We start from the raw sequence: 271420 nt of genomic DNA, 5'->3' as shown, positions 1-271420 counted from the left end.
CGCTTGTGACATGGGTTGCCATACTTCCTGATTTTCCCAGACATTTAAGTGCTTTCCGCCCAGGCATATGGCCACCCCACCCCATGATACCTTGCAACTCTACAATTCTATGATTTTTTTTAAAAAAGTTTTTATTTATACTTTTCAAATTTATACATTCATTAATTTTACAATCATTTTAACATTTCAGAGTTTGACTTCCTTACCCCTCTTTATGCAGTTCCTTAAAATTACTTTTTAATACCGTCTGCATACCCAAATTCATTTAATTTGCTCATTTAATTATCTATTTTAAATATATACTCTTATGAAACTACAGGTTATTACAATAATCCTGCCAATGTTTTTATCTGTTTGCAATTTATCTGTAAGTATTCAATAAACAATTTCAATTCTTTTATTAAAAAAAAAAGCTTGTTATCTTGATTTCTTGTTCTTCTGGTAAGTTTCGCCATTTCTGCATATTCCGTAAGTTTTTGTATCCATTCCTACTTTGCTGAGACTTCTGCTTCTTTCCATTTTGGGACAAGTAGCATTTTTGCTGCCGTAGTCGCATACATAAACATATTTCTAAACAATTTAGGTAGTCCGGTCCCTATAATTCTTTGGGGAATTATAGGGAATTACAATTCTATGATTTTTGGACAGTCACATGCATTCCAAGGATACTGTGGAGTTGGTAGTTCGGGGAAGCAAGGTTAGGTATCTCAAAGGGAAATGCTGGGGAGGTTTGGAGAGCCAAGTGTTGCACAATGGCTGGAGCGCTGGGACTATGAGCTTGGGAGACCAGGCTTCAAGTCCTCAGCTATGACACTAAGTCAGCTTGGGCCAGACGCTGTCTCTCAGTCTAACCTACCTCAGAAATTAAAAAATTGTCCAGTAGCACCTTAGAGACCAACTAAGTTTGTTCTGGGTATAGGCTTTCGTGTGCATGCACACTTCTTCAGATACCTAAAGTATTATAAGCCTGTAAATAAAGTACAGTGGTACCTTGGGTTAAGTACTTAATTCGTTCTGGAGGTCCGTTCTTAACCAGAAACTGTTCTTAACCTGAAGCACCACTTTAGCTAATGGGGCCTCCCGCTGCTGCCGCGCCGACAGGGTGCAATTTCTGTTCTCATCCTGAAGCAAAGTTCTTAACCCGAGGTACTATTTCTGGGTTAGCAGAGTCTGTAACCTGAAGCGTATGTAACCTGAAGCGTATGTAACCCGAGGTACCACTGTACCCAGAACAAACTTTGTTGGTCTCTAAGGTGCTACTGGACAATTTTTTAATTTTTTTATTTCGACTGTGTCAGACCAACATGGCTACCTACCTGAATCTACCTCAGAGGGTCGATGTGAGGAGAAAATGGGGAAGAGAGAACCAGACTGAACTCCTTGGAGGAAAAGGTGGCATATAAAGGTAATGATAAATATAGAATGTTATGAACTAAATAGCTCAGAGTTCTCAGGGAGCAGGGAAGGAATTACATAGTAGTAAAAAATCAATATAAATTATTTGTGTAATATATGCCTCATCATCCTTCAGACATCTCTTTCAATGTAGAAAAAGTGGGGGGGGTGTGGCTGTGGGCAGAAGCAAAGAATAGCAGAATAGATTCTGATGGGGCTAAGGAAAGTTTTGTGCATCATTAAAAGGACAGAACTGGGGTGGGGTGCGGCAGAATGGGGTGTTGGCAGGCTTTTCCCAATGGGATTCAATTATAAGCGATTTCACCGATGAGTGTGGTGTCTCCGATCGTAACCCCCACGTAAACAGCGTGGTGGTGCCTGGATTATAAAGTAGCTTTCTGAGAAAATAGGCTATTTCATTAGGAACAGGAAATGGCAGTTTAATGCAACAGTTGCTAAACAGCATTGAGACAGAAAAAGCAGCCTTCTACTGACTCAAACCAATTTGCTGCTGCCAGCCCCTCTGCAGAGCCCTTTCGCGGGCCGCTCATCATCCCCCTGCTGCCAGCCCCTGCCGCTCACAAGACTCAGGTATGCAGCCACTGGGGCTTGTCCAGTGCTGTGGAGAAGGGAGGAGAGATTCAGGGGGGGGGTGGCTTACCTGAGTAGAATGTGTCCTTTTTTTTAAAGTGCATCTCTGGGTTATCCCTGGTGCTCTTGCATGGAATGTGTCCTTTTATTCAAAATGCATCTCTGGGTTATTTGTGGGGCGTGATAAAAATTGTTCTTCATTTTAAATATTGTATTGTTTTTCCTGTTTTTTTTGTGCAATACAAATACTATATGTGCAGTGTGCATAGGAATTCATTATTACTTTTTTTCAAAATATAGTCCAGCCCCCAAGGTGTGAGGGACAGTGAACCGGCCCCCTGCTGAAAAAGTTTGAGGACCCCTGGTCTAAAAGCACAGAATCTCTCCACTGAGAAATCTTTGTCCAAAGTAAATATTTCAATCAAGAAAAGCCATCCAAGAACACTTCAGTGCACTCTGTTGTTAACACTGGCAATACTTCCCTTACAAGAAGCTTATTTCTGAAGCCCAGTGCAAAGTCACAAAGAAACCCCAACTCTTAAATTTACAACCACTTTATTTTACAGTATATTTGTGACATATTGGTATTAACCAAAGTTCTGAATTGTTTACAAATATAACGGCTGCCATGAGGCAATTAAAAAGTTCCTCTAAATATTAAATTTGTACATGATTTGATTTTTAACTTAATTCTCCATGTAACATCAAAATTAAAACAGAAAAGAACCAATTTAAGCAAAAATATAACCACTTTCTAGAAATAAATCTAGAAACTCTCAGATTGAAGTTTCAAAAGCATCACTTGTTGCATTAACATTCTCCTTCACTGTAAAAAAAGGAGATCTCATTCTTTTAGTGATGTTCCAGCAAATGGTTAATCAAGTCAGTTTATTAAGGCTTTTTACATGTTATTGAATCCCATCATGCCTTTCATATTTCCAGCAGCACCTTGTTGAAACTGCCGCATCATTGACTGCAGTCCTGCCATGCCACCTGGAATAAAAAAGGAATATTAAATATGGACACTTCAACATTATGGTTTGGAAGAATCCTAGTAAGATGGAACATTTATGTAAGAACCAGTCAACTGGAATCCAAAGAGCTACACAATTAGTTCAGTGTGCGCAATGTAACTTCTGGCTAGCATTTATCCAACAGAAGCTCTTTGTGTCATATTGCAAACAGGCGACTTTTCATAGCATGGTGTGGTATGTATTGCTCTTCAAAGACAAAAAAGAATGAAGATTCCACAGGAAATACAGCATGGAAGGGATAGCTTAGAACAGAACAAAATGTATTAAGCATAGGTGTGTGCTAATGCTGGTAACACAAGCTCTCATTTAACAGTTGCTAAAGTACTTGAGCTCTATTAAAAATTTATGGAAGGCAATAGCTGTCTACTTCTGCTCCAATTTGTTTTAAGAGGAAAAAATCAGTTTCAAACTGTTTGAACCCCACAAGATGTCCTTAGCACTGATATCTGGCACCCATATGCTACTGATATATATTTTCCATCATTCCTTCTGCAGAGAAACTGAAATTTGCCAATAACAATTGAACTGTCCTTTAAATTTTGAAACATAACCACATAACCATAGGCCTGTAAGTACTTTAGAATTCTTATCAAGACAGTTGCATTCCAAGGCAAGGCAAATATGAGAATTAAAATAGAGTTGTTAAATTACATGGTGTACCTATTTTGTTAGCCTCCTACAGTAAGCGGGGGGGGGGGGGGGAATAAAAATTACCCATATGATGAAGAACTCTGGGATCCATCATCTTTGCCATCTGTTGGTTCAATTTTGCCATCTGGGATGGATTTACGTTCTTTGACATATCACCTCCTTAAAGGGGTGGAAAAAGAGGAGGAGGGGAGAGGGAAACGACAAACCCATCAGAAACATTACATGGTGCTTATTCTCTTAGTGTGATGGCAGTTGTGTATTTTAGAGAAGTGCACAAGAAAAGTCAGTAATCTCGCTATTGCTAGAAATCATGCTTATTCAGTCTAGAGAACTGGCTTGACTGTCTGGCATTGTACAGCACTGTTAAAACTTATTTGATTGTCTATAGATTGCTCCTTTCCCCCACAGTTTGGAACACTTTTAAGCAAAGAACATTAAGCCTCCACAGCATGGGAAAATATGACATTTGAACCCAAGACCATATCAGTGAACTGCCCTGTGATCTTCGGCTGCAGGTTGGTGTACAAATTTATTAAACAAAACAATGAATCATAGTCTCATTAGAAAAGTCTGCTTTCTTTTCAGAGATACAATCAAGACCTATTATCTCAACCACATGTTTCAGCTTCATCTCTTAAACAGGGTCAAACACAATTCTCTGGAGTGATTCCAAGGGAAGTAGAAAAATACTGTTTGTGACGTTTAAAGGACATGTCTATGAAAATGATGTTTTAAATCCAAATTTACATACAGCTTCGCTACATGGTGATGCTCATGTAATCTATTTTTAACATGGGAATTCATAAGCACAAAACATTATTTGTTTTTACAATTGGTCCAGAATTGGGGCTTCTAAAGTTATGCAACTGATTAAATTGGAGAACATGAAAGCCATGCAACTGTAATTATTCTCACCTTTGAAAAGTCCTTTTATGCCTCCCATCTTTTTCACCATTTGTGCAAATTTTGTGTACTGTGTCAGGAGTTCTTGAACATCTCTAGTTGAAACACCAGAACCTCTTGCTACTCTTTGGATTCTTCCTGGTTGTTTACTGAAAACTTTGGCCCCATCTGTACTATCAAGTTCTACATTAGAGAAGCCATGGGAAAATAAACAATTTATTGTACACTGTTAAAATGCTGATGAGTCAATTACAGGTTTTTTAGAAGGGCAACCACTCAAAATTCTATACTAATAGTTTGGTATTTTAGTTTTATAAACAGTAAAGATTAGGTATAATTCATTTAGGCTTTTATTCAGACAATGTAGTAAGTACACTTCAACAGATCGGTCACTCAGTTGCTCAACTGTGGGAAACTTTACCTTGATCATTCATACTGTCCATTATTGTCATCAGTTTCTTTAGCCTTGCCATTGATTCCTGTTCGTTGCCTTTACTCATAAAATCTGTTCCGAAACCTGGGATCATACCCTACAACAATTATAAGTAAAAATGAAATGCCATTTTCAAATATATGTAGCATTTGAGTTCAGACTGAATTTTAATGTTTTAGCGCAGAATTTTCTGAACTCTGGAGAAAAAAAGAATCTCATCAGATTGCAAAAGAAAACAAGTTTCAGCCATAGTTACCAAGATTTGACTGAAGGGTCCCATTTTCATGATGTTTTGGAACTGTTCATACATATCTCTTAAAGTAAATTGACCTGAAGTGCAAAAGAAGTGAGAATCAATGATAAAAAAATAAATAAATTAGGTTGCTACACTCAATCATTCTAAAACACACTTATGAATAGGTGTTTTGAGCTGTTACACAGTGTATTAGTAATACTTTTGGCACAGCTTACCATGTTTTAATTTCTCTATGAGTGCCTCATTGTCATCCAATTTCAATTCATTTACTTTATCTATCAGTCCTTCAATATCTCCCATACCTGTAATACAAAAAGGCATCTTCAGTAGCTAAAATAAAAACCATATGAGATTTTTAAATAATCTCAACACACTGAAGAATATATTTTTAGAGAGGTTTTTTTTTGGTTCTATCGGCAATTAATACATACCAAGAAGCTTGCTGATGAAGGGTTGTGTTTTAAAAGGTTCAAAGTCATCTATATGTTCTCCAGTACCAATAAAAATGATTGGACTTTTAGTGGCAGCCACTCTGCAATGAAGGACAAAGTCAACTATAAGTCAATTCACCACAGAGCATTCTAATGTGCAAGACGGATTTTAAATAAAATTTAATCATTCTGAAAAACATCATTAAAAATTGTGAGCCAAATCACAGTGGATACAGCATAAACCTCCTTAAATTTATTTATGCTTATAGAATAGGTAAAGTAGCCTCATCACAATACTTAAGTCACTGGATTCTGCTGCTTGAAAAATGGATTCCACATTATTAGAGATAGTTTAGCATAGAGCCAAACAAGCACACCCCAATGTAATAAGAGGTGGCAATTACTCTTAATGATTTATTTCCCCTTGAGGGAAAATAAGGTTCTTCAAAATAATATTACCAAAGCAAAGGATTAGCATTACTTTCTGAACAGTTTTACTGTACTCAGCTATTTACAGTCACTGCAGTGCTACTTAGCTCCATAATTAAGTGAAAATATACTTACGCACTGAGTGCCCCACCTCCCTTTGCATGGCCATCCAGTTTTGTTACAATCACAGAAGCAACATCAACTTTATCTTTGAAAGCCTTTGCTTGAGCTTCACAGGCTTGACCAATAGAGGCATCCATCACATAAACAATATTGTCTGGTTGCTGTAAGTATTTACACAAGCAAGAACAAATTATTAATTTCTCTCTTTCCAACTGCTTTCATATCAGCAAGAAAACACGCAGGAAAGTGTTTTACCATTTTTGCATGTTATCAAAGGACAAGACAAATCATTTGCAGTACTACACAATGCTAATAATTACTTATAACCAATAATTATCCTGATCTTAATTTTAATATGGAGTCCCAGTTTAACATTTCCTAAAATTTTGAATTTTTAAAAGTTGGAAGGTTTACAGTGCCCTCAAAAGCTGGTTCAGCATGACTAATAGGATTATTTTGCCATTAAAATCATGCATCTGCAACATATGCCAGACTTATTGGTAATAGTCTGCATAAATATAGCCCAGCATCAGTCTATTTAGCTCTGTATTAGATCTGGATCATCAGAGACCAAGTTGAGGGACTCCAATTTATGACTCCTTCAATTATTATTACTATTATTTATTAAATTTGCATACTGTCCTATATCCGGCCTCAGGGCGGTTCACAGGATAAAATCAAAATATAAAACCACAAAATATTTAATCAAAATAAAAACAAAAACAGCCCAATAACCACCCCCCAACACATTTTAAAAGGGTATAGGATACCAATCAACCAAAGGCCTGGTTAAAGAGGAAGGTTTTTGCCTGGCACCTAAAAGTATATAATGAAGGCGCCAGACGAACCTCCCTGGGGAGAGCATTCTACAGATGGGGAACCACTGCAGAAAAGGCCCATTATCGTATCACCACCCTCTGGACCTCTCGTGGAGAAGGCACATGAAGAAGGGCCTCAGAAATTGATCTCAAGGTCCGAGTAGGTTCATATGGAAAGAGGCAGTCCTTGAAATAGTGTGGTCCTGGGTCATTTAAAGCTTTTATAGCTCAAAACCAGCACTTTGAGTTGGGCCCTTCAAAACAGTCCCTGACCTAAAAAGCAACAATTGTTCATGATTATTTGCTCTGTGTTATGCACAGACCCAAAATTTCCAATCCTGTGTACACTTACTAAAGAGTAAGCCCCACTGAATCTAGGGATTTATTTTGATAAGGCTTCAGGATTTCAGCATGACTACTTTCAGCACGGTTGTCAAAAATAAAGCTATTGTGTACAATACTTACTATGGCATTGGCAACTTGTAACATTTCTTCAAAGAGTGAGTCTTCTTGCTTGTGACGACCGCTTGTGTCGACAATTATTATTTCAAAGTTTTCATTCTTAAATTTTTCAACACCTTCTGATGCAATGATCACAGGATCCATTTCTGTGTAACTGTTCCAACAGGAACACACATGCTTCAGTTACATGGACAATGTTACCAAGCAGATTTCAATGAGATGGTTCTCTGGCTGGAAACACCCACTATCACTGCGTGCAATTAAGGGGGGGGGGAGATTTTCTCCTTCCTATAGACAGCAGGTGTCCCAGCAACCACAGTGCAAGTATGTAGTTGTCAAGCAGACAGCATAAACTGTTGCTATCAGCAGCCTGCTTGCATGGTGCTGACACAGCCCAACACTTAGTAAGGATGGGATACCTGGCCCTGCACTGCCTCACAGAAGCAGCTCACTGCTTCCACCAACCACCGCTATTCTAGACTATTTCCTATGACACTAAGAGTCTGCAAATTTTCTGCGCACAATCAAATGTTTTCAAACTCATTTCCAAAGCAAGTTATTGACTGGTTTACAATCCCCGCCCCAACACACAAATGCACACACACTTTAAATTTCAGCCTGTAACAGTAGAGGAAAAGGAATGAGCACACTGGGTGCACTATGAGTGCCAGTGCAATGAACGCAGGCTTGGAAACAAAGTTAGGCTAAGGTCCTGTTACTGAAACCCCAACTGACTTCCTTCTGGATGTAAGACATTGATTCCAAGTTACTAAGCTTCTCTCACAGCCATGAGAAGTACTTTAAAAATCAGAAAGAGTGAAATAGTTAAATTCTAGCTTTACATATATATATAAAAATGCCCTCCAGATGTTGTGGCCATTAGCCTCAGCCAACATAGCCAAGGGTCAGGGGTGATGGGAGTTTGAAGCAACTTCATCTTGGGGGCAGCACATTGACTAATATTGTTCTTCAAATATCATTTCAGAATCTGATAACATAATTTTTGCAACAGATCTTAGTTAAAGATACATACCTGCCGTAGAATGGAATTCTTGCTTTTGTTGCGTTCTGTTTTAACTGGTCAAAAGCACCTGTAGAATTCAGACAGTATTTGTTAGCCATGTAGAATATGCACATCTAGTGAAAATGAAATCTCTGGGGGGAAAGTATTTTACCTGCTCTGTAAGTATCTGCACATATCAAGCATGTCTTCCAGCCTTTCCTCTGGTAGTAGTATGCCAACTGTTAATAAAAAATCCAAAGATGTAATGATAATGTCAAGTTTAGTATTAAGAACTCTCAAGAACATTACATCATGTTTTCATTAGTTCAGTGCCCAATAGGAAGACCAAAATGGGCCTTGTGGCACAAGAGCAATTAAAGCTAATCAATATGGTGCATGAGAACAGTAAGGTTCTTTCATTTCAGACTTGCTTACATTTGTAAGCTCTTAGGGCAGAACCCTGAGCTGCAGAAGATATGGGTTCTGCTGCCTTTATATGACAATTACAGTGAAGTTTTACTATCATGCAGTGACAGGTGGCTTGCACTATATGCCACTATTTTCAAGTCTTGTCAAGGTATGGCTATGTACAAGATGTAGACTCTATAAAAGGACAACAAAAGTGACCTTCATTTTATGATCTCCTGCAATGATAGGATTAGATCCATCCTTGACCAGAGAGGAACACACTAACTAGATGCCACTCCAGTGCTAAGAGACCTTCTTAAACGGTAATAGTCATGCTAGTGGCTGCAAAGAGATGTTGGAAACTGATGAATGTCATGTCTTCCCCTTCAAGAAGAAGCTTCCACTGGATCAGCATTCCTTTTGGAAATGAAAGAAGCCTTTCTGTTCATGGACCAGAAGGTCTAGATTCAATCAAAAGTAGTTAAGCTCAAAGTCCCAGAGATCTATCTGTGGCAAATTCTTTATACAAGAAAGATTTTGCATTGTAACACCTGAATGCACCCCTAAAATTTAGTTCAGTTTTGTTCATAGTCACAAATGTCTATCTGAAAGCAAACAGTCTATATTAAATATTATGAAGAATGCAAGTTACCTTTGAACATGATGTTGTTTTGCCACTTCCTTGCAGCCCTACAAACATTATGATATTCTGTTTTCCTTTTGTTGGTGTCCAGGCTTTTACTCCAGGATCTACAAGCTATAAAGCAAAAAGTATACATGTGTGCTACGAAGCAAAGCTTCAGAATCACAGTAACACATAAGATTTTCAGTGTGCAGTTTTGTTTGAAGATGTAATATATCTTTCCAGCATCATGGATGCTTTCTTGGAAATCAAAGTAAAACAACGGTAAATGGTAACATTGCCCAGTTCTGTGCCACTCAAAACTCCTCCAATTACCTAGCAGTGATACAAACCAGTGCCAGTGAACAAGTTTAACAAGACCATCCTTACAGTCATTAAGACAGGGGTGGGTAAACTCTGGCCCAGCACAGGTCCCAATTTCTCCCACAAGGTCACATTCCCCACCTCACCCCTCCTGCTCCCCATACATGACATCACATGCAGAGATGGTGGAGACACAGCAGGATCAGCTGCGAGACTAACACGCCACCAGTCCCTGGAGATAACGGGCTTGAAGTCTTTGAAGCAGTGTTTCTTTGCAAGCATGGTGCACTTATGTCCCTACAATCATCACCCCACTGTGAAGTCAGGTGAACAGCACATACACCTGATTTTGCAGTACTCTCAACTGGGGTATTCTAGCTATACAATTGGTATAAAATCCAATTATTCATTTTAACTACACCGTTGCTCCTTTTAGACATCACACTTAATCACAGTTCAATCTAATCATAGTCTGGAAGTCAACCAGCCATAATTTCAGCTCCCAAATGTGCAGGCAAGCCACTGATTAGAACCATTTGTCTTTTCTCCGCACCTGCTAAGCACTGTTGCTTCTGTGCACAATGGACTCCAGAAGCAGAGCAATTGCTGTAACTACAGTTTTGTCAGTATAACCACCACGCTAAAACTGAGGTAGCACAAACTTTGGTTTGGTATTAATTTGAGCCACTGTCAACTGTATAAAGGGTAGATCTCGCCAATGCTGGCTAACAAGCTACTCGACTCAACGGATTATTGCAACACACGTAACAGAATGCTTAAGATTATAGCTTCTGCAGTAGAAAGAAATATGTAAAATGAGTAAGAATAAAATCTGCATTGTAGTATAAAGATGTCCCATAAGCATTGTTGTTTTATGTCTGTCAGATGCGGGTGGTGGTTGCTCGTGAGTAACCAGGCAGGACTCCGACCCGTCTTTTACAGGTTTCATTGGTGCAAACTATTTACAGTGCAGAACCAACAAGTTCATGTCCGTCTTAGTCACTTACAGAATCTGGGAGTGGCCTCTTCCAGCTTCTTCTCCGACATAAAAACTTAAAGACACCCCAAATCTCCCCCTCCCCTCCTTGCATTTCACCCCTGTGCGCAGGCTGGGCGACGGAAGTGGCGTGTCTGCCTCCTGGCCAGCCGGGTTAGGTGAGGCGCTTGGGCTCTCAGCAGCATCTTTGAGCCCTCTCCTTGCTTGGCTGCCCCCTTCCCTCTCTGCTCCACTGGAGGTGTGGCTTTCGGAGGCTCTCTGTATTCCCCTGCCCCTCTCCCCTGTTCAGATGGCAGTCCCCTGACAATGTCTTAGCAAGATTGCACATACCTACAGTTAGAGTGGCAATGGTCACTCAATATTCATATAGAAATGTGGCAATAATTCATATGAGAATGTGAGGTAGAAACAAGGGATGTTTGATCAGAAAAAGAAGGAAGCCTAGAGTACTAGGCTGTATTAAAGCAAGCAACATATGGATTAGAAAAACCAACTGTACTACTATTTTATATATTTTACCTTAACAAGTTCTTTAAAGACAGCATGTTGAATCATTTTCCTTTTATTTAGGCCAGAAGCCATTTCTTCAAGATCAATAGCAGATCTATAGTTCAAACAGAAAATAATCAATACAAGATCAAAAGCAATACAACAGAAATGTTATGTTGAATTCAATGGGAATTGCATCCAAGAGCATGTTTAGGAGCCTGGAGTTAGCAAACTTACTCAAAGACCCCCTCTCCCTACGATTGTCAGTAACAGATACTCATCATGTGCCAACTCTGCAGTAGGCATGAAAAATGGCAACATAAGAACAGGCCTTCTCAGTGGTGGCTTTTACAGGGAGGCATGTCCAGTGTCATGTTTATCTCTTTTTAGGCACTAGGCAAAGACTTTCCTCTTTACTCATTTTCAGGCCTTTTTGACCCTTTTTTGTGGGGTGGGATCTGTAAGACCTATGCTTTATCCATATACTGTAACTGTTTTTAGATTTTCATTATTTGTGTTTGTTTGAACTGGTTTGAATGCATGTCGCTTTGTGAATAACAAATATAATAAATAATAGAACAACATCAATGTTAATCAAGTAAAGATGGACAGATAATCAATATACTATGCTTTTGTGCAAAAATATTTGTGTATTCAGAATAGTGTTTTGCTCATCCACATATAAAACAACTAACACCTTTCATATGTCAGTCATACATATTCCATGCACCAAGTAGATTTCATTGCAAGCAGGATTCCAGCTTGCTATTTCAGTTTGGTCGTGGCAGCTTGCCCAGAAGTACATACAGCTACTCATGTCTCCTACCCTTCCCTCCCAGCAATTAATTTGTTATAGAAGTGCTGTATCTTGCATTATTCTGAAGGTCCTGGATGTTAGGACTACTTATGATAGAGTTACTATAGGCAGAATTCAACAGGCAAACTTCTAGTTGTGGAACAAGCTCATCACCCCCAACGCTCCAAGACTCTGGAGCAGATTTTGAGGGGGCACTGGGGAGGGGGGGGGAGAGTATTGTTGCACAAGAGGAAGTCTGTTCCATTTGCATAGGGGCAGAGTTATATAATAGCCCATATTTTTACAAGGATTGTACTTGTGTGGGGCTGATAAGCTATGTCAGAAGAGCACTTATTGAGACATCAGTTATTCCTCTGAAACTAGAAATTGAACTGATTTAAGTTGAATATTAATTAAGTAGTATGAAGAAGTCATACATGGCCCTCTCAAGACACAAGCAAACAGAAAGATAATCACTGGAGAGAAATGTACATCTTTATGTTATCTTGGTTGGGTCACTTACTTGACATTTTCTCTCAGTTGTTTCACTAACTTAATGTTGACATCAGCTTCCAGTAATGCTGTACATACTTCTTTTAACATAGCATTTAAAACCTTGTAAGGAGAAAACAAAGACAATTCAGAAAATGTTAACGTCCTGAATTTTGTTAATCCAATATTTCAAAGTAATTTACATTTGTAGTAGAAAGTTGTCGTCCAACCATTCCAACAATACAAATTAAGTCTCAGTTAATTAATTGCCACAGCTGCCACACAGTATGTTTCAAGCAGCTCTCACATGTTTCATGATACAGTATGTACAAATTTAACCTTATTACTTTAAGCTTGGGCCATTTTCTTCCAAAGCCAAATTTGATTGTGAAGAGATAATTCTTACCTTCTAACTATAACCATTACAACACATATGGAAATGCTACGTACCTCTTCATTGATAATTGTAGCATTGCTCAGAGAGCGCAATGCTGAGGTTATTTTCCTCCCAAGATCTGCTAAAACCATTTTGGCAACTTCAAAGACAACTCAAATATGATCTGTAAAAGAAACATTAAAATATCAATGACATACTGTCCCTCGTGTGAGCTAAACTTTCAGTATTATGAATATAAAAATATTTTTAGAAGTAGAACATGAAGATTTTTTTAAAGATGTGGTACAAAAGAACAAAGATAATCAACAAGGTACTGAGATAGAAACATGCTCTGAAAATTGTTCCTACTAATATAGTTTGATTTTTTCATAGAGTTAACATGTTGAATAATTACAGCCATCATATTTTGAATGTTAAATTATGCAAATATTTAATGCTTCAATGTTTATATAAAATTTATAGCTGCATACAAAGATAAGTTCTGTTGAGTTTCCTAAGCTTCCATTTGTCAAAAGATAAACCTTCCATAATCACCGGATCAAGAACATTTAGGCTGCAAACCTATACACGCTTACTCCCTGCAAGTCCCACTGAAATCAGTTAGGCTGAATTCTGAATATACATGGATGGGACTGTAGCGAACATTTGAAATGCATTTAACTTTCTTGAACATTTTCTAACTATTTTTCCCCCAATGTCAACTAGTATTCTTTAGAAAGCAGATTATTCTGCAAGGATCCAAAGGCTGTGATCATATTAAAGTGGGATTTGTATCTTTCCTTTCAACAGCAGGACCCCACCTGCATAAAGATCAGACTACTCTGAGAGCTTCCTCTATTTCAAAAGTGGTTTGCAGCATTAGGAAATGCTATTGCAAAAACATACCTAAAGCCTTTGTGGGCACACAGGAATAAATGCAGCTCTTTGGACCCCAAACCAACCTGCGTTGCGCGTCAGCTAAAAGACTACCGTATTTTTCGCCCTATAGGACGCACTTTTCCCCCTCCAAAAATGAAGGGGAAATGTGTGTGCGTCCTATGGGGCGAATGCAGGCTTTCGCTGAAGCCTGGAGAGCGAGCCGACCCCTCTCGCTCTCCAGGCTTCAGGAAGCTCTGCGCAACCCTCGGGAGACTGGCGCCACTTTGTGCTACCTGCAGTCCCGGGGCGAGCGCAGCTCTGCGCAGCCATTGGGAGCGGGGCGCGAAGTCGCACCCCCCTTCCCGATGGCTACGCAGAGCTGCCTGCTGTCCCGGGGCGAGCACAGCTCTGCACAGCCATCCGGAGCCGGGCGCAAAGTCGCGCCCGCCTCCCGATGGCTGCGCAGAGCTGCCTGCAGTCCCGGGGAGAGCACAGCTCTGCGCAGCCATCGGGAGCGGGGCACGAAGTCGCGTCCACCTCCCATGGCTGCGCAGAGCTGCCTGCATTCCGAAGCCTGGGGAGACCGGCGCGACTTTCCGCTGGCCTCCCTAGGCTTGCGGATAGCAGGCTGTTCTCGGGGCTAGGATTGGGGGAAGCTCGGGCTTCCCCCGTGCCAGCCCCGTGCCTGGGGGGGGGGGATTTTTTTTTCTTTATTTCCCCCCCCCAAAAAAACTAGGTGTGCCCTATGGGGCGAAAAATACGGTATATTCATTTCTGAGAACAGGTAATGTGAGAGGAATCAAATCTTAAGAAAGGAAACAACGAAAGGTATCTAGGTTACTCTGCTTTACTAGATGAATGATGGACTATGGATACAAGCTGTGAGAAAGGTAATAGCATATTTTCCTATGGGAATGAAGAATGTTTAAACAAGTTCTGGATTATGCATCAAGTATTCAAATCTACTACTCGCAAAGCCCAATGTTACAACTATATCAATTTTCAAGGAGTAAAGGTATCATAAGTTAACACAACCCACAAATTAACCTGAGCAATCAAATTACTCATGCCAAAGAACGTAAGTGCTTGCTGGATCAGGCCAATGCTGCATGAGGCAGTAATTTCTTTCACCTGTCCTGAATCTTCCAATATTCAGCTTCATTTAATGTCAACAAGTTCTAGTATTATGAGAGAGGCAGAAAACCTTTTTTTCTATCCATTTTCTCTAGGTGATGCATCATTTTATAAACTTTTATCATGTCACCTCTTGCCTGCCTTTTCTCTAAACCAAAAAGTCTCATGTACTGCAAGCTTTCTTCATAGAGGAGTTGCCCCATCCTCTTGTTTTTGTCGGCCTTTTCCAAAACTTTTCCAGTTCTACATTTTGAAATGAGCCAAGCAGAACTGTACGCAGTGTTTCAAATGTGATCACACCAAATATTTGAATATGTATAATTATCCCTGGTGTGGAATTTGCCATTTTCACAGCTGCCACACACTAGGTCAACGTCTTCATTCTGTATTACCTTAATTATCTGCATATTTTGTCACAAGTAAGTCTTGCTATATTGAGTTATAAGAGTTACTCCCAAGTTATTGTGTATGGAATAGTAGCCAAAGGTAAGCTTCTTTGTTTTGGACTTTCTAATTAAAGGCTAAACATCATGCTTCAAATGGCAGACATTAGCAGAGATAATGGGAAACATTTCATAACCTAAAACAAACTCATCAAATTAGGTTTACTGCAACTGTATCTTACTTTTATCTTATGTATAAAAGTACATACAAATTTGATTCAATTTTAGTTGCTTAATTTAAAATATATAACAGCAATGTCGGGGTTTTTTAACCATTTGAATTAAGCAATATTTTGGTGCGGTTTTTAAAGTCTTTTCAATTACATTTATTATGAAAAATCAAAGAAACTAATCTATGCTAACTGTATAACCAGAAAACATAAAAACTGGCTGGGATTGGTAACCAGCCTTTGTTTACAGAGTTTTGTTAGATAAGGCAAAAACTGTGGCCTTAGTCTGGCTGTACATTTGTGGTGCTCCAGACCCACTGGCCTCAAAACAGCCAAGGAAGCTCCTGCCATCCTCCTTTGTAGGAAAGCGTATAACAAGCTTCAGCAACCAAGGAGCCAAACCACACTTTCCTTTTAATCTTGGCACTAGGGAGGGGACAGGGAGCACAAGTTCACCAGAGGGTAGAAATGGACTCCGCAAAAATGTTAAAAAACCAGTAATACTTGCATTTCCTCAATAGTTCAGAAAGGTATTTGTAAGAGTCCCTTATCACCAGTAGCAGAAATTGAAACTGAAAGGTAAAAAAATGTGCAACCTAACCTCTAGTGCAGATCATCTCAACTTGTTCAACTCATGAGGGAAACATATGGTTAAACTGGCAAAATATGTCAGTGCAGAAGGAAACAAAGCTCCCAGTTCACCTCTACTTTTACCTCCAGGTAGCTAATTCGGCACCTGCCCACTATACCTTCTACTGAAAAGAACCAGCAACAACCTCCATGGATCACAATTCTTTATGACTTAGTTCCCTGCTGACTGACACCTCCTGATACCTGCAAAAGTGATATCTAATTGTAGTGTCCCACTTACACAATGGATGTCTGCTTCTGAAAATGGGACTTACGGTATCTCCGCCCCACCTACAGCTTGCCCCAGAGCGCTCTCTCGGGGGGGGGGGGGAGAGCGGATGTGGAGGGAGGAAAATTCTGTTGCACCTGCTGGCACCACACTGGAGCTCCCGAAAAAGGTACTAAAGATGGGGTTGTTACTTTTAGTAGGTAAGTATTAGCATACTATTGCAAACTAAAAGAGCGCAAGTGTTCCCAGAATAAAAGAGGAGACCTGGAACTATTTACAGTACTATTTTCTTGGATTACAATCTTAAAAACACTTAGTAGAAGGTATGTTCCAACAAACTTAGAAGGGTGTAATTACTGTATAACCTCATTTACAACTGCACTACCAGTGGCTAAACTCTTTATTTTCACTGTAAACAGATTGCTTTTATTATATCTTGCGAGCAGCCTTGGAGTCACAGATTTGATAGAAAATTGAAGTGTTTTAAATAATCTACACACATACAGGATTTTTTTAGTTGAACTAGCCATAGATTTCACAGGTAACAAGAAAACCTAAACTGTAGCTCAAAAACAGCTGATCAAATACACCAAACAACTAGGGGCCACTTCACATGTAACATGGTTTAAAACTGCTGCATTTCACAAGTGATCATATATTTTTAAAAGGTCACTGGGAAGCCACTGCACACACAAATTTCCCAACTGAATACTTTTGGTTAAAAAAATGAGTATTTGTGTTGTACTTTGCACTTTCACGGAGTGCTTTTTTAAATGTGGTCCTTTGAACTATGTCGTAGTTAATCTGAATGGAGGCTCAGAATCTGTTTTGAATGTAATAGCACAGCCCTACATCGCGCGGAATGAGAAATAACGAGCATATGGGATTACCATCACACATACGGAGAAAAGCTTCGAGATTATACAGCAAGGCCGCCGAGGGCTTAAGCAACAACCGTCTCGCCCGATTCAGACTGAGGAATTTTGGCCTCGCCGCAAAAGCAAGTTTCACCTCACCAACACGCCACCCGGCGATCTCCTCCCAAGCCAGCCCTGAAGTTTGGAGAGATCCAGGGCAACAGCTGGGCAGAAGCCAGAAAGGGGCGCCAAGTTTTTATTCGCACCCAAGCGGGGCAGCCACCCGCCCCATCACAAGACTCACCCAGAACAGCGGCTTCCCCCCTCCTTTTGCCTCTAAAGCGGCGGCGGCCTGGCCTGGCCCGGCCCCGCGACGAGAGCCGCGCGACAGGAAGTCCTCACGAAGCCGTTAACTCAGGCCCAGCACCGGTAACGAGCACCGTCCCCTCCAGTCTTCCCCAGCATAACCGGGAAGAATGTCACGTCACCACTACACGGAGCTTGCGAAGTTAACAGCCTCTCTCACAAAAAAGGGGGGGAAACACCCCGCGCGCACTTCCGCTTCCGGGACATTTATAAGACCCCGCCCACTGTGAGTCCGGGTATTGAAACCATGCGTGCGCCAGTGAGTGCAGAGTTGGAGTAAGGGTACTGCGCGTCTGTAGGGCGCAGGCGGGGTTGGAGAGGTTTCCTTTCGATTCAGAGCTTTAGAGCAATTGTCCAGCAGGGGTTTTAGACTTCTAATCTGTTTTAGGATTTTGTTTTGTTTTGTTTTTTGTTTTAAAGCAGGGTTGAAAAGTTGTCTTAGTTTTATTGTTTTGTCTTTCATAAACCGCTTTAAAGTTTTTGGGTTTTTTTAAGATCCAGCGGTGCATATGTTTTATGAAATAAATAAGCGGAAAGGAAATGGTATGTTGACCTCTTTAAGTGTGAGAACGAAAGCGGTTTGCCCCATCAAATGTTGATGTGCCACATCTGGCTTTAATCTTTATGAATGAACTATGAGGATTTTAATTTTATTTGCGAACCACCTGTATAATGCTTAAGGGTCGCTGGTTTTTGTTTGTTTGTTTTTTAACTCAAGCGTCTAGCTATCAAAAAAGCGAGTGTTAACTAACTGCCAATAAGGAATTGCTTGTGAATATATTATAAACGTGCTTTTGGAAACTCGGTGCTTCTGTCAGTTCCCTGTCTAATCCTGTCCCAACACTTACGAAGCAACATTTCACCTACTTAAGTGATCTGGTTTGGCACGCTAGTAAGTAAAGTGTAACAATAAGCATTTACTTAAAGGAAAAGGGGGGCGGGGCGGAAAACGAACATCTTGGATAGAAAACAATAAATGTATTGTGTCCAGTGGATATTTTAAAAGGACGTACTTAAACTTGTCCTTCCTGAGTTAGCCACTTATGGATAGTAGGGCATGCCAGATAAATAAACCAGTTCTTTGATATGCTGCTACAATAGTTGGCATCCGTTTCGCTCGGGAGACGATGGAAGAGTGGCCCCTCTCAAAAAGCTGAACCAAAGGACGTTTATAACTTAAGCAAGGTGACCAGATTTTTTTGGGGGGGTTGAGAAATGTGGATCCTTTATTGTAAACCTATTTTAAACACAGCATTATTGTTATTTCTATGAAAGGGAGCCTATTTAACGCGGTGTTGGCGTATGTTCATTTTAATTAACTTTGTATTTTCATGCTTTTGCCACGCATGATGGGGGGGGGGTGTTTCTGCTAACTGCACGTGCGAACCAGAAACCGTTGGCGGGGGGGGGGACGACCCACTGCGCGCGTTCCTGTGGGATACCGTATCAGAAAACCTTCAGAAAGCGGGCCCTTTGCCAACAAGGGGCGTTGGGTGTCACCATCACGCACCGTAAGGGGCGTTAAGCCGCGTCTGTCATCGCGCCTCGGCGTATCTCTCGGCGAGAGCGATTCCTCATTTTCTCCCAGGGCTGGTGAGCGTAGCGACTGCTCCGCGCATGCGTCCACCAAGGATGGGGGTTTTTACATAAATGGATTCAGCCGCCGAACGGAGACGTCAGACCCTTTGCTGACGTATCTCGATTCTGCCAGTCAGGATTGTGAAGGGAGGACGGTCTTCCCGGCGCATGCGCAGTGTGTTCAGTAGGTAAAGCATGGATTTCCCTTCGGCTCGCCAGGCTGTTTTGAACGTGCTGCGGGGTGCGCGGGCGGGGGATCTGCCCCGCCTGCTTCACTGGATGAGAACAACCAGTAAGCAACGTTTCTCCTCGGGTCTTATCAGTTTCTCCACTGGCTGTTTCTTCCTGCGCTTGCATTACAGTTTTCTTACAAGCGAGACCTGCAACAAAATGTTGCAGCATGGGGTGTTCTTGTTCAGGATACCCCTCCCCCAATTCAGTCACCCCCGATAATCGGTCAACATTCAGGGCCCACTGAGTATGCTCAGTCATCGACCAGCTGTTTGCGGCCATCTTCCCTCGCCCCAATTTAGTGTGTTACTTTGGGTTCCACCAAGCCTAATGATAATTTGCATGTTTCATGTTCCCAGTCAGTACACCTCTAACCAGGTTGTACAAAAGCGCAGGGGTCAGGACTGTTTCCTTGATGATCAGCTTTCTGTCGCAGGCATCTGATGGCTGACATGAGAAGCACGATGCTGAACCTAAGGGCCATGTACTGTTTTTGGAAGCCAATGCAGACTTAAAATAGCATCTGAACAGGTATCTGAAGAAGTGTGCATGCACACGAAAGCTCATACCAATAACAAACTTAGTTGGTCTCTAAGGTGCTACTGGAAGGAACTTTTTTAAAATAGCATGTTCTTCATATTCGGGCTGCAAAGTCCTGTATTTTGAAGGCGAACCTGAAAAATTGGGGGAAGCTTCCTTTTTTATATCAAGATGCTTTCAGTATGTTGAGTATGTAGCAATACCTGATGAATTTATAACCCTTGGGCAACTTGATCTGCATTCTCAATTATCTGTATGCATTTATTGATCATAACTGCTTATGAGTGCAAGGTATCAATGTTATACCTCTTACCAACATTGATTACCTGTGCTGAAATCACATGTCAAAACACTTCAGACTTAAGTGTGTGTGTGTGTTGTTGTTGTTGTTGTTATGCAAAGCACAGACTATAAACCAGGCTAAAGGAACCTGTGATGCTTCATATATTGTTGCATTACAAACCCCCCTCACCCCTGATCATTGGCCATGCTGTCTAGGGTTGATGAAAAGTGGAAACTTAGCCACATCTGTTCCCCATACCTGGCATAAACTGCAGAAATGTAGAAAAAAATTGTCACATAATTCCTTAATATGCATTTATGAATATAACTAATAATTGAAATTACTCAGCATTAATTAGTGTACATTTGCAGTATGGAAAGCCATTATCTGTTATTTGCTTCATCCCAATAGTTATCATCCTCACAATGTTGGTACCACTGTGTTAGGTTTTTCGCTGGTCAGCTGGTGTTTGGATCTTTGCAGCACTGCCCCACAATGGCATTGTGGTGCTGCTATTAAGAATTCTTGGGTGGCTGCATCAGTAAAAGTTTGTAGCCAGTCTTGCTTAGAAAACGCTAAAATTCTTTTTCCTTTCCCATACGTATTATAAAAGAGGAGTTCTACCAAATTACAGAAACCCCATGGTTTTATACCATCATAGAAATAGACATTGCTATCTTTAGGCAGCTGCTTAGCAACCCTTCCTTCACTGTTGCGCAGTTGGTGTGGTCTTCCCACAAACTGTGAGGTGTATGTTGCTAAATTTACTGATGGCTTAAATTCATTTTTCCCATTATGGTGCAAATGAGCTCAAATACAGGAGAAATAAAGTTTGGAAACAGCACCCTGAAATCATCAGCAATCTCTTTATTTATTATATTTGAAACTATGTTTCCTTCATGGAGCTTGAGGTGGTAGCAGATATGATTTTCCATCCTTCAATTTTATCCTCTGAACTCTGTGAAGTAGGTTAGCCCAAGAGACAGTAACTGACACATGGTCATGGCTGGGGGGGGGGGGTTGAGCCCTGGTCTTAGTCCACCACTTTAACTACTACACCACACTGGCTGAACAGATATGAACAAGTATTGAACAGACGACATGCACTGAATGACTTTAACATCTGTGCTGGGCCCACCTTGGGATGGCCAGCTTAGAACTTCATGTAACTATGACAACCATGGGACTTGACCTGTATACTACTGGCCAATATTCAGCAGGAAAAACTATGGATCAGGTCTTTGTTGCTGGGTTAATGATCTGGAATTGAGGGTAATACACCATGTGGTAATACATATTAAGGCCTTCTCTGTGGCGGTACCCCAATTGCAGGATACCCTCTCCCCGAAACTTGAGTAGCACCAATGCTTTTGGCATTTCAGTTCCAGGGGAAGACCTGGTTGTTTGCCAATACATTTGTGGGATGTTGGACTGCTGCTGTAATTCTGGGTGTTTTTATGACTGAACTTTTAATGCCATGTTTTTAACCTGCACTTAACTATCTGTAATTGCTCTTGTTTTATGTTGTAACCTGCCTGGAATCACATAATGAATTGCAAGCTAAAAATACATTTAATAAAGGGAATATGTAGGCCACCTCTACTTCCATCTCCAAGACAAGGGCAGGTTACCCTTTATCTCAATCATCTTCTTAAGAAACATTTGTGCTGTACTACTAGTTTGCATATGGGAACGGAGTCTGTGCATATCTGCTGAGAAGGAAAGCCCATTGAATTCAATGGGTTTTACTCCCAGGTAACTGCAAAGAATGCATCCTGTTTCTTTTCTTTCTCCTGAAGGAGAGTTTTACAACTGATGTATTGGGATCCTGGTTTCAGATTTCAGAATACTGGAGGGCATCTACCCTATTCACCTGGATTTCGGGTGGGGCAGCACACCTTTGCTGGAGAGACAAAAATAGCCTTTGCTTTGTTCTATTGCTTCTCTAGTTAGTGAGGTAGGTGGCTTGCATGATCAGCTGCTTGCAAGCAGCAGGGAAAGAACAGGGTGAGGAGAGTAAAGTCATAGACTGCATGCATGTCATATATTTAAAGCATATCACTTTCCCTGAAGAATCATGGGAACTGTTGTTTATCTGCTCACACTTAATACCCTTAGCAAACTTCAAATTCTAGGATTCTTTGGGAGGCAGAAATGTATGCAGCCATAGTTTAGGCAGGAAAGCTCCTCAAAGCCCATCAATACCAGCTATTGCACATAGATGCTGCCCTCATGTTACTGGTGAATGTTGTCAGCCTACAGTCATGAGCTGACACTTGGCATGGGGTGGTAGTTAAGCTGAGGGGAGGTGCTCTCTCTGCTAGAGTATGTATGTTGTATTAAAGGTAAAAGGTAAAGGACCCCTGGACGGTTAAGTCCAGCCAAAGGTGACTATGGGGTGTGGTGCTCATCTTGCTTTTCAGGCCGAGGGAGCTGGCATTTGTCCACTTTCCGGGTCATGTGGCCAGCATGACTAAACCACTTCTGGTGCAATGGAACACAATGACGGAAGCCAGGGCGCACAGAAACGCCTTTTACTGTACCTTCCTGCCACAGTGGTACCTATTTATCTACTTGGACTGGTGTGTTTTTGAACTGCTAGGTTGGCAGGAGCTGAGCCCATTGGGAACTCACCCCATTGCGCAGATTCAAACTGTCGACCTTCGGATCAGCAAGCCCAAGAGGCTCAGTGGTTTAGATGACAGCCCCACCTGTGTTCCATGCATCGTATTACCAGATGCTGGAAACTAAAGGAGAGTTGAGTGTTGTTGCACTCAGGTTCTGTTATATGACTTCCCATGGGCGCCTGGTTGCCCGCTGTGAGAACAGGATGCTGGGCTAGATGAGCCACTGGACAGATTCAGCAAGTCTGTTGTTATGTTATTTTTATTAGGCCTTGCTTTTCTCTGACCCATAAAGGACAGCCACAGATTATAAAGGTTTCTTACATGTCTCTGCTTCCACATTCCATCCATGGAAGGCGATTGCTGTCTCCAGAACCAGGTCCAGGGAGCCAACTCTAGGGAAACTTGGCTCAACTTCTCTGCTTGAGAGGGAGGGAGAGAATAAAGTATGGATGAATTCTCCCCTTGCTCTGCTCTTCTTGTGGGAGAGAGAGGTTTGGAAGATAGTATTACTTTCTCATAGCAGAGTTAGCACAGTGGTGATTGCTCCAAGCACATTAAAACTCCATTAGATTTTACATCTGCCCTCGTTCACCTTTAAATATTTCCCACAAAATACTTAGGCTAGAATAAATCACAGACACAGCATTGTAAATAAGTGAATATTTTACTCAGAGTTTCAGCAGTTACAGCAAACAACTCTCCATCTCTTGGCAGTAAAGTAAAGAAGAAAAGTTTCCAAAGGAAAGACATTTGTCTTCTTACACAAATGAATCATGCAGAAGATGCAGGCTGTAAAATTACTTCAGAGAGATTTTTCATTCATGTGGTTTTTCTTCAGCTGGGAGCCATGCTTGGCTACCAGCTTCTTCGAGGAACACAGGGGTGGGGGTGGGGGGTGAGGAAGCAAAGGCTGCTGGGAGCCTGCTGAGTTCCATCCTTGTTAACTTGGGATCAGAATAACTCATGCACGTAAGTGTGCGTCAGCAACTGCATATTACTACAACTTGTCTCTGATACTCTTTTCTCTTCATGTGGCAGCACTTGTACACCATCAGAGATATCATTTTATCTCCTGAGTCCAGAGGCATTTTAGGTTCTGCAGTGTGTTCTGGTATGAAGGGTGTATGGGAGCTCCTATCAGCCTTAAGCCTATTATGGAGGTTTTTGCTGAGCTGAAGGGAAGCAATCAGAATGGCACTTCAGTTCAATTATCTTGGTTTCAATCTAGCTGGCTGAGGGGTGCATTTTTTTCTGTCAAGGTTTTCCGTGGCAGCATGAGGACAGTAAACATGCATATTCAACTTTGAGTCTGTAACCCTTCTTGAAGATCTTGTGGAAGCAGCAAAGAGTTGTTTGCTACCGGAGCACATCTACTGCATCTATATGCTTAGAAAGATGGCTAAAGAAAAAGTTAGCTAATTATAGAGTTGCATACAATTCCGTGCGAACAAACTTCCCCTGCCTCTCCTCTCACCTGCCTGCAGGCCACCAGTCCTCTTGAACATATTTTAAGAGTTCACAAGGAGCTGCAGCCAGGAAATCCCACTGTGTGGGAACACTTGCGCAATGGCAACATTGGGTATAACCCATGGTGCTTTCTGTAGCCACACTTACAGCAGCCGCTGAGATAGGAGGATGCATTTTTAGCTCATGTGGGATTTAAGTTGTTGCTGGGTTTTGCCTGCCACTTTCATACTGGAGTAACCGCAAGGTTTCAAATTCTTTTTTTTTTTCTCCCTTAGGAAAAAAAACATCTCCTCAAGATGTTCCTTTAATTGGTAAACTGGGTGGGCCTGTATGACCAGTTTTGCAGTGAAATGCTGGCCTCCACCTTCCTTCCCAAAATACTGTAACTACAAATAACGATGCTTGAAACTACTTTGGGGAGTTACTGAGCTAAGAGAAATTGGTTTAAAATAGTCTTAAGGTTGCAGCCTTAAAATTGTGTCATAGCAGAATTCTATTGTCTGAGCTTTAAGTAGCTGGGTGAAAGGACGGTGGCAATATTGCTGGTGCATCTTCAATCCTAACAGCATTCTTCCTGTTTACAGTTCTAGCCAGTCACTGCGTATCAGCCATGCCCACCTTTTAAAAGGCTTTTTGTACTTCTGCCTGCCTCTTGTATCTCAGTGGTCTTGTTTTGTCAAGGGAGTTTGCTGTTAGAGGCAGTAATTTTCAGGGAAGAAGAGGGTAAGCAATAATACAGAAGGTAGCCTGAGCTGAAAAAGTCACCACGTTGCAGAAAATAGCTCTACAGGAAATAAAATGTATATTAACAGCCTGCAGGTCAAATTCTTAGTTTTGGAGACTTTATCACATTGATATTTCATACCGTTGAAGATACCTCATAAATGTCACTACTGAGCTATGCTTTCCCTCCATTTTCCATTATTTTCTCAATTACTGTTCCAACAAACCTTTGCTCATACCTTTTTTCCAAATATGAAATGTGTTTAAAAATGTACAAGCAAGCAGTTGCATGTTTTTGCCCTTCTTCCAATACTTCAAAAGCATCTTTGATGTTTAAATGGCTAAGTGAATGAAATACGATAACTTTGGTGGGAGCAAAGATTGCCGTGTTGGTAGGTTTCTACATCTTAAAGTAAATCTTAAAATAACCGAGTGCTTTTTGAAACGTAATGTCATCGGCATGTAAATCTGTCGCCTATAGGAAAAATAAGCAACAAAAATTGTGCAACAGCTCTTCAAATAAAAATCCTGAACATCTGGAATTGTGTGCAAATCACCGTTGCGTTAATATTCTTGGTGCCTGAGAGTGCCACATGATCATTTATTTATTTGTATATACATATATATTTTGTAGATGACTTTGATGAATTCACATCCAGTAACGATGATATTATTCTCAGAAGTATTGCTGAAGATCTTAGAGATTGTTTGCCAAAAGAGGCCATGCTCAGCTCCGAGCACCTTGCTCTCCAAAAAGTAAGTTTAACTTTTGAGGCCTTTCCGTGTCAGATGGTTTAGTGATTTGGGTCCACCACTAGGACTATCAGGGACTTCTGTCTGATGCAGGTTGCTGAATAACCTGATTGAGTCGCTGTCAGAACTTGAGCCCAGGGCATCTCTCCTTAACAGCTCAAGAAAGAGAAGAGCAGGGAATAAGCTTTAATTGCTGAATAAGTGTCCTTGTGCTGATTGGCCCAGTGTAGGTCAGGTGATGCTTGGTCATGCTTAATCATCTAAGCAGCAAAAACAGAATAAAACACTACAAAGCATTGATCAAGTTTTCAGGTTCCCCGGAATTTTTTTTTCTGCCTAAATGTTCTTTTGGGTTTGTTTTTTTCCTATTATGCTCTGAAACATATTTCTTCTCCCTCTATTTCACCTATCTATCCTGAATATCCTGAGTTTTGAAGAACTCAAAAGCTTGCTCACTGTGACTTCCGAGTTGATCCTAATAAAAACAGTACAGTGGTGCCCCGCAAGATGAATGCCTCGCAAGATGGAAAACCCGCAAGACGAAAGGGTTTTCCGTTTTCATAGGCGCTTCGCAAGACGAATTTCCCTATGGGCTTGCTTCGCAAGACGAAAATGACGAAAATTTTTGAGTTTTTTTTCCACTCCCCAACCCCTTTTTCTAAAGCGCTAAGCTGCTAATAGCCTTTTAGCAGCTAATCCGCTAATCCCTTAAGCCTTTAATAGCCGCTAATAGCCGCTAAACCGCTAATAGCGCTAATCCGCTAAGCCGCTAATAGGGTTGCTTCGCAAGACGAAAAAACCGCAAGACGAAAAGACTCACGGAACGGATTCTTTTCGTCTTGCGAGGCACCACTGTACACTGCAGTTATTTTTGGATCCCACCTCTCCAAATGAACCAGCATAGCTGGCTGCAATGCTCATTTGTTTGGGGCAAAAATACTGAATTTAGCTGCCCGGGAGAGGGAGCCTAGAATTTCTACCACCTAACAGTGGGACCTGGGTTATGAGGGTTACATTTCCTCTGCCTTATGGGGGAACTAGTTTTCTTCCATTGGCTCCTCTTAATCAGCTAAAATTAGTCACTATCTTTCCTCATATTACTCCACAATTTCTCCCCTTTTGCTATTTGCTTTATAACAAAGATATATATTCCAGCTAGCACTGATGACATATTAAGTATCACACAAGTAAATGCAATCTATCTATCTATCTATCTATCTATCTATATCTGTTTCTCATTTATAGCTGCAGAAACTGCCACCTTCAAAGTGCATCCTTAGTAGACAGCAATGTGGGGTCTCCAAATGAAATGCCTGGCCGTGAATATAACTCATTGATGTAGCAGTATAATATATAATACTGACTCCTTAGACAGAGAAAACATGTTAAATTAGAGGTACAAAATAATGAGGAAACAGGCATAATTTAGGTCAAGGGTTCCCAAACTGTGGTTTGTGGACCACCAGTGGTCTGAGAGCTTCCCTCGGGTGTTCCATTGTGTGCCTATAAAAATACAATTAAAATTCATACAGCAACCAGCACAGTGCATTATTATTGGTTCAATAGACAGGAAGATCATGAAGTGGCCAGCCAAGACTCACCGCAATTTTCAAGTGGTCCTTTGTGGGGGCAGGGAGTTTTGGAGTGTAGTGGAACAGAAAGTCTAGGGCTTAAATTGTGTGCAGCAAGTACTGGGGAAAATTTGCTGATTAATATACATGTTCATCTTTATGCTTCTCCTTCAGCTGCAACAGCAAACAAAACCCACAGTTCATATTGATGCATTCCTTTATGATGACGACTGTATTGACTCACTGTGTGAAGAAGGGAAAATGAGCAGATATTACTGTCTAATGTGCGGCTCTCACCGGACAGCACCATTAGGTGAGTACATAGATGATGTACTTGGAGGCCAGATGACAGCATTGGTCAATGTGTGCCTATGCAGTTGATCCAATGTTTTTGTCCTAAATCAAATATGGAGCAGCTTCAGTCAGATGTGGAACTATGTTTTTCAGAGTGAGCTGCGGAAGCATCTACAAGTTATTGTGCTCCCAGATGAAATGGGAAATAAGGTGAAAGTCCATTAAAAAAAGGAAAATGAGTTTGACCGCATGGTCTCAATTTATATAGTTTATTAACAATACTAAAGTAATCTCCCTTTCATCTTGCTACAGCAGCTACTATGGAAAAATTATCTTAATGCTGTTGAAGTGAGCTGATTTTCCAGGTTTATTTTGATGCATGCAAGACTTAACATGTGTACATGTATTGTCTTGGAAGACAGCACTTTGTGTTTTGTAGTTGTTTTTAAAATTTGCAATAAAGTGTATAAAAAAGGAACAAAACCAATAAACATAAATTAGCTTTTAATTTTAGTTCAGGTAAATCGGTGGGGTTGTTTATGTCTTAGGTGTAACTTGTAACTAAAATATGTGTGTGTTTATTACACCAACATTAATTTTTCCAATTAAAAGTGTGTTTGCTAAAACGGTTGAAGTTGAGCACGAACAGTTCCCTTTAGGGAGAAAGTTCCAAAGTCAGGATGTCACTACAGCGAAGGCCCTAAGTTGCATTCAGGGAATGTCTGGAGGACAGAGCAGACTCACAGCTGCAGGTCCCCCCTTTCAAGCTCTGTACCGATAGCTGGAATGTAAAAACGAAGCCTGCACTTGTGCAGAGAAAAGCTTTGTATGTGTAATTAGGAACGCTTTGCAAGTTTCTGTTTGCACAGAGAGAGCTCGTCTATATACCAGTTGTGTATGCCTCCTAGGCTCTGTTCAGACTTTCAGTTGAACATATGGCATTCTAGGTTGGAGGGTATGGTCCTGATTTCCCCACCATGTGTTCATATGTGAAAAGGACTCTGATCTGTTCTTCATTTTGCTCACAATTCTGTTCAAAGAACAACGTGAAACAGACCCATAGCACTTACTAGACAGTTAAGATCTTGCAAAGTATTATTTAAACCATTTACTCTTCAGTAAAAGGTAAAGGTACCCCTGCCCGTACGGGCCAGTCTTGACAGACTCTAGGGTTGTGCGCCCATCTCACTCAAAGAGGCCAAGGGCCAGCGCTGTCCGGAGACACTTCCGGGTCACGTGGCCAGCGTGACATCGCTGCTCTGGCGAGCCAGAACCGCACACAGAAACACCGTTTACCTTCCCGCCAGTAAGCGGTCCCTATTTATCTACTTGCACCCGAGAGTGCTTTCAAACTGCTAGGTTGGCAGGCGCTGGAACTGAACAACAGGAGCGCACCCCGCCGCGGGGATTCGAACCGCCGACCTTTCGATCGGCAAGCCCTAGGCGCTGAGGCTTTTACCCACAGCGCCACCCCCGTCCCCTTACTCTTCAGTAGTTGCACTTAATTTATGCTATATTACTTAAAAGTGAGTCGGAAATGTGTCCAATGCTACAGTCTCACCCTGTATTATTAAGGTTACTTTTTAAGTAAAGAAATACAGGATCATGTCCAGATTGATGTTTTACTCAAAATTATAAAGATGTGGATGTGGTGGAGATATTATTCTCAGCAGACAAGTGGAAAAATGATAATTCTTTTTGGAAAGGTGTTTTAATCCATGTTCTACTAAACATTTGACAATGTTTGATGATTGTTCCAGCAATGTTGTTTATTTAAAATTATTTTGCTCTTCTTTCCCAGAGTTCATTTCTCATTCCTTTTCCATCTCGGAACTGAAGTTTCTCTTTCGGCATGTACTGCCTGATCTGACAGGAAAGGTGGTGGTTGACATTGGTTCCAGACTTGGTGCGGTCCTCTTTGGGGTAAAACCCAGTCCAGGAATTTGTTAACAATTTCCTGTGATGTATCTTTTTCCTGTTCCTGGTGGTTATTCTATGCTTCTGTGCTATGTGTTGTCCTGCAGATACGCTGCTTAATGTTATAACCTACCTTGCTCAAAATTTTGTTCACAACGTGAGTGGTATATTACTGGACATCTTACTCCAAACCCAGATGTGATATGACTACATTCTCCTCTCTAAGCCAGAAAGACACGGGTGCAATGACATATTACAGCCACTTTGTTATTATAACTGCCCAATAAGTCTCTGTATAATGAGGGCGATTGGGCTGGTGATACTTTTTTTGAGTTTTGGGCAAATCCAGCTCAGGTTTCTTCATCCCGCTCAATAGTTAAAAGAATTGTTTCAGCAGTTTATAGGAAATAGATATCAGGAAGCCATTGCCCAGGTTCAGTTTTGCAGTCATGTTTTGCTTCACCGTAAAGTTGACATCTGTGTATAATTTTGGTTCTCAAACTTTGTGTGTGCCTTCCTAGGCTACAGCCTTAGGGAAGGGCTGCAATTTAATAGTAGAGCACAGGCCTCAGACACTGAACAGCTTCTGCAAGTCAGTGTAGATACTTAGAGAGATCCAAGACAGCCTCATATTTTAATATGTTCCCCTTGTTACCAAGAAAAATCAGCAGTTGTTTACCTAGCTAAACTCTTCCTTATCAGAGACTACAGAGAAAGTCTACTACTCCTCCCAATTATGTAGTATCATCAGGTAATGTCTGTGTTACTTAAGCAAGATTTTGGCTTGTCTCCTGCCTGAACCTGAATTTGTTATAGTCAGTTCTTTGGTTACTGTTGTTGTATTATCTTATGGTTTGATTGACTGACATTGATCCCTTACCTGCTCCTTCAGATTTAGGAAGGCAGGATAAAAACCCCTTAATAAATAAACAAAAGAAAAGCATAGGACCATAGCATTTTATCAAAAGGTCTTAAGGAGCTCTTTAAAAATACTAAGCTGCCCCCATGGGCATAATCTTGATCAGAAAGGGGAGCTTTTTTTCCTTGGAATACCTTCCTAGATGCTCTGACCACTTGTGTAAAGGATCCAGTTATTTGTTGGCATTCCCTTATTTCCTGGAATAACAAATGAAGTAGATGCAGTGTCAATTTTTGCTAAATTTATCTTAAATTAGAAACACTTGTTAACATTTGGAAAGCTGAAGCACTTTATGGTGTTAAAAATGGAATATATCCTCCAGATAAAGCATAACTCATATTTTTAAAAATAGTTCTTTTCATCATATTCTTTGCTTCTATTTACAGAAGTGGCAATCTGCCATATTTAATCTGAATAGACTTTTTTTCTAGCCAGATGGTTAAGAGTTTCAGAAAGCTGTAATAGTTATCATTTAGGGGCATCTTAATATGTGGGTTTCTAGCATTTGCCATGTTAAATCCATATAAGTTGATCAAGCCTCTTGTGAAACATTTATTCTAATTTATAAGATAAATTATTATGGCAGGGTAGACTTTCTATTGTGGGGCTAAACACTATTTTGAGCACTTGCTACCAAGCCCTCTGGAAGAGGGCCTGAAACTTTCTAAGATTCTTACAATCTCATCTTATATATATATATAATTCAGTAAAGCTTAACATTTCATTTCAGTCCACCTCTATATATATCTGTCTATCTACACTGGCTTTTCTTTTAGGGCTACTTTTATAGCTCAGCGTCTCAGATCTATGGTGTTGAAATGAATGCAGACTTTTGCCGGTTGCAGGAAGTTATCATTGCAAAATACCAACTTCATGGAAGAATAAAGGTAGTAACATATTTCTTAGTTTGTTTTATTTACAGCGAGGTTTTGAACTAGCAAGTCAATATTCATAGAAAAATAATGTCATTGGAGTTGCAATATCTTCGCAGTCATGCACATACCTGGTAGTATACCTCAAATAGTTGAAGTTTGTAAATGATTATGACTGAAACCATCATGTAATTCAAACCAACTCCACCAACTCCATAGCAGCCTGTACACTCAGATCTAGAGTTAAACGGAGGCTGGAGGATATTCAATATTCTTAATATTGAAACAATGAAAAAGGTTTAAGATGATTTTAAGGTATTCCCATGACCAACAAGAAAATAATAATAGTATTTAGTATTTGTATAATCAGATGTTCCACGCACTTTATGTGTGCTATCTTGTGGTAATACGTATAATTCAATAAAAAAGGTCAGTATTTTTACACCCATATTGCAAATGGGGAGGCTGAGGCCAAGAGTAAGCAGCTTGCTTAGGGTCAGGGTCAGGGAACCTCTGGCCTGTGGACCAACCTTAGCCCACCAGGTGTCCCTTTGGGCCTGTGAGACCATTTTGGACAAAGCAGCCATCAAGCAGCTGGTTGTCAGGAGTCATTAAAATGCTGTGCAAAGCAGGAACCCAGCACAAAGCAGTATCACCCCCCCAATCAGCTGATAAGATGGGAGGTAGCACTTCCTTGATTCAGTTGTTCTCGCCACCCTTTCGTTTCAGTAGCTGTTTCACTGTAAAGTGAAGCAGCTGCTGAAATGAATTGGATGGGAAAGTCTTAGGTAGGATTCACCATCAGCGGAAGCCCTGTGCAAAGCCTTCTGCTTGTGCAACACGACTTTTTCCTTCTTTATGCCACTGCACCTTCAAAAAATGGCTTTTTCAGGGGAGAACCCCTAGAACAGTGGGGGGAGGGGCTAATTTCAGTATTTGAGATGGTTGCCAGATGATCTTTCATGTTAGAAGCTTACAGATTTTCCCCCTTCAGGTACTTCATGCGGACATTTGTACTCAGGCGTCACTTCTTCAGAGTGCTGACATTGTTGTGATGAATAATGTTTTTGAATATTTCCTTGACAGCTCAGAACAGGCGAGGTAAGATGTGTGTTCCTGAATTTTTTAGAAACTAGGAATACATTCCTGAGGATACGTTTAGACTTACACATGTCTCTCCTCTTTTAAATAGCTAGAATTGAAATGTATATTTAAGAAAAACGTAAGTTCCAGACTCTCAAACTCAAGTAGTTATTATGAAGCATTGTCGTTTAAGTGATAAATGACACATTTAATGTCAGCTAATAATGGAGTCCAGTGGACAATATTAGAAAACCTGGAAACTGATGGTGATCCTATAAGTGCAAAAGTAAAAAATGAAGGTACCAGGCAGTTAACAACCTATGAGAAAATAATAGTGGAAAGAAACATAGTGGCGTAATGTATAATTTCATCCATGCACAAAATTATTACAGAGGTACAATTTTGCCCACAGCAAAATTTAAGAAGTTGGTGGGTGGTAAATTGGAATTTAGACGTAGAGGAAGAAGAGTGGAGTAAATTATGGATGTAAGAGCCATGCAAATCCCTTTCAGCAATGGCAAGGAAAAGAGCTCTCAATATAGTTGTTAAACTACAACATCTACCAGCCCCAACCAGCATGGCCAGGAGGTTGGAGTGTTTTAGTCCCCCACAGCTGAAAGGCCACAGGTTTCACATCCCTGTCCTTGCAGCAGCTGTGATAATAGTTGCCTCAAATGAGAGCCAGCCAACTTCCTCTCCTGTTATGCAGTGGCAGATATGTGCCATTGCCTGAGGCTGGGATTGCAGCTATTATTTGGTACAAGTTCCTTGACCCAATTCCAGGCAATTCAATTAACACATACACTGTGACCCTGGATGACCCATTCTACAATGTTTTGTAAGCCCCACTAACCCTATAGGCTTTTGGGGATGGGATACAGGGCTGTAGGATGGAAAGGGATAATCCATTGTATTGAGGTGCCTTGTTCTTATGCGGTGGTAGATGCAACCTGTTATAAACATTGGTAGTACAGTGGTGCCCCGCAAGACGAATGCCTCGCAAGACGGAAAACCCGCTAGACGAAAGGGTTTTCCGTTTTGGAGGTGCTTTGCAGGACGAATTTCTCTATGGGCTTGCTTCGCAAGACGAAAATGTCTTGCGATTCCTGGGGGGTTTTTTTCGCTCCCCACCCCCTTTTTCTAAGGCACTAAGCTGCTAATAGCCTTTTAGCAGCTAATCCGCTAATCCCTTAAGCCTTTAATAGCCGCTAATAGCCGCTAATAGCCGCTAATCCGCTAATGGGCTTGCTTTGCAAGACGAAAAAACCGCTAGACGAAGAGACTCACGGAACGGATTCTTTTCGTCTTGCGAGGCACCACTGTATTTCTTTTTGTATTTTTCAAAATACAGATGTTTTATAAATCTGGTTAATATTATTTCCCACAAACAGAGGGGTACACTCCATAATAATACTGTACTATAAAATAATTTTTCATATATGTCAGGCACATATCAAAGAGGCTGTAATGCTCATGCAGGCCAAGCTAAGCTTCTAGTATTTTTCTCTCGGAGCTCAAACGCCAAATGATGGATGATAATAACTACTCTTTGTTGGAACATGTTAGTTCGTGCTAAGCAAGTAATTTTCCATAAGGGTTGCACAAGCAAGTGAAATCTAAACTTATTTTCCCCTAGATCCTGGAAATTTATCAGGCAAAATGTAAGAAAGAAAGGTTCCTTATTAGTGACGTTGCCAAGCCTTGAGAAATCTCTTTCGGAGCTTCAGGTAAGTAGTTATTTTTCAAACTTTTCTGCAGTCAAGTCTTTCCTTTTTATGGAAAAAGCTTTTATGGAAAAAGCTTCTGCAACAGAAGCCCTCCTTGTGTGTCCACCTCCTAGATCAGTGAGGTTGGTGGCAAGAGAGAGGACCATGGAGGTCCCATGGCTTCCTGCCATGGGTCTCGTATTTGGCGCTTTGGGAAGATCTGAGCATAGTGCTAGCAAACTGCCTGTTTCTCCCCTCAGGTTCTTAATGATTATACCTCTGAGAAAGAAGGACCGGGGTGGGGGGGAGCAACATGTGTCAATGGCAAGATGAAAATGTGATTTTGATCAGTTCACTGAGGGCCGCAGTACTATCATTTGCAATGATATAGTTGAGAGAGATAGCAATGTGTGAATGCTACCAATACTGCAGTCCCAAATCCGTCACAAGATATTGAAAACATACATGTACATTGCAAACCTTACCTATGTTAGTCCTGCAGCAGAATAATATTTTATTTTGATAACCTTTTATTACCTGCCTTCATCAGTAGTCAAGAGGTCTGCATGCACTAGAAAGTAGGTGCAAATATGAAATTTTAATTTCTTTTCAGGTCAACATTCAGCTCAGCCAATGGGTGGAAGCTCTGCCGTTGGACTACGATGTGTTTTTCGAAGAAGCTGCTGATAGAGAAGCGCTTGAACAAATTCACTTGTACAGAATTCTCTAATGTAAATGTGTACTGATATTGAAATTGCATTGAACTGCAGTTCTACAGTTCTTTTTTCAAGAATTCTTATTTTTATTCCTGTTTTTCACATAAACAATGAGCAATAAGAATAACCCAAGCAGAGGCAAACAGAGGAGTGGACAATATTAGAAAACATGGAAACTGAGGGTGATCCTCAGGCATACAAAAGCTGAAATAAAGTTCTTCTTTTGATATATCCACTTTTGTCAGTTGAGTGAGTCCTTCCATAAAGAGCCATGAGTTGTTGGGGTTGAAGTTGAGTGTGAGGAGGGCACAAATGATATAAAGCTGAACCTTATTGTAGCAAAGTCACTTTCTTGTCCCCTGCCAATTTTTTGTCTGCCACTAAGTAGATAAATAGGTACCGCTTTATAGCAGGAAGGTAAACAGTGTTTCCGTGTGCTGCGCTGGTGCTGGCTCGCCAGAGCAGCTTCGTCACGCTGGCCACGTGACCCGGAAGTGTCTCCGGACAGCGCTGGCCCCCGGCCTCTTAAATGAGATGGGCGCACAACCCTAGAGTCGGACACGACTGGCCCATACGGGCAGGGGTACCTTTACCTTTACCTTTAAGGGATCCCAAGCCCTCCTTGTTTGGTTCATACAATACAATTTTTGATAACCTGGATATTTTGCCGTTGTGTATAAATTAATTAGTAGGATTTTGTTTTGTTTTGTTTTGCCAGTTTTGAATCTTGTTGTGAGTTAGTGGTATGGGTAGTACTTGGAATAAGTATGTCAATGGAGGTAATGTATTCATTTTGATTGTTGCAATCTTGCTTAACCATGCTATATTTAATTTTACCAGTTCATAAGCTCCTTGTATATCTTCCATGCTAAAGGATTATAGTTAATTTTTTCTATTGGTTTTTAATTCTTTGGTATAAAAATTTCAATGTATTTTATAATGTGTTGATATGTCTGTTTGTTCTGTGCTTTCTGTGTTTATGTTAAAGCACAGAATTACTGATTTTTGAGCATTGATTTGAAGACCTGCCCAAATGCTCTTATTAAGTTCATTCCTTATATGACTGATTTCTTTCTGGGTATGTGAACAATAGTAAGATGTCATCTGCAAACATGCCTATTTTATGTTGTGTGTTGTTAATGAAAATACCTGATATTGTTTGATCTGATCTGATTTTTATTGCTAACAAAGGGGAGAGTTCAACATCCATATGCATGCCCCCACTTGTGGTTTGGGCAGTATTCTCCATTTTGATGAATCATTGATACTATCCCCTAATGCATTGGTAGGCAAACTAAGGCACGGGGGCCGGATACAGCCCAATTGCCTTCTAAATCCAGCCTGTGGACAGTCCGGGAATCAGCGAGTTTTTACATAAGTAGAATGTGTGCTTTTATTTAAAATGCCTCTCTGGGATATTTGTGGGGCATAGGAATTTGTTCATTTCCCCCCAAAAAATATAGTCCGGCCCCCCACAAGGTCTGAGGGACAGTGGACTGGCCTCCTGCTGAAAAAGTTTGCTGACCCCTATGCCTAATGCATTTCTTACTGCATTCCATTTAGAAACTAGATCATTGTGCATTTTAGTTATATATTCAGGAGGTCTTGTCTTTTTTTGGATAGTTTTTAAGGCTTTTAGCCATCTCAGGACCTATTGTTCCTTCTTCAGTTAATGTGTCACTTACCCCTCATTCTCTGATAGCAACATAGCTGTGAAGATTTCTTTATTTATTCAGAGATGTGGCAGATACCATTCCTTGTGATCTTTGCTGAGGACCAATGAGTAAGTGGTGAAAATTGTATATTTAATGCTGTTCGAGGCAGGAGCTCAGAGTTAACCTGCCATCTTTGGTGGTGATGTCAGCACCACCCAGTTCTACACTGAGCACTCTGTGGAGGGAGCAGCTCTTTGTGTCAAGATAAAATATGTGGAAAGCAAGAGATATATTCTTTATGTAAATGAGGAAGGATTTTAAACAGAACCTGCCCGGTTTATTTCAAATTAGGATTGTTAATTACTTTTGTCCCTGGTTAAAGAACTGTGAAAATGCTGCCTTTACCAAGTTCTAAAATAGTGTCCCCCCCCCCTTTTTTTGGACTAGAATTATTTTCACTTGTCCCTAGTGCTTAAATATATGGTACTTAGCAGAGGTGACTCCTCTTATGTACTGCATCTTGTTTTAAAGGGCTTACCAAAAAAAATTCTCTAGGGAATGCCTTTTTTGCTAGCTTCTCAGCATTAAAACCAGAACTGAAGACAGTTGTTTTAATCCAAAGGTTGGAAGCCTTATACCACAAGCAGATCATTCAGATGATGATCTGACTTTTCTGTGCACATGTTTCATGCATACATACCTGCATTTTCAGTCGGTTTATTCTGCCATCCACACCAGTGGACAGATCAAATGTTACCAGCCTTGAGTCACAATTGGCAAAATTGAGGCTTTTGCTTTTGGGGGAAGATGCAGTATCAATTTACGTTTGGCTTTATAAATAAAATACTTACTTTTATTTCATAAAATTTATATACTGCTTGATTGTGAAAAACAAAACAAAACATGAAAGCAAGTGGGGGGGAACCCCCCTCAAATACCAAGGTCTGGAGCAAGTGTAATAATTACATAACTTAAAGGTAAAGGGACCCCTGACCATTAGGTCCAGTCACGGATGACTCTGGGGTTGCGGCGCTTATCTCGCTTTATTGGCCGAGGGAGCCGGCGTACAGCTTCCGGGTCATGTGGCCAGCATGACTAAGCCGATTCTGGTGAACCAGAGCAGCGCTCGGAAACACCGTTTACCTTCCCGCCGGAGCGGTACCTATTTATCTACTTGCACTTTGACGTGCTTTCGAACTGCTAGGTTGGCAAGATCTGGGACCAAGCAACGGGAGCTCACTCCGTCTCTATGTATTTACTTTATTCTTTAAAAACTTGATGTCCATACTATAGTTGTAGTCTCAGTGTTCTCCCACACGTACTGTGTGATGTTGACAAAACAGCTCCCTTAGCCAAATGGTTAAAATTCAAATGTGCCATCAACATGTAAAAACTGATGGAGCTAAGCTCCCTTGTGTTTTCTGGACTGCCAGAAATAAAGCTTCCACACCGCAGATGTATAACAGGTTATTTTTAGTCATTACACAGTAAAAGGAAATTGGATTAATTTTTTTAAAAGAAATATAGCTTTGCATTTTGATAGCTACAGTGTTGTGAGCAAACTGCAAAAACTTGTGTGGGCGAATAGCACCAATCCTAAAATAAACTTACATCTGGAAGCATCCTGGTTTTTCTCTTCAAGTCTGATTTTCATGTGACAGTTGGGTGTAGGCTGATTATTGAACTACACTTAAAAGGTGTGGGGAATGTAGGAAGCATGCAAGAACAGGCAAGCGTGCATAATCTACACGTGGAAAAAGTAATAAAGCAGTGGATATTAATTGGCAGAGCTTTCTGAATAGATAGAGGAGTCTTCCAGTTTATTATTCCCATTTTTGATATTCTTAAATGGCTAAGTAAATGCTGTTTTTCTTTTGAATGGGAAGAAGCGACAAAATATATCTTGTAGCTCAGGTATAAGAAGGTGCTTGAAACAGTGTTCACATGGATGAAAGATATGCAGGCACTTCTTGTTAAAGACAAGGCCAAAGACACGGGCCCAAGTTTACATTATCACAGCCAAGGGCTCTTCCCTCATGCCCGGGTATCTCTGTGAAGATCCAGCCACAATTTAAGGTGGAGTTCCCTGAAGCAGAGAACTTTCACAACATTTCTTGAGAAACTGGGAACATGAGCCACATCTGCCTTACTCCATAACTGCTTTTAACTAAAGAAGAAGACAGTGACAGATCAATCCCAGCACATCTAGTTTGGCGCTTGTATATAACCCAAGCTGTGTTCTTGATTAATGGCTAATAATAGTAATAATAATAATTGATATTTATTAATTTAATAACCAACAACAAAGACACTGCATTAATCCACTAAGTGTCATACTGCAACTTGATTATTTTACTAATCTCTAAAACACAGACATACGTGATTAGGAATTGGTGGGGGCTAGCTCAACACGCATTTCTTGTATTTATTATAATTCTACCACTAGATGGCATTCAAAACATTAAGGTCCACATTTACGGAAGCAGTGCTAGCCTTTGGCTTTAAATGTCATTTGTGAAGTGGCCTCAACCTTTCATTGAGCCTCTAATAAGATGTGGTGCAGGCATCAAGAAATGAATATTGGACTTGACAAGTTTCTTTTCTAGCCACTTATGGAGGAAAAGTGCCCTCTCTACCCCACCTGCTTAAAAAATATGCTTCAGCCCAATGCTTATAAATAATTTTTTTATATCATATGGTGGGTGTTGAGATAAGCAACTACCTTAAAAAAAAGGAAAAGAAACATTTAGGATATGGGGAAGAACTGCAGTGCTAGGAGACACTGCCCCACTGAAACTCATTTGCTGAAAATATGAAATTACCTGAAGTGAGTACAGTACAGATGAACCAGAGGCAACTGAAGAACATAGTGGCCAGTCTAATTCTCGTTTCTTGTTCAGTGAGGGATGTCTTGATCCTTTTTATGTAGTGTGTGTGTGGGGGGGGTGTAATGGCTTTTTGTGAGGCAAATACAACCTGGGGAGAAGGTACCTGTGTAGGACAACTCCCATATGAAACTGCTTAGCACTGCAGCCACCTTTTGAAATGAGGTGTAGTGACATGAAAGAGGGGCTTTTTAGTAGCAGCATCTCTTGAACTCACTTTACCCATTCTTTTAATGGTTTTTAGTGAATTTGTTGACCCCTTTAATCTTCTGGGCCAGCTCTTTTAAGTACAGTGTAGTTTAAGCTTATTCTATTAGCAATATCTGCCCTGGCTATGGTGAAACCATTTACCGGTACTTCTCTAACAGGCCTTTTGTTCCCTTCCAAAACTGAGCATAGACAAGGGAGACTGAAGAATATTTCCTATCTTTGAAATCTTTTTTGGCGATCACCTGTGGCCGAGTAAGATTGACTTCCAGGAACACTATTTTAACGGTGTGTCCATTACTGTGGAGGCCAATTCTGGATATATCTTTGAAATATTCATATGCTGCCACCCCTGTTAGCCCTCAAGGAGGTTTAATAACACTGTTTATTACAACAAGAATAGCGGCAAAAAGAGGAAAAGCAACAGAAATCATTAAAACTACCGTATACAGCGCTAAAAGATTATAATCATGTAACAAATGTGCCCTGAGTACTCACTGGAAGGACAGATCGTGAAGCTGAGGCTCCAATACTTCGGCCACCTCATGAGAAGAGAAGACTCACTGGAAAAGACCCTGATGTTGGGAAAGATGGAGGGCACAAGGAGAAGGGGACAACAGAGGACGAGATGGTTGGATAGTGTCTTCGAAGCTACAAACATGAGTCTGACCAAACTGCGGGAGGCAGTGGAAGACGAGTGCCTGGCGTGCCCTGGTCCATGGGGTCACGAAGAGTCGGACACGACTAAACGACTAAACAACAACAACAACAAATGTGCCAGAGGAACAGATTCCATAGACTAGGAGCAACCACAGGAAAAGGCTTTATCTTGAATCTCGCCTCTAGAAGCAAAGCCGTTTTAGCAAAAGAGCTTAGCACAAGGACAGGTTCAAATTCAAATTGGAGTGGGAGACTATTGCTAACTGCTCTACTCATTCACACTTAAGACGGTTAACTATTGTTATGAGTTTGGTTGAACTGATTAGAATGAATAGGCTTATCTTTTTGCCTGACATCCCTCATGGATTAGCAGAGACTTGACAAAAAGGTGAACTGTTCCTTGAGGGATTGAAACTTCTACCTTTTGGAAAGTGATATCCTCAAGGACAGCACAAAACATTTTGCCCGAAGCAGAGCACCAGAAGGCACCACAAATCTGCACCCACGCCCCTAGTCATGGTTCATGGTTCCCAAAGGCTGTTCAAGTTATTTTGGCACCTGAGGCAGAAAGTTTTAAAGTGCCTTTCACCCACCCAGGAATAAGAATACAGTAATAAATGAGGTAACCAACAATTGGCTGACTTTAAATGACACCCACAGCCAGCAACCTTAGACAGTCACTCCCTCTATCTAATGGTAAGATCAACACTGATTGCCCCCCCCCCCCGTTTGTAGGAGAGACAGAAAAATATATTTTGCTGTTAGAATTTGAACACAGAGGCAGTCTGAAGCTGGAGATGGGTAAAACTAGCATTCAACCCCACCCCAGTGGGGTCCACTTAGTTGTTGGGAATATTTCCCAGTTTCCTTTGGGGTTTATCCCTTGCTATGAGTTTCTTAGCAGAAGCAGTTGACCACAGGAGCTCCAGCTTAGACCTGTGCACTGCTTTTGCCTCTATGGTAGGAAGCTGTCAAAGTGAACGATACCTGCCAGAGATGTGGGCTAAGATTGATTATGCCTTGTGTGATTTCTTAAATGCGTTGTACGCCTCCCATAGTTTTATCTCTGTAGTGGATCTCAGATGTTTTGCAATTACAGTACAGTCATACTTCAGGTTAAATATGCTTCAGGTTGAGCGTTTTCAGGTTACGCTCCGTGGCGACCTGGAAGTAACGGAACGCGTTACTTCTGGGTTTCGCCGCATGCGCAGACGCTCAAAATGATGTCACACGCATGTGCGGAAGCGGCGAATCACGACCCGCGCAGACACAGGTTGCATTCACTTCAGGATGCGAACAGGGCTCTGGAACAGATCCCGTTCACATCCAGAGGTACCACTGTACAGCATAGCTGAGGAACCTTTTGGAGCCTGAGGAGCCACACTAGCTTCAAGACAGCCTTCTGAGGGTCATCTGCTAGTGGTGTGTTGGGTCCGAGGCAGAGGTTGGTGGAGCAACTGATGTAAATTTTAACTTTGGAAAGCAGGCTAGTTTTTGCATACACCCCACTTTATCCACCATTCAGAGAAGGGAGAGGCATTGCTGGACAGCAGGCTAGTTTTTGCATACACCCCACTTTATCCACCATTCAGAGAAGGGAGAGGCATTGCTGGACTTCAAGGAAGCAGTCTAGAAAGACAGAAATACTTGGGTTGCAAAGTAGGGCCTATGAGGAGAATGCCCTGTAGAGAGTTATGAGGACCACACACAGACCCGCCAAATGTCCCTATTTTCCAGGGACAGTCCCAGATTAACAGAAGCTGTCCCAGTTTCTGATTTGATCCCAGAATGCCCCCCTTAGGACGTCCCTATTTTCATTGGAAAAATGTTGGGAGAGTATAGAATTCTGTGACCTCCGAGCCAAGGAGGTGGTAACTATACAACCTTTAGAAGACAGCTGAAGGCAGCCCTGTATAGTGGTTTTTAAAATGTTTAATGTTGTTTTTATATATGTTGGAAGCTGCCCAGAGTGGCTGGGGCAACCCAGTAAGATGTGTGGGGTATAAATAGTAAAATTATCATTATGAAATGGGACATCCCTATTTTCATCAGAGAAATGTTGGAGGGTATGCGCATAGAGAGGCCTGGAAAGCTGCATTTGGAACCTGAGCCTGAAGCCCAACTCTCTACCATCCTAGCTTCCAACAGACAGTCCACCCAGCTCATCTACAAATTCACCTGATGGGCCTTTGTCAGGTACTAGGCACATAGAAGCAGGTGGAAACCTTATGTACCTTACAGGTCTGTGGCAGGGCTCTTCTATATCACTGCGGCTGACTGGAGTTTCAGGGGGGGGGTGCTTCATCATTCAGGAGATACTGCATGTGATGCTGGCATGTTATGTTGTATAATGGGGAGGTTCAATAGCTGAAATGTTCTAAAGTAGTATACAGGATCTAGTCCACATCTCCTTTCCCTTTGCTAACAATCTTTAAGAGCGCCGGTGGGTGGATGGCGGTACAAGAGCCTTCATGCACTTTTACCGTTGGCCTTAATACAGAACCAGAAAGAGGAGTTGAACAAGCAAAATAATATACTAGAGCAGGATAGCCAAAATGGTCCCAAGGTTAATGGACTACAATTCCCATCATCTCTAGTCACTGGCCACATTGGCTGGGGTTCAGTGATGGTGGAGGCCAATAGCATCTGCAGGACACCTGGTTGGCTGTCCCTCACAAAAAGAGAAGTTCAGGACCTGCTTTGCCATTGTTTCCCTCCCATGTCTGGATTTGTGTCCCTCTTCCCTAGTATCCCCCTACTCCCAGCAGCCATGAGCCACATGATCAGGATTATTATATGCTTCATCAGTGAGAGATTGCAGTACAGTGGTACCTCGGGTTACATACGCTTCAGGTTACAGACTCCGCTAACCCAGAAATAGTGCTTCAGGTTAAGAACTTTGCTTCAGGATGAGAACAGAAATCGTGCTCTGGCGGCATGGCAGCAACAGGAGGCCCCATTAGCTAAAGTGGTGCTTCAGGTTAAGAACAGTTTCAGGTTAAGTACGGACCTCCGGAACGAATTAAGTACTTAACCCGAGGTACAACTGTATCTATTCAATTTAAGGACAGGTTATGGAGCTTTCTCAGGAGCAACTGCAACCTACCTATTTATTTGCCTGGACGTATATTGCAACTCATCTTAAGCAAGCAGGCCAGTGACAATCACACTTCTGCTAAAATACTGTTTTTGGTTTTTTTAACTGTTTAATCATCAGACCATAGTTTTGCAGAACACAACACTGCCTGCAATTTCATATTCAAGCTCTTTATTACCGGTATGTATTTTGAGGGGAAAGGGTGTTTAGTTCCAAGCAAGTGTGCACAGAATTGTAACTTTATGTGATTACAAACCCACTGTTCTGAAACCACTTCAAGGCAGTTTGAGGCCCATAGTTCTGCTGCAGCAAGGAACTTGCAACTAACTGTTCAGACTGAAGACTTTATTCCCCCACCCTATTTGTATGAACAGGGCTTTCGTCTATAAACAACCCATCCTGTGCAATTAGGCACAACAAAATTCTCATTTAAGGCATCATTGTAAATAAAATGTCTCAAGTGCTGCATATGAACGACTGCAGAAATTGCATATTTGAAGTTGACCTGTGTATATTTAGGATCCCAGCTGTGTTAGTGTGTTGCAGAAAACACTATAAAAACTATACTGTATTTTAGCAAATTTATTGCTATATAAGCCTTTATGGGCCAGAACTCATTTCATCAGCTACATGAAGTGGTCTCCATAGTGAAAAGCCATAAGGCCTCTGAGCAGTAGGTAAAGTGAATACAAGATCCAATCAACACGGGTGTGGCCCACTGTTAGATTGCATTGTTATAATTGTGCTACCACCAAGAGCCCATTTACTTTGAGTCCATTTCAATGGAACAGACAAAAATTAAATACTTGGGTTTTAAACTGTTTAAATTTTAACACTGGAATTGGCTGCACTATTGTACCAAGTAAAGAAGTAACCCTTTCTGGCATAACCTTATAAAGATGCAGAAAAATAAATATTTCTTTAATGGATCATCAGACTAGCTTTAAGTAAAATTCCATTGAATAAGCCTGATAATTTATTTGTTTAGTTGTTCCATTTATTCACCACCTTTTCTTCCAAGCAGCTCAGTGTGGTGTACATGGTTCTCCTCCTCCCCATTTCACCCTCACAACAACCCTGTGAGGTAGGTTAGGATTATAGATGATGACTGGCCCAAGGTCACCCAGTGAGCTTTATGGCTGAGTGGGGATTATTTGAACCCTGATCTCCCAGGTCATAGTCCAGCACTCTAACCATTACACAACACTGGCTACTGAAATACCAATAAGCTACTGAAAAGCCATACCTAGACCTACATGCAGGGTGAGGACTGAAAGGAATACAATTTGGGATTTTAAAAGAAAAACAGAAACTGAGCTAAGCATATGAACTGGATAAAGAATCAATTGTAAGACCTGGGATGAGGAGAGGGATGGTTTTTTGGGACTGATACCAGTGCTCTGATAGCCCAAGTCTAATCCCATTAATTCAAAAGTAACATCTCACCACCTGGCATCCATAGTGCTTACTGTTGTTGTTTAGTCGTTCAGTCGTGTCCGACTCTTCGTGACCCCGTGGACCAGAGCACGCCAGGCACTCCTGTCTTCCACTGCCACCCACAGTTTGGTCAGATTCATGTTTGTAGCTTCGAGAACACTGTCTAACCATCTGGTCCTCTGTCGTCTCCTTGTGCCCTCCATCTTTCCCAACATCAGGGTCTTTTCCAGTGAGTCTTCTCTTCTCATGAGGTGCCCAAAGTATTGGAGCCTCAGCTTCACGATCTGTCCTTCCAGTGAGCACTCAGGGCTGATTTCCTTAAGAATGGATGCGTTTGATCTTCTTGCAGTCCATGGGACTCTCAAGAGTCTCCTCCAGCACCATAATTCAAAAGCGTCAATTCTTCGGCGATCAGCCTTCTTTATGGTCCAGCTCTCACTTCCATACATCACTACTGGGAAAACCATAGCTTTTACTATACGGACCTTTGTTGGCAAGGTGATGTCTCTACTAGTGCTTACTACTTGGTGAATATTTAGTTATTGTTAGGTCCTGTTTTCTCCTCCAGGAGTTTGGGGTGGCTAACAATCACCATAAATTATAATAAATACAGTAAAACAATAGTTAAAACACCGACAAATCCACACCAACAATTAAAATATCATATAGTAGACAATAAAACTTTTAACAGTTATTCTTCATTCCATTTGTTCCAAAAGCGGCTGGCTTGGTCATGCCCACAGAATGGAAGCTGGCAGGATCCCCAAGGATGTGCTCTCCAGGGAGCTGGCTTCTGGCACTAGGCCAACTGGCAGACCAATGCTGCGTTACAAAGATGTCTGCAGACATGACATGAAGGCTGGCAATATCAACTCTGCCATGTGGGAATCCCTTACAGATGACCACAGTACCTGGAGACAGGCAGACAAGTCACGTATCCATAGCAGTGGCCAGAGGAGGACTGACCGCTGGGAAGAGTGCCATGGTGCATCTGCAGCAGTACAACTGGACACCTTCATCTGCCCCCAACTGTAACAAAACATGTGTCTTCCTGCATCAGCGCTGCAACCTTCCAACAGTTAGACCTCATTCTCAAAGGTGCATACTTCCATTGTCTCCCAAGACAGACAGATGCCAATAACTACTCTTAAGTTTGCACCTCATTTTTGTCAAGGTGGAAGACAACTAAGCATCACCTTGAAGGGAGTTCCGCAAATGGGGGCTGCCCCCGAGAAGCCCTGCTCAGTCATCATCTCACAGGCCATGCTTACCAACTGAACAAGGAGCAGGAAGAAGAAAAAGAGTTTGGATTTGATATCCCGCTTTATCACTACCTCAAAGTCTCAAAGTGACTAACATTCTCCTTTCCCTTCCTCTCCCTCAGCAAACACTCTGTGAGGTGAGTGGGGCTGAGAGACTTCACAGAAGTGTGACTGGCCCAAGGTCACCCAGCAGCTGCATGTGGAGGAGCGGAGACACGAACCCAGTTCACCAGATTACAAGTCTACAGCTCTTAACCACTACACCACACTGGCTCTCTCACCAGTCTTAAAGCAGAGTTGGTAGTTACTGGGAAGACACTCCTTTAGGTATTTGGGCTCAAGAGTCATACAAGGCTTTGTACATCTGTACACCATTAATTGGGCCTGACAGCTAACAGGCCAGTGCTGAGTTTTAAGTACTGTGATGTGGTCTCATCAACACCAGCAGTTACAATTTGTTTTAAATGGTTGCATTTACATGACAAATGGTAAAACAGCTTTAGGATCTCAGTTGGTATAAATTAATTTTAATTGTTCAGCTTTATGTATAAGAGCACATTCTTTTAAAATAGGTGTGTTTTAAAACCAGAACACTTATCTTCTGAACAAGAACTCTGGAAATACAATGTGTATGTATTTCTGCTTCCCTATTTTAACTCTTTTCACGTGTGAATAAGGGACTTGGGGTTCATCCTGCATGCAGTATAGCTCTCATCCAAGTACAGTGGTACCTTGGGTTACACACGCTTCAGGTTACATACGCTTCAGGTTACAGACTCCGCTAACCCAGAAATAGTACCTCAGGTTAAGAACTTTGCTTCAGGATGAGAACAGAAATCGGGTGGCAGCAGTGCGGCAGCAGCAGCAGCAGCAGCAGCAGGAGGCCCCATTAGCTAAAGTGGTGCTTCAGGTTAAGAACAGATTCAGGTTAAGAACGGACCTCTGGAATGAATTAAGTACGTAACCAGAGGTACCACTGTACTGTCTTACATTATTTCCTCATTTAATTCAGATGTAGTGTTTCTCTGGAAAATCCAGTAAGTCACACCCACCTATCCAAAATGGTAAAACTGGATTGAACAGATAAGGGGGAGACACAGGGTGTTTTGATAAGTACACTGTGAAAAACTTTCATTCAGGAGCAGCATCAAGTTCACAATAAACTATGTGCAAGCATTGTAAGAAATATATGTGTTATGGGCTTATTAAAGTAACCTTTGTGAACATGGCTTGGGATAGGAGAGCATTTACTGTGGATTTGAATATGAAACAATTGCCATGCAATAATCTGTGTATATGTAGCTAGTTGATGAATCCTCACAACACTGGGGAAAAAAAAAGTCCAACATCAGTGCTCAAAATAGGCTTGGCATATTTCAAAAAGTGGAAAACCCAGACACAAAAATTACGCTTTTTTTTTTTTTGCAAAGTTGATGGGCTTTTTTGGGTGGGTGTCAAAGTTCTTGAACCTTTTTTTGTTTTGCCCAGTTGTTTTTTACAAGATCTACAAACATAGGCTGCCATACATCTGGATTTTCCTTGACATTTCTGCAGACGTTGTTAATGAGGCTTGAATACCGGGTATGTCCAGACATATAGCATACCTAAAAATAGTGACCTGTGACCCAGGTTAAGGGACCTGGCCTTGCTTGAGGTTATTCCCTAATTTGTTAGAAATACATGATGGCGTTTAACCACGAACAGAAACAACATTCTGCATGTACATTCTGTATCAGATACTTGATTTTCTTCTTAGAATGCAATGACCACGTATTATTTTAGCTTCCAAGTATCTTTTACTAGAAAACCAACAAACCTTATCCAACCTGCTCCCTGGGTACCAGGGTTAACGAGGAGTCCTAATGACCAGGCTAGGCCTCTAAGAGCCTCGACACACGCCACTGAGCTTTGGGGCTGCTAATTCAAAAATGGAGGATGAGCGCCTCAACCATTAATTAATAATGTAGCTCTCTGTCTTCCTGCGTGTCACAAGCTGGAAAGGCGGCGATCGGCCAATAAAGATGTAGGGGAAAGAAGTCGAAAGCTCCTCCCAACAGCTCTTCCTCATTGAGAGCTGAAGTAGTAGATCAAAAACTTCCGAGGAGCGGGGTTGGTGGGGGGCAGAAATAAAAGAGGGGAGACTCATCAGATACCAGCCGGGCGGAAGGGGCAATCGAGTTACTAATCAGGTAGGAGGAGATGGTGCAGCCTTTACCTCTGTCTCAGGAGGGTCAATTTGCCTTACAGACCTTTCCGGGAAGACAGGGGAGGAGGATGGGGAGGGGGGGGAGGCACTCTCGTGTACATCCTGACAGCAGGAAGGGAAGGCTCATCTAACAGCCTCTCAGCTGGAGGGGATCCCTCATTAAACATCAGATCAGACGGGGGGTGTGTGAGAAAGAGAGAGGAAAGGGGGGGGGGAGGAAGAGAGTCCCGACAGAAGCTGGCCGGGAAAGCAGATAAGCGATCAAAACGACTTGCCCTCCTTCTCTTCCCTGTTTGCTTGGCATTTTGGAGAGAGAGCGGAAGGAGGTGCGCGGAACAGCGCGCCGGGCCGGTCAGAGGGCGACCCCCGTGGGCGGAGCGGGGGGGGGCAGGCGGTGAGTCCAGGGGAGGCCTTAGACACCGGGGGAGGGGAATCCCCGGGTCGGTCGAGCACGTTGTGTGGCGGCGGAGGAGGAAGGGGGGGGGAGTAGTAGTAGTAGCAGAAGGAGGAGGAGGGAGTAGTCGTCGTTGCCGCCGCCGCCGCCTGCTGTTCGGCGTCATGGCCCCATTGTGAGGCGGCCTAGGGGAGGGGGGGGGGAGAGAGAGAAGCGGGGGAGGAAAGGAAGGATCCGCTCTCGCTCTCTCCCTTGCGCACACAGAGCTCGCTCAGTCCCAGGCGAGGAAGCGGCGTGTCAGGCGCACGCACACAAAAGGAACCGTCTTCGGGCTGCTCCTGCTGCTGCTTTCGCCGCTCCTCTTCGCCTCGACCTGACGCCCTCCTTTCTCTCTCTCTCTCTCTCCCCCCCTACTCCTCATATACTCCACTTAGAAACGGGACCCGGGCGATGCCACTGTTACACCGAAAGCCCTTCGTGAGGGAGAAGCCCCCCGCTGACCTTCGGCCGGACGAGCGCGTCTTCTACTGCAAGGTCACCAACGAGATTTTCAGGAACTACGAGTAAGTCTCTCTCTCCCCCCCCCCCCATTTCCTCGTGGGCTCTGGCGGGCTGATTTGAACAGGAAAGCGCGGCGGAGGCGGCGGGAAATGGCTGACACCTGGCCTGGGAAAAGAAGAGGGTGGGGAGGGAATCCCCCTCCGAAAGGTCGGGAAAACCCCCTGACCACCCCTTTGGCGAGGGGAGGAGGGGGCGTCGAGCCACGTCCTGCTCGCTTTCCTTTAGCGCGCGCTCTTGTGTCTCCCCTCAGGACGGCGGGGAGGGGGAGAGGAGGAAATAAAGTTTGTGGCAAGCGGTGGGGGGGGGGCGGGTCTGGTCCCTCCCCGCCTCCCCTGTCCTTCTGGTATCCCGAGACCTCTCTCTCCCCCCCCCTCCCGCCGCATGTCAAAGCGGCTTCCACTAGGCCTTTCGTAAGGTGCTCTCATTTCACTCCGGTTTGTGGAAGCGACTTGGCGCGTTTGACCGAATCCGAGCGCGGAAACTGCCTCACAGAAATCAACGGCCGGTTGGCCGGCCGCGTCGTATAGAGCCCGCTTTGGGGTCGGCGCGAAGGGGAGCCTCCGGACGGGCGCTGCTAACCGCCCCGCGCGCACACTATTGTTTTCCCAGCAGCTGGCAGGACGGGGAATAAACGCGCCGCCTACTGTAGCCGCCCTCCCGCTCCCAAATGCGCCTCCGTTGGGTTTGAGTTCAAAACATCGACAGCCCCTCCTGCCGTCTCCTTTCATAGTGCAACTGAGTCGGGTTTTTATCTGTTTAAAAGCGCCCGACCCCCTTCAAACCTCTTTTGAAACCTCCCCCCTTCGCCCTCTTTTCGACACACTAGGCGTTTTAGTACCCTAAACTTCCACCCGGGCGAGTAGGACTCGTCGGCACCTGTTTCTTAAGCTCCAAATGGGGTGATAATTCTGTTTCCGTAGTATCTGTCAGGGTTCTTCTAACGCTGGCAAGTACAATAGTTGAGCGTATTCAAGGGAAAGTGATGACGCATTTGAATGTGCTGGTTTAGCTAAAGCTGTGCATCTCAGTATTGTGCTTTATTGCCATGCATTAAGAGTTCCATTGATTTTGTGGCTTTCACTCTGGCTTGTTCGGTTTTAAAAATGAAAGAGGAGGACAGTTGGTCCACAAGGTATTCTCTCTAATTAATTAGCTAAAAGTACTAGTCTAGTTAGTTAATGAAATAAAGCTCAGTACATCAGCACTACTTTTGGGTGAGATTTTAATGAAAATAAGAATTGCGTATTTCCCAGTTTAGAGGAGCCTTCAGTTTCTATAATAGCTTTTCACAGTACTGTTCCCCCAGGAGATGATGTGAATAGTAATTGCATGTAGTATTCAATTAGCTTAAATTTAAAATATATTTATAAACTTCATTAGTTTATCCTTTTTATTAAGTATTGGCATAGGTATGAAGAGAATATGTGAACTTTACATATTAAATGTAATATTAGGAAGGAGAAAAAGTTCTTCAGGACAAAAGTGTTCATCCAGAACTCTGATAGCTAAGAAGCTGGAATATGTTTTTCATCCTTCCCCTTTATTCACAACACTTTATGTATAATCCAGCCAAAGTTGAGCACTTTGAAGTCCCCAAAAAATTAGCTGGAGAGGTGAGCTATGCACAATTCTTCTACTGACATCAATAGGGTATAAAAATTATCAGTGTTGTCCCAGGAACTGATAACACATAAGGGCATGTGCAGAGTTCCTTTTGCTCACCATTGAGGAACCATTGCTAGACCCCCATTTGTTGGAGATGTGAGAAGGGATCTGGGGGCAAGAAAATACGTATCAAATTCTTCCATTTAGAAATGTAGCAGCAAGAGAAGAAATCTTACATTATTTTAAGAATTGGACTGATTTTAGATATACTTAGATAAGGATATGTAAGTTTGTAAAATACAGGATGCTCTTAATGCATTCTTGTATTTAACAGTTTATCTGGTAGTCAGAGGAAGCAAGTATGGTAATTCCATGTAGGCAAACGAGTGTTCTGACGGGGGGGGGGGGGGGGCGCAGGCAACCACTCATCTGTGTTAGCCACAGAGAATGGAAAGTCTCTTCCTCCATGAACAGTGTGGAACTGTAGTGGGCCGAGCAGTTTTTTGTGTATTTGTTTTTTTACTAATAGGCTACACATAGAAAAGGGATCTTTCCTTTTCCACAGCCAATATATTGTTCTCATTATTATTGTTGTCATTATTAATTGTCCTTAATGCTTTTCTTAACAAAATGTATTCCAAAGCAACTTGCTAAATAGTATAAAGATTAAAACCAGTATAAAACCAAAACAGAGTAAAAAACTAAAATTGCAGTTATGCATTTAAGAGACACATCCCCACACAATTGGGGATTGTGGTTTTGCTCCCATCAAACTACAACCTATCACCAAGGTTCATTCTTGGCTTATTGACTATGGTTTATTTGAGTAAAACATCCATAGGCCCTGGTTTGGACATAATACTTAACCCAGGGATCATGGTTTGTTATCCCTGGCTGCGTGCTTGTGGAAAGAAGCAAAATCATCGGTTACCATTACATAAGAACTGGTCTTACGTTTCTGATTTATCAAATTTGTATGCATATGTATAGTGTTGCAATTATATACTTGCAACAGCTCAATGAGGTGGAGATAAAGTGGCTACTTCAGATTAATCAGGGTTTTGGGCCAGGTATTTTGGGCTAAGTACAACAGTTTTATTACATGATGCTGGCTGTCAGGTTTGGAGAGACACCATGTTCTGTGGTACAAGGAAACCATGGGACATGCATGCTTTCCCAGGTTACTGTTTCTGTTACAGTGATTGCAAACCTGCATGAATCTCATCAGCTGGATGATAGACTGATTCAATTTTTGCTTGTAGTGCTTTTTAAAGTTTTATATATATGTCTATTTTATTGTAAGCTGTTTTGGACAGGTATTTGCCTAAAAGCAGCCTAAAAAACTAATTACCGTAATAGAAGTCGTATGATTCAGTACTAGCCACACAAAAAATCCACAAATTCTGCTAAATTAAAGTTTCAGGAATTTTTATACTACTATAAAACACTTCTGTAGCATCCGAAGATTTGGCATTTTCTCCGCTTCTTATTCAGTTAGAAGAGAGTGGCAAAACTTTCATCTTAGTAGCATCAACTCTTTGCCACCTAAGAAGCTCATTGAACCCATAAAGTGCCGTCTTTAGTAGTTGCCCATAAAATGGACTGTAGCCCAGTAGCCAATCATTAAAATCATAATCATATTATTAGTATCTCTAGACCAATTGAATCTTGGTTGCTTTGTTGACAGTTCCCCTGGTTGAAAGTCTTGCAGCTGAATGCTAGTTCAGTTAATGGGAAGACAGCTGCCATCCAGAATTTAATCCTGGATGAGCATGCTGACCTGGCATATATTACAAAGACCTGGCTGTATGTAAATCTTTCCCAGCTTTTGTCTGCCAGTTTTTCCAAACAGCAGCAGGTGGCCTAGTGGGCTATAGTGAATCCATTCCCATACCCAGGTGCCTCATTCAACATTACAGTTTTCATTATTCATTTAATTATAGTTTTGAGCATGTTTTTTTTTTTATGGTGGGTGTTCAGGATAGGGATTCTGTTGGTGTATAGTCCTTACCATTGTTAAGCAGTCTCCTTATTTAAGATAGCCAGGGTGGTATTGCTGGGAACTTCAACATTCCCTGTTGGAAGTGGCTCAGTACTTCATTGCTTCATGGCAAACATGGATCCATGCTAAATGGGTTCAGGTCATATTTACCTGTGTCTCTGGTGGGATTGTGCTTCATTTGAAAAGAAAATGAAATGAGTGAAACTGATATAGAAGGAGACAAAGTAAAATTGGTAAGCTTAGGACGGTACCAGTACACATGAACAAAAAATGCTTGTGGACTCCCACATCTCCAGACCTGCCTCCCAAATCAAGCTCACATTTGAGCAAGTGAATAGGAGAATAGTGTGATAAGAACAGAATTCTATGATGAATCAGGTAAAATCTGAGGTTTAGTCACAGTTGTACCACATAGTCTGTGTCCTGCATAAGGCATGTTGGGTCTGGATTTGATTTTATTTAAACTCAAATGAGGTTATATCTCCCCAAAGCATAATGAGGTACAGTATTCTATTCGAAGACCAATATATGGGAGAGAAAGTGGCTTTAAGGCACTGTTGGCCTCAAGGTCAAGTTTTGAAACCAGGAGCAGGGTGGTTGCAGACTTTTCCAATTACATGTGATTTCACAGAACGTGCGATGACCTGGAATGCAACCCCCGTGCAAAGTGCGGGTTGCCTATACTTAAAAATGTATTTGACATATTCAGTTATTTTAACTTTCTCTGTTGCAGTGACTTTTTTGAACGAACCATTCTGTGTAATAGCCTTGTGTGGAGTTGTGCTGTTACCGGCAAACCCGGACTCACCTATCAAGAAGCACTAGAATCAGAAAAGAAAGCCCTACAAAATCTCCAGAACTTTCCAGAGCCACTTATTGTTCCAGTTCTATACTTAGTTACCCTCACTCAGCGCTCACGACTTCATGAAGTTTGTGATGACATCTTTGCTTATATCAAGGACCGTTATTTTGTTGGTGAAATTGTTGCAGTACTTAGGAATAATGGTGAAAGGTAAGTATTTCTTATATTTGCCAGTTTTGAGATATATATTTGTGGCTCTTGTAAAAAGAAAACAAAATCTAGGGTTATCTTGTGAACAGCTTAATTTTAAGTAGCTTTGGCTAGTCACACGGCTAGAATCTGTGGTTAAATTTGTAGCTAGATCAGATTCTTCAACCCAGTTCCTTTTTTCCTTATCTGGAAGATTTTGACTGACAGATTAAGGGTTTCTGAGATACAAAGCATTATTCCGTATGTATAGAATGGGTGGGATATAAATCTAAATAAAAAGCACACTGCCTGCATGATAATGTTTTATTTTGCTGTGTTTTCAATCATTTAAAAAACAATGGCCTCAATGCAGATGCATGAGATGCTCACTGTGTTTAAATGGAATATGTAACAGATTTGAACTCCTTCCTCTCCTCTGTGTCCCAAACATTATGTCTGCATCAGCACTAACTTAATTTCCTTTTAAAAATAATTCGGAAACCCACTTCAAATATTAATTTCAAAATATAATTAAGAAAGCAAATATGGTTTTAGTGATAACTGGGGCTATTCAGTTATAATGCTACCCCGTGGCTAAATGAAACCATAACTGGGAGGGAGAAATTCACACATGAGGAAAGGGAGAGTAGAAGGAGCCCATACCTTGTCCCTGATCTTCTAGCCATTCTTAGGATATCAGGAACTTCAGGTATACAACTGATTAATTTCAAACTGGAATCAGCTTGTGAATTATGCTGGATGAAACCAAAAATTAATCCTTGAAACATGGAAGTTTCAAGCGCTCACCAAGGTTTGTTCTTGGCTTATGGCTCGTTATAATATGGGTCGCAGCTAAGCCATTGCTGGCACATTCTCCCCACTCTTCCTAAGCTTATAGGTTGTCTTCTCTCATCCCTTTCTGTCATCTTACGTCCCATCCCCTATGTCCTTGTGTTGGGTTAGTCTACACAGAATGCAGCTGAACTGAAACAACTGAACTAATGAACACAGCTGTTTTAATGCAGTGAACCCTAATATGCTAAACGTAGTCTGGTCTATTATACAATTGGCAAGGCCTGTCCTGTACTTTTCAGCAGTAGCAATATGTATGTAAGTGTAACATCTACGACAAGAGGTGTTAATTGCATATTTTCCTTTTGCATTGAACAATTTAATGGTTGTCTTCATTAGGTGACACGCTCACAAAAAATGGAGGCTTACAACGTGTCAGGAAGCAAATGGGCCATTATTAAGACGAGATTAGACAACAATCATGTTATCCTTGTTTATTTGGGTCATCAACTGTAATAAAGGATAATCTTTTTTGCTAGTGTAGATACACAAACAACATAGAACCTTTTATTTTCCCACTTTCTTGTGTTTAATATCTAGTTTCTCAGTAACATAACAGACATTCATTTTAAGATGTTTTCTTATCTGGATAAAACAAAAGGCTTTGTGATTAATGCTGAAAACCAAAACAGATAATTTAATATGACTGCTGTAATAGGACATTGTAAATAGGGTAAATGTATTACTGTATATAGCAGATGTACTCTCATACTTGCAATGTGCTGAAGACTCACATGTGGAAATTCTCCCTACTCTTGCATTGGTTTTCATTTTGGAGTACTGTTCTTCATGCAGATAGTCTTTACATAAGGAAACTGAAAACAAATTAAGACTTTTGCCTTTGCAGGGGCTTACAATAGGCATGAGAACGGCTGTAATACCCACCTATTATAGCACCACACAAACTTACACTAGCGCTTAGGCAGTTGCAGAATAGCACTAGTGACTGTTTTTCTTCCCATGAAGACCTCTGTTTGCATCCCATAATAAATTATGGAACTACATAGATATGTGATAAGAACATAGATAAAGTAAAGCTGATTTTAAGTTCATAGACTATCCAAGGGTTAAAAGGAATGAGCACATACCGTATTTTTCGTCCTATAGGGCGCACCGGCCCATAGGACGCACCTCGTTTTTTTGGGGGGAAATGAATAAAAAAAAATTATTCCCCCCCCCCCAGCTGCGGCTGCCGCCCCAAGCCTTGCGGACACCCGCCAGAAGCAAGGGGAGCCCTCCGGAGGGCTCCCCGTGCTTTGGGCGGCAGGTTGCCGCCCCAAGCCTCGCGCGCTCGGCGGGACCTCCCGTCGGGCGCGCAAGGCTTGCGGACACTCGCCGGAAGCACGGGGAGTCCTCTGGAGGGCTCCCCGTGCTTTGGGCGGCAGGTTGCCGCCCCAAGCCTCGCGCGCTCGGCGGGACCTCCCGTCGGGCGCGCAAGGCTTGCGGACACTCGCCGGAAGCACGGGGAGTCCTCCGGAGGCCTCCCCATGCTTCGGGCGGCAGGCTGCTGCCCGCAAGCCTTGTGAGCCCGTGGGAACTCCCACAGGGCTTGCAAGGCTTGCGGATAGCTTCCTGAAGCCTGGAGAGCAAGAGGGGTCGGTGCGCACCAATGCCTCTCGCTCTCAGGCTTCAGCGAAAGCGTGCATTCGCCCCATAGGACGCACACACATTTCCCTTTCATTTTTGGAGGGGAAAAAGTGCGTCCTATGGGGCGAAAAATACGGTACTTTACATTTGACTCTGCTCTTGAAACATTCTTCCCACTTTTTTTTCTGTCTGTTAGTATAAAATGATACTGGATTGCAAACTACTTTTAGGTATATATTTCAGTAACTAAATCTTTTTGCAATAAAAAATTGGTATGTTCTTATGTTTGCTTTGTTTCAGACTGCAGTGTAAGATTTTGGAAGTTAAAGCACCAGTGCATCAAAATGGAATGGCTAATGGCCACGCTAACAATTCCGATGGAGTCACTATCGTAATTAGTGATAGTGATGATTCAGACTTGGATACCAGTTCTGCACAAAATGGGTAAAATATTTGTTTTATATTTGGAAAATATGGATAGTTTTAAAAGGTTACAAAAACTGGATTAGAATAGTTGCTTAATGTAAAACCTCTATGCAGCCATTTTGCCTATAGTGGAATGAATGTAATTACAACATTCCAGAATCTGAGAAGTCACCTGAGTTACGTGCATTTGTTGGAGCAGGTCAGCATATAAGCCTGGAATGCTGTGTCTGTGTGAAAATTAGTACAATTAAATATTTTTTCCCGTTGTTGTTTAGGGCAACCATTTGGTTTTAAAAATACTAATTATATTCAAACTCTGTGAGATTATGTTTTGTACATTTTAATTACATCTAACTACATAATATATTTCTTGTAGTTTGAAGGAGTTAATTCATTGAAATGGTGCATAGAAATGTTTCTCTTCAGAGGGAGGAAATTAATTGATAATTTGTTTTTAGGAAGGAAAAAGCCATAACTGAACCCTCCTTGTTCAAGTACAAAGTGAAGCCTATTAAGAAACAATTGTATGAATCTGTTACAGTGAAAGCATCTCAGATATGGTAAGCACTGAAGGCTATGGTCCTACTGTCCTATATGCATATGAGGAGCAATGTTGAGTGGATAGCTCAAAAATAAACCAGTGGCCACGCACATACTAAAATGTCTGACAGGCAGAATGTGAATGGGTAAGTCTTTTCCCATAACTATTTCCATAGTGGAAAAGGCTTAACCTGTTCAGTGTCTGCCAGCTACATAGCTGTTAAAGTCTCAAAGACCCAAAGCCAACCCTAAACCAAAGCCTAGGTTGTAATCCTTGAATTTACTCTCCCTGCACATGTACACACTCACCGTACGAATATAGACCACAGATACACATACATCTCTTCCTTCTCTTTGCCCAAGTGCATCTCTCATAGGCCGCACATATAAGCACACACCTCTCTCTTACACACAGCATGTACATCTTTCCTCTCATAGACCATCCACCCATCTCTCTCTTTCACACAAACATGCACACCTATCTCCCACTCTCTCAGCCCAAGGTCTCAATCATGTACAGGCATCCCCCCCCCCCATCTGCATATGTTCAATTCACATGTGACTGCATGTATGTGCAGCCCTGGAAACCCAGAAGTGGGGGAGAGACCTGAAGAGCATCAGCAAAGCCCTCCTGCTCCTCCAGCTTGCGAGGAGACCCTCCCTGGAGCCTGAAGGGGACATCCTCTACGGGCTCCGGGGAGGGTTTCCTTGCATGCCAGAGTTGCAGTCGGGTTTTGCTGAGTCTCTTCAGCCTCCTGGCTAAACATCTGACACGCAGGAAAGCGGCTGCTGCTGGGCTTTTCCGCTGGAGGGTAGTTGAGGCTGCTCAGCTGGTGTGTGGGGTCAGCTGAGCAGCCTCAAGCCTCTGACTCAAAAGGAGTTCCTCCCTAGAGCCTGAAGAGGACATCCCCTCTGAACTCCAGAGAAGGCCTCCTCAAGAGCTGGAGGCGCAGCAGGGTGCCCCTCATTTATGCTCATTTCGCTTATGCTCGTAGGGGGCCAGAACGTAATGTCTGCCATTCAAAACAAAAGAAAAACCTCCCTCCAAAACATTCCCATTCGCCCCACCAAAAATAAAAAAAATACAGAAGGACCACAAACACGGTGCCTGCAGATGCTGGGTTGGCAATCTCTGGATTATAGTACTGTAAGAGCACTTGGTTAATCTTGACTCTATTTCAGGAATGATTTGGTATATATATTACTGAATTAGAATTGCCAGGAACAGTCGTTTCTGAAAAAAATACTTGATAGAATAGTTTCCTATTGAAAACTAAATTTAGGAACTATTTTAGTGTGCCAGTTCAGTTGGGAATCATCTTTGATATTGATCGTGTTCCTTTTCTTTTTGTCCTGTGCCATAGCCGGAGGAAACATCTATTTTCTCGTGACAGACTGAAGCTCTTTTTGAAGCAACACTGTGAATCGTATGATGGCATTGTTAAAATTAAGGTAATCAAAATAATTAAACAAGCTGAAGCAAGACTGTACTTTGATCACATTATGGGCAGTGAAATTAGTTTGATACCCAGTTTAGTTGTTGTGTTATCGTGTGTGTGTGTTTGTGTAGTTTGATGCTACCATTAATTATTGCTTTATTGTTTGTTTTTAGCTGTTCTTTAATATTGTGAATCACCTTGAATTTTTTTTTAATCAAATAAGTATATAATTACAGTTTTCATGAAATGGTAAACTATGGTTTGACTGTCATCAGGCCTACATATACTGTACTATACTGTCCTTGTCTGGCCCAGGTTTTAGGTAAACGATAGCTTGCTGTCAGTAGGGCATGAGAGCACACTAGGAGTGCATGAGCCCAAGCTGTTTTTATAGGAATCAGCCTCAAGGTGTTCAGGCACTATACTTCAGAGATGAGAAAAACTCATTTTAAAAAAGTCTCTAGTGGTAGTAGCAAGTACTTCTTTTATTTATTAGCCCAAACTTGTTTTCCAACTATTGTGCAATGCTACTATGGTTTTGTATAAATTGGAATGTGATTTGAGACAATGGTGGTGTATTTTTCATTGCAATGTTGCATTTGTGTTAGAAGGACACAGAAAAAGAAGATAGTTCTCCACCCCAAATTCACTCATGATTAATTTATTTCAGTGATGCTTACTAAAGAGTGTTCCGTTTACTACAGATACCTCATTCCTATGGTGCTGATTAGGAAATAATGGCTAATGGTGTCTCTTTCTAAAACAGTAGCTTATTAGCCAGTGTGTACATGCAAGAGCAGGCAGCCTTCTCAACAATCTTTCCCCATCTTTCTCTACAAGGCAATATCAGTTGCAAAATACAAGATAGCAGAACAGAATTTTTCCTACCTCTTTCCTGATGATCCACCCACTTTTGTCTTCAGTCCTTCAAACAGACGGCGAAGGAGACCTCCAAAGATGGCATCTGGTGATCATGTAAGTAATGCAGCACTTGTTAATCTGCTTTTCAACAAGAAACAGCAGTGGATTGCATCCTACAGCAATTCAAAACTGCAAAGTACCTTGCTATCTGTGTTTTTCATATTTGCCATTAGTTGTCTTAGGTAAGTCAAAATTGTTCCACAGTTGGCCATATAATACTCTGAGAGATAATAACTTATATACCAAGGCCCTGAAAGTCCATGGGCACAGGTGGGACTTAAAAACCTGGCCTCTCATACGCAGTGAGGCTGGATTAAACTGGTGTTTACATTTGGAATGACAGTAGTCAAAACTTGCTACTGCCACAAAAGAAAACACATTTCTGGTTTTATTCATTCATCATATACATTTTAACTTGGCGATATGTTCCACCAAGCTGTTAAAAGATTTCAGTTTTTCAATTATTGCCCTTTCATGAGTTTCTCCTTTTGTCTTCAGGAGGATTTCGTTGCAAAAGAGCAGCTTAGTCCTAGAAATGCAAGCAGTGCAGCAAAAGAAAGGGCAAGACTCCAAAAAGAAAAAGACGAAATGAGGGCCATGGGTAAGTACAAGCTCATGCGATGAATAAGCTTTTTTTTAGATGAAAAACATGCATAATGAGCTGGCTTTTGTTGATTCTGTAGAACTAGTGCTGTAGTTTTTAGTGTATTATCCTTCAAAGAAAGAAGCTGTTGCAGTCCTGTCTCAAAAGGGCCTTTTCTAAAGCTGTGCCTCAGTTGTGGAACTCTTTTTGCCACAGGTTCATTTAGCCCCTTCACTCTTATGACTGCTTTGTTTAGCCAGGCTTTCTTTTTCTTTTTAGTCTATGTAATTTTATGCCATGTTACATGTTTTAACTAGTTGCTGATTTTCCTCTTTACTATTCCCCCCCCCCATTGTTGTATTACTATTGTCTTTTATTTATGTGCTAGTTGAATTGAGCCCTATGTTTTTACCTGAAAGGTGGGATATAATCATAATACATCATATTAGCTTGGAAATAAATCCCTCTGACATACGCTTACAGCCAGAACTATAATTACTTCCCAGTAATTGTGATTGGGTTGTAGTCATAGCATGTCTGTTTGGGGCTGTTTCCTTGAACGTAACGGCATCACCCACAGGTGGCCAGATTTGATTAACTTGATCTTGAAGTGTTGTTTATATAAATAATTTCTTTAAAAAGAATAATACAACTCTAGTTCTCCTGTCCACTTTTTGAAAAAGAAAAATTGAAAAGAGAAAAGACAACTGCTATAGAATCCAAGAAGAAAGAAAGAGAAGATAAGGAAAAAAGGAAGGAAGAACTTAAGAAGATTGTGGAAGAAGAAAGGCTGAAGAAGAAAGAAGAGAGAGAGCGACTTAAAATAGAAAAAGAAAAGGTCAGGTACTCCCCACCTGGGTTCCTAATAGTTTGAAATGGCACTAATAGTTTAAAATATATAGCTACATTTAGAGGTTCCCAGTACAGTCGTACCTTGGTTTTCAAACAGCTTAGTTCTCGAATGTTTTGGCTCCCGAATACCGCAAACCCAGAAATGGCTGTTCCGGTTTGCGAACTATTTTTGGAAGCCAACATCCAGTGGAGCTTCCGATTGGCTGCAGGACCTTCCTGCAGCCAATCAGAAGCCACACTTTGGTTTCCAAAAATTTTGGAAGTTGAACGGACTCCGTTCAACTTCCAAGAAACAACTGTATTTAGGAATATGAATCACAGTACAAAGAAGAGTAGGACACATTGCTGTTTCTTCACCTTCATGGTGAAGGAGAATGTGTCTGCAAAATCGTAAATAGTTTCCTACATGGAGCTTTTCATCACTATCCAAAGCCCCCTGGATAGTGTGAGTTAAAATTCTAAATTGTGTTCTCAGTTACAAGGTTTAATTTTCAGGACATTGTTGCAATCTTTTCTTAATGTGTGTAGCGTTATGTTGAGGCATTACCAAAATTAGGTTACCTGCGTTTAACCAAATACAAGCTATTTTCATACTGTTTGAAATAGGACTTTTATTCATAAAATTTGATGGTTTTTTCTAAAGTAATAAAGGAAACTTAGGAGACAAGGGTTCAAATCATCCATCAGCCATGAAGTTCAGTGGGTGACTTGGGGCCAGTCACTTTCTCTTTAACTAACCTACAATAGGTTTGTTGAGGGGGCTGCAGAATGGGAGGAAAAATCTTAGGTATACCACCTTGAGCTCTTTGAAGGAAAGGTGGGAAATAAATGTAATAACCTAAATGATACACTTCTTTTGAAAAAAAAATCCTTTATTGTCATTACCAAGATATGTAAATAAATAGAATCATGTATACATATGTGAAACAGTTAATATTTTAGTTTCGTTATCTGTTCTCTTAACTAAAGTAGTAAATTCCATAAGCATCCAGAGCAACAGTTAAATAAAATTATGCAATACCAATAATCAGTAAATTATAACTGTTGCTTAGATTAAATTATAAACCTAACTTCTTACAAGATTTCCAATAAAAGTACATGGATTGACATTATCTTGAATTTTATTACTCCAATGCATAATCTAAATACAGCTGTTTTTAACTATTTTGGTAGTCATTTTCTGTGTAATTGCAGGAAAGAGAAAAGCTTCGCGAAGAGAAAAGGAAATACCTGGAACATCTAAAACAATGGAGTAAGCGTAGAGAAGACATGGAATGTGATGATCTTAAGGTAATGGAACTTGAGAGAGAGTCCACAATCCAGAAATATTTGCGTGTGTATTTATGCATTGTTTTTCAGACCTTTTCTGTGGCTAGAAAAGTTGCCTGATGGATCTGCTGAAATTGTAAATCCACCATATGATTATCACATACATTCTCCCCTTGTGGGGAAAAAAGACTTAAAACGATGGTTGTGCAGTTTGAGAACTTTTTATATTTAATAGATAATCATTTAAGTCATAAGTTTTGTAACTTGCAAAGCAATCCTCTACTTGCATTAAGTGTGCCATTGTGAGTGAGTCCTGCAGTCATAGCCCTAAACATGCTACCATCCCATCCCTGGGAAGTAGCAAGAACAGGTGGCCATTGCCTACTATGGGGCACAGAGGGCATATGAGCTTTAATCAGGGCATCAGAACACAGCCCACATCTGCCAGCCCTCATGTGGAGCACCAGAGCAGAGGCCACAGAGCAATGGAGGCACTTGGGACATGCAGTGTCTGCCTGTTTTCTGTTTATTAATATTGATACATCACTTGATTGTTTTAAAAAACCAAAACCCGGCAACCTCAAAGCAGTTTACGAAAAGATAAGAAAATCAAGATACTTTACAATACTTTCAAACATACAAAAAGTGAAAATACTATGAGCTATTGCTTCAGATGTGGGGAGACCATCACAGCAGTTAATTTTGCAGCACGTGATCCCATCATTCCTTGCTTAATTGTGTAGGATGTTTTCTGGCACCCACAGTTGCCTTTCCCACCCTGCTGTTTCCCTTCTGTAGGGTTTACCGTATTTTTCGCTCTATAACACGCACCTGACCATAACACGCACGTAGTTTTTAGAGGAGGAAAACAAGAAAAAAATATTCTAAACGAAACAGTGGATGTATGATTTTTGTGGTTCATGCTGTGGCCACAGACATGTGATCTGACGGTGAGTTTGGGGTAGCCCAATGCAAAAATCCTGAGGATCCATGTGGATCCATGCTTTGTAACCACGTTTTTGCGCCATTGCGGCCCCATGAAACAGTGGGTGCATGTGTTTTTTGGTGCAGGCTGTAGCCATGGACATGCTATGTGATCTGATGGTGAATTTGGGGTGACCCAGTGCAAAAATCCTGAGGATTCATGTGGATCCGTGCTTTGTAACCACGTTTTAAGTGGGGAGGGAAGGAAAAGCACTCAAGGGACAAGGAGCACGCGTGGGGGTGTGTGGAGAAGGATGCTGCTAATAATGCAGGAGAGGCTCCTCTCCGGCTTTGCTCCTTTAAAACAAGCAGGCTCTGCGTCTCTCCCTCCTCCCCGGCAAGGTAACGACAATAGTAACCACTCTGAGACAAATCAAGAAAAATTGCGACCAACACTCTCCCCCAACAAGCGCAGTGAGGTCAAAACACACACACGCGCACACACACACAGAGAGAGAGAACTGGCCCTAAAGTCGCAGGGCGCTGGAAGTCGCAGGGCGCTGGGGGAGTGAACGGGAAGCAAGAGAAGAAGAACTATCCCTCACACACACAGAGACACACAGAGTGTCAATTCTAAAGTCACAGGGCGCTGGAAGTCGCAGGGGCGCTGGGGGAGTGAACGGGAAGCAAGAGAAGAAGGAGCCCTCACACACAGAGAGACACACAGTGTCAATTCTAAAGTCGCAGGGGCGCTGGGAGAGTGAAGGGGAAGCAGGAGGAGGAGAACGATAGCTCAAGCACACACACACAGCCCCTACAGTGGCTAATCCAAAATTGGACAGCAAAAAACTGCAGGCAGGGACAGAGAGCAGGGGTTGTTTTAAAGCAGCCAACTCCCGCTCTGCTTCTCTCCCTCCTCCCCGGCTCGGCTAGCTGACAGGAGCCGCTTACACCCGCTTTGCTGTTTCAAAGCGAGCCACGGACTGCTCACGACTGCAGCAGATTCCCCCGCCATCTGTAGGCATTTGCTCCATAACATGCACAGACATTTCCCCTTACTTTCTAGGAGGAAAAAACTGCGTGTTATGGAGCGAAATTTACGGTATATGCTGGTGATGGTGTGCTGTAGATGGTATTGAGTTGCACCATATCCTGGGTTGAGGCTGACATGGTCTGAGTGGCAGCTATTATTTCTCCCTTCCATTGAAATTAATGGGAGGAGAATTACTTTTTCTCAGTTTGGCAAGACCAGCACATGACATTGCACTACATGTGGTCACCGCTTTTCTTCTTCCACTGCCACCTTCTTTCTGCTCTATTTTTCTGCCTGTATTCTAACACCGACCCTCACTCTGGGTAGTCCTTGTAATCTTTTTGCCTATCAAAAATATATCTGTTCAACATAATAAACACGAGCCAAATCTGTTGTGATGTATGTTGTTGATTATTCACCTCATATGTATAACTGAAACATACAATAAATATTTATTTTGCATCACAGGAACTTCCAGTTCCAACTCCAGTGAAAACCAGACTACCTCCTGAGATCTTTGGTGATGCTGTCATGGTCTTGGAGTTTCTCCATGCTTTTGGTGAACTCTTTGATCTTCAAGATGAGTTTCCTGAAGGAGTGACTTTAGGCAAGTAAATCTTTAGGCAAATTGAATCTACAGGAAACATGAGTAGCAGATTTTGTAAACATCCTGTCTACAGATTTTGTTTTGCGGGGGAAGAAAGAAACAGTTTCTCTTCCTTCCCATGATGCATTAATGATGCAATATTGGGAGTACAGCTGTGGATCTAGGTTGGCTTAAGTGCCTCCAGTTGACATTAGTTTTAATGTATTTTATTCACTCTGCTCTTTATTTCTTATATACTGCTTGTCAGCAATCATCCTGATCTGAGCAACTGTATGTGCTCAGATGCATGCATGTGACCAAATATCCCCATTCATTTCAAGTGTACATGCTGCCCTGTGGGATTCTGCAAAATGAACTTTGCCCTTTCTTTGAAACAAATGAAGAGATGATCCACCTGCCTTTCTATGCACTTGAGCCTGGAATAAATTGCTGGATCACAGCAATTGTTTCTCTAGTTGACCTATTTGGAAAATATCCTGTGTATTGACTTGATTAATATTTTGACAATCACATAACATAGGAACAGCTTTCAGTTTTTTCATTGATTATTTGTAGCAGTTTGAACAAATCCACTTTTTCTTATTTACAGAGGTTTTAGAGGAAGCTCTTGTTGGAAATGACAGTGAAGGTCCACTATGTGAATTGCTGTTTTTCTTCTTGACGGCCATTTTTCAAGCCATGGCTGAAGAAGAAGAAGAAGTGGCCAAAGACCAAATAGCTGATGCTGAGACCAAAGGTCAGACTTCAACTGTGCTTCTTAATGCAAAGCTTGCATACTAATAGGCACGCATACTAATTTGCATGCATGGGAATATTTCAGTTAACATTGCTCCACATCGGTGCGCATGATTGCTATAGAAAAACAAAAGTTTGTCAGGTGCTAGCTGCAGCGTTGATTCTGGTGTGTACTGCAGGTGCTCTTTTAATTTTTTTTTAAAGGCAAGCTTTCCCATTATTAGACATAGCAAGAATTTCACATTGGTGGGTTTTCAAGAAGTCTCAAAACTTAACACATCCCTTTCATTAAAAAAATTCTTCAGAATTCAATAACTTTGCTGAAGATTCAGAAGATACTTCTTTCTCACCAGCAGTGTAAGCTACATAACTTTCAGAGGGGTAGCTGTGTTGGTAGCTGGTAGCTCTTGTGCAAAAAATTAAAAAAAATTTTAAAAATTGTTGTAAGGCTTTTATGGACTATTATAGTCGTCTACTCATTGGATGAAAGTTTGCCATGATAAAGTGCTGTAAGACTTCTTGTTGTGTCAGCTAAATAATAATCTGGCATCATAACAGTGCATAGCTTTACTATTCATTTCTTCAGTGACAGTAGTATTGTCATCCACACACTGGAACACCTGGTCCAGATTTGTAATAGCACACTTCTTAGCTAATGGAATTATTTTCCAAAGGGCACACTTTTAAATCTATTGCAGCATTTGCAGACTTTGAATACTCTTTCCAAGGTATGCTGTAGCTCAGGTGGTGGTTTATTTTTATTTCCTTTGTTGCATACTTGTAAGAGAAGAGAAACCACATAACAAATAGCTTGTTTGTTGATCTATAGTGATATTTTTACCACACACAGCAGTCACATCTGAATAAAGCAATATAAGAGCAAACAGAAAAGGGGCATAGCTCATTTGCAGAAAATCCACTTTGCTCGTGGAAGGCTCCAGATTCAATCCCTGGAATCTTCAGGAAGGGCTGGGAAAAACTTCTTGAAACTTGGAGAGTTTATGCAAATCAGTGGAGACAAGACTGAGCTAGATGAGCTACTGGTCTGACTCGGAAACTTTTGCTCCAACATTCATGTTTTCTGTTGTTTTTAACCCTGAGGACTAGAATATTGATGGGATCCCCCACTGCACTCCCATTTTTTAAACAGAATTTGTTTGGTAAAGGCATTTTCTCTAGATTAAGTGTTTGCATTCCCTTAACATCGTGTGGGGAACCTTCTGGACTCCAGATGTTGCTGAACTATATAACACCCATCATCACTGGCCATTGGCTATGCATGCTGGGGCTGATAGAAATTGTAGTTCAGCAACATCTGAAGGACCAAAATTTCCCTACACCTTCCCCAAATTGAGTACTTTTACACCTCTTCTCTGGAACCAGTACAATAATCATTGTGGTATAGTGCATAAAAGAAATATATATAGAAAAGAAATATATAGTTGATGTGTGCATCAATCTGAAAATTCTGTTTGATCTCACACACCATTCAGAGAAATAGGGTTTTTTTGGGAGAAAGCAAAGCTGCATGTGATTCTTCCTTTGTGCAAGGAAGATTTAGTTGTTATTCTGTTGAGAGGAAATCCAAATGACTTCTTTCTGGCAAATCAGTTGCAGGGGGGAATTGTGCTTTTTCCACACTCAATCAGTAGTCATTGTTGAACATGGGATTCCTTGGACCCACAAGTGAAACTTTTATTGCCGTTTGGAGTAATTTAGTCGTATGTAGACTATTCCGAGCACCTATTGATATTGCTAGTGTGTATCTGATTGCCTTCCTCTCATGCATATATTATGTTAAACTTTGACTCACTTAAATTGAAAACTTCCCACTGCAAGATTCTAGATGCAATACTCCTTTGCTTAATTGTAAAGTCAAGTTTTTGTTTTGAATCATTCATAGCTTTGACTGAGGCATTCTAAACAAACTCACAATTGTAGGGTAGGCATGCCCATAGTTCTGTGTTATGGCTCTCCATATTTTGGTTGGGCTGCATTCACACGTATAACTTGGCAGAAGCTGTTAAAGAGAAAATATATTAACTTTTGTGAATGGAGGCTTACCATATGTCCAGTATAGGATAGCGCAGTTCTGCTTTGTGGAGGGTGGTAGTTCTCTCTAGTGATCCTGAACTGGGATGTGAGAGGACCTCAGTCTGTAAAAAAAGGAAAAAGAAATAACTTCACGAATAAGGAATTTGCTTCCTAAAGAAGGGTATTTCGTCTTGCTGTTTCCGACCCTTAAATAATAATACTTATTAGCCTATCTTTGGTGATATGTAGAAACTTCTGTTTTGGATAACCTTGCTACCGCTGTATATAAACTTCTGAACCTGGTTTATTGATGTGCTTCACTGATCAACTGTGTAGAATATGGAATCTCATGTGTAATGTGGTAAATCAGCACTGACTGGCTGCACAGACAGGCTGCTGGCATTCATAATTCGTTTCTGTAGGCATAATCATAATGAAGTAATTATAAGAATGTAGTAATAAGATGCTATTTGATTTCTTGCAGTAAACCTTTTTTACAAGAGCATTTCATGGGTTTATCTTTCTTTGCATGTGTGTGCTTGTGCTCTTGCGGTCAATTTGTGTGCGATGCAAGAAGCTTTTAGGGAGTGCTGCATGCTTACTCTGCTTTTAGGTAGTATGCATATGTTTGTTGCACGGCAACTTACAAAAATATCAAGTTTATATGCTGTCTCCGCATTGCTTAGAAAAGACTTGCTTGCTTCGCCTCCGAAATGCAAGTGTTAATTTTCACTAGAATAAAGTCTTTATTTCCTTAAAGATTTAACAGAGGCTTTGGATGAAGATGCAGACCCCACAAAATCTGCACTATCTGCAGTTGCAACTTTGGCAGCTGCATGGCCCCAGTTACATCAGGGTATGTGTGGGTTTCACTTTTTGTTACGTTTTGCACTATTTTACAAAAAAAAGTATAATTCACATTGTTTGCTAAATACTCTTAGTAGCCAAATAGTCTAACACTCATTCCGTTGTTAACTGTAGGTTGCAATTTGAAAAACTTGGATCTTGATAGCTGCACTCTTTCTGAGATTCTCAGACTTCATATCCTAGCATCAGGTGCAGATGTAACATCAGCCAATGCTAAATATCGTTACCAGAAGCGAGGAGGATTTGATGCTACAGATGATGCTTGCATGGAGCTAAGACTGAGTAATCCTGGGTTGTTGAAGAAACTCTCGTGTACTTCCGTGTATGATCTATCATCGGGTAATAGAGCCAAATTAATATGTCAAGTTACATGACAGGTTTTCAAGAATGGTTTACTAAGACAATGTCAAGAAAAATCTTATTTTGTCTCTTGAAGCATAACCACTAATACCTTTTAGCCCTACAAATTTAATTAAATAATAATAATGGTAATAAAGATTGGGGCTAGGTAGGTGATTTAGGCTGCAATCCTATATAGGTTTACCTGAGAGTAAGTTCCATTGAAGGCAGCGTGCTTACTTTTGCACTGCGCATCTTGTGGAAGACTGTTTAATTTTCTACATGAGCTTATGTCTGTTTTTCTAAGAATCATTAGCCATTATCAATTGAGCTACTGATAGTATATGAATGTTGGTTATTTTTACTTGCTGTTTTGTGTTTGAACCGCAGGTCCTCCATTATATAGAACAAACTGCTTTGTTTCAAAAGTGTTTTGCTGTATAGCACAAGCTGGGTGGGTTCATAGTAAAAAAAACACAAGTCCAGAAGATCCTTGGTGCATGGAACAGTTGATTGCTTCTTTGGATCACGTTTATATTAGACTGGAAAATAGCTTGCAAGAGGTTCATATACTGTACACACAGTTAAACATGTTGAAGATTCTATTGGTAAACTATGCAATAAAACAAGGTGGCTAAACTCTGAAATGGCACAACCCACCTTGTTCTAGGTTTACATCTTGTCAATCTCTATGGATTAATGAGCCCAAAGGTCACTGACAGATTAAAAATAGATACCTTACTTTATTGATGAAGCTTTACTGACCAGTTCACAGGATTATTCTGTGACTTCTGTAATGAAGCATCAATCTATATTCATTTTATTAGGGGAGAAGATGAAGATTCTTCATGCCCTCTGTGGGAAGCTTTTGACTCTTGTTTCTACTCGAGACTTCATTGAGGACTCTGTTGATGTATTACGACAGGCAAAACAAGAATTCAGAGAGTTAAAAGCAGAACAGCACCGGAAAGAAAGAGAAGCTGCAGCAGAAAGGTGACAAGAACACAGATGCCCAAATATGAGCACGATAAAGCTAAACGGGGGCTTTCCTAGAAGCATGGCTTCTAAAATTGAAAGAGCCTACTAGAAATACTCAATTTTAGAAATTGAAAGAGCCTACTAGAAATATGGGGCATGGGTGGCACTGTGGGTTAAACCACAGAGCCTAGGGCTTGCCAATCAGAAGGCCGGCGGTTCGAATCTCCACGACGGGGTGAGCTCCCGTTGTTCGGTCCCTGCTCCGGCCAATCTAGCAGTTCGAAAGCACGAAGTGCAAGTAGATAAATAGGTACCGCTCTGGCGGGAAGGCAAATGGCGTTTCCGTGCGCTGCTCTGGTTCACCAGAAGCGGCTTAGTCATGCTGGCCACATGACCCGAAAGCTGTACGCCAGCTCCCTCGGCCAATAAAGCGAAATGAGCACCACAACCCCAGAGTCGGCCACTTTACCTTTACTAGAAATATAGTAGTAAAACCTGTTTGTCTGTCATAATCCAATTTAGAAAAGTAAACACATTTCTGGTGTATTGATTAATCTTATTTCAAACCTTTTTTTACAAGGTATCTTACATATTTTCAATATAAAAATTTAGTTCTAAATTAGGAAGTTGCTCTTTGGAACTGAAAACTGCCTTTATACCAAGCCAGACCAGCTGGCTCAATATAGCCTCCACTGGGTGGAGAACCTATAGCCCTCCAGATGTTGCTGAAGTAAAACTCCCAGCATCCCTGACCATTAGTTGTGTTGGCTGAGGCTCATGGGAGCTGGAATCAAACAATATCTGAAGGGCCACAGATTGCTAGAGGGGATGAATCACCAGCTTGGGGGATAAAAAAGGCAACTCCAACCCTTAACTGGCCCCTTTTTGCAAACGCTTTAAGTGTTTTTGCCTGGCTGGTATGACTGCTTGAACTCTGATAATACATTTTGCTTTACCGGAAGGAGGGTAGAAAAGGGTGTTTGTAACAACTAGACTACTTGCACAAATATAACATTTACATTAATTGCTGTGCCCACTTGTGGCTCTGGCCCTGTCAATCAGTGGCCCTTGGGAATTTGTCCCCATGTCTGAAAAAAACTTCCCACCCCTGGTCTTACATCATCATGACTTCCCAACTGTTTTGAGCCCATGAGCACATTTGGAATTATATTAAGAGTATTGTGAAAATGGCTACTGCTGTAGGGAACATGAGCAGTTACAAAACATTGGGAGTGTATCAGTCTGATCTTCTTGTTTTATTTCCATGTGTGTGTGTACTGCACACACATGCAATGGAGTGGGCGAGAGAAACCCCCAAATAAAGAGGGGTGGGGCGGGGCGGGGCGAAAAAACCCATACAAAGCAGGAAGGAAGAGAACCTACAGAGAAGGAGAATGCATAAAATGGTGAAAGGTAGGGGAAGCTCAGCCATGGATGGAAGAGCAGGAAAAGGGCCAGTCTAAGTCTAGCATTGGTGTAGGACAGGGATCAGCAACCTTTTTCTTTTTTTTTTTTTTAAATAATATTTATTAAAATTTTTCAAAAAATACATAATCACTTATGGGACTCCCCCCTTCCCCCACCCCCACCATATTCCCATTTCACATTGTTGGCCACACAAATTCCCCTTTCAAATTAAAGCTTAATTTGTTTTACCCTTAATAATAATAAACAACCCAATGTTCTTTCCCCAGGACCCACCCCCTTTCATTCCACAATTTCCATTTTTGATAAAAAAAGCACCCCAGATAATAACAATAGAAAAGGTAAAAAATAAGAGATATAATGAATAATAAAAAAGAAAGACCAATTCAGCAAAAAAGAACAAAGTTGGCAAGCCTTTGGAGTTTTAGTTCTCCCCCCCCTGTCCCCGGTTTAATTTCCCCCTGACCATCAACCCCCAGTATCTGCCTGGAATTCTTAAGGCCATAAATCACAACTTTTCCCCAACTCCAGCTGGCTTTCCCTTTTTTTTTTAAAATTAGAAATAAATTTTTTGATAATCAAAATTATTATTATTATTATTATTCTCCAAAGCTTTAACTTCAGTCTTTAAGAAAACTGTAGTAAAACTCCCTCCGTTGTTCTTTCCGGTTTGTAGTCTAATTTCCTTTTGTTCCGCTGCTTAAACGTTGTAATTCGCAAGTTTGGTAAGTCTGCAGGGATGGTTGTTGTTCAGGGGCAAAACCTTACGTTCAGTCCCTTCCTTTCTTCAATAGAAAAGTCTATTGTCTGCAGAAAACACCCTGCAGACGAGATGTTGTTTCCGTTTTGCAGCTTTCCCAGAAGGTAACCAGTTCTGTAAAATTCCATTGGTGTTTTTCCACTTTCCCAGTCCTTGTAATGTCCCGAAGCTCCTCGAGGGGGATTGTTATAACTTTGTTTCCTCTAGTCCAAAAGTCAAGTTGTTATCCATATTCGCCATTTTGTATCCAGATTTTAACAAATTGTAGCAAATTGAAGCAAATTTAACCAGCCAAGTTCTCATAATAAAATCCACTCCACTTTCCGACTTTGACAGCTATTTTGAAAACTGTCGAACTCTCCGACTCCTTTCACCAGGCTCTCTCTTCAATCGCCCCGGTTCCCAGGGGGGGGGGTTGTGTTTCCCTTCTCCAGTTCCTCCTCCAGCACAGTTCTTGTAGTTCCCCATCGTGGAATTGTAATTTTTATCAGCAATGCAAGCCTTTTTGGGTCTTGGTTTCCCCGTCTTTGTTTTAGACAATTTACAGTAGGGAGGGGACTGACTTCCTTTTTGAATCCCCCCCGCTCGTATCCAATTCGAAAAAAAAAATTTCTTTTTTCCTCCTTTTGAACCCGATTTCCAGATTTACTCACGGGTTATTGTTGAAAAGTCCGAATTTTCAATGGAAGAAGTCAGCGCTCTCCGCCGGATGGCATGCGGCTGCGCTCAGCAGGGGAAGCAGAGGACTCAAGGCACCACGCTTCTCCCCGGCACCCGATCCGTAGCCTTTAAAAAGGCTCCTTCACGAGTCGGGAGGGCGCTAACGGTGCAAGCCGAGTCTCCATGTCCACGGCCTCCGTGGCCGTGGTTTCTAAGGGTCCCCGCATCGCCGTTGCGGTAGGACCCAGCCCCTGCCGAGCAGACTCCCTCCGGAGCTCGGAGGGAGTCCGCCATTCGGCGATGGCGCCAACCCGGAAGTCCGGGATCAGCAACCTTTTTCACCCGTAGGCCCGTCCACTGTCCCTCAGACCATGTGGGGGGCTGGACTATATTTTTAAGGAAAAAAATGAATGAATTCCTATGCCCCACAAATAACCCAGAGATGCATTTTAAATAAAAGGACACATTCTCCTCATGTAAAAACACTCTGATTCCCAGACCATCCGTGGGCCGGATTGAGAAGGCGATTGGGTCACATCCGGCCCATGGGCCTTAGGTTGCCTACCCCTGGTGTAGGAGAAGTCCCCACTTGTCATAGCTTTACTGGTAACTGCAGTAATTACTTCCTGCTTCTCTGCTCAGCAAAAAAGTAGTGAAATAATTGTCCTGTGTGCTCTCTCCTCCCCTTGGGCTTCCTGATTTCCCCATGATCCTGATAGGTGCTATAAAAAAGAGGACAGCCTTGTGTGGACACAATGAAAGATATCTGAGCATGCCATGGCATCCACAGGTGTTTCTTTGGGGAAAGGTGCCTTACACTGACCGGCAGCAGCTCTTCAATGTTTTAGATGGAGCTCTTTCCCATCCCTGCTTGTAAATGCCAGGGAACGAACCTCAGACCTTTCAAGTGCAAAACATATGCTCATCTGTTGAGCAATAAGCTTTTAGTACTATTTATTTTAGTGATATTTATTATGTGCCATGGCCTTCATCCAGAGATTTCTGTGCATCAAGATGCACATAAGAATCTCCTGCATGTTGGGTCTCTGTTCTTTTCAGTAGAGCAATGTAATTAGAGGAAATGGTTGATTACACTATATGCTTCAACTAACCATCTGTGTGTATTGTATAACATCAGAATCCGCAAGAAAAAAGAAGAAAGACTAAAAGAACAAGAACTAAAGATGAAAGAGAAGCAAGAGAAACTGAAAGAAGAACAGAAAAATCCTGCAATTGACGTATCAATTGGGTATGATCAGTTGTTAATATTTACATATATAATTAAGATAGTGCTTAATTATACATGCTGGGGTTAGTGTACACAGTTTCAATTTAAATATTTCCATCAACAATAAAAACTTCTTAGATTATCCTGCTTTCTGGTTATTATATTTACGTAATATGCTCACAGGAAGATAAAACAGTTAAATATATATCAAATTTTATACTATAGGTGGGATAACATAGTAAAAGAGTTCAATACACATGCATGCACTTTGATCTTTATTATAAAACACTTTGGAAAATCAAATGTGACCTATCAAAAGCCAGCCCAGCCAGATCCGTTTTCATCTCCAGTAAATGTGGACAGTGTGGAGTTCTCTGCTTGTGGGAGTAACTTTATTCTGTGTGTCTTTTTTTTAATGTGGCGCACAGTGCAATTTTGCAGACTGCGCTCTATGTGCAATTCCCTATAACTCTTTGAACTTGGAGGGCTTTATATTTTTTGGTATGTCTATTGTATCAGTGAGGAGGAGCGGGAAGAGCTTGATACAAGCACAGAGAGCAAAGAAACTGAATCAAAGGAGCAAGACTTAGATGCTATGACAGATGAGGAAGATGACATTGTTCCAAACAAAAAGAGAAGAGGAGGTAAGTTCATTTCTAGTGCATTTTCATTGCTATGTATTGATTTTCTATTGGTGCACGTTATTGCTTCTAGTGTTTTTAATGGAAGGCAAGAGTAGAGTTAACTTCACTACCTGCATCATCCTGTTAGATAGAGCTTCATTATTATTTTTTATGGATTTATAATTCCATTGATCTAGTTTGATACTTAAGGCTGCCTCATTCATTACTCTTTTCCATCATGGGTTTCTAATGCTTGTATCTAAGGTACAAAATCTTTCCCCTCGTTTTATGAGCCAGCACAGTAGATTAGTGGTTAGAGTGATGAACTAGAATTGAGGAGACCCACTTAACCATGATGTTCACTAGGTGCTCTTGGGTGTAACTTATCTCCCAGGGTCGTTGTGAAAATAAAAGAGGAAGGAAGAAGAGCTGTGTACACTGCCTTGAGCTCCTTGAAGGCGAGGTGGGATGCAAATGTAAGAAATTAGTTCAGAAACATGCAGAAGACAGAATTTCCAGATAAAAATTTTGAATGAAGCCACACATTGGGCCTATAAAGACATTAGAAGTTACGAGATCTTGCTACCGGCTTGAAATTTTCTTGTGTTATTTGTTTGGGCAAACGCCCGCTTGTGCTACTCTAAGCTACCTGTGCTATGTATAGTTGTGTCACTTTGGTCAGTGAGTGGCCAGGTAATGTATTGAATAAAGAAATAAAACATTTTTGCTTGCTCTTTCAGGAAGAAGACAGAATGGCTTTAAAGATCTGGCAAGGCAAATAGAGACAACTGGTGAAAAACGTGAGCCACTCACTCCAGAGGAGGAAGAAGCTTTAAAACAGGAACAGCAAGCAAAAGAAAGGGAACTTACAGAAAAGATTCAGAAAGCCACAGCCTGTACAAATATCTCTCCTTTGGGCCGGGACCGCCTATACCGACGCTACTGGGTTTTCCCATCTGTTCCAGGATTATTTGTGGAAGAAGACTATTCTGGTCTTACAGAAGATATGTTGTTGCCTCGGCCATCTTCATTTCAAAATAATGTACAGAGTCACATTGCAGATAAATCTCAGACTGCTACTAAAACTTCAGAGTCTTTGAAGACAGAATCTACCTCTAACAGTCACCAAGATTTCCATACTGGTGCTACTGTACAGGTGTCGTTGCCAATACATAAGCCAAACCGGTGGTGCTTTTACAGTTCTCAGGAACAACTGAACCAACTTCTAGCAGCTCTCAATTCCAGAGGATACAGGGAAAGTGCCTTAAAGGAAATTCTTTTGCAGGAAAAAAACAGAATATCTAAACAACTGGACAGTTTTGCTGTAGAAAAATTCCATATTTCAGGTAAATATTCTGGATTTTCTCGAGTATATCGTGGGTGGGGCTTGCCTGCGCCTTACCTTCTCCACTCCTTCCTTCCTTCCTTCCTTCCTTCCTTCCTTCCTTCCTTCCTGTGCTGGGTACTGGTTTCACCCCAGTGCCTCGCAGGGCCAATGCAGCTTGCTTCTCCCTCAACTTTTCAATGTCGCAATGTGTTACTATATCACGATGGTGATAGCAATGTTGAAAAGCTGATATCACCCAGTCCTATTCACAGTACAAAATGTGAACACAAAATACAAGAATGAGAATGAAAACAAACCAATAACCCTTGCTCCCACAAACACATTTAAATGTTAAGATATAGAATGTTAAGCAGCCAGAACCAAAGGCCTTATTAAAGAGAAACATTTTTGCCTGATGCCTAAAGATATGCAAAGAAGGTGCCAGGTGAGCCTTTCTGGGGAGAACATTCCACAAACGGGGAGCCACCACAGAAAAGCAGTGTGCTCATTCACATTAAAACCAAGTAGTGTAAACTATGGCTTAATGTAATATTCAAAGCCATAGCCTAGCTTGCCATTTGCTGCTGGAAAACAAAGTGTTGTCTTACACAAAAAACCCCAGGAAAAATACAGTTTATGGATATTGTTTGATACAATAGCACAGAAGTGATGTCCTAGATCCTTAGAAGAATTGGCCTTGCTGGCCAAATGAGGCAGGTGGCTTCTCTCATCAACCTGTGGGTGCCTGTTTTCTGCTAGGAACGTGTGCCCTCAGTGCAGGATTGAATTCCACCCTCTCACCCTTTAACTGGCATCACAAGTGTAGTCAGTTGATTGACAGATAGGTGTGGTTTGAGGGAAATGGGATTCATGGGACATATTGAACCACCCTGCAGGCCAGAGGTTTCCCGCCCCTCTGCAATAGCAATTTACCACTGCATTCCAAATTACAGCCTTTTAATTTGAAGCTGTCTTGGGTTTTACACTTTCCTTATTTGTGGTCATTTGAGCTGATGTGAATTTTTTGTTTTGGGAGAAAAAAATGTAATTGGCTTTGCTGATATTCACCTGTCTATACTGCTCTTAGACAATGTGTTTAGGTGGCATGTTTTTGGTCTTGGTTTGAAGGAGCTGTAACTTCTTTATATTTTAATGCTCGTTTGGAAACTGCTACTTAAGGTATTGGCTACTTTTACAGAGAAACGTCAAAATGAAAGCAAGTTGTATCCAGTACGTGGGAAAACACAGAATGCATATGATGCAGTTCCGATGTCTGCAGAAAAGCAGCTTGAATTGAGACTCAGAGACTTTCTTTTGGATATTGAAGACAGAATCTATCAAGGAACTTTGGGCTGTATTAAGGTATTTTATTATTTCTGTTTTTATGATGAATATTGTGCCTTACAACCTGCTTGACCTCTGTGGACATAACACCTTTCCCTCAAACCAGAAGGTCTTAATAATTTTAAACCAATAGCAAATGTCTCCTTTTGGGCAAGGTTCTTGAGAGTGGTTGCCAGCTGGGTCCAGGTATTGTTGGAGGAGGCAAATTTTCTAGATCTATATAAATCTGGGTTTTGGCCTGATTTTGGTATGGAAACTGTCTTTGTCACCCTGTATGATGGAGAGAGACAGGGAGTACTGGTTATTTCTTGTTCTCCTGTGATGTTATACTGAAAAGTGGGGTTAGCTCTCCCAGTGCTTGAAGCCAGGAACGAAGTCGCCTCATAAGAAACTTTTCCAGCTCCATTTCCTTGAAGCAACCCCAGTTACTTTCCTGCCTTTTACTCATGGCAGTAGTATTTCTGCATTTTTAAAAATTTATTTTGCATTTCTGCTATATCAGTGTGATTCAGGCCTGTGTTCCTGTGTCTGGTTTTTGTTTGTTTTTTGTTTGCTGTGTACCCAGGACACATTTAGTGTTGTTAACGGTGGATACTTGTGATTTTTACTTGTTAAGTGAATCAATTTAGAAAGTGAGTTAATTTGGATAATGGACTGGAAGAGCGCCAAAACTGAAGCTTTATCCAAACAAGATTGAAATGCTGCTGGTGGGTGATTCCTCTTACCAGCTGAATGGTGTGCAGCCTGCTCTATATGGGGTCACACTCCCTCTGAAGGGAGTGAGTTTGTAGCTCGGTGATTCTCTCGATCCATTGCTGTCACTTGAGGCACAGATGGCCCCTGTGGTGTGGAATGATTTCCATCAGCTTAGACTGGTAGCTAAACTATATCTGGACAGGATAACTTGGCTACAGTACAGTGGTACCTTGGGTTAAGTACTTAATTCGTTCCAGAGGTCCATTCTTAACCTGAAACGGTTCTTAACCTGAAGCACCACTTTAGCTAATGGGGCCTCCTGGTGCCACCGAGCCGCCGGAGCACAATTTCTGTTCTCATCCTGAAGCAAAGTTCTTAACCTGGAGCACTATTTCTGGGTTAGCGGAGTCTGTAACCTGAAGCGTATGTAACCTGAGGTACCACTGTAATCTATGCTTTTGTAATCTCAGGGTTGGACTGATGCAACATGCTTTATGTGGGGCTGCATTTGAAAACAGTTCTGAAGCTTCAGTTAGTGCAGAATGCAGCTGCCCAGCTGTTGACCGGTTCCAGGCAAACAGTTCATATTACACTAAATCTGATACATCTATGATAGCTGCCAGTATGCTTTCAAGCCACATTCAAAATGCTGATTTTTACTTAGGAAGCTGTTTATGACTCAGGATCTTTTGGAACACCTATTCCAGTAGGAACCTTCACAGACTCTTGGCACTTCTTCTGAGCCCCTTTTCCAGGACCCCCCTCTGAGGGAAGCTTGGAGGGTGGTGGCAAGGGCATGGGTCTTTTCAGTTGTGCTTTTCTATCTGTGGAATGCTCTTCCACAGTGAGGTCCACTTAGTACCATTCTTGAAATCTTTTTGGTGCCAAAACTTCTCTTTTTTCCTCAGTGTGCTGTCAAGCTCCCTGTGGCTGTTACGGACATTATTTTTTAATTTTTTATGGTATAATGTATGTATATTTATGTTTTTAAATGTGTTATAAATCACTTGGAGACCTTTGGGTAACAAGTGACTACCAGGTCTAATAATTAATAATTTCCCATTTGCTTGAAAATGCAACTTTAAAAATTGTCTATCTTTGTGTTAAGCCTTTCAATAAATGTATTATGCTTTATAGGTAGCAGACAGGCAAACTTGGAGGACAGCCTTAGAAAGTGGGCAATATGAGTTACTAAATGATGAAAACAAAGAAAATGGTATAATGAAAACTGTGACTGATGACGTAGAAGAGATGGAAGTAGATAATCAAGCAAGAGGTATTGCAAGAGACAGGTAATACCAGCAACCTTTTAGTTGTGCTATTTAAAATTAATGGGATGGGTAGTTTGCTTTTCATTCTTTTGCTCCGCTTTATCCAGTGAAGAATGTAATTTTTGACGGGGGTGGTTCTTAACTAAAAGCATTTCCCTGCATTGTATTTTTAGCAAGGCCAATTCTTCTAAGGATCTGGAACATGGTCCCTCACTCCTGTGCTATTGTATCAAACAACATCCATAAACTATATTTTTTCTGGTTTGTTTTGTGTAAGACAACACTTTGTTTTCCAGCAGAAAATGGCAAGCTAGGCACTCTCCCTCAAAAGCATGGCTTTGTTTTGAAAATGCTCGAGGACAAAAATTTGGCACAGCCCTAGTAGTGATGCTGTAATCATGTTAAGTATATTTGATGTTTGGCTTTCTCTGGAAATTGCTGAACAAATGACACCTTATTGATTATTACCAATTATGATGTCAAGAGACAGCATTCCTATTTTCAGTTCCGCGAAGCAATAAAATAGTATAGGTGTTTCACTGAGAAATAATGGCTGCATTATTTCATTACTAAAATTGTGTGTTTGATCTACGCAACTCAAATATATCAATGTATTTGGATTATAAGATTTCTAAATTAATTTTATTTTCAATTGCTGAATTTTTTCTTTTTGTTTTGGAGTTTACAAATCCGCAAAGCACCTATATTGTAGCCCTTATTTCTTTCCAATACAGTGGTACCTCAGTTTACGAACTTAATCTGTTCTGGAAGTCTGTTCTTAAACCAAGGCGTGCTTTCCCTTATGAGACCTCCCACCACTGGTGCCCTTCCACCGTTCAGCTTCCGTTCGTAAACCGAGGTAAAGTTCGCAAACTGGAACACTACTTCCGGTTTTGCGGAGTTCGTAAACCGAATAGTTCATAGACAGAACTGTTGTAAACCGAGTTACCACTGTATTCTGTTTCTTGAGATGGCACCTGTGTGAGTTTTTCCATAACTGATTTAACTGACCTGAGAATTGTGCTCTTTCTTTGTTAGTTTAAAGTTATGTTTAACACCATTGGTGGCATATTTGACTTGCACTGCTGAGGCTAGTTTCACATAAGATAAATTTTGTACACAGATACTCTGTGTCAGGTGAATCAAGTGTGTAGGTCTTTTTTGCTTCACGTACTTAAGGGCTGTGATTAGTGCTTATTTATGTGGCTAATACATGTGCGAAAACGAGTGTGCTAATCACACATTACTGGGTATATGCTGGCTATACACAATTGCTATACAGAAATGATTGTGTAAGAAATTGTGTGAAGTGGCCCTGTTAGGGATTTTTGTAACACACAAGAGTGTGTTTGAGGTGATATCAGGTAATGTTCTTTTGAGATCTTACTTGGAGTAGAAAGCATAGCTCCTGGAAAACACTACTTCAAAAGTTTCAGTTTCATTTCTTTGGATGAGGCCTATATAGAAGTTACTAGTACATTGTGCACAGTGTCCAAGGAAATCGCTCTTAGTGATTAGATTAATATAAATATTTATATATGTATTAATGAAAGTGCCAAGAGAGACTTCATGGTTATATTATTCTGCATATACACTACTTAAACTTGATTCGTGTACTTGGTTACTTGTGGAACAAATGCTTATTTATTTTAAGGAAGTCCACAGAATGCATGTTTGTACATTCTTGTTCTGCTCACACCACCAATGTAAAAAGTATATGTAGTTTAAAACTGATGAATTTTAAACTTTAATTTAGATTGATTGTATTAAAACCTGAACCTAGAAGCACCACTTCAACTAATACAAGCACTCCGCAGCCCGTGAATAATGTTGTCCATTACTTGGCATCAGCACTGCTTCAAATACAGCAAGGCATTGAACGTAAATTCCTCAAAGCTCCACTTGGTACGTACCTGCCTCTAGAGCTCTGTGTTGGTTATGAACAAAAGAATAGTCCATGTCCAAAGAATGTGTCGACAAATTGCCAGTTACTGTGCTGAACAAGTTTTAACAAATGCAAAATCGCTTTAAACTGTGTTGTGTTTTAAATTGCTGCAACTCACCCGGGACCTTATGGTGGGTGAAGGGCAAGTAAACTCAAAATAAGAATGGTGATGAAAATGCTCTAGAATTGCCAATCTAGAGTCAGGTGGTTTGGAACATATTTGAAATCAAAAGTGGGATGAATGGATTGTGTGGGTGTTTGGCCACACCTGAACACAAGATTCACTTCCTTGATTCACTGTGTTCATAAATGTTGGGGGAAATGTGATCCACTTGGCAAATGATGAATGATGGTAAGCAGAGGTGCCAGATTGCGAGGGTTAATGTCATGCGTGTGATGCCACACGTGGCATTGATGTCCCGTGTACAATGTCAGGAGGAACCGGAGGCAGAGCCAAACACGGCACCTGCAGGGCTTCAGTGACGGGGGCTCCTCCTTCACTGATGGGAGGCTGCTTCGACCCTCCTTCCCCTCCGCAGTGGCAGGAGGAGGAGCGGGCCTCTGGAGCCACACTCCGTGTGTCTCTGTACTTTGCCTCTGCGCTTTTGGACATTGAGGGGGTGGGCCCCTACCCCCAAAATACTCAGGGGGCCCAAAAGGGCTCGGCCCCCAGGAGCTGATACCCCTGATGGTAAGAAAGCATCTTGTGTACTGTGAGCATAGGCCTAGGGTATGCATGGTTACTTTTGGAATAGGAAGCACCTCCTATCCCTATCCCTTTGTACTGATCTGGGAATGTGCTAATACATCATGTGAAGAGACATGTGATGTAGCACAGCTCTGGATATTGATGCAAATCCAAATATCAACATTAACTGCTTAGGTTTAGGGAAATAAGGTGAGCATGCTAGTGAAAGGTTCCCGTTTATTTCCAAACCAGGCTTGAAATAACTGTATGCGTTTAACACTAGGTGATGCAGAAGACAATAAAAGAGACCAAAAGGGGGATAAAAGGAGGAAAAGAGAAGATCAGTCTAGTCAGAAAGATGGTAAATGATTGACATTATTCTATATTTAATCTTTTAAAATTACATTTCATCTGCTGCAGGTGTCTTTAGTATATTAGTCCCATGATCACCTTTTGAGCATAGCAATGCAGCTTTGAAATAGTGGGCAGTATCAAACTAAACCTTTCCACGAGCAAGAGCACTTTTGGCGGCACAACAGAACTTTCCATCTTCCCACAAGCCCCACCAAAGCTGTTGTTTGCTTTCCTCTAAACATCCAGAGCAGATTTAGGGGGCTGACAGGGAAAGGAGAGGGAGGGGAAGTTCCTGGCACAGCCAAATCTTCTTGTAATATTGGAAATGTTTGATTGAATACCACCACATAGAATTACAGTTGTGAAAGTCTTTTTAGAAAGGAATAGTGAAGAGCTTAAGGATAAAATATTTCACTGAACTTTTACCTTTATTTTGGTGTCTTGACCTGTAAAAGATCCCTAATCCTACAGCGATCTCTGTAGCCAAACTGAAATCCAACCATATATCTTGAGCTGGTTCAGTGCCTTCTGAAATCAAAGTTTTCCTCTGTGAAGGTAGTGATAACTAGAAAAAAGTCAAGACAGGGTTACACTGTCGCTTTCTCAAAATCTGCTTCACTATTGATATTGAGCAAGTTCTCTAGTGCACCTAAAACATTGCACTAAGGGAGAGGAATCTACTTCTACTTAGCAGCTGCATTTGCATGTTGCAATAAACTGTAGTCAATGGTTTATTGTGAAAGCAGACAGCTCCCATTTCACTTCTCCGTTAGCACAAGTAGAGTGACAAACCATGTTGCCTGACATACTGCTACATCTGAATTAAAGGATTGTGGTCGCTTTGCTTCAAACTATGATTGGGAAGCCCAAAGTTGTTCTTGGCTACCCAGTCATGGTTTGTTCATATGAAACAAGCCAGGATCCCCATCTGAGACGCAGCGCTCAGTCAAGGATCATGTTTTGTTCCCTCCACTTGTGCTAGGGCCGTGGTTCCCAATGTGGGGCACACACCCCACAGGGGGGCAATTTGATTTTGGGGAGGGGGCACAATTCGAGAACGAATTAACAGTGAATGGCCTTTTAGGCTTCCTCCACGTGAATAGGAGTTCACTTTTTGAATAATAAGAATTATATGTCACCGGGGGGGGGGGAGGCATCAGGATTTTAAAGATGCTTAGGTGGGGCATGGCCAAAAAAAGGTTGGGAACCACTGCACTAGGGGAAGAACAATATCCGTGCTCACAACAAACCATAAGCTAGATGTGCAAATGTGGCCACTCATGTCCTTTTTGTTTAAAACACTTTGAGCTCACTCTTCTGCCTTAACGTGAGGCACTCAAGGTGACTTGCAACAAAAATCATAAAAAAATAGAACGCTCATGAAATTATATAAGATAAACTTAAGAAGTTAAAGAAACCGTGAAACAATAGAAAACCAGCAATAGACATTCAAGTGTTTGACAAACCAAAAGCTTGTTAGAACAAAGAGAACTTTAGCTTGACACAAATGTAACCGGAGATGGTGCCAGCTGGTATTCCAGAATCAGGACTCGGCCACAGAGAAGGCCTTGCTTGTATTCCAAATGAACGAAGCTTGCAGCAGGCCCTCTCCTCTTGATCTTGAGGGAATGGGCAAGTTGATACAGTTAGAGGTAGTCCTTCATATAATCTGGTATCAAGTCATTTAGAACTTGTCTCCAGTGTAGCTTGTGTACCAGGACAACCTAGGCGCTATCAGTGCTGCAGCCTGCCCAGTGGCTCCTCATTTGCATACCCTGTCTCTAGCTGTCAGCAGCAGTAGGTCTGTGCAATGCATGAGCACATGTGGGAGCAGAAGCTGGTTAGAGAGGGAGGCTGAAGCATTCAAAGTTGGAGGGGAAGCAAGAAAGAAAGATGGGGTAATGAATAGACTGTGTGGTTGGTGCCAGAGATGGAGGGGAAGGAAGGAGGGGGGCAAAAGGGATGGTTGTACTGAGAGAAAGAAGAAGCACTTTCTTCCTCAACCCCCACCCCAAAGTCTTCCTACTTTGTGCCTGGTCTGCCACCAAGCCAGGAAGTCTGTCCTGACTGACTCCTAGGTGATAGCCATCTCTTCTACTCGGAAGAATGAGGCATTGAGCAGAGATGCAGGAACTGGGGAGCCAGTGTGCCTGGTGGCTGGAGAAGGGGGAACTGAGTAAAGGTGGTTGGGAGATGGAAAAGTTGCCGGGGGGGGGGAGGGTCCCCCACCTGAGGGCAAAGAACTAGTTCACTGAAATAAATTAGAAAGAGAAAATACTAATATTTTAAAATAAGAATAAACTGGGAGTAGAGAGGAAGAGGATAAAAGAGGGAAGCTGTAATAGAGGAAGAAGTGGACATAAAAGGAACAGGAATTAAGGAAACGGACAGTTTGGGTTTGGGGAAGAGAGTGCAAGTTAACTGAAAGGTGGAGAGAAGGTCCCCTAATTTGAGTAAGTTTGTTTTCTCCTGCTCTGGAGGCTAGTACCTGAGCCAAAAGATTCAAGTTACAGGAAGGGAGATTCTGACTAAACATCAGGAAGAACTATATGACAATAAGAGATGTTCCATAGTGGAACAGATTCTTACGAGAGGTGGTGGACTGTTCTTCATTGGAGGTTTATAAGCAGAGGTTGGGTAGCCTTCTGTCATGGATGAGATTCCTGCATTGCAGGGGTTTGAACTAAATGACCCTCTGGGTCCAACTCTACGATTCTCAGACTCTATGATTCCCTGCAAATTCTTGGAGCTTTTATTGCCTTATAAGCAGTTAAATCCTTATTTGTTGAGGGTAATGAAGCTTCAAAAAGGATTATCACCCAAGTGCCTATACATCATTTCCTGAATGGATGAATTGCTTACTGGGAAATGCGCAGTGTGTGTGTGTGTGTGTGTGTGTGTGTTTGTGTCTGTCTTTGGAAGAGTGAGGATATTCTCTTGTCTTTTATTATGATTGGAAGGCATCAGGCAAATTGTAACTTTAATAATCAGTTTTCATATTATTGGTCCTTACAATGAACACCCAGTTGTCTGTAAGTGATATGCCCTGTATATTTATAATTTGATTCCATTTTTATGATTTATTTATTTAATCATCATGTCTTCTAATAGCAAACTCATGTGGTGAGTGCCAGCAGGATTATAGCCAAAATGGGGTGATTGAGAAAAGGAGAAATATATCGCCATGTTTAGGGAAGTTTGCAAAAGTAAAAAGAAAAGAAAAATTAAAAATAAGCAGCAGAAAGAAAAATGGAAATGTGGACTTGGAACGAAATGCCCCGCTAGAGGAAGGCAAGGCTGACTGGATGAGTATCTGAACAGGAACCAATCCATTGGGTGACATACCGTATTTTCTCAAATCTAATGTTCACTTTTTTTGGCCAAATTATGTTGCAAAAATTAAGGTGCGCATTAGATTCGATGGCACATTTACATTCGCCAACAAATACTTTTTTTTGGTTTCAAGGTTCTGAAATGGAGGTGCGCATTAGATTCAATGGTGCATTAGACTCGAGTAAATACGGTAATAAGACACCTCTCCCTATCAACAGAGAATGAAGTCAGGATAGAAAGGTGATCACAGCTGCCACAAACTGAGTTAACTTTTTATCTATCATGGCCCCAAGATGGCTTTCTTAGAAATTCCACAGCCAGTTCATATCCCAAATCAGTGTATATGTGAATTTAGGATTTTTTGGGCCCAGTATGCCTCACTTTTTTCTTGCTGAATCTCATTTTCCATTTTGTTGCCCATGTTTGGAGTGAGATCCATTTGGAGCTGTTCCCTGTTCCCCAGGTGAGCTACAATTTGGTAGTGTTTGCAAATTTGTCTGCCTTTTAACTCACCCCTAACTCCTTATCATTTATGAACAAGTTTAATAGCACCACCCAACTCATGTTGTTGGAAGATCCTATTCCTTTCTTCCCTCCATTGGGAGAACTGTCAAATCTATTCCTACTTCATTAAAGAGGCAGCAGAAACCTGCTTTTCATCTCTCCCCCTGCCCATAGGTTACTTAGCCAGTTTCTGATTCATAAGAGGACCTGGCCTCTAATTCTAGGAATAAGTTGTTTTTGTATAATGAATACAATTATTGGGAGGTTTGCAGCGTAATTGTTCTTTATCACTCTTTCTTGTAAAGATGCCAGCGATGGGGGCCGTTCACATAAAACAGTCTTGGACCGTTGGAGAGAATCACTTCTGTCTTCTGCTAGCCTCTCTCAAGTCTTCCTCCACCTCTCAACACTAGAGCGAAGCGTAATCTGGTCCAAATCTATCTTAAATGCTCGCTGCAAAATGTGCAGAAAGAAAGGAGATGCTGAATGCATGGTGCTGTGTGATGTCTGTGATCGAGGCTATCACATTTACTGTATAAGACCAAAGCTCAAGGTAATTCAACTTTTGTTTTGTTTTAAAATTGTAACCATAAGTAGTAGTTGCATTTTATAAAGGCATGCTGCCTCTTTGTTAGGTTGTTCCTGATGGAGACTGGTTTTGCCCAGAGTGTCGACCAAAGCAGCGTTCCAGACGCCTCTCATCCCGACAGAGACCTTCTATGGAAAGTGATGAAGAGGCCGAAGAACAGATTGAAGAGGAGGAAGATGAAACCAGTTATGAAGATACTGGACATAGTGAGGAAGAAGGTTATGAAGATGAAGAGGATGAGGACAACTCTGATTCTCAAGAAGAGGATGATGAAAGGTAAATCAGCCACCAAGCTGGCTCTATCCATGCAGAATTCTCACAGCCTTTAATATGATATGTCACATGATTGGCTTACTTAAAATTTTAAATTTAAGTTACAAAATTTTGATTTGTTAAAAGGGATTTTAAAAATATGATTAAAAATTTCCAAAAAGTGTATTGATTATTTAATATTTCTAAGAGCTACCTGCAAAATTTCATCTTGGGATTTCAATGGGATCACATTTTAAAAAAATATTTTGCACATACATTTTAAGTAAGTCCATCATGTTACATATATTAAAGGATTGGATGGATCAAGATGGCGACGTGAACGGCAGCCTTGTCCCACGCCCGGTAAAGCTTTGTTTTGACTATCTGCCTTGACGGGTCCTAAAGGCTCTAAGATGCCTTAAGGCGTTTATTTTAGAAGTCTATGGTTTTATGGATCAGATTATCTTTACTTTTCTCATAAATTTTCAAGAAAACGCGGAAGTTAAAGACTGTTAAAGGGAGCAGGGCTCATTAACAGCACAACCTGCCCTGACCTGCAGTTCTGAGAAATTCCCTCCCTATTTTCTTGCTGATATGAGAGGGAAGAAACGCTGCAGGCAGCTTTCTAATGAAGCTACGAGTGCTGCCAAAAAACAGACAAATATCAGGGACTTCTTGCCTGACAATGACCTAAATGAGATCTGTAGAAATTTCCCTACAGCAAACAGTTATGAGGCTCTTGCTCCCAGTACTACTCATGAGGAGCCTGTCGGCATTGTGGATGGCCCACAACTAGCCTCGAGCCTATGTATGAAGGAACAGAGGGAACAGACTCTTGTGTCCCTGCAAAAAACTTCACCTGAACTATCCCAGCCACCAGCCCAGTTAAATAAGGACCGTGAGGTACTGGAACTGCTAATTTGCCAGACTGAGCTGATAACACACACCATCACCAACTTATATAAAAGGCTGGATGGGATCGAAAAGAAGCTTGAAAATGTTTTTGGCTTGTTCCGCTGCCTCCCCTCACTTCCTCAGCTTAACAACACTGTAAACTCTGCACACCCCTGCCCAAGTGTGCAGGCCAACCTTGCACAAAAACAAGTGAGATGCCTGCCCAACCAAGTACAAAACTTAAGTTTGCAACTCCAGATCAGCAAACTTGCAGTACTGGTGGGAAACCACCCCTTGAATTATAATAAATGGGCGGATAAACATTCGGTCATAAATTCCCTGACCCAACTGCTGGGGCAGGCACTTCGCCGCGCAGATATCGCGGACATCACATGGCTGCCTTCTGGACCTTACATGAGACGTATGGTTATTAACTTTAGATCTGCCCATCTCGTTGCAAAGATTCTAAAACTAAGAAACCATACAAGGAAATGGCACATTTATTTCACAAGGGTATTCACTAATCTGACCCGTACACCACTACGCACCAGGACAGGTGCTGTCTGTGACGATGCTGGGCCTGTGCGCCATAAAGAACAAATAGACAGGGGAATAGAGCCGGGGACCCCAAATAAGGGCAAATCTATTACCCCACAGGGAGTGGCAAGCCTGCCCGCAAATGACTTAATTGATTTCCTACACCCCCCGCTTGGTACCTTGGTCTCTACGTGCAACGAGCCTGACATTGGACTACCCAAGCAAGACCAGTCTGAAATGCTCTCGACCTCATATGCCTCGATGCCGGAACTGGAGGCTTCCATTATTCCAAGCCCAATACGCAACCAAGATCCACAGCTTTTGTCAATTTTTGACCCACTAACAGTACCGACGCAAGATACAGCTGTTGACCTGCTACCTGTACAGACTATACGGGTCGGCAAAACCCTTGCTCTCCAAAAACCTGCTGAACATCATATCGGCAACGATGCCATCGAAGATCCTCTGGGCCATATCAACCAACTGGCCCCTCGGTTAAAGCCATCACACTTACCTAGGGTCCAGCGACCTCAAACCTGGAACCACCAAGCAGGGCAGAAAGAGGAGGAGCCCAACTTAGGAGCCTCAAACCACCGGAAAAGAGATTGACTGCCACTATTTCCACCATCACCCTATTTCCACATTCTATCTTGGAATGTGGCGGGATGGCTATCTAAGCAGGGCGATGTCGACCTTCTGGATTTCCTTACAAAATTTCAGATCATATGTCTACAGGAGACGTGGTGTTTAGATCTCCATGCCCCTTCTCTACAGGGATACGAAGCCTTTGTTACCCCCGCGTTAAAATCAAATACCCGAGGCCGACCTAGTGGTGGTTTAGTCACTTTTATATCCACTAAGCTAAAGTGCAAGGCCCGGCAACAGCAGTGGGTGAAAAGTAACAATTTACAAATCTTACTTGTTTCTAGCAGGGAAGGAGGAGATTTTCTCTGCTTTAATTTATATATCCCTCCCATAGGCTCCCCTCCCCATTCGTTACAAATCTGGGAAGATTTAGAGCTATGTTTGGAGAAGGCTGAACTAGAACTCCCTGGCATGGATATCCTGCTGGCAGGTGATTTCAACGCTAGGATAGGAAATAACATTAATACGTACTGTTCTAAATCTCAGTTCCTGCCAGAGGCAGATTGGTTTATTCCCTGGTCCTCTGACGACAAGGTCTTGAATAAGGCAGGCATTACATTAATGGAGACTGCCTTCAAACATAATTTGTATAATTTGCATGGTACCCATATGGACAGGTCAGGGGGTTTCTTTTCTTTTCTTGGGCCTAGAGGTGCGAGCGTTATTGATTATATCCTGGTCTCCCCAAAACTCTTGGAGAGGTCACAGGGCTTCAGCACTTTCAACAGAATTGAGAGTGATCATCTTCCTATATCAATTTCACTAATTCCCCGTGGTTTGGAGGACCCGCAATGCCGCAATCACTGTGCAGACCCACCTCTAACTCTGGCCCTTCGTAGACGTAAATGGAACAGCGACCTGGATTTTAAAATCAAACAACACCTGCATTCATCAGACTTACTGGCCTTGAGAGACCAGTGTATTTTATCTAATTCTGATCCCTTTTCAATATTTCAGCAGGTCTCAGAGTCGCTCTTCCCACTACTTACGAGCTCCAATCCTCCCAAACAATTAAACAACTCGAGGACCTGGTTCGACAAAGACTGTAGGAATCTAAGATCTTTGCTTAGGAAATTACAAAATAAAGTAAAACAGGAAGGGACCCTGTCCTCAATAGAAAACCTGCACAGGTGGCGCTCTCATTATAAAAACACTCTAAAACTCAAGAAATTCCTATACAGAAAGGAACAATGGGAGGCACTTGACAAAGCGATCAAATTGCGGGACGACAAAAAATTCTGGGAAATTATTGCTCAGGGAGTTTCACCCAAAGGGAAAACTATAATCAACAGTATTTCACCCAACTTATGGTACCAACATTTCTCCCGGCTATATACAGCTCCAAACATTGCTAAACCGAGCCAGTTCCCTTCTCTTAAAAATGATCTATTAATGGGCTGGGATCCTGTTACCGAATTAGAATGTTTACAGCTAATTAAAACACTCAAAAATGGCAAAGCTCCTGGTGAAGATATGATTCCTCCTGAGGTGTTTACATTAAATGCCCAGTGGTGGGCTGCTTTCTTGGCCCAATTTTTTACGGTAATAAATGATACATGCAAAATCCCAGAAAACTGGAAACTGAGCCTGGTAGCCCCCATCTATAAGAAGGGAGACCCCCAAGACCCCTCAAACTATCGCCCCATAAGCCTCCTGGACATTGTGTATAAACTTTACACTCGCTACCTGCTAAATAAACTGGTTGACTGGGCTGACCACTCTAACTTGTTTAATCCGGAGCAGGCAGGGTTTAGAAAGGGCCATAGTACAACAGGCCATTGCTTGGTACTACAGACAATGATAGATAAGTATACAAAGGTACACAAGAGCAAACTTTTTGTGGCTTTTGTAGATCTTACATCTGCTTTTGACTCAATCTGTAGGGACAAATTATGGCAAAAACTATATGAGACGGATATTGATAGACGACTTCTTAATATACTTAGAGAGTTACATTCAGACACCACAGTTAAAATCAGAACCGGGATGTCAGGCAACTATACTGACCCACTGCCACTGGGGAAAGGGGTAAAACAGGGTTGTTTGTTAGCGCCGTTCCTCTTTAATTTCTATATAAATGACATTGTTCAACATATGGCAAAGTATAAGTTAGCAGCTCCCGCCCTGGAAGGCAAACATCTGAATATATTGCTATATGCTGATGACATGGCTGTCATGGCACTTACTCGTAGGGGCCTACACAGCATGCTGGAGGGGCTCGCAGCTTATTGTGCCCAAAACTCTCTAAAGATAAATTATGACAAAACAAAAATTGTGGTGTTTACTAGAGCTCGCCAGACATTTAGATGGTCTTTAGATGAACACGTAATCGAACAGAGACTTTCTTTTAAATATCTTGGTATCACTTTCCAAGCTACATCTAGCTGGCTTGCCCACTTCAAGACTGTAGCCCTCCTAACACGTAGGACAATCGGTGCTCTGCTCAGCTTTTTTTATTTGAGGGGAGGGCAATTGGTGATCCCGGCACTAAAAGCTTTTGTAGGAAAAGTGATTCCCCAGATGCTATACGGAGTAGAACTCTGGGGATGGAATCAGAAGCTGCTAGAACGGCTTGAAATTCTTCAAAACTATTATCTCAAGAGGATTCTAGGCCTTCCTCAAGGAACCCCAGCAGCTCTCTTGAGGGTGGAGGTTGGATTACCCTCTGTGTCTGCCAGGGCCCACTTAAGATTCTTACGATTTTACATCAAACTTGCAAATACCACAAACACCTTATTGGCCAAACAAGCCTTTGTATCTCTTCAAAAGAATACCACTTGGCGTCAAAACCTATCTGAGATCCTGGTTAGATACACCCTACCGGAGTTTAACACCCTCAAACTGTGGAGCCCAGACAAAGTTCGGGAATGGATCCTGGAGAGAGACGCTCTATTAGATATCACAAAAATTCAGAACCCAGGGTCCTCCCACTGGCTTCCCCGACTGAAAACAGTCAAAACCTGTGCCAATTATTTGGCGAATATCACCAATCCCACCCTTCGGAGAGCCTTCACCATGGCCCGTTTTCAAACCATTCCTACGGCCTACCTGACAGGCAGATATGCAAAAATCCCAGCAGAGCAACGTATATGTCTTTGTCATATGAGAACCCAAGAGGATCTCACACATTACATGTTGTATTGTCCCATCTATTCGGCCTTCAGGGATGCGATGTTACAAACTATTCCCAAATCAATAGTCAACTCTGAGGACCAAGTAAAGTTTTTACTGGTGGACGCTGATCCACGGATTTCTCACGTGGTAGCGGTCTTTGTGGTGAAGGCTATGAAAACTAGGGTACGGTTCCTGGACGAAACGGTGAGGTCCCTCCCATTGTTTTCCTAACCTGTTGCTGTATCTTCTTTCCTGAATGGTGGGGGTTTTTGGGTAGTCTCCTTGCTGGGATAGCATGGCATGAATTTTAGCTTACCTTTATAATTTTATTGTTATCTTTTAATAATGTTTTATGGTATTTTGTGTAAAGGCATGGACCTCACAAATTTAATAATAAACATACATATATTAAAGCCCATGAAGTTCTGAAGAGATTGGTGTTTTTGGCTTTGACATAACTCAACCCTGGGCTGAGCTTAAAAGGTTTTGATCATTCAACAAGTGTACAAAATATTAAGAAAATTGGACGACATGAGGTAAAAAAGCTGGATCACTTGATATGAAATCACCCAGGGGTATAGTGTTTTGTTTAGAGTGTGTACTTGCAATTAAGCTAGGATAACTATGGGTAGCTTCTTAGTTTTAAATTTGCAAAGAAGAATTTGTCATTCTATAATTGGTAACCTGGCAGTTATTGGGTGCAAATTTATCCATCTAAAATGGCTAATTGAGTGCTAAATTCACGACTTTGAAGAATAGAGAGGAGCAAAGATACTAGTTGTATCACAGAAATTGATACTTGTAACTTCTTACAGCTTATCCAAATCAAGAAAACCTCAAGTAAAACTTGCTTTAAGAACAAGAGCTGCAAAACTTGCAACCAGCATCTCAGGTCAATACAGCCAGCGTCAGAGTACTGGAAGATACAGTTCCCGGAGTCAGCAGAATACGCCTAAGCAAACCGGATTTGCAAGTAAAGCTACTGGGAAGGGCATAAGAAAGACAAGGTCTGCTCCTTCATCAGTAGCAAAATCATCAAGACTTAGCAGCCGTACAACTCGTCAGAATCGAGATTTGCTACAAGCAGACACATTTATAGAGTTGACCAGTCCCCAGAGGCGACGCCGAGGAAGGAAGACAGCCGATAATACTCCAGAGAGTAGTCCTTCCAGTTCTCTCGGCTTCAGAATTGTTGATGCTACAGATTCAAAGGAAAAGAAAAGTTCTCCCAATCCTATTGTAAAAAATTCTCCTCAAGACACAGAGGCCAAAAAGAGGGGTAGGAAACGACAATCTACAGGTATGTTGAATCCTTAAAATAATATTGGCTGTAGAATGAATTCAGCTCGTTTGGGACTGCCATGTGGAACAGGTAGATGGCCTCTTTTGACATTGCCTTCAGATGTAAGGCAAAAATAAGTTTCCGTCATAGTATACATCAGAGCTCTCCAAACTTGGTGACATACTTTTCAGTGGGGTTTTGCCATATTTCAAGAGGTAAAAATCTGGACTCAAAAGGTTGTTGAGCTCTTTTAGGGCAATCGCCTGATAGCCCTTCTGCCGCCACCGAGCCCGAGCCACCCACGCCCGCCACAGCCAGCGCATTAACCAGTTTTCTAAGATCCAGGACATTTGGTTTAAAATGCAAAATTCCTCCCAGATGGGCATGTAAGGCCCCCAGAAGAAGAGATGTCCGGGAATTCCAGGATGTATGGCAACTCTACTTTTTAGACATGCATCATTTCACGACATAGTAATTCGGTTTTACTGGCAAACTGGAGGTTAAACTAACCCCTTTCCAGCCCTGGGAGGAGCACGGGGACCATTCATGCGACACACTGCAGTCAATATGCTAACGTGTTGCAACACACAGTTTGGCAATCCTCTGGTATATATAAAAGTAATGTGAATTGGTCTTAAAGCATGGCAAAACGGAGGTAGAACTAGGGAGGTTTGTTATTGTATCCTGTAGCTTTTCATACTCTTACTGCCAGAAATACATGGCATAGCACTATGGATCAGAGTCTTGCATTTTTTCATTGTCAAGAGAATCAATTCTTTTCCGTTTTCTCATTGGTTGCCTCCCTCCAATCTCATTCTTAAGGCTTTTCTAGGTAGGGAGGCCACCTAGCTGGAGAATAGAGAAGATTCAGAACATTTAAATGGCACACAGCAATATACTAGAAAGCTTTTCTAGTCTGGTCAAGTAAAGGTTATAGGGTAGAAGGCTTGGAGTAATTGGTTGAATTGTTTCATCTTGGGATGGGCTTAGAGAGTTTGCAACTTGGGGCAGGTCAGCAAAAGAGATTAAGGATGTTTTTCTCTGACTGAACTTATGTCGTCTTTGCCCTGAGTTATATCAGGGATGGGCAAAAGTTTGGGGGAGTGTAATGCACCCTTGTTTGAATGTGAAATAGCTGATCTTCTAACAAAAAGAAGAAACATCTTTCAGATCAGCCTCCATACCTGAGGAAAACTCGGCGCAAAAAGAGCTTTTAAGCTCTCTGCCTTGCTTGCATTTACCTTGCAGAATTTTAACCATCTGGTCTTCAATTGCGTATGATTGAAACTGTGCAAGTTTGATGTGCATAAGATGCCATCATACTATGCACCAGTTTGTTTACTAATCATTTTTCTTCATTCTGAAAAGGAAGCCAGCTCCTTTCAGGTCGAGTCATTACTCAATACTTAGTACCAGCTTACACAAATTGTGTAGTTCTGTAAACAGTTGTATCTGAATGATTGTCTTTTAAGGGGGGCTGTTTCCTTCAGAGGACACTGGGGGTTGGTGGGCAGGGAAACCCATTCTAGCTTTCCTTATCCTCGACTGTAGCACTTTGAGTAAGGATGAACTCAGATCATATTGTTTCTGTACCACTTTCGCTTTTCTTAACATGTTCCTATTCCCTCAGCATAATGTATTTCTTAAATAATTTGTTTTTCCCCAGAGCCGTCTCCAATGCCTTTGAATAGGAGAAGTTCAGGACGTCAGGGTGGAGTTCATGAACTGTCTGCTTTTGAGCAGCTTGTTGTGGAATTGGTGCGTCACGATGACAGCTGGCCTTTTATGAAACTAGTGTCCAAAATCCAGGTAAATAGATGGGGTCCAGTGTAGTAAAAAGTGACATTTACTGACAAACCAGGAATAGTCAAAAAGAGGAAGAACATAAAAATACTTCTGAAATTCAATCTCTACATTTGAGTCATATATAGAACTAAAAGTTTCATATGTTACTGTAATAACTTGGATATGTTTCACCTATCTAGTTTGAAGATGTAAAATTGGTGAAGTATATGGGCTAATGTAAGGGACATGGGTGGTGCTGTGGGTTAAACCACTGAGGCTAGGACTTGCTGATCAGAAGGTTGGCGGTTCGACTCCCCGTGACGGGGTGAGCTCCCGTTGCTTAGTCCCTGCTCCTGCCAACATAGCAGTTCGAAAGCACATCAAAGTACAAGTAGATAAATAAGTACCACTCTGGTAGGAAGGTAAACGGCGTTTCCGTGCGCTGCTCTGGTTCGCCAGAAGCGGCTTAGTCATGCTGGCCACATGATCGGAAGCTGTACGCCGGTTCCCTCAGCCAATAAAGCAAGATGAGCATCGCAGCCCCAGAATCGTCTGTGACTGCACCTAATGGTCAGGGGTCCCTTTACCTTTAGGGGCTAATGTAGTGCTAATGCCAGAGAGATTGACTTTTCTCTAATCCTTATTTGAATGCTATGACAACGGAAGTGTAAGAGACAGTTCAGCAAAGTCAGTTAACTCCAGGTTCAGCATTTTCTGTTTTGTTCATAGCTCAGCGATTATCGGGAGGTAGCTGAACACACACCATGGATGGGTAATGTCACCACCTTGCAACTGAAGACAGGAAATGCAAGCTGATGTTTTGCGTTTTAACTTGGTCCAGTGAATAACAAACTGCAGGAACAGACTTAATAGATCCAGAAAGGGAAACATTATTAGGAAAAAAACTCAAAAGAGTTTAAATTGACTTGTATTGTAAAACAATGTAATGGCCACAAGATGGCGATGTTACCCAGCCATGTTGCCTGTTAATCACCTAGAAACACCCTTCAGGTGAGAACCAGCTGTTCCACTTTTTGAACATTGAACAATGAAAAGTGCATACAAATTCAGGACATGATTCTGTACTGCACAGATTGAAAACAGGCTGATCTATTGACCTGTTCTTAAGAGACAATGGATTGGAAATATGTAAAATACATACCTTGTAACTGCTGCATTGTTGTTGTTTTGTCGTGTCTGACTTTTTGTGACCCCATGGACCAGAGTACGCCGTGCACTCCTGTCTTCCATTGCCTCCCACAGTTTGGTCAAACTCACACATTCCTGATATTCAGAAAAAGGCAGGACTGCCTGTTTGGGTGGGCAGATTAAAAAGATTTAACTTCTGAATGAGGTCTCTTGATTTATTGCCTAAAAATCATGAAAAATATTTTGATTGTATGCACTTTTTTGCTCTTTCTCGCTGCATTTTTATAAAAATGTACTTCTTTACCTAAATGCAGGTACCAGACTACTATGATATTATCAAAAAACCTATTGCCTTAAACATAATCCGTGAAAAAGTCAACAAATGTGAATACAAACTAGCTTGTAAGTAAAGTTTTCTAAAATAATTCTATTTCTGTTGCTTTAAACACAGTTTAATTTACAAGGCATCTGAATGACTTTAGTTTTATGTTATTTTGAAACAGTGGAGTTATGCATTAGGAGTTATGCTCCCAGCAGTGGGCGTTCAGCATATTGAACAATACACACTTGAACATTATTTACCTCTAGCTGAAATGTGAGAATACTCTCTTGTGAGCCAAAGTAATCCACCGTAAGGGTGGTGGTGTATTTGTCTAGGAAACATTGATTTTGGGATTATCTATAATTTTTATAACATTATGGACTAAATCTGTATTTGTTTCTTCTTCCTTACAGCAGAATTCATTGAAGACATTGAACTGATGTTTTCAAACTGCTTTGAGTATAACCCACGCAATACAAGTGAAGCAAAGGCTGGAACAAGACTTCAGGATTTTTTCCGTGTTCAGGCTCACAAGCTTGGACTTCCTCTTACTTCTGGTTACATGGACCGTGCTGCTCCAGCAGCCAAAAAATCCCGAATCTAACGTCTTCCTTTTAAAGGACTTCTATTAGAGGAATCCTCTTATATTTTCATGGAAATGAAATATTTAAATCATGCAGCCATAGAAAGCAATAACATCTGTCACACATTGGAAGTGTGACCTGCACTATGTTCTCAATTATTAAGCACTCAGGAGAATGTAGGAAAGATTACCTTTGCTACAGTTTTGTTCAGTGACTAATAACTTTGATCGATGTGTTTTGAATACAGTACTGGTTTACAGTAGCTTTTGTACTTTTAATGACCATTTTGTGTCAAAATACCTTCCAGAAATATTTTTCTTCAGCACCAGATAATATTGTTATATTGTTTAGATCTTGTAGGAGCTGTGGCATTGTCTTGTGAGGGTTTTACCTAGGCTAAAACAGTCATCTGCAACGCAGTGGACATCTGAAGTCACTTGAGCAAAGTTTTGACACTACAAGTAAATGAGTACACCTTTTTATCATTTAAATTAGTGTGCTGGTGCCGGTTGGAGAAATTCAGTCTGACTTTATTAAGTAGATATTTATTTAGCATTCAAATAATTTGTGGATTTGTTTTTGTATTTATAAAAAATTTTACTTGGAGGATAAAGAATTCATTAATTTCCTGTTTACTCTGTGTTTAGTTGTTTAAACCTCTCATGATCAGTTAATTGTCCTCTACCTGGCAGTTCTTACAGCAAAACTGAAAGTTTATTTGTACAACTTCTGAGTGTAAAAAATAAAGTGAAACATTTTTCAAAGTACTACTTGCTTATCTGTATACTAGTGGCTGCCCAGTTCTTGGGTGAAGCAAGACTAGATAACAGGACTTGCCACGTGTTGATTCTATCAGCAGCATTTCTTAATTGATGTGTGATCCTTTAATGTTTGCAGACCTGTCATGATGAACTATTCCAATACCCGTGTCCATACTACTACTGCAGATGTCTTGAAAACTACTTATTTAATTTTTTCTAAAACTTTTTGTCAATAAAGTAAAACAAAAAAAACTTTTGCCTCAATATTAATCTTGGGTGACTTGGAAATTTGCCTCTGTACAAAAGACCAGAAACATAAGGCTTCTAGTAACAGTCAATTCTCATACTTTGTTATCAGAATACAGTAGCCCAAATGTGAGTTACTCAATTCAGTCAATCATTTTATTTGTATGCTGCCTTTCCAAAGTTAAAACAATGTTCAAAGCAACTTACAGCATGTTAAAATTAGATAATTACAAACATAACAAAACAAGTCTGTGGTTTTCTAGAAGTTGCTGGACTACCATTTCCATCATCCCAGACCATTGGCCATGATGCCTTGAAACTAAGTGGAGTTGGAGCTTGACATCAATACCAGGGAAGGTCCTGAAGATAATTCAACAAACATTCAGCATGGGTTTCTCAAAAATGTCATGGCAGACCAATATGATTTCTTTTTTTGATGGAATTACAAACTTAGTGGATCAGGGAAATGCGGTAGACATAGTGTATCTTGATTTCAGTAAGGCTTTTGACAAAGTCCCCCATGATATTCTCTTGAGGAAGCCAGTAAAATGTGGGTTGAATGAGATAACTGTTAAGTGGATTTCTAGCTGGTTAACTTACCAAACTCGAGTACTCATTAATGGTTCCATGTCATCCTGGAAAAAAATGACAGGTTGGGTGCCACAGGGTTATGTCTTTATAAATGGATGAAGAAATTGAGGGGATGTTCATCAAATTTGCAGATGACACTAAAATAGGAGGAGTAGCTAATGCCACGGAAGACAGAATCGGAATTTAAAATAACCTTAACAGATTGGAGAACCGGGAGCAAGCTAACAAAATGAATTTCAATAGAGACAAATGTAAGGCACTTAGGCAGGAAGAACCAGGTACACAAATATAGGCTGGGGGACACCTAGCTTCAGTGCTTTTTTTCTGGGGGGATGCAGGGGTACGCATGCCCCTAAACATTTTGTGTACCTGTACTTTTGTCCATTTACTGTATTTTTCCCAATTTGAACTATAAAATGATTTTCTTGAGTCAAAAGTACCCCTAAACCTTTTTTTTTAAAGAAAAAAGAGCACTGCCTGGCTTACTAGAAGTACATGTGAAAAGGATTTAGGGGTCTTGGTGGGCCACAAGCTTAACATGAGTCAACAGTGTGATGCAGCAGCAAAAAAAGTTAATGCTATTCTAGGCTGCATCAATAGAAGTACAGTGTCCAGATCAAGGGAAGTAATAGTACCACTCTATTCTGCCTTAATCAGACCACACTTGGAATACTGTGTCCAATTCTGGGCAGCACAATTTAAGGATATTGACAAGCTGGAACTTGTGCAGAGGGCGGCAACCAAGATGATCAAGGGTCTGGAAAGTAAGCCTTATGAAGAACGCTTGAAGGAGCTGGGTATGTTTAGCCTGGAAAAGAGGAGACAGGGGAGATATAATAGCCATCTTCAGATATCTTAATGGCTGTCACATGGAAGGGGGGCATGCTTGTTTTCTCCTTGAGGGTAAGACTCGAGGCAACGGCTTCAAGGTGCAAGAAAGGAGATTCCAACTAAACATTCAGGAAAACATTTGACAGTAGGAGCTGTTTGGCAGTGGAACAGACTTCCACAAGAGGGAGTTTTGAAGCAGAGGTTGGATGGCCATGTGTCGTGGATGCTTTAGCCGAGATTCCTGCATTGCAGGGGACTGGAGTAGATGACCCTTGGGGTCCCTTCCAAATCTTAAGATTCAGAGTCCAACAACATCTGGAGGGCCACAGGTTATCTATCACTGTTTGGAAGGCATCTAACTTGCAGACAGCTGGAGAGCTGAGCAGGATAAGTACCAGTACTCCTGAAAACTGGCTGAAGTCTTGGGCATGAGCAACAATGTACTTGTAAGAATGTTTGTTTCATTTACCTTACCTATTAATGTGAGGTGTGCAGCGTAAATTTAAATGGACCACAAGAGAATCTCACCCCTGTCTGTAAAGCACCCATGGGCATTGCATTTTTGTACAGGTCAAGCATAGGCATAACTTTATGCTTATACTTTTATAAAGCCATTATAAAAGAGAGCCACCCAATTACTTTTTATTAAAAAAACTCTTGATAATTTTTTACCCATGAACAAACACTACAGAACAAAAAACCAGTAAACCTATGGTACATATTGCTGTGTGCAGTACATTTGTATCCTTTGACTCTTGATTCTTGAGTAAAATACAAAAAAACTACTTTTCTTTTCCCCAAAAGGCCCTTGTAACATCTCCTCCCTGTCCTCCAATTCCATATTGACCCACAAATTAGCTTTATTTTCATGTTTTAATGCCAACAACTGCCTGCCTTGGAAGGCACTAAATACCAGAAGTTAGGTATTATGGGGTCTCCTGCTGCTATGTGCATCCATCCCCCCTGAGTTTTCTCTCTCTGCCTTTTATCATTATCTCCCACTTTGTAAATTTCTCTTGTTGTATATAAACTGGTAGTACTTCAAAAAGGTATGCCAATTTTGGTTACCACTTTCATTTTAATGAGTGCTATTTTATTTTGCCAAGCCAGATTTTCGGGCAGATTTTTCCATAGACCTGAATGAAGCTTGCATACTCTACTCCAACCTTCTTCAGCCACAGCCCCCATTAGCCACTGGTCAGGAATGATGGGGGTTTCAATCCTTTCAACATACATTGTGGTGAACATCTTGCAGTTACGCAGGACTCAACATCAGCTAGACATCACCAAGTCTACTAAGCTGCTTGATTGGGCCTCCTCAGTGAATGCTACCATTTAAAAGAAACCTAAAAGGGTAAAGGGACCCCTGACCATTAGGTCCACTCACGGACAACTCGGGGGTTGTGATGCTCATCTTCCTTCATTGGCCGAGGGAGCCGGCGTACAGCTTCCGGGTCATGTGGCCAGCATGACGAAACTGCTTCTGGCAAACCAGAGCAGCGCACAGAAATGCTGTTTACCTTCCCGCTGGACCTGTACCTATTTATCTACTTGCGCTTTCGAACTGCTAGGTTGGCAGGAGCAGGGACCGAGCAACGGGAGCTCATCCTGTGGCGGGGATTCGAACCGCTGACTTTCTGATCGGCAAGCCCTAGGCTCTGTGGTTTAACCCACAGCACCATCCGTGTCCCTTAAAACCTAAATCACACTAAAACTGCGGTTGGTGGCGAGCATGCACCTGCTTAAATTAATTACTGAATAAACTTACAGATTTATTAGATTGTATTTCAGACTGCTTTGACATGAATTTAAATCTACTTTATTTTCTGTTTTGATATATGCTACATCTTGTTGTGTGCCTACCTTCATTCTGGTACTTTGCCTTAGCCGAGTTGATTTTTTTCCTGTTAGTCCCTTGGTCAAGAGAGCAATCTAAGCTAAAAATGAAAGGCATGCCTCTGTTATTTGGTGCTCCATCTGACGCAGGTGCCTTCACTCCTTCAGCAACTCTGTTGCCCCTCTAAGTCACACGTGGCCCAAACCCAAGGGCTGGCTGTCCACAGAAGCACTCAGAAGAGCAGGTGCAGTACAGTGGTTGGAGTATCCAACTAAGATGGGAAGCAGGCATCGGTGTAGCCAAGGGGGGAAACTGCCCCCCTAAATCAAGTAAAAATACTTACCTGAGGTTCTGCCCCCCGCGACATAGAGCCTGCCCTCCCCCAACATAAATCCGGGCTACGCCCATGGGAGTAGGGTTCAAATCCTCACTCGGCCATGAAACTTACTGGGTGACCTTGAGCCGGCGGCCACTGCCTCTCAGCCCAACCTACCTCACAGGGTTGCAGTGGGGATTAATACAGGAGGGGGGAAGAACCAGGTACGTCACCTTGAGCTCCCGGCAGAAAACGGCGGGATATCAATGCAATCAAGTCGAAGGAATACTCAATTTCCTGTTTGCTAGAGAGCCGCCGCCTGCGCTTGCTCCCCGGCCCCCTCGCTCCGTCGAGAGCGCGGAGAGGGAGGCAGCTGGTCCTCCTTCCTCACGGCTCCCTCAGCGGCCCGTTGAGCGAGGCGGCCAGGCTGGAGGCAGCTGCAAGAGCGCCTGCTGCTTCCAGGCGGTGCCCCGGTGGGCCGCTCCCTCCCGGGGAGCGCAGGCGGCTGCAGCAGCAGCTTCGCGGCTCCCCCTCAGTCTGCGGCTTGGCTTGGCCACGCAGCGGAGGAGAGAGAAACAGCCGAAACGAAGCAGCACCGAGAGAGGGAGGCGAGCGAGCAGCTGAGGCGACTGGAAAGCGCCGTCGCCGCGCGGCCGCCCTTTGCTCGCCTCCTCTCCGTGGGCTGCTGAGGGGATGTGGGCGGTTCGCCCGCCGCGCCGCTACCACGGAGACTGCGGCAGGTGGCGGCGGTGCGGCGGCGCTCGCCTTCGGGTCAGCATGGAAGCGGGCGAGGGAGTTGTAGGGCGGCCCAGTGGGGCGGGGCGCAACCCTAGGAGTCGCCCTGTGGCAGAACAAAGGCGGAGGATGGCGCGGGGAGGGGGTGCCTAATTCTCCTCAGGAAATCCCCCTTCGTCCTTCCTTCCCGTTAGGGAAGTTTCCTCGTCGAAAGAGGAGTGGGGGCCTCGCTCACGAAGAGGAGGGAGGTGGGCGGCCCTCCGTCCCCTCCCCATTTTGTGCTCTGCAGGGCTGGGCAGGGCCTGCAGCACGTGGTGACAGAAGGCGGCGCCCATGTGACCGGCCTTTCCTCCCCCCGCTTTCCCCTCCAGCCCCCCGCCTGTCTCCTCGCCTCAGCCCAGCCTGCGCTTTCCGAGCTGTGCTGCGAGCAGCGTCAACCAGACCCCTCCGCTCCATAGGCAGCAAGCAGTAGGAGCGGCCTCCGCCATCGCCGCCGCCGCCGCAACAGGGACCCGGCACCATGGTAAGGGCGGGGCAGCCTGACTCGCCTCAGCGTGGCCCGGCCGGCTTGTGCCAGGCAGGGTGTGGGACTAGGCCCCCCGCGAGGGTGAGAGGGGCTCAGCGGGGCCCGCGGCCTCTGGCGGCCATTTTAGTCTAATTTTAGCCCGGGGAAGGGGGACCGACCCTCTCCCCCCCCCCGCTCCACCGCCGCCCCAACTCGTGGTCGGCGGGCGGCCCGCTTCCCGGGGAGAAGCGCCCGCAAGTTCTTCGCCTTGTGAGTGACGGAGGGGGTTCCCACGCATACGAGTCTCGCACGCTTGGACGGCTGCTTTTTCTCGCTTTGCTTTATTTTCACAAGTCTGCAAGCCCACGCACAGCTCCATGGGCGAGGAAGCAAAATAAAGGGCGGCTGCGCGTCTGGTTCCTTCCTAGGTGTAGCGGGGGGGGGGCAGCGGCTCTTTGTAAGATGGCAGGGTATATACATGGCCCTCTTCTCGGGTTGTTGCTGAGGACCAAGTAACGGGACAACTTACCTTCACACATCCTTTCTTTCCCTTCCGTGGAGCCATAGGGACAAGTGTGTCGTGTGCGCGTGTAATGGGGCTTGGCTCTCCCTCGAAAGGGCTCTTTTTTTCTGTGTTATGGTAAGCCCCGTCTATTTCATTGTGGGGGAATGATACGTGTTATGCCCCGCTTGTCATTTGGGAGAAGCTAGAGGTAGCAAATCATTTGTATCTCTATTTATGGAAGGGTGAATGTATGCGGGAGCCCAGACCACGGAGAAAGGTTTGGTTCCTTTTGCTTGGCTCTGAAACGGGAGTGAAAGAGCAGGTTTTGCCGCCTCCTTCATTCTCTGCCTCTTTGTGGGGGCTAATCGTTTCCAATAGTATACATATGACACAGCGAGGATGGTCTCCTTTTCATTTTGGGCTTAAGTGCCTTAGAGTGGAATTCCCCCTTTCTCGTAGTGCGTTGTAAGAATATAGGCTTTCTGCTTCTCTTAGTTGGGATTGTGATGCCAGTGGGGGTGGGTGGAATGACGCATAGTTGGGTTTGCCCCTCTCCATTGTGTCTGAATGTGTCAAGGGGGGTGGGGAAGGAAGCACCAAGCCGAGAGATGGCTGCTTCCTTTGTTGGAGTGCTTTAATCATAATTTGCGGGCAGGGTGCTCTTAACTGGAAAAGCTGGAAGGTGAGTGGCATTTGCCATTCATTGTGTTTGGATGGTGTCTGGTTTATGGCAGAAATTCAGTGTTTGTGTAACACATGGGGGCATCTCTCTCTCCTTGTGTTCTTGTTGCAGTGTACCATTAGGAGCTCTGCCCTAGAACTACATTGCTGAGAATCCAGCAGAAGGGCAGGAATGTTCTGGCTGTATTTGGGCAATAGTCATTACATTGGCACTAGATGGCTCAAAAACTGACTGGGGCTGGGGGAGGGGAGGTGTGAGAAAAGAAAAAAATGGTAAAGGAGCTGTATTGTCTCATCTTTCCATAGAGGTGAACAATATGGTATAAAACATGCTGGTCCATTATCAGTTTTAATTTTTCTTTCTTTTCTCTCTAAATTTTTGAGATATACAACTAAACTAAATGGAGTGTTTTGGACAAGAAATAGTGTTTGCGAACTAGTTGTAAGAAACATTTTTTAAAAATGAAGATTCCTACTTTGTGTTTTAAATAACAAGTCAGAAATGATTAAATATTTTCTACCTTCATCTGTCACTGTTCTGCTATATATTTGCAGTTTCTCCTAAACTAATGTGCTGTAAAAAGCTTTAAAATCTTTGCTCTTTTAAGGGGGTTGTTTATCTGAAAACAAGTATAGTTAGTTATTTTTAAGTGTTTAAAAGAAAAACCTTTTGGTTCCTTTCCCATGTTACAGCAGTGTCATGGGAGCGGCTATTCTCTGGGTTTACCCCATGATAACATTTAAATGCCCTCAAATATAGGCGGGAACAGTTGCCTAGGCCTTTAAAACAGAATTAGCACTCATTAACTGCAGGCCTATTAACCTACAGCAACACTATAGGATGAAAAGCAGAAACTAAAAAAAAAAGCAAAAAAGCTTATGGGTTTCCAGTGTACCCTTACAGAACACCTCTGTCCAGTCAGAATGAGAGAGTCACATTTTTGTAGGCTCGGCTTCTATAAGCCTCAATACTCTTGGGAGGAATTGTACATTCTGTCCTTGATTCTTTCATCATGTAGTAACTTCACTGGAATATTTATAGGATATTAAATAAAATCTAGGAATTTTAAATACATAATATTAAACCTGACACGATACAAAAGGCATTTCTTCCCTTAGAGGCTTACATCACTGAACAAAACTAGAATAATGACAGAGCTTGATATGAACTACTGCAAATGCTTTTGATTATTTCTGTGCAAAATCCCATGTAGTGTTTGCTTAAGCATGTTTACTCATTAGTAAGCCCCCACTGAATTCAGTGAGAGTTACTCTTGGCTAAATGTGCTCTTAAATGAGTCGAAATTGCTATCTTAACCTAAAACTAGATAATTGTGTTTTGTTGTTGTGTTGTATTAAGGTAATGGCTGGCTGGCTTTGGACCAAATTGTATGTTTCTAATAGATGATGTTTATTATAGTGGATGCTGTTTTGCTTTGTTTTGTAGGCTTCTGGAGTAACAGTAAATGATGAAGTTATCAAGGTTTTCAATGACATGAAAGTACGAAAATCTTCAACGCCAGAAGAGATTAAAAAACGAAAGAAAGCAGTTCTCTTCTGTTTAAGTGATGACAAAAGACAAATAATTGTAGAAGAAGCAAAGCAGATACTAGTTGGTGACATAGGTGATACAGTGGAGGACCCTTATACATCTTTTGTGAAGCTGTTACCTCTGAATGATTGTCGATATGCTTTGTATGATGCAACATATGAAACAAAGGAATCTAAAAAAGAAGACCTGGTATTTCTATTCTGGTGTGTAAATCAAAGGATTATTATTTAAATAGAATTTTGTTTCCAAAATTCAATGGGTTAAGTAACAAGTCTTTACTCCCCGTCTGTAGGGCTCCAGAGAGTGCGCCTTTAAAAAGCAAGATGATCTACGCAAGCTCAAAAGATGCCATTAAAAAGAAATTCACAGGTATGAGCAGAAAATATTCCACATGGCAACTTTGTACTTAGCTACTTCCTCAGAGTGAGTAACAATTCCTTTTGGATAACTACCATGTTTAAGCTGCTATTGCTAGTAGGCAGGTATTTGATACTTGAGCAGTAAGGCACTTGTTGCTATGAAAATACTGAACAAATATATCTCTGTTTATTTATCTTTTTCAGGTATTAAACACGAGTGGCAAGTAAATGGGTTGGATGATATTAAAGATCGATCAACACTGGGAGAGAAACTAGGAGGCAATGTGGTAGTTTCACTTGAAGGAAAACCCTTATAAAAGGACAGACAAGTGCCATCTGGAGCTTCCATTTTTGCAGCTCATTCAATTGGAATAGCATTAGTTCCTTTTGCCCCACCTTCCCAGATCCCAAATACCTGAAGGAGACGTCATTATACAGTCTATAAGTGGTCACCATTAGACTGTTTTTAAACCTGATAGTTTATGTAGAATCCAAGGAATGCCTCACATCATATTCTTAGCCAAAACTGATGTGGGCATTCCTTGCAAATATGTACAGTGAATGTGATAGTTGATGTGGATAGTCTAGCCAAGCAACAAAAGGTTTAAGCTAATTGATTGCCTTTAAAGTATTGTCCAACGGTCAAATGGTAGACTCTATTCAGTATTACTTTACAGTTGCACTTGATCGCAGTTCCATGAGGCTCTTGTGCATTCATACACCTCACCTGCCTTGACAAGCCTTTTTTGTGACATGGCAGCACTCAACACTATGCATTTAAATTAAAGCACTTTTTGTAATATGTTTTATTTCCCCTTTCCCAAGGAATGCCAATTAAGTTTCTGTAATTGTCATCAAACTGTTGTAGTACCCAGTTTTCATTCCTGTTACATGCATATCTTTATAACTGAAGTAGCTGTTAACGATGCCTTTTTGTTTTTCTGTTGAATGTACACTACTGAACAGGAGTAGGAACTATCTGTTTACCATGCAAGTCTTGCAACACTAATGATGTTTTGTAAAACATCAATCATAATGGCAATTTCTGTATAAAAAGAGCCTTAAATGGAACATTGTTTTTGAGATCAAATATATTAGCCACGTTGCAATAAAACTTGTGGCTTATTACAGAATGTTGCCTTGTTTTCATTGGGAACTACAGAATGAAGTGTATTTTAACATTTTGCAGAGTTTTGTTTCAGCGGTACCTCTCCTAGATACTGAGCAGTTGCTCTCAACTTCAGTAATGAATCTTTTTATATTTATTCATGATCCCACTGTAGGAATAATTTGAATAAGGAACTTTCCTCTACAATCTTTACTTTAATAAATTGCGATCATTATGGGAACAGCTGGGGCATCAGTCTACAACTAGCTTATATCTGAAACTTAAAAGGGAAACAATGAGGCATGTAATGCACTATTACAGAATATCCTTCACAGTTTTACATGTTAAATATTGCAAGTACCATCTTTTGTTCAGTCACAAGGCAACTCTTGCCAGTTAATTTTTGTGCTAATAGGACTGGAAAGCTTTTCCAGCTACTAAGTCTTGCATCAGGAACATGATTTGGCTAAGAGCCAAACACTGCTCTCCTTATAGAGAATTTGATCTGCTCTGTGCGAGCAGTCCTCCGTTGGCCAGAGCTATTTATGGCAAACACATGCTTTTGTATCTTGTCATCAGTTCTCCACAAATGGCAAAACTGGACATGATTCTACTGGTATGCATAAAGGAACTCTGTTAGGGAGCCAATTGCTGTTGCAGTGTACATACCACTAGGAGGAATGCTTTCATCAAAGGATAGAAATTGAAAATGGTTAGCAGTTTCTTAAAAGAAGATAGCAGAGAATAGAAATAAGTTTAAACTGATGTAAACTTTTTTTTACTTAAGTCTGGAGGAGAAATAGACAACAGTGAATAGGTTTATAAAACAATGTAATTTGTCAGTGGCTCTGTAGAATGTTACTATTTCAAGCTTTCAGCTGTTTCTGACTTATTGGAAGTGAAATGCATCTCTTTTAGTGTACTGAATTCTATTGTGGAATTCTGACTGGCATGCTGAGTTGCTAGATGTTAACTATTTCTATGCAAAAAAGGAAAGCGAAAATTCTTTTTTACAGATTAAAACATTTGATTGGAAAGTGTCTTCATTACCCCACATCTCTTAAATATTATGCCTCGTAAAAACCTTGCTGGTATAAAAACTGCTCCATTTTGTTACCTAGAATGCACTGTTTCCCTTCTAGAATTGAGAAAACCCAAATGCTTTGAAATGAATGTTAAAAATAATAATAATAATAATAATCTGTACCTGAGCAATGCTCATCTGTGTAAAGCACTATTTTTCAGTTTGTGTAATCCTCTGCTAGTAATGTCATTTGGTGCTTGCAAATTGTGTTGAACAGATGTCTGAGGCTTTAGAACTGAATATTGAAGAGGAGAGTACGTTTACTTTAAAATCAAGCCCAGTTTTGTATTCATTCAAAAGTCTACATGGATTTATGTAAAATGAAAGCTTATTTATATTGACAAAGGACAGAATTCTGCATAACAACTTTGGTCCAAAAAGCATGTTTACAGCTGAGAGTACTGACTGAGATCTGATCAAATCCAGTAATCTATAACTTGCATTTGGAAATGCTGCTACAAACCTCTTACTGCTCGGACAATAAAACAAATGAGAGACAGCTGGCATGTGTTCCAAATGGGCTGTCAGCTGTTGTTTTCTATCATGCAAAATGACGAAGGCCTCATTGTGACTTAAAAAGGTTGAAGGAAAGCTTCAAAACAGCATCTTGCATGTCTCTCCCATCATAGATGGGACGTTGGGTGTTGGCTTCAGTTACTTAACTTTATTGACAAAGAAATGTTAAAATAAAAGTTTTCATGACAGTGCTAAAAATCTCTGTAGATACTGCATTTTTGTTTTGAAAGTCCTTTTTGATCTTTGAGAATTGAGCAAATTTAGCTTAAATTTTTGAAACATGAACATGCTTTGTATGGGCTGATTCTGAAAGGAGAAAACAAAACTAGGTACAATATAGTATAGAAACTAAGAGCGACTTTAGTAATAACCTTGAATAGCTACTAAGTTGACGTCAGATGCTATTTGTTTATCTGACAAACCTGTCCTAATTTAATCTCTGACAGTCTTCCTTAGGTGAAGGATTTCCATGTTTAGTTACTAAAGCAAAGTTTTGAATAATCTGATAACCTGATCAAAATAATAAACTGCTCAATTTCCAGTTTACAGAAGATTTAAGTTTTTATAGAGACATATTAAAGGATGAATCCCTATTTTGGCCAGCTAATCAAATCTCAGATACCTGAAATGTTTAGGTTCAATAGTATTTTGTGATTATATACAATGTAGCTATTCTACATATGTGTTAAGAATGGGATAAGTCTACCTTGATTGTAGGGTAAATAGTTAATACACTTTGTAACCTTGAATTTTTTATAAGTAAGATGTGTACGATAGTGAAAGGAGTATAAATTACTGCTGTGATATATTGAATTGTGGACCTGACAGATTTAATAGCCCCAAGCTTAGTGAAATGTCAATATTCATTCTTATTACATGGTGCCTTGTAATGGAACATAAACAAAAATACAAATCACTAACCCAAGGTGGTTAGAGTTTCATTTTGATGGTGGAGGATTTATAGAGAAGGGAGGAAAGCAAGAAAATGAAAAAGGTAAGTATAAGGAATGCCTGTGAGGAGAGCTGGCCCACACATATGGCAAGGTAAGACAACCGTCTCAGGTGGCAGGATCCACAGGGGCAGCAGATCCCAATGCAGAACTTAATCTGCCCTTGTAGTTCTCCACTCATCCCTTCTTCCCTTGCAGGAAAGGAAAGCACTACTTAAATTTGCCTCAGGTACCAAAATGTATTGGGCCGGCCCTCCCTGTGAGCTGACTTTTGGTTGAGGGTATGGACAAAATGTTTGTGGAAAATCTCAGAAGCTTGAAAGATGGATGGTAAAAGGTATTTGGTGCAACAGATTCCGTGCTAGGATGTATCTTGCAACACGGGCAGAGCCATTGTGGGTTTTAAAGGTAAAGTGTGTTGATGTGAAATCCATGAACAACTTTACAGTAGAAGCAAGAATTGTGGATAGAACGGGGGAAAGTGAGGCATAACCAGGCAAGTCCCAAGATCAGGTTTTATTCTACCACTGTAGGATTACGTTGTTAGTTTTTGTCTCTGACTGACTTCTCCCCTATTTCGATTGATCTTTGAATAACCGGTGAGTATGAACATGCTAATATTTTCCCTGTGTCATTAATAAATTCTAGAAAAATAAGGTGCAAGGAACATTGCTGAATTCAAATAAAATTTCTTCCATAATGGTTCAATTTCATTTGCCCTGTTGATTGTCAAATAATACTAGTAATATTTATACCCCTGCAAAATGGAACTGTTAATAGTCCCCAGAGAGGAAGAAAATAAATGCTCCCTGGTAGCACATAGCATATGGCCATGTCTTTTGACTCGCATCGCTGCTGCAAGATTGCAAAGCCCTGCTTCCTATTTAAAGTCAGCCAATTTTTAAAGCAAATGTTGGAAACAACAAAACGGTATTCTCTCTTCTCTACAGTAGTCTACTTAAAAAAACACCACCATAGCCCTGTTCCATTTAGAATCCAGCTGTCTCACTGATTGCATGAGTCTATAAGAGTACTAGCAAACACACAGATGCACCAACTGCTGTTGATTTATGAAATACGTTTTTAATGGCTGCAAATATATGTTGGAGAAAATGGTGTCGCTTGGGAGTAATAGGCAATAGCAGAGTAAATGTTTTAGACATATGTGCTTAGAAAGTGGAAGGAAAAGAGATGACTGCCAGCTCACTGTACATACAACCTATTCATATTAATATTTCCACACGCATCTGTGTACATAGTACACAGTATGGAAATTTTTAGCAACATGAATTGGCAGTTGTTTTTTTTAATTTACTTGGCTTCTTTGTATTTACAAAATCTTGAGAACCCATAGTACCATGTACTGGAGTAAGTTTAAATGCCTGCTGATGTCATTACAGAACGTTCTATCCAACTAAGTTTTATGCTGAATAGGCCCATTGAAATTTATGGACTTGACGGTCCTGTCCATTAATTTCAGTGGGTTTGGAGTCTAAACCAGGTGAGGGTAGCCAATGAATTTCAAATCCTTGGTGACTTAGGGACTTTTTCTACATGCAAAGACAGGCACCAGCAGTTACAGCTGCTTTGTGGGACATTTTCAAGAGAAGAAAAGGCTAAGGAGTAAATCCTACACAACTCCAGAGCAGAGTCCCTAAGACAGTTGGATGGCATCTTGTACACCTTCTGGAAACTCCTGCAACCCAGTTGGTGCCAAAAGTATTGCTCTGCTTTCCTTTGACCCACATCAGCAAGGCTGGGAGAGCTGGTTGATATGGGAAGCAGTGATGTGGGCCATTAATTAGAGTTGAATCCTGAAAAGCAGGGGTGTCATATGTCCCAAGTTCTCACTTCCAGGAGGTGGGGAGGCAGCCTGTCCTGAATAGGGCTGCACACCCCTTTATGAAGCAGATCCACAGCTTGGGGGTTCTCCAGGATTTAACACAGTCACTGAAGGCTTAGGTGGCCCCAGTGGCTAAACGTGCCTTTTTTTAACACATTGTATGTCAGCCACAACCCGTTTTGGACAGAAATGACTTGGCTGCTGTACTCCACGTTCTGGCAACTTCCAGACTGGATTATTGCAATGTGCTCTATGTGGGACTGTCCTTGAAGATAACTCAGACTTCAGCTGGTCTAAAATGCAACAGCCCAATTACTGGCTGGGGTTCCACTTAGTTCACATATAAACCTGTTTCAAAGCAGCACCCCTGATTATCATTTCACTTCAATTCAAGGTGCTCACATTAGTGTTTAAAGCCCTAAACCACTCTGGCCCCAAATATCTGAAAGACTTTCTCCCTTCCCTGCAGACCATATTGGGTGTTAAGACTGGCAGAGGGGGCTCTCTTGGTAGTTCCACAACTAAGAAGATTGGGATGGTGGTGGCCTGGGAGAGGGGATTCTTTCTGGCACATGGGTGAAACTGTTAACTTCACTATATAGTTCTTGGCAAATGCTGAAGATGCACCTCTTTACCCTGCCCAGGAAGAAAGCATTTCACTGTCTGGGATAGTGCTATGTAAAGCCTTTTTGTGCCTGTAAAATAGAGCTGTACAGAGCTATACTTTCATAATGGGAACAGCTGCTGTATTTTTACCATTAGATTACACCTACAGCTTATTTTTAATTATGCTATACAACAGAAACTCAAAGAAAGGACACTTGGATTCCTGTACTCATTTGACTTACATTCGTTTTTTTCTCTTAAAAGCCGAATGTGCTTAAAACTGTAAGGTCTCCTTGGTTTCTAGCAGCTGGACTATTGGAAGGCTTCAAGGTTTGTAATGTCACCCATACAAGGGAAATTCTTTTTGTAACTGGAGCCTATTCATAAATCTTGCCTGAACTGGTAGCAATGTTAAAATTATACCCTTAGCACCATCTATTGACAATGAAGAGGCTTGCAGCTTAATATCTGTACCTAATTCACACTACACTTACGGAAGCTGAATAAAGTACACATTGGTTATTTTTTATGAATTTGCAGAGTGAGCCTTCTATATTAGTTAAAAGTTTATGTACTTTCAGATGCAACACCTTTTCGCTATACCTAATAAAAATGTATAAAAACCTTCCTATTCATTTGGTTAGACACAGCTCTCTTGAGAATCCAGGTCATGATGACCCTGAATACAATCTATTATGCTTACTGTTTGGGAAAGATTCAGCAATGCTGGAGGGGTTGCCAATACAACTGCCAAGTGCTCAGTGTGATAGGTTGTGGGTTGGGTTGGCATGACACAATTGCCACTGTGCTCTTCTTAACAGAATAAGACACAGATTGTTCTTTCTGCTAAGGGAAAGGAGCCACAACTTTATTTTGAAGGAAACCTACAGAACTACCTTCCCTTCTTATTTTTATTTGCTTGTTTCTAGCATCTGTCACATTTAAAACTCTCACTTCACAATTTTTCTAGAGACAGGTAAGCTCAAATATTTCTTCCATCAACTACTATTTCTGTTTTCATTTGCTGAGGGGTAATTTTGTTGGGTGCGGGTAAACTTATGTTCCCTTTCTACAGATAATAGCAACCTGAGGGGAAACCAGACAATATACTATTCAAGAGAAACAACGCTTTTTCAAAACCAACCTTTGATATCCTCAAATATCTGAAGGGCTGTCATATGGAAGATGCAGCAAACTATTTTTTCTGCTACTGACCCAAACTGCTGGATTCAAATTACAAGGAGATTATGACTAAACAGAAGACTTGTGGTAAGAGATGCTAAGAGCTATTTGACAATGGAACAGGCTGCCTTGGAAGGTGGTAGACTCTCCTTTATTGGAGGTTTTTAAACAGAGATTGAAAGGCCATCTGTCAGGGATTCTTTAGTTGTGATTCCTGCATTGCAGCAAAGTTGCACTGGATTACCCTTGGGGCCCCTTTCAGCTCTAAAGTTCTATGATTCTATTATATGCAGACTTGCTAAGTGTTTTATTCTCTGGATAACCCTTTAGTAATCATCTGTTTATGACAGCAAGGAAGGAAATAAAATTGTTTATACAGTCAAGCTCTGAATTACAAGTTCTGAAAGTCTAGGCTGTAGCTGGTAGATGCAACCACAAGCCTTACTACAATACACATAGTCAGGGCTGTGTGTTCTCTCTCGCTCTTGCTCTCTGCAAAATTCTACAGTTTTCAGTAGCAGAAATCGATCAAGCAATCATGGGGCGGGACAAGAAGCTTTATCAGGCACTGAAATCCTGCCCTTGTAGTATTGTTTTTGTCCACGTTTAAACTCTCAGAACATGTTCTTCATTACTTAGTTGGATACTGGTGGCTAAAATTAAGCCAATAGGAATTATCTTTTGGCCATGTTTTACACTCCAGCTGTTTTTATGTATTTGAGTGTTGCTGGTCGGGTTTTTTATATATATAAAAAACTACTGTTACTTCTCTGTGAGCCATTAATCTGAGTGTGAGGTAAACAACTCTAAGTAACTCAGAACACACTGGTAATATGTCAGTCAAAATTACTTTTGGATAAGTAAATGCTTACAAGAATGCAACTAAACATCTTAATGAAGGAATTGACCTGTAAATATACTTGTTTGGTTTAGAGTTAGGCATGCTCTCTTGTGTCAACTGCGGTCCAGAGTTGCTAAGAGCTGCCCATATGTATAAGAGTGCAGCTCTGAGAAGAAGAAAATATTTGCAGTTTACATTCTCAGATTTTACTTAATATTCCCCCCCACCCAAATCCACCAATTATTTATTAAAAGCTGGTTTTAAAAAGAAAAGCAAACTTAATTGGCATGCTTCCTATGAAGTGTGAACACCTGAAATTTGCAAATGTTAGGTCAGCTGCGCGCAATGCAGTGCTCATACTGCCTCTGTGTAAGGACAGAGGATGTGGAGCAGCAGTCTGAGGTGAACCAGTAACTAGGAGACAAGCAAGGCAACAACCACAATACAGCTCAGAAAGACTGTAGTATTCAAGATAGCTCAGTTGATAGAGCATGTGACTCTTAATCTCAGGGTTGTGGGTTTGAGCACCACATGGGGCAAAGAGGTTCCAACATTGCAGGGGGTGGAGGAGATGATCCTTGGGGTCCCTTTCAACTCTACAATTCTGTGATTCTGTTGGGAAAAGAGGCTTGAAAGATCCCAAGGCAAGCCTGGGTGGAGGCAGTCTGGTTCTTCAATGAAAAGGCTGCTACTTGCAGTTCAGTGGTTCACCACATGGAGTAGCCACTCACAGATTTTAGCAGTTCCTGACATCCTGTTTATCTTCAGGGCACTAACATGGACTTGAAGGACTGAACAATGCTGAAAGAGAGCACTGCAGGCTTTAAATAAGGTAGATGTGTCCCTGCAAGGCTATTTCTGTGCCTACAGCATCACTTGAAGGAGGAAAAAAGCAGGAATGGCTGCAAGGTATGTACTTGAACCACTCAAATCAGGTTGAGGTGCAGGACACTCCAGTGACACTCCCATTTCTGGGCCATGCATCTATGAGGCTAGCAATTGTACAACAACAGCACCATTTTATTGCCAGGCTCCTTTGATGCGAATGTGTATTGCAAGTAAGCAATGTGCAGCTGGACTATGGCAGAGTGTGGATCACATGTGTGTTAAAACACAACTGACTTTATCGGATTCACATATTTGTGTATACAGCCAAAAACCACAGATTTCAACCCAGCTATCAATCTGTAATGTGTTCTATGTTAGACAAGTTTTTGGAAGGCTAACCACAGAGGACACAAAAGGCATTTCTAAAGTCGCTCTATAAGCCATATTAATGATTTACTTACTCAGTCCCTCTCACAAAAGGTTTGTTATCACGATGGCAGGAATGACTGGAGTAAATGGAAATGGATTATATGTTCAGATCGGGTCAAAAATCTAGCTGTGCTTTTGGGTTTAATTCTATGGTGTCTGTACACCAGTGGAACATATTTCCACTTGTACAATGGGACTCTTTCTCCTCCCCTCTGCACCCTCCAAAATCTGCTTTGGAAGGTCAGCCCCCATCCAAGCAGATTTGGGGGAGTGCAGGGGATAGGAGGGGAAGTCCACTGCATGAACTGGTTTGCTTGCACAATGTTGGATTTCAAATGACCTTGAGAAACTGTGAAGCAACACTTGTTTCTTAGACTTTTTTTTTTTTTTTGCTTGGCTTCCCACCTCTTCATACAGACCTCAAAGTATGCAGTTAGCTGCACAAAGCATCACTCTTTTTCTTTTAAAAAGACCATATAAACACCGTTGTAATGGTCATAGGAGTAGCATGACCAATGCGTATTTTATAACAGAAGCAGTGTGGGTTGATATCAGCCCTTATCACTTGAGTGGTTCTGTCCTGGCTGTAGTCTCTACACCTCTGAAGTCCAGGTAAGAGTTAAATTAACACACCTGCTGTGTTGGGCATAAAGATTTTCAATAATGGAGATGCATCCTTACAGCTGCAATCTTAGATTTGCATATCTCACTGAATTCGAAGAGACATTGAGAGTAAAATGTGCACAGGATTGCAGCCATGGTACTTTATTTTCAAAGTGTTTGCCCTCATAAAACAGTTTGGAAGCGTGGGAATTGGTAGATGATATTATTCCCATTTGACAGAGGAGAACGTCTGCCTGAGAGACAATACCTGAACCTCTCAATGGGTATTTTTACGTTGCAACACGCGGCAGCTGTGCCGAGATGCCTAAACTAAAGCCATTCTCTGTCAAATGCTGACACATGATGGGGGAGCATTTAAACTTGCACATCCCCACCCGCAGTCCAGGGCAAGACCTGCACCACGCGCTCTTTCTGCACAGATCGACCCGTAGTAGCTGCAAGCTGCCGGAGTGGCGCCTGCGGCCCACAGTCCTACAGAGCACGCGACTCTCAAACTATGACAGTGACCATGGAGTCCAATTCGTTCCCCCCCCCTCTTTCTTTTTCACCGTTCATTTCTGACACAAAACCCAAGGTCCTGAAGTGCAGGGAGCAAACCATGCCCTCCCTACACGGCGTTAAGATTCCTGAGGGAGAAATGACGGCGTGTTTCCTTTTATTGTTCCCGTCCTAAACATACATACTGCGCGAAGCATGGCTTGCTGCCTCCTCACTTACCAAGCCCCACTTACCGCGCGGGCGTTGCTCTCCACACGCCCGTCCCTCGCCCAGAAATAAGACGCTGCCGCGGACACCCACGGCCGACGCCGAGCTCAGCAGAGCCCCCTCGTTCGCCGCTGCCGCCGCCTGTCCCCGCCTTAATCCCGCCCCTCCGGTCTGGGCTGCCTGGCGGGCTAGGCCTGCGCTTGCTGCTGAGGGAACGGAGTTGAGGGCTGGGAGCAGCCATGATGGTAGGTTCCTGCGGAGCTCCCGCCACCGCCGTGGTGAGCTCTTCTGGCCGGGGGAAGGGGCGGCCGGGGGAGAGCGGCGGGGTCGGAGGCCGGCCGGACTAACCGGTTTCCTTTCTCTCTTTCTCTGTCCGCGGTGGGTGATGCCTCGGTCTCTCTCGCCTTCGCCGCCCGCCTCCGCCCTTTTCTTCTTCGGAGCAGGAAGGCTCGGACGACGGCCCAGATTTCCTTTCCGAGGAGGACCGAGGCGTAAGTGCTGGACGCCCCTGACGAGAGGGGGCTTTCTTCCCTGGCGTGGTGTGGGGCTGGGGGGCGGTAGAGCAGGTTTCCTTCCGGATGTGTGGGGCTCGCAGCCCCTTTCGGAGTGTGGGGCGGTGGGTGGGGAAGCGAGGGGGGTGAGGCGGCGGCATCATCTCCCGGGAGGCTTCGCCGCCCCCACCCGGTTCTCCTGCTCCTTCTGCCCAGCTTCGGTTCCCTGAAAACTCCGCGCTGTCACGGGTGGTCTGGATGCACCATCATCCTGAGCTGACGCTGGTGACTCTTAACGGAGTTCTCCTCTCGGATTTAAAATATAATAGCGTTATCATTTTATTCATTATTAACATCGAATCCGCCTTGCGTTCTGATTGAAACTGCCACGGCAGGCAGTTGAGATATTATAAACCACCCCGTTGGTCTAGCTGCAAACACTTTTGCTGTTGCTGCAGCTCCCCTGTTGATTTTATTTTATTTTTTGGTCAGCTTTGCAGAGCGACACACTTTAAACCGGTGGGTGTAGTTTGAACCTCTTGGATTGGTGGGCAGTGTGCCTTTGCTTTTGTTGAGAAATGCAGAAAAAGCTTAAAGCTTAAAGCTATTTTTTTCAAATACTTTATTCTATACGTTTATTCTATATCCCCCCCCCCCCCCAATCTTCTCGCAAATAGCTCCCGGTGGTATCCAGGATTCATCCATTTCCTTGCTCATTTTGTGAATAGGCAGGGGAGCCCCAGATTGAATTCTCTACTCAGCCATTAAACTCTTTGGTTGACCTTGGGACTTTCACCATCTCTTAGCCCAACCTAAGTCCAACACCCTGGAGTCCATAACATGGTGACTATAAGCAACCTGGTGTCCTTGAGCACTTCCATGCCCCATGCCATTCCCAATTTTTTATATTTATACTTGAGTCATATTTTTTGTTTGGGGGAGAGCCTCATTTGGGGCTTTTTTGTCTGTATTGTACTTGGTCTGGAATATGTGTTGATGTTGGGGGAGGGGCAAGTTCTGAGCATCACCAGTTTTTTCTTACGTGAAATAGACATTTGGTGTACCCGCAGACCCCAAAAGTTGGAGACTATTCAAACTGGCTTTCAAACAAAAGTAAAGAACCAGTGTCATGTGTCCATTGAGGAAAATATATAAACAATAATAAGTGGTTTAAAATGTTTTAGATAGTCGACCCATGCATTTTTTTTAGCAGGAAATGATCAAAAGAAACTTTTATTGGAGAAGTAAATATTAAAAAGAAATATCAAGCTATGTAACAATAGAAGCCAAAATTTTGATGAGTACAGCAGGACCACTTAAGCTGAAGGAAACTATTCTGTCCCATAGCAGTTGACTAGCAAGACATGGGACAGCTATGGTGGGTGATTCTTGATTCTGCCGCTGTTTTCTGTCAGATACAGTTTGGGGAGTCTCATGTTTCTGTTGGTTTAATATTTGTAATCCCAAAAGTGTGTGTAAAAAAACCCCAAACCTTTAAACTGATCTTAGAAAACTTGCCAGACCATTGTTTACTTTCTTATTAATTTTATCCTTCACTTTATTTGCTTTTAAACTTGGCATACATTTTAAATTAGTTTTCAAATTGTTATTTAGCAAAGTAAACAATAAAAAAATCAATAATATATCCAGCTAAGGGTAGGACATAAAAACCTATACATATTAAATAAAAAAACAATGCTAGCAACCATATTTCTGTAGATGACATGAGGAAAGAAATCTAAAACAAGACTACATGAAATAAAATCCCACCATACTGAATAGAAATGATCAGGATCTTTCTGTCCCTTGAAGAACCGTAACTTATTTGTTAAGAAGGGAATGTATAAGAACTGGAAGAAAGGGGAAACCACAAAGGAGGAGTAAACACAAGTAGTCAAGAGTTGCAGGGGGAAAGTCAGGCTGGCTAAAGCTCAGAATGAGCTCAGGCTTGCAAGAGAAGTTAAAAATAATAATAAAGGTTTCTTCAGCTATGTCCAAAGTAAGAGGAAGAACAAGTACCGTAAGTGGTAGGTCCTCTGCATGGGGAACACAGAGAAATGCTGTTGGGTGACAGAGAAAAGGTGGAACTGCTCAACTTTGCCTCTGTCTTCACCCAAAAGGAAAGCAAGGGAGGGAGCTGCAGCCCAAGATTGGAAAAGAGGTAGTAAGGGAATACATAGCTACTTTAAATGAATTCAGATCCCCAGGGCCTGATGAGCTGCATCCAAGGGTACTAAAGGAGCTTGCGGATGTAATTTCTGAGCCTTTTTTCTTCAAGAATTCTTGAAGAACAGGTGAGGTCCCTACAGACTGGAGTTGGGCAAATGTCCCCATTTTCAGGTATCTGAAGAAGTGTGCATGCGCACAAAAGCTTATACCCAGAACAAACTTAGTTGGTCTCTAAGGTGCTACTGGACAGTTTTTTTATTTATGTCGACTGCGTCAGACCAACACGGCTACCTACCTGAATCTAGATAATTCAACAGTCGGTCTGTGAGCATTTGGAAAAGGATGCTGTGATTACTTAGACCCAGCATGGGTTTCTCAAAAATGTAATGCCAGACCAATCTCATTCCTTTTTTGGATGAAATTACAAACTTGGTGGATCAGGGAAATCCTGTGGACATAGTGTATCTTGATTTCAGTAGTTCTTTTGATAAAGTCCCTCATGATATTCTCTCGAGGAAGCTGGTAAAATGTGGATTGAACGAGATAACTGTTAGGAGGATTTGTAGCTGGTTGACTGACCAAACCCAAAGAGTACTCATTAATGGTTCTTTGTCATCCTGGAAAAAAGTGGCAAGTGGGGTGCCACAGGGTTCTGTCCTGGACCCGTTGTTCAACATCTTTATAAAAGATTTGGATGAAGGGATTGAGGCGATGCTCATCAGATTTGCAGATGACACCAAACTAGGAGGTTTCAGAATCAGAATTCAAATGAGCTTGACAGATTGGAGAACTGGGCTCAAGCTGACAAAATGAATTTCAATAGAGACAAATGTAACATTCTGCACTGGGCAGGAAGAACCAGATGCACAAATATAGGCTGGGGGACACATGTGAAAAGGATCTAGGGGTCTTGGTGGGCCACAAGCTTAACATGAGTTAACAGTGTGATGCAGCAGCAAAAAAAGCTACTGCTATTCTAGGCTGCGATCATAGAAGTATAGTGTCCAGATCAAGGGAAGTTATAGTATTACTCTATTCTGCCTTAATCAGACCACACTTGGAATACTGTGTCCAATTCTGGGTACCACAGTTTAAGAAGAATGTTGACAAGCTGGAACATGTGCAGAGGAGGGCAACCGAGATTATCAAGGGCCTGGAAACAGCCTATGAGGAGCACTTGAAGGAGCTGGGTATGTTTAGCCTGGAAAAGAGGAAACTGGGAGATATGATAGCCATCTTCAAATATCTTAAGGGCTGTCACATGGAGGAGGGTGCATGTTTGTTTTCTCCTGCTCTTGAGGGTAGGATTCAAACCAATGGCTTCCGTTGCAAGAAAAGAGATTCCGACTAAACATTAAAAAAAACTTTCTGACAGTAAGAGCTGTTCAGCAGTGGAACAGTCTCCCACGAGAAGTGGTGGACTGTCCTTCCTTGGAGGTTTTTAAGCAGAGGCAGGATGGCTACCTGTCATGGATGCTTTAGCTGAGATTCCTGTATTGCAGGGGGTTGGACTACATGACCCTTGGGGTCCCTTCCAACTCTTAACATTCTATTATTCTAGTCCAACCCCCTGCAGTGCAAGAATGCTTCAGGCTCACACTAACCAGCTTCTGCTCCCACATGTGCCTATGCATTTTAGCATGTTATGATAGCTGCATCCAAAATGATATTTGTGCCATACTCTTATTTAGGATTCATGCATAACTACATCTAGTAAGATTTTTTTTTTACATGTGGATGTGAATGTTCGCAGGATTTAATTTCTGATTCAATAATGTATGTGCCACTGAAAGTTTTAGAGACTTTGTTTCCTAAACTGGTTTGGAATCTGAAAGAACACCCCCCTATGCAAAATATTCTCCAAAACACTGTCTAGCAATTAATAGACCACAGGGTAGCTTAGTCATAATTTGTGTCACAGTAAATCTATTGGTCACAAAACTCATTTTAGTTTGCTACATTCCCTTCATACTTTAGTATATGTTGGGCAGAAAAAGTGTGTGAGGTCTTTTCCAAAACTGTGATATTCTACTGTACATCACCTAGAGAGGCTATTCATCTCCTTACTCAGCATAGGATTGTGTGTTCAGAAACAACAGGTATCCTAGCTTTCTTAACGATCTAAATAATTGGTACATTTAAAGGTAGAATGCAAAGTTTTGGTAAGCCTGTAATAGAATTTTGTAACATACATTTTTTCCACCTGCATCCATCTCCATGTAATGCATGAAATGTACTGCATTTGACAAGGGCTTTTAGCTATATTTCAGATTCCACCTTTTCTTCACCTTTCTTTTAATGCAGGCTTTATTCTAGGTTGCTCTGAACAACTGATGGATAGGCCAGTGATATAACTCTATTATTCTAGAATCTTCTAACAAATTTACTGTAGCATCAGGGACTACCACCTCTGCTCATTTTGCTCGCCAACCCCCTTCTCTGCCCTTTACATCTGATCATCCCCCCCCCTCCCTTTGCACCTTTCCAAATAAATCTAACCCTCACCAACCCCCAACTCCTCCTTAACCTTGCCAAACCAATCTTCTCCAAGCTGTGCAGCCCCCTTCCCTCATCTTGCACCTTGTCCAAACCGCAGCCTGGGCAAGCCACAGAGAAACATTCAAGGCAGAAAGGGGCCGCTCTGCAGCCACTGTCTTGCTCCACTGCCACTTCTTCAGCTTCCAATGCGGCAGAAGCTGAAATGGTGTTGTCAGTGTGAGGTGGGTAGCGGCAGTAGAGCAGGATGATTGCTGTGGAGCTGTCCTGGCTGTTCTTCTATGGCTTGCCCAAGTCACTTGCTCACCTGCCTTCCCATCTGCCTGGGCCACCCACCTGCTGTTCTCTTGACAAGCTGCAGTTGGCATGGCTGCCACTTGGCAGCCATGCCAACTGCAGCATGATGACATTCTTACTATCTTATTAAATAGTTAATTACATAGCCTTTTGTAGTCTACAGTCTACTTCTTCAGGAGCATGGGATGTTTGTCTACCAAACTATTCACAAGGTCAGGTTTGTCATAACAAAATGATCCTAGAATATTTTGTACAGGGAATATCTGCTTGCATAAATATTGCTTCATATGAACTGTGTTTTTAATGACTATAGCCAGCTTTTTAAGGAGCAATTACCTCAGCTGAAACAACAATTTATTTAGTTGCTACAGACACTGGAATTGCCTTGGAAATGTGGCAGTTCTGTGTTGTTGGCCCAGTTTCTTTGCTCTTCTGGAGAGCTTCATGTGGATGCAAAACTGGTTCTGTAAACTAGCCCAAAGTGAGAACTTCTGCAGCATTATAAGCATTTCTTGGGAAATTATAATCATTTCTTGGGAAATTTCTAGTTTATTATTTTACGCGGAACTTCTCCCCTAAGGGAGTCGGGCAAACTTGCACAACTGTTCATAATTATTATAAATAGTTTTCCCTACCCCACCCTCATATTGCAGGGTTAATTTGGAAAGTGAAGTAACATTTGAAACATAGCTTTTCTTTTAATTTACTATTTTAGTTTTTCTTTCTTACTCAACCTATCATGCTGGTAAGAATCCTATGACTTGCCAAGTTTTGAGAGTGGCACATACAAGAATAAAAGTAGCAAGTGCTTAGCTGTCAACTTTTCCCTTTTCTTGCGAGGAATCCTATTCGGAATAAGGGAATTTCCCTTAAAAAAGGGAAACGTTGACAGCTATGCAAGTGTAACTTTATAAACAAAACTCTTTTATTTTAAAAAATCATTGTTCTCTACGAACATTTAAAGACCTGCTTATAAGCAGCATAGCCCAAGTTCTGTTAGTTTTTTCTAACCAAGTAAATAATGGCTAGGCTTTATAAGTCTTATTCTCAGTTTTAAACTTGCAAACCTTCACTGTTTTGTCTGGTTTAGTTGCTGCATCCTATTTCCTTGCTCTAATTCCAAGACTACCATGCACTATTATTTTTATCAGTTTGATAAGAGGGCATCATATGAATACAGAAAATTGGGTTCTTACAGTCCCAAATTGCCATTTGGGTGATTTGTTTAAAAGCGGAACGTTTTGATATAAAGTGTGAACATCTTAGATGCTAGGAATACAGCTATGTCAGTGACCATAGTGCTATCAAATTCAACATATATGTAAGTGGACAATTGGCAAGAAAATCAAACACAGTAATTTCTGACTTCAGACAAGGAAATGTCCCCAAAACAACGGAGTTGGTTTAAAAAAAAAGTTTAAAGGGAAAGTGAAGAGGGTAAAATATATCTAGAATGCATGTGGGGGTTGTTCAAAACCACAATATTAGAAGCTGCAGCAGATCATGAAAGGTACAATCAGGGCTAAGAGATGCCAGTGTGGTTAACAAGCAGAGCCAATGAAGCTTTTAAAGGCAAGAAAGCTTTCTCCAGATAGTGTCTTGTTTAATTGAGGAAAACAGGAAGTATCACAAACTTTAGCAAAAGAAGTGTAAGCGGGGGGGGGGGGGGATGTATCTGAGGAGGACATTATATTTTTAGCAAAGAACAACAAGAATGTCTGTTCCATGGAAACTGGTAAACTGGTGGAAAGTATTATTATAGATGGGTTATAGCTTAGCATATAGAAGAACCAATGTTGTAGAAATAGAACCAGCATGCCTTCTTCAAGGTTAGTCATGTCTCATTAACCTTTTAGAATTATTTAAAAGTGTCAGTAAGCAAATAGATAAAGGTGACCCAGCCAACATGGTGTACTTATACTTTTTAAAAGCTTTTGATAATGTTGGTTACCAAAGACTCCTGAGTTACTTTAGTAGTTGTGGAATAAGAGGAAAGATCCTCTTATGGGTCAGTAGCATGCTTCTGGGTATTACCAGTGAGGAAGCTGTGACATTCAGGTCCTATTCACAGTCTTTCCATAGGCATCTGTTGCCATTGTAAGAACAGGATGATGAATTAGATGTACATTTGGTCTGACCTAGCAAGGCTGCTCTTGTTATTCTTTAAAAATACCTACCAATGTTGCTAACAGTTTTGCATAAGTGAATTCTTTCTGCTCTTTTCCCGTTATATTCCCTAATACAGGCTTTTCTCAATTTCCACTTGACTTCTAGTCTGTTTCTGCAAGTCATGTTTGTGTTTCAGCTTTTCCTTCTGTATTGCTAGACCATCCGTTGAGTCACTTTTCTTTGGAAAGAGGTTTCAAACTCCATATGGTGAACTGAGTGCATTGTTCTTAAGTCAGTACTCAGAAGGACAATAAGTTATTCCCTAACAGTTCACTAAGTTCCTTCAACTTTCAGTTTGTTCTCTATGCTGATTAGAAAGTGTTTCACTTAAGGAGAATTAAGACTTCAAAGAAGGACCATGGGGTATGCTTACAGAATTTTTGATTAGACTGTGGCCCTGCTATTTAACTTTTATTTTATTTTGTATCTCTGTGTGCTTGAATACAGTGATGTGGGTTTTCTGGGAAGCTGCAATTTGGGAAAAATCCTATGTGAATTTAAGTAATTTGTACCAGAAAAGAATTTTGCACTGGAAAAATGTCTAACGCTCTAGGCAGGGTGGGCCAACATGCAGCCCTCTACACCTTTTTCGGGTGTCCTTGAGCAACATTTGATGCCCACCCCACCCCACCCCTCCTGTTGTCTTCCCAAAGCCAAGTAAGCAAGGTGCTGGGCTTTGGGAAGGAGGCAGGAGGGTTCTGATATAGTCCTAGATTCCTCCCATCTCCTTCCTAAAGTCTAGTTAGCACTTTCACAGCTTCTCCCCAACCCTGTGCAACAAGGCAGTGTATGGCTCACAAGTTCCGTGTGGCCCCCTTGGTGTGAAAAGTTGGACTGCCTTATTCTATGGTGACCCAATTTAGCATGTTTAGTTAGCTTTCTTTACCAAAATGCACACAAGCACTTTGAAACTCCCAAGCTTGTCTAATGTTGTGTTTGAACAGGGCCGTCTTAACCATTGCCGCTAGGGGTGCATGGCACCTGGGCGCTGGGCTCTCAGGGACGCCAAGCTGAGAGTCTGTGGCCGAGCGTTGAAGTCTGGGGAAGGGCCACCGGCAGCCGAGTGGAGCAGAGCCCGTTGGAGCGCTGTGGGCTCTTCTGCTGCGGGCAGCTCTTCCCCAGACTCCAACACTCACCCCTGAACTCGCGCCAAGCCGCCTGCAGCAGAAGAGCCCGCGGCGCTCCGACGGGCTCTGCTCTGCTCGGCTGTCGGCTCTTGCCCCAGCTGCATGGCGGCTAATTGTTTCGGGACCGTGCTCAGAGCACCATATAACATGGGCGCTGCACGGCATATTGCATATGCTGAGCTGCGGGTTCTTTTGCTGGCTTTTCTGCTATCGGCGCACGCTCCCAGTGCCGCCCAACGTGGGGTGCCAGCGCAGAATGACGGGGAATGCAAGCAGCAGTGGAGGAAATATCTCCGGACGGGATTCGCCACGTGCCAACAGTGCCGACGGCAGCAACAAAACCCGATGAATAGGAGCATGTGGATTAACTGGGCCTATATAAGTTCACCACTGTAGCATGCAACATGGGCTGAACTAGTGGCGTAGTGCTGCACATAGGATACCAGAGAAGCTTTCTTTGTTGCTGTAAGTGGGAAAAATAGGTGTTTTAAATGTTTTCTTTTTTTAATCATTCCAGACCAAAAGTATTTTAGCAATTGGTCTTGAGAATGTATTGAGTGATGCAGACAAGAGTTCTGGAGTATAAATGTTGCTCAAGATTCCGTGTTTGAACAAACATTGCTTTTCCACTTAGGTTCTCTTGAGGACAGAGAACTGCTCATTAGGGTGGGGCTTCCTGTTGCTAACAGCCTGGTTCGAAACTCCGAAGTAAGTCCTACTGAGTGCAGTGGGACTGGGAAATACTGTTTAGGATTTCAGCCTTTGGAAGTCTTTTTCTGTGTCTTGTGTGTTTCCACACATACACATCTGCAGCTCTGCCCCAGAACCTTTGTTTTAAAAGTCCAGTTACAGTGCTCTGTAGAAACAGGTTAATGCAGGGTACTTATCCTTGCAGATGACAAAAGTGCTGTCATTACATTGTGCTTTAACTGAGCTGCTGCAAATATTAAAACTTTTCTTATATGATCTGGTGCTGCATGAGAAGCAGAAAAAAATAGGACTGGAATCTTACTTTCTGACCCAAAGGCAAAGCCCACACATTATAAAATGTCAAGTTTGATTTATGCATGGAAACTATTTTGGAAGAAAAGAAAACGTGGGCTCTTACTGAAAGGTCTGGACCAGGGATGCAGTTTTCAGCACAATTAGTGCAAAGCTTTATGTGGTAACTTTTAAAAAGGAGGTTCTTATGGTTATGTAAATTTGAGTGGGCATTTCTTTCAAAAAGAAGCAAGGCTCTAATGTTTAGTTCATGTGTTTTATTTTTTTCTGGGAATGTGATTAGGGAACTGCTGGCAATGTATAGATGAGTAGTGTTATTCTTCCTTAGGATGTTTGGTGCAAGTGCTGAAGGAGGCAGCTGCATAAAGATGGGTAGATGGGTAAGGCCTTTAAGGTTCTAGAGCAGACCTGCTCACCAGAAGCCCCATGAGTTTATTATCACCACCTCCCTGACTACTTAAAAGGCTAACAGAGAAACAAGCACACATGGTTTATGACCCTTTCCAATTATTAATTAAATTTATTACCTGCCCTTCACAAGCAGGTCCCAGGGCAGGTTACAACAGTTTAAAATTAATTATTTAAAAGAGTTAAAACAAATTACAGTCATGGGGATAGGGTGGATCCTGAAAAACACCTACATCTCAGGTGTCAAAAGTCATGGTAAAGCCTTCAGCTTCATTTATGGGACCGTTTAAGCCCCTTTTCCAGTATAAATCCACTGCAGCATGAAAACTAATGTGGTTGGCCAAGAATGGGTTTTAAAGGGTGTTTTGGAAAGCCTTTCCCCTACAGTTCTAAGGTTAATGCAGCAATATGGCCCTCTTAGGTTATTAAATGTAAAAATGGCTGTTGGGAGTAATTTGTCCACTCTAGAGAGTTGGTAAACCATGGAGCATTGTGCATTAATGTTTATCTCTTTTCAGCTAGTTGCTATATGTATTGTTGATATACTTCATTGATGGGAAACATCAGCCCTCCAGCTTCTATCTGGCCTTCAGAACTTTTCCCTGGACTGCACCCCTCACCAGCCCTACTTTGCTCCATCCTTGAGTGTTTTTGCTTAGTTGGGATATGTCCTTGAACTCCATTCAGGGTTTTACTTGCCTAGATGGAGGATGTGAGAGTGTGTATAGAAACTAGCCTATGGTAAAACTCTAAAATTCACATTTGATGCTCTGCCCACATTTGGCGCTCTGCCCTTTTTTTAAAAAACCGAACCGCTTGGAATTCAGCATAGGTCAATTGCTTGAGTGCCTACCATATTGTTTAAATGGAACTTTAGATAACATTCTGAATAGGATTGCATTCTATGTTGGCTTACTAAAGCTAAAAAGAAAATAAATGGAGAGTGTTTAGTTAGTTATATATTACACTAATTTAACCTGGTCTATACTTACAATGTTCTCAAAGCTACCAACATAAGTTTGACCAAACTGCGGGAGGCAGTGGAAGACAGGAGTGCCTGGCATGCTCTGGTCCATGGGGTCACGAAGAGTCGGACACGACTAAACGACTAAGCAACAACAACAAATGACTTACAATGTTTCCTTTTGTTGTAATATTTCCCGCCCCGACCTGGCCACAGTGATCCATGCGACGGTCATCTCCAGGCTTGACTACTGTAATTCGCTCTACGCGGGGCTGCCCTTGAAGCTGTCCCAGAAACTCCAGCGGGTACAGAATGCTGCAGCGAGGCTCCTCACGGGGTCTCTGCCATGGGAACATATTCACCCAGTGCTTTTCAAGCTGCACTGGCTCCCGGTGGAGTACAGGGTCAGATTTAAGACGCTGCTTTTGACCTTTAAAGCCCTTCACGGCCTAGGACCCTCATACCTACAGGACTGCCTCTCCTGGTATGCCCCACGGAGAGCCTCAACAACACCCTAGTGGTCCCAGGCCCTAAGGAAGTTAGATTGGCTTCAACCAGAGCCAGGGCCTTTTCAACTCTGGCTCCGGTCTGGTGGAACGCTCTGCCTCATGAGACCAGGGCCCTGCAGGATCTGATTTCTTTCCGCAGGGCCTGTAAGACAGAGTTGTTCCGCCTGGCCTTTGGCTTGGAGCCAATTTGATTCCCTCCCTTCCTCTCTTTTTTCTTTCCTTCTCCTCCTGCGATGAGGCTACATTTTAATATTTTAATGTTCCATTATTTTAATGTTGTATTTTATTTTTGTTTTTAAGTTGTAATCATTCATCTTGTTTTTATTATTGCTGGTAAGCCGCTCTGAGCCCGGCCTTGGCTGGGGAGGGCAGGGTATAATTATTATTATTATTATTTATTTATTTATTTATTTCTAAAAGTAAAGGGCATACAAAACTATAATCTGAACTTCTGTTAATCTTGTTTTATGGCTTTAAATAAACATGAACTCCTTTTTTTCTTTAGCTTAGAGCAGTCACTGTAGATCTGCAAACTGATGCTGCCTTGCAAGTGGATATTTCTGATGCCCTTAGTGAAAGGGACAAAGTGAAGTTTACCGTCCATACAAAGGTAAAACCAGCTTGAGGTCTAGGTATTTTACTTCTGTTCGATGAATTTTTATTTATAAAACTATCTATCAACAGACAAAATAAGGCCATTCAAGGCCACAATCACATTTATTAGATATCTCTTGGTTCTCTTGGTTTCAGTAGGACTAAATCACATAAAAATGTTTAGGATTAGGATGAAAAACACACTTGTTGTCTGTCAAAAATTCTAGCTCCATATGTGGTGTACTGTGTGTGTATAAAATACACACACATACAATCATGTATGTGAAAATATTGATTTGATTGGTTGTGGGTTTTTTAAAATATAGTGTTTCAAGTAGTCCAACATGCTGTTAGAAAAGCATGTTTTCTATTGTCCTTAGTTTCATTTATTGTGTCTGAGGCGCACAATTTAGCAAAAAGGTTTTTAAATATTTGTTTTAGGACAGAAAGTACATTATTGCTTTTCTGAGTATTGTATGCATTTCATATAATTAAAGATAGTGTTTAATTTTTTGCAGTAAAACTAAGTGATTGAATTTTTAGCTTGTGTCATTTACTACTTCCTTCCTCATTTTTTGTTGTTGTTTTGCAGAGTTCTTTACCAAATTTTAAACAAAATGAATTTTCAGTTGTCCGACAACATGAAGAGTTTATTTGGCTTCATGATTCCTTTGTGGAGAATGAAGATTATGCAGGCTACATTGTAAGTGCTTATTTTCCAAAGAATTGTAAGTAGAGGATCTGACGAAAGGAAATACTGAACCCCCATATTTCCTGTTGCAAAGTAAAGATGCACTACCTTTTAAAGTGAATCATAAAATTCTTTACAACTTTAAAGAACTTGCCTATTCGTGGGAAACTAATGCCCGCCACAGCAAAATTGATATACTCTGTCAAGTAGGGCAGAGCAGGCCACCCTCTAAAACAGCTGAGTTATTCTTTGGCGTAGTAGTTAATTGATAAACCATTGCTCCAGCACCTGGAAGAGCAGGACTGCTCTAGTGGTCCTTATACCTCTCCTTAGGAAGATGTTGGTGCTTTGATCTCTCATTCAAAGCTTCTTGCTTGGAATAGTTGCTTCGCTAGAATAGCTACATAATAACACTGATAGTGGGTGAAATCTAAGTCCAGGAGGCCTGTATGTGTCAGTGCACTAGGGGCTGGCGGGTGGTCTGCTGGGGCCTAGCATTTGACCTTCTTGCTGCTGCTGCTGCTGCACAGCAAAGCATTCAGCTAATTTTCTTGAGGTTTATATATTGTGTAACTTATGATCTCATCAATTTTACTTTGTAGAAAAATTGCTGAGGATTGTGAATTGTTTCATGTATAAATTTGACATTGTGTTTGAATGTTGTGGTTTGTCACTGGTAAGTGATTAGGACTTAAAGTGCAGTGACTTTTTAAAAGTTACTTGTCTGTGGTATAGACTTTCCAGTAATCCTGTCTGATTTTTGTTGGAATACTTCTAAATAAATTCAGAACTGCCAAGAAGAATAATTTCTATTGAAAAGCTCTCTGTACTAAGGTATGTGAATGTGTGATGCCTAGCTGTTCTAAAACTTTATACTGACCGTTTGGGGTTTTAATGCTTTGTTAAACATTAAAAGTGCTTTTGTTAAACATTAAAAGTAATATTAGGAACTAAATCTAACCTTAAGAAGCCCACTAATTAGAATAGGTGAATCAAGCGCAACAGCTTTAAATATAGTACAAGCAAATAATTGCATTTTTAAAATAACACTTCGCATCTATATGCACAGCTAACTCTATCATGAGGCAACATTTTCCCCCAACAACTTTGGTAGCATGGAGTGTGAAGCAATTAGACTTTACTGTCCAGGACTGTTTATATTGTCCTTACTTGAATGGACAATACATCCATCTCCTTTGATATATACCTGGAAGAGGTTTTTAGGATTCGCTCAATTTTTTGATGTTAAATTATTGAATCACAGAATTGTTGAGTTGGAAGGCACTGCGAGGTTAATCTAGTCCAACCCGCTGCAGAGCAGGAACCTTTTTCCCAACATGGGACTCAAATCCACAATCTTGAGATCAAGAGTCTCGTACTCTACCAGCTGAGCTATTGGGTTAACTGTTATGTATTATATGGGGATACATATCTTCTTTGTGTGTGGAATATCTTTCTTGTCTGTTCATTGGGGAATTATAAGGTTAACTTGTGAAACCTGGAACTGCCCCTGGGGTTCAACTGGGAAGACGGAATTTCATTACAGAAGAGAGGTTTGGCACATCTCTTGTCTGAGGGGCTCCATGACTACCTATAGCCTAGTGGGAGGGGCCTGCCAAAGGCAGAAGGAATCTGTATCTGCAGGTAGCCAGTCTGATGGCATTTTATCTGGTGGCTTTAAAGGGTAGGCTAGAGCAGAAGGATATACTCTGTTTTAGCTAGGAACTCCTTCCACTTAAATGGCATGAGACCTAGGAAGGTGGTTGTCACATGGAGAGAAATATTTGTATCCAGGTTCATAAGCAGCTTATTGTATCTTGGTTCAGAAAGTTTTTGCTTTGACAAGAATTCAGAAGTACATTCTGATGTACTCATTTGACAGATTCCACCAGCACCACCAAGGCCTGATTTTGATGCCTCACGAGAGAAATTACAGAAGCTTGGTGAAGGAGAAGGATCGATGACTAAGGAAGAATTCACCAAGATGAAGCAAGAACTAGAAGCGTATGTGTATATTTTAGTACTTCCTGTACTTCCAGCTTTCTAGTACTTTTTAGTCACTTCCACTGTAAGAAGCAGAGTTGAGCAATGACCCCCAAGCAAGTAACTAGTAAATTATCATGATGAAAAGTGTACATGTAATGGCCAAAACGGTGAGAAGCATGGAAGGTTGGGTGGGGAGATGCTCAATGCGAGAGAAGCTACATTTCTTTTTTGAAAAAGAATGTAATCACATTTTGAATCCTATACTAGCTTGGATGAATTTGATGCAGTGTTTTAAGCCTTGAAACAATTCTGAGAGGATATCTTTATTTATAAGCTTATTTTCAACATTTGCATGGCAAATGTTCACAAGGGCCAAAGGAAGTATATCAAAGCAGGGGAAAGCAGGGACCTCAGCAAATAATAGGTGGTAGAGACACGAAGAAAGGACTGGGTCATAAAATACATTCACAGCACAGAAATACTGTTATATTATTGCCAGAACTGAAATACAGAGGCAAGGGAGGTTTTAGAGGTCTGAGGGATGTTAATTATGGCTATAGAGTTGTGAAGCCTAGAGTGTAGACCTTGAAAGCGCAATTCTACTTCTTTTGTGGCTCCCATTGTAATGGCAACATCGTGATCTAGCAACATGGGCCAAAAAAAATGGGTGGGTACTAAATACAACGTACTGCATTGTGCTTGAAAGTCAACAGTCTGTTGTAAGTTACTGGCTGAAATGTTTTGTACTTAATGTAGAAATTCTACTTCTATAATTGTACCTCTGCTGTTGGTTTGTTTTTAAATATTTAGTGAGTATTTGGCAATCTTCAAGAAGACCGTAGCCATGCATGAAGTCTTCTTGTGTCGTGTAGCAGCTCATCCCATTTTGAGAAAAGACTTAAATTTCCATGTCTTCTTGGAATATAATCAGGATGTGAGTATATTTCATTTGTTGGAGCAATTTACGACAGTTTGTATGTCATAAGATTTATAAATAAGTTTATCTTATTTTGAAATAAAGAACAAAGGTCCCCTTATTTTCAAATACAGTGTGAGAAACTAATGGATAAATTAGCCGGAAGTATTGTTTAAAGAGAGAATTAAGCATGTATATAACAAATCCAGCTGAGGAAACATCAGCATAGTTTCTGTAACAAGCCTTGCCTTTCTAAACCTTTAGAATTTCTGAGTATGTCATCTTGATGAGGTGATCTAACTCGGATTTTCTAAAACCTTTTGACAGAGTCCTTTATCAAAAGGTAAACTTTCTCATGGAATAAGGGTACAGGTGGTCTTATGGAAATTGGTTAAAGAGCAGGAAGCACAGAGTAGGGATAGATGAACAATTATCCCAATGGAAGAAATTAAGGAGTAGGATTCCCCCAAAGATATGAATTGTGGGGCTATGAATTTGACTCGCTCATGGCTGATCTCAAGTCAAAAGCAAGTCCTGAGGCAGATGTGCTTTCAAGCAACAGCAAGTTGTTCAGGATAGCTTAAGGGGACCATGGAAATCTCCAAAAGAATCTTCTGCAATTGGGTGAATGAGAAGCAAAATGTTTTTATTTATTTATTTATTACATGTAGGTAGCACCCTTAATCCAAAGATCATAGGCTGTTCACAACATAAAAATACAAAAGAACACAAAATACATAATAAGATCAGGAACAAACCAAGAAGCCCCCTTCCACAAACACATTTAAAATGACATACAATATAACTGGGATTCATTATAATTGTAAAATGATGCAGACCGGGGCAAAAATTTTAATTTCATGTATGCAGTGATGGGGTCTGAACTGGCTGTGACATTACAGGACAGATCTTGCTCATGATGGATAGCTCAGTGAAAAGCTGATGGTGTGATAGCAATGAAAAAGGTACAAGTTGGGGGTCAGACACCTCAGTCTGAAACCCTAGAAAGCCCCTGCCAGTCAATATAGACCAGTGGTTCCCAGCTTTTTCTGGGAACCACTGGCCTATATTCCCCATGTTCGGAACCATGGATATAGACCAGAGTTGGTCAAGCTTTTTATACCTACCGCCCACTAATGCATCTTTCTTGATGGTAAAATTTCCTTACCGCCCACCAGTGCTCGATAGCAGGAGGATTCAGCTTGTGCCGTAGAAACCCCTACCGCCCACCTAGAATCCTGAAATGCCCACTAGTGGGCAGTAGGGACCAGGTGGACAACCCCTGTTCTAGGCAATCCTGAGCTAGATGAACCAGTGGACTGATATTCCTAACTGATTGGCAGTAGATTCAGGACAGAAATTTTATAAGAAGCATAATTAAATTAGCTGCCAACAACAAATAACAGGATTTAATCAAAGTTTATCCCACTGATCTGTATGTAGAATTACTTTTACTATTACATTTTGACTTTCTGAAAACAAAAGTTGCTTGGACTAAGTATTTTATTTTTTTAAAAAATACTTTTGTGGCACGCAACCATAAAATGGATTCGGGATAACATAAAATTAGAACAGATGCAAGAATGCTGAAGAAAGGAGACACAGTAACCAGATGTTGTGTTTTTCTGTATTCCAGTTGAGTGTCCGTGGGAAAAATAAGAAGGAGAAACTTGAAGACTTCTTCAAAAACATGGTTAAGTCTGCAGATGGTGTGATTGTTTCTGGAGTAAAGGTGATTCCTATTTAGCCATTTAATATATCTGTACCTCCTTTGTGAATAGTCTACAGATTTGCCAATGGGAATGTGGCAAGAGACCAACATAAGAAAATCCCTTCTGGATCAAGCCAAAGGCCTGTCTAGTCCCACATCATGCTCTCATATTAGCCAGCCAGATGCAGGACATGAGAGCAGCAGCACTGTCCCTCTCATGCTCTTCAGTAATTGGTAATCAGAGGCATACCGTCTCAGATACTAGTAGTACACAGTCATTGTGACTAGTAGCCAATAAGCGAGCTCAATAAGTTTCCATAGATTATTTGTATTCCATGTAACAGTAATATTACAGAACATCTCCATTTTAAAAAAGTGGCAGGTTTTACTCATATTGTGAGCATGTTGCAAGAAACATTTATGAAGGCTGTTGTGGGAGTTAGAAGGGGACATTGCTCAGGAGTGGTGTCCTTGGGCAGTGTTGGATCTTTGTAGCTCTCCAGAAGGAATATGCAGTTGCAATTATTTCAGGAATAGAAATTGCAAGCTGGTTCTTAACTGGTTTTGCCTTCTAGAGAGCTTCTTTCTCCGTTCAATCAATCTATCTGTTAAATGCTTGCCAAGGAAATAACTTCAGTTTATACTTTCCATGTCTTATACTTGCAACTAAAGTAATATATGATTGCAAAGCTCACACATAATACGGTAGTTCCAGCATTGAGTTTCCCATACTGGAATTGAAACTTCAGGGATTTGCATGCCAAAATGTGGTATCCAAATGGCTGTGTTTGGAATGTGGACCCTCACCTTCTGAAAAGTTCATGGACTATCATAGTCCCAGTGATTAAAGATATTACCTTTAGGAGTTTCTATCCATCACCGTTTCAGTATTGATGAGTTCTGCAAAAAATTGCTTCTGTGCTATGTTGAATATTGATCGAATGCCATAGTATTCAGGTGAAGGCATTTCACCATTTCACTCTCTACATATCTCCTAGCTTGCAGGAAGTACATGGAGAATTTTACTGATGCATTTTAACTTCTTATACCATTCCCATGGTAACCCATCAGACATGAAGAGACAACTGAATAAAAATTTTAGTGCGTAGATACTTTTGATACTGAGCCTGGTTTTAAAAACTATTGTTAGCCACTGGTTCCACATGCCTGATAAAGTAACTCTTAGAGTTCCTTCCAAGCTCTACTTCCCCAGGCCTTCTGCAAAATCCCCTTCCCAGGGCGAGTTGCCTAGTGCTAAATTTGATGCCTCTTTTGCCAAGAGACTATTTTTTCTTCTCCTTTACCCAAGCTTTCCAGCATGTAAACTAATTTCAGACAGATTATTTTTATTGGTCTTGTCTCATAGCTACCACGATGGAATGTGTTCATTCCTTTTGCCCTTTTAAGTCCTGCAGTGAACTACGGCCACCTTGTTGCTCTTTCTGTCCTGCGGCTTCCTCATTTGTTTGTTGAAGACAGTTCTATTTTGCTGTAGGCAAGGATGCCAATGGCTAATTGCATCCTTGAAAAATGATTCTGTATTGCTACGCAGGATGTAGATGACTTCTTTGAACATGAAAGAACATTCCTTGTAGAGTACCACAACCGTGTCAAGGATTCCTCTATGAAGTCTGATAAAATGACAAGATCCCACAAAAGTAAGTATGGTTTTCTTGGAACAGAAACAATGTTGGATGGATGACACATTTCAAAGAAACCTGGTTTTCGACCTTGGTATAAATGATGCAAAATTGCATAAATCTGTTTATAGGTTGCATATTGATAGGAGTGTTCTAGCGTTCTAGAATATTTGTGCAAGCAAAAGAATATTTGGGATAACAGAGAAATATTAATGACTTAGTGATGAGATAAATAGATAGGAATTAAGACCAGATGTTGAATGATATGGACAGAAGTCTGTTCCCGCTTATCTTTTTGCCACTCCCCCCACCCCTGCACTGCAGAGTTTCCACACACACATTCCTAAGCTGCAGTTTGTTTAGTTTAACTGCGGTTTGTTTGACTTTCCAAATGCACCCGAACCATGATTTGAAGCCGGCTGATGACACTTGGCTTGCGCTAATCATGGTTTATTATGCGTCATGAGCCAACATTAGGCAAAACAAGCCACGGTTACTTTTCACATCTGCAAGACTGATCTTTGTTTGTTCAACCAAACCCATAGTTAAAACAAACCATGACTTGTTGCATGTGAATGAGGCCAGGCTGCAGTTTCCCTCAAATCCATGCGTTTGGGAGTTCCAGAAACTCTTGGGCTTTAAAATGGATCACTCCTGTTTATTGGGTGACTTTTAAACAGCCTTATTAAATTAATTAAGGTAGGATTCCCAGGATTCAAAATGGTATGATTAACTCCTACAATCAAATTTCATTCTAGAAGTGGTTTGCAAGTGTGTGATTTGCAAATATGGCAAAGCTTAAGCAATACGACATTTATTTAGTTCCACGTCTACTACTGTATACAGTATTGATTTGCAGACTTGGGTCCTGCAAATACTGGAAAGTAAGCTGGAGTATAGTACATTGTCTGATGTTAATGTGTTTTGGAATCCCTTTTGTGACATAATGAAACAATTGGAGTGCTTTTTCTTTTCCAGATGTTGCAGATGACTGCAATAGAATTGGCTCTTCATTGTATACATTGGGAACACAAGATTCCACAGATATATGCAAGTAAGTATTTTTGAAAAATGATGAAACATGGACTCTGAACAGGATTTTGTAAAGTTATGTCTACCTAATATTAGTGGTACTTAATTCTTTTTTTTTGAAAGATGGCATCTGGTTGCTTTGTTTCCTGAGCACACGGTGTTTTACCTCCTTTAATGTGGTGACTGTTGGGAATAGAAATAACTTTTTAATGTAGCAGGGAATTGTGGCAGGATCTTACTGTGTTTGCTTTCCTCAGAATAACAACTTAAAAGAATAATCTCAATAGTGCAGCTGAGGTCAGAGGCATTTGAGAGAAATGAAGGTAGTGATGTTAAATTCTCAAGAATAATCTTTTGGAGAATATTCTTGATTAATGAGAATATTAGAGAATTTTCATTTAAAATAGCAGAATATTCATTTTAATGCATTGAAAATGATATAATTTTAATGCATTGAGAATGATATAATTAGTTAATATATATGTTTATTCATGGGTAAATTTGTTCAGATGGCAACCAAAAACTGTACAGATACTTTTATTCAATGGGGGCAGTGCAGTGAATTCACATTCTTTGATTTTTTTGCACCAAACTTGAAATTGAAAATTTAAATCAAATTTAAATCAAGGCCACCTCACATGCTGTTACCCATAATTGTATAGGCCTAGGTACTTTAAGTGTATAAAGCATTAAAGCTACTTTCTGTAAAAAAAAAATCACACTGTATGGCCAAAAATGTTTTCTTAATTGAATATAAGTTCACTAGTAAATTACTCTTCCTTCATTTCATGATTCTGGTACTTTTCTGGGCAGATTGTTGAGACAGGCATCTTGAGCTCCTACAGTGGTTTGTAGTTTTATCAAAGTGGAATCTCTAAGATTTCAATCTGTTTGTGCATTTGTGTGTAGCTGCTCCTGCTCCTTGTCATAAAACTGTAGTGTAACTTGGTCCTCAACCTGAGAGCCACATTTTCTGGTACCGTATGTCAAGAGATCTTTGTCTAATACTGTACTTTCATTCTGGCCTGAATAAGTGGTTAGATATGCTTCCCAAAGGCAGGTAGTAGGCATAATAACCCTGGCTGTTTTAAGCCAAAATGCAACTCCCTTTGCCCCTGTCAAAACAGAATTAGGCTAATAACCAGGTAATTCACTGTGAATTTGGCAGCTAGCAACATAGATGAGTCCATTCATCATCCTCACCCTTTTCCAGAACATAGAATGCACACATATATTTAGAAGGGTGCAAAAAACCCTTTCCCTCCAGTTCTCTAGGGCCTACATGCTCCAAGTGAGATAGCTGAGCTATGTGACTTTCCCCCCATGGTTTTGATTCTAAAGAGAACTTGTTACTTTGTTTGACCTCAAATTCCAGGAATGCTAAGCCTGCAAATTCTGTTTAATTTTCCAAGTGCAGTAAATGACAGCAGAAAACCACTTTTATCTGTGTAAAAACTGCTGAGATACAAAGACCTAAAAAATGCAAGTCTAACAAATATTTGCAAGCTGCAGAAGCCTTGTAACATTGCTACCATAAGTTGTCTTAGTTTTCTGACTTTTGACCCTGACTTGTTTTAAGTCTGTCTAGTAACCCTGAAAAAGGCTGTTGTCCCCTGTCCTATCTTGTTTATACTAGTGTTTATTTGTAAAGCTGAGAGGAGCTAACCATTTCATTAAAAAACCAGTAATATTTTCCTAGTATTGCCTTGGCCTGCTTAGATTATGTGGAGCTTGAAATTTATTAACTTTACAGTGCTTGGGACTAAGAAGATTATATGCCCTGCATGCAAAGTGCTCTGATGTTTGGGTGGCATTTTGGGATACGCCTAAATATTTGACTCTTTACTTGAGCCTTTTATCTGGTCACACAAATGGAGGAATGGAGAGGCAGAAGCTGAGACAGTCTCTTGTTCCATTCGCCTAGCCCTTTGGACCAGACTGCCCTTGCCTAATATCTTTCTGACTATAGAGAGGGATTTGTGGGCAGGACTTGACTGCAAGATCAAGAACTGTGCTGGTAATGTTGTAATTATTATTGCTATCTTACTGTGATACCGTTGGAAACTTTAATAACAAGCAATACTTCTGCAAGTGTAGGACTTGAAATTATATTTACTTTTATTTAGCTTTTTCTGACAGAAATCCATTCAAAGCAGTTTACAGGAGAAATAAAAGAAAAAATCAGAATGAATATATACAACAGTAAACACTAACTGCCGCATTGGCCTAAATTAGTGTTTTAAGTGACCACTCAATAACTGGTCTGTGTTGTCATTGACTTGAAATTTCTTACCCAATAATATTTAGAAAAGAGCAATGGATTTAAAAATTGAACCCAAACTGCAGATATGTTGGCTTCAAAATAATCAGCTCTTTGCCCATATTAGGAAGGTACTTTTGAGAGTCACTTAGTAATTTTTTGGGATACAGTTTTAGCTCAGTAACATTATAATGGCCCGTTTCCCTGTTCTGAGAGTGACTGTTAGCAACAATGAGTAGGATACGCTTTCTGAGTGGGAACCATGATTTGGGTATACTATACAGGGAAGAACAGATCCATTGGAAAAGCTGGAGCTAACCTCTTCTCCTAGCTATCACATCTACAGTCTATTAGGTCTACAAGTCTTGCTGCTGAATGTTATGTCAGCACTGACATATTTTCTATCCAGGATTTGATTCTGAATGGGGGTGAAGTTAGTATTTTCCAGTTGTGTCTGTTTGCATTTTGAGTGTAGCAGGCTTGATGGGTGAGCGGGCACAGAGTTTCTATGGTATCCTATCCAGCAGTCTTCCAGTTTGATGTACCTAGTGCTGGATTTTTGAGATGTGATAAAGATGGTTAGATGTACTGTCCATTTCACTGCTTGAGTCTCCCTATGTGAGGTCTTGGAAGTGGTGTTGAAAACCCCAGGCTTCAGTATATATGCTAGGCCCACCTTCTCTGGTACAGCTTTGAAGGTCAGTGTCTCCAGCAAGCATGACCTTGTCTTGGATAGAATCTGGATTTGCACGTTTGTTGGGTCATACCCTTGCTCTCTTGTCTAGTATTAGGCCGGAAGGTGATCTGTAGATATCATATTGCAGCTATGATTCGTTTTTCAGTTGAGCTTTAAATATTTTAGATTGATTTTTTTAAGTAACTGCGCCCATTGGTCGACTTGGAAAGGCAGTGGGGCGGGGAAATTACTATCTGCATCTAACCTGTACCATCATGATTATAACTGTAATGAGTAGCAATAAAAACATGTGCAAAATAACTTTTACAACTGCCTGCAAACAAAGGAGATGAGCTCTGTTTTTCTGCTTGAGGTTGATTTCCCCCCCTACTATGGTGATAATTCATTGAAAATGTTACTGAAATAAGCTTAGCAGGAGTCTAAGTTTTTTAAAAAAGAGTATGGATCGTCTTCAACTACGTACTACACAGAGTAGACCGATTGAAATTAATGAACCTAGATTAGCCATGTTCCTTAATTTAAGAGGGTCTTCCCTAAGTAGGACTAGCACTGAATACCACACTATATAGCTAACAATTTCCCTTTCACTTTTCAATCTCCTTCAACTTACCTGGGTTATACCTCTTGCAAGATTACAGCTCTCTTGTACATTTTAGTCTAGTCTGCCATTTATTAACTGCACTTTCAGTAAGAAAGAAATCTAGTGGTATCTCAAGTTACAAACACCTCAGGTTACAAACGCTTCGGGTTACAAAGTCCGCTAACCTGGAAGGGTTACCTTGAGTTGAGAACTTTGCCCCAGAATAAGAAGGAAATCATGTGCCAGCGGCGCAGTGGCAGCAAGAGGCCCCATTAGCGAAAGCACGCCTCTAGTTAAGAACAGTTTCAGGTTAAGAATGGACCTTCGGAACAAATTAAGTTCGTAACTAGAGGTATTTGATTTAGTACCATTGAAAAAGTCTGAGCATCTTGTTGGTTACAAAGAGAATATGGGTAAAAATACATTCCTTTTAAACTGTTCACCCTTGTCCAAAATAGCCACCATTCTAAGTAAAAATGTTCATTTATCGGTATCTGTTTTTGACACTTTAATAAGAAGTATTTAATGGAATTCATAGTTCCAAGGCTATGCAAGCAGATATGCCCCAAAGAAGCTGGTAAACTGGAAGAGTCACAAGCATGTGGTGCCTCTGTCATGAGAAAGTGATGCCTCCTATCTCTGTAGTGCAAGGGTGAGGAACCTTTCTGGCAAGCAGTTCTTTCTCCCCTCCCCTTTATTCGAGGCACCAAGACTGTTTTTTTGTGTGATTGGTTTTGCTGCTCATCAGGCAAAATCCCACCTGCATGGAACAAATAGTCAAGCTAGAAATAATATTTTTAGTGCACAGATATGGACTATACCCATTCACAATTCACTTTCCATTCACAGATTTTTCCTGAAAGTATCAGAGTTGTTTGACAAAACAAGGGTATGTATTATGAAGGATTGTAATATTTCAACTGGATTGGTTTTCTGTTCCTCCGTTTTCCATACTGTCTGCCTTTGTTGTATTGTGTCCATAGCTGTGGTGCATTCTAAAATATAATCTTCTGATTATTATTTACATAAGGTATTGCTTCTGAAATATTTTTTTCTGGTGTAGAAAATAGAGGCACGAGTGTCTGCTGATGAAGACCTTAAACTTTCAGACCTTCTGAAATATTATCTGAGAGAATCACAAGCTGCAAAGGTGAATCTATATTTTTGCTGTTAGAAGTATGCTTTATTAAAAGGGCACCTTGGAGCACATCTAAAGAAAATGATCTAACTGGATGAGTGAACATTTTAAAGGATTTATATTGGATTTTTATCAGTCAGCAGCACAAGGTCGTAAAGTATTACTTGATACAGTAACAGATGAGTGGCCTAGCTGAAGGTAAGCAGGTCTGGGTCTGGTCAGTGCTTTGATGGGTAATTGCCTGTTGATCATCACATGTATGCTGCCTTGGAATGATAGAAGAAAGGAATGATATACAGTCAAACCAAGCACCTGTTTCGGAACGTTTCGTCTCCTGAATGCTGAAAACCCGGAAGTAAATGTTCCGATTTTCGAAAGTTTTTTGGAAGCCAAACATCCCACGCGGCTTCCGCTGAGTGCAGGAAACTCCTGCAACCAATCAGAAGCTGCAATTCAGTTGTCAAATGTTTTGGAAGCCGAATGGGCTTCCAGAATGGATTACGTTCGAGGGTCGAGGTTTGACTGTAAATATAAGAAAGCAAATAAATAAAACTATTGCTAAAATTGGAATATGGGGTATGAATATCCTAAATTAATATCAGAGTAACTCAGTGAAAACTGAGAACGTTCACATGCTTTAACTAATGATCTCAAAAGAATATGTGCAATCCTGAATAGATTTTTACTCTAGCAATAATATATTTGGTACAAGAAGGTAGAACCACCAAAGCATTATTCCATTTTTTCCTATATATGTTTGGATCCTCATACTCCCATGTGCACACACATGGGGTAATTAGTGTCTCTCATTCTTGCTGAAAAGCTAACCCAGAGGATTGTTGCCAGGAGGACAGGGAAGTGAAAATCTGTAAATTTTATTACTTATTTTATTCGTTGCAGGACCTTCTGTATAGAAGATCTAGGTCATTAGTGGATTATGAAAATGCTAACAAGGCTCTGGACAAAGCAAGAGCGAAGAACAAAGATGTGCTACAAGCTGAAACTACTCAGCAAATTTGCTGTCAGAAATTTGAAAAAATATCTGAATCAGCAAAACAAGGTATTTGAACATTCTTGGAACGTGGTAGTTTTTAAATTTATATATACTTAAAACAGCTTATTTTATCATTTCAGATATAAATGAATTAGAACTCATTTTGATTTTATTAAAAATCCCTTTGTAAAACTACACCAACAAACAGAAAAACTGCTGTATTTTGAAAGTTAGTTTTGTGCTATTTCCTATATCAAAATGCAAAAGCTGGTTGCATAGAATTGGGTAAATATGTGAAGGTTTCTGAATCTGATGAAGACTACTCATGTATGAGCAGAATGATCCACTAGCTATGCCAGTTCACATGACCTGGATATTTAATACTGCTAGACTGACATCTCTGCCCATAGATGCACACAGCATTTAATGGATTGAATCCTTAAATCCAACAGCAGCTCTGAATTTAAAACAAAGTGAGACTCCAAAGAGTTACATGTGCTTAGGTCTAGGTAGGATTGTCTTATCCACTTCTATATTGTATTAATAGAATACCAAACTTTTATTTCCTGCAGAACTTATAGACTTTAAAACTAGAAGAGTTGCTGCATTCCGGAAGAATCTAGTAGAACTGGCAGAATTGGAACTAAAGCATGCTAAGGTGGTAATATTTTTCCTTCTAGCTTAATTACTTACACTTAATGGCAGAATTTAACAGAATAGATACTCCACCAAAAAAATAAAAGTGGGAAAGTAATATAGTTTATTTGAAACATTTAGGACTGCACCCTGAATTAGAAAGGCAGTTATTCTGATGGGCCTTAAGAGGCAGCAAGTTAAACTGAAATTAATGGAGGTATTGGAGCACTAGTTCCACTTTGCATCTGTATCCACAGTTTTTTCTGATGGGGAAAACCTGAGTGCTGTGATCTCTTTTAGAAGTCTTTTCTACTTGGCCTTTCAGCCCCCACCATTTAAAAATAAAAAGAAGGGAGCTGAAATTTTTGAGGTGCTGCTTTCTGCCCTCATACAAAAGTTGTGAGCCACCTCAGAGATTTTGGCCAAAAAGTGAGAGATGCCTCTAATTTAAAAAAAAAACACCCACTTCTGCATACTAATGTAATAGCAAGAGAGAGTTCACCTACGTTTATGGATCATGTTACTGGTTGGTGTTACTTGGTTCTGATATGCTGGTGAGGGGGCATCATCACCCCAAAAAGGGAGAGGCCCCAAGATTACGTTTGAAAGTAGCAACTTTCAAATGCTCACACATTTTGAACAGTGACCTTTCTCATGGGCAAAGGCTAATAGTTATTAAGCAAATTATGCTTGCATACTTGACATTCTTATTCCGCTTCAAAAAAATAAAAATAAAAGTGTGTTCTTTGAATCAGTTGTAACTGTAGGGGAAGATTCTGTCTTCCTGTTAATACGGTTTTTGTGTTCATGATTTAAAATTGATCTTAACATGGTGCAGCATAAAATATTGCACTTGGAATGGGAAATCCAGATACCCCAGCAATGTGGAGAAATGTCTGGGGTGTTCTGAGACAGGGTTCCAGCCAGGGTAGTGACAATGTAACTCTGGCGTGATCTATTGCGGCACCCATTATGTGCACTAATGAAGATACAGAATGAATGGAGTGATTACAAGCTGCTCCACTGAGGAAAAATGGCCTTTGTCTGTGCTCCTATTGAACACGTTTATGTCAGTGATAGACACTGATGAAAATGAATATCCAGAACATCTGCAAAATCTCAGCGTTCCATATAAAAGAAACTTGAGAACTGCTTACATAAGAATGCTTACCCTGTCAGTTAACCTATTATCAGCCTTCCCCACTAGAAGCTTTGGGCTACAAATCCCATCAGTCCCAGCCAGCATGGCCAATGGACAAGGATGATGGCAGTTCTGGTCCAGAACATCTGGAAGGCAACACATTAGGAAAGGCTAACCTATATGTATTTGCAGCTTCACTTAATATATGCATTTTGAACTATAGAAAACGGAGGAAAGGCAGTAACTTCTGTTTTGTGCTCTTTTTCTTACTACAGGGTAACTTACAGCTGTTGCAGAGCTGTCTGTCAGTGTTAAATGGAGATACATAAACCTGAATCTGTCCTCCCATTAATAAGGGCTGCCTTCCACTGGAGTTTACTTCCTGACTCTGAATTGACATTTACAACTTGCTGGAGAAATTGATTGACAAAGGACACATAAACAAGCTCCCCCTCTGCCCCAAAGCATTAAGCCCACCAGAATAATTCCAGATCATATGAAGCAACAGCATACTTGTTGTTATACACAAATATTTACACATTAATTTAATCATTGTATGTTCATATTGTTCAGAAAACCAAATTCTGGGTCTTTTTTCTTTTGTGAAAGTAGCCAATAGAATTATGTTCATGTTAAAGCTAGTATTAAATATTGCTGCCACTCTTACTACCTTTGTAACTTCTGAAGTTGAGGATTTGAAACAATTGGTTTTCAAATGGATTAAATATTGCCACTAGGTGTTTGAATATTGTTGCTATAAGCATTGTCTTGGTTATTCCACATAATGTTATCAAGCATCTTAACTTTTTTCAAATAACAAACATTTCCTAGAAATTTTGGAGCAAACTTTATGTAATCTTTATAATAGGACTTCAAAAGAAAGCAAATGCATTAGTATGTTTGCCTTAACTTGTAGACTAATCCCAATTATTGTAAAATAAACTGTGAAATCAGTGATTTTTTTTCTAAAATTTTGTAGTCATTGTCTTGTGAATTTACAATTTTCTTCACTTCATACTCAGGTGTTAATTTTGTTGGTTCCCTCTTAAATACCATAAAATATAACAAGCACACACGGAACCCCTATTTGAGTTTCTCCATTCTTTATGGAAAGAGCAGCTCTGCATGAACAAAGGAAGAAATGTTTGAAACTTCTTCCACTGAAATGAATAAGCAAGTTTGTAGAATTTCAATGACAGATACTGTTTCATACATGATTACTGTTTTGTAGGAATACAGGCTAAAGCTGCAACCTGACACTTACTTTCCATTGAGGACTTTCTTCCTTGCAGTATAGCTCTGTAAGGCTTAGATTTCAGCTTGAAAATAAAGAGCTGTGTATCAAAAGTTGTGTGAAAACTTCAGCTTTGATTTTGATTGTGATTGCCAGGCCTAGATTTTGAATCTATTGTAAATTTCTAAAGGGGTGAACAGGAAGATTTTGTTGTTGTTGTTAACCAAATCCTGTTTCCCTCATTGCTGCAGCAGTGATGGGAAAAGCCCATACAAGGCAAAAGTCACCCTTCTGTAAGGATTCTTAAAAGTACCGGAGCCCTTTCATTCTACCTAGATGAAGGCTAAAGCCAAAAAAGCATTTCCACAAGTTGCATGGTGCAGGAGGAGGAGGTTATGTGGGACGCAGGTGGCGCTGTGGGTTAAAGCCTCAGTGCCTAGGGCTCGCCGATCGAAAGGTCGGCGGTTCGAATCCGCGCGGCGAGGTGCGCTCCCGCTGTTCGGTACCAGCGCCTGCCAACCTAGCAGTTCGAAAGCACCCCTGTGTGCAAGTAGATAAATAGGGACCGCTTACTAGCGGGAAGGTAAACGGAGTTTCCGTGTGCGGCTCTGGCTCGTCAGAGCAGCGATGTCACGCTGGCCACGTGACCCGGAAGTGTCTTCGGACAGCGCTGGCCCTTGGCCTCTTTGAGTGAGATGGGCGCACAACCCTAGAGTCTGTCAAGACTGGCCCGTACGGGCAGGGGTACCTTTACCTTTTACCTGAAGACAGAAGCTTGAATCTCCTGGCACCCCACCTATCATAGCCTGCTAACATCCACCCTCTGGGGAAGGCACATGCCCCAGAACAGAGCACATGCTTTCCATGCAAGAATATTCTAGCTTCAATTCCTGCCATTTTTAGTTAGAAGGATTAGGACAGGCTTCCTCAGCCTCGGCCCTCCAGATGTTTTGAGACTACAATTCCCATCATCCTTGACCACTGGTCCTGCTAGCTAGGGATCATGGGAGTTGTAGGCCAAAAACATCTGGAGGGCCAAGGTTGAGGAAGCCTGGATTAGGAGGTGATCTGGAAACACTCTGCCCAAGATCCTGAAGAACTCCTGCCAGTCAGAATAAACTATAATTGGTATAAGACAGCTACATGTTTTCTGGCTGAGGCCTAGAACTTATTAAGCAGCAGCAAAGAATTCCCTGTCTCAATCTTCTGTGAACAAAACAATAAAAAATCGATATTATCCTGTGTCTTTCTTATTATTCTGCAATACTAAAAGCGAAACCTTGGAACTTGCACCTGGTATCACATTAGTGACCAGTGCAGCTCCCTCTGCAGAGCTATTATAGGATGTGAATGGGGTACCTCAGTCAACAAATTAACTGATGCATCTTGTGGGTTGAGCCCAAGAGAAGAGAAGCCCCACATAGAGTTCATTGCAGTAATCCAGTGCTGAGATTACCAATGTCAACACCATGGTGGCCAAGCAGTCTCGGTCTAGGAACAGCCATAACTCTTACCAACCAAAGCTCATAAAAGGCAGTCCTAGACACTGAGGCCTCCTGTGTTTCAAGTTACTAATATGGGTCCAGGAGCAACCCCATCCTCCACTACATATATATTCCTTCAGAGGGAATGCAACCCTATCCAGAACAGGCAACTCACCTGTCTCAGACTGAACTATCTCTCGAGATGAAAAATGAAATCAAGGAAACATTCAAAAGAGGGTCCATTGTGGTAATGAGGGACATAAACTACCTTCACAGAGACCAGCTGCATATGTGTTCTAGTCATGACAATGAGATAAAATTGATAGACACCCAAAGTCACTGTGCCCTAGAACAGTTGGTGTTGGAACCAACCAGAGGGGCAGCAACCCTTGACTTAATATTGAGTGGTGCTCAGGACTTGTTGTGCGATGTACGTGGTTTTGAGCCAACTGGGAGCAGTGAACGTAGTGCTGTTAAATTAAATATACATGTAAATGACCAATTCCCAAGGAAATCCAGCATGGTCACATTTATTTCAAAAGAGGAAACGTCCCCAAAACGAGGTTGGTAAAAAGGAAATTGAAAGGCAAAGTCCACTCCAAAATGCTTGGACGTGGTTTAAAAACACAATATTGGAGTATTAGAAACTCAGACTGGAGTGTACATCGTAGATCAGGAAAGGAATGAGGGTCAGGAAGACACAAGTGTGATTAACATTAAAAAGGTAAAGGTAAAGGACCCCTGACAGTTAAGTCCAGTTGCAGACGACTCTGGGGTTGTGACGCTCATCTTGCTTTACAGGCTGAGGGAGCCAGCGTTTGTCCGCAGAGAGTTTTTCCGGGTCATGTGGCCAGCATGACTAAGCGGCTTCTGGCGCAATGGAACACTGAAACCGGAGCAGCGCATGGAAACACCATTTACCTTCCTTCCAGAGCGGTACCTATTGATCTTCTTGCACTTTGGCATGATTTTGAACTGCTAGGTTGGCAGGAGCTTATTCACATTACTTTGGAGCTAACCCTTATTTTAATGAAATTTATTTCTGAGTTAATGTGCATACAGCCGGGCAACTTAATAGATTTCTGTTCAAAATCATTGAACTGTAGAGTGTCCTGAACCCCCAGCATAGTCTGAGGTAAGTGCTGAAAGTGCACACAGTCCCAAGGGCAATGCTAGAGAGAAGTCAAACAGTCCAATGGTCAAATATAGGCCCGGGACCAATGCAGTGAGAAAGGTTTTAAGTCCATCAACAGTGCTTCAAACCAGCGTTTCAAACCTTGTTTCTGTTTGATTCCTTCCAATCTTACTTGATGCACCTGAGTTTGCTCCAGCTGAGCAGCTGTTTCTCTCCACTTAACAAAGCATGTGATCCTCACCTGTCCTGAGCTTAATCAAGCAGAGTGGTCACACCCCTCCTCCCAGACCAAACAAGCCTGATGATCTTCACCTGATCAACTAGTGAGTTGTGTTGCCTGCCTCAGCCTCTTAAAGTGCACTTCCCACTGTTGCTGACACCCAATTCCTCCAAACATTTCTCAGAAGGCTTCGTTTCCAGACCCTTGGTTATCTTGGCCACCCTCTGCACACATTCCAGAGGGTTGCCAATATCCTCCTTAAATAGCTGTGCCCAGAACTGGACACAGTACTCCAGATATGGTTTGATCAAGGTAGGATAGAGATACTGCTTTCCTTGATCAGGACACCATCCAGCATCCAAATATTCTGTCAGTTTCATTTCAAGTAATGAACCAATCTTTCTTTATTCTTCTTGTGTGTGAACTTCTTGTGGGCATAAGGTTAAGGGTAAACACATAACAAACACACATTTTAAATTCCAGCAAAAGGTCCTAAACCTCTTGGCAGTGGATGTACATGTGAGGGCTGGACATGTGTGGATTCCAACACACACGTTGTAACAGTGGGGACCATATGGTCCCCTACTAGTCAGGTGGTGTATATTTATAGGATCTTGATAATCCCTTTTATTGGCTTTGAGGTCAAGGATTGATTTGAAAAGGCTGGTTTTTGTGTGCCTAAAAGTAACTAATGTATCTTTCCTCAAATCAGTCTTTGGTTCCTGTTAGGAAGGACAACCTCTTTCTCCAGGATCTTGTAGATGGGGAGACATCAGCAAGTAAATGCTTAGCTGTGTTGTAGGGTCCTTTTGCTCTGGGAGGAGAGGGAGCAGAGGTCTGTTGCCTTTATGTCTTGCTTCTGGGCTTCCTATCAGCATCTAGTTGCCCCCTGTAGGGCTCCTGGACTAAATAGACATGGAGGTGGGGCAAATGTGGCCTTTGAAGCCTCTCCAGCTGGCCCCTGGGACTCCCTGCACATTACACATCTGCTCCCCAGTCACCTCCTCTCCCCAGTCCAAGAACTGTGATCAGCACTTACTTCACATCCTCCATGAGTGCAAAGAAACAGATCAGTGCTTAGTGACTGGAAGAGGAAAATGCAGCAGGAAAGGGCTCGTTTTTGTCAACCTCAAGGATATGCTTGAAATGGTAAAATGAGAATAGCAGAGAACTGGACTTGATCCATAATGAGATTCTCAGCTTCTGCCTTTCAATTTGAAGGACATTTCTTTTTCACCAGCCCACAAAGCAGGTAACAGGAGGAGCCATCTGTGGTGCATTCAGAAAATGTGCAGTGTGGAGCACACAAAGAGACGTTTGTAAATCCCAAAAGCATGTAGGAAATGTGTTGAAAATGGGAAAATGAAATTCTCAATTACTCAGAACGTTGATGTCTATGTACCTCTGAATTCACAGAAAGATTGCAAAGTAACAGCAAGAAAACATGACCAGTGCACAGTGAAGCATATAGGTATCAGTCACAATTAAATATACGTCACAATATCCACACAGGGAGCGTGGAAAGTGTTTCACTCATCGAGAAACGCTTACTCGACATGAAAGAATCCACAGAAGTGAGAAACCATTTACATGTATGGTGTGTGGAAAGTGAACCTTTCTAGTGGGCTAGGAGCAGCACCCTGCAATAAGTGAAATGATTAAGTTGCATATCAATGCTTATCTCCAAACGATGCATCTGTCAGGATATGAACGTGGGCATCCTATCCCATAAAGCACCGGAGAAGATACTGCGCTTGGAGAGGAAAAACTGAGCTTGCTGCAATCCTCTCTTCTATCAAACGACGGAAGTTCAGAGCAGTCCCGTCCTCTTTTACAATGGTAACCACAGGAGCGGGAAAGCCGATTCCTTAGCCTTCGAAGAGCCAGCGTTTGGAACTTGTCGTGGATAGATGAATCCTGCCGACAGCACGTGTCATGCGACGATCACCCTTTGAGCAGATCTGGTGACACAAAACGGGACACCGGAACGCCCAGTGCTCCTGGCCGGGTCCCCCTGGAACGCTCGCTGTAAGCGTTGTAGGAGGTCGGACGAAGAACCAGCGCCTAGCTTGCCGGAACCGGAAGAGACGGGGAAAGCATTTCCTGTTGGACCGAGGTGGCAGGAAGCGGGTAGGGACCGCTTGTTAGGAAGGGGCCGCCATGAGCCGACTGCGGGAGGAGGATGACCCTTATGTGATCGAGGAGCCCAGCGATGAGGAGCCGGCGCAGAGCAGGTCTAGATATATATATATAGGGAAGGGGAGGCGGGTTCTCCTTTTCCGCTCTGTGTTTGCGGGGGTGGGGATTAGTGTGGACGTAAATAGACGTGTGAAGGGGGGGTGGAGTTTCCTCCTGCTCTCTCGGTACGTTAACATGGATAATACCTCTGAAAGCGCTCAGAAAGAAATGGTCGGGATGTTCTGTCTTCACCTGCATTTTGGTTTGGTAAAACTCCCCTCCGCTTGAGATCTCCAAATATTTCTTTATGGAAACAGGGGCTTCAAGTTTCAGGAATCACCCCTCGGTGTTATTTTGGGGAAATCGGCACGCTATTCTTTCCTTCTGTTGTAACCAGTCCTTTTTTTCCCTAAAAAAATGTTTAGGGGTATTCTCATTTTCCTACTCATATTGAAATACTGCCCCTCAATGAGGCCAAACTTAGATTCACAAAATGTTTAGGCTGTATGCGTCCCCCTGCGTCCCCCCAGAAAAAAAGCACTAGTTGTAACAGTTCTCAGGGTCAGCTTTGTATTCACTTAAATAAAGATTACTGTTTATTAAATTTACAAAAATAAGTAGGTAGAGTCTGGGTATTATCAAATTTACATGTACACACACACACATTTCTCCAGTGACTTCCGTGTTCTGTTTCCCCCTGTAGAAATAGCGAAACATGGGCATTTCCGTGGCTCCATAACTATTATTTTTCCATTTAGTAGTCATTTAGCCTGGACTGTGAGCGAATGCTTGTTGTTGTTTATTCATTTAGTCGTGCACGAAGAGTCAGACACGACTAAACAAATAAACAACAACAAGTGAGTGAATGCACTCTGTGGAGCTTTTATCCCTTAATAAGAGGAGGGGTGTGTGCTTCCCAGCTGCTAGGTGAAGCAACGTAAAATAGAGTTGAGACTATGGAATCAGGTGGGTTCCTGACATACAAGCAACCTTTACAATGCTGTAAAATGTATCTGGGAATGCAGCTGACCTAGATGGGTAGGCAGGCTGAGGTGCCAGAAACAAGATTCTAGACCACATCTAGACAGATAGATAGGAAAGTGTAAAGGAGATCTACTGTGTGCTCAGGAGCACTTTGTCTTAGGTCCTAAAAAAAAGATGATTTTGTGTGTGTTGGGAGGAAGGCAACTGAACAAACTCAGAGGTGGAGGTGATGAGATTATTGCAGACAAACAGGAACAACAACTTTGATGACTTTAATTGGCAAGGTCTAGTACAGGCATAGGCAGACTCGGCCCTCCAGATGTTTTGGGACTACAATTCCCATCATCCCTGACCACTGGTCCTGTTAGCTAGGGATCATGGGAGTTGTAGTCCCAAAACATCTGGAGGGCCGAGTTTGCCTATGTCTGGTCTAGTTACCTTAGCCTTCTTTACTTTCCTAAAAATAAACCAGATGCCAGATTTGGCCACTGATATTAATGAGCTTAAAAACACAATTCTATGCTGGGTTGTGGTTTGTTGTTAATATACAAAACAATTTACCTGTATCACACTCCCTGTTGTATCACACTTCATCAATCTGCTGGAGCCCGTCTTCACATGCAGGGGAAGGCCTTAACTTACTGTTTGAGATTGCTTACCCGCACTTGGTTTAGCCAGCCAATTGAAACCATTCCTGAAGTGTGGCTGCTGTTGCATGCTGACAGCTTCTAGGAGGTATAGGTGAGAGCTGAGTGCAGGGTGGAGGACCAAACGTGTCCCTCACCAGATGTACCACCCCCCAACACTCCATACACCCCAGTTGTCACTGTATAGTACACACACCTAACTTTTTTGCTATAGAGTTAATATCGGTAAATTTCTTCAATTCTAAGTTTAAAAAAAATAATTTTCTCAGTATTTAAAAAGAACCGTGCTTTTGTTGTGTCTGTAATAGACTTGCCACATTTATCTTGAAATGACAGTCTTCAATGTTTTAATCTTTAATGTTTTAATCTTTAATCTTCAATCTTTTAGCTCTGAGGATGAAGTAGATGTGCTCTTGAATGGCACCCCTGATCAGAAGCGCAAACTAATAAGGGAATGTCTAACCGGAGAAAGTGAATCTTCAAGTGAAGATGAATTCCAAAAGGAAATGGAAGCAGAACTGGACTCCACCATGAAAAATATAGAGGGCAAGTGGAAATCGCAGCTAACAGGTAAATCTCTAAACTGTGGGAAACTATGAACTTGCTGATAGCTCTCTTCCTGCACATCTTATGCTGGACTGTTGTCAATTTTGTGCTGCTGCTTCAGTTCACTCCACTCCCCCTTTAGAGTCTTTACAGCCAAATCCATCCCCTTCAGGCTACGTTCTCCAGCCTGGTGCCCTCCAGATGTTTTGCACTACAATTCCCATTATCCCTTACCATTGACCATGCTGGCTAAGGGCTGATGGGAGTTGTAGTCCAAAGACCTGGAGGTGGACAACAGGTTGGAGAAGGTTGCCTTACAGCACTTAATTCAGGATGTGTGAGGTGCTTCTGATGAGAAACAAGGGAGAGATAAAGCACCTCATGCCTAGTTTCAAAGAGGAGGGTTTTCTCATTTTGAGTGAGGTATAAAGAAGTTTAAGGGACGCGGGTGGCGCTGTGGGTTAAACCACAGAGCCTAGGACTTGCTGATCAGAAGATTGGCGGTTCGAATTCCCGCGACGGGGTGCACTCCTGTTGCTCAGTCCCAGGTCCTGCCCACCTAGCAGTTCAAAAGCACTTCAAAGTGCAAGTAGATAAATAGGTACCGCTCCGGCGGGAAGGTAAACGGTGTTTCCGAGCGCTGCTCTGGTTCGCCAGAAGCGGCTTAGTCATGGTGGCCACATGACCCGGAAGCTGTATGCCGGCTCCCTCGGCCAATAAAGCGAGATGAGCGCCGCAACCCCAGAGTTGGTCACGACTGGACCTAATGGTCAGGGGTCCCTTTACCTTTACCTTTACAAAGAAGTTTAACCTGTGTAGTCAGAGTCTCATTGGAGTGCAGTGGCTAATATCGGAATGCGAGCTATAAATTTCTACTCATCTCTGAAGCAGAACTGCAGGGCTCTTGTATGCAAGGAATTTACTCCCAGGTAAGTGTGTGCAGGCCTGCACCCTAAGAGAAAACATAGATCTCTTTCTGTAAAGTGATCTCATGTTAACCACGTATTTTGTGTTACATTTTGTGACTCAGGCAGTACGTCTAACGCTGGACAGTCTGGAACAGGTTCCCCTGCAAAGTACTACGATGATATTTATTTTGATTCTGATTCAGAGGATGAAGACAAAGTAGGTAAATAACTGGTTATTTACTGCAATTATTATTGCTTCCTGCATCAAAATTCACTTCTGCTTTTGGTGTATTTGCCTTATCCACAAGACTTCCAATGAATGAGCTCTCAAAAGGTAATAATATGCTGAAGCTTTGACTTGTTTGTAACGTACCGTATTTTTCCGTGTATAAGACTAGGTGGTTCCCCCCCCCAAAAAATGTCAAAAATTAGGGGGCATCTTATACATGGGGCCATCTCCCCCCACTTTCTTAAATCTGTGTACCCAGAAATAGGGGTCATCTTATACATGGGGGTGTCCTATAGATGGAAAAATACGGTATCTTTTTAATTGTTGGCAGAAGCATTTAACTGTCAGTGCCTGTCTTACCTGCACAGGGAATATTCCATATTCATTCTCTGAAGTTGCTACCACAGAGAAAGAAGCAATCTCAACCTTCGAACTGACGTTGGCTTTTTACGCATACTGTCGCAAAACGTAGCAATGTAGTTTACTGTTGTTATATTAAGACTGTTACCCATGCTACACCATGCTTCAAGACTAAATATCATTTATTTGTAATTAGAAATAAATATTTCACAATATATAATTACATGTTTTTGTGATTAATCACTATGCTTTAATCATGTTCAATTTGTAACAATGAAAATACATCCTGCATATCGGATATTTACATTATAATTCATAAAAGTAGCAAAATTATAGTTATGAAGTAGCAATGAAAATAATTTTATGGTTGGGGGTCACCACAATATGAGGAACTGTATTAAAGGGTCATGGCATTAGGAAAGTTGAGAACCACTGCCTTAAATAGATCTTCAGGCAAATGAAGGAATTCCTCCTGCTGTAGTAAACTAACTGTACATGAAGCTACTAAATAAGCTAATGCCTCGCATCACGGATGCTATTTGGTGTCAAGGCAGCTGACCTTGTGATTGAGACTACTAAATGCTTTCATTCTTCTAGAAAGATGAATGAATTTCCTGCATCCTCACACACCATGGTAAATGTCCTCCTTGAGTTCGCTTAGTCATTGGTCTCTGGAAATCAATTGTACTTTATCCCAAGTCACACAATCACCTCAGCTTAATAAGCAGAGATAAAGATGAGCTTTTTGTCCTGACACATGACCACTTTGCTCTTTCTCTCGTCGTACAGGCAATGAACCCAAGACACCTCTAATTAACATTTCCCAGTTAAAATAAAAAGGGAATCTAGTTAATTAGAGGCTTCTTGGGTTTATATCTCAAGAAGCAAAAGGGATTGTGTGTGTGGACAAAAGGCTTTTTCATACTTTGTCTTTTAAGGCCAATATATGATTATCTGACTACAGCTGGATAAGATAGTATATTTAGAAATGTAGAATGGGTTGTAATAAAATATTTATCTGCAATATTGCATTCATTGTTGTGGCAGAATTATTATTATTATTAGATTCTTGACAAATGCCTCTACCAAATCTTTACATTCTACATAAATGGCATAATTTCAGAAGTATTCCACATTTCATAGAATTGTAGTGTTGTAAGGGACCATGAAGGGTCATCTAGCCCAACCACCTGCAACGCAGGAATCTTTTACCCAGAGTGGAGCTCAAACCCATGACCTTGAGATTGAATCTCATGCTCTATGGACTGAATTAACTCCTGTGGTAATAAATGTGATAATAAAAAGAGATGCCCAGTATGGCCTATTTTGTGTTTTTAATTTTGTTGAAAGCTGCCCAGAGTGGCTGGAGCAACCCAATCAGATTGGTGGCATATAAATGAGATAATAACAATAATTTTCCATTGCACCAGTCTTTATGTTAAACGTGTCCTGGAAGGCAATCCTGAAACACCCTGTTCTCTGAATAGTTTATCTAAAGATCAACACAGTAGTCTTGTGTTGCACAGCAAACTTAATTAACACCAACTTATATAAAGTAACTTATATAAAACAACTTATATAAAACACAAACTTATATAAAATAAAAAATGGAACTAAGAAATAAAGGTATCGTGACAGTTCACTCATCTAAAATACACCCCACTTCATTAGAATGCATTGGCTCAAAATAGTACAAAAACTCCAGACTTCATTGCTTTGTTAGCATTAAAAGGAACTCAAGGAACTCAGTTTCACTGTACGTCACATTTTGCTTCCAGACAGGTATACTTTCCCTGCCTCCCTTTCCTTTTAGTGTGGGTATTGTGACCAAATTGTCACGCTTATTTTCTTCAGGCTTTTGGAAAATTTACAGATCCTTTTACTCTTTAGATCAAGGTGTTTGTGCAGTAAGATTTGCTGCCTGCTTCTATTGCACTTTTGCTCTCTGAAGCAGCAACCATAGATTCTTCCACTTTCATTTCAAGTAATAAACCAATCATTCTTTATTCCTCTTGTGTTTGAATTTCTTCTGGGCACAAGGTTAAGGGGAAACGCATATTCGTAACAAACAAACGTTATAACTCTGTCGAAAAAACCTAAAACCTCTCAGCTTAATATTGGGAGTGTGCATACACACACATGGGTTCAGATGTACATCTTGTAACAGCTTTGGGCTTCATTCGCCCAATTCATGGCAGTGCCATTTACCTTATCAGCTTCTGAGTCATGTTCTTTGGGGTGTGTGTTCTAACTGTATCTGTGTGAACTTGAACAGTTGCTCCAGAAACCAGGAAAAAAAGGAAACATCAGCAGCGCCGAATTCCAACTAATGATGAGTTGTTCTATGACCCAGAAGAAGACAACAGAGACCAGGCGTGGGTGGACAGGAAGAGACGGGGGTAAGAAATTGAGCATTTACCGTATTTTTCACACCATAGGACGCACTTTTTCCCTCCTAAAAAGCAAGGGAAAATGTGTGTGCTTCCTATGGAGCAAATGCAGGGGGGAGGCAGGCGGGAAAAGCCCTCAAGAGCCGCACACAAGCTTCGTGCGCTCTTGCGGGCTTTTCTCCAGGAGGGAGAAGGGACTGACTGGCCGCATCAGTCCCTTCTTCCTCCTGGGGGAAAAGCCCCCAAGAGCGGCGCCCTCTTTAAAGGGGCTGTGCGGCTCCTGCAGGCTTTTCTACGAGGTGGGGGAATCCCCCCACCTCCCAGAAAAGCCAGGAGAAGCCGCGCAGCCCCTTTAAAGAGCGTGCGGCTTCTGCGGGAGGTGGGGGAAGCTGCAGCAGATTCCCTCCTCCCGGGCTCCCTTTGAAGCGGCAATGTGGGAGGGGAGCAGCTTACACTTGTGAAAGCAGCTCCTCTCCCACTTTCCTGCTTCAAAGCAATCACGGAGGAGGGAAGGAAAGGGACCATGGATCCTCCACTGCTTGCGGCTGCAGCGGATTCCCTTCTCCTGGGCTCCCTTTGAAGCAGAAAAGTGGGAGGGGAGCAGCTTACACTTGTGTAAGCAGCTCCTCTCCCACTTTCCTGCTTCAAAGTGGAGGGAATCCACTGCAGTTGTGAGCAGAGGATCCATGGCTCCGCTTCCTTCCCTCGAAGCAGGGTGCAGGGGGAAAGACGGCAGGAAATAGATGCCGGGCAGGAAGACACAACCACACTTTGACCACTGAAAGTCCACCCCAGCCTCCCCAGATTTCCACTGAGATGGCCAGGCTAATCTCGATGGCCATAAGTCAGGCTCAGCATTATTAACTGGACTTAGATAAGCCATGGTTCCCCTTCCTACCCTCCTCTGAGGCTCAATTTAAAGCAGCAAAGTGGATAGGAGCCGCCCGCTTTGCTGCTTTAAATAGTTTAGTGCCACATTTGATTCAGAATATTTTTTTCCGTATTTTCCTCCTCTAAAAACTAGGTGCGCCCTATGGTCAGGTGCGCCCTATGGAGCGAAAAATACGGTAATTTGAGTCATGAGAATACTCGTGTTGTGGTCTTGCACTCAGGTTCTGCTTCTGGGCTTCCCATAGGCACCTGGTTGGCCACTGTGGGAACAGGATGTTGGACTAGATAGTAATAATAATAATTTATTATTTATACCCCACCCATCTGGCTGGGTTTCTCCAGAAACTCTGGGTGGCTTCCAACAGAACACTAAAATACAATAACCAATTAAACATTAAAAGCTTCCCTAAACAGGGCTGCCTTCAGGTGTCTTCTAAAAGTCTGCTAATTGTTTTGCTCTTTGACATCTGGTAGGAGGGCGTTCCACAGGGCGGGTGCCACTACCGAGAAGACCCTCTGCCTGGTTCCCTGTAACTTGGCTTCTCGCAGCGAGGGAACCGCCAGAAGGCCCTCAGAGCTGGACCTCAGTGTCCTCAGATAGGCCTTTGGTCCGATCCAGCAGGCTGCCTTTAACGTTAACTCTACACATTCCTGATTTTCTGACATTGCTGCAGCTTTGTTTCTTATTATATGGATATCAAATGAGCCTTAATGCTCAGTTTCCCACCTGCACATTTCTCTAAAGTGAGTGGGAATTATCACATTCTGATACTATGTTGGGGGAAAAAATCATTTATTGACTGTTGTTAGATTGTTTAGTAAATGAACAAATGGCACTCCTGCAAGGCACTCTATGATAAAATTCCACTCAAACATTTGATGGGATGGGATCATGAGGAACTTAAGACTTTTTAAAAAATAAATATTTTTATTGAAAAATTTCAATAATACAATAAAAGTCAAGAATACAATAAAAGTCAAACCTAATCTAAAGGAAAATAACATAAAATAATAAGAAAACAAAATACAAAGAAAGATCAAGAGATAGAAAAGCAAGGGTGGGATGAATACAAAAGTCCTCTATCACAATTACATCATATCCCTTCATCCATACAGAGAAAAGTAGACGCTCCCAGCTCTCACTCGGGAGCTTCTATTTCGTCTCCCAGCCTCCTGCTCTGGGAGACCCTTTCTACCCGCCTCCCAGGGCCCCTCAACTTCTAAAACCTGAAAATAAAAACAACTAAATTAAAAAAAAGAGAAGAAGAAAGAGGGGCTTACAATTATCTTATCTGTCATATATATATATATATATATATATCATTCAAATTATTCAAAGCATACACTACAGAATAACATTAGCTACATCCTATTATATAGCTACTTATCAATCTACCAGACATGTATGGGGGACTTAAGTCTGATTAGCATTTACTTGCAGCTTGGTGGGAGCTTTTTCTTCTGGGTCCCTTCAAGTGTAAGCATGATCATGGGCTCTGCCTGTGTGGGCACCACCCATGTCAGCACTTTTTTCATGGTGGTGTCTATATATGTTCCTGGAGTGATGTGGAGTTGCCCTGTACTTGGCATTAACATACCAGTTTGTCCCTGTGTGCGTGAAATAATTTGAAATATTATTATTATTTTCCCCCCTATTATGTTTTTTACTGTAATTTTACTGATAGTTAGCCACCCTGACCCTGGCTCTGGTTGGGGAGGGCGGGGTATAAATAAAATTTATTATTATTATATAAGCAATCTGGTTAAAATAGGGAGAGATACAGGTCTATAGGGATAATGCATGCAAGCTTTTAATTGGGGGGTTGTCATTTTGGAGCAGGATCTTGTAATCATGTGTCTAGGATTGACAACAAAAATGGACCTTATCAGCTATTACGTGATGGTTTGAAGACCTTAATGGTCTGACTATTTGAACACACTTTCTATAAACTTCAACTTCATTTGGATAACTATTCAGACAATTGGAGGGCATATACTGATCTGTTTGTCTAAATTAAGATGGATGTATTGATGTTTATCATAGTGAATATGAACTAGCAATTTTGTTTTTTCTTCTCCCCCTTTTGTGGTGGTTTTTTAAGAAAAATCCAAAAGAGGGGAATTTTTTTTTAAAAATGTATTGGGACTGAGAACATGCAGTACTTGCGACTGTCATGCTCCTGGCATGCAGTTTTGGTATACACCAGTTTCAGTAAAGATGCCTAACCAGTAAGATGCCTGACCTATAATATACTGTCTTGTAGGTATCATAGGTTAAGAAGTCTTCACTCACAACAGCCACAAGCCAAACTTCCTGCCATTCCCAGCAGTGACGCTGTTTTGAATTGTCCTGCATGCATGACCACACTGTGCCTTGACTGCCAGAGGTAATATTTCAGCCTTAAGAAACTTGTGATGAGATGAGATAAGCTAGTGTTTGTTCATACAGCAACCCTGTAATTTCAACCGTCTCTGTCCGGTTTTCATGAACTTGCCTTTCAGTAACTAGGATGTTGGTCATAATATTGTCTCCATGTTTAAAGAGAGGTAAACTCAGGGCTGGATTCAGGTTTGTTAAGGCCCTAAGCTACTGAAGGTAATGGGGCCCTTTATATCTCCATCTGTCCTTTGTTGCTGTTTTTTGTGTTGAATATATGCTATATGGTAATTTATGGACCTAATCGGTATCTAAAGCCATTTGCACATAACAAATAGGAGCCTACACAACACAAAACACTGTTGGTGTATGTAGGTTTTATTTTATTTGTTTTTTATCTTCTATTTTGGAAATGTACATCCAGGGGTTTTTTCCTTTAATTTTTTTTGGGGGGCCCCAAGAGAGTGGGGCCCTAAGTTATAGCTTGTTTAGCTTATATGTAAATCCGGCACTGGTTGTCAAACATTGGGGAAGAGGGAAAGGTTTCCCTCCCCCTTGGAAATACATGTAGGTTTTGTTCAACAGATTTACTTTGTCTCAGCGAAACATTGACTACCAGCATGAAATGCTTCCTTTTTTGTGCTTCTCTTTTTAAATTTAATAATAAAAGCCAGCTTTAAATAGATTTCAATTTGAAAAAGCAACTTCATTCTATTGTAGCTATAACCAGATGTTGTTGGACTCCAGTGCACATCAGCCTCAGCCAGCCTGATCAGGGATGAGGGATGATGGGAGTTGAAGTCCAACAATGTTTGGATGCCCACAGGTTAGTCACTCCTGCAATAAGTAAAGCTAAGAGCTTTAATTTTGGTTTGTTGTTGCTAATTGGGACCAGATTAATTTGAGGCACTTTGGTTGGGATTTTTTTTTGGGGGGGGGTGAAGTAGAATAGGCCCATCCATTGCTAAATGTCACAGAGGTTATTCTGGAAAACCACTAGAAAACTATAGGGAGACAATGACAAAATGGTTATTATTATGACACAAACTTTCAGTGGTAACAGTACGCTTCATCAGATAGAACAGTTTGTTGACTACTAAAGGCCATGTCAAATAAGCCAGATAGTTTTTAACAAGCTTCATACTCTTATCTTTTTCTGGCTATGCTGTCATGGTTATTCTACTGGAATTCAGACATATCTATTTCATCTTTGTTTCTTAAATTTGCAGATCTCCTGGATTCAGGACATGTAGGGTTACCAATTTTGTAATATTTTTATCAGCAACAGATTATTGCATTCCCATTTCTTTTCTTCTTTTTTTCAGGCATGAATCATACAGAACTCAGTACAGAGCAATGTTTGTCATGAATTGCACCGTTATCAAAGAAGAGATTCTGAAATACAAAGGTCCATTGAACAAAAAGACAAAGAGAGGGCACAAGAAAATTAAACAGAGTAGTGAATCCATTGCTAGTCAGGAAAAACAGGAAGAGGAGGAGATATATCATCCAGTAAAATGTACTGAATGTTCAACAGAAGTGGCTGTCTTAGATAAGGATGAAGTCTTTCATTTTTTCAATGTTCTAGCAAGCCACTGCTAAGATGCAGCATTTTTCATTAGGTTAAGTTTGCATAAAAATTCAAAAGCCAAGGACTGTTCTGTTTCATTTGTATCATCTATTAATCTGATGTAAAAATTGTATCCTTGCCACACACCCTGTATTGGTAAAGCAAGTGAACTTTAGTTATGTATATAGTTCATGTTTTTAGAACAGTTTCTTATGTATATAAATATTTTTATCCTGCTATTTAGAATTGGTCTTTGATCTTGGGGGAATTTAGTCCATAGTCTGTGGTGTGGCTGCCTGATAATGTTGCTATAAGCATTACTGTAAGAGTTGAGCTTTAGTTTGTGTAAATTAGATATCGGTAGCACTAAACTCTGTTCAAGACTTGTTTTTTGTTTTCCATTCTTTATTCACCCCAATATTTTGGAAACCCTGTGTACTTGCTACAATTTCTTGCTATAATTTAAGGTTTGCCATCTTGTTCTCATAGCAAGACTGCCTTCTCTAACATCAAAAAGCTGAACACCTTCCTAAAAGCGGCATCCGTAAAACATCCGTATCAAGTAAAAACAATCACAGATGTGTTCTTGGTTTCTTACCTATCAAACTCTTGTCATTTAAGTCCTTTTCTATAGGCTGTGTAAAAACTATAATTTAAACACCTTTGAATGTGTTACAAAATGCAGACTAGTTGGTAGAATTTATTGCTGAACTGCTATTGTAAAAAAAAAATATTGCAGCTTTCCCTGGAATATGTAGAAGCGATAGAAGTATTATCGTCTTTTAGGTTCCAGGTGAAAACTTTTATTCTTGACTGTATACTTCAGCTGTATGTTTATTTCGGCTGTGATTGAGTTAGTGCAGCCTCTTTTATTTATTTCATAAAATTTATACACTGTTTGATTGTAACAAGCCCTCAAAGTAGTTTACAAAAAGATAAAAACGACAGAATCAAGAAAAAATTACAATACTTTAAAACATAAGAAAAAGTGAAACTTGTAGTTGTTTAGTCGTTTCCGACTCTTTGTGACCTCATGGACCAGAGCACGCCAGACACTCCTGTCTTCCACTGCTCCCGCAGCTTGGTCACTCATGTTGGTAGCTTTGAGAACACTGTCCAACCATCTCGTCCTCTGTCGTCCCCTTCTCCTTGTGCCCTCCATCTTTCCCAACATCAGGGTCTTTTCCAGGGAGTCTTCTCATGAGGTGGCCGAAGTATTGGAGCCAAACTACTAAAACATTAAAATTCACCTCAGCTTTTTAAGGATCTATCTGTTTATTGAGTAGTTTCCTTTATGATCTTTTGTGAACTGCCTTGGAAATTAGTAATTGAAGGTTTTAATAGATTTTGGAATTGCGTTATCCATCGTTTGGAAGGTGGAACAAGCTTATTTCCTCCTACTCCATTGGACCAAAACCAATGGATTCAAGTGAGAAGAAAGGCGATTCCGACTAAACATCAGGAAGAACTTGACAGAGCTGTTTGACAGTGGAAGAGACTCTCAAAAGAGGTGGTGGACCTTCCTTCCTTGGAGATTTTTAAGCAGAGGTTGGGGGGCCACCTGTCATGTATGATCTGGTTGAGATTCCTGCCTTGCGAGAGGTTGGGACTAGATGACCCTTGGCGTCCCTTCCAAGTCTTTTAAGATTCCATGACACAGGTGGGCTGTTGGCCTAATCCAGGAGGCTCTTGGAGAAGTTTCAAGCCTCGCAGCTCCATGAAAGTTGCGCAAGTTTGCAGAGCCTAAGCCTCAAGCGCAACAGGCGCTTTCTTTCCCCGCGCTCCGACGCAACCCTGCCTCAGAAGCAGGCCTCATGCTTAGGTAAGGCGAGGCACGCTATTGCAAAAGGCAGCTGCAAGCGGCGGCCTCAAGGGCGGCGAATCGGCGAAGGTAGAACTTTGCATAGGTCGCCCAGAGCGGGGGTAGCGGGGGGTTAGGCCCGGCCTGGCGGGGCGGGGCGAGGAGCGGCTGAGCCAATCGGCGGAGGAAGCTGGGCTTCCCTGCCTCCCCTCGGCCGCCTTTCCGCCTCGCCTTTCGAGCGAGTGCGTCTCTCTCTTTCTCCGGGCGGCGCACTCTGACGCGCGGAGGCGCTGCTGCCGGCGAGATGGCGCTGAGCTCGGCCTGGAAGCAGATGTCGTGGCTCTATTACCAGTACCTGCTGGTCACCGCGCTCTACATGCTGGAGCCTTGGGAACGGACGGTGTTCAGTATCCTTTCTGGGGCGGTTGAAGGGGGAGCCGTGAGGGGAAAGGGCGCCGGCGGGAAAGTTCGCGGTGAACTGGGCGCGGCGCGGGCTGGGCAGGGCGCCGGCGGGAGGGGAAGGTAAAGGACGGCCCGGGGGAGGGAACGGCCTCCTGGCTTCGGCTGAGAGGGAAGGCCGCTGGGCTCCCGAGGGCGGCCGAGGTGCGCAGTTAGCCGGGAGGGACTTGGGCCTGAGGGCATAGTGGTCGGAGTCGTCCTGCACAGTTCAGGTTGGCGGGAATAAATGTATGTCTATTTCTGGGAATGTCGGCCAGGCCTGTTCCTTCCTGGGTGGAAGGTCGTGGCAAACCTGAAGGCGCGTGTATCAATCATTCAATCTCCCTCTCTCGCTCCTCTTTCTCTCCGCCCTACCCTCGCAGCTCCCCCTTTGCCCCCTTTCGGTGCACTTTTTACTTCGCCGTTTCTCTGGGGTTTTGTTTTGGTTTTTTTGCAGGCGCTGCTGCTGCAGCCAACAAGTGACTGCTGACGTCTTTTTCGCCAAGCTCTGCTTAGGATGGATTCAGCTAAGGCTCGGCGTTTTGCATTGTGTACTTGCGGTTTTGTGGCTGTTTTAAAGGAGTTGTGCGAGTTTCACCTAGAGCTCCCTGCGAATGATGGAGAAAAGGCAGTTCTGGTCAACGGGTCCTTGAGAGCCGCCTTAGCCAGGTGTGCTCTGGAGAAATGAGGACTTAAGTAACTGAAGTGGTTCTGCACTACCCCTTAAATTTGTCAGTGACTTGAGAGAAGGGATTTAAACAGAGAGGGGTTTTTTTTTTTGAAGGTAAGAGGCTTCCTGTAGCTTGGGATGCTGTGTTAAACCTCTTTGGGGAGCTGTTTAGAAGGTGGTGTTAGGTCACTGGGTGGGTGGCTGTGCAGCTGAGCATTTATGTAGCTGTGGCCTGGGACTATAAAGCATTTGGGTCTGGGCAGTTGTGTTTCAGAGCTAGGGAAAATGAAAAACAAGATACGCTGCTTGTTGTAGCTGCTTGTGAATGGATTTGAGGGTGGTTTATCACATAAGTGTGGTGGGCAATTGGGGCTGTAGGATCATGGTTTCCTGTATGGATTTCATTTCAAAGTGAGGTTGAGAATTTGTTGTGAAGAAAAGCTGCTATCTTTCATGATAACTTTTGTGTGATTCATGAGAGATCAAGGCAAACAGATGAAGGGTATATATTTTTTATATGTTACTGTTATTTGCCAGAAACAGGGTCAAGAGTCCTCCCTTGCTCCCTATGTGCTATGATTGTGAATGATAAGGACACACAAAGCTATGTTGCCAGTCAGAGTAACAATACAGTGGGACCTTGTTTCTCAAACTTAATCTGTTCTGGAAGCCCGTTCCAAACCCAAAACCAAGGTGTGCTTTCCCATAGAAAGTAATGCAAAATGGATTAATCTGTTCCAGACTTTTAAAAACAACCCCTAAAACAGCAATTTAACATGAATTTTACTATCTTACGAGACCATTGATCCATAAAATTAAAGTAATAAACAGTGTACTGCAGTCACACACACAATCAATCAATCAGTAGCTGAACTGGGTTCTACACAGTCTCAAAAACAAAACAGAAAAGCCGCAAAAACAAAAAGAACCGCAAAAACGCAAAATAAATAGCAAAAACAGACAGACCTCAGACACTCAAAACAGAAGTGTGGCATTCAAAACGGAAGTGTGGCACTCAAATTGGAAGCGTAACACTCAAAATGGAGCATGTTTGGCTTCTGAAAAAAGTTCGCAAACCGGAACACTTCTGGGTTTGCAGTTTTTGGATTCCAAGTTGTTTGAGTACCAAGGCGTTTGAGAACCAAGGTACCACTGTATTGTGCAAGCACATTTGCAAAGCTAAGCAGGGTCTGGTATAGTTTCAAATTGGATGGGGATTTTTGTATTGATGAGATTTTTGTATTGCAGGGGTTGGACTAGATGACCCTCAGGCTCCCTTCCAACTCCACAATGTTATGATTCTAAGATGTGAAGTAGTATCTGTTTCACAGGACAACTAGAGTCTTTATACATTCTATCCATTTGCCACTAATGAAGTAAAGTGGGAGGAGCAGATTCTCCTATGAACAAGTGTTTCCTAATTTCCCTCTGATTAACTCTAGTGGGAGGGAAAATGACTTTCTAGTTGTTCTGGGGTGTGTAGGACTTGAAGGCAAAAGGTGAAGGAGTGATGGAGCTTTCCAACACCACACCATTCCAGCTACATATTTGTGCTTATCGTTTGTTGCTTTACTTTCTTTACTAACAAATTTTCAGATGGTCCATTAGTTCAAATAAGAGATCATAGTTTACCAGTAATTTCAGTTATGAAAGTATACAGTATTCTGTATAAAATGTTAGATATACAGTCTAGGCTCACTAGCCAATTTCCTATGTGAAATAGCTCCACTAGTTTTGGTCTACAGACTACTTTGCCATTGGCATTAACACAACATAGTCTTCATTTTTAAAAGACTCTTGTGCTTTCATCAGCTGGCTTTGCCGGAAGGTGAATACCACATGATTTTGGCTCTTTAACCTCAGCGTTCCCTCAAACCTGTTGACCCTTAGGTCATTATTTTGCTAATGGTGATACTCTTCTGTTATATTACTGGCTTACTTTGTCATACTGATTGATAATATATCTGCAAAAATAACCATGATATGATATATACATACTATGCTGCTGTTGGTGCACAAGTTACCCAGACAAAAGTGAAATGGTTGTGTGCAACTCACATGTCCACATGGTGCATTGCTGGACAAGCCATTTTTGGTCACAAAGAAAAGTTACAGCTTGCTTCTGGTAATTGGCAAATGAGGAGACTCACTATATTGTCAGTGTTTACTCTCTGGAATTAGTGTATTGATCAGCAACTGGTGGTTGTCCCAGATCAAATTTGGTGTCTTGATAAGTGACATCTGCTCCCCATTCCAGATGCTAAATCTCCTCCTTTTCTTTCCCAAGTGGCTTGGAGAGCCCTGTAGTGAAGAGCTGTCCTGCTTGTTCATATTTCCCCCTCTTTCCTGAAGTCAGCGTGGGTGGGGATAGGACAAGCGGTTCCTTCCATTGTGTTTGTGTGCACACCTTGATCATCTTCTGTACTTTGTGAAATACGTTTTAACTGCCAATGTGACATACCGGTAACTCCTATCTACTTGCAGAACTCACCCATGCATTATGTTATGTTTCATTCAGTTCCTTTCATGAAGGAACTTGCATACTGACTAAGCTATTATGTACTGGATTCCAAACTCTCCGCGCTATTAATATTATTATTTTCAGGCATCCTCCGCCTATTTACATGGGTTACGTTCTGGGCCCTCGCATGCGTAAGTGAAATTGCGTAAAGTGGGGAACACCCTCTAAAGACCCTTTGAACTCCCTCTCTACTGCTCTCTCTTCAATCAATACCAAAAATACTGTATCCAAAAAATATCCACAACTAGAACTGAAGCTTTGGGGCCAGCAGGAGGCTGGAGGACACATGGGAAAGCAGCTTCTGCTGTGGCACTAGGCCCCACACCAGCTGTTAGGTGGTCTCTTTGGGGCTTCCTCTGCTCTCACTGATGTCCTCTTTGGGCTCCGGAGAGCATCTCTTCGCGAGCCACGAGGACTCTCCACCTATCTCTCACCGTTTCTGGGTTTGAATTGAATTCTTTATTTACTTCCCACGCCACACATATATGCAGTTGTGTGTGAGTCAATTGTGTGGGGGTGGGAGCCTGTATTAAATTTGTACACTGCCCTTAATCGGTAGCTCTTAGGACAGTTCACAAGATAAATGTAACTTATGTTACGTTGGCCCCTGGGGATTTTGAACTTAGGCCTTGTACCAACTTGAGTTCTCGCTGAGAGTTGGTTTGTTCAGCCTCTGCAGTGGTGCAAAAGGAAAAGCAACTGATGAGAAATAGAAATATATAATGTGTGACTTCCTCTATTGCTAGTGGTAAGCAAATCAGGTTTTGTATATTTTTGGCCTAACTAAAACTCTAGATTTGTTAGTGGGGCATAATTAAGTCTAAATACATCAACGTAACAGGTGCAGTGATTAGGTTGAGTTTCCAAAGGTAGTTATTACTGTTTATTCAACTTTCATTGTGACCTGAAGAAGTCCAGAGCAGCACTCTTAATTAGTATAGTCTTCGTTACTACGATGTTGCGCTGAGTTGCAGCCAGTTAATATTCTGTATTAGTTCAGTTGTCTATGTACAAGACTTAAATGTTCATATGGCTTGAGACCTGGCTTTATAGCATTCTTGCAGTGTGGTTTTAATACATTGTCAATATGTGGTTTTCCTTTACTGCCGTTCAGATTCCATGTTGGTATCAATCCTTGGAATGGCACTTTACACTGGCTATGTTTTCATGCCTCAGCATATTATGGCAATATTGCACTATTTTGAAATTGTGCAATGATGAAGAATGTATCAAGCAGTGACCAGTCAGAAGCTGAAGAACTGACCATCTACAATTAAGGAGTTCTACAGATGACGAGACAAGCAAGACGTGATTGTGTACACAGCTGATAGTCACCACTAAGGGATGCAGTATGCCCTAAGTTTTGGTGGCATTTTCTTTCTTAACAAAAAATTCCTTGTATAGCAATTTGTCTATTAACATTGTGATTGTTTGTACCTTTGATATCAGTATTTTCTTAACTTTGTGACAGTCTCAGTATTACACTGTGAAAGCTTTTCTTACTGTAACTTTGAGTGCATTTTGCCTTCTATTTTTAATCAAAAATCATCTTATTAAATGGGGCTTAGAGCTTTTGCTATTGTATGGGTTATACGTGCAACTGGGTATATTTCTAGCTAACATTTTGTAAGAAAAAATGTTTAGATTCATATGGAGATGTGGATATATTCATGGAATCCTACAAAACCTTGTTTGTAAGACATAACTCAGGTGCTTTAACTGCTATCTGGACTGTTCAACAGAATACTTAGGTATCATTCTATTTTGCTTTAGGAATAAATGGAAATGTTTTGTTCCATTTGGAGAAGAATAAGACCACTTGGCACTGCATGTATGGAACACTACTTTGTAAGGGGAAAGTGCGGGACCCAACTCCTGTCTGAACATAAACCTTAATTTAATTTTACGCATGTCATCTGGAGTTTTGTGATAACATCTTAAAGCTGCTATTATAGCTTCTAACTGTACTATACTTTTGTTTGTTTATTTCCCAAGGAGCATATTTTAATATAGACTGAGTTCAAAGACCATGTCTATGGCAGTTGGCTATAATATAATCATGTCTGTATTGTGAACCCTGTATTGTAACTGTTGTTCAAACACCCTTGAATACTTAGACCAAATGACCAAAATATAATGTTTGATGTAGACTTGAGTTGAAAACCACAGCAATAAGGAGCTGTCTACTAGGCTGAAGTCTTGTCTTAGTTTTTATAGCTTTTTTCAGATTTCTATTCTGAAATGTAAGATGGCAGTTTTTAAGGTGTGGGTTCTTTTTTTCCCCAAAATAAAAGCTGAAAGCAGAGTTGATGCCTAATGTGGTGGTACTTTAATTTTAGGGGGCTGTATTGCAGGATGCAGAACCTTTGGGTGTTTACATGTGGCTGATCTCCAGCTCCTACCAGCCTTAGCCAGCATGGTCGGGGTGGTGGTGGTGGTGGTGAGAGTTTTAATCCAGTAACTTCTGGAGGGACAGAGGCTCCCCATCTGCGCTGTATTGCTGTACTGGATAATACTCCTTCAACAATGTTCTAGAAAGGAGAGAGACCAGCAGCTGTGCAGGTGAACGCTGAGCTGCTGCCAAAGTCTCCCTTGCCCGGGTTGCTTCTCCAGTGGTAACAGAAGTGGTGGGGTGCCCGGGGGTGCTGCCTGTTGGATTTCTACTACCTGAGGCCCATTTCATAGGTGGGCCGGCTCTGCCTACCATTAAACTCAAGGTGGGGTGGGGGTGTTGAGGTGAATTCATATACTATTAAGCAAGGGAGCTTTCAGAAGTTCAAGCAAAGTCTATTGGCCCTACATTGCACTCTTGAGTAATTCAGTGCAGTGACTGGAGAATGCAGAGTTTCACATAAAGAGTAACTTCAAAGAGCTTTACATCCTACAAGACCCTATCGCCCTTCAACACAGTCTTCAATTTCTCTCATAATGAAGCTTCAAAGTGTCCTCTGAATGTTCACTATTCTAATCAAAACTGGTTTTGTAGCCCATCTTTCCCCTGCTGTACCAGTCATGTTTTAAACATCTTGATTAAGTTAAGACATCAAACGGACAATTTCCAAAGCCCCCCTCCTAGCTGCTGAATGAGGAAATGGTATCCTTTGTGAAATACAAAAATAGGAAAGTCTGCTGTCCACTTCAGCTGCTATAGGTGTAAAGTCTAGAATTATTTGTGAAATGAAGGCTCATGTTATTTTAAGACCACAGTCCTATGCTCAACTTGGGTGGGACTATATCCTACTGAACCTAGGGAGGCTTACTTCCAAGTTTAGAAATGACTCTTATCATTGAAAGCTATCTGATTTCCTGCCTGAAGCCTGTATGTGCAGGAGTCTCTGTTTTAGGCTGAAGAGATGATTAAGGGGAGACATGATAGTGGGCTTAAAATTTCCATTCTGAAGTCTTGTGCTCTGTTGCTCTAGTCTCCAGAGGGCAGGTCTAGAAAAATATGTGGAAATGGCAAAACCTTCTAAATATAAGACTGGTTTTACAGTAGAACAAACAACCGTGTCAGGAGGTGGTGGGTTCTCATTCACTGGAGGTATTTTAGTAGAGTCTGGAGGCATCCTGCATTGCAGATCTGCAACTGAGTTGAGAGAGACATCACCACCACAAGGTTCTATGGTTTTATGTCTTAAAGATGGATTTCTGTATGAGAGCTGCCACCAACTGGAAATCTCAGGGGACATGAAGTTGGTCCACAGCATGTCCATATTGAGTTGTGTGGGGGGGTGTGATAAGAGATCTCCAGCATGGGCATATATAATGCTAGGTGTGGGGGGTAAAGAGTATTTACTATGTAGAAAGTCTCAGACATGCAGATTTGAGGAAAGGGCAGGAAAGCACCACACTTAAAACAGCACTACCACTAATTTTTAATCTTTGTTTCCCCTATTGAGCAATTGAAATGAGGTGGATAGAAGTGTCTCAGGGCTATTGGAAAATTGCTAATAGGAAATGACAAGGCACACAAGATAACCCCCTTTTGCCTCCAGCTCAAAAGTAACCTCTGTTGAGGAAGCTATGTTAGAACACTTGGGGACTGAGGGAAGAGGAATGCTCTCAAACTAGTTCCGGTGATTGAAAGAGGTGGTCAAGTAGCCAAGGTGTATCTGCTTTCTTCCCTCACAAAAACTTTATGGTGCTCAGACAGGTTGGTTTGGGTAAGCACAATGTACAAATGTGAAGCTCTCTTATTTTAATGCATTTTAAACATATAAAACCTGACAAAAAGAAAACACCAAAAGAGACTTAAAATCAGACATAAACGCAATTGCATGCAATGAAAAAATAATATAATCAAAACAGCTGAGTGGGTTAAAAAACTAAAAAAAGAATTTAACAAGCAACCCATTTAGCGCTCTTATCTCAGCGATAGCCCTGAACAACCCTGAGATCTTCAGATGAAGGGTGTTATATAAATCAAATAAATATTAGTATATTAGTACCCCACGCATCTGACTGGGTTGCCCCATCCACACTGGGTGGCTTCCAACATATAAAAGCATAATAAAATATTGCACATTAAAAAGCTTCCCTATTCAGGGCTGCCTTCAGATGAGATAACATGGTGTCTTCCAGATGCTTTGGTGCTTCAACTCCCAACAACCCTCTCAGCTCCAAACAGCAGAGCCAAGCGGTCAGGGCTGATCAAAGTGGTCCAACGATACCCGGACAACCACAATTTTACAACAACAAAAGGGTCTAGCTGATGGTTTTATGCTGGCCCTAGTACCTCACTTCAGCACTTGCTGCCCATGGCACTAGTTTTGCTTGTTTTGAAGATTTCTAGCCCTCCTCTCATTGTATGAGATTGCAGGATGGATCACAACAATTCAAAACTTAAGAAGCACACGAGAGAATACAGAGCTTGTGGTGCAGTGCTAACAGCAGAAAGAGACAAGGGGCTGCATCCAACTCTGCATGTGCAGATTTCCCCTCCTGTACCAGGGCTTCCCCTTCCTCTCTCCCTGCACACCCTCAACATCTACTCTAGAGGGTCTTCCAACCCCTTGGAGCAGATTTTGAGGGTGCTCAGGGGAGACGCAGAGGTGCTTGTGGAGGCGCAAGTGCTGCACTAGCAGAACAATATATGACCTGAGATTTTCTTCATCCATGTGTGTAGAGTACTGCTGAGGCTAATGGAACCCCATGTTGGTAAAATGCCTGGAACAGGGATGGTGGACCTGTGGGCCCTCCAGATGTTGTTGAACTCCCAACTGAAGAAAAATGTGGTGGTTGTGGGTCTGCTTTGGTAAGTTCAGTCCATCTAGCCCAGGCATGGCCAAACTTGGCCCTCCAGCTGTTTTGGAACTACAATTCCCATCATCCCTGACCACTGGTCCTGTTAGCTAGGGATGATGGGAGTTGTAGTCCCCAAAGAGCTGGAGGGCCATGCCTGATCTAGCCCAATATTGCCTACTGTGAATGACAACTGTTCTCAGAGGGGGCGTTTCTAGCCTTGCTTCCTGAGAATCCTTGAAAGTGGAAATGTTAAGGACTGAACCAAGGGTATTATGGAGGCAGCCCTGTATCAGGAAGCGTTTAATATTTGGTGTCATATTCTGTTTTTCTCTGTGTTGGAAGCCACTCAAAGTGGCTGGGGCAACCCTGCCAGATGGGCAGGGTATTAGTACTTTTACTGCTATTACTATTACTGTTGTGGAGGGACGCGGGTGGCGCTGTGGGTAAAACCTCAGCGCCTAGGACTTGCCGATCGCATGGACAGCGGTTCGAATCCCCGCGGCGGGGTGCGCTCCCGTCGTTCGGTCCCAGCGCCTGCCAACCTAGCAGTTTGAAAGCACCCCCGGGTGCAAGTAGATAAATAGGGACCGCTTACCAGCGGGAAGGTAAATGGCGTTCCGTGTGCTGTGCTGGTTTGCCAGATACAGCTTGTCACGCTGGCCACGTGACCCGGAAGTGTCTGCGGACAGCGCTGGCTCCCGGCCTATAGAGTGAGATGAGCGCACAACCCTAGAGTCTGGCAAGACTGGCCCATAAGGGCAGGGGTACCTTTACCTTTACCTATTACTGTTGTGAGGGTGTGTTCCATCTCTGAGCCAGGTTCTCTTTTCGCTCCCACACCTGCCTCCCCCAACTGGGACAAAGCAGCCAGGACTTCCTTCATTGCAAGTGTCTTTCTGGCATCAAGTTCCTCGTCTCACCTTTGCTTCTGGATGACATTCTTCTTGCATCTCCTCCTCTTGCCTCATCCAGCTCTCCTGCAAGTTGTCTGTAACCTTTCTGACCTTTCAAAATAACATCTCCTTTGATGCTCAGCACTCAATCTTTGACTTCCTTTAGTTTAAATCAAATACTTTGGCCAAATCCCCTGCAGCTCAGAAACCCCAAAATAGGTGTCCTCAGGGGGGAAGTATTTGCTGGGATTAAACGATCCAATTTGTAGGGCTGCCTGCTGGCATCCTATCACCTCTTTCCTTCAAATATACCTTTTACCCACATGTTGTCTGAATTCTGGAAGCACTGCTGTCATATTCTTCTAATCATTCAGCAGTGGGCAGCTCTATCATTCTGTCATTGCTGGAATCTAATTCATTAGAGTTGAGAACAACATTGTGTCATTTAGGCCTCCTATATCTACTGCCCCATGTCAGGTAATTAGAATTATTCCTAAAACGTGCTTTTCGGTATCTAGTCCAATCAAATGGTAAATGATCAGATATGTGTAGATTCTCCAAAAGACAAGTCACCTGTGACAGTCCTTGCACCAGCATTTCCATTGTGGGTTATGTCACACAAGCAGCTAAACCAATTTACAGGCCGCAGAGTTTGTTCATTCAAGATTGCTTTGCTGTCACCTTTTAGAATTAGATACTCCCTTTTGGAATTTTATCTGCTTCATGTACATTACAAATGGAGACCTGTAAATAGTTGCATATCTCTCTCCCCCCATTCCTAGAATCTAGTTGCACATACACATTATATGCAGGTTCTGCTATCTGCTCATTATGCGAAAATCCACTTATCCGAACATGAGGAATTTGCAAAAGTGTGTATAAGTCAAAGTTGCATACAAAAATGTGCATATTACGATAAATTTGCATTAAAATGCTGCTGATTTATCTTTTTAGGACTTTTTCTTTTAAATGCAAACCGATGTGGCAATGTGGAGAATTGAACATAAAATGGGGAAAAGGAGGAATAGAGAAAGTAAAATTGACAGATTGCCATCCCTACAACTGACATGCAAATGGGTGTTGCCTGGGAGAAAGTTCTCACATTGAAGAGTAATGATCCTGCACAGCATATGCCCTAACAAACAGCATTATTAGTTTGAAAGCACCAATCAGCTGTATAAAAAGCCCATATGAAAGGAGAGAAGAAGAAGAAGAAGAGTTTGGATTTGATATCCCGCCTTTCACTCCCTTTAAGGAGTCTCAAAGCGGCTAACATTCTCCTTTCCCTTCCTCCCCCACAACAAACACTCTGTGAGGTGAGTGGGGCTGAGAGACTTCAAAGAAGTGTGACTGGCCCAAGGTCACCCAGCAGCTGCATGTGGAGGAGCGGGGAATCGAACCCGGTTCCCCAGATTACGAGACTACCGCTCTTAACCACTACACCAGGCACCTCCTCCTCTTCCCTAAGAGGTGATCAGCAGCACTAATAATCTGTTTGGCAGTTAGCATCTCACCTGCAGCACTGTACACAAAGCCTGCTGCTGCAGATATGTATCTCTGAATTAGAGCCATTATACAGAGTCCTCATTTGGAAAACCCTGTTGTAAGGTCAGGTAAGGGTAAGCTGCCTCTAGTACAGTGGAGCATAGTTAACCCTGCACCTTTTTTGAATGAAAAATGGAATGCTCATTCAACCCCTGCTGGCAAGATTAGTATCTTCTCCCTGCGGTACCTCCTCATTAAGTTCTGGTTGACTTCCAGGGCTTGTTGAGTGACAGTGGCTGAAGAAGGCCAGGTAACATGTGGGTGCAGCTAAGCATATGAATCTTAATTAGAACTGCAGTTTGATTTGGAACTAGAAAAGCATCAAGAACAGTCATTGCCTGACTTATGAAAGGCTGAGGATGGTTGTAGCCTGTGTCACTCTCTTGCCATTATTGATAAATCAATTGCCACCCCAAATCAGCCAACTAGGCCTTCATTTCTCATCCACATGTTCCAGGGAGCTTAACTTGATCACATTCATAAGGAAGTTTTCACAAGGTATTTTTAGCCATTGGGGTTTTTCTGTGTGGCCATTTTGGACTGTGTACACCAGGGGTCAGCAATTTTTTTCAGCAGGGGCCGGTCCACTGTCCTTCAGACCTTGTGGGGATCCGGACTATATTTTTTTGGAGGGAAATAAACGAATTCCTATGCCCCACAAATAACCCAAAGATGCATTTTAAATAAAAGGGCACATTCTACTCATGTAAAACACGCTGGGCCGGATTTAGAAGGCAATTGGGCCACATCCAGCCCCCGGGCCTTAGGTTGCCTACTCCTTACTGCTTATTCAGGCTCCAGTGTGCCACTGATGCTTTTATCTTCTAGTTTTTTTGAGAAATACTCCTGCTTGGTGTGTTTCCACTCAGATCAGCTTCCAATAGATTTGAAAATTCAAGCTGTGGTCAAGCTGATGCAATTGAAATATTGAAATAATTTAAATACTTTATTGTCACTTGTACAACTTGTACACATCAGGGTTTGAACCCTGGCCCCCTAGATTGTAGTCCAGCAACTCTAACCCCTACACCACAATGGATATCACAACAGGGACTTGAAACACAATGTGCAGAAATGACCTTGCTACATTTTAAGTCCCTAATATGTACATAGCCTAAGGTATGAGTTTTACCTTTGACACTGATGAAAAGCATCAAGTGTTGAAATATCAGGACTGCAATGTTAGTCCTCCTCAGAGTAAACCGAGTGAAAATAATAATAATAATAATAATAATAATAATAATAATAATAATAATAATAATTTTATTATTTATACCCCACCCTTCTGGCTAGGTTTCCTCAGCCACTCTGGGTGGCTTCCAGCAGAATATAAAAACATAATAAAATAGTGGACACTATTTAAGGTCCATTAATCTGAGTGGGTCTAGATTGTGTATAACCTATACGTTGTGTGTAAACCAAAGTTTGCTGTGCCCTTTTTTTTAAACAGATATAAAGGAGCTCACACATTATGATCAGTATCTGCTCCCACTGAATGCCCAAATAATTTTGTCCTATTGCAACAGATGTCTTTGTCTTGAGCACAATCTGTCCTGACCCACAACATTTCACGGGTGTTCCTCCTCCTCCTCACTTCCCTTTTTCTAAACATCATTTGTTCTTAGATCAAAGCCTGAATTTTTGCCCTTGTGCGACAGCTCAGGCTTTTCCAGACAACCTCCTCCTCCACAGCAGGCTGCTCTAATAGCTGGGAGGCAGAGAAATCCGAAGATGCCTTCAGAGGAACAAGGCTGTTTCAGGACCGGAGGCATAGCTCACCTACCTCCCTGTGTAGATGGGTTTGGTGCTTTACAATATTGCCACTTCAGCCCTTAAAAACAAGAGCACTGCACACAAATCACTTTATCAATCTGGAGGTGACGGCACAATAATAACATATCACATACAATAATAATATATGCCTGCCTGCTGAATAATAAACTGCTTCCAAAACACCAACTGTTGCAGAATGCAGGTCCTCATTAATCAAGAGGAACATTTCTAGTCTGGGTCTAGCACCACAACTTTGGCTCTCGTAGCGAAGCTGTGCTGGAAGAACAAATACCACCACCTGCTGAGGTCTGAGGCTCATTCAGAATTCGCCAGAAGCACCTGACAACCATTCTCCCCTGTAGTCTTTCCCAGCGGCACTTTCTCCCTTGCTGCTTCTGGCTGCGCACTCTCCCCCACCTTTAAAAACAAAACAACAACTGCTGAGACAAGGCCAGGCTATGAAAGGCAGCAGTGGTGAAATCTATTCCATGATGTGGCTGGCCAAGCTATTCACAAAACATTATAATTTCTCATTGCACCTCCAAGGAGCTCAAGGTGGTGTCCATAGGTCTCTCTTCTCTAATTTTACCCCAGCAGCTAAACGGTGACAGTTTAGGCTGAGTGACTGGCCCAAGGTCACCCATGCAGCTCTGTGGCTAAATGGGAATTTGAACCTGGATGTCTTGAGTCCTAATCTAACGATAGGGTGGTCACTTTGCATTAGAACCCCCCCCCCCAGTTCTTCATATGCTGTATAAATGTGTATCATTTATACAATGGTACTTCGGGTTACATACACTTCAGGTTACAGACTCTGCTAACCCAGAAATAGTACCTCGGGTTAAGAACTTTGCTTCAGGATGAGAACAGAAATTGTGCTCTGGTGGTGCGGCAGCAGCAGGAGGCCCCATTAGCTAAAGTGGTGCTTCAGGTTAAGAATAGTTTCAGGTTAAGAACGGACCTCCAGAACGAATGAAGTTCTTAACCCGAGGTACCACTGTATGGACAACATCATTTGGGTCCAGCTGTGGGTAGGCCCAGGGAGGCCCACCACAGGAATATTTAGGGGGACAGGAATATTGGGGGGGGGGGGCCTTGGCTCCTCGGCTGCTCCTTGATGGTTCCCAATAGCAGCTATAGGGTAGCACTTGCATTATGGACATTTTATGAAGACTAGGATTGGCCCATGTGATTACTTAGTGCATGTTCAAAGCCAACAGGCTGTGAATTTTGTTAGTGTTCATTTCAGAGGTACACATGATTTCTATGACAAATGGTAGAAGACAACACCTATGTGGAGACATATGAAACCTCTGAGATGCAATCGGTCCTCTCTTTATCAGCTTCTGACCCCTTTGCCTGTTGTTTTGCTGTTGGGTTATCTGCTGTGATATCAGAGCAGTAGGGTTTTGTAGGCAGATGTGTATTTCTTGCTGCCATGGGCTTAACAGCCCTGAAATTCCACAGAGACTGGGCAACTGAGTGCCAAGGAGAACTTGAGAGCTCTTCCAAGTTCCATAACAACTTTTATTGATCAAAACACCATAGGCTCTCAAAGGAAACCTTATGGTTTCACATCTTCTTTGCCATATAATTTTGGAACCTTTTAATAGAATGGAGAGATGATGCTTGCTGCTTACATATGTGATGTTATTCTTGCAGACAACACTAGATGACACTATATTGTCAGTTATATCAGCAAATCACACTCTATGTATATTACTTTCTCTTTGCATCGTTTAACATTCAGTTGCATGTAAGAACATAAGGGACCTGAAGCTGGATCAGGCCAAAAGCCCATCTAGTCCATCATTCTGTTCTCACAGCGACCAACCACATGCTCACTGGAACCCCTCAAGCAGAACTTGATTTTCCTTCAAGTTATCATCACCATCATTATTATTTTATTTTTTTAAATAATTTTTTATTGTTAAAATAGTTCACCATTAATACACATATATTACAGATATACAAGCATACAAACATACATTTCATACAATCCTTAAAAGTGTTCAAACATACTTACACTCAATCCCACAAATAATTCCTTTTCCCATCACCATCCACCACCCCTCACCCCACCTTTGTGCTAGACTTCCAAAATACTCAATTGCAATTTCTTTCCACTTCTATTATTTTCTTTCACACACCTTTACCCTAATTTCATACTTCTTTTTCTGTTACCCATTGTTATCCATCTTATTCAGTATTTCAGTGTTTGAAACGGAACTTGTTTATTCTAATAGGAGTTCTGATTTTTCGATATGGTTTTGCACGTATCTTAATTTGCAAGTATCTCAAAAGAGAAGATAGTCCCTAACTATCTTCTCTTTTGAGATCCTTCCAATTTCTCCCATTGTTTTGGATATATTGTAGTACTCCAATAATTTGGCGTACTCCAATAATTTGTAGTACTCCAATAATTTGGCAAGCCACTCTATTTTTGTCAGTACAATACCGCTTTTCCAGTTTTTCGCAATCAATAGCCTTGCGGCTACTGTTGCGTATAAATATAAGGCCTTGTCTTCTTCCTTTAGGCTTCCTGGTACTATTCCCAATAGAAAACCTTCTGGTGTTTTCCTAAATGAAAAAACAACAACCTCAGCCTCGATCACTTCTGTATAGCATGGTTCATCAGGAGCACTGTTTGAAAACAAATATTCAGCTGTGGGTTACTGTCCAACATATTTTGCAATCAAAGAGTTTATGATGTGCCAGAGTTAGTGCACTTTTAAAATTCACAGTCTTTGGGCAATACTTTAATTCCCCCCGCCCCTGCCACAGACAGTATGCTTTAACTATGCTGGCACCCTTTTGTGTCCCTTTTTAATGTATGGTATATATTTTATTAGGACTTCTATTAAAGTGGTTTAAAATAGTCATCTAAAGGAGTTTGACCCTCCCAATATTACCTCTCTTATTTTTAAGCAATCTTCCTGTTCTTAATTAATGCCATTCTCTGAAAATAAATATGACTGGATTTATTCAAACATGACTTTGGATTTAATTGGACCTTTCCCTGCTTTGCCCAGGCCACTTAGACCAATTAGCTTACATCATATATGTGATGGGTTATTTGTTTTGCTGGGAATAAAATAGCTCAAATAGTTAAATAGCGCTTAAAGGTATTATGGCTATATTCAGGAGGAAAGTGGAGTTGAGAGGCATGGTGGAATCCAATGTGTTCTCCAAATGAACCAGACAAATCAGGAGGGAAAAATAACAAGAGATAACAGGAGGCTGCTGTTAGTTTTTCACCTCTAGGGAAATGTTTGCAAAATTGCAATGACAACAAGAAGAGAATTTGAAGCCACGGCTGTGTACATACTCCTGTTTACTTTGCATCCAGTTTGATCCCACCACTGGTTTGGGAAGCGGTGTGCACACATTAGCCAAAATCTGTACCTGCGCTGTTGTTTCTTATGAAATGCTGTGTTTTGATGTATTTCCCACCTCAAACCAGCGTCAATCTGAATTGAGGGGGGCGGGGAGATCTTGCTGTGTTTTAAAGCTTCTAATGCCTACACACACAGCCTATATTTCAGTTTCTGAGTCTTTTTGTGGATTATATTTAATATTTTGGGGACTAACTACAATTCTATGCACGTCTACTTAGACGTAAGTTCAGCTGAGTTGAATGGGACTTTACCCAGTGACCTGGGTGTAAGTCCCATGTATAAGATTGCACAGTAAATAGCACTGAAAATGGTTTTCCCCACTAGTGACTTGTTTTCCAGGTAACTATGGGACACACCACACACCTCTTTAATGCAATTCACATGTTTGGAGATGAGTAGGAGAAAGGGATGAATTATGAAGAAGTAAAGAGGAAAATAATTTCATGAGGTAATGGATGAGCTCTGTCCGGAAGATTAATCAAGGCAGTTGCAAGAGAGTGCCAAAAGCATAACTGAAGTAGAACTAAATATCTGATTGTAATTAAAACTTTAGCCTTCTAATGGCTCCATGAAAGATATTTTAATAAACGTGAAATGCACTTTCTAAATGGCACGCTAACTTTTAATGACTTGGGTGTTTTGTTTGATTAGTAACCTGGACTGTTAAATTAAAGCCAACTGCAAGTGCATGATAAAATATTGATGGTTTCAGGCAAATGAATTGGGGGAGTTATGCTTGACAGATTTTTTGGTATCATTAAGGATTTTAACTGGTGGAAAATATATATTCCTGGTGCTTAAAGATAGTTAAAGAGGATCTAGCCATTTATATGCCCTCGTTTTAATTTTACAGTAATAATGGAGGGGGGATCTGAATTATTCACAGATGGCTGGTCAAGAGGGGTCACTTAATTTAAAAAGTGTTAGTTTAATTACACCTGTTTCTCATTTCCAGCATAGATAATTAAATATTCAGAGGTATTTGGTTATTTCTGTTTCTTAAGCATGCCTGCAGCTTTTGGGGGGAATTTCCTCTTCATAAGAAGATGTGTATATATGGCAGAAAAAATCTATTGTTTCTAGGTAAAGCTAGTTACGGGGAGATAATTGAATCAGAAACATATTGTTGCACACCACCACAACCTCCGAGCAGTGTGAGATTCTAAGGGTTCCATGCGCTTACCCAGGATTTGTGTTTCCTTTTGGGAATGAGGTCTGCGGGTACATGGTCATAGCTGGGTCTGGGCTTACTGGCAAAAGCTTGAAAAATGGGTGGAGTTTCCACCTGTCTTGCAGAGATTGCCTTCTAACAGGGTATGCCCAGGAGGCTCAGGTTGTGATGGGGTGACCAAAGGTAGACAAACCTTCATAGGAAGCCCCTGTGCCAAAGCCTGATTCCATTCTTGGTTCCTTAAAAGGTAAAGGGACCCCTGACCATAAGGTCCAGTTGCGGTCGACTCTGGGGTTGCAGCGCTCATCTCGCTTTATTGGCTGAGGCAGCTGGCATACAACTTCCAGGTCATGTGGCCAGCATGACTAAGCCGCTTCTGGCGAACGACAGCAGCGCACGGAAATGCCGTTTACCTTCCCGCCGGAGTGGTACCTATTTATCTACTTGCACTTTGACATGCTTTTGAACTGCTAGGTTGACAGGAGCAGGGACGCAGCAACAGGAGCTCACTCCGTCACGGGGATTTGAACCACTGATCTTCTGATCGGCAAGCCCTAGGCTCTGTGGTTCAGACCACAGCACCATCCTTAGAACCTTCCAAATGCAGTTCAGAAATACAGAAGGGTTTCCTTTAGGCATCATCAAAGGGATTAGGTGGTATTTAATGAGCAATCGCTGATTTGCTTGTGGAGAGCCTAGACAATGTTGTGTTCAAGCTCTGTGTTATCTCATTCTTTCCCACTGCATTTCTTCCATCACTTTGTTTAGTGCAAAAAAATATATTTTGGGAAAGCAAGTTTGCTGCGCAAAAACTCCAAATTGACTTTAACCCTGCACCCTGTACTTGCTTGTATGTGATTGAATCCCACGTGAAAATAGCGAGGAGTCCAGAACATGGGCGTGGCCAGGATTTTTGTTAGTGGGGGCAGGACTGACATGATTGGTCAGTTAGTTAAGTATTTCTATTGTTTTACTTGATGGGGGGGCAGCTGTCCCCCTGCCCCCCTTTGCCTATGGCCATGGTCCAGAAGCATCCTGTATCTCACTGTGGAACTGTTCCAATATTCTTCATAAACAGCTTTTCAGGGAACCAAAACAGCTGAAATGGGGAAGAGGGGAGAGGAGAAAAGCCCCAATGCATGTACAGAATATCATGTATGGCATTTGGGATTCCAGCCATTGCTGGGGTGATAGGATGGGCTGCTGGAAAATGAGTCTCTCCTACTCAGCCAGTCATTTTACATAAAAAAGAGGAAGTATGTTTTAAATAGGAGTTAAGAAGATGCTCCTCTAGGGAGCCACATTTATTACTTGGAAACCCAGCCAGATGGGCGGGGTATAAATAATAATAATAATAATAATAATAACAACAACAACAACAACTCCTACTCCTACTACTAGGTGAAACCTAAGGGAAACAACCAGGCAATATTTGCAAAAGTGCCACGAGTGGAAAAGGCTAAAGGCAGCAGCCTAACTCCTCTTTGAAAAGTAAAATAAAGCCTTCAGTAACAAAAGCTAATGAGCCCCTGAGCTACAGGAGAAAGGATGTTCCCACTGAGATATAAGCTTTTTAAAATTTCATCAGAGGAACAATTGCTCTAAGCACTGAAAAATGGAATGTCTGTGGCAAAACAACTAACATAGCACCTGCCAAGCATATTCTTCCTTTTGCTGTTGTTAGTAATTTCTTTTTACCAATCACTATTTATTTATGTTTTGCTCATCTTTTTAATTGACCTTATCCTAATTTTGTACACTGTACACACATATATTGCTGTATGTCTATGAAAGTGCAGTCTATAAATATTTCAATAAATAATGATAACAACAACAACAATGCCAGTAATATAAGACAATATCATCACCACCACCATCATCATCATAGACCCTCTTCAACCTGGTACCTTCCAGATGTTTTGGATTACAGCTCCTCTATCTCCAGATAGCAAGTGCAAAAATTTGGAGGGCAACAGTTTGGGGAAGGCTGATTCACATATGCATGGCACTTACGAATAATAATTGCAATAGTAATTAGTTTTGAAGGGCATAGTCCTGTTTTAGGGATAAAGTTAGTGCATAGGGCAGGTGATAGCAAGAGGACTGAGCCAGACATGCTGCTGACCATATTGCTAATAAGTTATAACATACAACAGATAAATATTGTGACAAAAAGCCCTGAGGACTCCTAATATATAAAGCTTCAATGTTCACGGAAAGATAGAGCTCTCAGCAACACTCTCATATTTATACTGTCACCTGTCTATTAGATTTCAATAAGCGGATGAGGTGAGGCATATTTCAATTTCTGTGTAACTACAACTGTTATTAAGAGTCTTCTGTGGTCTTTATTGAAAACAAAAGAGATCTCTTCACAAGCAATATCAGTGTTTTCATTGCAAGGGATAATGTGATGTTTATGAACTGGCGTGTGATGGGTTGTACTGTGAGTATATAAATCCTCGTATATAAATTGCTCATAAAACAGGTGTACCATATACCCCAAATGTGCTCATACCATGACAAAATTCCTGCAGCCCTATCTGCATTGCACTGAAGGCGCAAATACAACTGCATGTTTGTTATGTATCACCAGCAGAACTTTGATTCACATAGACATTGGGTGATACCAAAATCAGATGAGGCCCATAGAAATGGTTGAGTCTCCTCTGAGTATGACTAACATCAGCTGTCACCCTTTATCTTTCTGGACAGTCCACTGAATTCCACCAATGTCTCTTGCCCAATTTTTTTTACTTTTTGGGAAAGAAGGGGGGGAGGGAAGCTTGTGCATTTAACTTTTTGGGGGTGTGGGGTGGGGAAACAGGCCTACAGAGTCATTGGAAGCTTAGAGGGTCCCTATCTGACTTGAGATGCCTTGTTAACAGCACAATCTGACCCGGAAATGAGACCATGACCCAAATCACCTGATTCACACACACAGCCAAAGCCAAAGCACACTCCTAATATATACACTCCTAATATGTACGCAGGTGGCACTGTGGGTTAAACCACAGAGCCTAGGACTTGCCGATCAGAAGGTCGGCGGTTCGAATCCCCGCTACGGGGTGAGCTCCCGTTGCTCGGTCCCTGCGCCTGCCAACCTAGCAGTTCAAAAGCACGTCAAAGTGCAAGTAGATAAATAGGTACTGCTCTGGCGGGAAGGTAAACGGTGTTTCCGTGCGCTGCTCTGGTTCGCCAGAAGCGGCTTAGTCATGCTGGCCACATGACCCGGAAGCTGTACACCGGCTCCCTCGGCCAATAAAGCGAGATGAGCGCCACAACCCCAGAGTCGGCCATGACTGGACCTAATGGTCAGGGGTCCCTTTACCTTTACCTAATATGTACATATTTCATCCTATTGCCAGAAGTGAACTTTGCCTACATAACCCAGGTATCAGGAGTACCTCTAACTTCAAAACGTCTCTCATTATCCATGCAATTGAACCTTCCACACTGCCTGTTAGGAACACCACCCCACCCCCCTTTACATTATACATAAAATTTCTTGTTTTCCCATTTTTGCTTCGCCTTTACCACTCAAATGATTTTTCTGGAGTTTCACGTGGATCAGCTTGTAGCTGTTCTGCCGTTACACAAAATGGAAGCTGTGTTTGATGAACCTGCTGTGTGTGGTGTCCATTCTTTCTACCTTTTTGTCTGTCCTCTGACCCTGCATGCGTTATCTTACTGTGAGGCAGCATCTTTGAAGTGAGTGGGGGAACTGCCATTCTTTTGACAGCTACTTTGTAATGCTGTTTCCATTTGCACAAATATTTCATGGCCTGTTTTCCCCCAAGTTTGATTTTCATGAAGAGAGAAACAATCTCTAGAGAAATATTTTAGGTAACTGACAAACACTAATGTCTCTCTGTGTGTGATATATATATATATATATATATATTTGCTTTCGTAGATTTTCACGGGTACAGGAATGCAGGTTTTGGTGTCCTCGGGTGTCTTCCCGTGTAAAAGTTGGGGTGTCTAGGCGACGTTTCGACGAGGTCTCACTCGTCATCTTCAGGCTGGTGCTTTCGGCTTCTTGTTACTGGAACAGAGCAGGATCTCAGTGTTTGAGTTCCTATAAATACTGTTGAGGAGGTGTGGTGTATAGCCTCCAATGTTCTGGGCAGAGAGGAGGTTCCCAGGCTAGTGTGCCTTTTCTTCTTTTGTTCCTTAATTACTTGAGGGATATCTTGAGTGATTTCTTGAGTGATTTCCTGAATCCCACTTAGGTGGGTCATTAGGTGTGGATTAGTTGCTAAAACCTTCGTGTCTTGAACTCTTGAACTTTGTGAAGAGTTTTTCTGAGAAGATGGCTGTACTGCACTTGGTTGTGCTCTGGCTTGGCTTCGTGTATAGGGGCGAGCTGTGGTTTTGTGGCCTGTGCCAGCCAGATCTGTGTAGGGATTGCAGGGGGGTGCAGCATCCGGAGGTGCCACCCTGGTTTGGCTACTGGATGGTGTCTGTAATTTATCTGTGGAGAGGGTCTGGGTTTGGGTCTGGTGTGGTTGATTGGTGATGGCGTTCTGTGTGCCTCTGGATCTGGTGTCAGATTTTGTGGGGAGGGCTAATTTCCAGATGTCTGGCAAGCGGGATGTGTCGTCACGCTTGTTCATGTTGTGAGGGTGTTTCTCTATCTCGATGGCCACAAGAGAATAATCATGGAAGCCATCGAGATAGAGAAACACCCTCACAACATGAACAAGCGTGACGACACATCCCGCTTGCCAGACATCTGGAAATTAGCCCTCCCCACAAAATCTGACACCAGATCCAGAGGCACACAGAACGCCATCACCAATCAACCACACCAGACCCAAACCCAGACCCTCTCCACAGATAAATTACAGACACCATCCAGTAGCCAAACCAGGGTGGCACCTCCGGATGCTGCACCCCCCTGCAATCCCTACACAGATCTGGCTGGCACAGGCCACAAAACCACAGCTCGCCCCTATACACGAAGCCAAGCCAGAGCACAACCAAGTGCAGTACAGCCATCTTCTCAGAAAAACTCTTCACAAAGTTCAAGAGTTCAAGACACGAAGGTTTTAGCAACTAATCCACACCTAATGACCCACCTAAGTGGGATTCAGGAAATCACTCAAGAAATCACTCAAGATATCCCTCAAGTAATTAAGGAACAAAAGAAGAAAAGGCACACTAGCCTGGGAACCTCCTCTCTGCCCAGAACATTGGAGGCTATACACCACACCTCCTCAACAGTATTTATAGGAACTCAAACACTGAGATCCTGCTCTGTTCCAGTAACAAGAAGCCGAAAGCACCAGCCTGAAGATGACGAGTGAGACCTCGTCGAAACGTCGCCTAGACACCCCAACTTTTACACGGGAAGACACCCGAGGACACCAAAACCTGCATATATATATATATATATATATGTTTGTATCTATAAATTCTGAAAATACAGACCATTTTTCATTCACTCTGACAGCTCGATCAAAACGTGGGATTTGGAAACCAACAAATTGGGTTTCCCTAGTTACTGTGTGAAAGAACAGCGTCATTATATGATCACAACATCCTTTGTTAGGATCAGCCGGTCAGTGTGTTGCTTTTTAATAAAAGCCACAGGGAAGCAATCAGAAGAATCCCAAGTTTTAACTCTAGAGGGCAGTACAACACAATGCGAACGGATTTCTTACCTTAGACTAGAACCAGACATCTCTCACAACAAAGGCCCCAATTCAATCTTCTTCTTCAGGACAGAGACCATAGAGTGAGGAGCAGTTTTCTTTTGTCTCATGGTTAAATATTGTGCTAAAAATCCTCTTTCAACCATCAGGGTTGTGGAAGCCTGCCAGTGACTTAAGTGAGGGTCTAACTAATTTTTATTGGGGGGTGTGTGTGTGTGTTTGTATATGCGGCTCTCACTAACAGTACTGGTAATCTCTAGTAACAGAAGCATGTGATATTCTTGCAATCCATCACCAGCAAGTGGCATCCCAGTGAACTGGCAGGGTGACAAGGCTGAACGCACTTCTGTGACATTACCAGGGGGACACAGAACAGCAGTAGGGATGGGCAAATTTGTCAATTTTAAGTTTCCTTACTTTCTCATTTATCCAATCTTAAGTTTAGTCCCCCACATTTATGCATTGGTTTGACACACACAAATTCATATACCACACCATGACAGCCAACTACCAAACCACTAGGTATCTGTGATTTAGTAATATCATGAGGGGAATCTAGTGAATGCAGAAAAATCTATCTCAGGTTCCCTCTCCACAGTCCTTTGAAGTGATTTTCACAAGGTATGCAACAGGGTATGGACTCAGTCTAAGGCAAAGCATTCTTTCCGCCCTGAGCCCTCATGAGCTGTGATGTACAGGCAGCCCTCTGTTTATGTGCATTCAAGATGTGCGCAACCAGGTCATAAAGATGTTATTGAAATGTCACTAAAAGGGCAGAATGAGAGTGGGGTGGAGTGGGGTGTTTGCAAGCTTTTTCAATGGGTTTCAATTATACACGATTTCACCGATATGTGCGGTACCTGGGGGACTGCCTGAATAACAAGAAGCTAATGCATGTGCTCCTCATTCAAGTCAGGAGAAAGAGACGACTTCTACACATGCTCCTTCACCGCTCTCAGTGAAATGGGGCATCCTTTGCTGGAGAACTGCTTGTGTTTCAGAGCCCTCATCATATGAGAAATCCCTGAAGTTGAGCACCAGTGATTTGATCCAGATAAATTTAAGTCATATTTAATTTAAGTAATGTTTAATTTCAAAGCATTATATATTGTTTACATGACATTTCTATTAAAATATGAAAAATGTTTTTGCTAACTTTAAAAAGCTCCCAGTTGGGATGCAAATGTATTTATGTACGTACGTGATTCACTAACAGACGTTTGCTAAGCTAGGTGATTATTTCCGTTGTCTTGAACTTCAGTTATTTACATTTCCAATTTAGGGTCCACAACAAGAGCTATTTGGGAGGCCTGTTATTTCACTGGCACTCTTTTCGTTCAGCTGTCTTTATGGAACTAAGATGCTGAATGCTGTAAAATGACCTTAGGAAGGATAAATGTACCCACCAGTTGCTTCCTGCAAGATTTAAGGCTCTCTCTTTTTTTGCAATGGGCAGAATGCCTGGAAGTTGACAAGGGCAGGATGCAAGGCATAGAATGAAGTAGACAAGACATCTATTTATTAGCAGTGCTGTGTATGCCTGGAGACTTTTAAAACCCAGCCACTTTTTGAAATATAAACGAAAAGAAATCTTGATTTATACTGCATACATGTGGCTACTTTGACCACAATGAGGTAGCTTAAGCTTCAGTCATTAGGAAGCAGTTGCAATGTCAAAGTCTCAAGGTGCCTTGCCTGCTGGGAGATACTGATGCCTTTGAACTTCAGACTGCCCACTTCTAGTGCCAGGAAGGCAGGAATGGGGAACCTTTCCAGCCCAAGGGCCATGTTTTCACTCGGGCAACCTTCCAGGGGCCACATACTTGTGGTGTGGAGGCAAAATGTAAGTGGTACAACAGATGGGATGCTTGCCTTTGTACTGGGGGCTGCATTTGAGCCCTGCAAACATCAGAGGTTTCTACTGACACCTCTCCATCTTCAATACAGGAAAGTCAAAGGCATTATCATAGTTCAAGAATACATTCTAGTCAGACAAAAGCACTTGAAGAGGGCATGGAGCACGATGTGTGAGGCTTGGGAAGAGGGGATGTGTCTGGGGAGAATCTCAAGAGCCATACGGAAAGTTCTGGACATTCAGCCACTGGTTCTGAGGTTCCCCACTCCTGCTGAAAGGAAAATACTGTTTTCTGAAGTGATGCAAAATGTGTACATCTGCGATGAGCTTAGTTGTACTACATACTGTTGCTTATTATTCCGTCCCGGTTTTATCATCAAAGCAACCGAGCCATTAAAAAAACAAAACAAAACTCCCAGGTATGTTATTTTAATGCCATCTGCTTCCTTTCAATTTCAATACCGCCATCCTCTCTCTGCTAAAAGAAAATGATGTGTAAGAACAAGAGAGGCAGGAAGGTGGTAGAGATGGAAAATCTTTTCAACGCATATTTTCCCTCTGCAGAAGTTTGTAATAAGGTGTCTGGCGATCACTCCCTGCTGAAAACTCTAACGAATAATGTCGCTATTCATGGAAAGTGAGTTGGAACTGAACAGTAGCAGTTCTGGCAATAGCAGACACCTCGTGAGATCAGGGTCTCTTAACAATCATGCTCTTGTCGGATACTATGGAATTTCTTCAAGCATTTCCATAGACTCGCTGGGCTTCAAAGGCATCTGAAGGTTGTGTAAAAGAAATGAGACGACATAGCCAAACCCCTCCATGGTTTCAGCTGCAGCATCCAGATTATGTCCCACAAGGAGTCAACAAAACATACAGGGACTTGATAAAACAGGAAACTGTCCAAGGTGTGAAAACATTGCTGCTTTGTCATGATGAGTGCACACTGTCAGAGTAAATCCATATCCTGATTGCTTTGGGTTAGTCACTGGAACCCACTGGAACCACAAACACTAGTGTGGAGACCTAACTGGTAATTTTCCAGGGCAATCTTCTGTTCCGTGTAGACATTGTTGTTCCTTTGGAGCATTATTCTATTGTTGCATGCCACCCCAATCTCTGTGTGGTGTGACAATCATTGTGTTTATGCATAAACTAAGTGGTGCTTAGTCCCTAGTAAGTGAACTTCTCATTTACACAGCATATAGCTAAATTATAGAATTTGCTATCACAAGTTGTGTTGATGGTTGCCTACTTGGATGGCCTTAAAAGGGATCTAGATAATGGAGAATAAGGCTACCAATGGCCGCTCGCCATGATGTTTTTAATGTTACCTTCAGAATCAGCGGCATCATGCCTCTGAATATCAGTTACTCAGGAGCAGGAGAGTTCTATTGCCCTCATGTCCTGCTAGTGGGATTCTCATAGGCATATAGTTTGCCACTGTGAGAACAGGATGCTTGACTAGACAGGCCTTTGAGCTCTTATCGTGGCCCCATCTGCACTCAAAGAGCTACAGTTTCCAAAACAGCTTAACCCCTCTTCCCTGGGAACTCTGGGAATGGTAGCTCTGTGAGGAGGATAGGGGTCTCCTAACAACTGTCAGCATCCTTAAACTATAGTTCACAGGATTATTTAGGGGAAACGATGACTGCTTAAAGTGATATAATGCTGACTAGGCCTGAAGCCATAGCTGTGGCATGGCAGACTTTCACAGAGACATGTGCACAGCCAGTAATGCTGTTGACAGAACATGTTTATTTTGTAAATATAGGTGACACAACAGCTAGGCCCAGCCACACAATATTTCTTCAACTAAGCTTGACTAAAGGATGCTTAACTATCACAAGGGTGCTGGTGCCCCTTGTGGATAAGGGCACTTTTTATCTACGGTTGAACCATCTTGTTGCAAGTAGTCCTGCTGAGGACTGTTTTATTTGCGTGGAAATTTATTTGTTGGTGCACACTGTGGCTCTTGGCCATTTAGCCTAGGTCAGCAAGATACCAGAAGTATGAACATAAATGGACAAAAGATTTGCTGAAAACGGTTTTTACATCGGTTTTGGGCGTCACAAGTGCTAGCTTGAATGACCCTGTTAGTCACAAAGTGTCACAGACATATCCTCAATATGTTAACTGGCACCAACTAGATCTGATCGTTAATTCTCTAAGAGATGGCGAGAAAGTGTGTTGTGCCCGTAGTTATCACCGTTCCATCTATATCCCTAAGTTTTTTTGGCATGCGGCAGCGTTCAGATCAGAGCTGGCAAAGCTTCTGTATGTAGCCAACATAAATCAACAATGAGGACAAACCTTTCAAGAGGATAAAGCAAAGCAGAAGAAACTCCTTCCATTGTTGGTGCCTAATGTCCTCACAAACTTCAGCTCGGTGATACAGACTACTAAGTTTCCGAAACTGCTCTGGCAGTCTTTGGTTGCAGGAAGCACTTACACAGAGGACTATCTTGTTGAACCACACTTTACTGAACTGATTCCAGTGATAAAAGTGAAACATGAGAGATGCCCTTATTTGGAATCATTTCAAAGACTATGGCTGGCTCAGAGAACTGCCAGGACATTTACTGGCCGACCTCTCAGGAGACACTTGGGGGCTTGCAAAGGCAAATACTTGAATCATGGTGATATATTTAAATTTGTCCATTAATTTCATAGAGCGCCCAATAACTAACATTCTTTGGGTGGTGAACAGCATACTTTAAAAGTAATAAAATGTTTTTTTAAAAACCAACAAAGAAAATTAAAACAAAATAAACATTCCCAACAACAATATAAAATACATAACAGTGGTCACAACTGTATATTTAAAGCACTCTTCTTCCACTTTAAAGTCATGACTCCTCCCCACACCCCAAGAATCCCAAGAACTGAAGTTTGTTAAGGCAAATGAGAGTAATTAGGAGACGCTAACAAACTACAATTCCCGGAAATATTCTGTCAGGGTGAGCATTTTGGCTTGCGAGATGGAATGATCCCTCCTATCTTTCCCCTGCTTGCTGCTCTGGGGTTCTCCTGACCCCTCCAGAACCAATTCCAGGGGGCACATGGTGGGAGGAGAAGGAAGAAAACCCCATTGAACAAAGAGAAGCCCTTGTACAGGGTTTCCACTGATAGGACTCATTGGTTGAATCCTGCCCAATAAAAATAAAAACAAGTTAACATTTATAAAATTATAAAATATATCACACTCTAAAACTGGGATGGGAAGCCTGTGGCCCTCCTGATGTTGTTGAACTACAATTCCCATCAGCCCAAGCCATAGCTGTCAACCTTCCCTTTTTTGGTGGGAAATTCCCTTATTCCAGCGCCGTTTCCTGCTGCTTCCCGCTGCTATCCCGGATTGTTAGATATCCCATAGACAGTCCCCGGGACAGGTGAGGTTGCTGATCCCTTATTTTCGAGGCTGCTGATTCCTTATTTTCAAATCTGAAAGTTGACAGCTATGGCCCAAGCCAGCATAGTCAGTGGTCAGAGACAATAGGAGTTGTAGTCTAACAACATTTAGAGAGTCACACATTCCCTACCCTGTAGGATATATTTTGAATCCCTGTCTCCTGTTATCACACTTATTTATATCCAATGAGCAAACATGGGGATTGTCCTATTTCATCCTCACAACAACCTTCTGAGGTAGGCTAAGCTGAAAGTGTCTGGCCCAAGGTCACCTAGTGAGCTTCGTGCCAGAGCAGGGATTTTAATATGGAAGCAGCCACAAATCCGTTTGCATCCAACCGACTGCATTACGCGAAGGAGCAATAATGGAAGAAAACATGTTGACTGCTCTTGACCTAATAGATCTTAAAGCTTTCTTGGATTGAAACACTATCTGTGCTGGCTGTAGAAATTCTGGAAACAAAGTAGGGCTGTTGGCAACATGCTGTTTTGCATTCTAATACACCCAGAAAGCTATTATTTTCTCCTGGCTTCCACAGCTGCATTATGATTGTACTGGATCTGAATTCTAAGGACTCGCTAAAAGGTTTGTTTGCCTTGACGCAGAAGCTTCTAATGTGAAACTCGACAGTTTCCCAGTAGTCCCCAGTTGTTGGTTGTTGGGATCGTCTTTGTTACTGTTTGCTGTTCTGCAAAACCCAACAGAACCTATTATGCTTACAAGTAGAAAAATTACAGATCAGTTGCAATTTTAGCAACTCTATATTCTCTGAATTCAGGGATTCGCTGGGAGCTTTGGGGCTGAGTTTGAAGGCTCTCTCTCCCCTGCCTTGCAATTTCCCATAGATTTTCTTTGAAAAAGAAAACCCGATTCATCTTTCTATCTTTGCCGTGTATAAAGGATAAAAATCTATCACCATTCTTTCTAGTGGAGGCTTCTCTATTTTCCGTCAAACACCCTTGCAAATAAGCCGGCAGATCTTTTGACACAACGCCCGAAGCCAATGCTCATGATAAATCCTTTCCCAGCCTCAGCTTTCTGTAACCTTCCCCATTCCTCACAATGACACAGACTTTCTGTCATTCATCTTTTATTACAATTCAATATTGTGCTTGAATATAATTAGTTTGTATGCAGTGTTCCCTTTCCCCCCACTCCTCCTCCTCCTAAAAAGGACAAACTAGTGTTCCTGGGAAGATTTCATCTGGAAATTGACTTCATTGTTGTAAGCTCCTATATATATTTACACAACAGCAGAGAAAGGTATGGGGGCAGGGGAGAGAAGAAACGTTTTTAACATCATAAACCTCTAGCAAAAATATGTATGTAATAGAATCTGGTACCATGGTTCTACACACATTACAGCTGTCACAGTGACTTACAGCCTTAGTTTAGCTGAAAGAAAATCTATAACCTTAGAAATGCAACAATGTCTGAGTCACAGTTCAGAGTAATAAATGTTTTTCACAGAATACTGTAATCCATATTTCCAATAGTATCCCAATACAACAAAGGCATTACTACTAGATATCTTTTGATTTCATGGAGAGAAAGCTCTGCGACCGAGCAGGAGACAAAAAAAAAAAAAGGGGGGGGGAAGAGAAGGTGTGTAGGAGCAGGGGGAAAAGGCTTAGGAGAAATGATAAGTGATAAAACATCTCTCTGTGTTCAGAAATATTAGCCACAAAGTGCCTCTGGCATCCGATTTCTGCTTCAGGATCAGATCTTAATCAATGTGACATCATTCTGGGTGGTGAGATATTTATTAAATTTACTTGCTAATAAGGAGGCTGTCACTCTCCAAGGGGGCTTTGCAATTGGAGAAGTCATTTGTTTGACTCTGTTTATTCGTTTAAACCAGGCATAGGCAAACTCAGCCCTCCAGATGTTTTGGGACTCCAACTCCCATGATCCCTAGCTAACAGGACCAGTGGTCAGGGATCATGGGAATTGTAGTCCTAAAAAAAAAACTTCTGGAGGGCTGAGTTTGCCTATGCCTGGTTTAAACATTGGTAGGTTGTTTTTTTAAAACCGTTTTAGGCATGCTGTTTAGCCCTGAAGCACCCCACTGCCCCCAGCCATTGGCATAAAAGTGTGCCATCTATTTCTGAGAAAGGAGCTAGGCAGGGGCTGGAGTATCATTTAGGGGGTTTTGTTTAGGGGGTTTCATTGCTCTTTTTATTGCCCCGACTGTTTTAAATGTTTTCAGTTGTTTTTACTGAAACTGCTGTGTTACTTTTATTGTTGTTAGCCGCTCTGAGCCCGGATTCGGCTGGGGAGGGCAGGATATAAATAATTTATTATTATTATTATTATTTAACCGCTTTTAACTTGTGTGTTTGGGTTTTTTGTTTTAATTAAGGGATGTAGGATGTGCATGGGAAGAGAAAAGCTGGGGAGAGCAGGGGTGACCCCAACTGCAGTGATTACGGGCACGGGGAGGTATGGTGTGGGGGCAGACTGGGGAAGAGGCACATGACACAGGCAGCTAGTGACTGTGCTGTGTGCCATCCCCTCCTCCAGCCTGGAGAATTGGGGTTGTCCTATCAGCCAGCCCTTGGGTTTGCCACTGCTGTTGCTCCGAGTAAGACCTCCCTTGTTCCTGATCAGATTGTGGATGAGGAGGCCAATCTGGTCTGCAGCTCTGAGACCTGGGTGGGTGAGCAGGGTGGAACTGGTCTCACCTAGCTGTGTCCACCTGGGCACTCAGTGCAGCATCTGGGAGGGGGAGTTTGCTGTCGTCTATAGAGATGCCATCTCTCTCTCCAGGCTGTCTGCCCAGTTGCAAGTGGGGATCTAGAGCAGGGGGTTGGCAGGGGGTTGGACTCGATGGCCCTTGTGGTCTCTTCCAACTCTATGATTCTATGATTCTAGAGTGTGTGTTCCTGGTACTGGGCAACCAGAAGAAATGCATCATCAAAAAAGAGGACAAAGATTTGCCCCTGCTAATTTATATATTGTACTGGGCTGCCAGGGCTCACTGGTCCTTTTCAAGTACGACCAAGCTTTCTGCAGCTCATTGCTTTCTCACAAACAAATTTCCTGCAGCTCTACAATTAGCATATTCACAGAGGCAAGAAGAGGATAAAATTGTTGCGCCTGACATCTGTGTTTTACCATGTTCAGAAAGGTGCTTATTTTTTTAATGGTTTGCATGCATACATGGAGAATCCAGTGATATCCTCACTCACAGACTGAAGTGGTACAGCGGAGGCATGGTTTAACTACCTCATATGTTATTTGTGTGAAAAAAAGATCTTGGATTTAACTGAGCAGAGTCTTATTGATCTGGTAGCCCTAAAACTGTGAGTTAACACAGATTTAAGAGCTCTGGCTTAATTAGGTTATAGATCAGGCTTTCTTTCTTTTCACATATAAGTGAGTCCTATTGTGATGAAGATTGCTGCGTTGGTCATGGCATGCAACACCAGCCCATTGCCATTGTCACCACTGTCTTTTCGCTTCTCCTTTCTTTCTGGGCCCAAGTTGCACCACCATCCAGAGGAAAGTGGTGGTTCTGCTTCACTCCCTCTCGTCTCTGCTTACACATTTGGTGAAGTCAGGTGGATGAGCAGTTGCAGGTTGGCTCCCTCATCTGCAGTGGGCCCCTTGCAGTTGCCCAACAATACTGTTCCTTGACGCCAGCTCTGATGTGTGTGACGTTTGATTCTCTAGACCCCTTTGTGCACCTGCAGTTCATTCAGTTTTTGGAATATGTCCAGGAGGCTGGCTCCATACTCCCCTTCCTTGACATGCTCGAACCCCAAAAGGAGCTGGATTCTCCTTTTTCTCCAGCTCTAACTAGCAGCTCCTCTTGGCTTCTCAACCCTGTCCTCGTTTCTAAACCATGTTTCTTGTTTTTTCCATTCAGGGTGGAATGGAAAAGCACCAGCCAGTGACTTTCTACAAGAGACTCAGAAAACCCATAATTGGGAAGGATCCCAAGGCCCCATCCACAGACCTTCCAATTGTCCCTATTTTTCAGGGATGTCCCTGATTTAGAGAAGGACGACTCTGGGGTTATGCGCCTGGTTTCTGATTTGATCTCAGAATGCCCCACTTTTCCTTAGGATGTCCCTATTTTCATCAGAGAAATGTTGGAGGGAATGCACCCATAGCAGGGCCTGTTCTTGTAGTCAAGTAGGTCCTAAACCGCACCTCCTCACCTGATGCATCCACTCAGCCAGCAAACATACAATACCATACCCTCCTATGAAAATAGGGGCATCCTATTCTAGTAGTAGTAGTAGTAGTAGTAGTAATAATAATAATAATAATAATAATAATAATAATAATAATAATAATAAAAATAAAATAGTAATACCCCCCCCCCCATCTGACTGGGTTGCCCCAGCCACTCTGGGTGGCTTCCAACATATATAAAAACATAGTAAAACATGAAACATTAAAAACCTTCCCTATACAGGGCTGCCCTCAGATGTCTTCTAAAGGTTTTATAGTTACTTATCTGCTTGGCTCATGGATCACATAACTCCATACCCTCCAACATTTCTCCGATGAAAATAGGGACACAGAGCCTAGGGCTTGCCGATCGGAAGGTTGGCAGTTTGAATCCCTGTGATGGGGTGAGCTCCCGTTGTTCGGTCCCAGCTCCTGCCCACCTAGCAGTTCAAAAGCACGTCAAGTGCAAGTAGATAAATAGGTACCGCTCCGGTGGGAAGGTAAACAGAGTTTGTGTGCGCTGCTCTGGTTTGCCAGAAGCAGCTTAGTCATGCTGGCCACATGACCCAGACGCTGTCTGTGGACAACACCGGCTCCCTTGGCCTATAGAGCGAGATGAGCGCATAACCCCAGAGTCGTCCGCGATTGGACCTAACGGTCAGGGGTACCTTTCCCTTTCCCTTTAAGGAAAAGAGGGACATTCCAGGATCAAATCAGAACCAGGATGGCTTCTGTAAATCTGGGACACAGGGACACTTGGAGGGTCTGTGATACCAAACACTGGAACCAGCCAGTGAGCAATCCCACTGATACAAACATTTAGACTAATTCAGGCAAAGCACTCTTGCTGGCTGGGAGAGCAGAGCAGCTTGGGACCAGGTGATGCAAATGAACCCCTCCCTCTGTAGGACTGCTTCCCCGCATTGGATGCAACCAATAGAATTTACATTCATTGCTCCACCCGCTTTCATCTCTGAAAGGTTGTCCAGAATGGAATGGGGCCCATGGGCAGAGAGAGGTTCCCTATCCCTGCTTTATTTTAGGATTCCTGCCCTTTTCGGCAAAATTCTGAATAGTTTGACTTGTGTGATGGAGTGGGATGTCGCCCTGCCAACTCCACTCCGCTCCTCTGCCTGCCAATCTGAATTGCGTAGGTTTCTCCCTAATTGATATTTATGATTTGTCAAAACAGTGTCCTTGTCTATATAACAGTGGTCAAGCCAATGACAGCATGAAGTTGGCTTGAGCTGGGCGCTCGGCTTGGTTTGACTTTGTGCATGATGAAAAACTTGAGCTGAAGCCAAACTCCCAAGACTACTTTGGCAGAGCTTCCTGCTGGTCACACAGAACAAATCTATCAAACTCTATATTTCCTCTCTCAGAAGCACATAATCAGCTTGGTAGCTCGCTAGCATGTGTTCTGGCTCCAAGGCCCTTAATTTGTCTTTGCTTTCAAACTTTCTGGCAAGCCTGTTTGTGTCTATTAATTTTCCGAATCCCTGAAATAAAGGGGGGGGGGGAGAAGGGGGGAGAGAGAACAAATTGCATTAAAGTGATTTGTAATCATTTGAGTAACAGTGTGAATGATATGATACCACAGCTGGGCTTCCTGAGAATGAGAAAGACACCGGTGAAGAACTGCATGGGAACAAAATTATTGTGCACTGTCAATACTCCAAACAGCCCAATCCTGTTGCATGTTTATTTGAAAGTAATGCCTACAATGGGACTCAGGCTGTGCAATCCTATACACACTTGGGAGTAAGTCACATTGAACTCAATAGAACTTACTTCTGAGTAGACATGTAGAGGCTTTGTGCTGTGCCCAGCTGCAACTTCAGGGTTCAGAGCACACTCTTTTGAATGTGCAAAATTTACTTCTGCATTAAGCAGCATATAAAAATTATTCTTTTTTCATTCTAAATTGGACATATCAAAGGCATACGATGCTGTTAAGTTTAAAAATACAGCTAGTTTAAAAGAAATGTAAACATCCCAACGGCTGTAGTGTATTAGTATTAGGTTTGTACAGTGTCTTTAAACATATTATGGGCTTCTTCAGACTGGTGGGTTTTGGAGCGGGGGGTTACAGAAGCCTCACATTTAGACACTTGTTAATAGTTTGACATTTGATCAGTTTGTTTTTATGGACTTTGGACCAAAATGGATATACTGTCTCTCAGTTAGAAAAGCATTTTTATAATAAAACAATATTCAAATTATGTCTCGCTCTCTTTTTTTGGTGCCTTATTTTGTTTTTCTGTATTGTCATTTTTTATTTTTATTACAGCTAGGGTCCTAGAGAGTTGGAAGTGGTTCTAGCCTCTCTGGACCTCTGAGAGGCTGATGAAACCAGGTCCCATGGGAAAGTAGAACTTGGATAGGATTCAGAGGCACAACAAAGGCTTTAAGACCATATACAAAATCTGAAAACATACTATCTAAATATACCTTGCAAAAGGGGTTGTTATGAAGGATTCTTCATATTAGGTTCATACCATTTGTATTTTATCGCATTTTGTCACAGATATTTCCGCAAAATAACTTTTCAACAAATTTTTATACTAGGCCCCATATGAGTTACATAGGATCTACAGTGGTACCTCAGGTTACATACGCTTCAGGTTACAGACTCCACTAACCCAGAAATAATGCTTCAGGTTAAGAACTTTGCTTCAGGATAAGAACAGAAATCGGGCTCCGGTGGCGCAGCGGCAGCAGGAGGCCCCATTAGCTAAAGTGGTGCTTCAGGTTAAGAACAGTTTCAGGTTAAGAACGGACTTCCGGAATGAATTAAGTACTTAACCCGAGGTAACACTGTACTATGGTTGTCTGTGAGGGATTCCCATATGGCAGAGTTAATGCTGCCAGCCTTCGTGTCACATTTGCATACATCTTTGTAACACACCAAGTTTGCCTGCCAACAGGCCTCGTCCCTGAAGCCCCACAGATCACATCCTTGGGGATCCTGCCATCTTGCATTCTGTGGACTCATCACCCCTAATACTATCACCATTTCTTCAGGCTGGAAGCACTTGGTGTACATCACTAAGCTCATCATCTCCACTACCCTCAGCTATCAGGTCTGTGTTAATGCACAGTGCTAAAAAAATTCCGCTTCGCATAAATCAGCTTTATTTGCTCCTTTACTTAGTTATCATTCCTATTACTGCTTCATTACATAACTGATTCATAATCATTGGCTTATGAAGAACAGATTGGAAAGAGTGTTCTACTCCCTCATCATTTCATTGTGATTTCACAATTAAAGAACTGTTGGTACCACCGATGATAGGTGCAGCTAACTGGGATCCCACTGTATATATTACATGCATATACATGGAAATTCATTCTCGTACATCTAGGGCACATTCACACAATATATTACGTTACCACTTTAAACAGTTATGGCCTTCTCCAAAGAATCTGGGAGCTCTGGTTTGTAGGGGTGTGCTGAGGGTGGTTAGGAGACCCCTACATCCCTCCCCACAGAGCTACAATTGCCAGAATTTCTTTTGATTGTTAAATCACTCCGTTCACACTGTTCACAAAATTGCATATATTAAGGGAAAGCGGCGAAAACTGAAGATACGAGCAAGAAAAAGACAAAATGCATTATATTAGAGGGAATCGCTTGCAGAAATGCATACATTGGTCAAAACTGCGTATAAAAATGTGCTTATTTTGAGAAACTTGCACAAAAATGATGAATAATTTTCATGAGGATTTGTTAAAAAAAGGACTTCACAAATTTCTGCAAAATGTAGAGGAACTGAATTTAAGACTGTAAAGAATGAGAAACTGAGAGAACTGAGACTTACAGATCCTTCCATTCATAGCCCTGTCATTCGTTCATTGATTCATTGATCATTTTATTTATATACCGCCTTTCCATAACTGAAACTAAGCTCAAGGCGGCTTACAACTTGAGAAAACTTACATAATTACAAAAGTAGTCATAAACAATAAATAAAACACATAAAAGTACACAACCAAATTTGACAAATTTCACACAAATCATAATAAGATCTAAAAAGTTCTGGGGAAAAGATACCAAAAATTGGTATTGATATCAGCAACAACCTTCCCTTAGCAAACTGCACCAATCAATGTCCCAGTGCAAGTGTCTGTTCATCTGGCCTGGCTCCCTGCACTTTGTACATCCTCCCTGAATTGGATAAGGGAGGGGGAATCTTATCACTTTCCTCAGGCAGCTAAATGTTGTGGGCTACCAAAAAAACAAAAACAAAACACCTCAAGGTCCTTGATTGAAAGAGCTATTTTACACACACACACACACACCAGCTCTTGCATCCACCTGGTAGGGTTTTTTTTTAAAAAAATATTTCTTTCCCTCTTCATTGAACAGCGCATTTCAGTGACAAAACACAACTTACTTTTGAAAGCTTCCTAGGTTTCAACAGCAGTTTGCCATGGGATGGATGGCTTGCTGTTTGAGAAGAAGCATGCCCAGTATACCGCTGAGTACATGGAACAAGTCATACCATTAATACGAATCTCAGCTGTATGCCTTTTTAGTTATAATGTCTGCTGGTTTCTTCTACAAGGGAACCCAATGAAAGCATGCAGATACACCCACAGTTATTTGCAGTTTGTGGAACCTTCATGCTAAAGAATGAACTTGCACAGGAAAAAAAGCTTCATATATATGCTGTACGGAAGGGCCTTGTGAGGTTCCTGAGAATCATCATGCAATGGTGCGCAAAAGAACAAAACCTCCAAACCTCACTGGGTAGGATACTCGCAGCAGATCTATTACGGCTAGTCCCAGCAGCAATAATTTAGGGTTTTAATTTCCTCAGTTGTCCCACAGGCTCCCTATACTCAGCTAAATGATTCTTGCAAAAGTTGGCAGTGCAGAGACTTTTTATGGCTTATCCCACAGGTGCCTTTTGGCAGGAGCCAGGAAGGGAAAGGAGCGGCGAGTAGAAGGAACCGATCGCAATCTTTGCAGTTCTCAGGGTGATTTAACTTGCATCATTCAGAAAGTACATCTTGGTTTTGGCGCAATACTCTTTTGTATTTATAAAAGCTAAGCAGAGCCTTCATTTTCAGAAAACCAACCTTAAAGCGTAGTGATTGAAGAGGCCACATAATAACTCAGTAAGTAAAGGATTTCAGGTAGAAGGTTCAGGGAAGTCCTTTCTCTGAGACCTTGGAGAGCTGATGTTAGAATAGACTAGCCTATCCCAGCCTTCTGTCCTCCAGATGTTTTAGACCACAGCTGCCACCAAGCATAGTCAATTAATAGGGATAATAACTGTAGTCCTAAATCTGGAGGGCACTAAGTTGAGGAGGCTTGGAATAGATGGCGCTTAGGCTTGATGGGCCAGCGTTGTGACAATACCAGGCAGCTTAGAGAGGGCCAAGGCTTGACCCATGGAGAAGAAACTCCAAATGAGGAGTAGCTGAAATGATCTTTCAAGCAGCTTTCCTGAAAGTCATACTTCATGCTGTACTTAAGTTCCTGGCTTGCATTTGTCAGTAAATATCCATCTGCTTGTAAAAGCTTGGTACCTGCTGTGAAACGGGTGAGACCCTCTTGGCAAAGACTATGAATGCCCCCCTACATACGAACTAGGAATGCATATAGACTAAAACACACACCCTCCCCTTAATGGGCACAGTTCAAACAGAATTATCCATGCTGGGTGCCATTTTGATGATCCAGGGCCATCTGGTGCAGAAATGTGGAGAAAGAGAGCAGTGATAATGCGTACCTTGAAGGCTCAGCTACAAAGAGGTTGGCAGCTGGCTTTTGAGGCTCTCTAGGTCCAAGTACACAAACAATCATTAGTACATGGCTGATGGTTTCTTCCAAAGGCAATTCTTTGGAATAACCATGTCTAAACAAGGATGGCTCGAGTTAGGGACATGGTGAGCCTATGCCAAACCATATGCCAGGGCCCCCGTAATACTTGGTCAAGTAGTCTTCCGCCAACCTGGTGTTCTCAAGATATTTTGAACTCCCATCGGCCGCAGCCAACATGACTGGGTGAGGCTGCAGTAAAGCAGGTGACATTCTCTCTTAGCATTCATTAACACAAAGGCAGATGGGAATTCAAAAACAGCCCTTAACACTGGCTAAGCCAGGGGTGTCCAAACTTTTTTTCAAAGAGGGCCAGATTTGATGAAGTGAACATGCTTGAGGGGCCGACCAAAGGGCTGCCCAAAGTTGTTGACCTTCTTTTTTTTTAGGATTGAAGTTGTTGAGCTTTTTTTTAGGATTCTACCCCAGGAAATAAACTGCCACAGGGGCACAGGGGCCAGATTAAACCAACCGGTGGGCCCCCAAAATGGACTTTGGACATGCCTGGACTAAGCTAACAATACTTTACCTGTACAGGTGACAGGAGTTGTGAGTCAACTTTGAACAAGGCAATTAGTCTTACTTACCTAAGGTAGATCTACACTCATGGTTTTTAATGTTAAGGAAGAGTTAAGGAATGGTTTTCATAATGTACTTGGACACATGATGTCCTACATTTAAAGTTCATAATGCATTATTAAAATGTGACACCAGAGGGTGCTTCAGAGCAACCAGCAACAGGTGGTAGGGAAACAGCGTTTTGATGGGGAAAAAACCAAAGGTAAGAAACTTTAAATTACAAGTATGCCTGTGACGTTTTAAAACAATATATCTAATATCACTCTGATAATGTTAAATAGGTCAGATCCAGCCCTAGTAAATAACCAGCATTAGGTGGGCCACTAAAATGTCCCTGCAGGCTCTTATATTCTTATTTTGTGCTATCAATGTTCTTATGTTCTTATTTTGTGCTGGCGGGACATTGTGATGTCATTTGTTCAACCCCCCCCCCATTACCCTCACAAGCTGGCGCCCCTACAAAAAAAATTCACTGCACGCCACTGATTTAAATGGGTCTACTCTGGGGACGCGGGTGGTGCTCTGGGTAAAATACTCAGTGCCTAGGGCTTGCCGATCGAAAGGTTGGCGGTTCGAATCTCCGCGGTGGGGTGCGCTCCCGTTGCTCAGTCCCAGCGCCTGCCAACCTAGCAGTTCGAAAGCACTTCCGGGTGCAAGTAGATAAATAGGGACCGCTTACTGGCGGGAAGGTAAACGGCGTTTCCGTGTGCTGTGCTGGCTTGCCAGATGCGGCTTTGTCACCCTGGCCACGTGACCCGGAAGTGTCTCTGGACAGCGCTGGCCCCCGGCCTCTTAAGTGAGATGGGTGCACAACCCTAGAGTCTGTCAAGACTGGACCGTATGGGCAGGGGTACCTTTACCTTTTTACTCTGAGTACAGATCTCCTTATAATTAGATGTAAACCAGAGAACCCATTCTTCCATAAAGCAGTACTGCTGGAAAAGGCAACGAGACAGAAGAATCAGCATTAGCCTCTGTGATCTACAGAACTGTTTGTGCCCGTTTTTGGAAGAGGTGGAAAGGGTGGTTGCTTCTTTGAAGGATTCTTGCTGTGTGTTTCCTCTGTTTTGAGAAGCCTTAAAATACAAAAGAGATTACCCCCAAATTGCCACCCAGAGTTGCCTTCCTCTGTAGTATAATTGCAAACCTGGCACCCGGGTGAGCCATGAGAGTGGGGGCTCAAAAGGATGCTTCCGGTGCTCCTGATGCAAGACAACTCAGCCAGAATGCCAAAAGTTTTACTTCAGCATGTGCTGAAACTTCAATAGCACTTCTTGATGCAAAGCTCCTCAAACATAAACATTTTTTGACAAGTGAGTGTGTGGTTATCTATGTGTTTTCCCCAGCCATTATTTTTATGAATATATTCAATGACAAGAACTAGCTTGTTTCCAAGACAACAAGATCCAAACACCAACAATTGCTTGCTTGAAAGGAGGCTCTCCCATCTTTCATTTCTTTGAAGAAACTCACAACTTGATGGACAAAAATGCCAAAAATAATTAGATGGGAAAGTTCTGTAAGCACCACTGGAAACAAACGGTTCTGCTGTAAGGATTTTCTCACCAGAAATCATGAAAATCAAATTAAAGCCTGGAGGAGATCCACACTGTTGAGTATTGGGGCGCACACACAAACGCAAACTCTCGCTCACACACAAACACGGTCAAGAAAGAAGTGCAGAATGTTTCTAGCTCATGTAAGAGAATACTAAAAGACCAGAAGCCTTGTGACTTGATGGGTTCTTCTAGGGAAATAATAAGTGGGCAGGGCAATCAAATTTAAAGCAGTATCCCTCAAAGCAAGGTCAAAAACTGCTAGAAATGTTCATTTCATTTTTATTTGCTTTTCCTGTGAGGTATTCTCTCTGGCTATAATTTCCCATTCTTTATGTTGAGATCAAGAGATTTGTGCTGCGCAGCATAGGAATCAATTCAGCCACCCTGGCAGCATGCCAATCTTTATTACATTATTTGTTACCCCCAACTTATTGCAGAATAAAATGACTGCTCTACAGGACAAAAAATTAGTTCGTTTTTTCTTCTTTCCTTGACCTTGAGTTCCAAGCACCCACCTTATTTCCCTCAGCACCCACATGCAGATAATGATTGTCTGTGTTTGAGAAAATGAGACATAACTGCGGAGTCTGTGCCAAAGGAAATTATTGATCATGTGGCGGGCAAACTAACCAGCAGGCTAATTCTTTTCTTTCTTTCTTTTTCTTTTTTTGCAATAGCAGTGCTTTTTCTTTGTAAAGCAAACTGAGATGAAGCCTGCAAGGCCAAGTTGTTAGCAAAAATATGGGAACCAGCATGCAGAATCTTTGCAGAATTGGGACTAAGCAGGGTTGCTTCTGTTCTTTAGTGCAGCTGAGGCATTGCTTTTCTGCAGGATGTGGAATTAAAATGGAGGTTCCACAGAAGCTTTTAATTTGGTTCTATATTATTCACCAATTGGGCACCAATAAAGCCCAATGTTCATTCTTAGCAAAATTAATTAAAAGTTTCTTGCTTGAAGCGTTTGCCCATTCTGTTGCTTCCTGATGAGAGTGGATGGTGGATTGACCATTGAATCATCTCTTTCAGTTACGTCATTGTCATTTTCTGTTCCCGTGAGAATAAGAGAGGCATTGCTTACTGATTACCCCTTACTGTTATTATTGCTTCTTTTCATTTTTTAAAATAGAAGAATAAAACTATTTAGCTATAAAAATGAAAAGATAAAAAGCAGTAACGAGGGCAAGCCACTAATGATATTCTCCATTCCTTTAGGCACAAACTGATGCTGGGGCAATAAGAGAGGCTATTCAAGAAGTCTGTTTACCTTAAATGGTCAGGCAGCATTGGTGGCCTGGCCAAGGCCCCATGTCAGCCATCTGGAGGCTGGCTGGGGAAGACTGCAACTCTGCCTGCAGAGTGGCCAATGGCAGGCAGGCCTGGGTCATCAAGAGACAATAAAATGAGTTACACCTGCACACAGGATGTGTTTAATTAAAGGCAAAGGGGTGCTCAAAAACAGTCAGAAATCAGATCTGGGGAAAAATAGGACAGGATAGAAGACTCTGGAATGTGGGCAGCTGAGAATGATGTTATGCAATATGTTCCCTAAAAAATGAGTGAACCAAGGTCAACAATTTCAGAGACAAGGTCATATGTGGAAACCGCTTAGAATTATGTCTGGGCAGGAAACCCAGTGTCAGATCAGGAAAGGAATGGCAAAGGTGCTGGCCAAGTGGTTGTAAAAGATTAGAGCATAATTGGGGGATAATGTTATCCCTGTGAAGTAGTGAGATTCTCCCTTCTTAATCCTTTTTCATGGGTTTCTGGGACTAAATGAGAACAGGCCATGGCTCAGATCACTTGGGCTAGTTGAAATTCATCCTAAGAGTGGGACAACAGGGATGAGAATAAAGCATGGCTACCAGCAAGAACATAAGAATGTAAGAACACAAGACAAACCTGCTAAATCAGGCCAATGTCCCATCTAGTCTAGCATCCTGCTCGTATCCTGACCAGATACCTGTGAGAAGCCTGCAAGCTGGACATGAGTGCCACAATACTCTGCCCACCTGTGATTTATAGCAAGTAGTATTCAAAGAAATAATAATAATAATAATAATAATAATAATAATAATAATAATATTCTGCCCATCTGACTGGGTTGCCCCAGCCACTTCCAACAAATAAAAAAGCACAATAAAACATCAAACATTACAAACTTCCTTATACATGGCTGCCTTCCAATGTCTTCTAAAAGGCCTCTGGCAGTAAAGGTATAACATCGCCATTGTGGCTAGCAGTCATTGTTGTTGTTTAGTGTCCAACTCTTCGTGACCCCATGGACCGGAGCACGCCAGGCACTCCTGTCTTCCACTGCCTCCCGCAGTTTGGTCAGACTCATGTTTGTAGCTTCGAGAACACTGTCCAACCATCTCGTCCTCTGTCATCCCCTTCTCCTTGTGCCCTCCATCTTTCCCAACATCAGGGTCTTTCCCAGGGAGTCTTCTCTTCTCATGAGGTGGCCAAAGTATTGGAGCCTCAGCTTCAGGATCTGTCCTTCCAGTGAGCACTCAGGACTGATTTCCTTCAGAATGGGTAGGTTTGATCTTCTTGCAGTCCATGGGACTCCCAAGAGTCTCCTCCAGCACCATAATTCAAAAGCATCAATTCTTCGGCGATCAGCCTTCTTTATGGTTCAGCTCTCACTTCTATACCTTATCCTCCATTAATTTGCCTAATCCTTGTTTAAAGCCATTCAAATCGGTGGCTCTTTTGAGAAGCCACAATTTAACAAGCCTTTGGAAGCTAAGTATCTTTAGCCTTATTTACATACTTCCATAGTATTAATATGCAATTGAAAATGCCATAATGTGCACAGATGGGCAAGAATCCCACATGCTGGCTAAGGAACTATTGGATATTTACAAGAAGGGAATGTGCTCTCTTATACAAATAAATCATTCCTGCTGAGAAAAGTTTGAATTGGTGTCACTCCACTATAGTACTTTCTATTGTGGCTATAAAGGGACCAAGAGGCAAGAATGCCAGCCTAGGGAATGCAGTATATAGCATAAGCTATGATACAACAGACACTCTACAAACTGATGGATTGGACATTCTTCCCATTACAGTCAAGGGCAAAACTTCCATTGATCCCCGCGTGTATGTTAAGGAGAGAAGATGTGAGTTTGTGACATTTATGTGTTTTTCATCCATTCATTTTGTGCCTTTGAATGTTCAGGGGCTTCCTTGTAGTTTACAATCTTCTATGGTCCACCTGATGAGAAGCAACTTGGATTATTTTTTTTTAAGGCTTTGATAATCATGTGTTTCAGCAGCTGGATAACAAAGGGCATTCTGTTATTAAAAGGCAAATATATAGGCATGCGCCTGTGGATGGATGTGGAGTTGTACACCTCAGATCAATGTGTACAAACAAAAAAAGGATCAAACTTGGTTCTTCAGGGTATAAGGAAAAATTTGTCCATTTCCCCTCACACCCCTATTCCCATGTAGAGAGATTTTATGTTACTTGTTTGTTGCTATAAATAAGCTTTGGCTAATATTTATTTTATCAGCATTTATACAGCATGCCTCCCCCGGTTACAGATCTCTAGATTCTCTAAGATCTTCTGAGGAGACTCTGCAAGTTACTGCAAAACTATTGGATTATCACTTGGTGACAAGATGGAAGCTGACCTTCTTTGTGAGTTCCCTTCTGGATTCCCCTCACATTATTTGTGAGGCAGAGACATTAATGACCTTTAAACACCTCTTTAAAAATTAGATGTTCACTCAAACCTAGGGATGCTGGAGAATTCCAATGAAAATAGAAACAGGAGCAGAAATGTGCTGGCAGGAGAAACCAGATACCTAGTTTTCATTTAAAAAGGGAGACCAACTTACTTAACATTTGATATAAGGCAACAATAAACAGGCATCTTTTCTCATATTTTGTGTGAGAAGAGTCTGCTCTCCTCTGTTATTGGTTTACTTTGCTCTAGCCTGGAAAGACTCCTACAGATGCCCATACAAGTGACTGATCTGGAGACGTAAACAAAGACAAATACAGTGGTACCTCGGGGTAAGTACATAATACGTTCCGGAGGTCCATACTTAACCTGAAACTGTTCTTAACCTGAAGCACCACTTTAGCTAATGGGGCCTCCTGCTGCCGCCGCGCTGCCGGAGCACGATTTCTGTTCTCATCCTGAAGCAAAGTTCTTAACCTGAAGCACTATTTCTGGGTTAGCGGAGTCTGTAACCTGAAGCGTATGTAACCCGAGGTACCACTGTAAACAAAACAGCAGTGTGCAAACCCATAGGAAAGTATATGGGATGATGGCAATTGAGGAATGAACTAGCCATGCATGCTAAAAACATGCCTTTCTGAGTTAGTTGCATGCACACCACACATTTAAAGCACACGCCTTCCTCAAAAGAATTCTGGGAACTGTTGTTAATAATAATAATAATAATAATAAAATAATAATAATAATAATAATAAAATTTTTTATTTTATTTATATCCCGCCCTCTCCAGCCCAAGCCGGGCTCAGGGCGGCTAACAACAATCAAATAATCCAACATTCTAAAAACATTTCATTATAAAAATTAATTAAAATCATAATTGATGACAACCGTTAAGCAAAATTCTATGCAGATTGCCAGAGGAGGGAGTCAGGCTGTGCCCTGACCAAAGGCCTTGCAGGCCCTGCGGAAAGATGTCAGGTCCCGCAGGGCCCTAGTCTCTTGTGACAGAGCGTTCCACCAGATTGGAGCAGCATCCTGAGAAAGCCCTGGCTCTAGTTGAGGCCAGCCTAACCTCTCTGTGGCCTGGGACCTTCAGGATGTTTTTATTTGCAGACCGTAAGTTTCTCTGTGGGACATACCAGGAGAGGCGGTCCCGTAGGTGCTACAATTCCCAACACCTTTCATAAACTGCAATTCTTTGGGGGGAAGAAAGGAGAGCACTGCATTTTAGGAGAAAGTGCTGCTGGGTTGGTACTGTTCAAAGATTAGCAAATATTTTATATCTACAGTAAAATTAGGGAAGTGTCTCTGAAATCATTTGTTCTTTACTGGATTTGATGGAATATTATCTTTTAACAATCCAAGGTCATCAGCTTGTTTCTGTTTATCTTTTTTGCTGGTGGAATAACTTTGGAAAAGTGGCCATGTTTGCACTGAAAAATATTTGTACAATTCAGCTAGTGCCAGGCTCATTTCCATAGTAATCATATATTATCTTTTTTTCAGCAAAAGGCTGTCTGCCAATGAGTATTTATTTAAAATACATGCTAAATACAATTTCTCTATACTGGCAGCAGCCCAACCCATACCTTTGTATATTTATGTACCACTCAAGTCAAGGGGATTTAGTCACCCATGACTGTGGGCTGAATTAGCGATTGTCTTTAAAGGAGATTACGTGCAGGACAGGAGACAAGGTGTTGATAAATGCTAGATATCTCAGTTTTCTCACACTTGTTAAAGCTGCACTGTATATCGAAGTGCATTTAGATTCAGATGAGGAATCTGCTTTAAGTGTGTCTTCGATCTGGTGAGCACATCACATCGCTAAATCAATCATAAAACCATAGACGCCAAGAAAGGATAAAGGTAAAGGTAAAGGGAGCACTGACCGTTACGTCCAGTCGTGACCGACTCTGGGGTTGCGGCCCGACGAGGGAGCCGGCATACAGCTTCTGGGTCATGTGGCCAGCATGACTAAACCACTTCTGGAAAACCAGAGCAGTGCACGGAATGCTGTTTACCTTCCCGCTGGAGCGGTACCTATTTATCTACTTGCGCTTTGTGCTTTCGAACTGCTAGGTTGGCAGGAGCAGGGACTGAGCAATGGGAGCTCACCCTGTCATGGGGATTCCAACCGTTGACCATCTGATCGGCAAGTCCTGGGCTCTGTGGTTTAACCCACAGCGCCACCCGCATCCCTTCAAGAAAGGATAGGTACATCCTATTTTTTAAAAAACAGCATTCCACCTGGATTAGCCAGCCCCACATCAATCCATGCAGTGGCAGCTGGTAGGGTGAGGCAGAGCTATGGAGATGCCTCCAGATACTGGCACTGCTAGTGTTTAATTGTAGGGGGCTGAAGGAGGTTGCCAATGAGAAGATGTGTGATGGAGCCAATCTGGCAGTCCTGCTGGTGCATCCTCGCAGTCCTAACCTTGCCACCACTTGCTCCACCCCAGCTTTGTCCAGGTAAGCTACAGAAACATTGGTGATTGTGGGTGTCTCTAGGGCACTGTCCACCCCACTGGTCCCTTCTGGGTGGCACATTGTGGGGTTTTCTTGTCATCTAACATCTTGTCATATAACACCGGTCCTGAAAGACCTACATTGGCCCCCAGTATCTTTCTGAGCACAATTCAAAGTGTTGGTGCTGACCTTTAAAGCCCTAAACAGCCTCCATACCCATCGTTCAGCCCGGACACTGAGGTCCAGCTCCGAGGGCATTCTGGCGGTTTGCTCACTGTGAGAAGGGAGGTTACAGGGAACCAGGCTGAGGGCCTTCTTGGTAGTGGCACCCATCCTGTGGAACGCCCTCCCATCAGATGTCAAAGAGATAAACAACTATCTGACTTTTAGAGGACATCTGAAGGCAGCCCTGTTCAGGGAAGTTTTTAATGTTTGATCATGTTTTTAATATTCTGTTGGGAGCCGCCCAGAGTGGCTGGGGAAACCCAGCCAGATGGGTGGGCTATAAATAAATAAATAAATTGTTGTTGTTGTTGTTGTTGTTTGTTGTTATTATTATTATCTGTGGATGAGAAGAGGATGCATAAACTAGATCCATTGTCATGATAACATACTGAAGGTCAAAACAAGATTGCAGTGGCGGAAATCTACCATCTTCCAGTTTAGATGATTTGTCCACTTTGCGCAATATTGCCTACTCTGATTGGCAGCTGCTCTCCAGGGGTGAGGCAGAGGTCTTTCTCATCATTTGTTCTCTGATCCTATTACGGTAATTGGGGAGGCCAAGGGTTTAACCTGTGACCTTTTGCATGCAGAGTACATGCTCCGTTACAGAGCTATGGCCCTCAGCCACACTTGTCAGCATAGATGCTGTCACAGCCAAGAGAACTTAGGAACTGCCCTCACTTCACTGCAAAGAGAACTTAGGAGCTAGGCTCTTTATTATTGTTTAGCTATAATTAAAAACCCTGCCAACCTAGAGGTTCAAAAGCACGTCAAAGTGCAAGTAGGTAAATAGGTACCGCTCCAGCGGGAAGGTAAACAGCGTTTCCGTGCGCTGCTCTGGTTTGCCAGAAGCGGCTTAGTCATGTTGGCCACATGACCTGGAAGCTGTACGCCGGCTCCCTCGGCCAATAAAGTGAGATGAGTGCCTCAACCCCAGAGTCGGCCACAACTGGACCTAATGGTCAGGGGTCCCTTTACCTTTACCTTTATAATTAAAAAGCAGGCCATGATGAGACACTAAACAGCATTCTCTGTAGGTAGGTTAATGGGGCTTTGGGGGAGGTGTTTTTGGGCTATTTCTTAAGCAGGTTCGAGTCTACCAATACAAATACATAGCATGCCCAACCTAGGCCACTCTTTAGTATAGGAATGGAAAACCAGTGTCGCTTCAGATGTTGCTGTACTGCAACTCCCGTCATTCCTGACCTCTGGCCATGCTGGCTGAGGCTGATGGGAGTTGGAGTCTAACACCATCTACAGGCCCACAGGTTTCCCATTCCTTCTTTAATGTTCTATAATACACATTTGCATTAGCTAGACACCACAGATATACACAAAAAACACAGTGAAAGAAGGTGATCTTTTTCATTTCCACGCCTGCAATTTTCTCTTTTACTGCTTCAAGAATCTTGTGCGGAGAATCCGATGGAACCAGGAGAGTGGAGCTTAGCCGAAGTGAGGGCAGTTGCTTTTTCTGAGTTGCGTCCAAATGTATTGCTTTCAGCTAACTCTGCCACAGTTAATACCTACTGTTTTTAGCGCAAGGGTGTGTGTATAGTGAGGAGAAAGTCAGAGGAGCGATCAGTTCTTTGCTTTGTGATAAATTTAACATGCCTGTGAGAAAGCACTTGTACAAATGCCTTTTATGAACAACAGTTTCCATCCATTTAATAATGACCTCGCTTTTCTCATGAGAATAGCACAATTATCAATCTGTCAGTACATTTTGTGGTAGGGCAAGATAGCACTTCCTGTTAGGCTTAATCGTTTCTCCCATCTGTGGAACGCTAGTCTCTCCGGAAGACACCTGCTTTCTCAAATGTTATTTTTAAGGATCAAATCCATTTCAGTTGATTGTGTGAGAGGCTTTATGGAACTGGTTTCGGTTTAGGAAAAAGGAGGCTGAAAAGAAGGCTTCCTATCAGGCACATGAGTTCATAAAAACAACCACTAATTTAGAACTGAAAGGAATGTGGTCACGGACATCAGACTCATGCAGACTCATGCATTAAGCATTTATAAGAAACATAATTGATTTAACATCTTCTCCCTTTTTTTCACAGAACAAAACCTGACTCTTTCATTCCTAAAGATCTTAAGCACAGGCTTGTGACAGAGTAAACATTCAATTTGTGCAATTGCATTCATGATTGCTATCACATTCATCTTTACTATTTTTCGGAAATGCATGTGTTTATAAACAGCTCTATAAATTACAATATATTTACACCTCAGTGTTGATGTCTGTATAACTTTCTATAGCTCTCAGCTTTAGCTTTAAATAAAAGCTACAGTACATTTTCCCACACACAACCACCATACAATATGCCTTGATGCAGATAATATCGCATAAGAGAAAGTTTTTCAGAGATACCAGTTGGCTTCACTTTCACTTATCACGATGGTAGAGGAAAGTGCCATTGCAATCAAGGGATTTGCTACAAGTTTCAACTGTTTTTGTTCAGCCTACATATTATATTTTTGGACTTTTGTCAAGTGTAGTCAAAACTCTCTGGAAAAAACAAAAAGGAATGAACTTAGATATTTTCAATAAATTGCAGATACTAGCTCCAGATTCAGTCTGTTATCAAGCTGGAATATAATTTGGTTCTAACCAGCAACATTGTTGTTGTTGTTTAGTCGTTTAGTCATGTCCAACTCTTCGTGACCCCATGGACCAGAGAACGCCAGGCACTCCTGTCTTCCACTGCCTCCTGCAGTTTGGTCAGACTCATGCTGGTAGCTTGGAGAACACTGTCCAACCATCTCGTCCTCTGTCATCCCCTTCTCCTTGTGCCCTCCATCTTTCCCAGCATCAGGGTCTTTTCCAGGGAGTCTTCAGATATGCTTAAAATTTCAACCAGCAACATTAGAAGTCCTTAAAAATCTTGAAGTTCCACTTGGCAAATTGGGCAGAAGCCACTGGAAATGAGATAAGGTTGCTATCAAAGAGGGAGGCCTACCAATGAGAATCACACTCACACTGCCAGAAGCTACACCAGTGGAAAACTGAGTCCCTACACATTTTGTCAGCTGGGGGCAATTGAGGGGCCTCAGTGGGGTGTTGAGGGAGGCCATGAACCCACAGGATCCTAAGTCCCCTCAATTTCCATCATGCATCTCCCAGTGGGCCCCAAGCTATCCAACCCTCCTTTTGGCATGTGAAATTACTGATCCACCTTTTCTTGGGTAGCAGAACTCTACCCACTATTACAACCTGCTTTTGAAAATGCCTTCAGTTACAATAATGGATTGCCATATGATATGTGGGGGAAACTTTTCCAGAAACACAATTCCAAAGTCCCATTGGCTGTGGACCATTTTCTTGGTCTTTAAAAGTCTAGATTCCCAACCTAAAACATGTGCATTGGTTTTTGTGCTAGCGGTGCCAGTATTTCTTCAGCGCTAATATAACTGCTGATGTGTTGCATCCTGAACACTTATGTGCAGATACAGGAAATCTTAGGATAAGTTTTTAAGAGCTGTGTGAACCTGATTATAAGATAATGATTTAATCAGTTTATTCTTCATCTCATATAGACAGCCCTTAACCCTCATCAGAGATAAAGCAATCAAAAAAGAGGGTTTTTTTTGTCTTAATCACACTAATCATTGCCTTGGTTCATTTAAGCAGTTTCTGACTCTGTGGCACCATGGGAAAGTATTTGATTTCTTGAAACAATGAAAAAATGCAATATCAGATCTATCAGATTTGCTCTTTTCAAAACACAGCCATCCTTTAAAATTCAAGCCTATCCAAATTTTGCAGTGCTTTTTCTCCAAGCAATTTTTATAAAGGTGCATATAAAGGTAAAAGTATGCCTTAAAATATAGTGAAAATAACGTATGGAAATGAGAATAAATTGCTTGCAAAATGAATATATTGGTCAAAACTGTGTTTATTCAGAGAAATTCACACCAAAATGCTGAAGATTTTTCATGAGGATTTTTCTTTTAAAAGCTGCAAATCGGTGCAGAAATACAGAGAACTCAGTTTAAGATTGGAAAAATAAAAATCGACACCTTTCCTAGTGCAGACACACAGTGATGCTGATGAATAGATTTCTTACCCACTAGGTGGGCTACAACCTAAAAACAAGTTTTAACAAATTATGATCAAGAGAATAGGGTGGGTCCAGGGAGCTCACATGCTTCTCCCTTTCCCCATCTTATCCTCTCAACAACCCTGCCAGACAGGTTAGCCTGAGAGACAATGACTGACCCAAGTGAGCCTCATGGCTGCATAGGGATTGGAACCCTGGACTGCCAGCTCCTAGTTCAACTCTGTAACCACTACACCCCACTGGATGTTTAAGTGTGCTCCCCAAGATGTATGTTTCCTTGCGGCAGCAATGGTACTGTGTGTTGTGTCTGTAATAATTGCTTAGTCTTCCTGCCACAAGGCTTCCATGTTGTGACTTTTTGAATTATCACAGAGTTTATTTTAGAAATCGCATTCGGAGCCTTGGATTTGATGATAGCACATAAACACTTTGCTGTAAATTGAGATTTATTACATCAGATTTCATTACCAGCCATCGGCTTCCAGTCCAATATCCTCTCTTCTTTTGAGGATTAGGGCCGGCCTTATAGTAACAACGTTGTTAGGAAGAGCGATGTGAGATTAAGAGTGGGGGGACTCCATTGATCTAAGTGTTTCTGTGCAAAGGAGCCCTAAATATTCCTTAATAAGTGGTAGCTCAACTTGGCTTTGTACATAATGGCTCTGTACAGAAGCATTTGAATTATGCTCCCTTGCGCAAGTTTTTTTTTTTAAAGGCAGAGTGAGATTGATATCAGATTTCTTGCCATTTATTTATTCCTCTGGTACGTGAATAAGGTACTAATCTTGTGTGTCTGCCTTCCTTACATTATGTGTAAATAGAACATGATACATCAAATCAGTTTATAAAGCTTGCTTCCTATGGCTTGACCCATAAGTCAAATATAAGCTCGGCCTGTGCATCCCTTTTTAGCAGTCCCATTCACTGTGTTGTCACAGAAAACGGATATGCTGTTCCATCTCACCCTGCCATAGATCCTTACCCTTCCACATTTAGACTTGTCGTTTTCTGGGGAATCATAGAGATTTGCCAGTTATGCCTTGCACTACCTGTCCATTAACAACAACATGACTTGGATCTCTGTTCAGAGAGCTGCACTGGTTGTCGGTGTGTTATTGGGCCAAGTTCAAGGTCTTACCATTAGTATATATGCCCACTTGATTGCTTTGATCTGTGGAACTGGCAACTTCATAATTGTCATTCTGTACTTGTAAGGAATCTTTTGGTGTGGCAACACCAACACTCTGAAACTCCTTGCCCACTGACATTGTATTGTTTTCTGCATCTGCTAAAAACCTTTTTGTTTAGGTAAGCCTACCCAGAAATGTAAAGTTAGCATGTATTTTAATATGTAATTATATTGTATAGTGTGTGTATGTTTGTCATTTTGTTTTTGACTTTTGACTTTTATAGATAATTTTAATATATCTGTAATGCAACAGTGCCTGGAGACAGGCAGTCAGGTTATGTATCCATAGCAAAGACCAGAGGAGGAATGACAGCCAGGAGGATCACAGTGAGAAGAAACACCATGACACATCTACAGCAGCACAACTGGAAGCCTTCATCTGCCCCAGCTGCAACAAAACATGCCTTTCCCATCTCCATCTCCACAGCAAGCGCCGCAACCTTCCAACAGTTTGACTTCACCCCACAAAGGCACACGCCCCCATTGTCTCCCGAAATAGATGAATGCCAACAATCTTTTCTGTAAGCCGCTTAGAGGTGTTTATAATTAAGTGGTATATCAGGTATTTCTTGTAAACTGCCTCAGGCTTTTACTAAAATAAAGTGGTATATAAATGTTGGTCAGTAAATAACCAAAACAACTAAATTCTTTAATAAAAATAAAATGTAGGCCGGATTGCTCAACTGCAAATGGCTAGGACATAAACAACATCACCCTTAATGACTGCTGTCCAGTTGGTAAGGGGTTCAAAAGTTCAATTTCAGCCACTCAAGGATCAGTAGCCTTAAATTACCTGGCACTCATTTATATTTCCGCTCCTGATGTACCGGCTTTATGTGAAAGCCAAGGAAAGATTTGTCCATATTGTGTACGCCACCATTTCTGGTGCCTCTCTTGCGGCTTTTATCCGAAATATGTATACATTGTTTTCTTTTGCATGTGCAGAACGAAATCCCAATCAAACTAAAAAAAAAATAAAAAAAAATTGAGCATGACCTTCAGGAGAGACTTCCTATCCCAGCAAGCTCCACTTAAAGCTGTTGCTGCTGCTTTTCCTGGCTACAGACACAGAGAGAGGTAGAGATGAGCAATCAGCTTGTTTATGGCAAGTTTTAGTGCTTCAGAGCTATAATAAAAAAGGTTTTGGCAGAAGCAGCTTGGATCTGATGTGCACGTCAACGTGTCTGCTTGGTTTTGCTCCATAAAGCCCAGGCTCTTGTTGACAAGAATTAGCAGCTTCCCAAGGCTTCTGCTGATTTTGAGGAATCAACCCCTCGCAGCTCTGTGCCACTCGGCACACATAGCTCCTCCTTTGCAAAATGACTGTTCCCTACGTGCCGTTGAGCACTTGGATTAAACACCTGCACTAAACAATTGGCAGAACCCAACGAGCTTGTTAGAGGCTCCATATCCTGTGCGGGAATCACTTCAAATGAAATTAATGATTCCTCTCTGCACGCAAGACTTTTTCTCCAAGATTTCCCCCTCCCCCTTTTCCTTTCTCGGTGGCAATTAATCTGAACTGATCTGCATAACACAATACGCCGCTGCACATCTGCACTCCAGAAACTTTATGACTTTCAAACCTTTGACACCTGCACTCAGTGTGTCAGCAAGAGCCCAGTAGTTCATAGCAATCATGTAGTACAGACCAATTTGCTCGAGCGATAAGATATCTTGCTTTGTAAAAGGGCTGTGTGCAAACAAAATCCAATTGCCTCTCTCGGCTGGCCACACACCGTTCCATCAGCACCCAGGAAACACTTATGGCTCCACTTATTCCAGGGTGCCATTTAGAGAGCCACAGATGTTATTCTCGGCTCTAGTTCGAACCAGATATGGCCATTCTTCAGGAATCTCTGTCTATTATAAAAGCAACAACAACAAAACACAGCATTTAAACTAACGTGGACAGGTATAGCCTGCACCTTATTAGTTTTCTGCAAAGGTGGCAGCCACTCACTGTATATTAGAATGAAAGCTGAGGAAATTAAAAAGGCTTGCTTTTTGGCCAAAAGTATTAACTAACTGATTAGGTTAATTAGATTTATTATTATTTATTGAATTTATATCCTGCCCTGGGCTCCTTTGGGAGGAAGGGTGGGATATAAATGCAGTAACTAATAAATGATAATAAATGCTCTTAAAATACACTTCTTGTTGCATTTTTATAGTTTCAAGAGCAGTGAATTGTGACTGAGGTAAGATATAAACACACACACACACACACACACACACACACACACACACACCCCTTATGCAGAAGAACAGAAACCCATTCACAGAGAATCATTCTTTGATATACATGAAAGTCCCGCTATCAGAATGCTCGTTATCCAAAATCTTAGTTACCTGAACACACTACACTACACAAATGGCAGATTCAGATATCCAAACAGCTGGAGTTTGCCCACTTTCTTACTGGTTGTGAAATGCTGGTCAGCAGAAACCATGGAGGGAGTGAGAGATATCAGTCAAATTGGGAAGCAGGAGAGAATCAGACAAATCAGATTTTTCTTTGTTTGGCTTTTGCTGATTGGCTGCAACAGTTTCAGGCAGACACTATGGAGGGAGAGAGAGAGAGAGAGAGAATGGACAAATCACACATTAAAAATGGTTCCTAGGAAATCTGAATGCTTACCTAACAATCAATTTCATTGGAAAAAGAAAGCAGGATCTGTGTGTATGATATGACATTTGTTTGTTGTATAATTTCATCAATCAATTATGTTAGAACTTCAGTAATACTTATGGCCAGGCATACTTTTTCAAGATGCTCAGTTTCAATTCTAGTATACAATGAATGGCTGTCAGCTTTCTAAAAGGTTGCTGCAGGCTAATAAAGTACAGATTCTTCCTGTCCATGATGGTTTAGATGCTCATGTTTTGCTCATTAACATACTATTAACATTAACACGGCACTTCTCCAGCTCCGTGCTTATTAGTTGACGAGGAATCCTGATCATATTGACTGGAACAAACTTTGACATTGCACTTGGCTCTGGTCTTTAATAACAGAAAATCTCATTCATTCACTTCCAAATAAACGCGACAAAAGCGACCAGTAAAAATAAAACTTTCCAAACACAACAGATAATGGCATCAGTAAAAAGAAGAGAAAGCAGGAAGAACAAAGTCATCTATTGACGGGATTAAAGGGCTGCTGGTATATATATATATATTTAAGTCTGATTCTTTAAAGCCCCAGAAGACTGCCTTATTTTAACAGTGTTGATCTATCACTGTATTTTCTTTTACAAAATTCTATTATACTGTAATATATATATATATAATATAGAATTGTCTCATAATTTTAAGTTCTTCTTTGATCAAATTATTTCATAACACACCCACTGGAATTCCTACATGTTTTCAGTGACATCTGCAACAGGTAAAGTTTTAAAGATGTATATCTTATTTAACTATGTTTTTGTTTTGTTTTTTACTTTTGCCAATATTTTGCACTATTTTCGCTCAATAAACCTAAAGGTATCTCATCAGTTGACCAATTTGAAGCAAGATTAAATAAGAGGCATGTTGAATAGGGAAAAAAAGAAGTGGAAGAATGGTATTTTGCAGACAGGAAAGGCCTGTAGATGGTGCTGTGAACTTGTGGGAAAAGCAATGAAGTTATTCATAGCTGTCTTAGTGAATCTTCTGGAACATGGGTTATTGTTATTGTTATTTTATTTTATACAGATATTGATGCTGTAAAGAAATATCAGGCACAGCAATGCCTTCAGTAGAGAAGAATCTGCTTATTTGAATATTCAAACACGTTTAGGTAAGCATCAAGGTTCTAGACACCACCTCTTCACCCCACGGAAACGTTCCTTCCTTTCTTTTTGAAAATGTCTGTGTTGCCTTTCAGTAGAAATCTCCCAGGATGGCATACATAAAATAATAAAAACAATCAATGGATAGTTCCCCCCAAAAAGCAAAACAAAAACATACAGCATATAAATAGCAAAAACCAGGGGGGAAACAGAGCAATACAATTCAGCAGAATAGATGAAACCATATTTAAAAGCAACTTATAATATATGTTGGAATGTCTAGGTAAATGAAGCCCTCAGTGTGCCAAAATGACCTCAAGATGGTGTCTGGCTAGCTTTCCTGGAGAGGACATTACGGTGTGGTGTAGTGGTTAGTGTGCTGGAGCAGAACCTGAGAGATTGGGGTTCAGATTATTATTCAGCCATGAAGCCCACTGGGTGACGTTGAGCCAGCCACAGCCCCAAACTACCTCAGAGGGCTGTTGTGCAGAAAAACTGCACCCCACCTTGGGCCCCTTGGAGGAAAGATGAAATATAAAGGTAACAAATAACTGTAGCACAGTGACTGGGAAGAGCCTTTCCTAATCATCTTCAGTTGGCAGGCAAACCCAGAAGATGGCGTCCAGTGCTTACTGCAGCAAAGTCTGTGCAGGCCTGTGTCACAGAAGGCATCCTTTCAGATAAATGGGTCCCAAGTTGGTGGCCCTGCCCATGTGCTTCTGGGCAGCCCACCCATGAGGTGGCACCCCTGTGGGCAACCACCCCCTCCCTGTTACGTACTGAAGTTCCCACCCTGGGCCAGCAGGGGGGTACTGTAGATAGTTTTCACTCAGGTCCACATATGCAAATAAGGGATTGAAAGTGACGTTCAGTGATTGGATAGTTACAGAAAATGGTTACTGTTGCGTTCTAGTGGAGCTCTATATAAGCAGGCTGGCTGAACCCTTCAGTTCAGTTCTGTTCTGGCCTGTGAATAAACAAGAGCTGTTTGAAGAATCGCTGTGTCGTCTGATATGTTCACCCACGACTTAATACTCCCCACCCCCCTCCACTAGTGGAGAACTGGCACTAGCAATCATCAAAATCTTCTGAGATTTCACAGAGCGCATGAGATGTGGGTGAGATCTTGCAAGATCTCCTTGGAAGCCACCACGGCACAACCCAGGTAAGGGAGTATGCGGTGCTGGTGCAGTGCAGTGGGGCAGTGATATATATACTGCCATGGCATGAGATCTCATTGTTGGAAGTGGTTTATACAATCGCAGAACCAAGTGGCAAAGCTTTTTCTGAACTGTGCCTCTTTAGCCTGTAGCTGTGAGTTTGATTCAACCAAGTTTTACTCAGAGTTAGACCTGTTGACATGAATGACCATGGCTAAATGAGCCGCATTAATTCCATTGGGTCTGCTCTGAGTAAAATTTAGTTGAATGCCGCTATGTGTGTGCCAGTGGGCGGATAAGAATGCTGAATGCATTTGGGAAACGAAGCTCCTGGCGCACGGAAAGCTAGCAGCTCAGGGGCCTTTTCCTCCTCATCCACCCTCCCTGCCTCTGCTCAGGGTCAGCATAGCTTATAGATTTCCATCCATGAGAAAAATAATGTGTAGCTGGGTTGGGGGCTGAGCCATGGAATCTTCGGGTTCAGACTTGAATCTTGAGATCTTCATGCAATCTGTGTAATTGTGTTTTCCTGTCTCAAAAGACACCTGTCTGTTCTAGATGGATTCAGGTGCTACAGTCGTCACCATCATCACTACCCTTGAGTCATATAGCCCATGGCTGTTAATCCATGGTTTAAGTTTCTCGGTTTTGACAGCGTACAAGGAAGTGGTATGGACCACATGCTAATCTATTTGACTTCTCTGAACCAGTGTATTCCGTACTACTCATTTGTTCCCAGTTTCAGCCTCATAGTGCAATAGGTGGACTGCACAGGGATTGGGCAACGTAACTGAGGATCTCAGGAACCCGAGTAACTAAATCACACATTATTTACAATTTACTATAATAATGGAGGAGGAATCCAAATGAAAGGAGAGTTTCAAAAACATGAAAAGGACACAAGGTTTAAATATATATAGGGATTATTCCTTTGCCAGCAAAGAATCCTGGACCCAGGCAGTCTCCCTAAGAGCCTTTGCACATATCGAAGTATACCCCATACAGAGTCTCAGTTCCACAATAACTGTGGGAATAACATTTCAGCCACAATAGTGCCGTATCCTGTCCAAACAGAACAGGTAGGCTGCACAGGGGTGATTTTTTTTGTTTAAGACCCTTCAGTAGTCTATATATATATTTGTTGTTGTTTAGTCATTTAGTTGTGTCCGACTCTTCGTGACCTCATGGACCAGAGCACGCCAGGCACTCCTGTCTTCCACTGCCTCCCGCAGTTTGGTCAGACTCATGTTTGTAGCTTCGAGAACACTGTCCAACCATATATATATATATTCTCATCCATAAGTGTGACAACTGCTCCAGCTAATTACTTCAAAATGTAAATAAAACACAAGGAGAAGGGAAGTCCTCCACTTTTGCAATGCTTTTACAATGCTCTAAGATCATCTGAAGAAAAAGATGGCGTTTAGTAGCATGTGATCTTGACAAAGTGTGACTGGATGGCTCAATTCAATGTCGCTGATCATGAGAAGGTAGTACAAAATGAATATTTATTCTGGATTAACCAATTTGCCCAGAGTCCACAGAATAGATGGGATATGAATGTAACATTCTGTGGGAATGAGAACATTTCTTTCCTCAGTTTCAAGGATAAAAATATACTAATGGAGACATGATGTTAACTCCTCATGGGATGTTAGAATTAAATTCTATCCGCAGGAGCTCTGCTAAATATATTTGCAATCTCTTCCGCTAAAGAGGTCTTTTGGCATAGCTGCACGGATGCCGTTGCAGAGGGAGAAGGAGATAGGAATCTGACATATATCAGAAATATAACAATTGGTCAATTTTATAAACCTATTGTAAAGATGAGAAACCAAAATAAATACCATATGGAGCCTAGCTATCTCCACAAGGCATGTTTTATTTGTTGCACATGCTATAAAACCTGATTGACCTACTGGGAATATCTGGTTAGTAAAAATAAACCAAAGCACAAATCTTAGAGTAGCTCAGCTTTTTACTGTTGACTTAAATCAAGATTAAAATTGCTGATGTCTAAATTGCCCTGTTTTCACCTGAAGCTAGGCACAACACAGCTGGGGTTGATAGGATGCTTGGAATTTGTTTCTTCTTCTTCAAAAAATAAATCAATAAATCTAATGTGAATCATATTTTAATTCTGCAGAGGAATGAGATGAGGTCTTGGAAAGGAAATCTGGATTCAACTTGTAAAGAGCCTCTGTCTTCCTCTCTCTCTTCTTAAGAATAGCAGAACTGGCATTTCTCTAATCTTTGGCCTATAAAGTAGCAGGTGGGGATGGAAGAAGAATGGTTTTCTGTTCTGCCCTGTATTCGTCGCATGCAGCACTATTTCCATTCTGCTGCAGTTCATCTTCCACCCAAAACTACATTACTCATCTCGCTGTCCGCTGTGATGAAATTATGTAATTTATGCAATATTACATAAATTATGTAAATTACATTTGTCTCCCTGTGCAAATACTGTTGATGAAGGGACCGAGGAAGTAGAAGTTCCTGGTTGAATTTTCTATTTGGGACCTTCCCAGTCTTCAAGCTAAAGATCCCTTTTTTTCTCCCACAGTGTAAGGTAGGCAGAAAACACTCACAGCTTCAGAGTTCAATATCCATCCAATTGCAGTGTTTTGAAAAGGAAAATATATTTTCATAAATAGGTTTACATAGACAAGTGCAATCAATGCATATTAAGAAATCCAGTAATTAATCCTGGAAATGCTCTTATTTCAATGCCCAAAGGATTCTCCATTTCTAGTGTGGAAACCAGGAACTCAGTTGTAAATAATTCAGACACACAATTTTGCCACCTTTGTGTATAGCTATGTCAGATATTTGACCAGGCAATCTTCAAAGGTCTTTCTGAAACTTGCATAAAATACATGATGTACATAAAGTGCATGATACACTTTGATGGGAGCTGCCTAAACATCTGGGACATGCCTTTCCTCAGAATGTGTGAGATCTCCCAGAGTAAGCTTCTAAAATGCTTAGTGAGAATATGGACTCTTCTCCAGGTGCCCCATCTACAGAAGATAGGCATGGGCTTCGAGAGAGAGATAGGACTATTGCATATGCCCAATATGAAATCTCCCTCTCAATATGGGTTGTATCTGAAACAACATCAAGTCACATTCCTGTCAGCGCAAGGTTTTCTGCTTGTGCAATGGGACATTTCCCAGCTTTCCTTTCCCCAAGATACCCCTAAATCTGTTCTAGGAGCTCCCCGAACCCTCTGGAGCAGATTTGGGGAGGGCATGGGTGCATGTGGAGAGAGGGGGGAAGTCAGTTGCATAAGTGGAAATCCTTGCACCAATGGGGCACATTAGTTGGATACCGCTCAGGGTATCCCTTAGGTGCTAGGTGCTAGGCAAAGTCTGCCTTGTTTGCTTGGGCTTTTGGTGGTTAACTTGATTTGTTGTATTTTTCTAGCTTGTTTTTCAGTGTTTGCCTTGGGTTGATCTGTCAGCTGCTATCTAACTGCAGCTTTTATTGGTATTATTTATGTATGATGACATGCTTCCTGGTTTTATCTTCTGTTTTATGTTTTTATTACACTAATGTTGTTATGAGATTTTGTTAAGCCACCTTGAATGTCAACTATGGCAGACTAGCAGCATGCAGGTTTTGTTATATATATATATATATATATATATATATATATATATATATATATAACCACACCTGAATTTCATTTATTTATTTATATTTATAAAAGAATGCATATGCCACCATTTATAATTGGCAATATCTGGGCAGTGTACAGCAAACTAAAAATAAAAGTAGGCGGATGACTCTCACCAGAATCCCAAAGTCACAAAATTCCCTGATTGTAATTCTCCTACTGTGAAACCAGCGCTTGACTGATCACCAAGCGCTCTTCATTCCTCAAGTAAGACTACCACACAGTCACGTTACTCCATGATTAAATAGGGATGGGATATTGTGTTACTGAAGCTGGACTGAAACTAGCAGAAACACAATGCTAAAATCTGTCTTTTAATATCATCTGAAAAAGCTATCTAAGTCCAGGAATGGGGAATGTATGGCTCTCCAGAGGTTGCTGGCCTAGCGATTCCAGTGAATGTTCAGGGATGATAGGAACTGCAGTCCAACAAAATTTGGAAGCGGTTAACAACAACAACAACAACAACAACAACTTTATTGTCAATGTACAACCTGTGTACAATCTCATTGCACTCTGTGTGCTTGTCGCACAACACACCAACCCTGAAAGTCAGTTGTACCAAACAGTATTCTTTTCCGTTCAGCAGCCCACGGATAGAAACTGTTTTTTAGCCTGTTGGTATGACTGATTAAACTTCTACATCTCCTGCCCGAGGGTAGAAGATGAAAGAGGTGCTGGCCAGGGTCTGAATCGTCCCTGAGAATTTTTCTCGCTCTCCTAAGGCAACAATCCCTTGCAATGTAATCTAGCGGGCTCAGGGGACAGCCCATGATATCATGTGCTGTGTTCACCACCCTCTGTAAAGACTTTCTGTCCATGGCTGTCATGCCAATGTTCCACACTGTGATACAATATGAGAGGACACTTTATCTTGTGGACCGGTAGAAGGAGGTCATCAATTGTTGTTTCACATTGTTCTTTCGCAGGTCCCTGAGAAAATGGAGTCTCTTTTAGGCCTTCCTAACCACCTGAGTTATATTGTTTTTCCAAGTGAGGTCTTCACTAAGGTAAACTCCCAAGAGACTCTCTCCACACAACCCCCCCCGATATACAACAGGGCTAGTTCCCCTCTCTTCCTCCAAAAGTCCAACACCATCTCCTTTGTCTTGCTAATATTTAGGTGCAAGTTGTTCTCGAAGCACCATGTAGATACTTTTTGAACCTCCCCCCGTACGCTGGTTCATCTCCACCTGTAATTAGACCTATTATGGTAGTATCACCTGCAAACTTAATAATTACGGTGGATGGATCAGATGACTTATGGGACTTACATGGTAGGGCAGAGCTGGGGAGCTTCCCTCCTGGCAATGGTGTTGCTGCGTGTTACCTGGTGTGGGGCAGGGGCTGGAAAAGTGCAGTGGCTGGAGCCCCATTGTGCCCCTGGACCTGTGATTTTGCCACTGCCCTTTCCTGCCCCAGCTCCATTCAGGAAAGCTTCAGAGATGCTGGTGTGAGAATGGCAGCTCTGGGGCTTTGCTTTACCACCAGGATCAGGTCTGCGAAGGGGAAGATTTCAATGGCTAAAACCCTGAAAGAATTGGGTGGAGGCTATTGAGTATAATTGTAAATCGAAAAAGAAAATAACTCTGTATATGTATTACTAAAGCGAACATGTGAAATTCCACTGAAGCTAAGTGAGGCTCTCTGAGTTCCTAACAGGTTAATAATTAACTGTTTATATATCTCTGCTACTCTGTCACAAGGTGTTTAACTTTAGATCACATGGATTCAGTTGAAAATCTCCATTTTGTGTAAGATAGTCTTTGTTCTCTAGCTACCAAAGACAAAGGGTGTGCTAATGATGTCTCTCCTGGAGAAAACACAGCCTCAGGTAGTAATGGAGTCTATGTGGAAAGACTCTATTACTTCTTCCATTTCAGTTCTGTTTGAAGTAATTTCATATTTCTAAGATGTTTGGCCTGTGCTTGGACAAGCACATGATTTTATTCAAATATTTGGATGTATATCATTATTGTTGTTAGTCTGTTTTGGAAGAAGTTCTGTTAGTAAAGCTTTGAAACCATATTTTTGGCCTGGACAATTTTATTCCAAGAAGAGTACAGGGGTACCTCTGGTTACATACGCTTCAGGTTACATACGCTTCAGGTTACAGACTCCGCTAACCCAGAAATAGTACCTCAGGTTAAGAACTTTGCTTCAGGATGAGAACAGAAATCGTGCTCCGGCGGCATGGCGACAGCAGGAGGCTCCATTAGCTAAAGTGGTGTTTCAGGTTAAGAACGGACCTCCGGAACTAATTAAGTATTTAACCTGAGGTACCACTGTAAATTTTTATTCACCCTATTGCTTCCAAATGTGCAATATTAATAACAGCAATATAGGTTTGTGACTAATGGTTTCCCGTGAAGGAGCAGAACCACAGCTTGCGGGCTCTCCTCAGATTCGTGTTAGCTCGGGGGAGGGAAAGGTGATGTCCAGGACTGCCTTTTATCACCATAGCTCCTACCTTGAGATCCTATACAGTGGTACCTTGGTTTACAACCATAATCTGTTCCAGAGGTCCACTTGTAAACCAAAACAGGTTGTAACCCAAGGCGCGCTTTCACTAATGGGGCCTCCAATTTTTTTTTGTTTGTAATCCAAAAAAAAAAAGGGGGGGGGTGTAATTCAAAAAGAGGTTACAAACTGGGACATGCACTTCCGGGTTTGACGTGTTTGTAATCCAAAACATATGCAAACCAAGACATATGCAAACCAAGGTACCACTGAGAAAGAGGACCTAGCCTCATTTCTTCATATGCTGTTATGTGCAGACTACACTGTTGTAATGCATTTTACATGGGGCTGCTTTTAAAGATGGTATGAAAGCTTCAGCTGGTCCAGAATGCCATGGTACACCTATAATTTACAAGCTGCAATTGCCGTCTGTGTGTTTCCAGTCCAAATTTATAACCCTAAACAGTGTGGGAGCTGTTAGGGCCCCCCACTTTCACAGTGTCACTGAAAATGAAGTCAAAATAAGATGTTCTGAGTGTGTCAACAAGAGGCCTTTTCTGTGGTGGCCCCCTGTTTGTGGAATACTCTCCCAAGGGAGGCACACCTGGCACTATCTTTATTTTTTAGGCACCATGTAAAACGTTTCCTATATCCATGCTCTCGGCCCTTAATTTCAAGGGTTTCAAAAACTTTTGGCCTCTTTTAGTGGGGCAGGTTCTTTAACATCCATCTTTTATTTGTATAGTTGTGGGTTTTTTAAGCTTTTTGTTGATTTGTTTGTTGTAATAGGTTTTAGTGTTCCTACTGTGTTGCAATTCACTTTGAGTCGCTTCCGTGCATAAAGGGACTAATAAATAGTAATAACAATAATAGTATCAATAACAACAATTTTAACATATTGATTACAGCATTCTTTGGAGAATACTGACATGCCTGCTATTTAATTTCTTCAATAGAAATTCCCCGATATGTAGGTTGAATGCTTCACTGTTAATAAGAAAAGGGATGATTCAGTACTACTAAAGGTGAGTTATGCAGAGCAATTATATTTTACTCGATCTGTTTATGAGTTACTTTCCCAGACACAGAGGTATTAAAGCTCATTCCCACAGCCCTGCCTCTTTTTGTCTTTCTTCCTCTCTCTCCTGCTCACCTTCTCTTTTCCCTACAACAATCACACGGCATTGTAGAATTGCCATTGTGATTTGGGCCCATGTTAAGCACCTCTCTCTCTCTCTCTCTCTCTCTCTCTCTCTCTCTCTCTCTCTCACACACACACACACACACACAGACACACCTCTGAGCCACAAAGGTGAAGAATCTCTTTTATGGAATTATTTTTATGATAATCTATTTCAATGGTTAATTTAGTTTAGAGCACTGATTTATAACACGTTTATAGATATATATATTTTTACTACTCTTTGTTGAATTATAGAGGTGGCATGTGTAGAATGGAAGTGCTTGGCCTATTGTTCTGCTTCTCACGCAACCAGTATAGCTCAGACAATAAAAAGATCTATAAAATTAATATATACAGAGAGAAAGGAACAAAGACTGAAAGAATATGTAATACTCTCGTGCCTGATACCACATTTATCTCCTCTGGTGAGGTTAAGACGTCACATATACATACTGAAATACTACAGAGATATTACTGCCCTGGTCTGATGAGAGGCAGATTCTTTGCCTCTCGACTCATCTTCTCTTTTGTTTATGCATAGTTGATCTTTTAAAAAGAAAGCACATTCCTTATCACAGGGTTTAATAATGTAGGTAATTTCTCGGAACCAGGAGAATCTTTGATCCAACAGGTGTTTTGGGACTGCAACTCCCATCAGTTCCAAATAGAACGGTCAATTGTCAAGCATGATGGAAGCTGTTGTCCAGCAAGATTTGGAGAGCTATATCCCTGACCCACTCAAATGATTATCACCACTTGATAATGCCATATCCAAATCGACCCCTCAGGGATGTTATGAAGCCAATTTAAAAACAACAACATTGCGGTATACTCCTTGGGAAAAGGGTGGGATGTGTTTCTGACAAATAAATAAGGAACCAATTATCATTTGCTTTATTTAAGATTTCCAACCCACCCCCATCCCTGAAGGTGGAGGATGGGAGAGGGAACAGAACAAATCCCATGAAAATAACATCTACAGAACAATGTAAAATGTAAGCAAATGCATACTACTTTTAGGTATGTATAGTGTATACACACACAGACACACGGCTTTTGGAGCTTGTATTTATTGCAAAGACAATAATCTATATTAGAAATTGTGTGTCTTAGCCTAGTTACATTTCACTTTTCCACAGGTAAAGGTAAAGGCGTTTCCGTGTGCTGCTCTGGTTCGCCTGAAGCGGCTTAGTCATGCTGGCCACATGACCCAGAAGCTGTACGCCGGCTCCCTCAGCCAATAAAGCAAGATGAGTGCCACAACCCCAGAGTCAGTCACTACTGGACCTAATGGTCAGGGTCCCTTTACCTTTACCTTACTCTGATGGGGCACCAGTTGCACATGTACCAAGGAATACCCTGCTGTGAACTATTTCTTTGAGAAATCCCTCATCCAGAAATTCTTGCTTTGTACAGTTGGCAACCCTCTCAAGAACATAAGGATGCTACTTGAAATTCTTGTATAGTCCTTGATCTCCCTTCTCTGCCTGATTTGTTTCCCTCTATTCATCCGAGGAAACAAATAGGCAAGCTTTGGATAATTGTGGGACTTTCTGATGCCTTTCCCTTTCATCTATGTTTGGGAGCTGTAAGCTATATCCACACACCAGCCATTTTCCTGTAATGCATAAACATGATGCCTTCTTCTTGTCACAACAAGTCACCATTCCTATTTGTACAAACTAACATAAAAATACTAAATATAATTCACGGTCCAATTGGAATGGGTGGAGAGGGAAACCCATGTGGTTTCCACTGCCAAGGAAGATTCTTGACTAGAATCTCAGTTTATCTTGTTAGATGTTAAAAGAAACCAATTTCTTTTATAAATTGGAGGGCATTTAAAGGATTCGGCCATTTAAACCAAGTTGTACAATAATTCTTTGTGAAGACAATATCCTTCTTGCATTTGCGTGTGAGTCGGGAACAAGAGTTGGCAAGACAAAGCAAGATTCTAGTAAAAAGAATCGTGTCAGTCATGGTTGTTGCTGGTGGAGCATTCATCTGATATTTTGTTGATACTGCTACTAGAGGAAGGAGTGGGAAGGTGGTGGCAAGGTTGGTGTGGTATAAATGCACTAGTAGAAGTGATGTGGACACAGGAGGTCAGGAGAGTCCTCCCCGCCATTTGCAAACAATGAAATCCAACTTTAAAAAACGAGTAGCAAACAATATAGTGACCCCACCTTTCCATTTTCTCCGCTATAGAAAGCAAAGAATATACAAGTGAGCAACTCAGAAGAAGGAACCGAACAAGCAAATATGGCACAGTACTACATAACCCACATAAAGAAGAAGAATATATAATAGAAACAAAAATATGACCACAGTTACACCATACATTTAAAGCACTTCAATAGTCATAGTTGCCCTTCGAAGAATACTGGAAACTATGGTTTGCTAAAGGTGCTGAGCGTTGTTAGGTTACCTTTATCTCATATTGTCTCTTGGAGGAGAGATTCATTGTTAAACCAATCTGGGAATTGTAGCCCTTAACAGTTCCCATGATTCTGTGGGAGAATTTGTTTATTTTAAAAAGGCCCCAAGATAATTCTTACTCATATTTGTGGCGGGTGGTGCTGTAGGGACGTGGGTGGCACTGTGGGTAAAACCTCAGCGCCTAGGACTTGCCGATCACATGGTTGGCGGTTCGAATCCCTGCGGCGGGGTGCACTCCCGTCGTTCGGTCCCAGCGCCTGCCAACCTAGCAGTTCGAAAGCACCCCCGGGTGCAAGTAGATAAATAGGGACCACTTACCAGCGGGAAGGTAAACAGCGTTCCGTGTGCTGCGCTGGCTCGCCAGATGCAGCTTGTCACGCTGGCCACGTGACCCAGAAGTGTCTGCGGACAGCGCTGGCTCCCGGCCTCTAGAGTGAGATGAGCGCACAACCCTAGAGTCTGTCAAGACTGGCCCGTACGGGCAGGGGTACCTTTACTGTAATATACACATTTTTGGATGCAGTTTTATTTTGCAGGCAGTTTCCTTCCTGTCTATTGAGATCAAGCAGGTGCCTTCACTGGACTCTTTTAGGCAACTGCTGAAAACAGTCTTGTTTAGACAAGCCCAAGCAGATTCGGAGAAAGTTGAGGTAATGGTTGTGAATTTTTCCTCAGTTTTATTGTTTTATATTTTCATAAACTGCTTTGAGGGTTGGTTTGTTTGTTTACAATCAAGCAGCATATAAATTTTATGAAATAAATAAATAATATAACACTTTTTTGCAAGTCATTTTTACTAATATGCATATTTCAGCATGCAATTTTCAATAATAATTTGCATTTTAGTATGGATTCTTTGGTAGGAGAACTGCATCGCAATATTCAGAGAAGAACAATTTTTGAAGGAGGGCTGTGTTTGTTTATACATTGCTTCAGAATATGAAAATTTGATAAGTTCAGATTCCAACTGCAAACTGAATGGCTTTCACTCTTTACCTTTCTTCTGGAGTCTCTGCTCCCTCCCTTGTTCTGTGGCTTTCTACCATCAGTTAAAGTCCTCTCATCAGACATGGCTTATTCCCACCCTCCCCCAACAGAAATGAAAGCATGAATTAGAATAATTGATAGATTACAAAACTGCTTCTTTAAATAAATGAATGGACAATTACTCGTAATTTTTAATTGAAACATTTCCCCATGAAAAGGTGTTTGGTGTTGTTGGCAATGATGTAAATAGCACTCTGTAGATTTCCTATGTCTAGTGGTGATAATTAAGGTGATCTTCCAAACAAGAAACTGTTTGTCTGGCTTAATTAGTTGAGTGGAACTGTTAATAAAACAAAAACCCAACATGCAACTTGTGTTGTGGCAAAAAAATGATTGATTTTAATCAGTTAATGAACATAAGAACACATAGCCACCTAGTCCAGCATTCTGCTTCCAACAGAGCTAGGCAGATGCCTCTGAACAACTTACAAGCAGAACATTCTCCCCAGCATCTTAGATTTAGAGGGGGGAGTTTGGAACACAAAATCTCACAAATTTCCATGAAGCCATTATAAATAAAGACCTGTCTCTTTCACAGGTTGACCTTGAGGGAAAAATAGGGTAGTTATGGGAGGCTGCTTGGCACCATGGGAGTTTTTCCTGTAGTGTCTTGAGGTGTTCTATGTTGTAATAATAATAATAATAATAATAATAATAATAATGTTAAAACTTATATTCCCACCCATCCAACTGGGTTGCCGTAGCCACTCTGGGCAGCTTCCAACAAGCTAGAAAGGAACACACCAAAACATCAAACATTAAAAGCTTCCCCAAATAGGGCTGCCTTCAGATGTCTACAGAAGGTTGTAGAACTGGTTATCGCTTTGACATCTGATTGGCAGGTGAGCGGGCACCACTGCTGAGAAGGCCCTCTGCTTGGTTCCCTGTAATGTCACTTCTCACATTCAGGGAACCTCTAGAAGGCCCTCAGAACTCAACCTCTGCATGATAGGGGTGGAAATGCTCCTTTAACATCTATGTACCTGGAACCTTAATCAGATGGCCTTCCACATTAGGTCAACCATCAGGTAAAATCCAGCCTACTGATGCATTTAGGCAAGTTACTATTGGCTGTAAAAGCTCCCTTCATTGTCAATGTTGTGCTGGGAATCATAAGCCATAAGGCTAGTTTTGTGTAGTGGTATTGGACCAGGTCCTAGGAGACAGGGTTCAGCCATGGAGCACACTGGGTGACCTTTGGCCAGACACTGTCTATCAGCTGAACCCACCTCACAGGGTTGTTGTGTGATAAAACTGGAGAAGGGTAGAACCATGTCTGCCAAATTCAACTTCTAGGAGGAAAAGTTGGATATATATGGACAAAAACTATTTTGTAGTGGAATTATTATTGTTATTTAAATATTATAGTTGGAATATTCTATACTTCCCAACATTGGTACTTTATTTTTCATATTTCCCCCATCAGATATATACTATGGCATGTTAGCCTACAGGTAAACCACTCTGCTGACCTCTCTGGAGGTTTTATAGCCTATGCTTAACCTTTTTTAATACATATACAATCAATATTCCTACAAATGTCACACAAAACTTCCCATCAGAGTGTACTTATAACATTCCGATCTTGTATTTATTGCAGAGACCGGAAGGAATTACTTGCATAATGTTGTTTATTGACTAGTTTTGTTCAAATGTTTCTTCTTCCTTCCTTTCTTTTCACCAGTACCCAATTATAAGTGTTTTTATATCCTGAAAGCCCAAAGTGTCTCTCTGTTCATGGTTTCAGTTTGATTAATTCCAGGCTGCCTTTCCCTTTGAGAACAAATTTGGATCTGTAAGGGGCAAATAATATGTAACACGTTTCTAATGTGCAATAATTGCAGGTTTAAATAGTTGGCACAATCAGTGCTTAGTGATTTCATTACTAGATGGCACCGTAATTTATGCTAATCCTGATAACAGTTCCAGATGAGAAGGGTCCAGACACAGGAGACTGTACTGCAATTATTTACACCCTGTATTTCTGAAACAATAGATGTAGTAATTTGAAGAATCAGATGACTGGGAGCTCATTTATTCTGGTAGGAAACACATGTAACATGTTTTGTCAACAAGTATAAAATTGAATTTGTCTCCCCGCCCCTGTAGCCTTCCCCCGCTTCCTGTTCTTGAACTCTCTCTGCCCTAATTGCTTGGCTAGAAACCACACATGAAAAGAACACTTCTGTTCAAGCGACAATGGAGAATGTGATGACACACACTCTCATAATCTTCACTGTGGAAAAAGGTTAAGGGAGAAAGCTGGGGCCAAGCGGTAGAAACTGGGGCTGGTTCTTCTGTTTGGGTGGGGCAAGGGATCAACTTACAGGAGGGTTGGTGAATAGCAACCCCACCCCACCCCCAACTGGCATTCTTAAATTGAAGGAGGAGGAGGGGAACTGTATGGCAGCCACCAAATCCCATCCCAGGTGACTCTCATTCGAAACATCACCAGGTTCATTTATCCATGAAAAGTAGCCCCTTTGCTTCACTCATGCACTTTGTGGTAGCATCACACAGTTGTGATATGTATTTGAACACCGGGCCCATGGGAGTAGGGCCAGTTGCATGGGTCTTCTCCATCTGACCATTTCCTGCCTCCCACCATGCAACAATCCCTGCCAGGACCACATAAAACCAGTACATTTCCGAGCACAATTCAAAGTGTTGGTGTTGACCTTTAAAGCCCTAAACGGCCTCGGTCCTTTATACCTGAAGGAGCGTTTCCGCCCCATCATTCAGCCCGGACACTGAGATCCAGCGCCGAGAGCCTTCTGGCGGTTCCCTCATTGCGAGAAGTGAGGTTACAGGGAACCAGACAGAAGGCCTTCTCGGTAGTGGCGCCCACCCTGTGGAACACCCTCCCTTCAGATGTGAAGGAAATAAGCAGCTATCCTATCTTTAAGTGACATCTGAAGGCAGCCCTGTTTAGGAAAGTTTTTAATATTTAATGCTGAATTGTTTTTAACACTTGATTGGGAGCCGCCCAGAGTGGCTGGGGGGGCTCAGCCGGATGGGCGGGGTATAAATAAATTATTATTATTATTATTATTATTATTATTATTATTATTATTATTATATAACAGTCGGAAAAGAGTCATATGATTGATCCCACAGCTATGTTTCCTGTATTCACACTTGTATAGCAGCTTGGGTTTCAACTCCCATGGCAACTCCCATGCCATGGTAGGAGGCCATATAGAGGCTGAGTAGCAAGAGAAATAGGCTCCCAAGCATCTGGGTGCCTTTCTTTTATTTTCTGGTGAAATCCAGCAATGCCAGTACAGTGGTACCTCTGGTTAAGAACTTAATTCGTTCTGGAGGTCTGTTCTTAACCTGAAACTGTTCTTAACCTGAAGCACCACTTTAGCTAATGGGGCCTCCTGCTGCTGCTTTCTGTTCTCATCCTGAAGCAAAGTTCTTAACCCGAGGTAATATTTCTGGGTTAGCGGAGTCTGTAACCTGAAGCGTATGTAACCCGAGGTACCACTGTACACTATTGGTGTTAAAGATTCGTACCCTCCCCACAGTCCCCCATACAGTTTCAAAATGGAGGACCGCTCAGAACAGATCTTGGGGGTGTCTGTAGTATACAATAGCAGGGGAGAAGAGGAAGGAGAAGTTGCTCTGCTTGAGCAGAAGTCTGCATGTGCAACATCTCTTGCAACCCACTATTTTTTCCTCAGAAGATTGAGTAGGATGCTAGAAACTCCTAACATGTTAAAGGAGGTTGCGTTTCAGACAAAGCCTATGTTGTAATTATGTGCCCTGATGCATTGAAAAGACCAGTACAGTATATCTAATGTAGCATATATCTCTGTTTTCTGCTCGGTTTTTGGTCCCAGGACAAAGTGTTGCATTGTATTCATTGTGTTTATGGGCCATTGTGTCTGTCAGCACAGGTAAGATACTTCTTCTACTGTGTGACAGCATTGTTAAATTGTGAGAACACTGAATTGTACCTCCATGATCTTAGGAACTGGATGTATGCATGTTGAGCAACTAATCTTTTTACTAGTGGAAATGTGGGTGGGGGTCAAATTGTTGAAGTTGCAGTGGCATTAACAGATGTGCACTGATACAGCTTTTTCCTATTTGACATGCCTTCTTTCAGACACTCACTAAGCAGAACAAAGACCTAGATGCAGGAATTAGCACAGAAGTTGGGAATCCTGTGGGGTGTTTTTTTTTAGCAAGCACCTTTCTGGGGGGGGGGGGGGCGAGGTGTTTGTGGAGTACCACCCTGAAGCCTGCAGGAGTGAATCCGCCTTTCACCAGCTGGGGAGAAAAGGGTTCAATCCTGCCGGGTGCTTCTTTACAGCTTCTCCCTCTTCCCTTCTTTCCCTTCCCACCCCAGCCTCTGACAGCTCCAAATCACCATGACTTGGCCCAATTTGGTTCAGGTTTTGACCAAAAACATTTCGCCATCCAGAAAGATGCTCATCTAAAACTAGTTTAAGCAATTTAAGAGAAAACTATTTTAGAATAGCAGCACTACAAATAATTAAAACTCAGCTCAGCATCTCAACTAAAAACAGCTTGGAATAAATGTCCTTTCAAGGCTGATTTAAAAGCTGGTACTGAAGGAACCGAACGTATTTCTGCTGAAAAGGCCTTGTTTCTAGTGCTCACCAATCTGATTGATCTTGAAGGCTGGCCTCTGAGCAGGGTCTTTGAGGCTGAGCTTAAGGTCTGGGCAGGTTCATAGGGGCACAGGGAATCCTTCAAATTACCTGGCCCCAAACTGTCCAGAGCTTTAGAGGTTAATCCCAACACTTTAATTGGGGCTGGAAACACACGGCCAACAAATGCAACTCTTACAATACCAGTGAAACATTTAAGTCTTGGGTGGGAGGAAGAATCTGATCATGCTTTGCAGCAGGAAACTTTGCCACTTGGTGAGACGTTAACCAGCCAGAGTTGTTGCCATGCTGAAAATTCACAGTATGATTCTTCTTTTGCAGTGTCTATAGTTTACTTGTGAGAATGGCTAGACTGAAGATTAATTAAGTACTACAGTTTCCTTATTTGTTTGTTTATTGTTTATTAGTTTTAAATTATTATAGAACCATGAAAACAAATGAACAACAACAACAACATATCCAACAAAAGGCAGGGTATACAAAACCTAAACATTTTAAGTAATAACACCCAATCTAACATGACACCCATATTTCTGTAAGTACCTGTAAATCTGAAAGTAAACTATATGAAATAAATTCCCACCATACTGAATAGAAATGTTTGGGATCATCCTGTCCCTTAGAGACCCAGAACTTGTGTGTTGTTGTTTTTTCTGCAATGACTACATTCTAAATTTTTGTGTTATAAGGATGTAGTCAGATTTTAAATTATTTCCATTGTTGTGTTATACAGATCCTAGCAGCTGCCCCCATCCATGTCAGAAGTTTCTTTGGGCAAAAGGTCTTCATAGTATCTGTCCACATGTTTAGAAGGGGTGACTGAGGATTTATTTGAATATATCTTTCAATAATCTTTGATAACTGCTGATAAATTTCATTCCAGAATAAGGCAACCTGTGGGCATTTTGATCCTTGGCAATTCTTACTGGAGAGAGTAAGTCCAATTGAAATTAATGGGACTTATCTCTGGGCATGTAGAGAATTTCACTATTGTACAGTTTTCTGCATCATTGTTCTCGTATATGAATAAAATATTGTTCCTTTTGTGAAGCCAAAGAGAGCTGAATATTAGTATTTGTGGAGTTAAGAGTTGGACACTACAGGTTGAAGTTGAAACAAAATGAAGGTGACCACACTTTGGCTGCTAACCAATGAGTTTATTATACCACCAGTAAGAATGTAGATAGTCTTATACATTTCTAAGCTTGAATATCTTAAGATGACTAACCACACTGACATTTTCTATAACAATGAACTCAAACGGGCGGCAGCAGGAGAAAATCTGAAATGGACTTTCCTTAGATCTTGTGAAATTATTGTACAAGCTAGTATTTTAACTTAGCACGAAACGTCCTGTGTCAATGTATTTGGCTGCCTCTCTGTTATTCGGGCTCACAGCCAAGTTTGAAAAGCATCATATCCAGGACCTGGAGTTTTCCTGAGAATCTGGGAGTCTCTGTGAACTTCTGTGCCCTTCTTTTGTCCACTAAGAGGGAATCTCCGTGAAACAAAAACAATAAATTAGGAGCACAGGAAAAACATCTGACATGGGGAAAATGTGACACATTTTGAACAGTTGAAATGAGAAGTATTATGGGATGGGGAATGTAGAAAAGTGTAAGTCCAGTCTGTGAAAACAATCCCACCCCCATATTTTGGGGGCATCGATTGATTTTACTCAGACATTTCAAAAACAAACTGCTGGAGAGAAATTAGAAGTGTTGGCTACTATTGTTGTACAGTGGTACCTCAGGTTAAGAACTTAATTTGTTCTGGAGGTCCATTCTTAACCTGAAACTGTTCTTAACCTGAAGCACCACTTTAGCTAATGGGGCCTCCCGCTGCCTCTGCGCCGCCGCTGCACAATTTCTGTTCTCACCCTGAAGCAAAATTCTTAACCAGAGGTAATATTTCTGGGTTAGCGGAGTCTGTAACCTGAAGCGTCTGTAACCTGAAGCATATGTAACATGAGCTACCACTGTATTTTATTTATTCTTATATTTATAATTCAACTTTCTTCTAAGACACATTTAGTGGCATACACAACATCCCTGCGAGATAGTTGATAAATGGCGACTGGTTCAAGGTCACTTCATGGCTGAATGGGGATTCGAACCCTGGTCTCCTGGCTCCTTCTCCAACGCTTTAACCACACTGGCTACTACTACGGCATCTTGGATGTTGGGAAATGATTTCTTGACCTACCCATTTAAAAACTAGGGCTAACAGTCAGCCGTGCCAGACAGAAAGCTGCATCCATTTTCTACTTTTCCTGACTAATTAGATCAGCTCTATTCAGACTCCATGTTAGATAACAAAGGTCACAAAATGTCAGGCAGGCATATCACCTCCTGTTAAAACCTGTTAACTTGTAGCTGCTTTTGCTTTCACTCCAGAAAAGGCACCCTTGACAAAGTTAATCACTTTGACCTCCAAAGAGCAACCTTCCACCTAGAAAAAGCCCCTGAAGGAAAGGGGAAAGCATAAAATTCAGTCGCTTAAAAGAAACCTTGTGCCTACGGTTAAAATCTGGTGCAGCAAAAAGGAAAGCTGAATATTAATTTGCGGTTGAGTTTGAATGATCTGAATGCTGTAGTGACTGAAGTTGAAACAAAAGGACGGCTACATCGCTCACGTTCTAACCGATGGGTTTGTTATACCATCGGCAAAAGTAGATACCCCTGTATATTTCTTGGGGAATACTTCTGTGTAAGTTACAATGAAATATTTTTTCCTGTTGCCACTGATGTTCCCAGATTCTAAACTCTGTTGTTTGAGGCACCATTTCGCCAAATTGTTGTACAAAATAGTGTTAAGTTGCAGTGTAATATTGTTTCAGATGGCAGTCGTGTCCTCCTTGCCCAATATGAAATGGGGCAAACAGAAAAAAGTTAATTTTAAAAGAATCCCAATACAATGATAGTGGCAGCTTTTCTTTAGTGATGACTCTGGGGGAGGCAAGGTGCTGGGACTGCCACGGGGGCTGCCAGTGGGACTGCCTATTTGCCACAGTCCCAATCCTGCTTAGTTCCCCCCTTCCACGGGTACTTATTTTAAAGAGGGGAAATAGGCAGAGCAGCTACAATTACACATTTAGCATATCGCCTCCTTTGGTCCTTTGAATGCTACAGACCGAAATGAAAGATGACCAAAGCCACATCACTAATTATACAATCATCTACTAATTATACAATCAACAGGATTTCTTTTCAAGCTGCAAATAATTAACGCTTAAAGTACCTTTTGTCAATAGTGTAACATCAAAGTCATATTGATATTGCGTATGGGTAATATTTACTCAGAGCAGATCCCTTGAAGTTATTGGAGTTATGGTAATTCATTTCAGTGGGTCTACTCTGAGTAAAAGTTATGTAACTGACTCTTCGGTTTCACTTTATTTATCAATATATTTCTGTGCCTTCCTGTGCCATGATGAGCTCCTACATCCCAAAGTTTCCCCATGACAGACTGAAAAAGTAAAGCTTCCTTCTGTTTTCATGTATTTTTGTTTCGGTGTATGCCCATGAATGCAGTATTTTGAAAGCCAGCGTATCGATTCCCCCTCCCTGAGAATTTAGCAATTCTCTATGTTTTTTGTTGATTTAACTGCCTTTTGTGTTACTTTTTGAAATGTTAGAAGCACACATAAATATCCCTTTCCTAATTGCTTTCTTTGTGAAAAGTAACATGTGAGGGAGCAGCCTGTTAAAGTATAAATTATTAAAGATGTAATGAATAGTACTGAACCCTGATGAGGTTGGCCTAATAGAGTTTGAGAGCGAAATCATTTAATGTACGGGAGAAAGATGATATTGACTGCAGCTTAGATTGTATTTATTATACATTTCGTATCATTTAGATGTGTCATTATACATGGCAACAGAACGGAATGATGGATGCTTTTTTAAAAGAGAGAGAGAGAGAGAGAGAGAGAGAGAGAGAGATGTGATTTCCAGAATACATTTTTTAAAATCTACTTTATAAACAGAATTTCATTTTTGATACTACAGAAAATGGAAAGCAAGGCTAAATACATTTTCGGGGAAGAGGGAATCGTTTTTAACCTGGTTGTTTGGTATTCTCTGAGAATAGCTGAACGATAGTAAAATCCCTTAAAATATTGGATTGTAACCAACAGTGGTTTGGCACTAGCAGAATGATCTGCTCACATAATGTGGGGCCACGTATTTTTTGCTGATCCCCTCTACACTACCTTGCATCTCACCCACCAGAAATGCTGCCCCATGTAGACTTTTCTGAGATATTCATGTTCTTAATCTCCCTTGTTATAGATACATAAGGATCTTGGGACTCTGCTTTGGCAACAGTTGTTACATCAGACATTTATTTATTTATTTATTTATTTATTTATTTATTTATTTATTTGACTTATTAGTTACTAAAAAAGAAAACTCAAAGCAACTTGCAATATAATACCAAAAATAAAACCAATCTGAAACTAAAGCAAATTAAAAACAAAAAACACTAGTGTACATTCGAAAGTGTTTTCAAAGTTCCTGCCCACTAAAAGAAGCCACAATATTTAAAACTCCCCAAGTTAAAGAAGAAGAAGAAGAAGAGTTTGGATTTTATATCCTGCTTTATCACTACCCGAAGGACTCTCAAAGCGGCTAACATTCTCCTTTCCCTTCCTCCCCCACAACAAACACTCTGTGAGGTGAGTGGGGCTGAGAGACCACAAAGAAGTGTGACTAGCCCAAGGTCACCCAGCAGCTGCATGTGGAGGAGCGGAGACGCGAACCCGGTTCCCAAAATTACGAGTCTACCGCTCTTAACCACTACACCACACTGGCTCAAAGTTTGAGTGAGAAGAAATATTTGTTGCGCGTGTAGGTCCCCAGGCCACCCCTCAAATAACTTCACACATAACACGTAATTTAGTTTTGGTTTTTGGGCACTATTTTGGCCACAACTTTATTAAAATACAAAATCAGTGAGTGGTTGTTTAGACATTGGTTATGACTATCTGTCCCCCCGCCTGGGACAGAACTGGCATCCCGAGGTCCGATCGGTAGCCAGTAGAAGAGAAAGTCAAACTGGGGGGTCACCTGAGCTAAGCGTCGGACCCACGCCGCTCTCCCCAGCAGCTCCCCGAAAGCTTGCCATAATCCTATGACAAGGATTGCCCGGTCCTATGACAAGGATTCCCATGACAGGGATTGGGCGGCCCTGGTCCCATGACAGGGATTGGACGAAAACATGGCAAGCCCCAGGATTCCTTTAACAGAATTCCCTTCAGCGCAGTAGGAGGGGCAGGCACCGCCTGTTCAGACCCCTCCACCACCAGCATATTATAACCAATGCCTAACCGCCACACGAGCTCTAACGCTCGCCGCCAACCACTCACAAACCCAACCATGAACCCAATTTACTAGCCACCACATCCAGCCAAACATCATTCCCCAAATTGGAGAGGTGCACTCCATCTGCCCGGTAAAGGGCCTCAGCCTTAAAATTAATGTCTGGGTGCGAAATCACCAAACCACCCAGCTCCAATACCTTCACTCAAACAGCAGAGTTAATGCGCTTCCTGGCCCTTACAGCGGCCTCCGGGCGGGAACACCGCGCCAGGTTTGCCTCTGCAACCGGTGAGACCAAATTATTCTCACTGAAGGTAATAAGGCTACCAATGCCTCCAAATCCCTTGGATTGAGGTGTGCAAAGCAAGGCAATCAATAGTTGCCACATCATTTTTTCCCAGCTGCACCACTATGGCCTTCCTATGACAAGGATTGCCCGGTCCTATGACAAGGATTCCCATGACAGGGATTGGGCGGCCCTGGTCCCATGACAGGGATTGGACGAAAGCAGCCGGTGACCAATCAGCGGCATAAACTCTCCCCATGACATTCCGCGTCTGGAAAACCATGACACTTGCACGTGCTGTGGGAGGCTGAGACACGCTCCCCTTGCAGACTGCCTCGCTCTGCTGCCAGCCCAATGAACGATGCTGTGTCCCACTATCCAGACGCGGACCAGCGTGGGATCTACAAGGGTTGAAACAACAAGCATTAGTACCAAACTCAGCATTTTGTTTCACACATAACCCTTGAAAGCATACGATTTCCATCTCCCCAAATCCTTGATCCTGGCGGCTGAGAAGCCCCAATGGGCTGCCATAGTCGCTGCACCTATGCGAAAGGAATGAGGAGCGAAACCAGAGGCCGAGATCCCCAAGCAGAGATGGCCTTACGTATGACTTATGTGAACTGGTGTCGTGCCAAAGGGTGACCATTTTATTGCATTAGTAGGGGGCTGTCCCCAGGAGGTCTCAAGGCCAAGTACTTCCTTACATCCTTGACCGGGAACGGGCCCACCTCCCCAGTCACTGGGAGGCGGACAACCTCCCCCCGACCCAGCTGGTCAGTTTTTGGAGTTGTGCACTACAAGTCTCAACTCCAAAAGGGAAACACATATATCCCGAAGCAGCAACTCACGAGAACCAGCAACTTCTAGAATCGGGCCAGCCCCCAGGGGAACGAAAAGCCAAATATTTCTAGAATACAATAACAGGGCAAGGGCCCACCTTACCTGTGACTGGAAGCCCGATGATGGCAACCCTGCCCACTAGGTCTGACTTAGAGCTCCAGACACTTATGACAAGCTCCAAAGCAGATAAGGAAACATCCAGAGGCAATAAGCCTCCAAACTCTCAGCCCCGTGCTGGCTCCAACACAATTTCCCCAACCCTCAGTACACCAAAATTACAATGGAATACTGAAAGAAGTCTCGTCTAGAACTAGAACTAGGAGACAAGTATTAACTTGTTGCGGATACTGCATAGGTCAAGATTGACCGGCTTCCTGCCTGCAGTCCTGTGAAGGCTGGAGCCTTTACCAACTTTCCGAGACCCTGCGCACGACACACTTTTAGAAGGGTCTCTGAAAAATTAAAGCTTTACTCCAGCAGACATTGCAGCGGACTGAATTCTGATAGTTTTAACAGTGCATCCGATCTGCAGCAGGTGGGCGAATTACTGCAGGTCCTGCTCAGAGAATGGAGGCAAGTTCCTCTGAATGGCCGAGGACTGCCAGCTAAACGCTAAGAAATCAGTCCAGGCCTTCTCATAAGACCTGAAAGCAGAAGGGGAAATGTAAGCTACTCCTCCTCTTAATTATCAATTGTTGCCAAAGCGCCACAGGAGCTCCAGAAAATCCGGCTATAGCTGGGCGTCCAGAGCCCAGGATCTGAAGCTCTCCAACTGAAAACGGGATATAGTGACAGCGAAAACAATAGATGATCCAGTAATAAAGCGAGCAGAAACGCAATATTAAACCTTAAGCAGTGCAGCTGGAAAGCACATAAAAGGGGGGCGGAGACTGCCGAAGCATGAGGACCATTTTGCCAGGACCCTCACACTGACTGGTTATCAGACCAAGACAGACCCGACGGTCCCTGCACTCCTCAGTCCAGATGTGCGCTGACACTACAATGGGGAAAACTCAAGAAAAGTTAGGTCACATGTGATTGCCTTGCCCTGCCAGGCTCAAGGCCACTGTACAGGATGATGAAGGGACCCAGGGCCATGAGACCACCTGGCCAAGCAGGAATGGAAGGGGCAGCCTGGAACAACCACCCTGCATGCCATTTTTATTTTATTTTATTTTTTAAAACTGACCTAGCAATGATAGAATCTGACAAAGCAACATTTGCTATCAGAGGAAGTATTACAAGAATAACGTCCTTCACGGCAAACAGTTTTTCCACAGGCAAGCAGAGGTATGAGCAACGGTATCCAGCTAGCCCCCAAATACGTTAAAGGGGCAGTGGAGCCACTGTCCTAACCACTGGGAACACCCAGCTCCTCAGGGAATAAAAGGGGCGTACAGTAAGCCTTAGCAGAGGCTGATGTCACATGAACCAGCCAGTAAGATAATCCAAATAATGGTACCCCCAGTTAAACGAGTCTTGACTCGCAATGATCAATCCAGAAAGATGCTAAAGGACTCCAGTGCTGCACAGCCTATAGTGCAACCCATTGGCATCGCCTTATAAATGCAAGGGCCATCCAATTAAAGCCCAACTGCATATAATCTAGAGGGTGAACCGGCAGCAGCCTAACAGCCAATTCAATATCGCATAATGCCAACCAGGCCCTCATCCAATTTGTTGGTAAGCTCAACTGCCTGATCCAAAGATGCATATTTCACGGAACAATTCCAGAGAGTCATTCACTGAGGTGCCTATGGGATGCGATAAATTATAAGGGGGATTATATGGGGCTTTCTTAGGGACGATCCCCAAAGGGGATAAATGAAAATAGGAATAGCAGGAGAATCAAGGGGATACCTCCATACGTCCCAATGAAAGCTGCTTCCTAACCTTCTTACTTGCTACCACAGGTAGCTCTCTGACTGGCTTTGAGTTGCTGTGTTCTGAGCCACTGGCTGAAAAGCCAGAGGAATCCCAAACCTTGGGAAAAACCCTTCTCACAAGCACAAAACCACTGACCCATCTAGATAACCTTTTAGCCAGGCTTTCAAGGAAGATATTTTTATGGAAATATGGGTGAGAGGTATCGAGTTATTGCTTGCTAGTCCCCAGCCCCCACTTGGGCAGAATGCCCTGCCTTGAGTTGCCACCATGATGTGTAAATTTACAGGGCCTACGCCGGCCAGAAACCCTAAAAAGTCCCAACAAAGCTGCCGCCAGGCCAGCTTCCTGCATACAGCTTAAGATTCTATTGCTCAGGGAATTTCCATTTGAAATGTGGAGCTGCGCAAGTGGTCCACATGTCCCCGTCCCTGCGATCCTAGCAAGCTGAGGGGATAATGGCAGCCCTGCATCTAACGTTCCCATAGTGAACTGCAACTTAAAGAATAGTGGGGTGGAAGGGACCCTGAGGATGATCTAGTCCACTCTCCCACAATATAATAATAATAATAATAATAATAATAATAATAATAATGATGATGATGTATTTGTACCCCGCCCATCTGGCTGGGCTTGCTCAGCCACTCTGGGCAGCTTCCAACAACAGATTAAAATACAGTAATGCAGCAAACATTAAAGGCTTCCCTAAACAGGGCTGCCTTAGATGTCTTCTAAAAGTCTGGTAGTATTCCTTCTGGAATAAGGCACCTAGGCCATCAGCAAGTCAACCTCTGCAGGAGAAGCAATCTCTGGGGGCATCTGCAAAGGCTCTGTCATAGTCTGCAAAAAACTAAATGAGAGGAACTGGTGAAACCAATGCTTTGTGCACCACATGGGGAAGCTATTCAGGCCGGAAACGCTGCCAGAGGCCATCAAATTCTAGGGCCAAGCGGGCCAAGCCTTAAGATCACCTGCTAGGCCAGACATAAATGTTTCCAATGACTTAACAAACTCGAGGCAGCCCACCACCTGTCCAGGTACACCTGTTTGCCCTTTAGAGGGAAGCACGCCCTCAAGAAACCCAAAGTTCTTTTTAGGAGCAATATCACAAGTGGGCCGAACTACCAAGCAACAGAATAGTCCAAAAGGAGCAGCTTGTTTTGTTATGTGATAACAATGGCTAAGTGGGGGATATGAACCCTGTCTCCCAGGTCCTAGTCCTGCGCTCTAGCCACTAAGCCACAATGGCTCGTCTCTAAAATGGCAGTTGCCACTATCAGGGCAAACAAACTTGAAGAAAATAAACTTGTTCAGAAACAGCATAGTTAAAGAGCATACACAGAGTGCTCACTGGAGGCACAGAGAGCCTCTGGTTCCACTCTGTCTGCCTAAGATATACATTAGCAAAAAGTGAGCCTGCAAACAGATAAATTCTTATAGAGAAAGTGAGTCACATGCCACAGAGACTTAACAATTGCTGTACTGCTAACTGTAGCAGGCTTAGGCTTAAATGATATGTGCAGGCCGAGAAGGCCGTGAAGGCCTCCCAGCTTCTGCTCTCTGCCTTTTTTGTCTCATTGCAATATTAAAGGAACTCAATATAGTGCTCCTGCCCAAGGCTAAATTAAAACTTGGCCAACAGCACTGCATGCAACCAAAATAAAGCCAACCTCTGGGGATACTATAAACGAAGTGATTCTAGCTAGGCTGGGAACAGCCCTGACTAGCCCCACAATTAAACAGGCAAAAATGGGGGAAACCTCTTTGCAAAAGAAAGCCCCTAATGGGGGCTCTCTCCCTATTGGGAAAGGCAAGCCCAGGAGGATTATGCACAGGCAGCGCTCACAGGTACAGGGAGAATCTTCCCAAAGGGCAGGGAAAGGGGTGGGGTGAGAAATCAAACAGGAAAAAAGGAGAATTAAATTAATTAAGGGACTAGAGAGGGGAATTAAATTAATTAAGGGACTAGAGAGGATTAAAAAGAAGGGGGAGAATAAAGAAATGTAACCAGACAATGAGAAGATTGCTCCTGATCCGATGCACTCTGCAAAGAGAAAGAGAAACCAGAGTGCACCAATATTTAAAGACTATGGTCCCACCCACCCAATTTGCAACATATAATTTGCCCCAGCAACCCGGGTTTCTAATCACAAATGCCAGGCAATAACTATTAACCAGCCTGGCAACAAGAGGCCTGGCCCGGTGGCCCACACCGCAACACGTGCTCTCATTTATTGGAGAACACGCTTTCCCTGATGTCTAAAAGTAGCTAGTGATTGTGCCAGGCGTGCCTGCCTGGGGAGAGCATTCCTGAGCAGGGAGCCACTACTGAGAAGGCCCAGCCACCCTCCAGACCTCCAGAGGGCACACAGAGAAGACCCTCAAATGATGAATGCAGAGACTCAGTTGGTTCATGAGGGCAGAGGCAGTCCTTGAGGTACTGGGATCCTGATCTGCATAATACTTTATAGGTCAAAACCAGTACTCTGATGTGAGTCCAGAAATTAAGGGCAGTGGGGACATTTATGAATTAAAGACAGACTAAATCCATTATTATTGCAATAACTTAGAATTTGTGCAATAAATATCATAGTATCAAAAAAGCAGTTGATGAGTTGGAACCACAGCTGTTCAAGGCCATTCGCTCAACTTTGGATACAACCCAGTATAAGAATAATTAAAAAGGAAATCTACATCTATAAAAGCAGCACTTACAATAATCATATGCTCATAAAATAAGTATGCATAGGCAAACACAAAATACATATAGCAGACAAACTGATATTATCTCACTCGCAGGGCTGTCTTAAGCATATCCAGCACCATGGTGCAAAGATCCCTCCTGCCCCCCCCCATTTCCCAACCTTTTGTCAACCTTTTTTAAGGGGGGGACCCCAAAGTTGTTGACCTTTTTTAGGAAAGGTTCCCCAGAGTTGTTGACTTTTTTTAGGGAGCTGCCACCACGCTTACACATTATAAGACAAGCCCTTAGAACAAAATAAAATGAAAAGGCAGAAGAAAATCTAATGAAGTCCTCAATTCGAAAGCAAGACTCATTCAAGACTCAATTTCATTCAGCATCCAGGGTACTCCCACCACTGGGAAATAAACAACTATCTGACTTTTAGAAGACACCTGTAGGCAGCCCTGTTTAGGGAAGTTTTTAACGTTTGATGTTTTATCGTGTTCTTAATATTTGTTGGGAGCTGCCCAGAGTGGCTGGGGAAACCCAGCCAGTTGGGCAGGGCATTAATAATAATAATAATAGTTATTGTTATTATTGTTATCATCAGCAGCATCATTATGTGTACACACTATGTTAGGCACAATCCACATCTACCTTGCTGCTTCTTGAGAAATACTGCATCAAACATGGTTTCATCCAAACCAGATTTAATCGCATTTGAAAATGTAAATCCTATGAAGACTTTCCCATTCCCTCTCTACCTCCTGGTGTGGACAGTCAGAGGGTGAGTTGAAAAACACATCCACCCATGCTGAAGTGTACAATGATGTGCAAATGTGATTTCAAATGAGAGGGTGGGTGGGAACAACTTTGCGGGCGTTAAGCTGGTAATCTGTACGCAGTCATAGTTAGCATTTTCAGGATAATATATGACAGCGAGTATGATGAGATAAAGCTTTCAAGTGACAATAGCTTTACCAGTATTCTTATCCTTGACAGTTCTTCTGTCCCTGTAGTAGTTTGCAATGAAAATAGGCAGACAGAAATATCTCACACATAAATATGAATTATTCTAGGAAGCCATGTGGTCCAGAAGTTATTCAGGTAGGTAAAAAATATAAGTGTAAAAAATAAGTACTCCTGTTCTTTATTTGCGGAGTGTAGCTGCAATTGTAATAATTACACTGACAAATAAAAGTAGGGAGGAAGTTTTAGTTCCCTAACCAGTAATCTAAAACAGCTAGAAAGTAATTTACTTTTTTTATTCTTCTTCTTCACGGTGAACATGAAACCCACTTTCATGCATAAAAGAGATGGGATCAAACTTATCTGACATGTTGATACCAGTGTTAGGAAACAAGTCTCTGTATGGTTTATTTTTTCATTCATCTCCCTGGATTTTGGCTACTTATAAATCCCCACCACAGGAATGTAGGCATCCACAACCAACAGGTTTTATTCCAAAGACAGCTGGTATGCTTATTATGCTGTACTACGGACAAGTAATAACACTTGAATGAGGCTCTTTAAAAACCGCAGATACTGAGTCTGCTATCTGAACAAAACCGAAATAAACAAATGAATGGCTTCTATCTTAGGGAATTCCTGAGGAACTGAAGAGCCTTCATTTTGCAATGACATGTAGCATCTTCACAGGTAATACTGGACAACAGATAGCTCACTGCCATTTTGATCCTGTATGTATCCCAACTTACCAGTATTTGGGCACTCACTCTTCTTGAGCAAGCTCTGTACAAATAATGGGGTTGATCAACTTCCCATTGCCTTATAGATGCACTTCTGCTTATGGCAGAGGAAGATCCAAAGATAATTGTTTGAAGCCTCATGCTACTTGTATTAGTCTGGTGGGTTTTTCTTTTAAAATCCATCTCTGAAGAGCTAACCGTTTTGCCACATCACATGCTGGTATTCAAAGTCCTCTCAGATTCAAAAGCAGTTTGCCATTTGGCAGGGGATTGTACTGCTGTTTAAGAAAAAGTGCTCTAAAGAAGTACTCCAAACCATCTGAGCCTTACAGAAAAAGTTTCACAGTGCCTTAGATATTGACAATTGACCTCTATGCCTTCATGTTCAGGCAGAGGGAATGAGAAAGCTGTTGAACGTTTGGACGTGAGTTCACATTTTATTCTTGGATTTTCTTGTAAACTTGTATTCAGAGCTTAGTGCAAGCAGAAGCCACTTCTGCTTACACATGAGGGGGCCTCTGTTTCTGTTGATCCACCACTGACACACAACTGCAAGCCAACAAATGAATTGAAGCTCAAGCCTTTTGCAAACACCTGATCTTTGTGGTCAAGGACACTTGCAAAATGTGTCCCTCTGCTGCTACTACTACAGACACTCCAAGTGTCCCTATTTCCCAGGGACAACCCCGGATCTACAGAAGCTGTCCTGGTTTCTGATTTGATTCCGGAATGTCCTGCTTTTCCTTAGGATGTCCCTATTTTCATCAGAGGTATGTTGGAGGCAGGGCCATAGCTAGGGGGTGGTGAGGTGGGCCCCCGCCAGGGGTGCAGACGATGGGGGATGTGCATACAAAATTTGCTAAAATATGTCTATAAATAACGATTATTGCCTCATAAGAAATGGTTTTAAATAGAGGGTGAATTGAATGGGTGGAGGGGGGGTTGGAGGAGAAGCAGAAAGAAGAACTAATTTGTCTGTGGCTAAGGGGCGCAATCTGGACAGTTCTGCCAGGGGCGCAAGATCACCTAGCTATGGCTCTGGTTGGAAGGTATGGTAGGGACATCCCTATTTTCATCAGTCATGGAGTTGTACAGCCATGGAGATAAGTAACTATACAACCTTTAGTAGACATCTGAAGGCAGCCCTGTATAGGGAAGTTTTTTAATGTTTCATTATGCTTTTATATATGTTGGAAGTTGCCCAGAGTGGCTGGGGCAACCCAGTCAGATGGATGGGGTATAAACAACAACATTCCGAATTCGTTGCTAACCAAGGTGTGAACACCTTTCCACAGGGCAAAGACTTCCCTGCCCTGTCAACACCTCCTGTTGCACAGACAAACAGAAACGAATCTGACACTAATGAAGCTGTGCTGATGTGAACAGAAAGAGTTGTGGAAAGAGTTGTGAAATGCTCTGGGTGGGGGGACAATTTCACTGCTCTCTAGGTGATATAACACCCTTATATCACAGTATAAATTCTGGCTTGCTTTCCGTGTTTATTTTTGAATGGAGCCTGTACAAACATACTGGCAAACTTAATCAAAAACCCTCTTACATGTAACCTTAGAAACCACATTTGGAAGCTATCCAACTCAGCTGGCAGGTAGAATTGTGTTGTTTGATACTGCGACATTTCCTGCAGAGATCTCCTGAGCTGACCACATTTTCAGTCACCGTGTGTGTATCACATGTACTGTGTTACCATAATCCTGTCTCTCGCACCAGAGAGATGTGTATTGTGGAGATATAGGGGGTATTTTGTTTTTGTTTTTTTGCTTTTACAAAATGGCTTAGTGATGAATTTAGAAAGTTACATTTAAACAAACCATAACATTTCTCAACTTTCTTCATCAAGGATTAGCATCTGGGGAGGTTAGCCTAGAGTAAATATGATAGAGAAATATTTATAAATTCTGGGCCAGCACAATACCGTGGTACCTCGGGTTACAGACGCTTCAGGTTACAGACTCTGCTAACCCAGAAATAGTACCTCAGATTAAGAACTTTGCTTCAGGGTGAGAACAGAAATCGTGCAGCGGCAGCGGGAGGCCCCATTAGCTAAAGTGGTACCTCAGGTTAAGAACAGTTTCAGGTTAAGAACGGACCTCCGGAATGAATTAAGTTCTTAACCTGAGGTACCACTGTAAGTCACACTGGGCTTCCCCCTTCTCCTCCCCTCGGCTCTGGGGAGTCAGGGCAGCACATGGGGGGGAGGGGGAGAGATGGTTCCATTTGGGAAGCAGAAATACCGTATTTTTTGCTCTATACGACTCACTTTTTCCCTCCTAAAAAGTAAGGGGAAATGTGTGTGCGTCTTATGGAGCAAATGCAGGCTGCGCAGCTATCCCAGAAGCCAGAACAGCAAGAGGGATTGCTGCTTTCACTGCGCAGTGATCCCTCTTGCTGTTCTGGCTTCTGAGATTCAGAATATATTTTTTCTTGTTTTCCTCCTCCAAAAACTAGGTGCGTCTTGTGGTCTGGTGCGTCTTATAGAGCGAAAAATACAGTACTTGTGCTGATGGAATGATTGCCTGAGTGTGATGTTGAATTCCACCCTTAATGTCTAAGAAAAACAATTTTTGTTCTTTTCGGGGCAGGTCCACTGGGAACTTCTCCTGCATGGTGACATTTAAAGGAACAGGAATTGTGCATGTTTGGGCCTGCAGAGTGACAAAAGGTCCTGTCACCACTTAGTATTAAATTAAGATCCTCTTCCTTCCTTTGTTGGTTCCATGACAATGTTTCATGTTTGACCTTCCAGAGCCCCAGACTGGAATATCCTTATGATACTGAGAAGAGGAAAGAATATCTTGATTTAATTTGTAATGGAGCGCAGGACTAGGTGCAAAATACAGAACTGCTCAGAAGCTTCATGACTATCAAATTCAACAGATGTGAGTGGAAAACGTCCCAGAAAATCTAATGCTTTTTTTAAAAAAATAAGGTTGTTTAAAAGGAAACTGAAAGATACTATATTGTCAGTTTCCTCCTTTTAGGCAGCTTTGAAGCTATTTAAAACCACAAAAGTAAGGATTCATGTAAAATATTTACCATGGATTAGAAAAGACACAAACATGATGAAAACAAATTCAGTTGTAGGAATTAGCCTCTTTGCTGAAGGAAGGTAGCACTGGGTCTGGCTATACTATTACTCCAGTTCCTCAGAATTAGCTCCTTTTTTTGAATTGAAGTGTTCCCACAATTACTGCATGCTGTTCTACCATGAGTTTCACACTGTATGATTTCACTAATTTCAAATTCCTCCATTTTAATATAGTGGCAGTTGGCAGTGCTCCCCTAACCTCCTGTCATCCAAGCAGAAGCAATGTGGAGCAATCAGAAAGATTGGACCTTGGTATTTTCCAGATGTCCACTTCTGTAGTAAGCATCACAGAAGGCAACCATTTTCAGAGGTGATAGCCATTTTGTATTTCCCAAAGTGCAAAAAGCACTTCAGAACATGGCTTTCTGGGGGGAAACAAAATGGTGGACGCTTCAATTCTTTTCCCGCAAAAGAATTTCACTTCCTTTCTGAAATGCAACTGGGGGGAAAAACCAACCATCTGATTTCAAGGTGGCTGAAAGAGTTGAGAAATGGCTATTGTCAATTCATTCAGGCCTATCCCACACATGTCTACTCAAAAGTAAGTCCCGCTGAATTCAGTGGGGATTACTCACAGCTGTGGGTAGAGAATTGAAGCCTTAAAGTGCTGTATCTAAAGGAATTCTTACCAGTCTCTGTATGGACTGAAATCTATTAGAGACAGTTCCTCAAAAATCCAAGAGACTTCCACTCTCGGTTTTGAAAAAAAAACCACTGTAAAAAGTGACAGGCGATAAAGTACAATTAAAACTTAGAGCGCAAGCAATAAGAAGTGACAAAGCATGCATAATCATGAGATGAATGACCTCGACGGCCAGATGAGGAGAAAGCAAGGAAAAACCAAGGTCAATTATCAGAACTGCTAATTTTAATGCCGTAATTAATAATGAACATTTCAAGAAAGAATGCTTAAAGTATAATGGTATCCGAGTATCAAAACCTGTTAAATGCCAAAGTTATGCAATTTATGCAAATTAAAATGATAAGAAGAGACAATTACGGTTTATAATTAACAGATAAATACAAATGATCCCACGATGAAGGTCTTGGCTTCTCCTCTGTCTTATGAGACAATGTAATTGATTTTTATAAATGCTAATTTATATGCTCTGTTAACCATTCACAGACTGTAATATCATTTATTAAATTAAAGAAAAATAGGCTTGTGGGCCAAGATAATACCTGATTTAAAAAATCTTATGGATAAAAATGAAGCGGGGTTGCTAGAAAGAGAGAGGATATTTGGAAAATAAAGTAGTTTACATTTATTCTATAGTCGGAGTCCTGTATCTTTCTTTTCCTTGGAAGAATACTTTGCTGAGGTTTCTTCTTTTTACTATCTCATATAACAATGAGAAAAAGCAAATAATATTTTTATAAAAAATCAATTAAATCTGCATGTTAGACAGCAGATAATAGAATAATTTTCAGATTTCAAAAGCATTCAGTAATGATGAGATTAGATCAATGTGTACTTGACTCTAGAACTGTAAGTACAATCACAGAATTCAGTACCCTGAGAATCTTAGCTTGCTTTTAAAAATAAGTCAGCAGCCCTTATGGCTCTAAAAGAGCCTTAAAAATATCATAAGTGGTGCGTAGTGAACTTTCAGAAGCTATTGGAGGGGCTGAACAGGATTTGCCATAAGCAGGGAGTGAGTTTCAGTGCCACGTGATCCCAGCCAAGTGCAGAACAATTTGAAGTTCAGCATCTGAGGTTAGAGACACACCTTACTTTTATAGCACATCTTCAAATACCCCCGGAAATTGTAGTTTGTTAAGGGTGCTGGGAACCGTAACTCTGTGACAGGTAAGTGTAGCTGTATGAGACTTCTAGGTGGGTAATGTGCTTTAAATATATTGTTGCACATTACTCCAATATCCGAATGGTGCAAGATTCCATTGGTTCCAGGAAATAATAATAATAATAATAATAATAATAATAATAATAATAATAATAATTTATTTATATCCCGCCCTCCCCAGCCAAAGCCGGGCTCAGAGCGGCTAACAACAGTAAAATAATACAACATTCTAAAATCATTTCATAATAAAATTAATTCAAATCAGATTAATGGCCACCATTGGGCTAGAGTTCTGTGCCAAAGGAGGGAGTCAGGCTGTGCCCTGACCAAAGGCCTGGTGGAACAGCTCTGTCTTGCAGGCTCTGCGGAAAGATGTCAAGTTCCACAGGGCCCTAGTCTCTTGTGACAGAGCGTTCCACCAGATTGGAGCCACAGGTGAAAAAGCCCTGGCTCTGGTTGAGGCCAGCCTAACCTCTCCGTGGCCTTATGCAGGGTTTGGTTTCCTCAGAATGAGGAGCAGCAGAGACTGTGGTGTCTTTGTCATAGATGGCTTAGTTTAGCTGGCTTAGTTTAGATGGCAAATTTCAAAAAGTTGTTGAGTTGTTTGATTGTTTTTTGCTAAAACACCATCAATACTCCAAGAGTCATGGATTCATGCAGAAATCAAGCTAGTCTTTCTATCTAACAAACAAACAGTTGAGAGATGCAGGCCTGCCCATTTCCTCGCTTTCACAGAGGGACTTTCATGACCTATACTTTGGGGGCCCTTGCCTGGCTAATTCAGCAATTGAATCCTTGCTGGATCCAAGAAGGGACTCAGACATACATCCTACACCCCCCCCCCCCCGGAAAAAACCTCACAACACTATGGTGTGTATGCAGCCTTAAAGTGGTCCAAATTGTCTACTAGTCAACACTAAACTCCACCATTGTTTTCTTCATTTTAATTTGCACGTGCAGCCTTGTTAGCTGCTTGTACAAGTTTGGCATACAATGGCAAATGTATTTTTGGCTGTCCTAATAATTGTAATTACTTAACGTTATTCAAATTAAGGATGGGAAAGTCATTTGTGGGTTTTTTAAAAACTTGATTAGGCAGGTCTTTAGAGGGCCACAACAGGAAGGGCAAGTCCCCTTACTGCCCTCATTTAAGGAGAGTATGGGATCCCAGCTTGGGTGTGGAGGAAGAATAGTCAGGCTTAATTATCTCCTGCTGCAAGCAAGTAAGTAGGAGGGGTACAGGAGGAGATTAGGAGGGGTAGGTGAGGTCGCAGCTCTGCCTCTCCCAAGCTGCATCCTGTGAATCTGGTTGTACACGTGAGAGAGGATGTTCCTTTTATTTGTCAATAGGACGATGTATCAAGCTCCCCTACATTGTTGCTTACGCAAAGGAACTTGGGAGAAGGAATAGGGAAGGAGATGAGGGTGGTAACCTGGATGCCCAGCTTCTGTGTAATATCTCTTGCTGTTTTCACCTGATTTAGCAGCTGCACTGCTGGTGTGGAAGGTGAAGTGGTGCTTGCCCAGAGGGGCTATAATTTACATTTGGTGCACGAAACAGGCATAGGGAGATGAGATGGTTGGACGAGTCAAGTGGCCCTTGTGGAAAAATGAGAGTAGAGTGGTTCAGCAAAGGAGCAAGTGGGCCTTTTAGGAGGGACTTAAAGGAAGCGAGGAAATTGGACAACTAGAATGTAGGAAAGGCACAGGGGAAAAAGAATGGAAGAAAAGAAGAACAAAAAAGTGGGGCTTGGCAGTTTACTAGTTTGTGCACGTGGTTCCAGGCATGGGAGGGTCCATGCATTAGTGTTTCTGGTGGACTCCCTCCAAAGCCAATGGTCCAGCAGAGCCTACCTGCTCTGCTGATGGCAGTGCTCCTTAAATTGATGCTGGGTGGTTACCAGTAGCAGTCAGTGAGGTGGGGCACTTGCCTGACCTCCTGTCACTGACATTACTGTGGGGAGAGAGAGGGAAGAGGTGGTGACAAGGTCAGTTTGGTGTAAACACGCCAGCAGAGCTAATCTGGTGCTCCTACCAGTGTGTTTGCACTGTACCAATTTTGACCTTTCCCTTCTTGGTAATATGCAGTGATGCTGGTGACGGGAGGTCAGGTATGTGTCATAACTCCCACTACCGGTGGCCACCATTTTAAAATCCCACAGTGCTCATGGCTTAGTGTTGTTCCAGGGCAGGGGTAGCCAGCATGGCGTCCTCCATATGGTGTTGGACTACAACTCCTATCATCCCTGATCATTGATAGTACTGGTCGAGTCTGATGGGGGCTGGCGTTCAACAACATCTGGAGAGTCCTACATCCAGGGCATTTGGGGGGATTTAAATGGCTGCCATCCTGGTTCTTAGTGGCGGGGGGGGAGGGGAATCAAAGAATAGGCATTGGTAGTGAGCAGTGCTAGCATGCTTGGGCCCTAGCTACTGTCAGAAGATGCCTCATGTTAACACTGGGCCTATTGGTGAGAATGAGCTGAAGTATCAGGAGAGACAAGGCTATGGTTTGAGACAAGCATTTTCTTTCAGAGAGTTGAGGCATCAGTTCCTGTGCAGTACACAAACCTTATTATTTCTCCCACTCTTGTTCCTAGTCAAGTAGACTTCTGTTCGGCCTCTTCAGTTCTCTGTGAAAAATATTGTCTGTCTCCACTCCAGGCGTAGTCAAAGGCAGAGAAATAGAGCTTTGAAATACCAGAATAGAAACTTGATGTGTTTGGAACATGAGTGTGGAGGTTCTATCAGTGCCTGTGTGGATAAACTGTCAGCCTGTACGAAAGGGATTCCTCTGTTTGGGGTTGGGAGAGTTTTTGGTTCAAAACTTTAAGATTTAATTGTTTGCAATTTAAAAGACTGCAAAGTGTTTCATCACTACGCAAGATGAAAGCCCTGAAATTCATAACTGATATCAAAGCCTCTGCCCCCAGACTGAGACATAAGAGAAGAGCTTTGATATGACAAAACCAAAGAAGCAAGAAGAGGAGCATGAAAGCAACCCTGCTGGATCAAACCAAAGACCTATCTAGTCCAGCATTCTGTTCTCACAGTGGGCAGCCAGATGCCCGTGGGAAGCCCAAAAGCAGGACGTGAGTGCAATAGCATTCTCCTGCTTGTGATCCCAAGAAACTGGTATTCATAGGTATACTGTTCCTGGTGCTGGAGCCATCATGTATTCCCACATCCTTTTTTCAAAGCCATCCAAGCTGATGACCATCCCTATATCTTTTCTTAGCAAATTCAATAAACACTGTATGAAGAAGAACACTTCGCCATCATCTTATTTACATCCCACCTTTCTTCTGTCAGGGAACCCTCAGGCTCCCAGGCAGTCCCCCATCCGGTATCAGGAACATGCTCGCCCCATAGCTGACCCAGATCTGCTTATCTTGAGTAGGTTGAAGACCACATGTGTCTTCAGACCCCACCCTGGGACCTCTTCTCTCTTTTGAATCTCCCAACGTTCTGCTTAACTGGATGACTATGGGCCATACACTTTCTATATGCCATACCTAATTTTATACATTTTTATCACAGCCCTTCTTCTTCACACTTCTCCCCTGTCCCATTTTTTTTAAAAGCACCAAACACTGTAACCTTTCCCAGAAGACCCAGAAGAAAAAGAGAAGAAAGGGGAAAGGACGGACGAAGAAGAAGAGGAAGAACAAGAAGAAGAAGAAGAGGAAACAGACAGATTATAAAAAAGGCAATTTTTTTTCATTTTTTTTCTTTTTTTTTTTATAACCAGGAAGTACAATGGCGTTAAAAATATGGAATTGGAATATTAATGGGATGAACGAAAAGAAAAAACGGAACAATGTGGAACAATATTTAAAGAAGAAAAACCTGGACATCATCTGTTTACAAGAGACGCATGTAGCAAGAAGACATAGGAAAATTTTGATTAACAAAAGACTTGGGAACGAATTTATATCATCTGATAAAGAAAAGAAAAGAGGAGTAGTCTTGTATATTAAAAATAAAATTGAAGCCCAACAAATCTTTAAAGATGAAGAAGGAAGAATTATTGCTGTACAGATCAACTGGCAAGGCGACAAATTGATAATAGTCGGGATTTACGCACCTAATGGAAACAAGACTGATTTTTACAAAAAGTTGGAGGAAAAACTGTTTGAATATATGGACCAAAAGATAATCGTGATGGGAGATATGAATGGGGTTGTCTCAACAGAAATGGATAGACTAAGAGACAAAGGGACAAAAGAAGGTAAATTACCCAAAACTTTTTTCGAAATGGCAAAAAACTGTAACCTAATTGATATCTGGAGACTGAGACATCCACTTGAAAAACAGTTTACGTTTTATTCAGAACCAAATCAGTCAATGTCTAGAATCGACCAAATTTGGATCTCCAACGAATTAACCCCAAGAATCTTACAAATTGAAATCCAACCCAAAGTAATTTCAGATCACAGTCCAATTAAATTAGAGATAAAAGGTTGGGAAGAAAGAACTCTCAGATGGAGAATGAATGATTACCTATTAGATGACCAAAAAACTTTACAAGATGCACAAAAGAAATTGATGGAATATTTCGAGGATAACTGTAATAAGGGTACGAAGATGAGTATAGTCTGGGACGCAAGCAAGGCAGTGATGAGAGGGTTCTTCATACAACGGAATTCAATTAAAAAGAAAAACAGAGAGAAAGAAAAGAAAGAGATCCTTAAACAAATAATGGACAATGAGCAAAAATTAATTAAAAAACCAAATAATTCCAAAATTAAACAAAGCATTAAGGTGCTCCAAACACAATTTGCCATGATAATAAATAGAGAAGTGGAGTGGAACATCAAAAGGTTAAGACAGAAAAATTTTGAATTTGCTAATAAATCTGGGAAGTGGCTGGCTTGGCAAATTAAGAAAAGAAAAGAACAAAATACAATAAATAAAATTATAGTAGATGGAGAAGAGATAACTAATCCGAAAGGAATCAGAGACGGATTCTTGGATTTTTACAGACAATTGTATAAAAACAAAGAAAAAAACAACATGAGGAAAATAGAGAGATACTTAAAAGAAAAAGAGGTGCAAAAGATCCCGACAGAAAAGAAAGACAAGCTGAACACCCCGATAGATAATGAGGAGATAACAGAGATTATAAAAGAGTTGAAAAAAGGGAAAGCCCCAGGACCAGATGGATTCACAGCAAGCTATTATAAAGAACTGAGACAAACTCTGACGGTACCATTGACAGAAGTAATGAATAATATTTTGAAAGAAAGGGAAATACCGGAGACGTGGAAAGAAGCCTTCATAACGTTTATCCCAAAGCAAGATGCAGACCTAACACAAGTAAAAAACTATAGGCCAATCTCTTTATTGAATACAGACTATAAAATCTTTGCGGGAGTAATGGCGAAAAGGCTGAAAAAGGTCCTACAAGAAATTATCCACGATGATCAAGCAGGCTTCCTTCCTGGCAGGCAGATGAGGGACAACGTCAGGAATATAATTAATATTTTAGAATATCTGACAGCCAGGAATGAGAAACAGGCAATTATGATGTTTGTAGATGCCGAAAAGGCATTTGACAACATATCATGGGATTTCATGCTAAAAAATTTAGAATATATGGAGATGGGGAAGGACTTTTTCAATGGAATAAAGGCAATTTACACGGAACAAAGAGCAAAATTGATGGTGAATAATGTAATTACGGAAGAGGTAAAAATATCGAAAGGTACAAGGCAGGGATGCCCTCTCTCGCCTCTGCTGTTTATAATGGTTCTGGAAGTCTTTTTAAACTCTATAAGGAAAAACGAAATGATAAAAGGGGTGTCAGTAGGACAAAACGAATATAAAGTCAAAGCCTTTGCGGATGATCTGGTAATAATGATGGAAAACCCGATAGAGAGTGCAAATAAAGTGTTAGAAGAGATCGAACAATTTGGTATGGTGGCAGGCTTCATATTAAATAAGAAAAAAACCAAAATCATAGTTAAAAATATGGAACAAACTCTGAAAGAAGATCTGCAACAACAAATTGGCATTGAAGTTGTGAAAAAAGTTAAATACTTGGGTATATGGCTAACTCCAAAAAACATAGATTTGTTTCAGAATAATTATATACCAGTATGGAACGGAATTAAGAAGGACTTAGAGGTGTGGGGAAGATTGAGGCTATCTTTTTGGGGCAGAATATCAACGATTAAGATGTGTGTACTCCCAAAGATGTTATTTCTATTTCAGATGATACCAATACTGAAAGGGACGAGGATATTTAAAGAGTGGCAAAGAGGTATCTCGAGATACATCTGGCAGGGCAAAAAGCCGAGGATCCAATTTAAACTGTTAACGGATGCGAGAGAAAGGGGAGGATTTGCCCTGCCAGACTTGAAACTATATTATGAGGCCTCGTGTCTCTGTTGGATAAAAGAGTGGATAAAACTAAAGAATACAAAATTGTTAGATCTGGAGGGATTTGATAACAGATTTGGGTGGCACGCGTACTTATGGCGGGAGAACAAGAAGGGCCACAAAACTTTTGAAGATCACATTTTTCGGAAATCGCTAAAAGAAGTATGGGAGAGATATAAAAATTTGTTGGAATCAGGGGTCCCACACTGGCTATCCCCACTGGAGGTTATGTGTGTTAAAAGGACTAATATGAGAGGTAATTGGATTACTTATGGAGATTTAGTGGTTAAAGACGGAGAAAAATGGAGACTGAAGCCATATGAACATGTAAAAGAATATGTATTTGACTGGTTTAATTATTATCAGATAAATGATATGTTTAAAAAAGATTTGAAAGAGAAAGGCTATAAAGAGAAAGACTCAAGATTTCAAACGGAAATAGTAAATAGTGATTGCAAAATAATCTCAAAAATGTATAAAATGTTATTGGAATGGTATACGATGGACGAGGAAGTGAAGTCGGTAATGATCCATTGGGCTAGGGATTTTGGGTACAACATATATTGGGAAGAGTGGGTGAAAATATGGAATAATAACTTGAAGTTTACAGCATGCACCACGCTAAAGGAAAACACGATGAAAATGGTATACAGATGGTATATCACACCAGTAAAATTAGCAAAAATGTTTAAAACAAACAATAAGTGCTGGAAATGTAAAGAGAAAGAGGGGACTTTCATTCATATGTGGTGGGAATGCAAAAAAGTGAAGGGGTTCTGGGAGTTGATATACAATGAGTTAAAAAAGATGTTAAAATACAGTTTTGCAAAAAAACCAGAAACTTTCCTTCTAGGAATAATGAGAAATGAAATTAATAAAAAAGACTGTAAACTTTTCCAGTACGCGATAACAGCTGCGAGATTATTAATAGCCCAAAAATGGAAACAGGAAGACCTACCGACTTTGGAGGAATGGAGAATGAAGTTAACGGATTACGCAGAACTGGACAAGCTAACAGGGAAAATTAGATACCAAAAAGATCACAAATTCATTGAGGACTGGGAAAAATTTTCGGAGTATTTGAAGAGGGTATGTGAGGAGCAAACAACGCTAGTGGGGTTTAAAGAAGCTTTGTGAAAAGAAAATAAGGAATATCGCAAAAAAGCAAACAAATTTGTTGAGATATATTTATTATTTATTTACTTACTGACTTTATTACTTATTTACTTATTTAAAGGTGATACAAAACTGAGGAATGCGCAGATAAAATTGTAAATACGGACGATTGTCAGAGAAGTCGAGGGAAGTCCATTAAATTGTAAATATGTTATTTGGAAATTTGTATGACTGTAAATATTTATGAAAAAATGGAATAAAAATTATATTGAAAAAAAAAAAACACTGTAACCTTTCCTGATAGGGAAGTTTCTCTACCCCCTTGAGCATCAGTTGTTTCAGTTGTCCTTTTCTGAAACTTTTCCAGCTCTACAATATCCTTTCGGATGTTTGATGACGAGAGCTGCATGCAGTAGTCCAGGTGTGGTTGCACCATAGATTTGTATGATGCCATTATGATCTTGGCAGTTTTATTTTTGATCCATTTCCTAATGATTCCTTACATGGCGTTCATTATTTCTCACAGCAACCACCACACTAGGTCAACATTTTGTTTGAGGGATTTTATCATCCGATTGGAAAAGCTGACAAATAGTAACAAATAATGTGTTGTTAAAGTTTTCACTTCTGTAAATTTACGCACAAGTGACAGTTTCATGGTTATGATGGAAAAAACCTCAAAACAAATCGTATCCGTATCACAAGCAGACTTAGCTAGGGCTGTACTCAAAACAACTGTCAGTAGCAGGAAAACTAACTTCATGGTAAAAAAGAAAGGGAGAGCAAATCCATATGCCCCTTTCCATGTGCTAGTGTGGAGAGTCAAGGGACGTGCAGTGCCTGCTGGGTGTGTTGTGAATTTGGGTGTGCCTCGTGAAGCAATTGTCTCATCAGGACTCAGATCAATATTTAGTGCAAATGGTATATGAGTGTTGAAGGTTGAAATGACTACCTTGCAAAGCTGGCTGTTCCGTCCATATGTCATATTGGCATGTGCAGATAGCCAAATGCTTGTTCTCTAGTTAGCACAGAGATGTTCACCCTGGGTTGACTGCTAACCTTGTTTGAATTTGTGTGTGGTGGATCAAATTTCTCACACGTTACTTTTGCCAGCATATTCATTTCTACACACACTTCCCCTAATCAATGCATTTTTGTAAACATTGGTTGGAGAATTGCATCACAAAAATCAGGTAAGTGACGTTTTGAAGGATGGCTGTGTTTCAGCTCTCATATTGTTTCAGAAAGTGAGAATGGGATAGATTTGGCTTTAAATGTGAACTGAATCCTATCCCTAGTGGAGACACCCCTGGCTTTTGTGTGGCTGGCATCTAGCCAACTGTGCAAAGGTAAGAGTCATATCCATTGCCCTACGCTTACTGGCTTGTGGTCCTGGGAAGCTTTCCCACTAGGGAACATGGTCCTTGGGCTGAAAAGAGGTTTTTCCACCCCTGGTTTAAATACATCATCAGCTGCATTTGATGTCTTCCAAGCTGTACATTAGTATCTATTTTGGATGCTAAAAGTACATTGACCACATCACTTCTATCCTGCATAGAGGCCATGGACACTGATGTACCCCTGATGTCAATGAAGATGTTTTGAATGTCATTTGCCCTAAATGCCCACACTTGAATGCGATGTCCTGGTGTCTAGTCAAACAAATGGAATGATGAGATTCAAATGCAGGCATATTATATACATTCTGAAACTTGCTGCTTGAAATTGGGCTATCCAATGGGCAGTGCAATGGCTTGCACACCTCTTTGAGAATCGGAACCACCTTAAAGTTTTTGCTTATAAATACTGAGTGAATCACTTTGCACACAGAAGGTAGTCAAGAGTTGACAGGCCCCTAACACGGCCTCTATGGTTTGGAGTGTGTGTGCTTAAGGATGGCAGGCTCTTTCTCCTTTAGGCTCTCTCTTATGACAAACCATGGTGAAAGTGAAAACAGTTTGTGGGGAAGGTGAGGGACTGCATGTACACAGACACCTGCGCATGTGCTTTGTGCTCACTGAACTGCAGGCAATCTCTTCAGTATTACTATTCACTATGCAGATTTTTCTCTAAATCTGTTGTCCTTAAACTTTAGAGTGCTGAATCTGCTATGAACTGTTCCGATCATCACAAATCATGCATTTCACGGTGACGTGTTTTCCTTTGAAATACGATCTATTGACTTTGTTCCAGCTGGGTTTTAATTAGCTTCTTGAATAGCCAAAGGTATTAAGCTTCAAGAGTTTGAGCAAATGATTGCATTCTTTAACCTTTAAGGATCCTATTGGTCCCTTTCAGCTACAGATTTAAAGCTCCACTCCCTTTGTATAACCAAGCGATACTGCTCTAAAACAATGTGGAGAGCATTATTAATAACCATCAATCATGAAGTGCATGTTCAAGGTTTCGTTACTTTAGCAGCACCTAGACATCTCGATGATTAATATCCAATTATAAACAATCGGTATTGGCCTTAAATTCTTCAACGTCATCCTAAATTCCATGAAAGAATGCATACGGCAAGTTCTTCAGGCTTGTATTATTCTTAGCTCAATACTCACAAACATTTTTGCCCAAATGCTGAATTCACATGTTGTTTTATAGTCTTTGTTTATTGCTTCCATCTTCACTGAATAAATGCTGGCACCTTTACATCCCAAAATGACAGAGAACCTTTGACCATGCCACTGTCACAATTATGGTTGTGGTTTTAAAATACACATTTACAACATGTGCAACATTTCTTTAACGTATTGTTGCATGCTACCCCAATCTCGGAGCAGTGCAAGATTCCAGGTGTTTCAGAATTTGTATTTCCTTTAGGAATGAGGCACAGCGGAGACTGTAGTGTCTTTGTGACATATTGTTTATTTACACATATTTACTACCTGGGTCTACGATGGAGGGGCTCACAGCATCAATACCCCAAGAAGGCCACAGCCACAGCCACAGCCTTGGATTCAAACAAAAAGCAAATTTCGTTCTGACTCTCTCTCCAGCTTGCTGCTTTTCCCTCTAGCTCAAATCACTGCAGATTCTCTGCCCTCAACTCTGGCTTTGTCCTTCTAACTAACTGCAAGTTGTGGGTACCCCCCCCCCTTTGCCATCTCAGTCCCTTATTGGCCCATCACTCAGCAAGAAACTAGCCTGGCTTATAGTTTAACACTTGCTGGATCTAGGGGTTAGAAAGGTTTCAGCATACAGCCTACTTCCTCTATCCCAACCTCATAATAATATACATCACCTGTTATGTCTTACATGATAGTAGTTTATAAATTAAAAATTCTGTGGAGAGACCAAACAGAGAGATATCCTCTCAAAAGATTAGAACTCAGTGATGCAGTGAAAATGACTGGCATTTGGGACATACAAAAGGAAACATTTCAGTATGCTCCATACAATTATCTTATAGAGCTGCTACAAAACTGGGGTGGCAGGAGTGGTGCAGAGCATAAGCCTTCCTCAGATGACAATTCAGAGAACAGTAGAAAAATGCAGGTTACAGATCACATGGTTTGGCCTTTATGCTCATGGGCTCTCTTCAGTAGACCAGATCAATATGTGGATATCTAGCTAATATAGTGGTACCTCGGGTTACCTTGGGTTAAGCACTTAATTCGTTCCGGAGCTCCGTATTTAACCTGAAACTGTTCTCAACCTGAAGCACCACTTTAGCTAATGGGGCCTCCTGCTGCTGTGCCGCCGGAGCACAATATCTGTTCTCATCCTGAAGCAAAGTTCTTAACCCAAGGTAATATTTCTGGGTTAGCGGAGTCTGTAACCTGAAGCGTATGTAACCCGAGGTACCACTGTATGTCCCAGTAAACATAGAGATAATTGAGATGATTGGCTACATTGTCCTATAGCAGCTATTTCTTCTTAAAAAACAGTAGGGACTGGGAGTTCCTGGCCTAAGAGTGTATTTTGACCCTATTCCTGCTTACACTTCTGGCTTGAGCCTGGACAACATGTTTTTGAAAGTCAGTACTCAGTTCTTATTTTCTCTCTGTCCTATGCAGCAAAAAGAAGACAAGCAAATTGATGCAGCCTGTACCCTTCTATACAAGGTATTGGTTGCCAAAAGTGTTGATGCTGTCAGCCACCAAAATCAACAACATGTACTGGGAAATGTCCTGAAGTTGTAAGGAAAAACACTGGATTTCACAACTCTTTAGAAACATACACGGTGTCCTTTGAAAGAAGGCACACTTCCTGTTCAGGAGCGGTAGCCTGGTACGGTTGCTAAATCTTTTGCTTCAAAATGCTCAGATGCCTTTGCCTGCTGGGTTGGCAGCTGAAAAATGCTTTGATTAAGGTGCAGGGCTTCTGCCTGCTGGCCGTAAATAATATTTAAAGCTGGTGCTTGACATTGCCACTAACACTGTGTTCTTGCTCATCCAGCTAGACTTCTTTATAACAGCATAGCTTCTCAAAAGGATGTCCTTAAATGCCTGAAGCAAAACTACCATAAGCCTACTAGGGAAAGATCCCTGTGTTCTTCTACTTCATCCCAGTCTTTGCAATTCACCATCTACACTCCTATAACTCAGGACGGATTTCTCCTGAATTTTGGCGGTGGATTCCAAAGTGCCGATGAAATCCCAAATGGCCGGTATGGCCAGGAATACTGATGACTATCTTAGGCTGGTTCACCAGCTACAGCTATTTCTGGACCTGGACTACTGCAAAGGATGCTCAGTGGGGCTGCCCTTTACCATCCTGAAGCTGTGGCTAATGCAGAATGTTGCTTATGGGTTGGTGAGTGGGGCAGCTCAATGGGACCATGTGTCATTGGTCCTGAAAGTCCTGCAGTGTGTGCGAGTGAGTGATCAGGAGCACCTCAAGATGCTAGTACTAGCATATAAAGCCCAAACAACTTGGGACCTAAAAGGCTACCACCTCCAGTATCAGCCATCTTGGGCCCTAAAGTTGACAAGGGAAGCCCAGTTGGTGCTGCTGCTGGTGTATGCTGCCTGGTTGGCAGGGACCCATGACAGGGACTTCTTGGTGGTGGATCCCCATTTGTAGAATTCCCTCCCTGGTGAGGTGTGTCTGTTTCCTACTTTATCAGCACAAGGTGTTCACCTGGGCATTTGATGGCTGACATATACGGTTCCCGGCAAATTTGAAATTTTCTTTTGCCTCTTGAAAAAGACACTCTAGTCGAACAGAAGCACTTTTCACTATGAATTGTCAAATGAATGATAATAATAATAATTATTTTATTATTTATACCCCACTCATCTGGCTGGGTTGCCCCAGCCACTCTGGGCAGCCTCCAGCACATACAAAACATAGCCATAGCATTCTGTTTTCAAGAGTGTCTGCCTAGAAGCCTCTCAGAAATTCACCAGCATGGCATGAAAGCTACAGATATTCTTGGTTCTTTGTCCCCAGCACCAGTTATTCAGTGTTATAAAGCCCTCTGACTATTGAGGACATATTTACAGTCTGATAGTATCTTGCATGGGGATTACATCCCAGGGAAGGTGTGTATGTGCAAAAATGTGTATACTCCCCCTTGGAACCAACCCCATGCAAGCATCCTTACCTTTCTGGAGCCATGTGCTGAGCAAGACCTACCCTCGAGGCAAGGCAGGGAGCTTCTAAACCTTGCTTACCAGGGTCTGTGTGCTGGTCCAGAGGCGAGGTTACCGTGGGGCGAGGTCCAGGACCTGAGTTGAGGGTCGGCAAACAGTCCTCCACGGGCAAAGTGGGGTCCACAGCGAGAAGCCGGGCAAGGACAGGAACTCTGGGGGAACAGGACTGGATGCTGGCCGAAACAGCTCTTCAACGACGTTGCTCCCGCAACCTGGGACCGGGCTGACTGGCCTTTATCTTCTCTGAGGCCAAGGGCTTCAGAATCAAGGCCATGCCCCAGTTCAGCCGGCCCTGGAGGCAGGGACTCCTGTGCAGGCTGGGATTCCTCTGGTTCAGCCTCTGAATCGGATTTCCAGGCCATCACAGTCTGGGATGCTCTTATGTGAGCTCTGGGATGCTGTCATGAGATCCCGTGGTGCTGTCCAAATTCCAGCAAGATCTTGTGAGAGCTTCCCAGAGCCAGTGCAAGACTGGTTAAGCAAGTCTGAGAGTTTAAAAGGTATTTCCAGCTCAGGAAAACCCTGATTTGTGTGATTTCAACCGGCGGCCCTTCAATCATGTGAAATCACACATTAAACACGCACAAGTTGCAAGCATACTGTATTTCTCTGAATACAGAGGACATAATATCCCTTATATCATAATTATTTATTGTTCTGAATGTGAAGGACCTATATCACTAGCATCTCTGAATTTGCCTGATCATGTTTTAAGTCCATTTAAGCTCATGATCATTGTCACAACTTGTGGAAGCAAATCCTGAAAGTTAACCATTGTACAGCATCAGGTTCTCTCCCTGCACGATTCATTAGCAGTTTTAAATTACTATTCTATATAGTTCTCTGTGGAATTGGACCTCCAGAGCATATACATCTCATTTCGGTTTCCTAAGTAGTAACCTTGGAGCAGCGCTCTACCCCCAGTTGTGCAGTAGTTACACTAGTATTGATTGACATCACTTATTCCACCCAACCTCGCCCATCCTCACTTTCAACTCTGTTCTCTTTTTACCCCAGAGATTGATCCAAGCTGTTCAGAAAGACTCAAAGCTAATGAGTGTCACGCTTTGTTGCTACCCCATATGCTGAAGCATGGCGAAAAGAATCTGTTTAGCCATCCTTATAAATGCTAATGAGTTCTGGCAGATGATACTTTCATTTTAATACAGGTGTATTGTTAAATCTTGGATCCCTGAGCCCTGCCTGTACAATTTTTATATGTCTTTGTAATAATAAAAAAATAGGCAGTAAACCAGCAGTCGCAAGGTAAATTGCAATGGATGGAAGCAAAAACGCTTTGTGCCCAAATATATTTGTGTTCTAAGAGAGTCTGGCCTGCATTGGCAAAATGCCAGGGGTCCAGTGGCTTCTTACAACTGTACGTCATAAACTTTTACATGAAAGGACTAAAGTCTATTCCCCCCTGCTATTTGCAAAGGAGCAACAGGGAATAAAATCTGAAAGTGATGTTCAGATTAGTAATCACCCTCCACCGTGATGGGCTTAAGCAAAGTCAGTCAGGAAAGAGGAAGGCAATTATCCAAGTGTATGTCAGGGACTGGGCAGAGGAGGAATGGTGGAGACCACCTCCCCAACTTGACCCCCCCAGAGAAGGAGAAGACATTTGAGAATTACAACAGGGGTTTGAGGGTGGTCACAGCTCAGAGGCAAATGAGAGGAAAGACTGGGAAATAATGGGAGAGGAGGAGGAAGAAGAAGAAGCACCACAAGGGGAGCGACAGCTGATGGACTCTGTCTTTAGAAAGCATTCCAGACCCCGCCCTCTCCCAGAACACGGCAGGCCTTGAAAGTAGGAGAGCAAAGAGCTCAAAGACAGAGGGCACTTTTCATCACCTGTAGCGATGACTCATGAGGAAGTGGGAGAGATGGAAGGGATGGAGATTCACTCGGGGCAATGCCATTATTCTGAGAGGCTGCATTCCCAAGCCTCTCTCTGTGAATATTGAATAAAAGCAGATGGTAAGGACTTTTCCTTCTCTTGTCCATTCCAGGCAGCCTGCCATGGGGGTTGGTTCCTCTGCCACCTGACAGTGTACCATGGAAGAGTCCTAGTCTAGTATTTTGGTCTAGGTTCCATGGCTGAGTCCTATGATGGGCCGCTCAGTGCATGGTGATGGTGGCAGGCAGGCAAGGCAGACGATGATGGATGCTTTAGGTGAGGTTCCTGCATTGCAGGGGGCGGGACCAAATGACCTTTGGGTCCCTCCAACTCTATGATTCTATGAAAGAGGAGCCTCCGTGGTAAAGAAGACTCAAGAAGAGGCATGCAGACAGGGGGCAGGCAGATACTGGGGATGCAACTGGAATGTGGAGGGAGAGAAGTGGGAAGGGCAAACATCTTCTAGAGGTAATGACAGCTGGGAGAGCTGGGATAAATGGCAGTTCAAGCAAGGGGTTGGGAGCTTGGTAAGTGAGGGAGGTGGGTTGGTGACTGGGAGCATTTACCAGAGAGTGGGATGGGGGAAGCAAGGAGTGGACGTATGTGGAAGGAAGACAGGGCTAGAGTTGAAGGGGACTTTGCATGGGGGAGGGGGAGCAGTGCTGCAAAGGTGGGTGCAGAGGGGAAGGGAGGAAATGGGCTGGGGTAATGGTCTGGTTTGGACAGGGCGTGTCTGTATGTGTTAGGGAAAGGACCGCCTCTTTCTATATGAACCTATCCAGACCCTGAGATCATCTTCTGTGGCCCTCCGTGTGCCTCCTCCTCGAGAGATCTGGAGGGTGGCAATGCAAGAATGGGCCTTCTCTGCAGTGGCTCTCCATCAGTGGAATGCTCTCCCCAGGGAAGTTCGCCTGGCGCCTTCATTATACACCTTTAGGCACCAGGCAAAAACGTTCCTTTTTAACCAGGTCTTTGTTTGATTTACATCCTATGCCCTTTTAAAATGTGTTTCTTTGTGGGGGACTATTGGGTTCTTGTTTTTATTTTGGTTATATATTTTGTGTTTTTATGTTTTGATTTTGTTCTGTGACCTCTGGGTGTAGGGCAGTATATAAATTCAATAAATAATAATAATAATAGGGGAGGGGTACATGAATCCACCCCTTCAAGGGGAAAATTTGATGGGGAAGGGGAGATTGGGCCCGTGTGAGAGTGTGGGACCAAAAAACACACGTCCCAATTTTCATCACTGGGATGTTGGAGGGTAGGCTATCCTAAAATGGCTAATACTTATATTTAATAGGGTTTGCTGTCCCTGCTCACCTTGTGTGCCCACCCTACCCTATCCCTTGCCCAAACCCTCCCATTAGAGCTCATCCAAACCACCACCTCCTCCCCTTCAAACTCACTGAAACCAAGCTGCCCAGGGAGGAGGAAAGTTGCCAATAGTGGCAGCAATCTGCATAGGGTTCTGAAGAATTGGCAGTTACATGCCCCTTATGATGTCTGCTCCCATCCTAAGGCCCTGGAACCTAGGGCAATTCTGGACGTAATGCAAATTCAACGATGCTGCCCTAAATCCACTTTTAACCAACCATTTTTGGAGAGTCGACACTAACATAATTATGATAATACTGGGACAATGATATAATTTATTTTTGGGAAATATAAATATCTAACAAAAAATTGTTAAGCAGTAGGAGACATATTTTCTCTCGGGTCACTTGGTTCAGGTACATGAGAAACTGTTCTATTTCTCATTCAGATAATATAATTAGTGGGCTTATTGCAGGTAAAACAGGGAAACAGTTTTTAGCGACAGATTTAAGAGACCCCAGAGAATCCATAAAGTATATTCAAGAGCCATTTCCGATACATCTCTTGAAACAGGATTATAGAACCTGTGGCTGGACCTCCATTCTCACCACCGCTGGCCATTGGCCATGCTGACTGGGGCTGATGGGAACTGGAGTGCAATAGCATGGGAAGCAGCTACAAGTTCCTCATTCCTTACTTAGAGGAATGTTGCAATAGTAGCCGGGCTTTGCATGACTACAGTAGAACCTTAGTGATTTGCTTTTCCTGAGAGGATCAACAGCCATTTTAGGTTGTTTACTAAGCTAGTCCTTATGAAATATTATGCAGGAAATGCATTGTGAAAATGATAAAAGCAAATAAACATATGGAATATTGTCTAGCAATCTGCTGAAGCACATAATACATAGATACTAGCAGTTTAATTATCTCTTGCATCCCATTACGAGCTGACTGACCCCAGGGGCTGTGCCTTAAATCTTTGTGGAAGAGATTACCAAGTCAATGTATCTAATTACGGTTGGGATTATTATTATTATTATTATTATTAAATATATATATTTAATCTACAGAAGGTTTTGGGCTCTCATTGTGTTTCTGAAAACAGACACCCATAAAACATAGTTATTTGAACAGAACATTTCAAATACATAATTTTTCCATGTTTCAAGCCCACCAGTGGGAATCCTTTTCTA

General features: G+C 41.9%; 7 protein-coding genes and 4 long non-coding RNA genes across 16 annotated transcripts; 7 read left to right on the top strand and 4 right to left on the bottom strand.

The window, feature by feature from the left end:
- Nucleotides 1-2524: 2524 nt before the first annotated feature.
- SRP54 (signal recognition particle 54) lies at nt 2525-18001 on the bottom strand. 2 transcript variants are annotated; one of them, XM_083452985.1, is made up of 17 exons: nt 17680-17931; nt 16168-16231; nt 13108-13217; nt 12689-12780; nt 11400-11484; nt 9590-9694; nt 8702-8768; nt 8560-8617; nt 7530-7680; nt 6259-6407; nt 5695-5795; nt 5479-5565; nt 5264-5337; nt 4996-5104; nt 4587-4757; nt 3735-3830; nt 2525-2979 (listed from the first exon to the last, which is right to left on the bottom strand). In XM_083452985.1, the coding sequence occupies exons 3-17, from the start codon at nt 13183-13185 to the stop codon at nt 2888-2890; spliced, it is 1515 nt and encodes a 504-aa protein (XP_083309111.1). In that variant the 5' UTR covers nt 13186-13217; nt 16168-16231; nt 17680-17931; the 3' UTR covers nt 2525-2887. The 2 variants fall into 2 exon arrangements, with proteins under 2 accessions (XP_083309111.1, XP_083309110.1); XM_083452984.1 differs by lacking the exon at nt 16168-16231 and having other exon boundaries at nt 17680-18001.
- LOC310683764 lies at nt 2951-4228 on the top strand. The gene is made up of 2 exons (XR_014514519.1): nt 2951-3040; nt 4080-4228. It is a non-coding gene; the product is annotated as an uncharacterized lncRNA (long non-coding RNA).
- Nucleotides 18002-19183: 1182 nt separating the features above from the next.
- Nucleotides 19184-37576, top strand: LOC310683463 (uncharacterized protein). Its single transcript, XM_083453382.1, has 10 exons — nt 19184-19611; nt 25825-25946; nt 27689-27827; nt 29610-29731; nt 31421-31531; nt 32511-32617; nt 34236-34326; nt 34919-35159; nt 35215-35405; nt 35628-37576. Exons 1-8 carry the CDS (start codon nt 19515-19517, stop codon nt 35033-35035), a joined length of 906 nt encoding a protein of 301 aa, XP_083309508.1. The 5' UTR covers nt 19184-19514; the 3' UTR covers nt 35036-35159; nt 35215-35405; nt 35628-37576.
- A 10442-nt stretch (nt 37577-48018) lies between these two features.
- Nucleotides 48019-98047, top strand: BAZ1A (bromodomain adjacent to zinc finger domain 1A). The gene is made up of 28 exons (XM_083452319.1): nt 48019-48413; nt 49259-49387; nt 53726-54004; nt 56723-56866; nt 57307-57408; nt 58753-58840; nt 59668-59802; nt 60247-60349; nt 61015-61169; nt 62378-62473; nt 64878-65016; nt 65606-65752; nt 68546-68641; nt 68767-68991; nt 69819-69984; nt 73953-74063; nt 74562-74686; nt 75406-76011; nt 77191-77354; nt 79170-79324; nt 81060-81208; nt 82220-82297; nt 86433-86680; nt 86763-86992; nt 92974-93458; nt 95107-95249; nt 96689-96776; nt 97110-98047. Exons 2-28 carry the CDS (start codon nt 49275-49277, stop codon nt 97298-97300), a joined length of 4761 nt encoding a protein of 1586 aa, XP_083308445.1. The 5' UTR covers nt 48019-48413; nt 49259-49274; the 3' UTR covers nt 97301-98047.
- Nucleotides 76040-96678, bottom strand: LOC310683684. The gene is made up of 3 exons (XR_014514489.1): nt 96388-96678; nt 82717-82855; nt 76040-76254 (listed from the first exon to the last, which is right to left on the bottom strand). It is a non-coding gene; the product is annotated as an uncharacterized lncRNA (long non-coding RNA).
- On the bottom strand, nt 97955-102558 carry LOC310683745. Its single transcript, XR_014514512.1, has 2 exons — nt 101573-102558; nt 97955-98647 (listed from the first exon to the last, which is right to left on the bottom strand). It is a non-coding gene; the product is annotated as an uncharacterized lncRNA (long non-coding RNA).
- Nucleotides 102559-102590: 32 nt separating this feature from the next.
- CFL2 (cofilin 2) lies at nt 102591-109105 on the top strand. 4 transcript variants are annotated; one of them, XM_083453715.1, is made up of 4 exons: nt 102591-103120; nt 105736-106043; nt 106133-106209; nt 106404-109105. In XM_083453715.1, exons 1-4 carry the CDS (start codon nt 103118-103120, stop codon nt 106514-106516), a joined length of 501 nt encoding a protein of 166 aa, XP_083309841.1. In that variant the 5' UTR covers nt 102591-103117; the 3' UTR covers nt 106517-109105. The 4 variants fall into 4 exon arrangements, with proteins under 4 accessions (XP_083309841.1, XP_083309842.1, XP_083309843.1 ...); XM_083453716.1 differs by lacking the exon at nt 102591-103120 and adding an exon at nt 103134-103742; XM_083453717.1 differs by lacking the exon at nt 102591-103120 and adding an exon at nt 103135-103372.
- A 7239-nt stretch (nt 109106-116344) lies between these two features.
- Nucleotides 116345-145534, top strand: SNX6 (sorting nexin 6). Of its 2 annotated transcripts, none has more exons than XM_083453137.1 (14): nt 116345-117160; nt 117359-117406; nt 129053-129157; nt 129734-129844; nt 131715-131836; nt 132629-132752; nt 134371-134466; nt 135998-136103; nt 137064-137139; nt 141504-141543; nt 141718-141804; nt 142693-142852; nt 143359-143444; nt 144839-145534. In XM_083453137.1, the coding sequence occupies exons 1-14, from the start codon at nt 117155-117157 to the stop codon at nt 144890-144892; spliced, it is 1221 nt and encodes a 406-aa protein (XP_083309263.1). In that variant the 5' UTR covers nt 116345-117154; the 3' UTR covers nt 144893-145534. The 2 variants fall into 2 exon arrangements, with proteins under 2 accessions (XP_083309263.1, XP_083309262.1); XM_083453136.1 differs by having other exon boundaries at nt 116345-117193.
- Nucleotides 145169-147277, bottom strand: LOC310683652. Its single transcript, XR_014514476.1, has 2 exons — nt 146567-147277; nt 145169-146211 (listed from the first exon to the last, which is right to left on the bottom strand). It is a non-coding gene; the product is annotated as an uncharacterized lncRNA (long non-coding RNA).
- A 3436-nt stretch (nt 147278-150713) lies between these two features.
- Nucleotides 150714-162979, top strand: EAPP (E2F associated phosphoprotein). Its single transcript, XM_083441738.1, has 6 exons — nt 150714-150870; nt 152834-153015; nt 154022-154120; nt 156764-156887; nt 160034-160156; nt 161472-162979. Exons 1-6 carry the CDS (start codon nt 150797-150799, stop codon nt 161746-161748), a joined length of 879 nt encoding a protein of 292 aa, XP_083297864.1. The 5' UTR covers nt 150714-150796; the 3' UTR covers nt 161749-162979.
- Nucleotides 162980-163737: 758 nt separating this feature from the next.
- SPTSSA (serine palmitoyltransferase small subunit A) lies at nt 163738-169451 on the top strand. Its single transcript, XM_083441780.1, has 2 exons — nt 163738-163924; nt 168261-169451. The coding sequence occupies exons 1-2, from the start codon at nt 163822-163824 to the stop codon at nt 168362-168364; spliced, it is 207 nt and encodes a 68-aa protein (XP_083297906.1). The 5' UTR covers nt 163738-163821; the 3' UTR covers nt 168365-169451.
- The last annotated feature ends 101969 nt before the right edge of the window (nt 169452-271420 follow it).

Source organism: Podarcis tiliguerta (genome assembly GCF_965153285.1).
Source record: "Podarcis tiliguerta genome assembly, chromosome: 1".
In the NCBI taxonomy this organism is placed as follows: Eukaryota; Metazoa; Chordata; class Lepidosauria; order Squamata; family Lacertidae; genus Podarcis; species Podarcis tiliguerta.
This window is presented reverse-complemented; position numbering and strand designations above follow the sequence as displayed.

What these genes read in the sequence shown, in the direction of transcription:
- SRP54 (XM_083452984.1), bottom strand. Translation starts at nt 13,185, where the DNA reads ATGGTTTTAGCAGATCTTGGGAGGAAAATAACCTCAGCATTGCGCTCT. An exon ending in AGAATTCCATTCTACGGCAG is followed by an intron (nt 7,681 to 8,559) that starts GTATGTATCTTT and finishes CTGTTGGAACAG; the next exon opens with TTACACAGAAATGGATCCTG. An exon ending in CTTCATCAGCAAGCTTCTTG is followed by an intron (nt 5,566 to 5,694) that starts GTATGTATTAAT and finishes TTTGTATTACAG; the next exon opens with GTATGGGAGATATTGAAGGA.
- LOC310683463 (XM_083453382.1), top strand. Translation starts at nt 19,515, where the DNA reads ATGGATTTCCCTTCGGCTCGCCAGGCTGTTTTGAACGTGCTGCGGGGT. An exon ending in TCACTGGATGAGAACAACCA is followed by an intron (nt 19,612 to 25,824) that starts GTAAGCAACGTT and finishes TATATTTTGTAG; the next exon opens with ATGACTTTGATGAATTCACA. An exon ending in AGCACCTTGCTCTCCAAAAA is followed by an intron (nt 25,947 to 27,688) that starts GTAAGTTTAACT and finishes CTTCTCCTTCAG; the next exon opens with CTGCAACAGCAAACAAAACC.
- BAZ1A (XM_083452319.1), top strand. Translation starts at nt 49,275, where the DNA reads ATGCCACTGTTACACCGAAAGCCCTTCGTGAGGGAGAAGCCCCCCGCT. An exon ending in AAACAAAAAGAGAAGAGGAG is followed by an intron (nt 74,687 to 75,405) that starts GTAAGTTCATTT and finishes TTGCTCTTTCAG; the next exon opens with GAAGAAGACAGAATGGCTTT. An exon ending in AGAGGTATTGCAAGAGACAG is followed by an intron (nt 79,325 to 81,059) that starts GTAATACCAGCA and finishes ACTTTAATTTAG; the next exon opens with ATTGATTGTATTAAAACCTG.
- CFL2 (XM_083453715.1), top strand. An exon ending in GACCTGGTATTTCTATTCTG is followed by an intron (nt 106,044 to 106,132) that starts GTGTGTAAATCA and finishes CCCCGTCTGTAG; the next exon opens with GGCTCCAGAGAGTGCGCCTT. An exon ending in CATTAAAAAGAAATTCACAG is followed by an intron (nt 106,210 to 106,403) that starts GTATGAGCAGAA and finishes TATCTTTTTCAG; the next exon opens with GTATTAAACACGAGTGGCAA.
- SNX6 (XM_083453136.1), top strand. Translation starts at nt 117,155, where the DNA reads ATGATGGTAGGTTCCTGCGGAGCTCCCGCCACCGCCGTG. An exon ending in AGTTTACCGTCCATACAAAG is followed by an intron (nt 129,158 to 129,733) that starts GTAAAACCAGCT and finishes GTTGTTTTGCAG; the next exon opens with AGTTCTTTACCAAATTTTAA. An exon ending in ATGAAGCAAGAACTAGAAGC is followed by an intron (nt 131,837 to 132,628) that starts GTATGTGTATAT and finishes TTAAATATTTAG; the next exon opens with TGAGTATTTGGCAATCTTCA.
- EAPP (XM_083441738.1), top strand. Translation starts at nt 150,797, where the DNA reads ATGAGCCGACTGCGGGAGGAGGATGACCCTTATGTGATCGAGGAGCCC. An exon ending in GTGGACAGGAAGAGACGGGG is followed by an intron (nt 156,888 to 160,033) that starts GTAAGAAATTGA and finishes ACTGTCTTGTAG; the next exon opens with GTATCATAGGTTAAGAAGTC. An exon ending in CTGTGCCTTGACTGCCAGAG is followed by an intron (nt 160,157 to 161,471) that starts GTAATATTTCAG and finishes TCTTTTTTTCAG; the next exon opens with GCATGAATCATACAGAACTC.
- SPTSSA (XM_083441780.1), top strand. Translation starts at nt 163,822, where the DNA reads ATGGCGCTGAGCTCGGCCTGGAAGCAGATGTCGTGGCTCTATTACCAG. An exon ending in TTGGGAACGGACGGTGTTCA is followed by an intron (nt 163,925 to 168,260) that starts GTATCCTTTCTG and finishes ACTGCCGTTCAG; the next exon opens with ATTCCATGTTGGTATCAATC.